General features: G+C 36.5%; 2 protein-coding genes across 3 annotated transcripts; one reads left to right on the forward strand and one right to left on the reverse strand.

The window, feature by feature from the left end:
* Nucleotides 1–12,238: 12,238 nt before the first annotated feature.
* LOC145670743 (uncharacterized) lies at nt 12,239–16,616 on the reverse strand. Its single transcript, XM_081739514.1, has 2 exons — nt 15,978–16,616; nt 12,239–13,085 (listed from the first exon to the last, which is right to left on the reverse strand). The coding sequence occupies exons 1-2, from the start codon at nt 16,579–16,581 to the stop codon at nt 13,063–13,065; spliced, it is 627 nt and encodes a 208-aa protein (XP_081595640.1). The 5' UTR covers nt 16,582–16,616; the 3' UTR covers nt 12,239–13,062.
* Nucleotides 16,617–64,732: 48,116 nt separating this feature from the next.
* On the forward strand, nt 64,733–224,625 carry Tmem131 (Transmembrane protein 131). 2 transcript variants are annotated; one of them, XM_081739196.1, is made up of 24 exons: nt 64,733–64,984; nt 69,343–69,407; nt 72,957–72,982; nt 79,949–80,041; nt 82,269–82,392; nt 86,688–86,801; nt 89,389–89,511; nt 91,622–91,785; nt 124,381–124,561; nt 146,702–146,810; nt 157,905–158,164; nt 161,189–161,365; nt 172,372–172,596; nt 175,013–175,204; nt 176,769–176,997; nt 179,101–179,461; nt 184,623–184,859; nt 187,626–187,765; nt 189,833–191,031; nt 193,590–193,923; nt 197,331–197,656; nt 204,013–204,163; nt 208,364–208,584; nt 213,884–224,625. In XM_081739196.1, exons 1-24 carry the CDS (start codon nt 64,864–64,866, stop codon nt 213,974–213,976), a joined length of 5,265 nt encoding a protein of 1,754 aa, XP_081595322.1. In that variant the 5' UTR covers nt 64,733–64,863; the 3' UTR covers nt 213,977–224,625. The 2 variants fall into 2 exon arrangements, with proteins under 2 accessions (XP_081595322.1, XP_081595321.1); XM_081739195.1 differs by having other exon boundaries at nt 64,735–64,984; nt 208,361–208,584.
* The last annotated feature ends 29,492 nt before the right edge of the window (nt 224,626–254,117 follow it).

Consider the following 254,117-nt stretch of genomic DNA (forward strand, 5'->3'; position numbering starts at 1 on the left):
GCGAAGTATATTATTCCGTTATTGACAATCTTGCGGGAGCAAATATTAGCAATAAAAGTTCAAAGAAAATGATATGCAGGTTCTTCATTCCCTGCACGACGTGTTGAATCAACACAAGCCATCAGCAGAAAGTATCACAATTGTCAGCAACACCTACAAAATCCCTAAAGTTTAGCTGACATCAGAGTTAACAGTTTTCTCCAATTTGTGTGCAGAGAGATAGACTGAAAATGATTTTTCATCGCTTCTAAATTTGTTTTAAAAATTGAATCTTTACGCATGCTTCCCAAACTTGAACCAAGTTTATAAGACTTTTCTAACCGTGTCTGTCAGTTCCGCAACCAGTGAACGTTCCTTTTCGTGCCTGAGACGGCTAAAACATACGTTCGTAGCACTATGGGTCAAGAAAAAATTCGTAGTTTAGCTGTGTTGTGCATAGAAAGGTCTTACGACATGAACGTTTCTCAGATTATCTACAAATTTGATTCAGAAGCAACAGTTCGAGGAAGGTGGCTGCGGCTCCATTAACAGTTCAAGTCCAATTTCCATATCATTACATTTAGTGGTAAGTGAAATATTAACTTATTAAATCAAAATTATAAATGTGATATTTACTGGCTAATATTTGGATTTCCTAATATTGTGATTTCCTTGTATTATTTATCAGCAGTATTTCTTTCAGAGGGTGAGCCGGAGCTTTCCCCTTTATACACACACAATCAAGTGCAAAATACGCTTCAGGCAAATTTTCAGGGAAAATCAGGATATCAAGAAACATTTCTTTAACTATAACTCCCCTCTTTAATTTTAAAATACCCTCTTTGGAGATTTTTTCTGAAAGAAACACTATTAATGAGCTGGGGTAAATGAATTTGTGGATGTTGTGCTGATCGGTTGTTCCAGGTAATTCCTTAACAAAATTTAAGGCTCAGGTCAATATGAGGGATTGGGCAAAGATCAGGGAAAGATTGGCTAAGCGGGGCTTAAAATGAGCCGGAAGGCACCAGTTCTGCGTTTCAGTAAGTCAGTGTGTTGTCCGAAATCAGTTCCTGTGCTATACTTGTCTCGCTCCAAATTTGTATATTTTAAGTTTATTATTGTCATATTTTTAAGCAGATTAATACCCTATTAAAGCACGATAAAGAACTAATCTAGAACTTATCGATCTGCGTCATTGTGTTCCACGAAATTATTCTAGGGAAAGGCGTTCCGGCTATTGACTAAAACAATTTTTAGCATATAGGCAAAGGCTTAATCTTAGGTCTCATCCTCAAAAACTGACGTAAAGTTAGGTTGGATATCTCCCTGAGTAGTATTTATACTATTCACACACTCCAACTACACAATGGTGATCCAAAATCAGAGAGGGTTTCTCGAAACTACGGTACTAAATATTTGGTTAAAACATTAGAAGCAAATGTATGGTTTGTAATATGCCATTACAGTCTAATGAGATTATGTTTTTAATAGGAGGGTGCCCGAAATTTTTTGCACCGACTGTACTTGACGTTTAACAAAAAATTTCTGGCTGTTCATATAATTCGTAATTTTGTTCGTTATTCTATTTCAAATTAACATGGAAAACTGTAAAAAAATTCATTACGGATTATAGTTTTGGGAATCAATATCTTTATTTATATATTAAATTAGTTATAAGTCTTGTATATGGATGTGTAAATGGATTATTACAATTCTTACGGTGTCAGTGCTATCCGAAAATATAGATCCACTATTGGACGGAACTTTCCAGATCAAATAACCAATCTAAAATTCGACAGAATTTTCAGGACCACCCTTCACCTCTCTTTTAGATACCTAGGTCCTTCTAAAATCTAGTTTAATCCAGATTTTACCAAATTTTATTCGTTTCAAAGCCCCACCGCCAAAATGCTTAGTTTTGATTGGCTGATAAACCCACGCTATGATATTAGGGCGCAATTATTTCCATTCCATGCCGGGAAGTCTTGCTGACAACAGCCAGATTTGGATCTTCCAGCTTAAAAGATAAAAAGGAGCTAGAAAAGCTGCAGTAGAAGGTAAAACTAATATAATAATTGAATAAATACCGTCCAGGAAGCTGCGGAGCCGTAATTTGTTAAATGTCACAGTAAAAAACCGGACTGAGGAGCTAAAATAGGAAGTGTAATTCAGGGACGCCATGTTTTGCCGATATCATTAGTGATGGACAGGTTCTACGAAGTGCATCAGTTCGTTAGTTGTTCATAAATATCCACAGACAGTTTAGAAAGAGTAGTGTTTTTTCCCTTTAAATACTTTTATCCGTAAAATTACTCCTTTAAGAGTTACGTTAGGCCTGCCCCACTATGTCGTGTTCGTGTATGTAGTAAATGTGATTTCTTTTTGTACTTATTTAGTAATAACATGGCGGTATTTAATTTCTTTGTAGTTAGGATAGTGATCATAATGCACGTGTAAATTTACAGTAAGGGCTCCTATCTGACCCCCAAATTGGGAGTACGGCTTCCAGCGGGATGAGTTGAACATGTAGTTTGTTTCCGGGTTCCTGCCCCTTCAGGGCAGGGGTCCTATTGTTAGCTAATACTTCGATATGTCCCCTCAGGGCATTGATTAAACAGGTCGAGTAAAGAATATGATTTAGTAAATATAAGGGCCAGTTGGCCCTGTTCATTTCTTTCCTTTCGTTACCTTTCATAGAGCCGATTTAACATAGTAAAATATGAATGTTTTCTGTGTATATTTATTAGTATAACATGTATTAATGTAGTGTGTAGTATGGACGTGGCATGTATGTGTTTGTAATGTAGTATCATTAGCAATTGTAGTTAAGTGATGTAAGAGTGTGTGAAATTATGGAGTATGTACAGTGTATCATTTACTATTCACATTTTCGTATTCAATCAATCGCTAAACGCAACATATCAATCTATAGTAATATCAGAAAATGAGAGTGTCGTAGTATCAAAATTCCGTGTACAAGGTCACATTCGGTGGTTCAAGGGTTGATCATATCGTCGCTAGCCTCCTAGTGTCAAAAGTCAGTACTAACCGCCATTCTTCTGTCGAGGTACTTAGTGATTTAGTTTTCATGAAATTGACCTTTCTTTCCGAAATAAAACCTAGAAGGTATAATTCACAGCCCATATGAATGTACAGTTAGGTCAAGTGACCCAAAATCAATATATCCTGAAAATTTCAACATTCTGCCTAGTCTAGAAATCGAAATATTTAAATAAATAAACAATACGTAAATTTCTTAACAGAAGTCGGGCGATATGATGCTAGTTCTTCGCTTTGAAATTATATTAAATGTTCATTTTTCTTCGTGGCTGCAGAATAATTTCATTGTTGCTGCAGAATTTCATAAACATTAAATATTATCGCGGATAATTCTATTTTCAGTGAACATACGTAGGATTTTTCTTTTCGTTCTTAATAAAGCTACCAGGTATTACATAGTTTTGTGTGTGTGGTGAAAGAGTCTTGAGTTCGAGTGAGGTTGTCGCGCGGTGATCGGAATGGGAAATGTTTGTAGTCATTATAGATTTTAAAGTGTTATGATGAAATGTGTATATAGGCTGGGCGTAGATAGAGGAAACAGGGTGTTTGTAGAATATAGCGTCGTGGCAAATGAAAAGAATGATGATATGAATATGATATGAATATTAATGTGAATATGAATAAAAAGTATATGAATATTGTAGTAAATGAATATAGAATATAGGACACCCATATAGTTAAATATATAGTAGCCCAGTGAATACTTCGCCGCGTGTTGATATATAGATATTGAATAGATACGTGTAGCTACAAACATCTCAGGTTCTGACCCCTGCACCATAATATCACGCGGACCGGAGGGCGATATATAGTCGGACTATGGTAATACTTTGTAGTTTAATGTGTTATAGTAATAATCGACCATAGTAATACCATCTGATAGAATGGGTAGCATCATATAATCGCTGACTAGACATATTGAATAATAAATTACGGAAAGACAATAGTTATACAACAGGGCTGTAGTGAATTATATTTTCTGGTCAGTTTTAAAATAGAATATCCTGCTCCGTGAGATTTTTTTTTCTTCACGTTACCTACTCGGGCTAGCTTACAATGTTCATGGAGGCGACAGCTCTGACAGGGTTACAGAATCAAAACAATTAATTATTGGAATTTATTATCGCGTACCCGGATGTCGACCCCTAGTCCCTTTAAGTATTTTCATTTCTTTTCTTAGTTTAATTAGACGAGGGAAATTAACGACATCCCAGACTGTGGCGTGTCTGCGCAGGGTAGCTATCGGTGATGTTTTGGTAATTGAAATCACCGATCCAAAATTCAGTTTATTTATTTTTTATTTTATTTTCGGCAAATCATTAGTTAGGGATATCTTAGCTAATACTTTTACTCTAGTTTCATTACTGTCCTAGAACCTCCTTAGTTCTTCTGAGGGGTCGAATGTTTTTTTTACTTAGAGATTTCAAAATTGGGGACGCAGTTACCAGGTCCCTTCCCCCTCTCCTTTTATCCTGCTGGTCTGGGCCGGATACGGGGATCGGATTTCAATCTTACAAGCAAATTCTTGTGGGATTGGGATCTGATGGACACAGAACTTGCATCCTTGGCAGCAGGGACTCCCTCTTAGTTTACGTATTTAAGTAAACCACCCTTTTGGAATATGTGAATATTTTTGGCTATGAGTTGTTATATATTTAAATTCGATCACTCTTCTGTGTAGTGAGTAGTACTTTAATCTTTCTCCTTTCGTTGGCGCCGCTTTCTCTCTCTTGTCTCTTTCTTCCTTCTTACTTCGAGATTTTTTTTAATTTTTTAACCTCCCCCCCCTGATTTTGAACTTGTTGCTTACGATTTATTTAACATACAACTCTGATCTGAAATTACCAGCTGAGACGTTGCAAGACACGATTCATGGATAGAGTAGATAATGATTGGGTCCTCCATCACATTTTGACCTAACGCCGAAATGAACAAAGACTTCGTAGTTGACGACACTTCAATTACGTTCTTTCACCGTCGTCCCTTTAAGTTTTTTTTAACCTATTGGTCACTTTCCTTCCGTTTTGGTTTTTGTTTACCTTGTAGTTGACCTGGGCCCAGAAATTGTATTTTAGGTTATCTAGTTATATCTTTAGGAATGCTCTGTGTTACGTGCCTGCCTCACAAAGTTTTTTTTTTTATTATTTAAGCACGAATTGATTATATAAAAGTTAAAATTTATAGACGCGCGGTATCAGGTAAAAAATCAATTTTCTTTTTCATATGTAATGTCGGAAGTCATTTGTTTTCTTGTACTTGCAACCTTTTAAAAAATTATTGTTGGGGTGATTAATTTAAATGTGTGCGCATTTATTATAAATATAAATATATATAGAGAAATGAATACGTCGAAATGTATATGTAAGTAGTATGTGAATATGATTTTAAAGTAAAAGTATGATATTAAATGTATTATGAATATATGTAAGAGCGCTCGTGTCTGTCCCCCCAAACGTGTATTGGTTGCTATAGTTTACCAGTGAGTTTCCGACGAATTTAAGAATGTAGATTTTGTCAAGAATACCGCCGTGCACTCAAGTAATTTTCCTTTTCTTCTGAATCAACGTAAATGATAACCTCTGTAATTATGTAATGGCATGTATTGAAAAGTAACGGCAGGTCTAAACGTAATCCACATAATAATGAATATTATCCCTGAACTACCAATCTAAAACCATTGTGGAAAGTGTACCTTGAATCCTTCTCACCTGCATATGTATCCTGTGACTTGACCAGTTTTTTTTTTTTTTTCAATTTAAACCATCATACTCCTTACTCCTGTGGAAGATCGTTTCAAATCCGAAACATGTATACATATACACGACAGTGATCCTAAGGAAAGGTTTCATGACGTCTCCCAGTGTTGAACAAATAACTTGAAATTATTCGATTAATAAATTTGTGAATGGACTATCTAAGAGGAGAAACATCCTCTGGCGAAAGTGATTTTTTTTTGAAATCCCAAGATGGGTATAAACGTCGCAGTGTGCGAGTGCAGATATAAACTGCTAAAAGTTATAAACTAAATATAGTCAATGAATGGTTTTTATAAACCAATAGATATATATATATAGATAGATATATATACACATAAACTAAGTTAAATGGAGCGAAATGTTTTGGACGCTACGAGTAGTGCATGATTTGTGATTCGAACGCTCAAAATTATTAAGATTTTATTCCTCAATGTGAGGTAGAGACTCATATAAATCCTAATACATCTAAAAGTTTTTTTTCTTCCCTTTTCTTTCCTCTTTGTCCATATATATATTTTTCCCTTTCTTTAAGTGAAATAAGTGTTTCTTTGCGTATGTCGCAAACCATAATTTTGCTTTAGCATGCCTAAGATATAATACATGTAATTATTTTTTTCTTTCATTTGTCAAGATGATTGAATATATACAAATTTACTAGAATATAACTCTATGTACTCTATTAATATATAACCAAGAACTTGTGCTGTTAAGATTTTCTTGTAATTATTTTTTCTTTTCACTATGAATGTAATAAACTATTTGTACTCTTGTAGCTAGTTGATTTTCCTTTAAACATATATACACTGTCCTGAGTGAGTGAGCGTGTGAATGCATGATAGATTTAATTTAGGTAATTTTAGTGATATCCTTTGTCATATTAATATCTGTAATATATGTGACATGTTTTAGTAGATGTGTTAAGGTAAATAACCTAGGTCATGAAGGACCGCTACTAATGGTTTAAATCGGCTCTAGGAGTGAAACAAAAATAGCAGGATGAGCCTAAATACGACATCTTTCTTCCAGGAAGTTGAAATTCTTATTGATACGATACATAAATTTATATTGAGTTTATAAGTTTGATTTTTTTTTCTTTCTTGGCTAATTCATATGTGTGGTCGATCCTAGAGAACAGAGTTCAGATGCTGGATGGTTATATATCACCGGTCGGAATAACAGTACAAAGAATGATTTCACCTTTCTCGTTTCCAGGTCTAGGTCTGGGCAATCCCACGGTCGTGGTGCCTGGAGCTAGGTCTGGGTGGTATGAGGGAACATGTGTCTATTCCGAAGCATTCCAAAATTGTTTAGTCGTTAATAACATTTAGAATGATTCATCTCTCAACGACTTTCCCGACCTTTTACTATATTTCCGGAATTATCCAGTAATCTGTTTTCTTATTAAAATACCCTATTTCCTTTCTTTCTTCTTTTCCTACCTCCTTCTTTTACCCTTCTACTTTCTTCTCTTTCTTTTCTATTTCTAAATGAAAGAAAACGGAGTCATGATTGAGAGTAGTCGCTATTGGCACGGTCAATAAGTTGTTTAGATGAGTTTTCTTCGGGAGTCCGATATGGAATAATCAACAATAACAAGAAAGTTTATTGGAATTTACTTTATTGGAAAATAATCCGGATTTCAATCAGTAGGTGATGTTTCGTAATCGTCCTCGTTAAAGAGAATTAATTTTAGCGACTTCTCTCCAGTACATTGCACTTTATTATTTTTTTCTTCGTTTATTGTTGTTTTTTTTCGTTTTCTTTCAAATTGGCTAACCGTGACAGGACCTGTTGCCCTGGAAACGGTGGTTTCTATGGCAACGGACTAACGTTTTCTTTCAAAATTGGCGACCGTGACAGGACAGTTACCATGGAAACAATTGTTTTCCCTGGTAACGAATCTGAAATTATTTATTAAACACTGTTAGGATCGAGCACATATTGACTTGGCCACAAAAGGTGCATAATTAAAAAGTTACAGTGAGATTAAATAATTATAGTCAGTGGCTGTTCTGCTATCTTTGTCTCTCTCTGTAGAAAGGGGGAAATGAAGGAATTTGCTAAAGTGACTTCTAAAATTTGAAAATGCTGGAAGTTGATTCAAGGAGGGAATTAGATAGGAGTCCCTTAATTTATGAATAGTACCTGCTTAATAAGTATTGTTAGTTTATAAGGATATACTTGCATGTGTTTATATTGTGTCTTTTTATATGGAAACTATGGCAACCAATAGGGAAGTAGTATCACACGAGAACGCGGAAGTCTCATGTACACAATGTACTTTAGAAAGTAGTGAGAAAAGAGCTCGCGTCTCTCGTAGGCTAGTGAGGTGTCACGAATGTGGGCTGAAATGGATCCATTTCAGTTGTATTAATTTAGAGGATACTGCTGAAAATGCAGAAAAGGTCCGGGCTGGTGAAATAGTTAAATACTGCAAAGAATGTGAGGGGAAGCTCCACCAGTCGCGTGAATCCATGAGTTTATCCTCTGAAAAAGAAAATGAACATCCCGATTCGGACGGTGAGCGAGGGTATAGTACCCCGAAGAATCGAGGCCAAATATCTCCAGTGGAGATATCTGACCTCGATGATGATGAAAGAAATGGGGATTCAATTGGTGATAAAACCAAAGAAGAGCAAAGGAAGACTGTGTCATCTAATAATGACGCTCTCTTCCTTTCATTGCAACAAATGCTACAGAAAATAGATCGGGATAATCAACAGATGAGGTATGAAATGAATGAAAATAGCCGGGAGATGAGACGCGAAATAAATGAAAAAATAGATAAAAATAGCCTGGAGATGAGACGCGAAATAAATGAAAAAATAGATAAAAATAGCCTGGAGATGAGACGCGAAATAAATGAAAATAGTCTGGAAATGAGACGCGAAATAAATGAAAAATTTGACACCTCGAAACGAGAAACCGAATCTCGATTCGAGGTACTAACCCAGAAAATCGACAACATATGTTCGGACTTTGCTTCCTCAATAACCACATTGAGGGGGCAAATGTCTACTGAAATTGATTTGGTCAGATGCGAGGCTCAGCAATCTTTAAAGCAACTTCAGCAGGAGACCGAGGGTAAATTTGATCATGTAAATTCCGAATTTAAACAAATGGATACCAAATTGCATAAAATCAACAATAAATTAGAAACACAGCAGGCCGAAATTGATAGTTTAAAGTCAACCTTGTCAGACTTATCATTGGAAACCAAACTGGAAGTAACTGACCAGAAACTTTCGAAAATTCAAAACGAGATAGCAAATATTCAAAAAGAAATGACAAAATCTAGTCGCGAAAAATCAGAGGTAACCTATCCTTTCCCCGGTAGCGATTCTTTAGAAATATTACCCGCTATAACAACTACCCGTGGCGCAGGAAAAGAAAATTTAACGTCAGTTGATGCACGGGATATTGCGACGCACTACCCCATGCATCAGTCAGAACCAAAGTCGTGGTTCAATTCCAATAGTGTGCCGAATCAGTCGAGTGTTGTGACGACTACGGTCACTAGCGTGAGTGCTCCCTCCTTACATGGAGGTATACAATCACATAGCGTGTTGCCGGGAAGAGGAGATGGGTACCAGTCTGAGTCGTTGTTCACAGGTGCGATTGGTCCGGGGATGGAGCCCAACATATTCAATACGACCAACAAAATCCCTTTCACTTACATGGGTAATTATAACACCGCTACTACGTCGTCGGTGGTAAATCCGGTGACGACTCCGATTGTGCAGGATAATATGTTAATTCCCAGTAACTATTCCCCTGCTTATGTTAGTATGGGTTCCAAGGTTTCGCTGAGGGACATCGAACGTTTTCCCACTTTTGACGGGAATATTACCAATGGACAGCCTCGTGTTTTTCTGCGTAGATTGCAGCAGTGTTTAGAAATGTATCGGCTAACCGATAGAGAACGTTTACAAATAGTTGAAAAACTTTTAATTGCAGCATCAGGCGCGTGGTTTGCTTCTATTAAATATAGAATTCATACGTTTGATGATTTTCTGATCCTTTTTAAGGAAGAATACTGCAACGAACATATAGAGAGGCTTCAGAAACGCAACCTCCAATCTTTAAGATATGATCGAGCCAAGTATGGGTCCCTTTTGGACTATGCTTGGAAGATCATCGAACTGTACTATCAGATTGCAGAAAATCCATCGCAAGCCGAGCTAGTAGACATAATAGTGAACGCTCTTCCACCAGATGAGTCGCGGGCTATTGCTTCCCACTTATGCCAAACGGTGCGAGAAGTTACGTCACGCCTAGCTACCCTGTGTGGGAAAGAAACTGGAGGCCCACCAAAGAGGTATTTCGCCCGACAAGCAAACGTTGTGAAACCCGTGAAAAGCAAGGCAACGGCTAGTTGCCAAACGGACTTTCTGAGTTACACCCAAGCTGGATCTCGCTATCCGAGTGGGAGTGGCTCAGAAAGCAATCAATATAACGGTCGACGTCTGTTCCGTAACCGACCGATGTTTAACAATCGCCGGGGTTATCACCCCTATGACCGCACAATGGGGGAATCGAACCCGAATAGGGACGATAATAGGAGGAACTTTAACGGGGCGTACCGGAGAAGAGAAAACGGTAATGGTCAGGGCGGTAATGTTAATAATAACAGTGCCAATAGATCTCAGAATTCTGCCCCTTCGCAAATACAAACTAATAGCGGAAATGGAATTCTAGCGAATCGAGGATCGATAGTCGCGAGACCGCTGTCAAATCGACAAACTAATTCCGCAACTACCTGGTGAAATGGGGGGGGATAGTTGCGGGAAAATATACCCCATTATTTTGAAAAACCAGACTGACTACGAATGTAAATCTAATTTGTGGACACAAAATTTATCATTTCGGGACTCGTTACAATTTGTTATAAAATTTGTTATAGATGAGGAACCCTTTGCTTCAAGTGAAGAACGCTATTTTTCTACCTCTCCCAGCCTACGAGGAAGTATCGGCGGCGTTGAACTTGTCGCTACAATAGATAGTGGCTCGGAGCTCTGCCTAATGGACTGGGAGGTGTGGAAAAAATTAAAGCAACGGTTTCCATCCGCTAAATTGAGACCATACACGGGCCTTACACTTGGCGCTTTCGCTGGAAAAGAAAGTTTTTCGGTTCAGGGCGTTCAAAATTTTAACCTAAACATACAAAATCATATATTCGAAATAGCCATCTTCGTCATAAAATATTTGCGAACGGGCCTAATACTGGGATGTCCGTTTCTGGACAAATTCCATTGTATCATTGACCGGGAAAAGAAAGAGATTAGAATGAAAGATAGTTTAGGAAACACTGTTGTCGTTCCTACGGATCGACCGAACATAATGCTAGTGAAATTACCAGTGGAAGAGATTGCAATCGGTGAATCAGGATGGCCGGTGGTGGATCGACCCATGCTTGACCCCAGTTTAAATTGTCAAGCTGCCTATGCAGTGACACCTCTCCACAAGGGAGGGATTAACAGGGGAGATCAGCTGGATCCACTCCAGGGCACCGAATGCAATGTCTCGGAACAAGAGATTGATTCATATATTGCCACTCGGGATGACTTACCATCACCGATTAAATCAGGTCTTCGGAAATTATTAATAAAGTACCGTTCTCTTTTCTCTGAGTACCCACGCCGCGTTAACGCGCCTCCCTATAAAATACAGTTGAAGGATGAAGAACCAGTTGTTGGACCATGTTATTCCGTTCCTCAGGCTATACAACCTGAGTTTGAAGCAGAGTTGAATAAATGGTTACGGTTGGGGATAGTGTAACGGATGAACGATACACATATAATCTTTAAATAGCCCTCACTACCCACAGTCCTGCGAGAACGGACGTCACCCCACTTCCCCCTTTAGAATATAAGAATTTTAAAAGGAGAGAGAAAGGAGAATTCCACTCCCCCACGGCTGAGAATAATGACGACGTGAAGAGTGAGGTTCAATACTGGAAAAGGCTTATACTGTATGCAAAAGTATCACTATTAAGATAATCAGGAATTTGTCTACAACTACTTGAAAAATGTAAAAAGTTTTCTAACAAAATGGAAAATTTTATTATAACAAATCCGAAACGTGTTATACAAAATAGTAATATGGAAAACATTCAACAATTTTAACAAGTAATAATATCATTAATCGAAATCGCCGTTAGCAAGTAACATTTTTCCCAAAAGGATTTTTTTTCCAGTAACAAAATTTTCTGAAGTATTATTATAACCAATCGTAAATCCAAAATATAGAATTTAGAAACCTATATAACAATATAATCAAAAATGTATGGAACTCGAAGTTACTGCAAAGTGGTTTTCGTTGGAATGAAAATGTGGGAGGAAAAGTTTTCTTAAATATGGGTCAAAATGCATGAATTACGAGCAATAGCTCAACTGTAATTCTACAAATCCTTTCTTTTTTCTTTTCTTTTTCAAAAGCGGATCTAAGACAAAACATTCATTTGAAGTCTCCACTAGCCTTATTATTTTCCGTAATTTCAATATATTAAACTTCCTGACTAGCGACTTTACTTTAGTTTTGACAAGGAAAACAAGAATCAACATGTTTTAACTCAAGGCATAATTCTGCCTACACAAAACCAGTAACATGAACTATTCAATTAACTATTTTTACTTTCTTACTTTTCCTTTCGCAATATTTTTAGAAATATGTGCTTCCAAAATAAATTGAATAATAATAATAATGCTTCTAAATAATAACCATAGTCAGGAATTGTTATAGATTTCAAAAGAAATTAACTAAACCATATGATTATACGGAAAGAATATTAATTTTTAACGACCCATTTTTTCTTTCATTCAGAGGACCTATCACTCTTACCTCATTTTATACACTGCGAAGCGCTTCAGTCTTAAAGCCAGAACCTCGGCTGCAACGTGACGTCATCCCGATCGACGACTCACGCAATCTAACCGAAGGTTAAGCAGTGCTTCCAACTCCAAGAGAAATAACCGACTTAACAGTAAACTGGAGTTTCATCTCACAAAATTTTCCTTTTACAAAATTTCATTTTATTATGAAACTTGGGTAGGTTACATAATATCCGAGGGTCGGTCAAAAAAAAAATTCCTATCCATAACAAATCCCAAGTTGAATAATAAAATAATTTCAATACATTACCAAATCTTCCATAAATATTCAAATGCTAACGCCTTCTTTACAAACTTCTACAGTAATTTTCCAATTCCTTACACAACATACACAAAGGATGATGATGAGGTATTTACAAAATGAAAAGGTTGACCTCTCACTTTCTCGGACGAGGCATTCCTGCAGGAATAAAAAAAATATACAAAACACAAAATTTGTTCGAACAAACATCCTAAAATATATAAATATATATATATAAGTACAATATTAATAATTTAGTTAACCTCAATTCTCACATCAAATCATTTTTTTTTTCGTGTTACCTTATGGGTTAGGTTGATTAACTTGTCTCGATGGAAAATATTTCTTACAAAAACGAACATGGCGTTTTATATGTACATATGGTCTTTCAATATTTTCTAGCCAAACTGTATTTGGTGTAGGTTTAGAAATAAGGCGGTATGGGCCTTCCCACTGAGGGGCGATTTTTGGATTAAAATGTTTCTCTGCTGAAATTTTCATGAACCTTTTAACCAATACTAAATCATCAATATTTAAATTAACAGGACTATGTTTTTGAGTATAAACTTTCGCACTATGTTTCCAAGCGCGTTCAATATTATTATTTATATTAACTAATTTTTGCTCTTTATCCTGGTCATCGTCTAAAAGATCTAAATCCATCAACCATTTAACATCTAATGGATGGTAAAATTTCCGTCCCATATAAAGTTCACATGGACTGGTCCCAGTAGTTTCATTCATACTTATGTTAATAGTAAAAGCAATTTTAGATAGTAATTGGGCCCAATTCTGTTGAGACTTATCAACATAAATACGAATTAAATTTTTAACCGATCTCACCGTGCGTTCGGCTCTGTTCGATTGTGGGTTATATGGGGAGAATTTTACACTCTGTATACCATAGCTATACAAGAATTTCAAGAAGTAATCACTCACGAAATAAGAAGCGCCATCACTTAGGACTTTACCAGGAAAGCCGTATCGAAGAAATAATTCCTGTAACTTATTGCAGATGATTTTTGAGGTTAGTCGTCTTAAAGGTTCTAAAAAGACAAAGCGACTATAGGCGTCAGTGACAATTAAAATATATTCAAATCCAGAACTACTAGGCAATTTCCCCGCAATATCAATAAACCAAGTATAATTTGGGTGCAGTACCTTTTTTGTAAAATATTGACCCATAGGTTTTCGATTGGAATCTTTACAAATTTGGCACAAATGACAAGATTGTATAAAATTCTTAATGTCAGAATATAAAGTAGGCCAGGTATACTTTTCAGCGACCTTAGCAATGGTTTTTCGATATCCCATATGCCCACCATGAATTATTGGACAATGAGAATACTCAATAATCGACTGAATTAAAGAATTAGGTATTACAATTCTAAATCCATTATTCCCTTTACCTTTTGTCTTTTTAAACAAGATCTTATTTCTTAATACATACGGAGGAACTTCTTCCTTTCGCTCTAACCTATTGATAATCTCTCTTAATTCAGGATCCTTCCTCTGGTGATCTGTAAGAGGCACATTAAACACAGGATTTTGCCAAAAATTAATGAAAGACAAATTTACTGTTTTATTATGATCTTTTACGACTTCCATTGTATTATCGTCTTTTGTATAGAATTCTAGATGGTTTCCAACCCTTGAAAGGAAATCGGCTATACTATTTATTTTTGATCTTACATGGACTATACGAAATTTAAACCTCGAGATTTTCTCTAACATAGTTCCATATCTCCTTTGTCTTTTATGGTTATTAAGTAACCAAGTTAAACTTTTACTATCAGTATATACTACAAAGGGATTTGCCAAGTAATACTCGAATTTTTCCAAAGATAAAGAAAGAGCCTTAAGTTCTAATTCGTATATATTTTTACTCCAATCAGATTGTGGAATTGCCCGACTAAACATTGATACAGGTCTAAGATTCCCTTCCGAATCATATTGGCTGAGAACCCCAGAAAAATGACGCAAAGAGCTATCACAATGTATTACGAAGTTGGAATTCATATCTGGGACTTTCAAAATGACCTGACTACAAAAGGCATCCTTTAATTTTTGTAGGGCTTCATCATGAGCTTTAGTCCATTTAAAAGGCTTTTTTACAGATCTTAATTCTTGAAGGGGAGCAATTAACTCTGAATACCCATAAATAAATTTTGAATAGAACGAGAAAAATGAACATATTCTGTTCACTCCTTTTCTGTTCTTTGGTTTTGGTATCTCCTGGATAGCTTTAATTCTCTCAGGGTCTATTGACATGTTGCCATTTTCAAAACGAAACCCTAAATATTTAATACTAGTTTGAAATAGACAGGACTTCTTTTCTGATATAGTAATTCCCCAATTTCTTAGTCGAGATAATACCTCCTCTAATAGAGCTTTATGACTATCAATATCTTTGCTAAATAAAATTATGTCATCAAAATATATCTCTAAATTCTTCCCAATTAACCCTTCAAAGACTTTTGACATCAAATTACTTAAAACAAAAGGTGATAACACTAATCCCATTGGTACCGATTTATATCGATAGATTTTGTTTTTTGTCACAAAAGCAGTAATATTTCTACTCTCTTCAGACAGAGGAATTTGATGAAAACAGGATTTACAATCAAGTTTTGAAAAGATATTATTGTCCGAAATACTAGATATTACATTCTCCATGTTAGGAGAAGGATAGCTGTTTACCATAACCTTTTTGTTCACCTCTCCGTATGAAATTACAAGTCGCCTGCTTCCGTCTGAATTTGTTACTAGAAAGCAGGGTGATGTGTAGGGAGAATAATCTACTTCCTCTATAATATCGTCTTTTAAAAGCTGGGCAATAAAAGAATCTAATTCCTTTTGCTTATGCGTTGGAAGTTGATAAGGTTGCAATCGAATGGGAGTTTTATCGGCAAGTTCAATTTTGTAAGTGAATTTTTTTTACTCTACCAATTTTGTTTCCAATAACATCAGAATATGAAGTTAACAAGTTATTAACATATTCCTGTAAATTAGAATCACATAGTAATAATTGATCAGGAACCGTATAATTACCTTGAGATTCCTCCGGTTTAGTCTCCGGTGGATGCAATATGGACTGATCAAAAACGAATTCCACTCCTGGGTCAAACGTGGTATTAACTCCGCTGTCTCTGGTTACTGATGTCGATGGAGTCAAAATCTGATGAGAATTACCAAAAGATCTAGGTTGAGGTGTAGCTTTCGGACAACCAAGGTCGCATGGCGGCTGCTTTCCACTCACCCCTTTCCTAGAAGTATATGCAGAAGCGAGAGAAGTCTGGACACACAAAAGTTCATCAGCTCGGATCATAGGAACCACTAACTTCCGAGCTTTTATATTATATAAATTACCAGCAATGTCTATTATGGCGTCGTATTTTGTATGAAAGTCATTTCCAAGGAGAAGATCAAACTGATTAGAGTCCACGATAAAGAAAATTTCACTAAATTGATGTCTTCCAATTTTAAAATATAGTCTTACTCTCATATCCACTGTAACTTGTACATTTCCTAAGCCGATAGTCTGAACATTCACCTTTTCTGCCTTTATTTTACATTTTTTTCTAAGTTCATCATAAAGATGTCGAGCCAAATAAGAGTTCGTACTCCCAGTATCAATTAAGCACTTAAAACGCATACCCGCAATATAAACAGAAATCGCTAACAGTTTTTTCAATTCACTATCATTTTGATTTACATCTGAGTTATTTCGAGTTAAGTGTTGAGATTCTAAATTATGGTTATGAGAAAATTCCGCCTTATCAAAATTTTTATAGTTAGATGGTAAAGAATTCATAGCTGGAGAAACTAAATTTTTATGCAAATTTATTGGTTCACGAGATTGCAACACTACTTGCTGTTTTGTGTTCTTCGCTCCGATAAAGGAAGATGATTTACGGGATGGTACCAAGTCCCGTACGCTACTACCTTGATTACTTAATTTATAATAATCCTTCCTATACCTATGCAAAGCATCATAGTGTTCTGAAGCTAAATACAATTGATTTAAATCGATAGGCATTCCTCTTTCAGCTAGAAATTGATGGGCAGAAGGCGTTACCATATTAGTGATTAAACTACAAATGGTGGCTTCATCAAAGGACATATCAAGTACGTGAATAATCGATAATTTATTATCTACGAACTCATATAATGAATGATCCTCCTGCATGGGAACGTAGAAAAATAATCGCATGAATTGTGTTCTACCAATAGTGGAAATAAATCGCACCACTAAATGTCTACAAACTGTTTGCCAAGGGGAAGCGTCCCCAATAAACGATTGTATAACTTCTTGCATTTCTCCTTTTGTACGAGAAAGACAAGCTACCAACACAAGATCTAAAGGCAAACCCTTACCTCTGACAATACTATCAAGTTTTAATAAAAACTGAAATGTAGACTCAGTATTGGTACCATCTATTATAGGTAGACTATTAATATCATGCAACAAAGATTTATAGATTCCTTCCGAAGCAAATTTCTCAAAATTTAAATTTAATGAAGCTGTCATGTTAAATGGTCGATCTCTATATTTATTGTGAAAGCTCTGACTCCCTCCTGCTCTTAAATTAGGCGAGGAATTCGCAAATCGTGAACTGTGTCCCACATTACTCTGTGGATTCACGTTATAATTTTGATCCTGAAATGGTCTACTTTGACCACCTAGTAAAGGTTCGTGAGGATTCACTTGAATATGAGCTGAAGGCCTTAAATGTTCAAACATAGAATTACTAAATTCATAAGAATATCCAAGAAATTCATCCCCACTAGAACTTGAAGAATCCGAAAATCTAGACTTTACATGCATCTCCTTTGACTGTGCCATCCTTACAAGCACACCACAAAATATTAAGCTCAAAGAAACCAAAAGGATAATTACTATTAATTTTACAACCTTATCAATAATTATTTGCTTATTACACAATGACCTACTAAACCATAAATTTTGTATCCGACCCCGGCAACACTGTATTAAGTATTTTACGTTAACATTCATATACAACATTTATATTACTCAACAAGAAAGGCATAGTATAATGAAAATATGTTATTTAATTTAGAGGTTAATTTCACCAAAGAAATACACATAAATTTTTTGAATATAAAGGGGAACACTTTTGCTGGACCTCCCCGAACCGGACCTCGAAGCCAGCATAAATTTGCCTTTCCAGGGCAGTGTATAAAATTTTATTTTTATTTAAAAATTATATATGTAACGGATGAACGATACACATATAATCTTTAAATAGCCCTCACTACCCACAGTCCTGCGAGAACGGACGTCACCCCACTTCCCCCTTTAGAATATAAGAATTTTAAAAGGAGAGAGAAAGGAGAATTCCACTCCCCCACGGCTGAGAATAATGACGACGTGAAGAGTGAGGTTCAATACTGGAAAAGGCTTATACTGTATGCAAAAGTATCACTATTAAGATAATCAGGAATTTGTCTACAACTACTTGAAAAATGTAAAAAGTTTTCTAACAAAATGGAAAATTTTATTATAACAAATCCGAAACGTGTTATATAAATAGTAATATGGAAAACATTCAACAATTTTAACAAGTAATAATATCATTAATCGAAATCGCCGTTAGCAAGTAACATTTTTCCCAAAAGGATTTTTTTTTCCAGTAACAAAATTTTCTGAAGTATTATTATAACCAATCGTAAATCCAAAATATAGAATTTAGAAACCTATATAACAATATAATCAAAAATGTATGGAACTCGAAGTTACTGCAAAGTGGTTTTCGTTGGAATGAAAATGTGGGAGGAAAAGTTTTCTTAAATATGGGTCAAAATGCATGAATTACGAGCAATAGCTCAACTGTAATTCTACAAATCCTTTCTTTTTTCTTTTCTTTTTCAAAAGCGGATCTAAGACATAAAACATTCATTTGAAGTCTCCACTAGCCTTATTATTTTCCGTAATTTCAATATATTAAACTTCCTGACTAGCGACTTTACTTTAGTTTTGACAAGGAAAACAAGAATCAACATGTTTTAACTCAAGGCATAATTCTGCCTACACAAAACCAGTAACATGAACTATTCAATTAACTATTTTTACTTTCTTACTTTTCCTTTCGCAATATTTTTAGAAATATGTGCTTCCAAAATAAATTGAATAATAATAATAATGCTTCTAAATAATAACCATAGTCAGGAATTGTTATAGATTTCAAAAGAAATTAACTAAACCATATGATTATACGGAAAGAATATTAATTTTTAACGACCCATTTTTTCTTTCATTCAGAGGACCTATCACTCTTACCTCATTTTATACACTGCGAAGCGCTTCAGTCTTAAAGCCAGAACCTCGGCTGCAACGTGACGTCATCCCGATCGACGACTCACGCAATCTAACCGAAGGTTAAGCAGTGCTTCCAACTCCAAGAGAAATAACCGACTTAACAGTAAACTGGAGTTTCATCTCACAAAATTTTCCTTTTACAAAATTTCATTTTATTATGAAACTTGGGTAGGTTACAATAGCAATAGAACAAATGTCTCCATATCGAAATCCTATTCATGTCGTCCGGAAGGCTTCTGGCGGTGTACGTCCAGTTTCAGATCTGAGGGCTACCAACTCAAAAATTATATCTCCACAGGTGCAGGTAGAACCTATCAATGAGTTACTACACCGTGTTTCGCAGGCAATGTGGTTTTCGTCGTTTGACGCGTCAAGTGCATATTATGGGATCAGTTTACACCCAGACTCTTACCAATGCACCAGTTTTGTGTACAAGGGAAGACAATATTGCCTTACTGTTCTGCCACAGGGGCTGAAAAGTAGTCCTGCTGTATTTCAATCGGTAATGACAAAATTTTTTAATGACTCAACCCGTTCTTTTGTTATTTTGTACTTAGACGATGTTCTAGTAAAATCAACCACTGAAGAAGAGCATTTGGCTCATTTAGAGAGAACTTTCGAAATCTTTAAACAAGCCAATTTTTCATTAAATTTCAAGAAATGTAAGTTCTTTGCACGGGAAATCAAATTTTTAGGACATATAATTAGTGGCAGAACAATAAGGGTTGACCCTCGACTCAATGAGCCAATTCGTTGTTTTCCAGTACCGAAACCCAAGAAAGCACTACAGAAGTTTTTAGGGCTTATAGGATGGAGGCGAAAATTCATCCCAAATTTTCTGGTCTCACTGCTAATCTGTATCAACTCCTGAAAAAGGATCAGAAATTCGTACTGGATAACGAAGCCTTGGAAACTTTCAATAAACTGAGAACTCTTCTTAGTAATCCACCTGCATTAAGTCAGCCGGATTTTTCCTTGCCTTTTCACATTCATAGTGATGCGTGCATGGAAAATTTGGCTGGCCTACTTGCACAATATCCTTCAGATAAAGATAATCCTAACGTCATTGGATATGCCAGTCGACGGGTGAAACCCTATGAATTGTCTCTTTCAATATCTCAGCTGGAACTCCTGTCAGTCCTGTTCCTCTGTGAACATTTTGAGCAGTATATCATGGGTCGTACTACTTATGTCCATACAGATAACGCGGCAGTCACACATGCATTCACCCAAAAGAACCTTGAGCCACGAACCACCCGCATTCTATTGAAATTGCAGAAATTCGACTTAATTTTCCAACACTGCCCAGGCAGAGAAAATTTTGTAGCCGATACAATTAGCAGATACCCACCTGAGGTATTGCTTGAGCCCGAAACACATTATGTTCAATTTTTAACCAAAACGCAGGATGCTGATATTAATTTAGATTTTATTAGAGAAAATCAAATAACAGATGAGTTATGTAAGAACCTGTTAAAGCAATATGAAAACAACCGTAATCTGGACAGAGTAACAATGTACTGTGGGTTAATTTATATCAAACCTTTGCGTATTCAGAAATGGCTCTTAGTGATACCGCAGAGTTGTATACCCCAAATTATCAGTGTTGTCCATTCTACCGGTCACTTTGGAGTTCAGAAGTGTTATCGTTTTTGTCGAGCTATATTTTATTGGAAAAATCAAAAAACCACGATTAAAAACTTTATACGAAATTGCATAGAATGTGCCGAAACAAAGTTTACAAACCGTGCTATAGCTAAGCAGGAATATCATATCCAAGCGACCGTACCCCATGAGACTCTGGGGGTGGACCTTATTGGAAAATTGCCACCTAGTCAGGGATATTATTATATTTTATCTTTAACGGATATCTATTCTCGTTTCGTTACTTTCCTCCCACTGAAAAAGGCTCATACTAAGGAAATAATCACAGTATTAGAGAGACGATACTTTCATCTATTGCCTTACCCACAGGAATTCTTATCTGATAAAGGACCACAGTTCCAATCTAAGTTATGGCAGGACTTTTGTAACAAATACAAAATTAAACATAAGAAAACTTCCAGTTATTCCCCTCAGGCTAACGGCGTTACAGAACGTAGCCATAAAGAACTCAATAGATTAGTTAGATTATGGTGTCATGAGGATCAAACCACTTGGCACAAGTACTTAGTCAAAATTCAGGATCTTCTAAATAATTCATATTGTCCCAGTATTGGCTGTACGCCTGCGGAACGCTTTCTTAGTTATTCTGCCGTTGATAGCTATAGGAAAGTGTTCCCATGGCCCAAAGAGTTAGATTCCGTAGATAACCGTTTCCGATACGCTGAAATAGAGGTAAAATTAAAAAGTCATACTAAACAGTCGTCAAACGCTATAAATCTGCAAGAAGGGCAATTAGTGATGTTGAAACTGCATAATTTATCCTCACTTCTAAAGCATGAGTCAGCAAAATGGATGAAAGTCTATACCGGCCCTTTTTTAGCAGTTAAATTATTGAAAAATTGCGCTGTATTACACAATCTAAAAGGTGAAAGTATCGGAACTCACAATTTCCAAAATCTTAAGCTTTTCAAGTGTACCGAGGACAAAAAACGGGAACTTCTATCTCAATACCCAGAGTGAATGTTACACTGTCTCATTTGAGTGTATGAGAGTATGAGTGAGTAGTTAGCTTATTAGTATTAATACATGTTAATTCTATTCAACAAAATTTTGTTCTTCAAACAAAATTTTTTTAACGACGCCGGGGAACTGTAATATGCCATTACAGTCTAATGAGATTATGTTTTTAATAGGAGGGTGCCCGAAATTTTTTGCACCGACTGTACTTGACGTTTAACAAAAAATTTCTGGCTGTTCATATAATTCGTAATTTTGTTCGTTATTCTATTTCAAATTAACATGGAAAACTGTAAAAAAATTCATTACGGATTATAGTTTTGGGAATCAATATCTTTATTTATATATTAAATTAGTTATAAGTCTTGTATATGGATGTGTAAATGGATTATTACAATTCTTACGGTGTCAGTGCTATCCGAAAATATAGATCCACTATTGGACGGAACTTTCCAGATCAAATAACCAATCTAAAATTCGACAGAATTTTCAGGACCACCCTTCACCTCTCTTTTAGATACCTAGGTCCTTCTAAAATCTAGTTTAATCCAGATTTTACCAAATTTTATTCGTTTCAAAGCCCCACCGCCAAAATGCTTAGTTTTGATTGGCTGATAAACCCACGCTATGATATTAGGGCGCAATTATTTCCATTCCATGCCGGGAAGTCTTGCTGACAACAGCCAGATTTGGATCTTCCAGCTTAAAAGATAAAAAGGAGCTAGAAAAGCTGCAGTAGAAGGTAAAACTAATATAATAATTGAATAAATACCGTCCAGGAAGCTGCGGAGCCGTAATTTGTTAAATGTCACAGTAAAAAACCGGACTGAGGAGCTAAAATAGGAAGTGTAATTCAGGGACGCCATGTTTTGCCGATATCATTAGTGATGGACAGGTTCTACGAAGTGCATCAGTTCGTTAGTTGTTCATAAATATCCACAGACAGTTTAGAAAGAGTAGTGTTTTTTCCCTTTAAATACTTTTATCCGTAAAATTACTCCTTTAAGAGTTACGTTAGGCCTGCCCCACTATGTCGTGTTCGTGTATGTAGTAAATGTGATTTCTTTTTGTACTTATTTAGTAATAACATGGCGGTATTTAATTTCTTTGTAGTTAGGATAGTGATCATAATGCACGTGTAAATTTACAGTAAGGGCTCCTATCTGACCCCCAAATTGGGAGTACGGCTTCCAGCGGGATGAGTTGAACATGTAGTTTGTTTCCGGGTTCCTGCCCCTTCAGGGCAGGGGTCCTATTGTTAGCTAATACTTCGATATGTCCCCTCAGGGCATTGATTAAACAGGTCGAGTAAAGAATATGATTTAGTAAATATAAGGGCCAGTTGGCCCTGTTCATTTCTTTCCTTTCGTTACCTTTCATAGAGCCGATTTAACATAGTAAAATATGAATGTTTTCTGTGTATATTTATTAGTATAACATGTATTAATGTAGTGTGTAGTATGGACGTGGCATGTATGTGTTTGTAATGTAGTATCATTAGCAATTGTAGTTAAGTGATGTAAGAGTGTGTGAAATTATGGAGTATGTACAGTGTATCATTTACTATTCACATTTTCGTATTCAATCAATCGCTAAACGCAACATATCAATCTATAGTAATATCAGAAAATGAGAGTGTCGTAGTATCAAAATTCCGTGTACAAGGTCACATTCGGTGGTTCAAGGGTTGATCATATCGTCGCTAGCCTCCTAGTGTCAAAAGTCAGTACTAACCGCCATTCTTCTGTCGAGGTACTTAGTGATTTAGTTTTCATGAAATTGACCTTTCTTTCCGAAATAAAACCTAGAAGGTATAATTCACAGCCCATATGAATGTACAGTTAGGTCAAGTGACCCAAAATCAATATATCCTGAAAATTTCAACATTCTGCCTAGTCTAGAAATCGAAATATTTAAATAAATAAACAATACGTAAATTTCTTAACAGAAGTCGGGCGATATGATGCTAGTTCTTCGCTTTGAAATTATATTAAATGTTCATTTTTCTTCGTGGCTGCAGAATAATTTCATTGTTGCTGCAGAATTTCATAAACATTAAATATTATCGCGGATAATTCTATTTTCAGTGAACATACGTAGGATTTTTCTTTTCGTTCTTAATAAAGCTACCAGGTATTACATAGTTTTGTGTGTGTGGTGAAAGAGTCTTGAGTTCGAGTGAGGTTGTCGCGCGGTGATCGGAATGGGAAATGTTTGTAGTCATTATAGATTTTAAAGTGTTATGATGAAATGTGTATATAGGCTGGGCGTAGATAGAGGAAACAGGGTGTTTGTAGAATATAGCGTCGTGGCAAATGAAAAGAATGATGATATGAATATGATATGAATATTAATGTGAATATGAATAAAAAGTATATGAATATTGTAGTAAATGAATATAGAATATAGGACACCCATATAGTTAAATATATAGTAGCCCAGTGAATACTTCGCCGCGTGTTGATATATAGATATTGAATAGATACGTGTAGCTACAAACATCTCAGGTTCTGACCCCTGCACCATAATATCACGCGGACCGGAGGGCGATATATAGTCGGACTATGGTAATACTTTGTAGTTTAATGTGTTATAGTAATAATCGACCATAGTAATACCATCTGATAGAATGGGTAGCATCATATAATCGCTGACTAGACATATTGAATAATAAATTACGGAAAGACAATAGTTATACAACAGGGCTGTAGTGAATTATATTTTCTGGTCAGTTTTAAAATAGAATATCCTGCTCCGTGAGATTTTTTTTTTTCTTCACGTTACCTACTCGGGCTAGCTTACAATGTTCATGGAGGCGACAGCTCTGACAGGGTTACAGAATCAAAACAATTAATTATTGGAATTTATTATCGCGTACCCGGATGTCGACCCCTAGTCCCTTTAAGTATTTTCATTTCTTTTCTTAGTTTAATTAGACGAGGGAAATTAACGACATCCCAGACTGTGGCGTGTCTGCGCAGGGTAGCTATCGGTGATGTTTTGGTAATTGAAATCACCGATCCAAAATTCAGTTTATTTATTTTTTATTTTATTTTCGGCAAATCATTAGTTAGGGATATCTTAGCTAATACTTTTACTCTAGTTTCATTACTGTCCTAGAACCTCCTTAGTTCTTCTGAGGGGTCGAATGTTTTTTTTTTACTTAGAGATTTCAAAATTGGGGACGCAGTTACCAGGTCCCTTCCCCCTCTCCTTTTATCCTGCTGGTCTGGGCCGGATACGGGGATCGGATTTCAATCTTACAAGCAAATTCTTGTGGGATTGGGATCTGATGGACACAGAACTTGCATCCTTGGCAGCAGGGACTCCCTCTTAGTTTACGTATTTAAGTAAACCACCCTTTTGGAATATGTGAATATTTTTGGCTATGAGTTGTTATATATTTAAATTCGATCACTCTTCTGTGTAGTGAGTAGTACTTTAATCTTTCTCCTTTCGTTGGCGCCGCTTTCTCTCTCTTGTCTCTTTCTTCCTTCTTACTTCGAGATTTTTTTTTAATTTTTTAACCTCCCCCCCTGATTTTGAACTTGTTGCTTACGATTTATTTAACATACAACTCTGATCTGAAATTACCAGCTGAGACGTTGCAAGACACGATTCATGGATAGAGTAGATAATGATTGGGTCCTCCATCACATTTTGACCTAACGCCGAAATGAACAAAGACTTCGTAGTTGACGACACTTCAATTACGTTCTTTCACCGTCGTCCCTTTAAGTTTTTTTTAACCTATTGGTCACTTTCCTTCCGTTTTGGTTTTTGTTTACCTTGTAGTTGACCTGGGCCCAGAAATTGTATTTTAGGTTATCTAGTTATATCTTTAGGAATGCTCTGTGTTACGTGCCTGCCTCACAAAGTTTTTTTTTTTTATTATTTAAGCACGAATTGATTATATAAAAGTTAAAATTTATAGACGCGCGGTATCAGGTAAAAAATCAATTTTCTTTTTCATATGTAATGTCGGAAGTCATTTGTTTTCTTGTACTTGCAACCTTTTAAAAAATTATTGTTGGGGTGATTAATTTAAATGTGTGCGCATTTATTATAAATATAAATATATATAGAGAAATGAATACGTCGAAATGTATATGTAAGTAGTATGTGAATATGATTTTAAAGTAAAAGTATGATATTAAATGTATTATGAATATATGTAAGAGCGCTCGTGTCTGTCCCCCCAAACGTGTATTGGTTGCTATAGTTTACCAGTGAGTTTCCGACGAATTTAAGAATGTAGATTTTGTCAAGAATACCGCCGTGCACTCAAGTAATTTTCCTTTTCTTCTGAATCAATGTAAATGATAACCTCTGTAATTATGTAATGGCATGTATTGAAAAGTAACGGCAGGACTAAACGTAATCCACATAATAATGAATATTATCCCTGAACTACCAATCTAAAACCATTGTGGAAAGTGTACCTTGAATCCTTCTCACCTGCATATGTATCCTGTGACTTGACCAGTTTTTTTTTTTTTTTTTTTTTTAATTTAAACCATCATACTCCTTACTCCTGTGGAAGATCGTTTCAAATCCGAAACATGTATACATATACACGACAGTGATCCTAAGGAAAGGTTTCATGACGTCTCCCAGTGTTGAACAAATAACTTGAAATTATTCGATTAATAAATTTGTGAATGGACTATCTAAGAGGAGAAACATCCTCTGGCGAAAGTGATTTTTTTTTTGAAATCCCAAGATGGGTATAAACGTCGCAGTGTGCGAGTGCAGTGTGCGAGTGCAGATATAAACTGCTAAAAGTTATAAACTAAATATAGTCAATGAATGGTTTTTATAAACCAATAGATATATATATATATAGATAGATATATATACACATAAACTAAGTTAAATGGAGCGAAATGTTTTGGACGCTACGAGTAGTGCATGATTTGTGATTCGAACGCTCAAAATTATTAAGATTTTATTCCTCAATGTGAGGTAGAGACTCATATAAATCCTAATACATCTAAAAGTTTTTTTTCTTCCCTTTTCTTTCCTCTTTGTCCATATATATATATTTTTTCCTTTCTTTAAGTGAAATAAGTGTTTCTTTGCGTATGTCGCAAACCATAATTTTGCTTTAGCATGCCTAAGATATAATACATGTAATTATTTTTTTCTTTCATTTGTCAAGATGATTGAATATATACAAATTTACTAGAATATAACTCTATGTACTCTATTAATATATAACCAAGAACTTGTGCTGTTAAGATTTTCTTGTAATTATTTTTTCTTTTCACTATGAATGTAATAAACTATTTGTACTCTTGTAGCTAGTTGATTTTCCTTTAAACATATATACACTGTCCTGAGTGAGTGAGCGTGTGAATGCATGATAGATTTAATTTAGGTAATTTTAGTGATATCCTTTGTCATATTAATATCTGTAATATATGTGACATGTTTTAGTAGATGTGTTAAGGTAAATAACCTAGGTCATGAAGGACCGCTACTAATGGTTTAAATCGGCTCTAGGAGTGAAACAAAAATAGCAGGATGAGCCTAAATACGACATCTTTCTTCCAGGAAGTTGAAATTCTTATTGATACGATACATAAATTTATATTGAGTTTATAAGTTTGATTTTTTTTTCTTTCTTGGCTAATTCATATGTGTGGTCGATCCTAGAGAACAGAGTTCAGATGCTGGATGGTTATATATCACCGGTCGGAATAACAGTACAAAGAATGATTTCACCTTTCTCGTTTCCAGGTCTAGGTCTGGGCAATCCCACGGTCGTGGTGCCTGGAGCTAGGTCTGGGTGGTATGAGGGAACATGTGTCTATTCCGAAGCATTCCAAAATTGTTTAGTCGTTAATAACATTTAGAATGATTCATCTCTCAACGACTTTCCCGACCTTTTACTATATTTCCGGAATTATCCAGTAATCTGTTTTCTTATTAAAATACCCTATTTCCTTTCTTTCTTCTTTTCCTACCTCCTTCTTTTACCCTTCTACTTTCTTCTCTTTCTTTTCTATTTCTAAATGAAAGAAAACGGAGTCATGATTGAGAGTAGTCGCTATTGGCACGGTCAATAAGTTGTTTAGATGAGTTTTCTTCGGGAGTCCGATATGGAATAATCAACAATAACAAGAAAGTTTATTGGAATTTACTTTATTGGAAAATAATCCGGATTTCAATCAGTAGGTGATGTTTCGTAATCGTCCTCGTTAAAGAGAATTAATTTTAGCGACTTCTCTCCAGTACATTGCACTTTATTATTTTTTTCTTCGTTTATTGTTGTTTTTTTTTTCGTTTTCTTTCAAATTGGCTAACCGTGACAGGACCTGTTGCCCTGGAAACGGTGGTTTCTATGGCAACGGACTAACGTTTTCTTTCAGGTTGGTTTCAAAAAGTGACAATTTAAGGTCGAAGACTACCTCCCCAAGTGGAAATTTGTGAATATATTTTTGTAGAAACAAAGAAAAGTTTAACGTGCATAAGTGAGTAATGTATATTATATACTTCTAATTACAGCTTGTGAATCTTAAAGTCAATAAATAAAACTTGTTGTCTCTTAATAGTGAAAGAAAAGAAGAATCGCAGTTCACACTCATGCCATGTAGCTGAAACCGCAAATTCAAACTTTATAATCGATTTTTATACCAAAAGCAATAATGTGAAATATGTTGCTGCTTCCAATCAAAAAGTAGGAATTAAAATTTACGCTTGGTTGAATTCACAACTTTCTGTGATCAGTTGTTAATGTATAATGCTCTTTCTTCCAAAGGGACAGAGCATATACAACTCAAAGAAGCATAGAGAGATGTATGCTTGGAATAACCCGGAGAGATAGAAAAAGAAATACATGGATAAGGAAAATGACAGGAGTGACCGATATTATCGCGAAAATAAAAGGACTCAAGGTTATATTGCAAGAAGAACTGAAGATAGGTGGACAAATGCAATCCTTGACTGCATCCTAAGGGAACGAAACGATCCAGAAAACGTTGTAATACAATGTGGTGTGACGAAATTAGGAAGCAGTGTGGAGTAACGTGGAAACGAACTGCCAAAAATAGATACGTGTGAAAAAGAATTGGAGAAACCTTCATCCAGAAGTGGGTCAGCAAGGGTTGAGAATTTTATATATATATATATATATATATATATATATATATATATATATATATATATATATATATATATATATATGTGTGTGTGTGTGTGTGTGTTTGTATGTGTGTGTGTGTGTGTGTGTGTGTGTGTGCGGACGTACGAATATCTCCCCCCCAACCATATGGGCCAAGGTTATGCTTATGCATCCATGTGTCTAGTGGAGCTCGAGTAAAGCATCATGACGGCTGAAGCGTATCGCACACTGCTTGCAGACTACGTACACGCCTTCATGACGACCATGTTTCCCAACGGTAGTGGCATTTTTCGACAAGATAATGCACCATGTCACAAGGCCAGGAGTGTGATAGAGTGGTTCGAGGAACACAGGGAGGCGTTCCAAGTGATGTGTTGGCCCCCCAACTCGCCGGATCTGAACCCAATCGAACACATCTAGGATGTGAATGAACGTGACGTCAGAGCACATCGCGCCCCTCCCCGGAATTTACGGGAATTAGGTGACCTGTGTGCACATGTGGTGGCAACTCTCTCCAGCGACCTACAAAGGATCATTACGTCCATGCCAAGAGCATTCGCCGTTGTTATCCGTACCAAAGGTCGACATACTGACAATTAGGTAGGTAGTCATACTGTTCTGGCGGATGTGTGCGTATATTTTAACTCGTATATTTTGTCTCGACTCGAATTTCGAGACGCCTCGACTCGAATTCGAGTCGAGTCGAGACACGAGTCGAGACAGAGACATATTTTCGAGTCGAGACACGAGTCGAGACAACGTTTTCTCGAGTCGAGTCGAGACAGGCTTAAATCTCGACTCGACTCGACTCGTGCGCATCCCTAGCTTCAACTAGACCGACGATAGGTCACGTTTGTTTTGTTATTTTTGTAAGGGCCAACGATTTCTTGGCGCAAATATATTCATTTAATTTCCTCTTACCCCTTGAACTAAAGTAAAGACTCGTTCCTTCGGAATCTCCTTACACGATTTGGAAAGAAACTGGATCCATCCCTTATTGCCTTGCTCAAATTGTATCCAAAGGTAGTCTTTGAATTTGGATCAAAGAGGGCGTGAAAACTGTGGTCATTGCTATGTCAAAACAGAACAACTTCAATGTCTCCACCTGGATATACGCCCTACTCCGTACCCTCCTCACCACTCAACTCTATCTCCCACTGAACTGTAGAAACTAAAGAGTTTCTAGGAGTTTCCAAGAAAAACATTTAGAAACAGGCTTGGCTTTATTTTATTATAGTACCAGAGGTCAGCTTTCAGAAGGTAAGGACGGCGCATGTGACATCTTGAGGAAAAACCACTGCAGGTTCAGAATGATGTTTTCCATTATAGAAGGGTTTCTCAGAAAACTCGATTCCCACACCCCGAAAACGCAAACATTTTTTTTGAAAAAAAAAAAAAAAAAAAGACAGCATTCGCTACCACAGCCTGACGACCAGCTTTTCAGTGAATTTTTTTGTTTTGAAATACATGAAAAGTAGTTTTTCCTTTTAAAAAAATTAAGTCAGTGTACTATGAATCGAATGTAGCGTATACCACCCACGTACTTCCTAAATGTTAGGTGGCTATACGATAGTTTCCAAAACTTAGAGGTGGGTATACGCCGATACCCTCCATTATATCCCTATATATATATATATATATATATATATATATATATATATATATATATATATAGAGAGAGAGAGAGAGAGAGAGAGAGATGCCTGATTTTCTCTTTTTATTGTCAAAAGAGTCAAAGTAGACCTTACATAACAGAAACAGAAACTACAAACTAAAAGAGCTAAGAAACTGAATTATTACGAAAGAGACAACGCGATGCAAAGGAGAAATTGCATCGCAAAGTACGATTCTTCTTTGATAATAATTTATTGTATAAATGAGCTATTTTTATAGAAAATAGCATATCTTTCCTTCATGACAGAAGGGTCCTGTTTTCATCTATGGTTAAGACAAATATCCCCTCAAAAACCCGACATTTGTCTTCAGGTGCCTTATTGAGATTTAAGATTTTTTAGTTTAGTGTTACGGTTATACCCTTTATGCTAAGAAAGATAGATAATTAATTAAATTCAATGATTGTAAAATTAAATTTATAGTGCTATCCCATCAGGAATCGTATCTGTGACCACGTGACCAAATGTGCATGCGGCAGCCACTAGGTCAGCAGGAAAGCCTATATATCTCTTTGCTTCTTTCTTAATGTATATCAATTCACTATGGACTAGAGATCTGCACGGGCCGAATTTTTCGGCCCGAGCCCAATCCAGCCCGAACGTACCTAGGCCCGGCCCAGCCCGGGCCCGAAAAGTTTAGGAGATTTTGGGCCCGAGCCCGGCCCGGCCCGATAAGTTTTTTTAAAATTCTTTGCCCAAGCCCGGCCCGGGCCCGATAAATTTTAAAAGTTTTTGGCCCGACCCCGCCCCGATAATTTTTTTAAAAAATTAGCTCGAGCACCAATCTTTCTCAAAATTTAGTATTAAACTTGACCTAACCCTCAGAAACATTTTCTAAACTCTGGTTCACAACCTGACGCTTGCCTCCTGAATGGTACCATTGCCTCCTAGAACTTGGCTTGTCATCGAGAGAACAAAAACTCCATTCCCTGTAACAAAAATCTAACTTAATTGATTTTTAGCATAAAGTGAAGATGGCAATATTGTTTAGCGACAGGCAAAACATTCCCACCCCTTCTTGTTACATTTTGAGTTCAGTGAAGGTCAAGGTCAGAGCTCAATTTACGCATAATGCCTGCAATCATAGTGAAAGTTGAGCCGCTAAGCAACACAAACTGTAAATAGCTATTGCATTCTTTGTAACATTTTTCACGGACACACTTCTTCAACGTTTGGTTTTATTCCAATTATCGTTTAACGAAAGTCAATAATTATTAAAGAATTGCAATTGATCGGCCCTAGCCCACCCCGACCTGAAGAGAAATCAGTGTCGACCAGCCCAAGCCCGGCCCGGCCCAAAGAAATAACAGAGTCGGCCCGCGGGCCGGGCCGGGCTTCGGGCCTCGGACCAGGCCCGGCCCGTGCAGGTCCCTACTATGGACTAGACAGGATATTACTGGTGGCTGGCCGTAAGTAGAACTAATGACAAGGAGACCTGTGTACTTCGACATTTTATAGCATGTGGAAATAAAGTACCTCAATGGGCTTTCGAAATGCAAGACCTGAGCTTGGTTACTTTTCGAAAGTTAGATAATTAATAGAAATATAAGATTTCAGCTGTCCTTTCCTTTTTTGTCCTGTTGTTTCAAGCTCTCGCGTGAGGACTTCGTATTGGGACACAGGTTGAGCCTGCTCACGCAACATTAGACGTTGCGCCATGGTCCGCTACTGATACCCGCACAAGGACATAAATGAGATATCATGTAATAAATTCTACCATTGTAAGGAAGAAAATGCTCTTTGATTCATGAAAATTGGTTATTAAAAAAGTTATAAACAATTTTCAACAGGGAGTTCGTTCTTAGAAGCCAGGATTTTAAATATGCTACCCCACCATGAACAACGAAGGGGAGGGAAATAGCACTCGCGCCCAGAAAGAACTAAGCACTACATATACAATCGCGTTGGGTTTCCTTTTTAAAGAATAATAATAATATATTATGCTAGTGAAAGATAAAGCAGACATACTACTATAGGAAAGATGGTAATCCTTTTCATAGAATTCAATATCGAGCTTCAATCTCAATATATCACTTTGCAGTTAAAGTGCAAATAGCTCTTTTATCTTGTTTTCTTTATTTTCTTTCTAAATCTGTTAATTTTTTTTCTAAAAAAAATAATAAAAACTTGTTTCCACCTTCAATGATAAGGAACTTGTTTGTGACAACGACAAGACTAGTTTTTATATCAAAACTGTGATAAATAACAAAATGGAAGATGTGTTCGCTACTGTTTGAGAATTGAGTTCTTGTATTTGACAACAATCAAGCAATTCATGCTGGGATTTGTTTGAGCATTTGCTTTAGCACTGTCCATATGACTTTAAACTAATGCGATCTAAACATGATTTATTTATTTATTTATTTATTTATTTATTTACCTTCAACAGAGAAAAAATCTCCATTTACAGAAGGCTCTTACAATCTATTACATACATTAAAGGAACAATTACTAGATTAGTAAGTGATAAAAATTAAAAAAGAAAAAAGATAGCATTAAAAAGAAAAATGAAAATAAAAATACAAAAAAAACACACACAAAAACACAAAAATGGCAAGAAACATTCTTCTCAGATACACAAAATTAGATAATAGATATCGCTATAAACAACAGTTATGGTTTATGCTTCTGAATATTTCCAGATACACATATTGAATTACATACCCTACAGGTATATAGGTTTTATATGAATACATACACATATAAGTACACGCACATATACTTGAAAGCAAGAAGACATCAATACATATATAAAGTACATAATTACACCTATATTATTTTATCCTGAACTATTATTCAGTAAAAATTTATTTTTGATTAATTTTATCAACACTTGCTGGTTAAGATTAAGGTCAAATTCTTCTACACTTTGTGCTATATTATTATACAGCTTACACATTCTGACCAATGGTGAATTTTTGTATGTATTTGTTTTGGATGTTTTATACCACAACAGATTTCTTGTTCTTAACGTTCTGTCACTGATATTAAATTTAATGTATTGTAAAAATTCACTATTATCAAATATGCCATTTACTATTTTGTGTAGACATATTTCTTGTGCAATGATACATCTAGCAGAAAGTTTAATATAATTAAATTCACTTAACAAATTAGAGTAAGATATTTTATTTACCAGAGCAGACTGTCCTGTTTTCTCATAATATAAGTACCTTAGGAATCTTTTTTGTATTGCTTCTATCTGATTTTCTTGAGTCTTACATTTAGCTGCCCAGATCACTGACGCATATTCCAATTTTGGCAGTACTAGAGTTTTAAAAAGAGTTCCAGTGACATTTACGTTTGTAAACAGTTTAGTGCTTCTGATTACAAACCCCAATTGCTTGAAGGCATCTTGTGTGATCAATGAAATATGTTTATTAAAAGACATTTCGCTGCTAAATGTAACTCCGAAGTCCCTATATGTAAATATACGCTCCAGATATTGATTTCCTATTGAATATGGCAGAATTTCAGTTACAGTTCTTTGTTTTGTAAATATCATAAATTTACATTTTTTAATGTTAAAATTTAATTTATTTTTTATACTCCATGTGTATATGTTATTTAAATCTTCTTGCAGTTTTAATATATCAGAATTCGTTTGTATTTCTTTATACAACTTAACATCATCTGCATACAATATGCATTTTGAGTTTTTAACATACCTTGGCAGATCATTTATAAAGAGTAGGAATAATAAGGGCCCCAAGTTTGAGCCTTGTGGTACCCCGGAATTCATATTATAGCAAAATGATTTTGATTGTTGAAAACTTACATATTGTTTTCTTTGACTCAAGTATGATATAAATAATTTGAGTAACTCTGATGAAAATCCTAAGATTGAAAGTATTGTAAGAAGTATGTCATGGTTAATCATGTCAAAGGCCTTTGCAAAATCAATATATATTACATCTACACGATTACGATTATGAATAACCTCGTGAACAAATTGGGTAAAATTAAGTAAATTTGTTACTGTTGAGCGACCAGGATAGAATCCATGTTGATTTTCACAAATGTAGCTTTTTATGTGATTGAAAATACGATCATATAATATTTGTTCAAGAAGTTTCACCGGTGCACAAACTATGGCTATTGGTCGGTAATTTTCTACTTTGCTATTATCCCCACTTTTAAAAATTGGCGATACCCTAGTTGTTTTCCAAATATTGGGAAATGTTTGTGTTTTAAGCACTAAGTTAAATAATGTAATCAATGGCTCAGGTAAAATTTCTGAACATGCTTTTATCAGATATGGAGGAATTCCGTCCGGTCCACATGCTTTCTTGGGTTTTAATTTTTTAGTGGCTCTTTTATATTCCTCATCCGAGATTTTATTCATTATCAAAGTATTACTTACTTCCATTTGCATTGGGTCAGAGCAGTTATATGATGCTACATTTTTATCATATACCGATCGGAAATAATTTGCGAAACCGTCAGCTACTTGCTTGTTTGTATCCAATACAGTACCATTCAACGTCATAACATTATTACTAGAATTACTGCTATTTCTTTTACCTTTTATAAAAGACCAAAATGACCTTATATTTTCTTTAATTCTCTTCTCACTTTCTTTAAAATAGTATTCATACGCTTTACGTATCATTTTCTTTGAATCCCTTCTCATTATGAATGCAGTATTCGAATAGAAGGTCAGCTTAGTAAATGTAACTATCAAAGTCCTGAAGTCAGTTTCCAACAAGAAATATTTATTTTAAATAATATAGTTATGACAGATTTTGCCAGCTCTTGCAAATGCATATGCTGCACATATGGTAGAGCCGGCCCTGTATACGAGTATATATAATGTCCTACTATATTTACTTTTCTTTAAAAAAATAAACTTAGTCCAACTTGAGGAAGAGATTAAGAACATATATGTGATAAGGATCCAGGATTTAAATGGTACTTCCTGAAACGCAATCAATGATAACAGCCGGAAATAATCCATGCGTGAGTTATATGAAGTGTGCTATAACCGACTCAAGTATTTAAAGGAAATCGATGTTGGCCTTGACAAAGTAACCGCTCACCTAAGTCCACGTACTCTTTTCCTAATTGGCAGCCAAAGGCTATATTCAGAATAGAAAAAAAAAAAAATGATTTCAGGATATATTTATACGTGAATCTACAATGTTTTGCAGTAGTTCTTCAGTCAAACCAAGCCACGCTAAAATAAAAGAAATTAAACCAATAAAAATACTGTCTTCGAAATAAAGAAAGACAAATATTTTTAAAAAAGATTTGACAATGTAATGATTAAATTATCATTTTATCCTGCACAAACCTTAGTATTACTGAAAAGTTATTCTCAATATTCCCCTTTCCTAGTGGCGTAGCGAGATTGATATAATTACATTGATTCTGAAAGTGGATTCTACTTCGTTCAGCGTGTTCAAATTCTGATCCTCGAAAATTCATTTTCAGAAAATTAGTTACATACCGATTTTTATATTTTTTTTTCAAGCTGTTTCTCCTTAGTATATTTACACTTATGGTCACAAAAACCTAGACTACCTACCAGAGTCTAAACCCAAAAAATTGAACTTAGATCCTTACGTTCTTCGGATCCCCTTACAAGAGAAATCTATTTTCTTCCCATTCTGTTACAGAACAACATCCATATTCTCCAATAAAAACAGATCATCTGGATAATGCCTCCAAGGAAATATTGGCTGAGGATAAATTGCGCCATGAAGAACGTAGTAGAAGAAAAGGCAGGAAAAAGAGGGAAGGAAGAAATGTACAGTTGATGGACGGTGTTAAACCAGGAATATCGCATGTGAAAAGGAAGAGACTAGCTGAATACCGTTATGCATGGAAACTGGTAGTTTTCGGAAAGTAACCTGCCAATGTTGGCAGAACAACTATGTTGATGATAATACAAACAAACCTATTCCTAAATTTTGTTAATAGAAAAATCTAGAAGAATATTTATTTTTGTTGAATCCTACTTCGTTCAATTTATTTAAAAAGGGATAAAAAAAACTAGGTAGTGGAATGCAGGGGTGCACCCAGAAATTTTTATTGGTGGGATCCAAGCCTTAGGAAAGGGTCCAGTACTACAAACTACTATCTATGTAGTACTACTATCTATGGGTACTATTCTGCACCCAAAAGGACGATAATTAATTGTAAAATAATTCCACCTACATTTTCAGGAAAAAAAATTCGTAGAACTAGAATTTTATATATATATATATATATATATATATATATATATATATATATATATATATATATATATATATATATATATATATATATATATATATATATATAAGAGAAAGAGTTCAGACGAAATGTAAGATAAATTTTCATGCTACATCAATCATTTTTCTGTTAAACAATTACCGCCTTATGCAGAGTCATTTCGAAGTTTGATTAGCTTCATACTAAAACACTGACTATTGCAGGAGACTTGTGCTAGTCGAACTCCTTAGTATGGTGATAATCGCGCTTCAAAATGATTCTGCACATGGCCCTTATTGTTTTATTGAGAAAGTATACAAGTGTACGGGTATGTTAAAAGAAGCTTTTGGAGGGGATTCCGAACGCGGTGTACCCTCGTGGATGCGCCCCTGGTGGAATGTGAATCCCCTAACCCACCGAACAACTAACGTAGGGAGCCAATATCAGGGGTGCCCACAAGGGGGGGCTATGACGCAAAGTGCGTCATTGAAATATTTGGGGGGTAAAAATCTGTATAAATATGTTTGAGGGAGTGTAAAAATTAATCGAAAAGAAGATTTTTTCATGGAAGAACACCTACGGGTAGACAATTGGGGGGGGGGGGTGCGTCATGGCCATAAGGGGGGTGTGGGCACCACTGCCAATATGATACGTTTATTGTGAAATAACATAACGATTTACTGATTTTCTTTTTCCTAATTTTTATTTTTTTTAAATTCTAATATTTATTTACAAGTATTTTCACTTTCTGTTGTCAAGAGAACAGTAACTAAGGTGTTGGTAAATAAAATAAATTCGATATTTCAACGGATATAAACGTTTCATTGTTCCTACTAATCAAATAAAAGGTACAGGCCACCGTACAAAATTTTCTCTCTCCCATTTCTTATTATTCAAACATTTATTTGTGAAATGTAAATAAATAATAAACATTTTCGGAAAGCTTTGAAACTTACAGCCAAGAGCTTTATTTTTTTTCATGGGAAATTGTTTATGATACATTGTATCATTGTTAGATTTTTTTACTTATGAAATATGAACGAAAACAATTTAACCGTTTTTGAGAAACTGCCTGGAAATAACTTGGTTTTCTAGAGTAAACTACTCCTTAAGATATTTCATGACGAATTACCTATTGAAATATAAACTCACCGTACTTAAGGACATGCATTTATGATGTATTTAAGTCGTTTGATAACAGTTATAAACAATGGTAACTGATTATTGAAGAGAAGGAGAAAATGTAGTACAGACTGATATTTGGTAGTCTGTATTATCTGGTATATTAGGTACCGGTAGCATGTCTGAAGTCGTGACGAGAATACTACGAACAGGGCCGGATTTAGGGGGGTGCACCGGAGAACGTGCCCCCCCCTCCGTTCTGAATATACACTATCTAAAGTGAGAAACTGGCAGTGGAAATAGCAATACTTTCCTAAAATTTCATGTCATGTTTCCGTTTCGGGCTTAAAAGAAAGCGGTTTTGCTAAACACAATAGTTTAAGTCAGTTCCTCATACACATCACAGATGCCTAAAGACATTTTAAAAAAAGAATTGATTCAGGTGTACTGATAGTTATTGGTGCACCCCCTTCAGAAAATGCTGGATCCGGTCCTGATTACGAATGTAATTTTGCTTTAGTTTTTATGTGAATAAAAGAGATACCCTAAATACACAGCTAATTTATGTACCCAACTTAAAATTAGGTTATCTATACCACAATATAAGATTCTTAAAGAAATATTTATTTCTGAAATCACACCGTAAAAAATAAAACAGAACTAAACATTTTTGCAACAGATTTTAAGAGGAAAATTTATCATAAATTGTTCAGAAAGTAGTCTGTCCTTGCACAGAAAGTGCTAATTTTCAAATCAGTATTCCAGTAAGACGTATTTACATTACACTAGTTAACAAATTTAAACTTTTTGTTTGTTACATGAGAAAAATCACCTGATCTTAAAGGAACTTTTTGCGCTGAATTCGAATATGCACTCGGTTTCTCTCCATCACGTACAGTTTTCCCTAACAGAGGGATTTTCGGGAAATTCCCTCAAAAATTTCCCTTTTTCAGATATTTTATTTCCCTAGCTCCTGTCCCCTTACATATAGTAATATAGAAATTATACCTAAGTATACCTTGATTTATATTTAATAAACCCTAAAAGTTTCGTAAAAATCGCTTTGTTCTTTCTAGAGAAATAAATATATTTGTATGTATACTGTGTGCACTGCTTATTGCACCTGATAGTAATGCTTTCAGATCTCCTGAGTTGGGGTAAAAACGATTTGCTTTATTACTACAAACACAGACATAAAAATGAATATTTACAATAGTCAACAACACACTTGTATTGCTCTCTGTAAATTAGAAACGTGTATAAAAATAGAATGTACTTCCAACGTATATTTTTTTTAAACGTACAGTAAATGTATATCTTAATACATATATATATAATTCTCCAAGTTTTTTCGTTTTGTTCATGAAATGGTTATCAATATTTGTTATCAAATGTAACAGAATGCAAAAGAAAGAAAGAATGAAATACAGACTCATTGTTGACAACAATGAACTAATGCAGTCTGAATTTTCCACTACGGTATCGTTTCTCCCCTTCCCCCGCGCATTTCTTTCTTTCTTGTGTTCTTGACACCTGGTGAGGGAGTTTTGTACATTTTTATATTGACGTGTGGTTTAACACTACTTCACTTTCAAAGTTGTCTTTGCTGCTAAGAGTGCTTTCATGTTTGATCTTAACGGCATTATACCCAACTAAGACCAGAAGTTTAGTTTGTGAACAGTACAATGGCGTCAAGAGGACGGCGTTCGTGTGTTAACTCACCAAATAGTTTTTGTTATGTGTGTGGCCAGTTTGTAGTTAAAGGACAGTGTAGATCCATTACGCCATCGGTGAAACTAGCATATTATATATATTTCGGATGTCGTGTGGGAGATCAGGACAAAACTTGGGCATCCAACATAATTTGTGCGTCGTGCTACGTCACTTTACTTGCATGGGCCAAAGGGAAACGGAGGTTCATGAAATTTGTTGTACCAATGGTGTGGAGAGAACCCACCAACCATCTGGATGATTGTTATTTTTGTCTCACAGTAGTTAAGGGACATTCTAAAAAAAGCAAATACACAATAAGTTATCCCAACGTTAAATCCGCAATTAGACCTATTCCGCACGGGGATGAACTTCCACTTCCCGAGTCCCCTACCAACTGGGAAGAGATATGGCCAAAAGACTCTGATGATGATCATGACCTTGATGAACCATCGACATCAACATGTACATCCAAGGATCTAACGTTCATCCCTGACTGTGTTCGCGAGCCACATTTCATCCGGCAATGTGAACTTAATGACCTAGTCCGTGATTTGCACCTGACAAAACAAGAGGCGGAACTTCTGGGATCAAGGCTCTAGCAGTGGAACTTATTGGATGCAGAAACGAACATATCAGTGTACAGGAAAAGGCATGTTCAATTTTCAAGCTATTTCTCAATGCAAGATAATGTGTGCGTATGTACGGATATAAATGGGTTGATGGCGGAGCTAGGAATTCCTTACGTTCCAGAAGAATGGAGGTTATTTATCGACGCGTCAAAGGTCAGCCTTAAAGCTGTCCTTTTACATAATGGAAATAAAAAACCTTCTATACCACTTGCGCACTCAGTGAAGATTAAGGAATCGTATGACACCATGTCAACTTTGCTAAATCTTATAAATTACAAGGACCATTGTTGGGAAATATGTTGTGATCTCAAGGTAGTTGGTATTTTATTAGGACTGCAGTGCGGTTACACGAAGTACCAATGTTTTTTATGTTTATGGGATAGCCGAGCTGATGACAAACATTATGAAGTGAAGGAATGGGAACCTAGAGTGAATTACGTACCTGGAGAATGCAACGTCAAATACGCTCCTTTGGCAGATCCTAATAAGATATTACTACCGCCACTTCATATCAAGTTAGGACTTATGAAAAACTTTGTCAAAGCCATGGACACATCTGGTGAAGGTTTCAAGTATTTGCGAGATAAGTTCCCTAACCTGAGTGATGCTAAGATTTCAGCGGGAGTGTTTATTGGTCCCCAAATTAGGAAATTAATGCTTGATGATAGCTTTGACAGCAAGTTAAACAGTGCTGAGCTAGCTGCCTGGACAGCATTTAAGTGTGTTGTGCGCAACTTTCTGGGCAATAACAAAGCTGAGAGTTACACAGAAATCGTACAGGACATGATACAGAAATACAAAGAGTTGGGTTGTAGGATGTCTTTAAAAATCCACTTTTTGCACTCCCACCTCAGCTTCTTTCCTGCTAACCTAGGTGCTCTCAGCGACGAACAGGGGGAAAGATTCCACCAAGATATAATGGCAATGGAGAAAAGGTACCAGGGACTATAGGATCCTTCAATGATGGGGGACTATTGTTGGGGTCTTGTTAGAGAATGCAACATTTCTTACAAAAGAAGGAAGTAGTGTACGTTTTTGTAACCCAATGGAAGTTTCATATATTGTGATAGTTTTGATTGTCTTTTCATGACCTTTTGGTACATTTGTATTATTGTTTATTGTAAATTGTCACACTTGTAAATTATATTGTATTATATTTTATATATGTGTTTGTGGTAATAAAGCAAAACGTTTTACCTCAACTTAAGAGATCTGAAAGCATTACTATAAGGTGCAATAAACAGTACACGCAGTATACATACAAACATATTTATTTCTCTAGAAAGAATAAAGCGATTATTACGAAACTTGGAGGGTTTGTTAAATATGAATCAAAGTATACTTAGGTATAATTTCTATGTTAGTATATGCAAGGGCACAAGATCTTGGGGTGTAAAATAAACGAAAAGGGAAATTTTTGAGGGATTTTCCCGAAAATCCCTCTGTTAGGGAAAATCGTACGTGATGGAGAAAAACCGAGTGCATATTCGAATTCAGCGCAAAAAGTTCCTTTAAGAACAGGTATTTCCTTTTATGTAACAAAACCTTTGTTAACTAGTGTTATTTATACTTGTCGAACACTGAAGAAAATATATTATTTTCTGCAGAAATATCTGAGACATTTGCAAAACACAAAATGATAATTATATTTTGGCCTCTATATAACGATAAAATATATAATAAGTTTGAAGATGGTAATATTTTTAGGGATGCACACGAGACAAGATTTGTGGCTGTCTCGTCTCGAAAATGTGTTGTAAAAGTGATCTCGACTAGAAAAATGTATATTTCTCTATTGGAAGAACTGTGTCTCGACTGGAATTTTGTCAGGAAAATCTTGTCTCGACTCGTGTCGTGCGCATCCCTATATATTTTGATGCGACGATGTCCAAAATCGCAAAAGGTCCGTATCCACGGAGGGCACGCCCCCCTAAATTTTTAATGGCCCCTAAAATTCTCACGGTAGGTTTCAAATGAACTATAATATAGTTGGATCAGGCCCCCCTACTTTTTTGTGCTGGCTACGGGACTGACTTGCAAGGCAGATTGTCGGACTCAATCAGTCTCACGCTCGATTGTATGTGAGCATCACTACGATAAGTCAATACTGAGCGAAGAAAGTCCGAGCAAATGGTACCTCCAATGAGTATAGTGAACGCGAGCATGAGCGAATACGATCCCCACTGATAGAGAGCTTGAGCTCTTGGCGAACGCGAATCGGGTGAAGTAAATGATTCCTATATCTGGCTATCGTGAGCCTTACTGAGGACAGCAAGCCCGAGTTCAATCGAGTATGGGATGAGCTAGTGTGAGCCTCATTAAAACTAGCAAGGAGGCCGCGGTGGCTCAATGGTAGAGCGTTCACCTCTGGTGCTTGGGGTCCCGGGTTCGATCCCAGCCCCCGCCAAGTGGACTTTGTGGTGGACAAACACCATGTGCGTGGGTTTCCTCGGGGTTCTCCCGTTTCCTCCCACTTTCTTCATTCCACCATTTCATTCATTACTCATCATCACCGTCTCCTTTAGCCTAACCGGCATAACCATGGGGCCTAAAACTGAAAGATTTCATTTCATCTTTTCATAAAACTAGCGAGCACGAGCCCAGAAGGCTAATAAGTCTGAGCCAATGTGTGTCTGAATAACCCCTTCAGTCAGTGCGTTCCATGCTTACCGTTTTTCTAATTGAAGACAGAAGATTTTTTTAAATGTTAAAATACTAAAAAAAAAAAAAAAAAAAAAAAATCCTCTAATATATTAAAATGCTTAAGTAAATATCTTCATTCCTATTTAAAATGCTTAAGTAGATATCTTCATTGCTATTAAGTGCTCCAATAAACGCACAGTGGATTTGGTGCACGACTGCACGTCCACAGCGGTTGCTCAGTGAATCCACCAGTGGTCCTGGATTCGATTCCCCGTAGGAGAGCTTTGAAATTTTAACTGCCCTCGAATGTTCGTGTTCCTGTCGTGTCTTCTAGTCCTGAACAGTTGATAAAGAATAAAATAACAACCAGGAATATTATTATTATTATTTTCAAGTAGAGCGCGTACCTACTGTATGTGAGGTCTTTGGTTTGATCCGACCTTTCGTTTTTTTCATACATATGGGTGCATAGCATTAACATGAATATTAAAACATGAAAACATAATTTTGAAAAAGAAAAAACTTTGCTTTGTGTTTGGTTAAGTACTAAAAATACATAAAAGAAGTGAATAAAAGTCATATGATGTACTTAAATAGTGTCGGTAATGTCGTAACAATGTTTGAAAATCTGATATTACCAAAAGCTTATGAAGACTTAAATCATTTTTGTGCACTAGGTATGTCCTATGATAAGAAGTTTGAACTGATAAAGATGATGATGCCTGCACATTTTGGTGTGATTAAAATGAGGTTCGGGGAAGTTCCGTTCCACAATATAAAAACAAGAAGAAAACCAAGCAACAGAACAAGCAAAGGTCATATTGCAATTTGGAAGCTTATTTGGGGCATGCCTTGAGGGATAAAGATCTTATAAAATAGAGGATCTGCCCTTACAACAAAATCTTGAAGCCATACGTCACAGTTTCGCCACCCCTATTCTGCCCACTCCGCCCAATAGGATCGCAATGTTTTGAGCCAACAATCATGGCGGAAACGAAAGTAGCCAATCAGACGATGGTGGAAACGAGAGTAGCCAATCAGACGTGCCGAAACTCGGTTGTTTGTTGGCTTCATCGATTTAATAGGATGACGATACATATGGGCAGATTCTCTATTTATAACATCCTTGTTGAGGGACCAATTTGTATTTTAGGCTAGTAACAACGCGGCTCGAAGACACATGCTAAGTACATAAAAGCTAATATTTCAGCAGGCAAAAGTAGAAAGATTAAAAGTTTTTTTTTTTTTTTTATGCTTCTCAAAACGTTTACCGAACAGGTGTGGAAGATCGACAGCGGGAAATATCATAATCACAAAGGTAATTAAGGTCACTTTTCCCTGCTCCATCACAGTCTGAAATAATGTGAAGTTGGCTTGGCATTATCCACTTTCACATGCAAGAGATATATCGTCACATGAAAACCAGAGGAACGTAACTCCAAAAATGCGGTTTTCCTTTTCTTCCTGTTTGGACGTAATTTTGAAAGCCCCACTTGGTCGTAAATGGAACGTAACGCCATCTGTTCTCCTTGTTGATCATCTGTTGTAATGTAGCTCAATTACCATCTTATTATAAACATATCTTTCTAAGAAAATAATAATTTTTGTCTTCTCGCTTGTAAACCTACGAAAATGGAGTTACGTTCTTCTGGTTCTCATGCGACGATATAAAACAGTGATTTATCCAGAATTTTGAACTTAGGGGGGTGTTCAAGAAATCTGGAGGGGTGCAATCTTGCATTAAGGTCGTATACTATTATGATCTTTTAACTAGCTATTTTTTTTAACTAAAATTTGTTGATGCAACCAATGTTTGCATTGGATTTCTTTCTCAGGCAGAGCCAATTAGCTTCGACTTTCTCATGCTTGGTGTGACGTCGACTTAAAATCGTTGGCAATCGACTGTTCAAACGTTGTTGTGACGATCACAGGCGTGTAAAGGTTGATTTCAAAATGTTTGAAAAACCAAAATAGCAAGATTTTTAATGGTGTCTTCCCGTTCTGCCTAAAGGTCTTCCAGCACTTTGTAGAAAATATTTTAAATGGTCTTATCTTTAGGCAGAATGGGAATTCCAGTTCTACCTAATCTTTAAAGACAAGGAATTCTGTCGGGGGAGGGATTTCTTCAAGATAATTTTTCGTTAGTAATAGTGACAGATTCTGTGAGAAGAGTAACTATTTCTTTAAGTTTTATCGTAAATTTTAGATCTTATTCTACTTGTTCTTCTCGAAAAAATATCTAGATACAGTTCTGTTATTGATAGTGTTACTCACATCTATTTCAGTAAAAATGAATGTGATTTAAAAAAAAAAAAATCTACCTGCAGAGAAATGGAAAATTGATTGACTCGTTGCAAGAAAGCCGTTTGACATTGTAGCTGAAACGAAGATAAAACAAACTTACTTCGGTCTAGTATAAAGTCATTTCACAACAAAATTGTATTCAGCTTTCCAGTAGTTCACCTCCAACATGCTAAGGCTCGCAGTCAGGGGCGGCTTTAGGATTCTAATTTTGGGTAGGCCCGCTCCCTCGTGTATGGATACATATGCACATTTGATTGATTAATAACGATAGGAAATTACTTTTATAGTAGTGGTTGATGCTGTTTATTAAATAATTATTTACCATTAATATAAAAAGTGGAAAATATATTTACTCTTTATTGTATCTTTTAGTGTTTATATTCACGAAGAAATTAAATGTCGACTAAAAGCAGATAATTCGTGTTACTATTCGGTTCAAAATCTCTTGTCCTCGCGAATTCTGTCGAGGAATTTGAAGCTTAAAATATACAAAACGATAATTATGCCTGTTGTTCTGTATGGCTGCGAAGCATGGTCACTTACTCTGAGGGAAAAACATAGACTGAAAGTATTTGAGAACAAGATCCAGAGACGAATATTCGGACCCAAGAGGAACGGGGATGGGGAATGGCGGAAACTTCATAACGAGGAACTACATAATTTATATGGTTTACCCAACATTGTTAGGGTCGTCAAGTCTAGGAGGCTTAGGTGGGCGGGTCATGTAGCTAGAATGGAAGAAAGTAGAAACGCTTTCGAAGTCTTGACTGGAAGACCAATCGGAAAACGATCATTAGGAAGACCTAGGCGCAGATGGGAGGACAATATTAAGATGGATCTCGCGCAGATTGGAATACAAAGTAGAAACCGGATGCAGTTGGCTAAGGATAGAAGTCAGTGGAGAGCTTTTGTGAACGCGGCATTGAACCTCCGGGTTCCATAGGCCATAGAGTTAGTTAGTTAGTTAGTGTTTATATATTTTTCAAAATTTTGGGGTAGGCCAGTGCCTACCTGCTAAAACCGCCACTGCTCGCAGTACGTAAAAAGTGCCACAGTTCACATCCTCAAGACATGTTTGGCCATATATTAAGCAAACAATGCAAAAGAATGCGTAAGACGGCCCTTATCCCCGATTATCTGACCTTTTGATTTGACTGAAACTACAAAAAGCATTCAAGTATTTCAATATTGATATTGATATTTTGTAATGCTACTATTTGCATTGACAATATAAATATGAAAATAGAAGTATATATGATACTATTGCATATAGTATAGAATTATGTATATAAGACAAATCAGCTGATAAGGTGATGCCGAAAAAAGAGTTGTCATGTAGAACACTAACATCTTTCTTAAGGGTCGCCTTATGCATAATCTTGCATTGTTTACTTAATAGATGGCCAAACATGTCTTTAAAATGTGAACTGTGGCACCTTTTACGTAGTGCGATTCTTATCATGTTAGAGATGAACTATTGAAAAAGTAAATAAAATCTTGATGTGAAATCATTTGATATTATGCCGAATTAAGTTTATTTTATTTTCGTTTCAGTTACATTGTCAAACGACTTTCTTGCAACTGAGTCAATCAATTTTCCATGTATTTAAAAAAATCACATTCATCTTTACTAAAATAGCATCATTTTCCCGAGAAGAACAAGAAGAATAACATCTAAAATTTTTAATGCAACTTGAAGAAATAGTTATTCTTCTTACAGTCTTTGTTAGAATTACCAACCAGATTATTACGAATGCAGGATAAAATTCAAGAGGACAAAACCCAACGGAAAATTCAGACAAAATGACTAAATTCAAGCGACAGAATCGTAGGCTCAGATTAATAAAAGAATTATTATTTTTTCTTCAACTGTTATGCATCTAAAATGTTACATGAAATTCTTCACTCTACGGAAATAACATTTTAAAAAAATGCTGAAAACTCAATAAAAGACGTAAGACTGTTATAGTAAGCATATATTTCACTTTTCGATATTTGCTTTAAAAAAATTCTTCATCAGTATTTCAGAATTAACCCTTTCAGGATTTCCACTTTTCGATATTTGCTTTAAAAAAATTCTTGATCAATATTTCAGAATTAACCCTTTCAGATTTTCCACTTTTTGAGGTAAATTTTAGATTTTCACTTAAACAGATACTGCTTCCTTACTATTTATCGTAGGACCATGGTTCATACCTAGTTTTTTTTTTTCAAGATTAAGCATATTGTCCACCGGTATTATTCGCTTGTCCGTATTATACACCATAAAGATGAAAATCGGGTAAAACCGGGATATTTTTCGAAAAAGAATATGTTTCGAAACTTTTGCGGCCCTCTGGCCCAAAACTGGGTTCAGGTAGGGATCAGAATTTTTAAAAAGCAGTACACTGTTATGTACACAATACGTGTGCGAAATTTCAATCTTGTACCTTGAAAATTAAGGTCGGGAGAAATTTTTGAAAGTCTGAGGGTGACCCATGTTTTTCATCTCTCTATATATATACACAGTGCGAGCACGGAAACAGTACCTGATTTTAAAGTGGCATATAACTAACATTTAATTGAATATTTACATGAAATTTTGTACAGAGCTCAGTAAACTCAAATATTTTCCCATCTATCTTTTCAGAATCCTAGCTCTGATTAGGGCAGCTAGAGGGCAGGGAAATCGAAAATGGCGTTCACCCCACAGCAACGAAGCTGGTGTGTTTTACAATCTGCAAAAACAAACAGTTTTGTAAGAGTGCAGCCTGATTTCAAACGACAATTTAATGCTGATCCACCCACACACAAATCCATTGTGAAGTGGCATAGAACGTTTATTGAGACGGGGTGCATTTGTGATCAAAGAAAAGGACATTCAGGGCGACGTCCAGTCTCCGAGGAAACTGTGGAGCGCGTAAGAGCAGCCTTCGTACATAGCCGACAGAAGTCTACACATAAAGCTACCAGAGAGTTGCAGATGCCACAAACAACAGTAAGCAAGATCTTACGCAAGCGTTTGCGGTGTTACCCGTACCGACCGCAGTTGGTTCAGAAGTTATACCCACAAGACAAGGTAAAGCGCCGTGAGTTCTGTGAGACTATTCAAAATTTCATGGAGGACGACGAAAACTTTCTGACAAAGATCATTTTCAGCGATGAGGCGACATTTCACTTAAGTGGAAAGGTGAATAGACACAATGTAAGGATATGGGAAACCCAGAATTCTCATGCAACTGTAAATGTGGAACGTGACTCACCGAAAATCAATGTTTTTTGTGCAGTATAAGAGCGTCGGGTGCACGGTTCTTTCTTCTTTCAGGAACAAACGATTACAGGTGAAAGTTACTTAGCATTGCTACGTAACTGGTTGATTCCGCAACTTAGTAATACAGAGGTAGACGACTTCGTTCTACAACAAGATGGAGCGCCGCCACACTGGCATCGTACGCAGGTTTATAAACGAAAACCTCCCAAACCGATGGATAGGGCGCTCTGTAGTCAATGATCAAGTTCTTTGCAAGTGGCCTCCAAGATCACCTGACCTCGCTGTTTGTGACTTCTTTCTGTGGGGATTTGTGAAGGACAAAGTGTATGCACCTCCACTACCCGCAACTCTGAACGATCTCCTAGGACGCATCAGTGATGCTGTCAACTCCATCACACCGGATATGCTTCACAACGTGTGGTTGGAGCTAGATTTCCGCTTCGATATTTCACGCGTTACAGGTGGCGCGAACATCGAGTGTTTGTGATTTCAATTATTGCTACTAAAACTTTTTGAGTTTATGTATCACTGTTCAAAATTTCAGCAAAATATTCCTTCGCATATTAAATTTACAGTAATTTGAAACCTGGGACTGTTTCTGTGCTCACCCTGTATATACATATATATAAAAATACTTCAAAAACGTACTGCGTCATTATCATTACTATTCGACCTAGGGCCATTTTCTTCAGTATAATAAGCCCTTTCCTACGGCACCACTCATATGTAAGTATCATACATCTGAGCCGAAAAAATCGTGAAAAATCGGATTTTTTCTTTAAAAAATCACCTCGGAAGACCGGCGTCCCGGTTTCGCGTAGGGATCTCAAAAATATTGAAAAATACCCAGAGGTATATACAATCCGTATGCGAAGTTTCAATCTGATATCTTGAAAATTGAAGGCGCGAAATTTTTTTGAAATTTGTCTTAAGAAAAAATAAAGTCACGCTCCTCCGCCCTTACTTGGCGCCGCAAAGTTGACTATCCGGTTCCGAAACGCATCTGAGGTGTTCTTTGGTCCATCCTTGACTTGACCAATAAATAAAAACCTGGCTTCAATATCTGTTATAAAACCGTAATAAGCGATCAAAGACCATACTACGCCATGGTAAGTGCTTGGGGCCCCGGGATCGATCCCAACCCCCGCCAAGTGAACTTTGTGGTGGACAAACACCCTGTGCGTGTGTTTCCTCGGGGTTCTCCCGTTTCTTTCCACTTTCTTCATTCCACCATTTCATTCATTCATTTCTCATCATCACCGTCTCCTTTAGCTTAGCCGGCATAACCGTGGGACGTAAAACTCAAAGATTTCATTTTACGCCATGGTAACAAAAGTTACCAAAAATCCTAAAAGGGTTAAAATAAATGTATACATTACTCAAAATAAAAGACTGCTATATGTTACCACACAAGAGCGACCTTTTTAAAATTAAATAGCATCAGTTACTTTTCATAATTAAAATGAATTTTATTACTGTAATATGTTAAACGTATTTCAAATGTATTAAAGGTATAGTAAATAGGAATACCCAGAGCTTCTCATATGGGTATGTGTGAAAGTAATTAAAGCCAATCTGCGTTTTATTGCAACATTTTTACGTTTTATTCAGTTTTCAGCATTTTTAAAGAAAGAAAAAGTTATTTCGGGGGAAAACATACAGATAATATTTTAGAATATATGACAGTTGAAGGAAAAAAAAATAATTATATAAGGTATGCACTGGTACATCCAATACATACTCTTGTGATTTTGTGCCTTGGATTTTGTCCTCGTCAGAATTTTCCTTGCATTTTGACCGCTTGAATTTAGTTCCCACCCTCGTTACTACAGCCATTTTATACATGAGTTTCGATCTGCATACAAACACGCTAGGAGTCAAGCTTTTCGGTGCTGCATTTCCCTAAGAATTTCCTCCTCGCATAGAATTCCCTTTCTTCAAAGATTAGACAGAACGGGAATTTCTGTTCTGCCTACAGATAAGATAATTTAAAATATTTTTTTACAAAGTCCTGGAGGGCCTTTAGGTAGAAGGAGAATTAATCCTTTTAATATTGCACCTCCGTAGTTAGGGGATGTAAGGAATTTATTTCCGGAGGTGTGTCCGAAACGTGTAGGAGGGTGCTGGGGGGTGTAGATAAATCACTGGGTGGAGGACAGCGATCCGGAAACCCGATCACAGCTACCTGGGAAAAATGATTAGAAGACGTGCAAATACTAATATATCTTATGCCCGATAGATGGCAGAATAAATACATTTGGGGTTAGGGGAAAAACTCTAATACGTCTCACATAGTGTTCAGAAATATTGATTATGAAGTTACTTCTACGATAAGTTTATCGTACGCGGTAAGTATAAGGCACACAATATTGATAATAAACTTCCAAATGCAAAAACAAAAATTACAACAGACATAAGTAGTTTGTGGATATAGTTTATATATAATAGAAATCGGGCTAGCATTACGTAGTTGATGCTATAATTATAATTTCCAATTTTTAGAGAAGCAATGATGGGTGAATTATACCCTTGCTTCAATATTTCAATCAATGCACTTAGTTATTCTTGTAATAGGGGTTGGACGGATTTTAAGAAACAATTATTTGGTATTTATTGCATGGTTCTAAGAATTTATATGGTGAATGTGCCACCTGGCCGGTGAACGACGATTTCTGACAGCTTTGCAAAAGGCCACGGCAAGCGAGCAGAAGACAGCAAGTCAACCAACCTAAGGCTCAGAACCTGTCGCGTCTCTATGGTAACCACTGCACATTGCCAAAGTTTCACTCACCCCCTCCCGCCCTCAACGAGGAACCAGACGATTTTCCTCTTGCGCGAGAAGTATATGGCAACACCGCACTCCTCAGTCGTCCTCGCGAGCTGAGCTGTCAGAAATCATCGTTCGCCGGCCAGGATATAGTCAGCCCCTCACTGGTAGTCAGCCACTTACGCATTGTGGAAACAAAAATAAGAAAATGTTACGTTTTGACCCTTATCAACATAAAGCTTAGCTTTTAGGCATTCATCCTGTACACAGCCGACCACATGTCACACCGAAATGTTACCTAGTGTCGCAGCAATAGGTGGACAGAGAAGACGCTATGTTGTAATACGTGGATCTGTTACGTAAAAAATAACAGACGAGACTTTTTCGTACAAGTGTGTATTTGTTATCTAATGCAAAAATAAAAAATATTCTCTTTATTTTTTTATATTTGTATATATTAAGGAAATGAAAACAGAAAAAAAATATTTTTGTAGATTTTGAGCATTTCGTTTGTATAGGGAGGCCTGAGTACTGGAATTGAAAAATGAGTGATTTTCTAATAGTCAACCCCAGGGCTGAGTACTGGAATTATCGCATATGTGTGCAATTTCGTCCATCACATGCCCAGACCAAGTATTCACTTCCCTTCTGTTAATAATATACAGCATGACTCACAAATCTTTGTTTTTCCAGTAGTCAGCCCCGGTAAAAATGCAAAGACCGAGTACTGGTGCCTCAAAAGCTAAAAGTCAGCCTTGTTGGTAATTTTACTGCAATTTCAAATATCAATATCCAGATTTGCTAAAATCAGGTTTCCACTTACTCATTTCATGTAAGTAAATATAAATGAATGAAAAAGGAAGAAAAATGGAAGTTCAGAAATGAAAACGGTGGTCAATTCACCAGTACTTAGAAGAGTCTCTACAATGCACTGTGGACTGTAAAAAATGGAATGACTATACGTGAAGCTAGCAGAACATTCAATGTTTCTCGCAACACAATGCAAGATAGGATTCATGGTCGGGTACATGAAAAGAAAAAGAAAATGGGACCAGATCCAGTGTTAACACTATCAGAAGAAAATAAGCTAGTTCAGTGAATTACTGAAATAGCCAAAGATGGATTTTGGCAAAATAAGATGTATATATTCAATACAGTATACACCACTATAAAAAGTGACAATAGAAAGAAACCTTTCAAAGAGAGCTATCTAGGAGAGAAATGGTATAAATTGTTCTTACGAGGAAACCCAGAATTAGTTTGCAGAGTTCCCGAAGGCAAGAGCAACAGTCACCGAAAATTTATTCGGAAATGATTTAAAGAACTCGAGGAGTACCTCCAAAGCATTAACGCATCCGATATTCTTCAAGATCCCACCCGAATCTTTAATGGTGATGAAATAGTTTTAGCATTTGCCCCGAAACTGGTAAAATTATCGTATCGAAAGGTTTGAAAAATGTTTATGTTTACGTGCAATTGACAAAGAAACAATCACTATTCTTCTAGTTTTCTCTGCAAATGACGAAACTCTATTTCCAATGGTTATTTTCCCGTATGTTAGACCACCACGTGCCCGTCAGTGGGGCATTAGGATGCATGACGTGTGAGGAAGTATATCCTGACCAGCGAACGAGTGCGCGCGGCCGGTTTTGGAACTAAAATACAAACAACAGTGTTTCTAACCGAATTACTTGTAATTAATCTATCACAGTTGTTTTTGCCCTGTTCATAATAAACCACTTCACGCATATGTTCAAGTTAAGACAAACACAATTTCAAAAGTTATGTAAGTTATTTTCAGAACATTTTAAGGGACTGCAAAAAAAGTACATACACCCTTCATATTAATTTGGCAATAACTTGCGAATAAACTAACCACAGTGTTGTACAAAGGAACACTGAGAATTTCGTAGCATTAGAGTGTAAGGAATTCCTACTTCATCTGTTAACAAAACCTCGAAGTTCATCTTTGTGAATCAAAGTTATACTTTGGCAACTGCGCTTTCATTGTTTAAAGCAAGTTTTATTGTGTAGTTTTGGGATAAGGCGTCTTCGAAATTGCTACCAATTTGGACCATGTGATTGATCGATTGACAGTACCTTCAGTAACAAATTTGCATTGAGATCAGGAGCGTCATTTCAGATTTTGCTTGGGGGGAACAAAACCCCTCGATATAAGTAAAATTTCGCGTTTTTCACTCATTTACTACTACTCTATTGATAAAATCTATATAAATCTCAAACTCAGGGGGGGCAAATGCCTCTCCCTGCCCCCCCCTAAATGACGCCCCTGATTGAGATCATTTTCGGATGTGCTGCAAAAGACTGGTGACAGAGAAACTGATAATCTAACCGCCTCCGAAGGAGATTTGGATCTGCCCCTAATTAAGATGGTGGATAAAGATAACTTTGTCTGATATCTAACCTGCCATTATTTAGCATGGTTTGGTAATTTAAAAATCCAGTATGTCTACCACATTTTGAAAAATTTATTTAAAAGAAATAAACCTAATGTTAATATGATCTTGAAGCTTTGCTGGCGTCTACTATTAATCCAATGTTCTCGGGATTCCTGCCAGAGTGAGTGTTGCTGTGCTGAGCTTTCGTTACCATACAGCGGCAACATCTTCAGAGCCTGTATGGTAACGAAAGCTCAGCACAGCAACACTCACTCTGGCAGGAGTCCCGAGAACATTGGATTAAACCTAATGTTACATTGGGGGCGGTAGGGGAGCGATTAAAATTTAAAGTGGGGAGCCTGACAATTGATTTCTTATAGCTCCAGTGAAATTCAGAAAAAAAAATGAATTTCATATTAAAAAAGAAATACATTTTCATGGTAACTCTTACATTCATTATGTTATTATAAAGTTAATGGTACTTTTGAAATTGATTAGAGTGAATAGATATGTATTTAAGTAACAAAACCACTTGCGTAAGTTTTTCAAAATATCAAGTTAGAAGAACGAAGTTTGTCTTCCACTGCCATCTCATTGCTCAAAGATACCGGCGATGAAACAATTGGCCGGAAATCATGCGGCCGCTTCTTACATCAAATCATGAAGAAGAAGATGAGTGCCAATGTTAAGTACGTAAGTTCAGTTCTTTTTCCTTTTTTTTTTTTTTTTTTTTTAAAGGATCCCCTCTTGGAACTATACGTAGCACATTTTAGTACTTACACTTGAAATAAAAATACAGCTGTTTAAAGACGATTGATTGCCTTTGTCTTTGAATTTCATAAGTGCACACAGGATTTGTTAAACAAGACCGTACATCTGATATGTTTGAACTATGTGCAACTTATGCTCACGGGCTAAACTCAGTCTTCTGAAGTCAATCGACAAATGATTATGTATTACAGACACAAAGACAACACTAGGCTCCCAAGTTTCAAAATTATATTGTGTATGAAAACAGATAGTAGAATTAATTCTTTGTCACAAGAGACCTAGGGCCTGAAAGAAATTCAGAGGGAGTTCAAAGGGAATGTCTATACTCATAATTAAAAGTTGTGAATTTATTGTGTATTGAACCAATTATATTTATGCTTACATTCCCCATACGCTGATGTTTTATCGATACTTTTATTTCACATTAACGAAAAGGCTGGATTACGATAATAATCCTAAAAGAAAGATGCATTGTAATCAGGTTTTACAAGGCAATCCCGAAAAACAAGCTATCCAATCCCGTAGCCCTTTAAAAAATTCAGGAAAATTTCTTCACTTCTTTTCCCCCAAAGGGTTCACATTCATCGAAAAAAATGAAATGAAATTTCTTTAGTTTAACATCCCATGATTATGCTCTTTATGCTAGAGGAGACAGATGACTAATGAAAGTGAAAGATTGTAAAATTAATTTTTGAGCTCTCACTGGGATTTCAACCCAGAACCACGTACAACAAAGACACATGCGCTAGCCATTAGACCAGTTCTCGAGTGGAAGCGTATCGGAATTCTTTCTTGGCTACAACTCAAGAAAATAATTTAGTTGTCAATCGATAGACCTACATTAAAACAAATACAAGCATCGCGAGCCTTAACTTGATTTAAACTTACAGTTACAAGATATTGCGCAAGTATCTAAGCTACCAACCATAATTAATCTTTTAGTCATTAACATCTTATTACTGAGTTTTACAGGTTTCTACTGTTTTATAATGAAATCAAATAAAATGTAATCATTTTTTTTTTTACGTAATCTGCTTAATACACGGTAGAAATTCACTTGTGTGCTATCTTGTTCTTAAATTGTTAATTTCCGTGCATATGCCATTATCCACAACACATCCGTATTACTGCAGGAATAACCATTACTGCATTCAATAACAACTATATAATTTATGGAGTTCTTTATTAAGCGAAACAGATTAGGCTACTTATAGGGCTAACATGTAAATTGCAACTTTTGAAAATCGTTGGATACACTGCAGAGTGACGCTCTCCGTTCCCCTGTCCCACCGCGCTTACCAAGAAACTGATGTAAACACAACACTAGCGCCCTCCACCTAAAACCGCACTAATATCCTGGTCAGGTAATACAGACTCTAGGCATGTGTTTTTCTGAGCAGGGTATTCATATTGCACCAGAGTGGGCAAAAGCCTTGATTCGTATTAAAGGGGAGCGTTGTAAAGCTGATCAGCAAAAGCAGCTCAGAAAGAAAATTTATGAGCATAGAGATTCAAAAGCACACACAAAAACGGAAGAAATTCTTAAAAGTAGAAGTGATGATCCACTGCGGAAAGGTATGGAGAAGAAGAATACAGCCGCACAGGAAGTCACATGTCGCGTGTTTCGCACTGCTTATCACATTGCAAAACACAATCGTGTTTTTTTTTTAGATCATCCTAAATTGATCGATCTACAAATGCTTAACAAGTTAGATATTGGAAGCACTTTGCAGAGTAATGTCAGTTGTACAGAAATAGTACATCATATCGCGAAAGAAATGAGACACAAAATTGTAAATAGCGTTATTGATCGTAGAACCAAAATTTCCATTCTTCTAGACGAAAGTACCACAGTAGCTAACCGAACTGTGATTAATGGAGATGTCACAATATTCTTCGATTTGATTCCTTTAGAAAGGATCAAGAACTCGCTCATGGAATGCCTTGAGAAGCAAGGGTTGAGTAAAGAATTGCTCCAGGATATGTATGGATGGAGCCTCAGTAATGCTAGGGAAACAAGCAGGTTTGGCAACATTGATGAAACAAGACTTCCCTCGTACTGTAACATGGCATTGCGTAAATCATCGCGTTCCTTGATAAAATATATTCAACCTTCAGTATGTCTTCAAAAAATCAGCACGAGTTAAATAAATGCGCTCAACAATTATGTAGCAACCTAACGAAATTGGGGAAAATTTTGTCAGTTCGCTGGGTGGCATCAAGTTTTCGAGCTGTGGAGTCCGTATGGAAAGGCTATTCGTCATTGTATCATTTCTTTGTTAGTACTGCTAAGGATGAAAATCGCGATCGGAGAGAGAAATCAATGTTTCAAGGGCTAGCAAATAAGCTTGAAGAAAGTCACTTCATCACCAGTGTTGAATTCAGACATTTTCACCCGGGGGGGAATGTCAACTCCTCGGGGGGAGGTTGTTTTTCTGTATTTTTGCAAGAAAGCAGCATATTTAACAATTCCATTCACATGCACATCTTAGCTAATATTGAGACTAACTGCTGATAAATATTCAATGTGAGATTATAATTTTTAAAAATCGTTTAATTTTATCTAAAACATTAAATAAAGACTGGCAAAAATATTTTAGACTAAACTTTAACTGCTATTTACAGTAGCTATTTTAGTTATTTTTTCCCTATATTCAGTACTTCCTGTTTGTTACTAATGTAGAAGTTTTTTTTAAAATTAATTCAAATATTTTTTGTTCTAAAACAAACATACATAGGAATATCTTAACAAAAAGTAATCATTCTTTCTCACACTTCTGATTCTAAATCAAGTATATTAGCCTTGGTTTCTTTACTTCATACACATCAATAGTTTAGTTTACGAAATCTTCAGTAGGATTAGTACCGTGTAGTGGAAACTCAGCGTTTGGGGCGAGAGTATACGACGGAACCTCCGTACATATGAGTGAGGTCCACAGACCAGCTGCGAAAGGTGAGAAAATTTTAAAAAGTACGAGGGTCACTACGAAAGTTTTGAGATGTGAAATAAATTACATACTTAAAATCAATTTAACACTTACATTTTCTCAAAATATTCACCATTACACTGTACACACTTTGGCATTACTGCTTCCAAAAGTGGTTTTCGAGGATGCAAGTCTTGTTTTTCAAGTGTTGAAAGTTCATTCCCGTAAGCCACTACAGCTTCTTCAGGGCTGCAAAATCTCTTCCCACGCATGCGATCTTTTATCATGGGGAACAGAAAAAATCACACGGGGCCAGGTCGGGGCTATACGGTGGATGAGTCATAAGTTTGACCTACGTAGATTCTAAAAACTGAATTGTGATGTTGGCCGTGTGTGCGGAGGCGTTGTTATGATGAAGCAGGATCCCACGCAATCCAGTTCTTGGACGCCGTTCCCAAAGCTTCTGGAACACTTTTGTTAGGCAAATAGTGGTGTACCACTGAGCAGTAACAGTCCTTTGTTCTTGAAGTGGAACAGTTGCAACACGGCCAGATTTGGAGAAGAAAGTTGCGACCATCTTCTTCCCCACACTGGATTTTCGTCTGGAAAGATCCAAACTGTAGACTGGCATTTATTTTCAGAGTCAGATTGATAGATCCAAGTCTCATCACCAGTAACAATGTCAGAGACGCGTCGAGAATTGCCTCCATCAAATCTTGCAAGCATTTCTTCACACCATTCCACACGCATGTGCTTCTGCTGTTCAGTCAAAGTGTGAGGCACCCAACGAGATGAAACCTTCCTGAGCCGAAGATGATCATGAAGATTTTTTGTTACTGCTGGCGATCCAATGTTCACTGTAGATTCAATGTCCTTGAAAGTTGTTCGAGGATATTCTCGAATCATTTGTTCAACAGCGGCAATGTTTTCACCTGACACAGCTGTTGCCGGACGACCAGCTCTCTTTTCATCTTTAAGTGATGTCCGGCCTCTTCTGAATTCACCAAAACACTGAAAAATTGTAGCACGAGAAGGAGCCTCAAATGCCCTCTGCAAACGGTCAAGGCTTTGTGTCTCGTTCAAACCACTTTTGAAATCGTAAAGGATCATTGCCCGAAAATGTTCCCTTTCGAGCTCCATTCTAGACAGCCAAATACTGCTCATATCAACAAACAAATGAAGGCGATACGGCCACGCCGATAAGCGAGGCGAGTTGAAACTTACTTCGCTTCTTCGCTCTGGATACCACTACCGAACGCAATTGTTGGAATTCAAATACTGTGCTACAACAATGCGTATCTCAAAACTTTCGTAGTGACCCTCGTAAACCCTGCTTTTCCTTGATTTTGAGCACTTTTTATTACATTTTCCCTTTCATTTTATATATATGCACATGCCCACATGTGCACATGTGTTTTATTCCCACTTTTTTCTTTCCTTCTTTTCTTTTCTTTTTCCCCTCCCGAATCGTGCGCCCCTTTCTTCGGTGCCCGGGGCCGTCGCTCCGCTTGCCCCTCCTTCGTCACCTTCAATAGCAATCTTTTACTTATATACTACTATTATATTGATAAATTCTATATAAATCTTTAATCCAGGAGGGATAACTGTTCCTCCCTGATCCCTCTAAATGACGCCTTCTGAATCTCACCCTTTAACTGAACTATTTTTAGTTAAAGAAAGGTGTGTTTACTTTAACAATCGTAAAACACATTTACGCCTGTTACTTCCGATGCGAGAAATGAGATTTAGACGCTGTATTTCAAATAATGCAAAAACTGTACATTTTCAAGAACTGAAGTCTGCTGACATCAGAGATCATATGGAATGATCAAAAGATCTTCCCTAGCTTTCCTTTCCTATCTCAATCTGTGCTAGTGCTACCTACTAATATATAATATAGAGCGAGAGTATAGTACCTACTAAAATACAAACCTTTCTTCAACAGTTGACAATTTCATGTTCTGTCAAACTGGGTCATAGCGTTAAGAAATACAAGTTTTATTGACTATTTGGTATTCTATCTTAGATGTTACATGTTTAATATTTATATAGAATGGGTCTGCGTCATTTATATGTATATTGAGAGATCGGATTTCGTCTTCACGTGCAAGGAAAGAAAAACAAATAATTGGGTGAAGTAATTTCTACATTTGTGACTGAAATTTTGGGAGTTTCTCCGGGGGAATGAATTTTCTTTGGGGGGGGACATTTCCCCCCAGGCTACCTCCTGAATTCATCCCTGTTCATCACAAGTTTGGGAATAATGATGGGTGTCTTGTGTGAGCTTTCTAGCCTTTCAGAGCCCTTGCAAGAAAAGACTGTAGCCCTACCGAAGGTAAACAAACTCATATACAGAACAATCGAGGTGTTTAAGGCCCACAAAGAGAGAGGAGACATATACTGGAGAGAAGTACAGAGAGCCATAAAAGAGAAACATTTTAAAGGAGTTCCCTTGAAAATGAGTGGCAGTAAAAACAACGCTTCGGAAATTAACAAAGGACAGTTCCATGAGAATGTAATTACAGACTTGAACAGAAGGTACCTGACTGAGAAGGACACTGTACTCCGAAATGATGAAAATTATTTACCCTGAGTACTGGCCGGAAAATATTAATGTCGATTATGGAGAATAAAACTTGAAAGAATTGTGTGAATTGTTTTCTTTGTGTTTTCGAGAAACTATTCAAGCTTATCGTGACTTTAAGGATAGTGGAGGCAGGCAGGTCTTGGGGGGAATGAAGATACTAATGCAGTGTGTGCAAACGATACCAGTCAGCAATGCTGAGTGTGAGCGGGGTTTCAGTGTAATGAATAATGTTGTCACGCCAACTAGAAACGCGCTATTGGTTGAAAGTGTATCATTTTTAATGACAATAAATATTAATGGTCCGCTATTGTCACACTGGGATCCCCTCCCGTACGTTAAGCGCTGGATATCCCAAGGAAAAAACACCGCAAGTTGCAAGAAAAGACAGGAGGCAGAAGAAGACAAATCGAAGGAAGCTTTATGGAAACTATTGTGACTTAACTGCATCCATTGTCTTATAATATAAGTTCAGCTATTTTGAGATTATTATTCACATAAAAATTATGTGAAAATACTATATTGTCATGATATTTGTTTGATTTGTATTTGCACAATTTTTCGCAACTCTTTCATATGGAAGTGCCTGGAATTTAAGTTACAAGATTTGACTAAACCGTACACACACACACACACACACACACACACACACACACACACACACACATATATATATATATATATATATATATATATATATATATATATATATATATATATATATATATATATATATATATATATGTGTGTGTGTGTGTGTGTGTGTGTGTGTGTGTGTGTGATAGCCAGGAAGGGCCCCGGTACTTTTTCATCACGAATTTAAGCACTGACCATAGCTACTATGTGGCCCACTTTCCAAAACCTGAATATTTTATTCAGTTTTCACACGAATTTCATAAATCGAGGGGAAAATTTGTGGAGAGCGTTTAGAAGGGCCTTAAGTAAATACCAGAATTCTATGCTTAAGTATCGAGCCTTTTATAGTAAAACACTGGAAGGAAAATAATTCAACACGGAGACATTAGCGCTGATTTTGCATTCATATATTTTATCCACACCATGAGAAATCATCCAGATTTACTACACACCAAAGTTGTTCAACGTTCATGCTACACGTAGTCACAAAGGTGAGTTTAGGAGCTCAGTTTCGTTTGAGGAGCTCACAAAAAAAAAAAAAAAAAAAAAAAAGAAAACAAACTATCTTCAAATGTAATACATTTGTAGATTCATATGTAATTACAGTACTTCTGAAAAAAAAATCTTATCACTCGTTAATTTTGCCCTACACAAACACCGCTATGAATGACAGGATCTGTATGTGTGTAAGTTTCTCCATGATTCAATACAAAATTGCGTCCCCGGGCTGCAAGCGACGTGGTGTGGTTCTGTCTCTGGTTTGACACTAGGTTGCGTATCTAATGTACAGGGCTCGTAACTGAATTCCACAACTAGTTGGAGCTGCATTGATAGTTGATGCCGTCGAGTAAATGCTATTTTGGTGCTTCTATGTGAGTGTTTGTGTGCGTATGTGAATATTCGCCTAAAGTGTATAAGGGCCTCAATGTATAGAATTGGGCAGCTGATAACTCGTACGTGAATGATAGTAGAAACAATAGAAACAATAATCATTTAAATAGTTTTATCGCTTATCATTGTGGTACTCCCAGAACTGTGAACGACAGTGTAACTGATAGAATGACGGACTACTTTTTTACTGAGCTTGCTGATATGCATCTCATACATGGCGAGGCGAGAAGTAACAGCCGGGAGGCAAGGCGTCTGTATGAAGAACGGTTCCCGAATAGGAGATTACCGTCGCACGTCTTCTTCCAAACCATCGATCGCCGACTTCGGGACACAGGAACACTACAAAAACACCGAGAAGATGTAGGACGAAATCGAAGTGTGCCAACTGTTGCATTTGAGGAAATCATGCTGGAAGCATTTACGTCTCATCCTGAAACCAGCACGCGCTCCGTAGGTCAGGCGCTAAACACGTCATACGACTGTGTGGCAGGTTGTGCATGAGGGACGAATGCATCCTCTTAAGTTTCAAAAGGTTCATGATTTATCCCCTGCCGACTTTCAACCGCGTGTGAACTTCTGCCAGCGGTTTCTGCAGCGCACTATTGGTGAGCCAGACTTGCCAACAGTGATTTTATGGACGGACTAGTGTATATTCACTAGAGCAGGCGTACTAAACTGCCATAACAGTCATGTATGGGCTGAGGATAATCCTCACGCAATCCTTGTGCAGCAGCAGCAGCACAGGTTTGCTGTGAATGTCTGGTGTGGCATCATACATGACTACCTGATTGGACCGTACATCTTACCTAATCGTCTGATTGGTGGCAATTATCTTACCTTTTTGCGTGAGGTCTTACCTCTACTTCTCGAGGATGTACCCTTGGCATTGAGACAGCGGCTCTGGTTCCAACATGACGGCGCGCCTGCTCATTTTGACCAACGTGTACGGGAATTCCTACATGAAACTTTCGGTAGTCGATGGCTTGCTAGGGGTGGTCAAGTATTATGGCCACCTCGCTCGCCAGATCTCACACCCATGGACTTCTTTCTCTGAGGTGAAATGAAATGCATTGTCTATGAAACACCTGTGCAAACAGCCGAAGAACTCGTGGCTCGTATTTCGATTGCTGCGGTGCGAATTTGCGATACACCGGGAATATTTGGCCATAGCAGGCAGTCTGTTATTAACCGATGTCACTTGTGCAATGCTGCTCATGGAGGACAGTTTCAACACATGCTGAGTGTCTCGATGAATCTTTCTACGCATGCACACAGAACATTGAGAAGCACATGACATATTCTACATATGCATCTATAATATTTAGGGAGGTCGTTGTAGTTTGATGTAGGTTCATTTGAAACAACAGGTAGCTAGTACAATGCTGGTAGTGACGGTGCTAATACTAACACTAATACTAAATACTAAAACAATAATACATTAGTTTTATTCGTATTTCTCACCATCTCCTTCTCCTCCTCCTCCTCCTCCTCCTCCTTCTTCTTCTTCTTCTTCTTCTCATTATTATTATTATTATTATTATTATTATTATTATTATTATTATTATTATTATTATTAATATTAATAATACTAATAATAATAATAAATAAATGCTTATCGAATTGCCCTTTCACTCTCCATGCGCAAGATTCACACATTGAATCTTGGATGGCAGTTCAAACTTTTGCTGTGCCTCAGCATCTTGCCGTACTGTGTGAATCTCTTTATTCAGTTTTTCATTATTTTTGTTTGTATTCCAATTGTAGTAATCAGCTGCAGCTTGTCTTCTACGAGTACTATCACCGGAACAGGTTTCGGTTCCTCTCTCGTGAACGTTGCATTACCTCTCTATTAGCGCTTTTTAATTATACAACTGTCGACCCTATGTAGAGCGCTGTATGTCCCTACCCCACTGTCGGACTGCCCTTTCTGCTTTCTCGAAAACATGTTTTGAATAAACCTGTCGAAATTGTGCTTCTTTCCTGTGCGGTTATGCAATCACGCACTTCTCCCGCCATCTTGCATACGCATACACACTTCAGCTATTCGTTTCTGTATGCATGAACACTTCACATACATCCTCTCACCTCACTTTGCCCTCATAACGTCCGCGGCATGCTTCGCATCCTTTGGGGAATCCTTTGCGCTCGCCTTGTACACATCTAATCTTAGTATCTTTGGATAGTCCATGTTGAGAGTCTGTGTGGGCCGCTTAACACCGCCCTTCTATCTCTTGCCGTTTTGCCAGAATTAGCCTTCAAAGTTCATTTTCCCACCCTTTTGGACGTCCGTAACTCGGTTAGGAGACCGAGATGAACATTGTGTTACATAGACATTTTTACTTGTTTTTATCTGTAGAATCACCTCCCAAGCGTTGTAAACAACCTTTCTTTACACCTTGTATATATGTTTTTGATACAGGACTAATAGTGATATTATAAACGGAATACTTGACTTGAAGTAAATGTTTGGATTGAATTTGAATTTATCGTCCCGTTCTGCAGCGAGGCTATATGAAACGAAGACCTACAGCTTAACATATGATTTGAAGCTCATGATCTCCCGTCAGAAATTGAACCCGGATCTCTCACACCAAAGTCGCATATGCTGACCACATGACCACAAGGGAACTCTGAACTAGGTGTTAATATAACTTTTGATAAAGAGTTAGCTTGTGGCTAGGGTGGATTAATCCAACTGGAGGCCCGGGGCTCACTTCACCTAATTCATTTCTGTGGAGGTTCAGTAGGAAACTTAAGGGAAAATGTTTCATATTTTTGGTCATATTTTATTTTATAGTGATGATTATATCTTCATGATTCTTTTTAGATGTCACTAGGTAGTTGAGATTTTGATCAGAGCGGAGACCCCTGTACAGCTGGAGGCCCGCGGGTATAACCACCTAAGCCCCCTTAATCCGGCCCTGCTGTGGCTAAGCTAAAGCTACGTTAAATTATAAGTCTATATCCCATGTAAAATAATAAAGTATTGTACGTTCAGTTTCAAACAACAACAAATTTCTAATAAAATTTGGCACGTGTTTATAAATGTTTAATGGGACCATATTACTTGTTCGATTATATTCCCGCATACGAATGATTTATGTAGTAGATAACATTTGGAACACATTTGCACTCTTAATAGATAAGTCGAAAAAAAAGTCTATACAAAAGAGTGTAGTGTCATGCTTTTATTGATATTTGTATGCGTGACACTGTACAGTTTGCCCTAGAAAACCGCAATAATTATTGTGCAACGACCCACTATGTTACAAAATCGAATTGAAAATCGATTTTTCTCACCTCGCTGTGTCAGGTTCTTCGAGTATAGTAGATAAAAGCGGCATGGCTGCCAATGCAAGAAAAGAAATAATGACTGGAATGACAATTTGGAACTTTGTACTTATTTTAAGTGTACTAGAAACGAGTGTAAATACACATACATTTATGCAAGGCCATAGTCATGGTAAGTTTTTTCAAAAGGACCAAGTCGAAATGTTTATCATTGGAGAAAAAAATCAGCAGCGAAATTTGTATATTTTTAATATCGTAAAATGACATTAATTTATTGATCAGGTGTTCAAGTAATTTTAAAAGAATTCCTGATTAACAGTGTTTAAATTCTAGGTATAGTTACCTGTTATTATTAAAAAGAGTGTAAAAGAGCAGAAATTGTGTGAAAACTTCTAAAGTGCTACTAGTTCGGACAAATGGGATATCAATTTCATAATAATTTCCTTACGACAGTACTGTTGATCTGTCATATAGTATAGATAGTTTAATACAGTGTATCATTTAATAAATTGTATGAATTTGTGGTGAAGTTTGTAGTTTTTGTATTGAAAATTAAACTGCATACGAAATAGTCAACAATAATACTATCATATTCTAATTCGTGTATCACTTCTTGCCAAAGGAATTCACCGCATGTAACCTTCAAATTCAATATGGATTTATTTAACAAATTATAAATTCGTTGGGATCCGAAGGTGGTTATAGTTAAGGAGCCGTACTTCCCATTTAGGGAAGGACGAGAAACGCCATACTTTCAGGAATTATTCATTGACTATCTAGGATGTTAAAAAGTAGGTAATAGACTGAGTTCTTGCCCTTGTACTTAGGGTGTTTAGGTAGTGCAACAGTAAGATGTATCCTCGTGCACGGGAGATGAGAAGTAGCTGTTCTTAACTATTACCCCGAAGGTGACCATTTCGTGAATCAAATGACAAATGTTACTTAAAAAGATGAGCACTAAACCTTGCATCATATAACCTGCGACACTGAGTGTAAGGTGTAGTGTCTTTTTAAGAAGCATAGTTTACATGGATATTATTTAAAAATAAATTATTTAAATTTCGTGTGAATGAATTTCTATGCTATCCTAATTTAGGAGGGCATACATATATTCGTGAAATAGTAACTGAGCTTAACACGAAGTGCACTCTTACTGCCTTAGGAAGTGTTGCCTAAGGAAGGATTTACATAGGTGCAGATTAACTTTAGGACAGCTGACTAAAAACAACAACCTCCTGGACAGCTGAGTGTTAGGTGTCCACTATGAAGCACGAATGATCTCTAACGGAATCAGGACTAGAGGGCAACAGGGGCTCCTCACGTGAGTGCGTCCGTAAAGAGCAGGCGCGTCAGTGACGGTGGGTATAGACAACCAAAGGTAATGAAAGAACACGTGCCTTGCGTGTGGCATAACCGCGACATTCCTATGATCACTTTATAGCATCGCTTCATCATGTCTTCCGTACGGAGTTACTACGTGGTAAATAACGTACTTTGCATTTTATATTTGTCTTTGGGTTAAGTTCCAAAGTTGGGCGTCCGTTTCCAGCAAAATTTTAAAAAATTACAGGAAAGATATGGATAATTTGATCGTTTATGTGCTTGATTATTGTCGAAGTGTGTCGAAAAATCTGTTTATTTATTATATATAAGCGGTTATAAACATGGGACATTACGGCGAGCGAAGGGAACTACTTGGCGCAAGGTAACCGGACAGTTGCATTGTGGGGAAGAAACTAGTATTTATGTTGTCAACATGGCGAATGTACAGGGGCAATGAATAACAGTTTTAACATTTGTGAAGCAATACGTTGATACTGAGCAAAATCTTTTAAAAGTTTGTGAAGAGCACGGATTAATGAACCTAATAACAAATTGCAGAAAGTGTGGAAAGGAGATAACAACGAAAAAACGTGTCGAAAGCGGACGCCCAACTTCAGAATAAATGCCTTATCTTTATACACGTGAGAGGTAAGATCCCGGTATATTTTGTTACTTATAATCTTAATGTGAAATTAAGTAATATGCTTTTTCCCCATTTCTTCATAACTTCCGGCAGTTATTAACGAGATAAGAATTATCAATTGAACATTTAGTACTTAATAGAAACTGTACAGAAGTGGCACATAATTAAGCATTCTGAACGTGTAACGATTAAGGCAGTCATCCATGTGGTGGAATATTTACATTCGTCCAAAAATTCTGGTAAATTTTACAATACACGCTCTAGCTGCGCATCGATAAGTAGGACTATTTTAAAGAGTATAGTAGAATGGGTTAAGATAGAGTAAGGTAGGGATAAGTAGAATAAATCTTGGTTAACTTAGGGAAGATGGGATCCATTTTGTTAAAATTAATCAAATGTTATTTCTCCCAAAAATTCTTTCGGATAAACTTTCCAATTGCCGTTCCAGTTGGTATCTTTACGCAGACACGAGAAATTCAACTTTATTAATTGTAACAATATTAGTTCTCAGACTTCTTAATGCCAAGCTATTCCGACCCTACTCTACCCTAATCTACTATATCTTTCTTAATATGGTCTTAGCAATGTGTAGCTGGAGCGTGTATTTAAGGTTTTATGATTTAACTTATAGAACAAATTGGTTTTGGGGAAGAAGTGCAATGGTGCCTGCATTTTAATTAACTTGCATTCCAGTTTAGGTATCCACCCTTGAATTCATAAATTGTGACTTCCTTCTTCAGAAAATGGACTACTAGTGCCTTATAAATTCTTTCTTATTGGGGAGGGGGGGGGGAGAGATTATATTTATCGTTCAGAATCACTTTAAGAGGACTTAACCGTTATAAGACTCGTGTGGTGGTAAAGCTCTTACCTTTGTGTGTGGAGCTCCTGATTAGATCCCCGGCCAAGTAAGTTTGTGGTAGACAACATCATGTCCGTGGGTTTTCTCGGGGTACTCCCACTTCCTCATTCCACCAATTTTTTCTGCTTTAATCATCGTCTCCCTTAGCGTAAAGGGCATAACCGTAGGACGTTAAACCAAATTTTTCAGTTTCAAATTATTGATGTACTGAGCTCATGTGGTTCGGATTCCACGTTAATTAGTAGGTCCACGTCTCATATAGCTTCGCTGTTGAAATTGACGGTAAACTAAAATCAACTAAACGTATCTACAAGACGAAAAGGGGTGCTTTTTATTTGGATCTGGCTAAGGCTTTCGATTCCCTTCCACACCATCTTCTTATATACAAACTCAATTTTAGATTCAATTTACATGGCAGATTGCTTAGTCTCCTGGAAACCTATCTCAGTAATAGGATTTTATTCCCGTAACTTCTGGAGTTCCTCAAGACAGTGTTTTGGGTCCATTGCTATTCCTATTATACATGGACGATCTACCTTCTTTGTTCACAAACAGCTCTACCAATATTCTTCTATTCGCTGATGATTGCAAACTCTGCAGACAAGTTCAATCCGAGTACGATGCGCTTGCTCTTAGACATGATGCTTCAGATTTCTCTTAAAAACCTATAAAACACATTTCAAAATTGGTCGTAAGAACATATCCTGTCCGATTTCTTTTTTTTTCTTTTTAACCTATAATACACATTTCAAAATTGGTCGTAAGAACATAAATCCTGTCTCCTCTTTCAGAGATCTTGGTATTATCATTGACAGTAAGCTTACTTTTGCGGATCATATAAGCACAATATCTTGTACTGCTATGAGAAAACTGGGACTCCTTTATCGCTTCACTGACATAAAAAAAAATCCTAATTCCTTAAGCTTGTTCTATAAGTCATATGTTGCTCCCTACCTGCCCTACTCATTTTAAAAAAAAAATTAAATTCCGTAATGAATTTCTTTTTACCCATTGTATTCTACCGAGTACCTTACCTCCAAACACTTCCAAAAAATGACGTTTTAAAATCCCTCAATATCAAACCTCCCCTAGTGAGAAACAAAATTTCTGACCTAATATTTTTGCAAAAAAATGTAAATGGCCACATATCATGTCAACAGTTGTTAAGTCAGATCAATTTTCGCGTGCCCGCTAGAAGAACACGGTCTAGTGACCTCTTTTACACTCGAGCGGCGAGAGTTAATATTGTCCAAAGGTCCCTTCTGAACCGAATTGTCAGTACCTATAATCGGTTACCAGTTACTGTAGACGTTTTTTCAAGCGAGTATGCTCTCAGATCATCTATAAATAAACTATCTTTGTAATGTTGCCATTGTACTGTACTATCTTCATTTCAAATTGTTATTCTATTGTTATGTTACATAATTGTTAAAATGTTTCAGTGTAAAATGGCCTAGTGCTATATCTGAAACCTGTTATAAATAAATAAATAAATAAAAAAGGGGAGACATGTTACGTCCCATTTGCATTTTTCATGGGACATCGGACAACTTTCTAAAAAGGGAAAGTTTCGTTAAAGAGGGTTGTCTGGTTATCTGAGTCTACTTAGTGATTTGTACCATATAGCTTAAATCAGTAAAAATAAATATGTTATTATCTATGTGTGTGGTTTTTATGTAATACGTATTTTATTTTCTTGCAGCGTTTATACAAGCAAGTAACGAAGTTAGGTACCTTATGGATGGTGTTCCTGTCTCCATGCATAAGGTAAGATCAACAGTTCATGTATTTATTTACTAGCTGAAATGTCTTTCTCACACGAGTAGCATAGGTGTATGGAAAAGCTTTCACTCTTCCTCACCTTCTATGGCATTGGGTGCTGAATTTATACTTAAATTGCATGAATCCCGAAATCCATGGATTGGACACTAATACCTGTCGTTTTCTATTATTTTTATATGTCATTCTCTTCCCATGCTCACCCATTTTCACCTTCCATGAACTTAGACGGTATTGGAAGTGTCACTGTTTATATCAGTGACCTTGAAGACCATGGATTGGACATTAAAATCTGTCTTTTCGATAATTTTTTACATGTCAGCTCCTCTCCTTACCCCTTCAGCCCACTTGCCAAAAATGTGATAAGCTAGGTAAGAAGAACAGTGGTCACTTATGTACCAAAAATAATAAAAATCGGTGTAGCTGTCGGACGGTCTGAATATCTCTGACGAGGTTCGATTTCGGCCCATCATGCATTTTTTTTTTTCACTGTTTGTATGTTACTATATTTACATTTAACGGAAGAATTGTTGTGATATAAAATAGGTAATTTCCTCTATTTATCAGGGAAAGGAATATTTCGTTTTTGACTTAAGCGAAATGTGATTTAAGACCTTATATCTGAGTTTTGGATGAATGCAGATAGTTCGCTTTACTCGAGGATTGAACCGTTTTGGAAATCCAGTTCTTTTTATGAAGACATTTCTATTTCGTGTAACTGAAGGAAGGACTCGAAACGTAGTTCTAGGAACGACGTTTCTGGCCAATGTGTGATCTGTACTTCCACGTAACATGCATATACAGGGTGGTAAGAAACTATTTGAACAAACTTTGGGAGCTGATTCCTGACACCGAAACAAGCAAAAAAGTCCTCTAGAACTTTGGTCAGTGAGGGATAGTTTCGGGATCTCCTATAACCTGGCAAGTAATCTCTACGTTTCGTTGGAGAGTCCCTCACTCACATCTTGCGGAGGTTTGAAGCATACATTTTTCAATCGAGCAGGTATGACTTCGAGTGTCATGTTCTAAACCGCACTCTCTACGTTGCGTTGTTTTTGAATTACAGCCCTCTGAAGTTCATTTTTCCCACGCTTTCGGCACCTAATATCGCCAAAACTATCCCTCGCTGACCAAAGTTCCACGGGATTTTTTTTTTTTTTTTTTTTTTTTGCTTGTTTCGGTGTCAGGAATCAGCTCCCAAAGTTTGTTCAAATAGTTTCTTACCACCCAGTATTAAAAAAAATTAAATTCCTCGCTGGATGAGTGGCAAGTGCATGTGCTTTCGGTGTACCAAGTCCCAGGTTCAATTTTGGTAGGGCGTTGAGTGCACCAGTGGTTGTATCATAATTTAAAATGTAGGTCTCCTACATTGCATTTGCTATTGACAAAAGACATACAAATTCGAGTACAAAGAGTACAAATCAGAGTCCAGCTCTTGTATTATATATATCCTTCCTTCAATCCTTCCTTACGTTATCAGACCAAATAGTCGTAGAAAAAAAGTGGACTCCCATTTTTAATTTACAAGAGTCATCTAATCACAGCTGTAGATAAGTGTAATTATTGAGCTTTCGAAAGCAAACCTATTGCACTGTTAACCTTTCTTGATTTCATGAGTTCAGAAAAATTTATAATGGATGAATCTGGTTAATTTTTCACAAGTTAGGGAACTTTTCAATTGAGAATTTCGCATATATCGTGAAAATAATGTGTAATCTCGTCTTTCGAGGTACCCGGCCAACCTGTTCGTTTAGCATCGTCAGTGGTTTTCATACAACTAGTCCACGAGAATGTTCTCTGCAATTTACGAATTGCCCTGTTGTATTTCTCACCAAGATTTGTTGTAACGTTAGCATGGGCAAATTTTGAGCAAATTTTTGCACTCGATTTTTTTTTTTTTTTTTGTTGCTATAATTGCGACAGTTATATACTAATTTCTTGAATCAGGAAATCCCCCCCCCAAAAAAAAGGTACATGCTTTTTTTTTTTTTTTTTTTTTTTTTTTTTTTTGAAAATTAATGTTTATTTTATGACATTACTTTTATTTTAGGAAAGAAACTTACCAAGATGGTTGTCTGTGTATAAGAGCTCTTTTTTATTTGATTTTCTTTATTCAGAGCATAGAATAGTGCATTGTTCTCAGTCATTTCTAAAGATGTAAAAACATTCGCGTCCAGCAAGTCCCAGGCCTACGCCTTAAGTAGATAAGAGAGTAGTAAAAATAAGAACACGCCTCTTGATGACACGTAAATAAAAATAGTAATTTTAAAGTATTCAAGAATGTAGCTCTTGATAAAAATATCGCTGAGTTCAACAGAGTCGCTGTGCAGTATTAATCAAAACAACATGCATTAACTTCACTCATTAATTTTTTGCACAAAATCCGTGCTATTGTTTGTATTGTTAAAGTACATTGTATGTAAGTGATATTCTATTTGTGTACCCATAAGCTGCTGTAAGTATACATAATATATAGATCAGTTATATTAAATAGTTTATGTTAATTACAGTATAATGTATCTAAATTTAATTCCTACGCACGGTTTTCCTGTAATAACAATGCATATCTATGTGTATAAAATTACTTTTGAATCTTATTGCAATATCTTTATGATGCTCTCAAACTTCTATAATTGGTGCCTTATATCCTCATTTTTTTTTCATATTCTTCATACCCACATTCTGAATGACGTTTAAACAAAGGAAAAACGCTGTCAACCCTGCAGCCGTTAAATATTTTAGTAATTCTTTGGCCGGAATTTCTCCCAGTATTTGTATTCTACTATAAATTAAATTACTGACATGTTGAAGTAGTATCAATGTCCACAAAACACCGCCAAGTGTTGTACTTTGAGTACCTACCAAATGAATATCAGGAATTTTTCATTCTTATTTTTTGTCGTAACTGAATCATGTACAGGCAACGACAAAGTTCTTCCGTTTGATTAATATAAAGTCCAGAAAATTGAGAGTCTTGATACTCAATTTCATGTCTAGCTTCACTTGTCTTCATACTCAGAATGGTAGCTAGGTCTGTACAATATTTACACTTGCTAATTTTAATCCTGAATCATTTCTCACTGTCAGGAAAATGGTAACTCAGGTGACGTTTGTCAAGTTATTTTGAAAGTATTGACATGGTGTGAGTCTAACGTTCCTTTCAGCACCGAGGCTGTATGAAACGTTGAGCTAGAGCTTAAAGTGGAATCCAAACCACATAAGCTCTCACCGGGAATTAACCCGGATCTCCCGCGTAAAAGGCTTGTATGCTTATCCACACAGTCACGAGGGAGGTCAGTTGTACAGCGGTGGACACTTCTAAATGGTACACCTTAGCCGTAAATCTCCATATGGCTGTACCATTTAGAAGTGTCCACCGCTGTACAGTGTAAGGCTTTTTAAATGGCATTGAATAAGGTTCTTTTAGTGTCACCTTCAGTATTTAAGTTTCATCTAAATAGAAGTATAGTTTATTTTCTTGTTGCCTATTAAATTTTAAAGAAAATTAATTAATTATTATTTTTTCTAACGTTTCAGGAATTTTCCAGCACACCAGGTGTTAGGTAAGTTCGGAATTCACCCACTGTAATTTGCAAAATAATATATGTATGTAAAAGTAGATTTACCATTAAGAATGATTGTTTCCTGTGAAGATAAATACTGCAGTTCATGATTCAACAACGTCTTTAGTTTTAGTAATTATTTAAAGCGTATACTTATATATGTATATATATATATTGAAATACTTAACAGCAGACAGTAACAACAAATTACACTATGGATGTATTCGCTAAAACGTTTCATCAGATAAGCAGAGAAAAAAGTAGAAGAAAAGAAAGATTAGAAAATAAGTGTGAAAGCTAAGAAGCGCCCAGGCGGACGCCATGTTAGATGCAGGCTACTTGGACGCTTCACACTTTCCTTTCCTTCCTAGCCGGTGAAGCATTTTTGCAAGAGAAATCCTAGTGTACGTTTAAAATGTGATCATGTTTTTAGTATTATTCTCTATCCTTTCACACACACACACACACACACACACACACATATATATATATATATATATATATATATATATATATATATATATATATATATATATATATATATATACAGGGTGGGCCATTTTAATCAATCCACGGATATATCTGAAAAATGGTAAAACATAGAAGAAATGTTTGAAGTACACTTATATATTGCTAAGGGGGAAAACCAATTCCACCAAAAGTACCCCTCTCCACCCACCGTAAATGGGGGTAACGGGGGGTAACTTTGAAATGTCAAATGGGAACATGGGTCGAGTAATACCTCGTTCGAAAGGTCTTGGAAAACTAAGTAACGCTGTATCAAAAGATGTTTCATATGAAGCACCAGTTTCAAATGGCCGTCATGATATAGTTCGGAAACTCCAGTACTTGTAGTATGAAAACTTGTAGTATGTAAATGAATGGAACAAAATTGAAATACGTAAATATCATAGAGCATATCGAATGATGTGATCTCTGTGATCCCAGCGGCTTCCGTGAAGGGGTCTTGTGGGCTAACTTCAAAATTTCAATGTCCGACCGGACAACGGTTCGGGTGTACGCTTGACCTACCCAATACTGTTTGGAAGGTAGACTTCATGGATAGAGAATTGGTGCACTGAGTTAATACGGATGGCCACAGTTACATTTTGATTAACTATTAGCACTCATGTCATATTGTGAGCTTGAGGGACGAAACAGTGTGTACGTATATCCCCGAAATGCTTTCCGAATAACCAGCACGTATTGCATAAAAATTTCTGTGGCGATGGAGATTGGCAAATTCACACGTTTGTAAGTTCCAGCTACTGCATTATTCGACAACTTCTTTCGTATAACGTTCCTTCTGTTTTCGCATCAAATCATACTCAGCCATAGAGATATGCGTTACCATTCAAATAAAGTTTCGCCGTTTTTTTAGTTACTACAGCCTCATCCTTACAAACAAATGTTTCAGCCACACCATATCTATTTGTAGCGTAGCCTTAATTTGAGAATTAAAGTAGAGTTCTCATTTGAACAGTTACTTTCCACCCCACTCGCATACAGAGCGCAGGAAGAGATTATTTTGCAGGACTTGGATTTCTCTCTATACATTATGGCAATTTTACTCTTAACATATTGGAGTTAGCCCCCAAGATCCCTTCAGGGAGGCCACTGGGATCACAGGGACCACACCATTCGATATGCTCTATGATATTTACATATTTCAATTTTGTTCCATTCATTTACCTTGCATGGTTTTCATACTGCGGGTACTGGAGTTTCCGAACCATATCATGGCGGCCATTTTGAAACTGGTGCTCCATATGAAACATCTTTTGGTACCGCTTTACTTAGTTTTCCAAGACCTTTCGACCGAGGTAATACTCGACAAATGTTCCCATTTGACATTTCAAAGTTACCCCCCGTTACCCCCATTTACGGTGGGTGGAGAGGGGTACTTTTGGTGGAATTGGTTTTCCCCCTTAGCAATATATAAGTGTACTTCAAACATTTCTTCTATGTTGTACCATTTTTCAGATATTTCTGTGGATTGATAAAAATGGCCCACCTGACTACGGGCCTATGATATAAAGTACTCATCAACTACCTCCATAAAAATTGTTGCGTGAGTACCTTACGATTCTAAAACATGTACTTTTGGATAGAGCACATACTAGTTCCTAAGTGAAGTCTTGACCCGACTACAGTAGGTCCCATAGTTTTGGAGTTATGAACCTTTAAAATTATTTTTTTCATGTTTTCGACAGCCTATAACACGTAAACTATGAGGTTTTCGCCCTAGGTTTATTGGAACTTTTTTTTTTTTTTTTTGTTTGTTTGTTTGTTTTACTCTCAGGAATCACTTCTCTGCTTTTGTACAACCAATTTAGCGCCAGACTGTATATATATATAAATCATTAACGTATATCTTCGGAGTATATAGACAAAATGCTTATAAGATCAGCATTTTATTTTAGAATTGTTTTGGTGCCCCTTTTTAATTTACATTAAGATATTCCATGTTAAGTGTAGAGGATTGAAAATTGAAATCGATGAAGAATTAGAGATCTGCCATATGACCACATCCACATTTTTTATGAATGACTTAGATAATAAAGAGTATAAAAAATATAAGTAATTTTGAATTTATAATAACTCAATGAATTTATAGGATGCGTATGTAGTTTCTACTTTACCTAAGTACTCTACTGGTGGACAATTGTAATTTTAACTGTAAATGTTTCAACGCCAGTTGATACCTTCATCAATACAGATCCTAAAGCAATCAGCGTTACTTGAGACGTACATTTTCAGTTGGACCTGCTATGCACTATGAGATAAATCCTAGGAAATATCGTATGATTTATTTTAGGAAAAATGTTACGACTTATCTCGTAGGAAATCCTATCCTTTCGTGCCATACGGGTGAAGATTTTTTTCCTGTCTGACCGAATGACGTTGCACATCTTTTTAATGTTGATACCAGGTGCTATATTGTTAAATTGCACACCTCAAAATAAAAACATAAAAAATCAGAAGATAAATTACGATCGCCGATGATAATTCACATCCTCCGAAGAGGTGCCAGGTCTCACAATGCATATTCGGCCAGCAATATTTTTCAGAATTTTTCACTTTCTCTTACTTGATGTCATTTAAATCGAAATCTAACGAATTTTCTTTCCGAAATAAAGCGTGCCCTAAACAAGAGAAATCTTAAATGATTGTTTAGAACATAGGAAATGACATTCGATCTGATGAGATACACGTTGAGATTTTGACTATAGGAAAAATCGTAAAATATTTCCTAGGAGGTGTCTCATAGTGTATAGCATGCCTTACTTTCCTGAACTGTAGAAACAATTTAAAACTAAGTTATCATTCTATTAACTATGAATGTACTTATTTACTGTACGAAATACATCTGAAGGGTTTATGAATCATTATTTCAGGTATCCTTTGTTCTACATTTATATCACTATTTCCTTATTGGTATTCAAACTTGAGGGTATGAAATCAATAGATACCTGTGCCAAAAATCCTCAGAGCTTAACAGAAAACGTAGTTAAGAATAACGATTACATTCACTTCAGTATTTCTTCTGATGTAAGCGCACGCTTTCTTTGACAGATTCGTACAAAATTGTGTTTAAAGCGTATGGTCAAGATTAACAGTGTTTCTGTCGGTTCCGTAGGTGAGCAGAAGTTTTATTAAAACTAATAATTCTTCAAATGTTTTCTTATGGGCCAGAAATCTCGGTGTGCAGTTTGCAATCATAAGTGACGAGTATTCAAATTTCAATACTGTATGAAAGGTCTTGAATTAAAAATATTACTGGTGTTGTTCAATAAGTTTTGCCTTCAACCGTCATTTTATTTAAATTTATTAATACGTTCTGTACGTAAATAATTTTACTTTCAAACGAAAGTTTGTACTTTATGCTTTCGACGAGTCTTCCACTTTTCATTACAATTCCCACCGACGTCGACGCTTTTGCGCCAGCAGTCGGTGAAGAATGAAGCCGGTTGCTGACGACGCTGGCCTTTCAGATAGTTCTTAAGCTTTGGGAACAACCGAAAGTCACACAGTGCCAAGTCAGGGCGGTAAGGTAGGTGCGGGAAAAACTCCGAATTGGAACTTTTGGAACGCCGCGATGATTTCCCGGCTTGTGTTTGACCTTGGGTTGTGTTGAAGGTGGCATTTTTGTGAGGACGAACGCTATGCAGACGTGTACACAACTTCGTTAATGTCTACATATAACGCTCAGAGTTGACAGTGTCATCACGTTTGAAAACATCAATCAGCTCCATGCATTCACTGTCCCCCCCCCAAAAAAAAAATGGTGACCATGACTTTCGTTGTTAATGGCTGCATTTTGAACTTTTAGGATGGGAAAGGATGGATGTCAGTACTCCGTGGACTGGTATTGAAGTGATGAGCTCAGGACTCGTCGAGAAAGACTTCCTCCGGTATTGAAACAGGCCAAAGTTTGCTCACACGTGTTTTTGTGCGCTTCTTTCATTTCCAATGTGAACTGACGCGAATCCCACCTTAAACACTTCCTTGAACCCAGGCTCATCGTGTATGATGTGATTCACTATTTTGAGTGATATACCAGTAATGTATGCAGCAGGGTTGGCTGGTTTAAACCAAGGTGGTTTAAACCAGCTGAAAAAAAAAAAAAAAAAAACTGGTTTAAACCAAAAAACGAAAAATGTTTGTAAAAGTGTAAGTGTTCGTAAAATCTTGATAAACACACATTTGTGGGTTATCACGTTTCACTCCAGTATATTATTCGTATTATATTCAGACCTAAATTTCCCATTCATTACTCAAAAGGATTATATCACAAAAGCAACTTTTTAATATAAGTTTATAAATGTTTGTTTTGTGATTTCTTTTGTAGTTATTATTGTTATGTAATTGCAATCAAAGTTTTACTATTGATAAGATACATCGAAATGACGTACTTTGTGTGTGTGTGTATGTGAGGGGGGTCATACAGACCCCACGAGAGGCATTTAGTGAAATGAGAAGTATCTTTGGTATCTATTTATGTTTGAGCCAAAGTGGACTCAAGTAATTCGTACCTTTATTCACTTTTCTTACTGATATGCAAATTAAGTCGTCGTATTTCTCTAATTTGGACCAATAAAAGTCGTTGTTAACTAACTTAAACTAAATTAGTTCTTCTGTACTCCGTAGTACTTCGAAATTGTCCATATGTAATTCTGTATAATAGTTTCACTTGTGCAGCTGTTTATCTTTTTGCTCTTCTGAAATTACTCTTGACAATTATATCAAGAAGCATGTAAAGATCAGTTCAACGTATTTTTATGAGGATTCCTTCGTGAGTGAGTCGGCAGACGTATCGCGTTTGTGGCCAATTAGGCCTGGTTTCGAGTTCAAATGGAGGACAATTTCTCTCAGGTGTAACTTGAGAAGCGGTTTTTATTCCGCTTTAAGCTTATATGACCCCTTCCAGCATAACCTGGTCGTTGCATAATAACATCAAGGCGAAACAAACTATATGATATGAATATGCTGGAAGCCATAATGATATGAATATATAGAGCATATTATTTAAACAAAACAAAACAAAAAAAAAAAAAAAAAAAAAAAAAAAAACTGGTTTAAGCCAAAAAACGTTTTTTTATTTTTTTTCAATAAAAACCATGGTTTTTGGCAACCCTGGTATGCAGTCACCTCTGCTTATTACGCCAATCACCGCGAAGCAGTACATCAACCCCAGAATTTCCAGTTTAGACCTGTGTTACCTTCTTTAGAGTGGATGCAGTCGTTGGCCGTCAACTGCTTGCTGAATTTTCTGTGCGCACAATCTGAACTTATCTTCTCACTGTGCTAATGTTCATACATGCTTTCCCCATATACACCATTACGTGACAGTGGATATTGATGGGTGTCACATCTTCACAGTCAGGAATTCGATGACCGCATGCTGTTTTAACTAGGTGTTCATGTAGTTTATCACTAATGGCGCGACTGCGTCGTTGTCAGTGGAATGACCTGAGAAACAAAACATTTGTAAAGCAGAAGGGTTAAACTTTCGTTTGTGGGTACAATTATGCACATACAACAATTAATTTTAAAGATATTAAGGGTTGGAAGCAAAACTTATTTAACAACCCACGTAACTGTTCCCCACAAGCCGTCCGGTCTCTCCGAATTGCCTGCACGCTGGCGACATCTGGCGTCAGGTAAATGGCAGCGCAGCTAGCGACAACTATTAGCGGACTAACAGATTGATGCATATTTCGTTTATAGTAAGGATTAAGAATATCTAAATATTTCGCCTAGATACTTATGCAATCCATATAAGCCAAGTTTATCACTGGTAGAGCTGACTCTGTACTTAAGAGGCCTCATTACGGCAAAATTAAAATACCGCTAATTTTAGAGTAATTATGTGATATCTTCAAATAGATAAGAGATAATCGAAAAGTAGAACAAGCGTACCGTAGTCAATATTATTTTACATGATATACCGTTATCACGACTCACTTATCCGCTTTCGATTTCCAGTCATTTAGATCATCGGCATTTATTTTCGCGTTTCTAAATGGCTGCCAATGGAAAGCTACTAGGTGACTCGTGATAACGGTATCGCATGCAAAATAATATTGTCTAGGGCGCTCTTGTTCTACATTTCAATTATCTTTTATTTATTTGAAGATATCACATAATTACTGTAAAGTTAGCGGTATTTTAATTTCGCAGTGATTAGGCCTCTTAATGATTCGATCTAAAATCCATCTAAGTTTTGGGTGTTGGCTCCTTGTTTCTCATTTCATCAAGTGTTTGTCATGCGTCTCTTTTTATCCTTAGGTTCATAAGGGTGGAACGTACTCTCAAGGTTTCATTTCTTATTTTTCTGAAGGATATAGACTTAAAGTTGTAGACATCTATGAAAGCAAAGTTAAAACTTTTTTTTTAAAGTAAATAAATCATGTTAGTACACATTTCATTTACTTAATAGCATTCATTGCGTCCTTGTTTCAGAATTTCCAGTTTAGAAGACAATGGAATATATAGGACTGGGTCACATTTAAATGATATAAAATTCGAACCTCCGTTGTTAGATTTTAAAGAAAGGTAAGTGTTTAACGAGCAAAGCATATCGTTAAGTTTGTATGTGTTTTCTGTCTTTTTAACGCTGATACTTTAAATAATAATTACCATAAAACAGACTGACATAATAATAGTAGTGCTTCTTACGTGAAGCCGAATTAATCTATTATTCCCATGTATCTGTTACTTGCTGATTTTGAGCTTTCGGTATTTTACCCAATATTTTCAAGTTCACTGTTTCCTACTTTCAATTAATTCATATTTTCCAATTAATCTCTAATAACTACTACCGGAAATAAGCCAGAGTTTCAATTTGTAATTACCTAGCAAATGTTATTAGTGTTGAGCAATTCTAGAACTGAATAAAGAACTATATAATCTCTTCCACACATTTCATAAGGGATTATTCGATGTGTATTCATAATTTTAGAAATTTTGTTTAACCCCTAATAATATTTATTACATAATTATGATATGTAGCTGTGGCGTATTTCCAGTGATAATTGATTGGAAAATGTAAGTTAATTGAAATTAAGGAGATTGTATTTAAAGATATTTGATACAATACGAAGAATCCAAAGCATTATCAAGTAAAAGGTACATCGCAACAATAAATTACATTAGATTTCAAATGACAATCATATTTTGGTATAACATAGGGTGACCAGACGTACTGATTTTCGCAGTATAGTACTGTTTTTCAAAGAGCTGTCCTGCTTGTTGCAAAGATAAGTAGAAAATCGAGAAATGTCCTGCGAAATGTCCTAATTTAACATATTTGCAATACTTTATAATTTATTCACATTTCGAATCACAGGTTTTTTGGTTTTGAGTTTAGCGTCCCTTTCATCAGCGAGGCTATATGAGACGTGGACCTTGACAAGGGATCCGAACTACACAAAATTGATTGACAGATATTTTTTTAATAGGAAGAGGATTAAATGAAATGTAAGAAATTCACATTCACTTGCTGAAGTTCGCAGCAATTCCAGAGAATGAAATATTGGAAAGGTATAAAGTGATTCTAAAGATGAACAGAACATGCAACCTAAAATAACGTAATTATTTTAAGTTCCAAAATCAATTTAGTTTCTGAAAATGAAATCCTTTATTTACTAGCAAACATGGATACTTTTTTCGTGGAATCTGAGAAGTCTTCAAAAACTCTCCCTGCTGTTCTTGACGACATTTGTTAGAAATTTATGACCCTTGTTACCTAAAAATCAACATTGGCCCATCCCTCTGTTGTCCCTTTCTTTTATCTTCCATTCATTGTTTTTTAAATACTGAAGTTTGTTCAGTTTCAGTGAGCAAACTGCCACTTCGCTGTGTATTTTTACTTGTGCTTGTACTTTTCTGTTGAACTGTAACATCGAGTATTTATAACGAAAGCTGAAAGTAGGTTTCTTTTCATATGATCTATTCAAGTGTTACGGGAGTACGGCAACATTAAAGAGAATGACAGCGCACGTGCTGCCTAAGATCATTCGAGGGTTATGTGGGGAAAAATGAGTAGTGGTTGGGGCAAGAGATCTCTAAGTTTGTGTGCAACAGTATGTACCGTGATGGTTTTGACGTTTTCTCGGGAATAGAGCCATATTTATAGGGCCTGTTTTTCTACCGAGGCTGTTGGAACGTGGAAGTACACTGTAAACTCGAATCTGAACTACATGAGTTCGCACTAGACGTTAAACATGGATCTGCTGTACCGAAAGTGGGTAACGCCAACCATTTACAAGTGAAACCACATATTTATGGCTCCTTCATGGGTTAAGGGTTAACCTACTCGTCTTTGGTGAAGAAAACTTTGATTGGGTTCTCAATGAGGCTCGTGTGTTTCGGATCCAACGTTAAACTGTAGGCTCATGTCTGAAATAGCCACTGTGATGAAAAGGATATTAAACTATGGACGAACCAATCACATCGTGTAATACGTATTGAACTGACAAACTCAGCAAGAAACTGAAGACAACATAATCTTATATCCAATAATACTAATGTAGATATACAAATTTCGTAAGAGTATCCAACTTAACTTGAACGCACAAGTTTGTTCTAGGTGGTTATAGGGAATCAATAAGAGTCTTCAAGATAGGAACGTAAAATCTTATGACTATACGAACTACAACTAATAAATTTATAAATTTTAAGCATACATTAAGGGTTACTGTTGTTAGGAGATTTACTAGCTTTGTACTAATAGTAGTATTGCTTTCTCAAAATTTGATTTCATGGTTGTTATTGTTTTCAGGTATTTAGGGATGCCTCACCATGAGAAGGTGACACTACATAATGTAAATGGTAACAAAACAATTCACATGTCATCTATATCAGGAAATACAGTTCATTTCCATAGCTCATTTTTTGAGGATAAGGTGAGTAGGAGATCTTTCTTTGTGAACACTGCATGTTACTCATTTAGTTTAAAATGGATTTATTCTGAATTATAATTTGGCTATATTTGGGATAGAGCAAGTGGCTCGGAAATAAAGCTTTTTGAGGAGTTTGACTTACCAAAAACCCCTTTATATACTTACTCTGTCTGTCAGTGTGTCCGTCCGGGAGACACAGAATCTCATGAACTACTTCTAATAGATGACCATTAATTTTAGCCAGGGTGCAGAGGGTAAGAAGTTAAGAATCGATTTCGTTGAAGGAGGTGATCCATCCAGTTAATCCCAAGACGGACATTCAAAAATATGTTCCCCATGTATTCCTATGGGAGTAACTATGGATATTACGTTTTCTAGATGACGACACGCAATGCTATAGAGCTTATCGGGGTACTACAGGGTGGCGCAGGAAAACAGTAAAATTTTACTTGACGTAAAATGCACTAATCAACACCGGAAATAATACATTTAAGATGCATGTAGAGAGTATGCCATTAACAAAGACGTTAGCTATGGCACTTACATGTCACGTCACCTTACTTCTTGAAGACGACCTCGGAAGGAAGTGCCCCATCTCGGGATACACATAATAATACGAGTTTGTTTAGGAAATTTGCTGGAATGCTCAATTTATTACGTCTTGAGGAACGCCAGTGAATCTTTCTTTAACTCTCAGTTTCAGTTTAACGATATTTGCAGGACGTGTACTATACTCTTTGTTTCCGAGATCTCCCCATAGATTTGCCACAGAGAGAAATCGCGCACACAGAATTTAGGGGATCTCGGAGGTCATAGAATATCACTGTTGTTATCAAATGCTTTCACAGCGAACACACGTTCCGCACAACTTCAGTGTTTCATTAGTACTAAATGGCAAAGTCTTCTCAATGTTGTGTTACCGGTCCCAAATAAATGCCAGCCATACAATTTGCTAATTCTAGATTCAAAATTTCCTTTTTCTCTGCGCCATCCTGTATAATACTTGGATGCAAACTACTAATTTATCCTTGATATAATACGCTAAAATAAAACTAATTGATCTTCTACTTTCTATTTTCAAATATTCCTTCATCTTACTGAAGTTTTTGGGTGCGTAATGGGATATGAGGGGAAATGCAAAGAATATAAATTCAAAGTTTTCATGTTGTGTACACAGACAAACCAAAATCCTTTGCGTGGTGTAGCTGTGACACTTTTACTTGTTATCTCTGGTGAAAAAGAGGTAATAAAGTACTGAGTGAAGTGGTCATGTAGATATATGGTCACATTGCTACGCAGCCTATTTGGTCCGTGGTGGGATATTTAACACTAAAATGAAGAAGAGTTGCTGGCTTGGTCGAGCGGCCTAAGATATTTGCCTGGTATTCGTAAAATATGTCCGTCGTGGGTTCGAAGTCAGCCGTATAGAACTGTAACTTAAGCATACGAGGTGTGTTCAAAACTATAGAAGACAGTGCATTGAATGTATATTCTGCAAAAATTCATTTATTCAGATAATATACAGTGACTCGAATCTTGAAAGTGGACCCTTTGGAATGCACATCTTATAATCGAAGCACAAACTAAACCAACTTTTCTGAGCAATTAAGCTGTTAAAAGGGCATTAGAGCCATTCATAGATTGTCAGTGAACCAAATATTGCTGCCGTAACAAAAGGTTAGCCACTTTGTATTGTCATTAGAAGGCACAAGAAAATTGGCCTGCTCCTCCCTTGAATTTAATGTTACCCGTGTACGTCTTGATCTTCAAGGGAAAAAGTTGATTTTATTCTTGTGCAAACTATATCCGAGCGGTCTGCCATTGTTGAAAACATTTCTGGAACGCATCTTTTGGAATGATGTTGAGCTGGATCATCATATTCCTCATAGTTTCTTCTCTGGAATAAAATTGGGTCTCTTTCAGTGGCATTTTCAATTTCGGTTACATGGTGCCAGGTTAAGGAGTGGAGAGCCTAACAAAGTGCGGGAATGTTATGTTTGACCAAGAGAGTCTCAAACAAATGCAAAGCATAGATTCTTGGCAACGACCCCGAACACCTGTTGGATTTTGCGAATCGTCTTTAGTTGGATATTGCCAAACTTTTGGCAAAACTTGATCCCGTCATTTGACACAAATTACAAATCCGACAGGGCTCCTGCACGCCCGCGCTTAAAGGCTAAGATATTCTGCAACCGAATAAAAATCTCACAGATGCACATGAATGTCCCTTACTTATTTCCACCAATGAACGACGCCCGTACTTCATGTTTTTTATGCGGGGAACATACTGTCCGATATTTTTTGAATAAACCTCGTACAATACAGTAAATCTTAGAAGGTCATATTAACAACTGTTGTTAATATTATCGAATGAGTTGTTTAATACGTTCAGTATTAAATGGTAATTATGGAAATGTACGCCTCAGAAATTGTCAGATTGACAAGATAATAGTTTGAATCTTATTTGAGACCCTGTTTGTGTTAATGGTACGATAATTAAATACATTGGCGATTCGCCATAAATCTAATTGGACATACGAGGGGAGTCTGAATATAAGTTTCCCTCTCGTTTTCCCCAAGAGAGCGAACAGCAGGGGGGGAGGGGGTGGAATAAAACAACTTTGGCACGCGGAACACACTCAGACACAAGTGGGTATCGTTCGCCTGCGATCCTTCAGGTGACGCCGTCGCAGCCTTGTACCTATGGAGAGAAGATGCGTTTTGACGTCGTGGTCAAAGGAGGAAGTGCGAGCGGCGATTGCCCGCTATGAATGGGCACGTGGCGAATCGGAAGCAGAAATCTATTAACCACCTCGTGGGAGTCTATGGGCCTGATGTGATATCGAAACAAATGGTTCGGAAATGGTGTCGCCTTGGGTGGAAACGCCTTGCTCATCTACCATACAATCCCGATCTCACACCCAGTGAGTTCCATCTGTTTCTGGCTTTGAAGAAGTCTCTCGGCAGCAGGCGCTTTGGAAGCAATGCTGAAGTCGCAGAAGCTGTTCGACGCTTCTTTCGTATGCAGAGCCCTGAATTTGTCGCAGAAGGGTTTTTGATGCTTATAGACTGGTATGACAAATGTCTCAATGTACGTGGTACTTTTGTGGAAAAATAAAGGTACGTCTGATCTTTAATGTCACGTGCTATTTTTGGTCTTGCATTCCCACCTCCGTCCACAGTCTCCTAGTGAAACATATTCGGACTCCCCCTCGTATATGTATTATTTAATAGTTAGGAGTAGAGAGTTTCTAATATATTGAATAGAATATAATAATTTCAAATATTTTTCTTTAAACATAAACTCTCTTTGAAGGCAGTCTCAATCCCCCTGAACAAGTAAACTCCTTTCCACAATCTCGTTCATTATTATTTACTTTTATTCATCATCCATATGGCAGTATACAGGATGCTAAAGATTCCATTTATTTCTGTTACATTACTTCTTGCCCATAATACTTTAGTTTGTAATCTGTTGAGATGTAAAGCAACTGAAAGCATAACTGGGAACTTAGATCTTAGATAAAGCTTTATGCTTAAACTTAACCATTTACTGCTTTTTGTTACGATTTTTTCTAGACGGTTTCGACAGATTCAGCTGTCATCATCAGTGTGTTGATGCCCTTTACTGAAAAATCATCTCTCATCATAATATGAATGCCCTCGTTTCTTCTTCTAAGCCTTTTTCACAGTTAACTGGAATCGGCATTTCGGATCGCTGTCCTTCACTTGTTTCTTTCTTCCACTGACACCACACTGCATCATATCGTTTTTAACACACTCTCCCCATTCTTTGGCGGCTTCTGGCTCGTTTCCCACTCCCTTCTGTAGCATCTACTCGGTGAGCTACGTATGTCAGAGGTCTCTGAAATGTGCTCTTGTACTTCTGTATATACAGAATTGATGAAGGACGAGATAACAAGTCTTAATAAAGAGAATGTTAGTCCTTCAGAAACTCTTGAACTATAATATGACTTCCTGTAAACACTTATGAACGAGAACTGCTCCTGTTTGAAATTCACGAAAGGGAGCACAGGTTTCTGATACACTATACGCTTTTTGTCGTAAATTTTACTTTAACAGTATTTGTGAATCGGTTGATGGTAGTTGAAGGCTACGTTGATTAATATTATGTTGAAAACCATGAATATGTACTTCGTATAAGCTATACATACCAAAAACTAGCTATGACAGCAAATTAGGTTTATCTTATTTTCGAAATGTATATTAATTGATTACTATTTAAAATGTCTATTTCTATCGTAAACAAGTAAGTTTTTTTTATTCTTTTCTTGTAGAAAATTCCTCCACTTGGCAATACAACATTTAATGTTGTGTTCTTGGGGCGTGAGGAAGGGAAAATAGAAAGTTCGTTGTTTATCCACACATCTGAAGGGAGCTTTAAATACCAAGTAAGTACTTACAGCTGTATTGATACGTGAAAGAAAAGGAAAACTGTTTACAAGATAAATTAAAGTGTCAATACTCAGCGTTCATATTATGACAGAGAACTAGATACAGTAGAACGTGCTGAGGTTGGTTGCATGCTTAGCTTGCTTCAAATCTGTGGAACTCTGTAGATATGTTGTACTTTAATTTGGCGTCTCGTATAAGTTTATTTTTCTTGGAGAAAAGTGGTTACCATAACAAGATTTCGTTATAAATACTTATACTGTGCTTGGAACACAATTCTTAAATAGAAACTTTACGCAATAGCTTCCTAAAGTGATATTTCAGCATCATAGTAGAGCTTAACAAGGATGGATTAAGTATAGGGTTAAAATTATACAATTTTCTAATTTTATCTGTTACCTAAAGCAATTACGTTTGTTGTGTATATATAGGAATTTGTCTTCCTGTGGATTTCTCTTAGTGCATTATTTCCAATGTTTCTGGATCTATGAGAACAAAATACCGAGTTAATCTGTCAAAATATTTTCACATATTAACACAAATTTAAACAATAAGAATGCACAATTCATTCACATTCCGTGACTTCAACTTGTATATTAGTTTCATATATGATATAGTAACAGTGATACAGTCTACTAATAGAAAAATTAGAAGAATCTTCATATTTTTATTTATTGTAAAAAATTACTCAATTTCTAACTTAAACTTAATTAGGATCCGATGGAAACATAGAAAGAAAGAAAAAAATATCTATTGCCCAAAATTTTTACTGTACAAATTTTGAGGTAAGGCGTTTTTCAGTCATATATTTGAGTATATAAATTTTATAATATGCTATGAAAATACAGGTCTATTGTAAATGATTACCCGATTTCAAATTTTAGTAACTTATGTTTATTTATTCATAATGATATGAAACGTTCGTTAAATAAAAGAAAAACTCAGAAAGTTTATGGCTGGCAAAGCTGATATTTAGGTACGTGTTTCATCATAGACAGCAGGAAATCAGGATGGCAGTAATCGAAGACAGGAAAACATTTTGTGTTCTCGAATTTCATGTAAAACAATCTATAATTAAGTGTTCAACGAAGTTTCAGGAGGGAGTTCGGATTAGATCCACCAAAGGGTCACTCAGTTCGGAAATGGTACAGATAGTTCAAAGAAAAGGTGTACTACTAGAGGAAATTTAACAGGCCGACTAGCAGTTGACGAGGAAGCAGTTAATCATATGCATGCGGCTTTCACAAGACGTCCACAAAAATCAATAATTCGTGCAAGCAAAGAGTTGAACTTGAAGCAGACAATAGTTTGGAAGATTCTGCTAAAAAGTTTCAAATTTCGCGCACACAGATTGAAATTGTTACAGGCTCTTAAGCCTATCGATAAGGATAAGAGACTTGAGTTTTGCGTTGCGATGCAAAGACCTTATGGAAAAAGATAAGTTTCTTTGTGTCAGTTGTGTTTAGTGGTAAGACTACCCTCCACGTTTCGGGGAAAGTAAAAAAACAAAATGTGAGAATCTGGGCTTTGGAAAATCGTCATGGTTATGAAGAACATATCCATGATTCTTCCAAGGAGAATATTATTTTGTGCAGTCGTCCGTAAGAAAGTGTAAAGCCCTATGTTTTTCGAAAAGGTCATTGTGAACGGACTTTCCTACCTCGACATGCTGCAGATATGGCTCTTCCCACATCTGAAACAGAACATGGTAAATTTTATTTTCCAGCAAGGCGGGGAACTTCCACATTGACACCAGGAAGTCAGGAGAAACTGAACAGAAGATTACGGAATCAATGGATAGAACGATTTAGTCGTGAAGATGAGGTTCTGCTTTCTTAGCTCCTTTGCCCGACGATGTGTAGATATTTTTTTCGGATTGTTAATAAATAGCAACAGTCCTTATCTCAGATTTTCTAGAACGTGCCGAATTCGTCGCTGTACTCCTTTGCATCAAACTTGTCTGTGATGCGATAAACAGTTAGATGTGGTAGAAAAGGGGGAAGAGAGGATAGGGATTAAACGCTTCTATCCTCACGGTCCCAGTAGGTTTCAAAGTCTACTTCCTTTGTTCTTAACCGAGTTCCTCATTGTTTACTATTACTGTAAAGAAAAAAAATATAAAAATATAAATATAAAATACAATCAAATTAACATTACAGAATTTACCAATGAATTATTGTTGACCCACATTAGACCATCTGGTAGTTGTCAAAATGTCATTGTTTATTGAAAATATGATCTGTCAGCAGTAAAGAAGGTATACTGTAAGCGTTGTGTCGAATATAAGAAGACAATAAAAATAAAAACAGAAAACCAGCACTTTCCAGTTAGGCACCCATGTCTTTATTATTATTATTATTATTATTATTATTATTATTATTATTATTATTATTATTATTCTATCCGATGAAAACATCAATAAATTCCACTTGTTTATGATAGTGTAAATAGTATAATCATAAATGTAATATTTGTAGTGTACCACTTACTGATTTACGTTTGAGCCTTACATTTGTTTTTCGTTTCTATCCTATACATGCTGGTAATATGTGACAGCAAATAAATATTTATACTTTTTCTTTTCAGGTGAAGGGTGCCAGCATTACTAGTCCATACAGACTACGACCGTTAGTAGGTATAAGGATGCCATTAAATTCAAGTTTCTCATCAATTATAAATATGCATAACCCTCATTCGTATGCAATTCAGGTAAATATATAAATATATATATATATATATATATTAGAGATAAAATTGTAATGTGTTATACACACTCGTGTCCAGAAGTTAAGGGACACCATGTAAAACTGACATACAAATGAAGATGTGAGACCAATGCCGATCTGTGGAATCTGACGTAGGGGAGAGATACCCAGGGAATACACTGATAGTCAAATAACACAGGAATACAGTAAATGGCGGATGTACAGCACCTACTCATGCGAGTTTATCCTGTCGAGTACATGATCACTATTGAGCCGCCAGAAACTTTCTGTATGTTGTGTAGTCACTCCGAACGTCTCAACAGGTTGTACAACGTGTTCCTATACTGTGGATGAAACCGTTCAGGAGCTCATGTGGTAATGCATCCCAAGTTTGGGGAGGCATCCATCGTAGGTCATCCAGAGCCTGGGGTGGTAGATTTCGGATTGCAATTCGATGTCCAAGGGCGTCCAGACATGTTCAAGCGAATTAAGATGCGTTGAGCATAGTGGCAACTCCAAACGCATGATATCCTCATGTTCCAGGTATTCCTCCACCACTTGCGCCTTATGTGGATGGGCATATTCGTCCTAGAAAGTCACACATTTTATTGCAGGATAACGTGCCAGTAGATCACATTTATCACAGTACCTCGGGAACACATGCAAGGTTATCTGTGCTCCTAACATGATGCCAACCCCACTGTAACCCTGTTACCGCCAGAACGATCTTGTTCCACAAAATTGGTGGAATCACAGTGCCCCTGTTATATGCCAAGCGTAGACACATCGAGAATCACTCTCCAGGCTAAAACGGGTCTCATCATTAAACAGTACCCCTCTCCGCTGTTCTTTGGTCCACTCCTGGCTAGATACCACATTAAGCGTTCCTAACGATGTCGTGGTATAAGTGGAACACCTGTAACGAATCGCTTTGCATAAAGGAACTCTTCATATAGCCATCGATTCTCAGTTTGTCAGGAAACGTGGGACACAGATGTTGCTTCTGTATCTCGAGCTAATTTAGATGCAGCAAGTTCGACGTCGTCGTACATTTAATGCCAAATAGCTGGGTTGTGGTATGTGGTATTTGCCCTATATTGCCTCCGAGTGTTTTCGCATTTCGGAATCGTGTCCACAGTCACAAATTTACACCACGAACCACTCACATCTCGTTGACTGTGTCCCCGTTTCTAGTCTTCCGATAATACTGCCACGCGTAATATTGTCCAGATGCTTTGTTCGTCACTTTCTGTGCTTTCTATGCTTTGATTTTACATACCCAACGAAACATACCGTGAAACAAATCCCTTAACTTCTGAACTTGAGAGAATTACCAGAAATCTAATACGCTACAATTCTAAATTGTTTTTGAATGAAATGTCTAAAACTAATTTAATGATACTATCTAATAATAATTCTTATAATTTCTTTCATATTACCTAGCTATTTAATACGAAACGTCATTGATATTAAATTGTAACATCTACAAAAACTGATAAATAATCTGTTTCCTCCCACATTCTCATTCCACCAATTTTATCATCATTCAGTTGTCTTAAGAGTCTTCATCCCGGCGAAATTAAAATACCACTAATTTTACAGTAATTATGTGATATCTTCAAATAGATAAAAGATAATTGAAATATGGAACAAGAGCACCCTAGACAATATTATTTTGCGTGAGGTACCGTTATCACAAGTCACCTAGTGGCTTTCCGTTTTCAGCTGTTTAGAAACGCGAAAATAAATGCCGATTTTCAAAATGGCACGAAATCGAAAGCAGATAAGTGAGTCGTGATAACGGTTTCTTATGTAAAATAATATTGTCTAGGGTGCTCTTCTTCCACATTTCAATTATCTTTTATCTATTTAAAGATATCACATAATTACTGTAAAATTAGCGGTATTTTAATTTCGCCGGGATGAAGACTCTTAATTATCCGTCTCCCTTACCCTTAAGTGCATAACGTGGGACATTAAACTGAAATATTTCATTTCATTATATCTTGTAGATGTTTTAAGGTAGGATAATTTTTATTTACAGTTAGTAGATATATATCCTATCGTATCAATTAGTAATTAAGTGTACACACATATTTCTAATTATGTTGTAGGTAGCAGAAATCTACAGTAGTGGTGGGGACCTTCACCTTGAACTTCCTTCGGGTCAGCTTGAGGGACCAAAACATTTATGGGAAATTCCTCCTTTTGAAACAAAGCCTGTGATAAAAGCTAAGTTCTTTGCCAGAATAGAGAAAAATCACACTGCATACATTAGGTAAGTACCTACGTATAAATCGGATTAAAAATGCAAGTTATGTACTGGATACTTACGAGAAAAATAGTATGAAAAAACTGAATGATACTATAAAGTTTTCTGAACTAATCTCATTCTTACGGCACACAGAAAACGATGGTTGGTAAGAAAAGATTAGACGTCGTGGTCGGTTCGAAACTTTTTTTTTTTTTTTAAGTATGTTCATAACTCATGTAAATCTTTTATTTTTATTTCTACTATATGTACAGTGACTGGCAAAACAGGCTGAACACCTAGATGGAATGCTTCGATGTCGATGTAATTTCGTTGATGTTTTACGGGTGCTTAATTTGAAATAGGAAGTCAAAGAAAGCTGTGTCTTCTATAAGATTTACTCGGGATGTATCTCATTGGTAGATCGGGCGCTGGAACTGGACGACATCAGTTTCAAAACAAAAGAAATAAAAGTGAGAATTTCTATATTATTGAAGAGAGTTTGCAGGTGAGGGGTGAAGGGAGGAAGTGATGAATTCTGATGTCACAGTACCTGTTGGTCCATTGTCACAGCTGGGCTCTTCGTTGTCCTCTCGGATGTACGATCGGTGGTCTGTCGTCCTGATCACAACGGAATCTGACTCTAGCCACGGGCTAGAACCTGCCGTCGGCTGAATTGAAGTTCGTCTGACTAGCTAACTAACTCCCCCGGCTACCGACTAACTCCGTTGACTATCTATCTCCTCCGACTTATTACAAAGAGTAACTCTCTCGTCTTTCTCCTTCGACTAACTCGGCGATGTCACTCCCTGTTTCCGGGTTGAACAGAGTATTTAAGGGTCCAAATTTTCTGGTGATCTTGCTGACTCGAACCACGTGTTGATGAGATGATTTCGTTTCAACAGGCACTTTGGCGTCAGAGATGGTTAGATAATCAGAAAAGGAACACTCTCAGCTTTATTACATATTACATAAAATACACAGTGACACAATTCATTAAATGAACATAAACAAACACAAACTCAAGATTCAGCAAACAAAATCACAAAACTTCGAAAGAATACATAATCCAAATTCTCAGACATAAACAAATTATCAGTTAGGACTGTCCTTCCGTGTGTTTAACGTTCTTGTTGTGAACAAAACAGCTTCATGTAACTAGAAAAAAAAAAAAAAAAAGATTCATAACAATGATGGCGGTTCCTAATGGAAAATAATGTTTCTCAGACAGTCAATAGATGGATGAGTGGAAAATCGATATCAATCAATGATCAATAAATACTGATCTTTTTACTCATGCATACCATCAGCAGATATGCAATTAGAGTTGCAGTGATCTGTGACGGCCAAAACGGACACCAGTGTGCATTAGTGTTGTTATAACGGGACCGTGTTAATCAGGGCTGATAAGATATGTAAAGGACGTACGCATCACCGAATGTTTAGTGAGCATTGCGAAGGATCACAGAGAGGGTTACATGCGTAGGATCGAAACTGCGTACGGTCGAAACTGCGTAGCGTCGAAACTGCGTACGATCGAAACTGCGTACGACCGAAACTGCGTACGATCGAAACTGCGTACGATCGAAACTGCGTACGATCGAAACTAAAACCGGCGTAGGATCGAAAACAGATAAGATCATATGATCAAGCAATAAAAAAACAATTATTTTATAATCACAGAATATTAAGTAATAGTAATTTTTTGAAGTTATATAGGGAAAAACCGGAGTAGGATCAAAACTGTATACGACCGAAACTGCGTAGCGTCGAAACTGCGTAGGATCGAAACTGCGTAGGATCGAAACTGCGTACGATCGAAACTGCGTACGGTCGAAACTGCGTAGCGTCGAAACTGCGTAGGATCGAAACTGCGTAGGATCGAAACTGCGTACGATCGAAACTGCATAGAAACGAAACTGACAAATAAAATAGTGACAAATATAATTAAATAATCATACAGGGGTGTACCCAGGAAGTTTTTCTTGGGGGACTATGACTTATTCAGGAGGATCAAAAAAGCTAAGTCTTGTCTCAGCAGGGAGAAAGAAGCCTCCCCCCAAAAGCCACTACTTCTGATCAAGTTGGCAAATTCCTTGTTCAGAAGATTGCCGTTAAGTTCAATTGACTTAGCTTAACATTTTCTTAGTTACCAAGTTGCTGTGAATTGTCACTTCTTTTATAGACTTTGCAGGTGGCACAATCGAAGGTTCATGTAATTAGTTCAAGTTTTTGCTAGTTTGGGCTTCGTCCCAAATTTACTAACTTCCAGGGTTGTTTTGTTTAAAACAAAATATTTAAAACAAATGATTAAAACTTTTTTTAAACAATTGATTTTGTTTATGTTTTAAACATTTTGTTTTAAACACGTGTATTTTGAAGACTTGTCTTAAACATATGTTTATTTGCATTTTATTTTATGTTCGTAAAAAAAAAAAAAAAATCTTCCAGAGCAAGAGAACTGTCCAAAAGTGCTCCCCAATCAGAAGACTATTTTCTTCCCATGTGAATGGTTTGATTTCTCGTGGCTACAGCAGGTCAATGTGGTGATCTACAATTTATTTTGTCTCTTTTCCTCCTTATTTTTAACGTATATTGTATTGTTTAAATGCTTCTCAGTTAACTTGCGAGAAAGTGTAGTAGTCGAAGGTTGGACTACTTATAGAACTGATATTAAAAAATAAATAAAATAATTATCACGGAAACAAACTGTTGTGTTGTATTCATTGCGACGTTGAGGTTCTGAAATTAAAATATCGCAAGCATTCGTTTGTACAGTACATGTTAGTTCTGTCTCCGTACAACATGGAATCGTTTAACATGGGTTATACGTGAAGAAAAGGACATGATTTGGTACAAATTTATTAGAGTAACTCAAACTCAATCAGGTAAGTAAACGATCAAACGAGTTTGTTGCAAAACGTGTAAGAAAGAAATGGGTGGTTTAGTTCCAAGAACGAAAATCATTATGAAAAATACAATGCTTGGTAAAAATGGAAACCCAAACAAATGGTAAAAATGTTGATCCGAAAATTGCTTCTGATGAATCTAACGTCAGTGGTGTGGCTGAGATGCAACTGGAAACTTCAGGTAACAATTAATTTTGTATCAACAATATCTTTTACATTATATTATGAAAATTTTATTTCGTACCTCTTCCCCACCACAGTTCTAAATTTTCTTTGAAACTTTACAACTTGGCATAGCTTGTATGAAGAGACCAGGTGAGAAACTCAAGGTATGGCAGTCGATCGTGTAACTAACCAAGTGTGATACTTATTATAACGTTAGTGCTGAACGTCAAGGTCTGGGACAATTTGATCTCAATTTGTTTGTTTGTATGTATGTACCACGCTACAGGGTGCAATATTCAGTCTTTTAACATTAATTTTTGAGGATAGAGACACGAGGCGTCGGAATTTGCTGTATAGATTTTGACTGCGATCCCACGTAAAATTTCAAAATTAGTGGATCAGATCTCACTTTAAACAAAAAGCCCTGTCTCATATAGCCTTGCTACTGATGCAAGTTGTAATCAATCAAACTAAACAAACTAATTTTATATGTTTCGAACAAACTTGGGTTTTTAAACAAAAAGCCCTGTCTCATATAGCCTTGCTACTGATGCAAGTTGTAATCAATCAAACTAAACAAACTAATTTTATATGTTTCGAACAAACTTGGGTTGCAGGATAAAGGTTCACTTTTGCTCAGCAAACGTAATATCTTCGTAGCATAGGGTATGAAATAAATGAAACAAAAACCACGGGAAAGCGTATGGACTAGAGTTTCATAGGACAACCGCTAGACAAGGGCGTTGACGGAATGGGGAGGAGGGCTAATTTTCCCTTCCCCCTCCTTGCTCATACATTTAAGATATTAACATTATACTTGTATTGTGTATGTTGCAGCGTTGGAATGATTAACAAGTCAAGCTCCGAATGTCATAGTCAATGATGCATAATTACGTTACATAAATGCAGAATGTGTTCAAAAGAATACATCGACGTAAAATGTCATATTTTCACAACCACGAATCCGAGATGAAAGAACGAAAAACTACCTGAAAAAAAGGAATCTAGAAATTTGTATGATTGCCGCTAGATAAGGGCGTTCGTTTAGAAGTCATCCGTCTTCTACCCTGAATTTCAGATTTTTGGGGCAGTAATGCAGATTTAGAAACATTTTGCTTAGCAAAGTCCAACATTTAAAAATTGAAGTTCTTGCACCGAATAAATACGGATTTTGATCATTGGCTGTAAGGAGCTATAGGCATATATTGCTTTCTTGTATATTTTTTTTACCCAAGGATTTCAAAGGTGGCTCTACTTTCGAGTTTCGGGCCTGCTTAAAATTCAGGAAATTGGACCTAAGCAACTTCCCAGTTTTAATCATCTGTATGTTCTTCGTATTTATTCGGTGTAATTACCTCAGGCTTATTCTGTTGGACTTTGCTTATCAAAAGATTTCTAAAACTGTCTTACCGTCCCCAAAATCTGAAATGCAGGGTGCGGATGAGGGTGGTTGCCCTCCTGTTCCACTGACGCCCCTACTAGCGGCTATCATATGAAACTATCCCACGCCTTTTCGCATGGTTTTAGTTACATTTGTTTTGGATTCTTGACTGCGAAGTATTAATTTTTGAAATAGAGTTCATTTGCTGAGGAAAACTGAAGTTTATTGAAAATGGATTTGGATCTATTGTGCTCTGAACGCCCCAAATATTACCTTTCGTCAATAAATTTTGACTCAAAAAACAACCAATTACATAGACTTGCAGAAAATATAAAGTTAGCACAATATGAAGTGTGCTTCAAACATTACTTTTCGAAAACGTAGCCCTATTATTATAAAATAATTTTATTAGCACCAGTGTTATGAAATAGTAATCAAATTTTGCAACAAAAATCTCACCCGTCTCCATGAAACGCTAGCTTAGCCCCTAAAGGCATAACTACAAAATTTTTAGAAGCGGTAACTCGAAATGATTTTCTTTATGGTTAAAATAACCGCACAGCAGCATTTCTGGTAAAATTCTAGCCCTCATGTAACATGACACCATTTGCATTTGAAATTTCGAATGCTAAGCACAGATGTTCGCCATGATGCTTGATAGCACCATCTGGTGTGTCAGACCACTTCCAAGTTTCATCATTCTCTCTCAACCCGTTCTCAACGCACAAGGATGGTGAGGACTTTTGTTTTGCCATGTATATTGATAGATTGTGTGAAACCTCTATAGTTGGTAAATTTTAAAATCTACCTTAAAAGCTTATTATATCCAAGAAAATACTTACTGTATGAGAGTCACTTGCAAGAGGGTGTAATAAAAGGGGTCGTTATATGAAATAAGTTGAGAATTACTAATCTATACGGAAATGTTCTGTACCCAACACTGTGTACTCTTAAAGAGAATAAAATAAATAAAAAGATCGGTTGAAAGAGCAAAAAGTCTTAATAAATACGTAATTACACGATTTTGAAATATGTTTAAAATCATATTTTAAACTGTTCAAAATGTTTAAAACATGTACTTTTTCGTGTGTGTTTTAAAACATCTTTAAAACATTTTAAACACTTTTTTCATGTTTTAAACACGCGTTTTGTTCTTTTTTTTTATATAAAAAACTGTATTTTTTCCAACCCTGCTAACTTTTGACCAAGTTGGAAAATTAGAATGCGTTGTTGCCAATATTTACTTAAAAGACTTCCGTTTCTTTCAATTGACATTTGGATTAGCATTTTCTTACTTACCCAGTTGCTGTGATTTTCAATTTCTTTATGAACTTGGCAATTGGTACAATTGAATGTTTATATAATCAGTTTAGTTTTAAGTAGGTGGGAATTTGTCGCCAATTACAAAATTTCTCATCCTACGGCCTCGCGCCTCATAAACCTACTAACATACCAAAATTCCTAGTTTTTATTCCGATTTCAATTACGGTACCTAAAATTTGAGATTTTGTACATCTAAAAAGTCTATTTAAATTACACAGTTTTTTTGTCTCTTTAAAGCTGCTAAAATTGGAAAATATTCACTTTTGGAAATTTTCTATATAGTCCCAGGAGGCTAAAAACTTTGCCAAATTTAATCGTTGTAGTTCTACTGGAAGTGCCTATACTGTAAAAAATCGTTGTATTATTTCAACGACATGCCTATGTGTTAGCACGATTGTGTTAAAATATAACACAAACAAGTGGTTAGAACAACTCACTCTCCGTTTGGAGTTGTGTGTCAAATGCCGCTAGTTGAAATGACACACAGCCTGTGTGTTAAATTAACACAAGTGTAGAATCTTCGGTGTTGTTTTCTGCGTGATTGCCAAATATGTTGGGTATCTAATTATAAAGGCTTATGAACTGAAGCTACAGGCAAACACAGTAGAAAGAAATACTTAAACAAATATAGGTATACGCAAAATTTCAAAATACAAACCGCGCGATGTGTTTTCAATTGTTTTACAAAATGTTTCTGAAGAAACCCTAACAGCACAAGATGTGCTAGGCATGTACCATTTAGGTGTTCTAAATTCATCTGCTACATTTGATGCATTTATTGCTTCTTTTTCAAAGCGGTTGTGTACTAGAAGCAACAAACGCATCAACTTTATTAGATGGCAACTGGCGCCGATCATTTGAAAGTGAATATGGAAGAACTATAAAATAAAGTAAATAGACAGTCGTCATTTTGTTATAAAATTAGGTCTATATGGCGAGCAGATTTTATCCCGAACGGTTATCGTCGAACATACGCGGGTTAAAGGAGCACTGATTAGCCAAATTCAAAAGACCTTAAGAATTTATTCCTCTACAAGTGACGGTTTCTTCATCGCATCCGTGGCCAAGTCGGAAGAGCACGCGGCTAGTAATTGAAAGGTTGGTGGTTCCTGCCCCTCCCTTCTACAATTTTTCGGTGGCTTGGTGAATTCAGAAAAGGCCGGACATAGCTTAAAGATGAAGAGAGAGTTGGACGTCCGGCAACAGCTGTGTCAGATGAAAACATTGCCGATGTGAAACAAATGATTCGAGAAAATCCTCGAACAACTTTCAAGGATATTGAATCTACAGTGAACGTTGGATTGCCAGCCAGAACAAAAATTCTTCATGACCATCTTCGGCTCAGGAAGGTTTCATCTCGTTGGGTGCCTCACACTTTGACTGAACAGCAGAAACGCATGCGTGTGGAATGGTGTGAAGAAATGCTTGCAAGATTTGATGGAGGCAATTCTCGACACGTCTCTGACATAGTTACTGGTGATGAGACTTGGATCTATCAATTTCACCCTGAAAATATACGCCAGTCTACAGTTTGGATATTTCCAGACGAAAATCCACCCATGAAAGTGAAGCGACCGCGATGTGGGGGAAGAAGATGGTCGCAACTTTCTTCTCCAAATCTGGCCATGTTGCAACTGTTCCACTTGAAGAACAAAGGACTGTTACTGTTCAGTGGCACACCACTGTTTGCCTAACAAAAGTGTCCAAGAACTTCCATCCACAAGCTTCCAGAAGCTTCGGGAACGGCGTCCAAGAACTGGATTGCGTGGGATCCTGCTTCATCATGACAACGCGTCTGCACACACGGCCAACATCACAATTCAGTTTTTAGAATCTACGGAGGTCAAACTTATGACTCATCCGCCGTATAGCTTTGACCTCGCCCCGTGTGATTTTTTTATATTCCCCAGGATCAAAGATCGCATGCGTGGGAAGAGATTTTGCAGCCCTGAAGAAGCTGTAGTGGCTTACGAGAATGAACTTCCAAAACTTGAAGAAAAATACTGTCAACATTGCTTCCAAGAGTGGTTTTCAAGGATGCAAAAATGTATACAGTGTAATGGTGAATACTTTGAGAAAATGTAAGGTTTAAATTGATTTTAAGTATGTAAGTTATTGCACATCTCAAAACTTCCGTAGTGACCCTCATATATTAGGGTGGGCCGAAAAAATATTTTTTTTCCTTTGTTTGAAACGCTATACTGCGGAAAACTTGCCCCTATGGTAGATAAATAAAATGCAAAAGAAATATGTCTTTTTTTTTTTTTTTTTACGTCTGGCTGTAGCGTAACGACCCTAAACCTTGAAAAAAATATACGATTTTCGTAACTTTTCCAATACATGGAGAAAATTCAGATAACTTCTATAACAAGTTCTTATAGTCATATTTCAATAGAGAAAATTATAGAAAAGATAAATAAATGTATAAGGAATACATTTTACAATTTATTAGCAGCGTATTACACTTATAAAAACACTTAAAAAAGACAAATTTCCATTGAAATAGACATTTTTCCTGATTGTGTAATACTTAAGTTTGTAATGTAATACAGTCTTTTACTTGTCTTTAGTTTCTTTTGTTAGTTTGAAAAATGATTTGCTTGAAAACTTGGCATTAAATATCTTATAAAACCATCCCTGGAATTGAAACCGACAACTTTTTGTGACGCCTCAGTTACCACCTACACGCATCGTTTTAATGCTTTGGTGTGACACGGGAATTTATCAAAGTTCCACTCAGCCGCTGTTTCACCTGATTGGACCTTAGACCAAATCTCGTGATCGGTAAATTTCCGCAGCAAAGGCTGAGGTGAAAGTGTAACAGTGTTCCAGTGAATCATTTCGGTGTAGTCTCTAGCTAGGAAATTGATCTTAGGTAGTTAGAAATTCCTTATTGACTTCCTCTTAGAAGTTAAGTTTCTAGCCTTTGTAATTCTTCTGAACCCTAAGTCTGTTATCCCTTACGTGATCCCGGGTTTTTGGGGTATTTTTTAGACTTTCAGTCAAGCAGCTACTGCATCGTCTCTATTTATCCTAGGATCATGGTTCATACCTAATTCTCTTCAGAATGAAGCTGGCTTTCAAATGGTACCACTTGCATGCCCATATCATATACCAGAAGAGGGAAAATTGATGCAAAAGGGAAAATTTCGGAGGGATAATTTTTTCACACTTTGGGCCCCTCTGGAGCGGCCCTGTGTGAACGTAGAGATCTCAAAAAAATCTGATAAATAGTACTTGGTAGACTGAATGTGTGTGCCAAATTTCAAGTTTCTATCTTGAATACTAAGGGTGGGAGAAATTTTATCAAGAATCCCCACAATGCCCCAAATTACCGCCAAAGACCATGATCTCAGGTAAAAAATTTCCTCAGACATCCCTAATTACCCTAGGGTCATGTTTCGCCCATCATTCTCTTCAGAATAGAACTGCCTTTCAGACGGTATAACTCACATGTCTCCATCGTGTATCTAAGGCGGAAAATCCCGAAGAAAGGAATTTTTTGGTCTAATTATCCCTTTTTTCAACATTTAGCCCTTCTTAACCCCCGTGTTTTAACGTAGAAATCTGAAAAAAAAATCTGGTAAATACTACTCTCTGGGCTGAATGTTTGTGCACAATTTCAATCTTCTACGTGCAAAAATAACCACGCCAAAAAAAAAAAAAAAAAAATACCGAAAATGTCCAATATTCCTTTATACAGAAGTATATTTTTACAAAAATTCCCTGAGACATCCCTAATTACTCTAGAGTCATATTTCGCTCATCATTCTCTTCAGAATAGAACCGCCTTTCAGACGGTATGACGCACGTGTCTCCATCATGTATCTACGGCGGAAAATCCCGAAGAAAGGGATTTTCTGGTAAAAATATCCCTTTTTTCAACTCTTTGCCCCTCTGGATCCCCCCTGTTTTAACGCAGAAATCTGAAAAAAATCTGGTAAATACTACTCGGTAGACTGAATGTTTGTGCAGAATTTCAATCTTCTACGTGCAAAAATAAGCGCGCCAAAAAATAATGAACATAGGCTTAATAAGAGAAAATATATATTTTAAAATTATGACGTCATCTCCTCCTATGTCTGGACGCAGGAAGGTGTGAAACCATACGTGAGGTCTTCTACAATGCCCCAGGACTTGAAAAACAAAACAAAAATTGGCAACGTCTTGAGCGGTCATTCACCTACCTCCTCCTCAATAAGGAAAAATGTGACAATAAGCCTATACCAGATTCAGTTGGTAAGTGCTACTCTGCAACAGGCTCGCAAACAGAGGGAGGTAAAGAGGGACTGCCCCCCCTAAATTTTTCATGTCCTCTCCAGACCTCAATACAAAATGCACAATTTAGATATTTGTAAGAAAATTTTTAATGACTTAGCCCCTCCTAACATTCATGGACCCCAAAGCTCTGTTGCTGGTCTCGAGCCTGCTCTGCAAGTGGTGTATCAACGGGCGGACGTTAGAAGGGTGTAGTCAAAACGTTTTTAGAAATGAAGAGATCGATCGAAGTAAGAATTATATATATTTTAGACTGAGTCTAGTGTTATGCAGGAATGCATTTGGCGCTAGCTTAATTTTTGTAAAGTATATTTTTATTTACGTAAATTCATTGAGCGGAACAGACCTCATAGCGAGTCACTTTTTTAAACTAAAATTTACTTTTTTCAAGTTCCTCACTAAAAGTTACTTTTTTTTAAAATTTGTCACTAAAAGTTGCTTTTTTTTGAGAGGTAAAGTGACTTTTTCGTGTGATTTATGTTTCGCATTGGCAGTTTTCTAAGAAAAAAAATATAAAAACAAATGGAGAAAGGCAGAAACTTGTTACTCATTACTCTTCTGAAAGCTTCAGTACTTGCTGCCACATGTGAAACAGTCAGCTTTATTCTCACTTCAGCTTCTATTCTTTCTAAAGCACAGTGGACAATTGGTGAATGCTTAAGCTCTCAAAGTGAGGTTGAGAGCTCTTCTGTGTCTATTCTTCCTTCTATCATAATAATCTTTTAGTTTTCTCTCGTAATAGTTAATGCCCCATTCAACGTTGTGCGTGTGTGTTTGTGTGGTTCATCATGTTCGTCTTGTGCTATGCTTCTTGTATGTTCTTCTTAAGAGTAGGTGATGAATTCGAATATTTCACGTTTTTGAGAACTCTTAATGCGAAGTTAAATATAATGTCTGGGATGAACGAATTCGGAAATAGGCCAGAACTGGTTTCACTTACTCAGAAGCTTTTTACATCTGCTAAGTCTGCTTACCGTAATTACAAGCATACTTTGAAACCCTAAGAAAGGAGGAAGCTCAAAAAGAAGAAGTAAAGAAGAAACAAAAGAACAAACAAAGAGAGAGGTGTTGGAGAAATTGACAAAGGAAAAGAGGCATGATGAGATTTTAGTCACTTTTTCGTGTGCTTTTGGCCATTTTTGGTCACTTTTCAACTATTTACAAGAGATCAGACCACTATGAGCCCTGGGATTATTAAAATTAGGGTATATTAAAGAAGACAAAACAGACAGATACAACATATTTGTAAATTGAAAAACTGAATATCTGGAAAATAACTAAATCAATGAATAATTGCTTATGAAAGATATTCAGAGCCAATAACGTAGCTAGGAAGGGGCAGGAACAGAGATTAAGAGATCAAATAATATTCCAACAATTAACGTTAATAACAGGGTTAGAATATTAAAATAATGAAATTGGAACTATGTACAGTATTAATTACTAAACGAATGTGATTTCAGCATGGGACGAGGGAATTTTTTCCCAATTAATATTTTAAAAAAAATCACCCACTAAAACTTGCTGGGGTGAATAAATTGAAATAATAGCAGAATTTTGCAAAATAATTAGACTACAATAATTCGTATGTAATGAATTCACATGTAACTACTGGGTAAAATAGTGGAGGTTAATTCCTAATACAGTGAAACCTCTCTTAACGGGCATCTCTCAATAGTGGACATCTTCGTAAGAGGACAAACTTTCTTATTCTTCCATGCCATAAATATGTGTGGTGTTGTGTTATAAAAAAGAGAGAACCCTTCCTTTTAGGGACACCTCTCATTTACGGACAAATAATCGGTTCCATCGGTGTCCGTTTTGAGAGGTTTCACTGTATTACTTATTTTATTAATAATAATAATAAATGCTCAAATGTGTGAACTTACTTTATTGAACCTACCACTGCGAAGAGCTGATATTATTATTATTATTATTATTATTATTATTATTATTATTATTATTATTAGTAGTAGTAGTAGTATTGCAATAGTTGCGTAACAAAATATACTGTTTTCTTGTTTGAGTTTGTTTAAAAGTTATATCACTATTCTGAGAGCACACCCCCTTTTATTTTGAACACCCCCCCCCAAGTAAACATTTCTGGCGTACTTACTGTCTTCAGGCAAATCACTGCCTACCTCTTTTGACAGGAGAGTTTCTGCATTTGTGTATTTTGAACAAGATGGCTGTGAAAATAAATTAACATTGGGCTGAGTTCTTTTATGTTCAACCAACTTCCTTTCATGTCTTTGGGTAATCTCTTTTGTACCGTTACACTTCCAATATTACCTGTGCCAATATTTCTTTCGGGGTACAAGAATTTAATTCAATGATGGGTATTTTTTTTCTCAGTTTTTCACAGTTATAGATAATGGACACAAGGAATTCACAGACCTCAGTATTAGTGACCTTTTGGCTATTGCAGTCAAATGTTATTATGCACTTACATGCAAAGACATCAAACAGTAAAAAACATTTTCTTTTGAAATGTTCAACTTAAATGTTCTTTTGAAATGTTATCCCGCTTAAACTACTTCATAAGATTATGATAACTTACCTGGTATGCATTTATTAACTGAACAGACGTTGCTGTTGGTATTGAAGCTTTATCAAACACAGATTCAACTTGTCTGCCACAATATTCGAAACTTAAGAAAAACTAACTGACCTGCTGTTTGTTTTCACTACTAAGTTGTAATATTAATGAAAGAAAACGCTTAAGAAGATCTTCATAAGTTGGAAGTTTATTCAATGATAACTCTTTTGGGTTGCCAAATAACGGGCAGTAAAACTGGCTGCGAGTAATTTTCTTGTAAACAGCCACGACACAGTGGTTAATATAATGAAATCACTAAACAGTTTGTAGGTTTCAATCAGTCATATATTTCAAAATGTAATTTTTGTATATAAAAAAGTGTTTTTATAAGTGTAATACACTACTAATAAATTGTGAAATGTATTCCTTTTCCATTTATTTATCTTTTATATAATTTTCTCTATTGATATTACTATAGGTACTTGTTATAGAAGTTATTTGAATTTTCTCAATGTATTCAAAAAGTTATGAAAATCGTATATTTTTTCAAAGTTTAGGGTCGTTGCGTACCGTCATACGTAAACAAGAAAATATATTTCTTTTCTATTTTATTTATCTACCATAGAGGCAAGTTTTCCGCAGTGTAGCGTTTAAAAGAAAAAATATTTTTTTCGGTGCACCCATATATATATATATACAGTATGGCACTAAATTCATTGTAGAAAAGCAGAGGAGTTATTCCTGAGAGTAAAACAAACAAAAACGTTCCAATAAACATAGGGCAAAAACCCCATCGTTTACGTGTTATAGGCTGCCAAAAACATGAAAAAATGAATTTTAAAGGTCCATAGCTCCAAAACTATGGGACCTACCGCAGTCGGGTCAAGACTTAACTTAGGAACTAGTATGTGCCCTATCCAAAAATGCGTGTGTCAGAATCCTGAGGTGCTTCCACAACAATTTTTATAGAGAGAGTTTAACTACGGGCCTATGATATAAAGTATTCTCCAACTACCTCCATAAAAATTGTTGCGTGAGTACCTTAGGAATCTAAAACATGTATTTTTGGATAGAGCACATACTAGTTCCTTAGTGAACTCTTGACTCGACAACAATAGATCCCATAGTTTTATAGCTATGGACCTTTAGAATTCATTTTTTCATGTTTTCGGCAGCCTTTAACACGTAAAGAAGGAACGGCCATTTCGCCCCGCTGCTACAACCGTCAGCGTCTTGTATCGTGTTAGTTTTTCTTTCAGTGGTCGACGGGATTGCAATGATTGTTAGTGACTGAATAGGTAATTATTACTCCTTGTTGCACATTTCATGAGGACTTACGTAACACAAATGAACATACTAATACATACATAAAATAAACTATAAAATTGTATTAGTTTAGCGATGCCATGTTTTTCATACTCGATACATGTGGGGTGAAACCCGATTAGCATGTACACCTGGTCTTACCCCACCATTAGGGTACTTCCGGGTGATTCGCTTTTTTGTGAAAAACATACATGCAAAACAATAGACAGAACCTATCACATTTTTGTAGTATTCACGAATTATAAGTCAAGAGTAATTGTTCTGATCATCATTACATTTTGTTGCCAATCTTGACTTTGACAACACATCAAACCTTAGTTACCCGTTTCTACCCCACTTTCCCCTATATAAAAATTACTTTAATATCCTTTTTCATTCATACATTACAATATACGTCGCAATTTCATTCAAATACTACTTCATAATATATATATATATATATATATATATATATATATATATATATATATATATATATATATATATATATATATATATATATAACCTTCGATCTCTTCCCCCACTTAAAGAACTTTACAACGCAATACATTTTTTGGAAAAATTTTCACTGCAATATTTGAAATGGATACAAAGAAATAGCGAACAATCTTTAACGCAATGCGTTCTCAGGAAACTTTATGCTTCTGTAGTGTTTTTCATTTACATGAGATTTTTATTTGAAAATGCTACCCAAATAATGTTATTTAAGAATCTAGCAGACGAAAAAATCATCAATCTACAATGTCCTACATAGACACAATAGTACCCATTCTAGGATGACTCAAGAAAATTAATTGCCTTTACCCAAAAAAAAAAAAAAAAAGATGTTAATGGATTTTTACAAAGAATATTAGTACAAGAAATTTTATTCATTTATTATACGAAATATAATTTTCTTTTCTTAAACAAAGAATGTTGCATCTTGCTCATATTGATATAGATAAGCTGATATTGAGAGCTGAAATGGGACGGAACTAAAATACGGGACACTTGCCTGTCCCGTCTAAATTGATGGGGACGCAGGACACTTGAGTCCAAAATCGGGACTCCCGTTTTTTACGGGACGTATGGCAGGCATTATATATATATCTCTCTCTCTATATATATATATATATCTATTATATATATACACGATTCTCAACCTTACGCACGGGACATTTGTACACAAAAACTACTTTTTTAACAAAATCTATTTTCAAATAAAATGAAAAGTATGTCAAAATTAGGGGGAAATTATTACTGCATAGTTAAATAAAATAAAACATACTAAACAATTGCAAATTTGAGTTATAAGCCAAAATTAAGCGTTACGCACGGGACTCAGACAAAAAGCTCGTTTGACAACCTCAATTTCATTGGAAATTCTCTGCGATTTTTGGCAGCATCAGCATTTTATATACCATCGCTTATGTTCTACATTCATTCTCCTTACTGTGCATTATATTTTTAAATTGGAAAATAGAATTTAATGACCTTTATATTAAGTTTTCTTTTCCGACTCACCGTTACGCACGGGACAGAAAAGTAACCATGCAATTGTTTGGTTGTTCTAAGACTGTTATTATGCAATATTCTTACTAAAGAGATTGATATTTTAAGATTAACATTTGGGCATTAACAAGCATAAAAAATTGTATCAATAATTTAGTTTAAATGAATTAAATTACATTCCAAAATATCAAAGTCGAACTTTGCTAGGCAACTCGCTCAGTGTTATTACCATGTCTTTGGGGTATTTGTTTGAGCGCTGATTGATGGCGTTCAAACCACATAATCTTGTACAACTTTTGAGCTACTCGATCCTCTGTGGTATCTACCAAACGTTGAGTCGTTTGAATGCCATTGCGGGAAAGTGAATTCAAGGGAAAATAGTTGGTTTTTGGTTATTTGGTATGATTGATTGTTACTTCACAGTGAAGATTATTAATGAAATATGAAATATGAAAATATTGACTTTGCGGGGCCCTGGCAACCCTTGAAGTCTCCCTTCGCTGACAAAATGATGCTAATGTGTAGGCAACATACTTGTGACAATAATATAAGAAATGGTAGCCATTGCTGCCATTGCGTAATGAATTCGTTTTATGTAGGAAATATTTAAAGAAAATATACGCAGAAAAACATTCATTGAATTAGACATTCTCTCCCCTCCCCCACTAAAGTACCACGTCCATATAAAAATCATTTTTGCTGCACACATCATGTATACGAACAAGAATTATGCTTCTAGACCACTTCAGTGAAATATATCTTGTGTTATATGGGACCGTCCAGAAAATAAATGTAAATTAACCAAATTTGACCATCTCTTCCTCTATAAACAACAAGTACACATACAGGTTAATATCATGTAGGGGACTACTTCATTGTTTCACATACCAATTTTTATGGATGTACCACAAATGGGGAAGAAATACCCGCCAAAACCTGATGAAAAAAAATTGATGAAAAATTAAAAAAAAAAAAAACTTCATCCTCCCTCACTCGGCCGTACATACGTACCCCCTATATACATAAAATGCAACTGAGGAAAGCTTCATCCCTCAAAAATACTTTGGTACCAAATCATCCTTCTAGCTTAATTAAGGACTGAGCTATTGATTGTTGTAAAAATAAATGTAATTTACGTCAAAAAAAACTCCACAAATTGGCTAACTTTGCCCCCTTCCTGTTAGCATGTAGTGGCCTACTTCATTGCTTCACGTAACAATTTTTATGAATTTATCTCCCAAGAGGGGGAATGGTCCCCAGAAAACTGTTGAAAAAACAAAAACAAGAAAAAAACATGATATTTACCCTCCTCCCACATACATAAAAAGCACATCAGCAAAGCTGCATCTTTCAGGAATGAATTGGTATCAAAACCATCTTCCAGCCTTAATTTGAGGTTTAAAACTGAGGCATTGAGGTTTAAAGTCCTGATAGAACGTAACACAAAGAAACTAAACTACATATTCTGTGAACGAAGATCGGGAAATTCCCGATTTCTTTCTCCGGAATTGAACATTTGGGCGGATCGAGATTAGGGAAGTTCCCGAAATTTTATCTAGCGGTTGAATATAGATGGCAAGCAATATCTAAGAGTATAAAAATGTAATATATATGCCTATTTAGATTATAGTTTTAAACAAAATAAACATTTTAAACATGTTTTTTTTGTTTAAAACAAAGTACTTTGTTTTAAACGTTAAAAACATTTTAAACAAAAACAACATGTTTTAAACTTAAAAAACGCTTTTTTTAAATCGTTTTTTTTTCAACCCTGCTACTGTATAGTACTGAAGTTAATTTAATAGAGTTTAATTGTATAGGCACTTCTGACCTGAGGCTATATGAGAAAGTCTTTTGCTGAAAGTGAAATATGGGTTACTATTAGCATTATATCCCAGATATGATATCCCCACTGATTATTGAACCTGGAACAATACATGGAAGGCATCAGCGCTAGCAAATTAGCTCTGAAGAAGTACACCATAATTCTAAGTCAAGAATAAGGCCAAAAATAAGAAGCAGAAACGACAGACTGTACGATAATAAAACTTTTACAATTTTAATTTCACCTATTTATTTCGAGACTTTCGAGACGAGACCGAGATTTGGCCCTCGAGACCGAGACCGAGATCGAGACAAGCATTTGTTGACCGAGACGAGACCGAGACGGCGATTTTTGACTCGAGACGAGATCGAGACCGAGACAGCTATTTTTCAACCGAGACGAGACCGAGACTGTACAAAGTCTCGTCTCGTCTCGTCTCGATACCATCCCTAATAACATTTGAAATGCGTATTTAAAGTTAAATTCATGTAGCACATTTCAAAGTAAACTTTATAATAAAAGAGAAATAATATGTTAAGCAAATTTATTAGGAGGCCCTACTCCGACACCGTTAATATTGAGGGGGCTCTTCCCCCACATCATTAACATTGGTGCTCTCCGACCCCCCTAAGCCCCATTGAAAATGAAATGAAATGAAATTTTTGAGTTTTACGTCCCACGGTTATGCCGGTTAGGCTAAAGGAGACGGTGATGATGAGTAATGAATGAAATGGTGGAATGAAGAAAGTGGGAGGAAACGGGAGAACCCCGAGAAAACCCACCCACACGGTGTTTGTCCACCACAAAGTTCACTTGGCGGGAGCAGGGTTTGAACCCGAGACCCCTAGCACCAGAGGTGAACGCTCTACCACTGAGCCACCGCGGCCCCCCTAAGCCCCATTGAGTCGGCGCCTTTGATATGGAGATCACTGTAAATATGGATAATTGTAGTAGTGTAATGTTGTTTTAATTTTTAATGGCATCAGTACATCTGTTTGAATTTAAATCTCTTCTACTTATTGTTTGGAACTTCCAGTTGTTTTGTCTTATATGCAGTTTTATAGAAATACATTACATTGGTGTTCTGCATGAACAACCTCCCTCCCCCCTCCCAGACTGACTGTTCCTCGTACAGGCCAAATCGCTTAAGGTAGGAACTTGAAATGGGCACAGTATGTATAATTTATGACGTAGGGTACCACTAAGGAAGGGTTTTTGGAAATTCGATGGGGAAGAGGGGGAGGAAGTGGGGTTCTAAGAATTTCAAAAAATTGAGCGTATCTCCAAATCACTTATCATGCCAACAGACGTATAGTCAGGCATAACCAGATTGTTCAAATTATTGAAAGATATTGCGCGTTAAGAAGCTATCAGACGGGTAAAGAGCTAGAGTTTGATATTGAGAATGTACAATTGAAACAAGACCTAATTGTTGAGAATAACTGTGTTATTATGTAATTGACATTATCATTACGTTTGAAGGAAATGACATGGATGTAAGGGCAAAAGAAGAGAAAATAACTAAGTATAAAAGACTTAACCCTTTCCGGATCCTGGCTTTTTGGGCTATTTTTTAGACTTTCAGTCAAGCAGGTACTGTATCGTCACTATTTATCCTAGGATCATGGTTCATACCTCATTCTCTTCAGAATAGAGCTGGCTTTCAAATGGTACCACTTGCATGCTCATACCATATACCAGAAGGGGGGAAAAATGTAAAAGTGAAAATTTCGGAGGGAAAATTTTTTTCTCGAACTTTGCCCCCCCTGGACCCCCCCCCTGTGTGATCGTAGCCATCTAAAAAAATCTGAGAAATAATACTTGGTATACTGAATGTATGTGTCAAATTTCAAGTTTCTATCTTGAATTGTAAGGGCATGAGTATTTTTATCAAAAATTCCCACAATGCCCCAAATTACCATAAAACACTATGATCTCAGGGAAAAAATCCTGAGACATCCCTAATTACCCTAGGAGTATAATCCGCCAATCATTCTCTTCAGAATAGAACTGTCTTTCAGGCGGTACCATTCACATGTCTCCATCATGTATCTAAGGCGGGAAATTCCTGAAAAAAGGGATTTTTTGGGGCTAAATTTCCCTTTTTTCAACTTTTAGCCCCTCTGGACCCCCCCTGTTTTAACGCAGAAATCTGAAGAAAACTGTTAAATACTACTCGGTGGACTGAATGTTTGTGCATAATTTCAATCTTCTAGGTGCAAAAATAAGCCCGCCAAAAAAAATTCAGAAAATTCCCCCATGTTACCCTATACAGAAGTATATTTTGAAAAAAAAATCACTGAGACGTCCCTAATTACCCTAGAATAATAATTCGACCGTCATTCTCTTCAGAACGGAACTGCCTTTCAGACGGTATTAATCACGTGTCTTCATCATGTATGTAAGGGGGGAAAATCGCGGAAAACGGGATTTTTTGTCTAAAAATCCCTTTTCTCAATTTTTCCCCCTCTGGACCAGCCTTGTTTTATTGCAGAGATCTGAAAAAAATCTGAGAAATACTACTAGGTGGGTTGAATATTTGTGCACAATTTCAATCTTCTAGGTGCAAAAGTAAGCCCGCCAAAAAAATTCAGAAAATTCCCCCATGTTACCGTATACAGATGTATATTTGAAAAAAAATCACTGAGACGTCCCTAATTACCCTAGAATAATAATTCGACCGTCATTCTCTTCAGAATGGAACTGCCTTTCAGACGGTATGACTCACTTGTCCCCATCATGTATGTAAGGCGGGAAAATGACGAAAAACGGGATTTCGGGGGTAAAAAATCCCTTTTTTTTTACCCCTTTGCCCCTCTGGTTCCCCCCTGAATTAGCACTGGCATCGGAACAAAAAATCTGGTAAATACTACTCGGTGGACTGAATGTTTGTGCAAAATTTCAATCTTCTACGTAGAAAAATAAGCCCGCCAAAAATATTGAACATAGGCTTAGAAAATGAGAAAAGAAATTTTTGACTTATGACGTCATCACCTCCTATGTCTGGACGCAGGACGGTCTGAAACCATACGTAATGTCTTCTACAAGGCCTCTGGACTTGGAAAACAAAAAACAAAAAACAAAAAAACCGGACGAAAAAGCTCTAATAGAAGAGAAATAACGCAATGTACCTTGAAAAACGCGTATGGTACATTCACCAAGGTATGGTACATTCACATAAGTTATCACCAAGGTACATTCAAGAGAGATTCAAGAAAGTTGTATGAACAGTACCTCTCAGATGACAAATGGTAGTGGGTTGTCACTCTGGATGAAGCCTGGATCTACCTTGATAACACCAATAAGCCCAGGGCCATTTTTTATTCACCACATGATGCGAAGAGCCGCGGCGAGTCCGTCCGTGAATGTCGCAAGAAGTTTTCGAATTGCTTCATGATGGTGGCAGGTTTCTGCGCCAGTGGGAAGTTGCCAATGCATCGTGTGAATTTCGAGGGCAAGGTAAATGCAGACTACTTTCAAACGAACATCATGGAACCCTTATACAGAACGCACATCCCACAGTTGTATGGCAGGGACACCCGGAAGGTGTGGATCCACATGGTCAAAGCATCCAGTCATAATGTGCGCAGTTCTGTCGCGTATTATTGGCGTATGGTGCGTATTATTGGCGTACGGAGACTGATGTGTCTGTTATATCCTTCTCGTTCAAATTTGTGGAGTCACCAGATGCGTAGCCAATGGATTTCTGCGCCTTTGGCCTTCTGAAACAAGGACTCACACAAAGGCGTCCCATACCATAGAGGGCTTTGGAAAGCTTGTCAAGCGGTGTGGTCTACAATTCCCCTCACACACCTTCTACGCGCAATGCTTCAGTGGCAACTGCGTTGCAGGGCGATAGTCCAGGCTCGTGGCCGCCACATCGAGCACAACCGTTGGTGGAGGAAGGAATTGTCTGAGCAGGTGAGCGCACAAACTTTGGACATCTTAGGTGAATTGAATTCTGTATGGAAATGGAAAACATTTCAGTTTTATTTAAATCTTGGAAAAGAAACATTCTCTGTGTGCAAGAGGTTAATCTATACATATGACGATACATCACTCCAAATGTTTAGAAAATATTAACTGGCAGAGTATATAGTTATCCTGGGGGCAAGAAGACAAAGGGATTTTTACTGAAATTAAAAATCGTAGTATAGTGGTACGTACCCTACGCATGAATTTACTTGGAAGGAGGGGTCCAAATTCAATGCGAAGATAAAATATTTTCAGATTTGTCAATTTTCGAGGTTTATGTTTATAATTCCGTACCTATACGTCCGAGCGCAAGTGAACTACGTCAGTCAAACATCGGTCCTTACTGAACAAACTTGGGCACAGATCATTGCAATTGCATAATTAGAAGGCGCACCATAAATTCGTATTTAGGTTCTAAACATCGTGTGCGTGGGTTTTATCGGGGTTCTCCCGTTTCCTTCCACTTTTTTCATTCCACCATTTCATTCATTTCTCATCATCAGCGTCTACTTTAGCCTAACCGGCATAAACGTAGGACGTGAAACTCAAAGATTTCATTTCATTTCATTTTCGTATTAAGGTTCTAATCCTTGATTTTTCTCACTTTTATATTTACCAGAATCTATTAATTTTTAATTACTAGCTTCGTTTATTCAATATCGACATATTACTTTCAGGATATATTAGTGGTGGGCTAAGGTTTATTTTATGATAGTTGCATCTGTCTCTTAGCAGTATTTCCAGCCATAGAACTATTTATTTCCAGACTTTTTTGGTAACAAATATACCCTTTTTTCCCTTCTAAAATTTGCCTCTTATTTCCTTCTCTTCTATTGGCTACATTGGAACGAACATACCACATTCTGGAAGCCTCATCCTTAACTTACACAACGCACTATAAAAAGTTTCACTTGGATAATTGGGGACACTACAATTCTGGTCTTACAGTATACCATATTACATAATTTTAAGGATAATAGTGACTTTCTAGGAATAATGATATATTTTTTAAAATTACATGCTTAATTTGAGAGATATCATCATGATACTAGCTGAATATATTATTGGTGGGCCAAAGATTACTTTAAAATTGTTTGCTTCTGACTGGTAGCAATGTTGCCAGCTACAGAAAATGTTAATTGTAATTGTTTGTGAAAAATTTGGGAAATTTATCCTTTCCCCCCTATTATTTCAGTGTCCTTGGCTATATTCAAACCAACGTACAACTGTCTGGAATCATTCTTGGCCTAGAAAACGCACCATAGAGGAGCACGATTGGATAATTAGGGAAGCCGGTGAACCACCATGTATGCTGATTTTTGCTTCTGACGCGTAAGAAGTGCCAAAATTTAATGTGTATTATGAGAGGGTTTTTTTCTTTCTCTCTTTGTATGGCAGCCAGCGACTTCAGGTTTTTACTGTACCTTGTCAACATACCAGAAAATTCTTTTTAGGTGACTTGAACCCATGTGGCTTCGGTATTGCCAGCTAGAAAAAATCATGAAATTCGGCTAGGGATTTTTTTTTTTTAAATTTCACTCTTACATTTTTTCAATAATCCCTCCCGTTAGCAACACTGCAATCTAACTTACACCAAAAAATAGCCATGTCCCTCTTCTAAAGTACAAGACGTAAACGATATCAATCGGGCTAACAGTGTTTGGGCAATAAATCATTAACTGAAAGTCTACCAAAAACCCCAAAATCGATTTTGTCCCGAAAGGGTTAATGAGATATGCGCGCCAAAGATTTCGGGCTCTAATTTAACGTGAGCCCCCCCCCCCCCCAAGTTCCTGGGCTGGTCCAGAGAATGAATGGCCTACATAGTACTGTCTACGGGCTGGATGGGCTACCAAATTTCAGCTTTCGTTCTCCCATAGTTAATGTGATATAGGCGCCGAAAATTTGGGGGCTAACTTCACCAGTGCCTCCCAACTTTATGGGCTAGTCGAGATAAAGATCGATGGGCTAACAAATTTCATCTTTTGGGCCAATATAGTTAATAAGGTGTGAAAACCAAAGGTTTGGGGCGTTAACGTGAGCACTTAACTTTTTGGGCAAGTTGAGATAATGGGTGTACCAGGTACTAAACTTCATGGGCCTTCCAACCCATTATTATTTAGCATTTGGGGCACTCAAGGAACACAGATACAGGGTCTCCAAATGTGAAAATGAAAATGCAATCTTTAAGTTTTATGTCCGACTGTCATCCTGGGTAGACTAAAGGAGACGCAGATGATGAGAATAAATGGAATGGTGAAATGAAAGAGTTGTGGGAAAGGGAAACTCCGAGAGAACCCTCACACACGGTGTTTGTTCACCACAAACCCCACTTTGCGCAAGTTGGTATAGAACCAGGGCCCCGCATCATGTGTGAATCCTCTGCCACTAAGCCACTGCGGCCCAGAAGTCCTCGAGACGAGACACATAGGCGTATACCTAACGTGTAATTTGTTCGTAGCGGGAATTTCTGTTATGTATAGTTAATTACATACAATGAAAAACCGAAAATGTGATGTGGACAATCGCGACCGAAAATGTAATGTGGACAATCTCGAACAAGCAATAAACAATCTGCGTGAGTTGTTTTAGATTTCGGAAAATAGGTTCTGCCAGATTTACGCTTATCGACTGTAATCGTTTATTTACGTATTTGTTTATTTATTTGGGAGGGAGGCAAAATATAATACATTTAAGTCATTACACATGCAAAGAGATGTTTTATGGTAATTGTTTTTTGCTGAAATATAACTTCGGTATCTTTTATACGTGTTTAGGAGCTGACAAGTAAACCTTACGTTTGGGTGAATCGAGTTGCTGACTGAGACACACATGAGAAAGTAGTACTAAATGTGGTCAGTATTTCAGTGAAGTTGTAGGCGCGAAGCTCCAGGGGTTTAGGAGATACAGCTATCAGAACATCACATGGAAGTACAGAATAGTCTTCATACAGTTGGAGGTAAGAGCTCTGTAAGACCTCTTGTAACGACAAAAGGTGAATAACAAATATATGGGTATATATTAGGACTAGGGGGAAGTCATATAGTAAGGGTATACCTGACGGCGGCCATCTTGAAATCCGCCATTTGGAATTAAGATTAAGTTTTTAAAATAGGAATAGGGTCATGTGATACATGATTTAAAGCGCAAATTTAATCAGAAGAACAATGGTCACGTTAATTTTGAGTTACGCACAATTGGTAAAAAGTTACAGGGAAATTAAATATTGTTGCAGCATATGTATTAGTCCTTTACCCCACCTTGTAAATTTTGTTTTAATGATAATAATTAAATAAAAAGCAGGTGGATAAATATTAGGTCTATGGTAAGAGTTGCCTTGATGGTGGCCATGTTCAAATCTGCCATTTTGAAGCAGACAAAAGTTTTAAACAAAACGCATAACAGTGATACCTTATTAATAGCAAATTTTACCATAACTCCAACGGTATAACATTTTTGCTTTATCATTAAGTATCATTTGTTATCTCATAAACAAGTTGCTAATTTAAGGAAAAATGACCAAAGAATAATTGAGTCATAATTGAACTTGGGTATTTCTTCCAGAAAAGTCCTCAATTAGTACAATCAATATGTAGTTCAGAAAAGAGTGCATGACTTGCACAAATGCTCTGCTCACAGTGAGCACACCTGACAAAGGCAATCGAGTTACACATGACACATCTGTCGTTAACAATTCCGTCAAAGCAGTAGTCGTAAGGAGCGATCCATTTAATTTTGTGCTGGTTAATGATAAAGCAAAAATGGTTATACCGTTGGAGTTATGGTAAAATTTGCTATTAATAAGGTATCACTGTTATGCGTTTTGTTTAAAACTTTTGTCTGCTTCAAAATGGCGGATTTGAACATGGCCGCCATCAAGGCAACTCTTAACATAGACCTAATATTAATCCACCTGCTTTTTATTTAATTATTATCATTAAAACAAAATTTACAAGGTGGGGTAAAGGACTAATACATATGCTGCAACAATATTTAATTTCCCTGTAACTTTTTACCAATTGTGCGTAACTCAAAATTAACGTGACCATTGTTCTTCTGATTAAATTTGCGCCTTAAATCATGTATCACATGACCCTATTCCTATTTTAAAAACTTAACCTTAATTCCAAATGGCGGATTTCAAGATGGCCGCCGTCAGGTATACCCTTACTATATGACTTCCCCCTAGTCCTAATATATACCCATATATTTGTTATTCACCTTTTGTCGTTACAAGAGGTCTTACAGAGCTTTTACCTCCAACTGTATGAAGACTATTCTGTACTTCCATGTGATGTTCTGATAGCTGTATCTCCTAAACCCCTGGAGCTTCGCACCTACAACTTCACTGAAATACTGACCACATTTAGTACTACTTTCTCATATGTGTCTCAGTCAGCAACTCGATTCACCCAAACGTAAGGTTTACTTGTGAGATTATTATCTAATAATTATAAGGAAGATACAAGTGTTTTTTTTTTTTTAAAGAAGATACAACAATTCATGTTTAATAGGCGTATAGAAGGGGCTCATACCCAAAACATTGGGACTCCATTTCTGGGACCCCATGGTGGGGGCCCGGTTCCTGACCACCACTGTGCTGAGGGGAATCGGATCTTTCCAACGTCACCATCTGTATGAACAACTCCATGCTTAAACGAGAAATAGAGTGGACTCGAGCCCAACATTTCGGAACCACATTTTCTGGAGCTTCGAGGCCAGGGCCCAATTTCTGACATTACCGCTTTCGTTAATCGACCCCGACCTTTCAAACGCTAGCACTATAGTACAACACCATGTTAAATAGGCAAATAAAAGAGACCTGAACCCAAACTTTTGGGATCTCATTTCTGGAGTCTTAGGTTCCGGAGCTTTCCAACACCACAATATGTATCCAATAACTCCATGCTTAAAAGAAAAATAGAATGAAGCCAAGCTCAAAATTTCGGGACACCATTTTTGGACCTTTGAGACAAGGGCCCAATTTCTGACGTTAACACTGTGCTCAGACGACCCGAACATTTCCAACTTCACCACCCACATACAATTCCATGTTTAATAAGCGTATAGAAAGAACCCGCGCCCAAAACTTCGGGACCCCATTTTTCTGGAGCCCCATGGCTGGGGCCCGGTTTCTGATATCACCACTGTGCTCGGGAGACCCGGACTTTTCCAATGCCACCATCTGCATCCACTAACTCCATGTCTAACACGGCTTCCCCATTGTAGGAGGATTTTGATGAATTTTCTGCAGGTTCTTTACAACTATTTACAACGTTTCAAACTATTCATAAGAAATGAAATTTCAATACATTAGAAACTATGTTCTTTTAAAATGTTCAAAATGGATGACAGCATTGATTTCCAGTAATAATTGTAAACATTCGTAATTTTATTCTCTATTTGAATAGTAGTTTAATTTCGAATCTTTTACGGTTAAAAATATTTTTGTGAAATGTAACGGAATACATTGAAATGCTCCTACTCCCACGGGTACGTGTTCCAATTATAAATCGCTTTGAGGTTCAGTGTACAAATGAGAAACTCCCAAAGCGAAGTACAATATTGTAACGTTGTTGACATACATATGAATAACTGGTGATTAGGTCGTTAAGCTGTACATAAAATCATATAAATTTTCATTCATATTACGCAGACAAGTACACACAGAACAGCATATGAATCTTTATCTGACTTTTGTTTCTCTAACTTTCTGACAGCCTTTACGAAATAATATCTTTACAATCGAAATATTCGTTAAACATTATTATTATTCTTATCCTTCAATATTCATCATACATCATATTCTTCATTACTTTAAATTCTTCATATTACATAACTATTTTACATTATATTCCGTCGAAGCTGTTTCAAAGTTAGTATTACACTTCTGACATAGTCATCATTACAAATCATAATTGATTCTTAATCCATACGCCTGTAACTTGTCCATCCTACCTGCAGTGTGGATCCTACGCAGTTTCGACCGTACGCAGTTTCGATCCTACGCAGTTTCGATCCTACGCAGTTTCGACGCTACGCAGTTTCGATCCTACGCAGTTTCGACGCTACGCAGTTTCGACCGTACGCAGTTTCGATCCTACGCAGTTTCGACGCTACGCAGTTTCGATCCTACGCAGTTTCGATCCTACGCAGTTTCGACGCTACGCAGTGTCGATCCTACGCAGTTTAGGTCGTGTGGAGTCCATGAATATAACCCTAATTTATAGCTGCACAGGTTAAAGAAATTAAAGAGAGAAAAAAATATATATATTTTTTGAGCGCATGATTAAAACTTAAATTATTTCAGGGCAACTGCGTACGATCGAAACTGCGTACAGTCGAAACTGCGTAGCGTCGAAACTGCGTAGCGTCGAAACTGCGTAGGATCGAAACAGGTTTTGAGCTGAATTTTTCGATCGTACGCAGTTTCGACGCTACGCAGTGTCGATCCTACGCCGCATTCCCCACAGAGAACGCCTTGTGCTCGTGTGAAACTTACCAACATTTCAAAGATTTTGATAGGGGCCTCATTGTGGGTTCTTCATGCGGCTGGCTTGTCTCGTTCAATATCTAAGAGTATGGGGCATTCGGATGTGACAGTGGCCTCATGTTGGACTGAATGGGAATGTGAGAAAAACCACACGTGTCGCCAATGTTCCAGTCGATCAAATCTGATCACACCAAGGGAGTATCGCCATATTGTGCTGCAAGCACTCATTCGGGCACATGTAATGAACTAACTACAACACCACATATCGTGCACCATTGGCCGGCGACTGGCAGCGGCGGACTATTAAATCAGCGTAGACTACTGTTAACACCAAAGCATATATGGTGCTGCTGTTAAATGGTGCCGTACTCAGGAGGCAGGAGTGCTACCGAGTGACGCTACATTATTTTCAGCGAGAATCTCGGTTCAGCTCTACCCTGTGACTATGGCAGCACCGACGGGGGAAAGACACCGGCGTTACTCATTTCGTCATGGTGTGGGAAGCCATCGGGTATGATTTAAGTCACTTCTAGTGGTGATTCAGAGAACTCTGGCGGCACAACAGTACGTTACGGACATTCTGCATCCTTACGTATTACCTCCTGCGGTAATACCTTGGTACTATCTTTCAACAGGACAATGCTCATTCACACATGGCACATGTATTTATGAAATGTCTGCATGATGCGAAGGTAGTTTCCGGCCAGCAAGATCAGATTAGCTTGGATGTCAAATCCATCCCAATCAGAGCATGCGTCCAAGCCCGAGGGGATGCTGAAATAAGAAGTCACATAATCATGTGGTGACAACATAAATGCTCTTTTATTCTAGTGCCATAAATCATTGCAACTCAACTATATAATAATGTAGCCCAGAGCATATATTCTTAATATTTATTTTATTCAATTTTCTATTTTATTAATCATCTCTATATTTCCTTGAAAATTAAAAATTATCCATTGGGTCATTGTAGCAGTATGAGGTAAAGAAATGTTAAACAATAAAAACATTACACAAGTTACGAGTTGTGCGTTAAGATTGATGTAATGATTATATAACTCTGATATTAAGGAAGATACGACGCGGTGCATTATTGTAACTTTTGTAAAGGAGAAAAGAATCCGAAATAGTTACTAACTGGAAAGAATTAAGGAAATTTATGTAATAAAACTTTGTAAGTAATTTGTTAACACCAACGTAATTTCGGGTATGTCAAAACTGCTAGTATCGCCGACGCGGACAATCTGGAGATTCTCGTCGTTGATCAACTATGAGGAAACTGACAAGTTTCCTGGAGCAGAGAACAACGAACCTTTGACATAAGGATGATGATGCTAAATCCCGGAAGGGGGAAGCAGAACAAAACCAGGGAGTCGGCGGTCTCGAGAGAGAGTGGGAGAAACTGTGCGAAAGCCGAGGAAAAAATGTCCGATAGAGGAGAGGAGGTCGAAGCATCAGAAGTGATAAATAAAAGTTCTTCGAGGAGTTTTACGAGCCGAAGGAATTGTGACCAGTTACTTCTACTCCAAGAATCTTGAGATACTTGATGTTTACGGTCGCATAGGAGGTATCCGTAGAGGAAATATCATTGCTCTCAGGCCTACTCATTGCCAATTTCTTCAGGAGGTCACCACTGCAGGCCCAGACCATCATTCAGACGTTGGAGAACGACTAGGATCCATCAGGTTTGTGTTCCTTCTCTGGTTTAGTTATCAGTGGTACAATGTTCAGTAATGTCGTTATCGAGATCTAGCAGGATTGACTCACCCGCAACTAGACACACACTCTACACTTTAAAATACAGTTGCTAATACGAAATATAGGAGGATACCCATTATTAATTCTGACTTGTCATTTCAAGTCCTTTACCTCTCGCTTATGACTTGTTTAAGTTTTTCTGTTTCCCCGTTCATCCTAGAAGGTGAACGGAAGGGGATTGTCCCGTGTTGTCTCGCTAAAACATTCCCGAAACTCAGACACTAACGTGGGGTAAGTCCACATTAATAATAATTTTTATACTAGTAAATAGTATGCACGCTTATGAGATTACGTGGACATAGGACCATTGCTTTCAGGTGCTTTTTTTCAGTCAGTGTGTTTTAGAATGCAGACATCTGATCGTAACATCCCTGTATTAATTTTTTAAACTCAAACTGTTTCAAGACTTTTTCGGAGTGTATCATTTCGCTGCATTGCTAAATTTATGACACGATGGAGGGATTTTTCACTTTAGAAAATGTCATAACTCGAATAAAATATCTTTCGATAATCCTATGCCATTTTATTCCACACTCAAGTTATGTAGAACAAGAATGCTGAAATGTTCCTCTTGAAAAATCGTTACTACATAGAAGACCCTTAACTTACTATTATTTCTTGTTATATCCGCTATTAGTATGGCTCTAACCTTGATATTAGTACTATGCAACTAATCTTATTCATATTGACAAAGAATGAGCGTGTATTTTGCTAACATACACGTACCAGAGATGTAACGTACGTGTTTGCTTGTATTGTAACCTCGATGTAAATTCTGTGAACCGCTCTGATTCAGTACTTTCTTTACTGGATTTTTATAGAGTTGTATTTGCTATTTTTACATAATTCTTTTTTGTGTTTTTAGCTTGTAAGCATGTTTTAGTTTAACTTGATAAGACATTCATGGCATGTTTTATCATAATAAACCATTTGTCTTGTCGTGATATGCGAAATCACCCCCCATATCTTTGATCATTTGAGTCCTAAGCAATAGGAGATCATTTTCAAGCATCAAAAGCAAGTTTCATGTTGGATCAAACTCGGAAAATTATTACGAAGGTTATCTTGAAATAGACATACAAAGAAGCAAATTCAAATACATTTTCGTACTCGGAAAATTATTACGAAGGTTATCTTGAAATAGACATACAAAGAAGCAAATTCAAATACATTTTCGTACTCGGAAAATTATTACGAAGGTTATCTTGAAATAGACATACAAAGAAGCAAATTAAAATACATTTTCGTACTCGGAAAATTATTACGAAGGTTATCTTGAAATAGACATACAAAGAAGCAAATTCAAATACGTTTTCGTACTCGGAAAATTATTACGAAGGTTATCTTGAAATAGACATACAAAGAAGCAAATTCAAATACATTTTCGTACTCGGAAAATTATTACGAAGGTTATCTTGAAATAGACATACAAAGAAGCAAATTCAAATACATTTTCGTACTCGGAAAATTATTACGAAGGTTATCTTGAAATAGACATACAAAGAAGCAAATTCAAATACATTTCCGTACTCGGAAAATTATTACGAAGGTTATCTTGAAATAGACATACAAAGAAGCAAATTCAAATACATTTTCGTACTCGGAAAATTATTACGAAGGTTATCTTGAAATAGACATACAAAGAAGCAAATTAAAATACATTTTTGTCCGATAGGTCGAGTGTTAAAAGCTAACCTCGCTCAGTTGAATTACCTGACTTTTTCGGTCATAGTGTTCACGTAAGAGAAACATTTTTGTTCATGAAACTTTATATTAGTAGCATGTTTAGGTTGACATCGCTTGTTGGAATACAGGCAGCAGTGGGTCAGCTTAGATCAATTTTTGCTTTGAGTAGCCATATGGTTTTGCTTGTTTATTGATTTCTTGATTAATTTAACGTTCGTTTTCAGCTTCATGACCATACGAGACATATTACCTGCAGTTTAACACGGGAATAGATCTAATTGATTGCTTTCCACCGGGAACCAGTTTGAGTCACACTAGCCAGTATATGAGAATAGTATCGAAGTCACTTCTTTTCTAGGGAAGCACGGTGACTCAGTGGTAGAGCGCTTACCTTTGGTGCAGAGGGTCCCTGGTTCGATCCCGGCCAAGTAAGTTTGTGGTGGACAACATCGTGCTCGGGGGTTTTCTCGAAGTACTCCTGTTTCTTCCCACTTTCATGTCACCAATTCTTCCAAAGTCATTCACTTGCTTTACTCATCGTTTCCCTTAGCCTAACAGGCAGAAACGTGGGATGTTAAACTCAAAGATTTACAAGCACGTCGATGAAACAGGTCACGAAGTAAACTGGGAATGAGCGAAAATATTGGAATATGAAGGGAGACAACTGATTAGAAAGTGAGAAGAAGCGAAGAGGATTAAAGAAGTTTACGATAAAGCTATGAACTGAAATAGTGGTTTGAGTATTAATGAAGAGTGGAATGACATTTTGAAAAGAGAAGAAAGAAGAATGGTAGAATATAAGGACAATATAGGGTTACATTTATTTATGTGTTTTTACAATATTCAGGTAGAAAATTTCAGTATTTAGGTAATTAGTATTTATTTTAGTTAATATAAGTTAAAAGAAATATGAAGATTTGTTCATGTATTATGTCTGTTAAGAATTTAAAATTATCACAACAATGGACATATATATTGAATTTTATTGAAAAATGATTCCCTATTGGTAGAGATAACAAATAATATAATATTATTTATGATTTCAGTTGGAGTAGTCGTCTGAAGAAGGAAGTGATATACTTCCGAAACTGTAACATTTCTAGTTAATTTATAATAAAGATTATAGACAGCCTTGTAAGAAAGTGTGTTTAGTTTGTGTCAAAGATTTCATTTTTCACTACGCTTTTCTGCATGGTGTGTTCTGAAAGTAGCATCATGCTTCAATTTGAAACAGGTTTTTGTACCTTCTCAATCTAACAATTATGGAAGTACCACTTCTTCGCCGTGCAGGTTTTAAAACATTGCAGTTTGATTAAAAATTTTATTTTACAGACTTACTTTTTTTTTTTTAATTGACTAATATATTTCTTAAGTGTGTACGAGTTTTTAAGGCATTTTAGTATTTTCATTAAAATGCATAACAGTTGTTTCCTTTAAAACAAACGTTACAGAATTGGTTTCTCCTCTTAACAGGATAAGAGTGAATAATTCAGAGGATTATCTGGTAATACCACTAGAAGTGGAAGTAAATTCTGAAACAGGCATGTATTGTCCAGATGATGTCTTGGATTTTGGCATTATGGGTAGTACAGACGAACCAAAGCAATTGAAATTGCGGGTACTGAATTCGAGTCCAAAAAGTATACAGATACAGGTAGGTGACATTTGGTGAGTCGCAACAATATTTTCATTTCAGGTAGGCATAGAATAGTTTTTATTAAGATGTTTGAAATTAGAGTTTATATTTTGTGAGCTGATATTGAAACAGTATTTGTCCATGAATAAAAGGAAAAGATACTCGGTACAATCTATTCGTGACTTTTCATTTTGTAGTGCCGGGACAGAACGAAATAAGGATCAAATTTGGAGGCTATTGTTCACTTTCGTCCCCTCCCCCTTCCTCTCCTCTTGCTGAGACCAGAGTTTGCTAAATGTGCGTAAGTCCTCTATTTCCTGAACCTGCTAAATGTGCGTAAGTCCTCTATTTCCTGAACCTCTGTTCTATTCTCCGTATCCTGCATCTTGTTTCGTGTCTAGGTTAATTAAAATCTAAGGTAAGAACATTTTGAAAGTATTGACGCGGCACCAATGGCTTTACGTTACAAAATGGGTTTGGTAACCAAAAAGTTAAGAAAATATTTTCACAGTTAAAAATAGAATCTCAATTCGGGAATATTATTATAGATAGCTACTCCTGGAGGTACAGAAGGGGAACAAATCATACATTATTCATTTTCATTCGCGGGCTGGATAAGACATACCTTAGGGGCCGCGGTGACTCAATGGTAGAGAGTTTATCTCTGGTGCGTGGAGTTCCTGGTTCGATCCCAGCTCGCACCAAGTAAACTTTGTGGTGGACCAACTCCGTGTGCGTGGATTTTGTCGGGGTTCTCCCACTTTCTTCATTCCATCATTGCATTTATTTCTCATCATCGTCTCCTTTAGCCTGGTTGGCATAAAAATGAGACGTAAAACTGAAAGATTTCATTTCATTTTATTTCAAAACACTCCCGGACCTGATCTGACCTGTGATCCGTCATTTGACCATCACTGCACTAGTTTCAGTTCCTGTATTGATCTATGTAAAGTAAAAATGATAAAAGATAGCGAGAAGCGTTAATCGGTTTAGCGTTCAAATAATAGTTACCATCTTCTCCCTTACCTTCTATTCAAACCGTAAGTAATACAATGAACCACTTCCTCTTTTACCGTTGATCGCTATAGAGTAAAAACGGTAGTAGATTGTAAGAAGCTGTTTTCTGCTGCCTATTCCATCTCTAATATCTACTTACATCGCAGGTGGTAGAAATCCGGTTTCAATAATCACGCCATGCAAACCAAACTCCTTCACGTGGTGTACACATTACATTGCTACTTTTTTCATCGTTGGTACGTTCTGTATGAATCGTATGCATAGAAGCTTCTCCCTTTGCGGCAAATAACCATTTTGTAATTGCAGAATACTATAATGACGGAAGAATGAAAATGTGCGATTCGACCCATGTTTTCGGCTTACCGTTCTGATGCGTTAGACATTCGACTTGTCCAAGCACAGCATATGAAAGTTCTAGTACGCACATGTGAGCTAAAAAAAATGTTGAGTGCTCATATTGCTCAAGAGAAAAATTTTTATGGCTCGTGTGGGAGAAGACCGGGTAGTATAGGGATTCTGAAGCACCTGCGTGCTGACTCATACCAGGGTTTGATCTTGACCAGTAAAAATATTTCACCGTTTCAGATTATTGTATTTGTTGCTAACATGTATTATTTAATTCACGTGAAATTTTAAAATGTAAAAATTTTCATTTTTGTTTCGACTTCAACTTGTATATGAAAATATATTAGCGTTGCGATATATTAACATGATTTTTGGCGGTGACAATGAAAGCCTGTTCTTTTAGTTTGGATATCCTGAGAAGCTTGTAAGAAACGAGATTTCGTTAAGAATGTTCATAAAGTTCGGATAATGTACTAATTTGGTATAATTTTATTTAACTGGACAATTTTCATATAAAAGACAGTAAATTTGAAACTTAGTTCAGTTACGTCTGTATAGGAGTCTTCTTAAGTCATGGCAACATGCTAATGCGAACGAAATTCAAGTTCCAGTGGGAGTGTGATAATTATTTCACTGGTATATTGAACCCTGTACTTTGTACGAAGCTACAAGATGACACCATCTATTTAAACTCGGCTGCTGACTTATGAAAACATTTGTGTGAATCGAATCATCGACACAAATGAACTTAGTCGGTTGGAGCAGCATTGCTATATCAATGCAGTGTTTCGTGTGAGGAATACCAGAGAATATTACTTAACTTACGGGAGCTTTTGGGGAAAGAGTGATTGAAGAACCCTAAGGTGGGTGACAGTATTTCAGTGTGGGAGAGTATCAAATGCCGAGAGACTTCGTATAGGACGCCAGTGACCGTTCTGAAACTGCTACTCGTTCTCTGATTGCTGCATGCTTAGAGCAGGATAAGTCGCTGCTAGACTCAAGAGGCAAGTACAGGTATAGATTATCAAACAGTGAATAAAATTTTACGAGATGACTTGAATATCAAGATTGCTGTAAAATATGTGGTACATGAATTGATAGATGTGCAAAAATTGACATGATAGACGCTCCACGTGAATCTGCGGCTATAGGGACTGGAAAATGAGGAGTTATTGAAGAGAATGATTGATATGGATGAGCCTGGTTGTTTGCACATGATCTGAAATAGCAGTAAGTTGAATTCGCCATGCAGGTTCACTGCGAAGATAACGTCCTCCGAAAGCTATCTCCCGTGAAGTTAATAGTCAAAGCAGCATATAACACAGGATGTGATATTCTATCATTATATTTCATATGGTAGAACCGTGAATGCCAAGTGTTGTGCTCAGTATCTTCGAAATAACTTAATGCCACGTAATTCGAGATGAATATCTGCTTTGGTGCATTTTTCAATCATTCTCCACAACAACGCAAGAATCTATAAGGCGCGGTGTCCTGGACCATTCTTGACTCCAGAGATGGACATTCGAAAACATCCACTCTACTCGCTAGACATAATGTCTTGCGACTACGATTTGATAACCCGGAGCGAAACAACCATTACGTAGCAAACCCTTCCACACACTAGAAGACATTGAACTTGTGTTGTAACACAAGGTCGGACGTGAATTTCCTCGTGGCTATATGGTTAGCGTACGTGTTTTTGGCGCGGGAGACAGGTTTGATTCCCGGTGGGAGTCCGTGTGGTTTGGATCCCACATTAAGCTTTAGGGCCACAAACAGACTTGGTACTGAATGGGACGGATGCTAAATTCCAAATCAACAAATCAGTGAGGTTGGACGATTTGAATATGGTGAAGCAGATGGGATCGGTTATCTTCTTCATTAGCATTAAGTGATAGATGGTCAGAGTAATTAGTTTGAGGAGTGTTTATGTAGTGGTTGTCCATGTGTAAGTTCAATTGTGTCGTTACAATTACGTGTACAATGCAAAGTGCAATTACGTGTTCCTGCTATCGTCCGTTGCTAAGCACTTCCGATTGATTGCATATTTTGTCTGCCGCGACATGTATATTTTGAACTTCCTGTAGTGCAGCGTCTTTGCCCGAAAAGATGTGGTTAAATATTTAACTAATCCTCGTGTGTATGCTATTTTTTGAACTTACGTTACAATATAATCAGATTTAAGATGATTGCTGGAGACCCATAAACTTCAAACTTTCGCTTTAAACCCAAACAGAACAACATTACAGAACCGTTAAAAATATATTAATATTTACAATTAATGTAAGAATCATTGGTAATTTATGTGGAAGTCGTGAAAATTAAAGAAAGAAAAACTTGCAGTTTAAAAAAAAAAAATTATGTCCTTAAAGAGCTTTAAAAAAAAGCCCTTTTAATTCTTTCACTGTGTAAGTCGACTTTTGTCGACGGAAAGAAAATTTCCCTAACCAGCGAATATCGACTATAGTCAATGTTTTAAATATTTGTCCGTATCTTTGGCTTGAGAGTAGTCGCCAAGGATGCTGCGTGCGAATTTTTGCGTTCTATTCATCGAAAACAATAGAACGCAAAAATCGCACGGAATACTTTTGGCAACTACTCATGACAAGCCAAAGATACGGACAAACAAATTTTTAAAACATTGACTACAGTCGACATTTGCTGGTTAGGGAAATTTTATTTCCGTCGACAAAAGTCGACTTATGCAGTGAAACGGTTAAAGAGAAGTGTTTTAATTATAAAAGCATTGTTTTTCCTTACAAAAGAAAAGAAACTGATTTAATTTTTAGCACTATAATCTATTAGGTTTATTTGTACACAAATTATTACTTAAATAAATTTTACCCAATGTCATCGTCTGTATCTAAGTATAAATGGTAGCGGAAAAGCAAGGCAAACAAATCCTAACAGCAAATGTGGACTGGAAGAGGATATTATACTAGAGCAAAAAGGGTTTTAGAAGTTTCTTCAGCTTGCCGTTACTGAATAAAGAAAGAAGAAAAAAAATAACATTTCTCATGAAAGCTTCGTACTTCACTTTTGTATGAAACGAACCTTTTCCTTTGTGGTGTATTTTATGTGTCGGAGTTGTGAAATTAATATTAAAAATCCTGTTTTATTTTATTTTTATAAGTGTGTGGATGTAGCTTTTAACCCCTAAAGCCAGCATTTAAATTCCACCGATTTAAGCATGTATCAATATATAAATTGACAACTAAAAAATCTTAACCATGTATCTGTATTAAATGGCCAATTAAAAAAATCTAACCATGTATTGTCTAAATGATCAGTTAAAATAAATCTCTCAACATGCATTTAAAATCGTTAAAAATAATTACACGTGTACATTGTGACGCGCGATGTTGGTTCACTGATCTTTCTGCTAATTACTGGCATATTGGATGGAAGAATCTTTGTTATCCAATACCACTCAATAGTTTTCGTATAGCCCGGATTTGAGTGAGCATCTGCTATGAACCTATTATTTTGACACAAGAACTTTGTCGCCAGGAGTCTCAGAGATACTTCTGTCAAAAACAATAAAATTTAGCGACTGTTGAATCAGGATCTGAAAAATATTGCAGATGATATATATCATTATAATTCTTAAAATGAACTCACGAAAGGACAGTTTGTAATAGATAGTGCATAGTATAAACAAAAGTGAGAATGTGAGACAAGATAGGAGTTTTGTATACAAGACACAGTATCCGCTGAATTGAGAGGCAAGAGCACCGCGGATAAACCGAAAAATGATTAAAAATGAGGTGCAAACACGAAAAAAATACAGTATTTCAGCATAAAAACTATGTTTTATTATTTGTATTGCTCGGGTCGTCAAAGTCAGTGATCAGAGAATGTGAAAGCCATGACCAAAACAAAAGATCAAGAGCCTGCCACTCATCCACAAATTACAAGAAGACTTATAGGATTACGATCCACAATAAATTGTCAGTAACTTTCGACCTTCTCACTGTAGGACCTGATGTATTTTCCTAGTTGTTGGCTTCGATTATTTTTTTCCTAGGTTCGTAATTAATCCTCCAGTGGTCGCCCGCAGACTCGAACTCCGCAGTGGGAGGGGGGCGGTGGCTCAGTGATAGAGCGTTCACCTCCGTGCTTGGGGTCCCTGGTTCGATCTCAGCTCGCGCCGTGGACTTCATGGTGGACAAACACCGTACTCGTGGGTTTTCCAGGGGTTCTCCTGTTTCCTCCCACTTTCTTCATTCCACTATTTACTCATCTCTCATAATCACCGTCTCCTTTAGCCTAACCGGGAGAAGCGTGGGACGTAAAACTTAAAATTTCATTCCATTTTTTTCTAACTCCGCAGTGAACAATGAATGTAATTTACTACCACGCAAATCACTTCTCAGTTCCCGTTTTTCATACCTTACAACAATCAGCTTCTGTTTATCAGAGTAGAGTGCACTTCGAAACGTTCAGTATTGGAAATATTGATTTTTACAATGCAATTTATTTTTATGTTATAGAACATAACAGTAGTTATTTGCATGCGGAGTGTGAGCGACTACTTATGAAAAGTAATTGAGCGCGATTGCAGCAGGTTTTTGAGGCACTCGCGGATAGTCATAGGCTTTGTAAAGTGTTATGATTGCTTATGTATGGCCTTCTGTGATCAGTTGTCGCTTACTAAGAACATATATATATATATATATATCATTGCTATCCTAACGAGTAAAAAAATGGGCATCAAAACCGTCGTAGTCACATTTCAAAGTATGGTATTTTTGACTTTTAAAATGTCAACTTATCAGTAAGGTATAGAGAACTACAAAACATGTAAGGTTTGTTTTCCTTTCCAATTTTTGTAACTACATTAACCCGGTATATTTTTCAAACAAACTAATATTTGACACCACCTTCCACATTTTTGTTTATACAGGATGGCTCCAAGCCGACTGGCACATTTCAAACTTGAATATTGCTTGGCGTGGTGGGAACTGAAATGGGAAAGAACTCCACGTTGTAAGGTCAGTCGCAGCGGAGCATTGGAGCACAGAACATTGTGTTACATTAGTTCGTAGTTATGACAAAACTAAGTCCGTGCCAGAAGTACAACGTTTCTTTAGACGAAACTTTGTCTCTCCACGTTCTCAGGAGTTTGCACTGTTCTTGGAGCTTCATGTTTCACATCCAACACACTACCAGTCTTCAAACTTTTTCACTCAAGCCAATATGGTACGAGACGGAACTTTACCATATCGAACAACATTACAATTTCGTCTAAAAAAAAGTTGCACTTCTGGCACAGACTTAGTTTCATAATAACTACGAACTGAGGTAACACAATGTTCTGTGCTCCAATGTGACTGACCATATAACGTGGCGTTCTTTCCTCTTTCGATTCCCATCCCACCAACCAATATAAGTTACTACGCCTGCGCAATATTCAAGTTTGAAATGTGTCAGTCGCCTCGGCGCCACCCTGTACTGTACTATGCACTATGTATTACAAATTGTCTTTCATGTGTTTATTTTAAAAGTTATAATTAGATATATCATCTGCAGTATTTCTCAGAACCCGATTCAACCGTTGTCAAATTTTATGCTTTGGACTGGAGTACCTCTGAAACGTGGCGCCAAAGTTCCACCAAAATAATAGGTACTCCCATGCGCAAAAAAAATTGCGCGTATACTGTAACTCAAGATTTTTAGCATTTATTCAATTTTCCTTACGTTTATGGGTAAAATTCAGTTATTAGCATGTGGAGATAATAGAAAGCAATCCATCTAAGGAGATATTTCCAAAAAATATAATAAAATAATAAAAATATAAGCAAAAAACAAAATTATGCTCGGTTTTGTGTATACTGGCAACGATGATTTCTAGGGATTTTTTCAGTAGCAGATCACAATTGCGGAGGGAATTCAGTAGGGGAATCGAGGAGTTGGACAAGGAACTCGATAGTGGACTAAAATGTTGCATTTATTGGTTAAAACCTAGTGTGTAGATTGCCTGCCAAATATAAATTAGCTTCTGTAACTAAGATGTCGTACGAAAATATAGAATTAAAAAGAAAAACTCTTATCTTAAGGTTCGAAGCGATACGCACCATGGTTATGAAGATTATTTCTTTTAAAAAAAGAGCCAACACAACGTAGCCTCCGTGGTTAGGTGGGTAGAGTGGCGGAGTCGTAGTTACTTTATTATTTTGACACCACATCGAATCCCATCCCATCCCATCCCATTTTTTTTTTTTTTTTTTTTTTTTTACAAAACGTTATAATTTTCATGTTAATAAGAACCGAAGCAATATAATAAGGACAACTTACTGATATTTTGCTGTAATGACATATTTATCCAGGATTAGAAAACTATTGTTAATAGCTATTGTTTTCTATTCATGCTGTTGTATAGTTTCTCTCATCCTGTTTTCTTGGGGAAAAAACAATTTTGTCTCCAACGAAGTGTGAAGGATGTATACGGACAGAAAAAGAATCTTAGTACCAAACGTGATTTATCGTGATGAAGTGGACTAGTTTGCCATTATTTAAAAAAAAAAAAAAGAAAAAAAATGGAGTTGGCTTTTCTTTAGGTTTTAGCTAAAAAAAAATATTTTTTTCTTTATAAGACTATACTTTATGAGGCAAGGTGTGTGATCATACCCACAAATTTAGCTAGGGAGTGAAAGATAATTGTTTATACAAACATTTTACAGGTTTAGTTGCGTGAAACACCAATACACCATGGTCTCGCTTATCCGACCATCCTTTATTCCACATACCATATAATCCGATATATCATTGCAAATAGCACCAATCGGCAAGAAGATCTCCAAGTTGTGGTCTTAATCTATTTTTCATGCTGTGGAGTCTATCGCCTAGCGCGCCCGTCTACACCTTGACTCATACGTTTATCATTCAGTGCAGACACGTATCCAGGTTTTCTATTCGGAGGGGGCCCAACACGAATCCTCGTAAGCACGTAATTCTAATGTTTTTAAATATCAATAATAATAATTAATAATAATAATAATAATAATAATAATAATAATAATAATAATAATAATAATGCAACAGTTCTGTACCTCTCTTAAACTTTTTCCTACTTTTCATTTATAAACCGGTTTATTTTGGAAACTGCATTATAGCACAAACAAAATGAAACATATTTTCGAGAGAAATGTAACTAAAGAAAACTGTCTGCTACGTATATCACATAACAAAAATAGCAAGAAGACATGGAGTGTATCGTTCTAATATATTAAAGTTAAAAACAGAACGGAAACGAAATGTTAATCCTATTTAAGACTGTTCTTTAATTCCACCTGGTCAGTGGCGTATTTACGATTTTGTTTCGGGAGGGGCTTTGCTAACTTTCGGGGGGGGGGGCTTTGCCTGGAAATGTGAAAATTCTGCAAGATATTTCATTTACTTTACTATACTAAGTAAGATTTCGTGGGGGGCTTAAGCCCGAAAGCCACCCCCCTAAATACGCCACTGCACCTGGCATAATGGCATTATGGTATGTTCTTAGAATTATAACAAGACAACAGCACATTGCCCAAAGTTTGGACACTGACTACTAGTAAACTGATATAAAAGAACCTCAAAAGGGTAAAGGCAAGTTTATTAAAAAGTGCTTGAGTTTCGGAGAGAGACAGCTCTCAGGCCCTCACGCTGGATACGTCCCTGATTCAGTGCAGTGCAGTTATTTGTTATAAAACATTATTATTAGATGCGTAATATGTAAAATTATATCATAAGTTTTACTTTTAATAGGTCTTTTCTTAACACATCCATATTATCCAGCGTTCTGCCTGCCTGTTTATGTCGGATAAGCGAAACTCTATTCCATTTCCAAAGCTAGCATATACATGAACTAGAATTGTATCGTCCTAGAACAGGCAATAGTCTGAAATGCTTATATTAAAATGCTGGAATAAAAAAAGCATAAGTACTGTTTTGGAAGCGTGAGAACAAATTAAAAACAATTCAATATATTTCCTAGGTATCAGATTATCATCTTATTATGTCGATGTGTATTCTTTTTTAAACATATTTTTAAAGTTATACTATTCGCAATATTCCTAAGGAAATCTAAAGAAAAACTTCTTGTGCCTCTTATGGCAAAGCGGCTTAAGTGCATGGTCCGAAACCGATTCCCACGTTAAGGTATAGATAAAGTTCCCGTACTTCAAAAATGTAAATCCGGGACGCTACTAAATTACGAGAATCTTTGAAATGCTTAAAACTGAAAGAAGTGTTGAATACTAATTTACTTTCCTCCATTAGATAGAGTTGTTCAAGTATTACGTTATCACATTTTTATTCATTTCACTAGATCTTCCAAGGACGCCAATTTCTCTGTAAATTGGGGGGGGGGGGGCATTCAAATGCAGAAGAGATATATATATGAAGATTTTAAGACAAATTACACTCAAATAATGCCAAATATTGTATATTCATAAATACAAAGGAGACCTACATGAGCTTTGAGCGGGCCCGGCCCCCAGGATCGGCGCCCTTGCCTTCTTCCTAGTTAAGCAAACGTAAGCAGATGATTTACTCCCTCCCCCTGGTAAGCAAAATTGTTTGTTTTTTTTTTTTTTTTCCTCAAGATCTGTTGTGTTTCGTGAAATAACAGCAGGAATTTCCTGATTACTTAACCATCTAAATGAATGTTTTCACTTAGAGCCATACCGTCGATTCGCGTTGCCTAGGACTAAAATAAATTAAGGGTCAATAATGAAGATGAGACTTCCATATCAAACATGAAGAGACATGTGGATCGGAGATCTTTCTTTGTTCCAACTTTGATTTTTTCAAATCCATGATGGGAAATTATATTATGAGTACAATTTTCGATATTAATAGTATACAATCGTAAAAATATCTTACAAAACGATGGTTTATTGCAAAATACTTTGACTCAAAGAATAAATTACAAGTAATAAACTTGTTACTTTTCCTGAAGAGTCTAAGTCGTGAATGAGACGGAAGCTGTCGAGCGTAGTGCTTGGAACGATTGCCTCACTTGTTCTACCTTCCCGTGGCGCAGCCTTGATTCGACTTGATCCTAAACGGATTATTCAGAAGTCGAAATCGGAAGATGTTTCCCATTTTTCCAAAACACTCTTGGTCGATTACAATCTGCCTCACTCGTGAGGGGACAATCCCATGCCGTAAGCGTCGGTGGACCACCGATAGGCAACTAGTGACATGTCTCCAAAAATTGGCGGTCCCGCAGCCAAAAATTTTTCCCACTTCCGTTTTGAAAATTATACCACCACCGGCAGAGAAGCGACGGAACGCCAACGAACCACAAAATTATTCCCCTAAAATACGTTAAATCGCCGATATGCGTAATTTCTTTGCATCAAGATGAGTTTAGAAACATTTTTAAAAAAATAAAACGAAAGTGCCCTGAGCTGGGCGTGAACCATGAACCTTAGGGTTACTAATTGCATGTTCTTCCGAATTCGTCACGGAGGCGATTATGAAGACACAGCTCGTAGAGTGATAAATCGTTGAAGTCTTTTTAATATTTCTAATCAGAGTGCTTCTTTAACCGTGTATATTTGAAGACAACTGTTCGGAATAAAATCAAATGCACTCGTCGTGTAATTTTATAACAAAATGGCAAGCGTCTATTTACTTTTTTCATAGTTCTTTCATATTCACTTGCTAGTGATCGGCGACAGTTGCCAACTAAATTCATACAATTATACGCACCCACCTCAAGATTTTTCACTTCATGATGTAAAGGCAGGAGTTACTCTTGACCCCCGGAGCTCAAATATTGTCCTTATAATAACAATTCGTCAGGGAAAAATAATATATAATAATAACAGCATGCACATGACTGGCGATAGTTCATATTGGTCCCTTTACGATTCTCCGTGACAAATCAAACGAGCGCGGACCAAAATGAAGTCCTCGTTCTTACGTTGTGGTAACTTCAATACCCCCGATTCTAGATATCTGTTTCGACTCGACGAATCCCTGCCACTAGTGGCACGCTAGCGGCAATCCTTCGACGCGTCGCTATATCGACGATCGCCATTTACCGGCAAGTGAGCCACTAGGAGTTGGCGACGTTTACGGCATGGGGAAGCTAATAAACAAACAAAAAAAAAAAAAAATAATAAATCTAAAACCTTATAAAAAAGTTTTCTGAAAAGTTACGTCTAGCAAAATCATTTGTTGGTATTCCAGAACTGTGAATTCACCTTTATTCATAATTTACTTCTATCGTAGTTTTGATATGAGAATGATATGTCTGAAACTAACACAGGTCATTAATACTTTTTTTTTTTTTTTTTTTTTTTTTGCTTTACTCAGATTTAGCAGTTTTACTTAACAGTCAGTCAATTTGGATCTGTGATATCAGAGTTTTAGAGATTTCCTTATTTTTTTCATTTCTAAAAAAGTTTGCAAATAACACCATTAACGTATCTCTTTCGATATTTCCATATGTAATGGCTTGGTCACTCCCAGTATATTTCAAACAATAAAATATTTACGGTGTCTTACTCCATTAATCCGAACTACATTTTATATCCAACAACTCTGTGCATTTTCCCTTAAATCTGCAAACTTTCTACTAGGTTAAAACTCAGTATTTTCTATTTTCTTCCTTTCTTGCTAAAACGAAAGTGTTCTTTAGACAACCTGGAATGATGACTCTATACTACATTATGTTGCATAGAGCATTTTATGTAGCATATCATTTGACAGTTGGACACTTTCTTTTTATATTGAAAGCAACAGGGATTAAGTCCTTCTACACTTATATGATAAGTAAACACATTCTTTTTAATTCGTGGAATTGTGCCAATGCACTAGGTTCAGAGAGTTTTTAATTTAAGATGATGATAATAATAATAATAATAATAATAATAATAATAATAATAATAATAATAATAATAATAATAATAATAATAATAATAATAATAATAATAATAATAATTATTATTATTATTATTATTATTATTATTATTATTATTATTATTATTATTATTATTATTATTATTATTATTTTATTGACTTAGGTTTTCCTGAATATTAAGCAATATTTCACAAAAAGCTGGTATTTTTAAACAAATGTGTTCGATATCAAGTTTTCATAAAAGTAGTCACTTTCTCCTATTAATAATTTCAGAGGGGCCGCGGTGGCTCAGTGATAAAGCGTTCACCTTTGGTGCATGGGATCCTTGGTTCGACCCCAGCTCACACCAAGTGAATTTTGTGGAGGAGAAATACCATGTGCATGGGTTTTCTCGGGGTTCTCCCGTTTTCTCCCACTTTTTCATTCCACCATTGCATTCATTTCTCATCATCACCGTGTCCTTTAGCCTAGCCGGTATAACCGTGGGTCGTAAAACTTAAAGATTTGATTTCAAATATTTCCAACCCAAACAGTTGCAGGAAGTATGTCATTTCGAATAAAACAAACTACTCTATAAAATTCTGAGTATTATTATTTTTTATATATACAATTCTAGCGGACCTTATTTCTAAATCGAAGGGTAAGAAGACTAAATTCACTCTCTTATTATTATAAATTCATTTCAATTGAAGCAGTTAAAATAGTTGGGAAAAATTAGAAAGCCATACCCTATATTCCAGTGTGCCACAACCGGATAACGTGGCACACTGGCGTGCCCAGCAAAATGAACAGTGTGACGCAAACTTTTACCTATTATTTACAAGAATATTTGTCGAGTTTATTTTATTTATTATTATGAACGATTCTTCCACGGATCAGCTCTCTGTATACAATTAAACAAACAAGTATCACATTGAGGGAATGAGTGTAATTATTTACTTTAATAGTAATAGAAATGTATATTTTTTTGTATTTTCTACCGGGAATAACTGCATCCGGTCTAGAAAGCTGGGACTAACAACAAAGGAACCCGATGTGCTAAACACACACCACCTACGCACTTCAATACACCAACGGAGGTGCAGACTATTCATGAATTAAAGTCTTTCACTCAATGTATTCTCCTAACATGTCTCCCAGCGATTACAACATTTTTTGGTATCTCAATCACTTCCTAGTAGGATAGCTTTACCTAGAGACCACTGATTAACCTGGTATTGGATGTTCACTTTCTTACCTTTGGAGTTGACAGTCATCGGTTGGACAATCTCACACGCAAATATCTAATATTAACAACGTTTCTTCTATAATTTCGTAATATTGTATTATTTCTTTGTATTATTTATTAGGTTGGTTAGGCTTGTTTCAACACTTTTCTCTTTGCACCTACTTATTACCTATACCTTAACGTTGGATAAAAATACATTAGCTCTCACCGGGAATCAAATCCAGAACCAATGGACTTAAACCATTTGGCAACAACAAGGCACATTTAAATAGAAGTTTCGATTTTGTTAGGAAAATTGTGATTAGGTGTAACATTTAAAAATATAGTTAAGAATGGGTACGGATGAAACGCACTGAATATTCTCGCTCGAATTTCTTAAACTGACTCGTGTTAGGCTGCAGCTATTACTGAAACATTTATTTGGGAAATGCGAATAAAATGATGTGTTTTTGGAAAACTTTGTTCGAAGCAACTTATGTCCAAAAGTAAAGTACCCATTGGTCATATTTCTGTTAGAAATAAATTATGCCATATATTAGAATTATTAAAGAAATAATTGTATCTGAACTATGAGCAAAAGCGTCTGAGTACTTTCTGAGAAATCGTCAAAAAAGTCATCCCCAAGAATAAAATATCCCTTGTGTATCTTTTCACGACAAACGAGTTAGGCTATTTATGAAATACGAACAAAATTGCCAGAATCATTCTCGACAAAATCGTAAGGTAAAAATTGCCCCAAAAAGTAATAAACCACTTCTAGCTTTTTAGGATAATGGAATTATACCATATCGTTAGGTTATTTATGTGACATTCATTTATGAAATATGAACAAAATTGCGTCAGGCGTTAATGGGAAAATCGTCGGAGAAGAGTAAACTACCTCTTCTGAATGTTTACAGGACGAACGAGTTGTGTCATATTGTTAGGTTATTAATGATACAATTATTTATGAAATGTGATTGAGAAAATTGCTCGAAAAAACGCAACCCATACAGTAAATTACACCTTATGTATTTTTTTCAGAGCAATGATTCAAACTATATTTGTAAAAAAAATAAGCAAAATCTTTACAGCTATTTTTGAAACAATTTAATTATTTTAAATTTTCATCCTTCAGTAAACTACCCTTATTTTTAGGTGTCGGAGAATATAGAATTCGAAACGATAAAGTGTTATAAAAACTTCATGTCTAGACTTAGGTCCAGATACGTCGAACAGTATGGCCTCTATTTGAATGCATGTAAAAGCGTGACGAACCAACAAACGAACAGATGGACAGACATCAAAATCACTTTTTCGATATGTGGGGGCGTGAAACTTGAATTCATTGAAATCTCGAATTCGATTTTTATCACTATTACTACAATTTCTTCTTTGGTCGCTTGAACGTGAAAAAGAATAGGAATACAACGACACGTAAGGTGATAATTTGTAATTCCCAAAATTTAATGAGTTACGTTTAATGTGTTGCCATGCTAGAAAAAAAGATTATGCCTGTTTGTTATATCATTTTAATATCAGTTTTTCACACTACTATATAATGTAGAAATATGGTATGATTACTGTTCATATTCATTCTGTATTTGGAAATATTCGTGTTCCGTATGCATAGATTTGTATAATTTAGTTACGTTCAACGAAAGCATTCTTGCACTTGTGGATATGAAAAAAAGAGAGAGAAAGTCAATACTCTAAAAAGGAAAAAACAAGCACACACACACACACACACACACATAAACGATCATTTAACATCAGGTCGATGTAACAAGGGGTAAGACTGCACAGATTTTCAAGGTCGCGTATGTTCTTCCTGACACACAAACCCGAAGTGAGTTGTCTGCTGTTCAAGAACGGGAAGTAACATACAAGACTATAAACTGAAAACAATAACTGCTTCCAATAGTACACGTATTCTAATACTGAATAAATACGTCGATTAAAGGATACTACCAATAAATTATTTCCTTATTATATTGTTTCGGTTCTTATTAACATCAAAATTATACACTTCCTATAATGTTTTGTAAAAAAAAAAAAAAAAAAAAAAAAGAATGGGATTCGATGTGGTGTCAAAATAATAAAATAACTACGACTCCGCCACTCTACCCACCTAACCACGGAGGCTATGTTGTGTTGCCTCTTTTTTTTAAAGAAATAATCTTCATAACCATGGTGCGTATCGCTTCGAACCTTAAGATAAGAGTTTTTCTTTTTAATTCTATATTTTCGTACGACATCTTAGTTGCAGAAGCTAATTTATATTTGGCAGGCAATCTACACACTAGGTTTTAACGAATAAATGCAACATTTTAGTCCACTATCGAGTTCCTTGATCCAGCTACTCGATTCCCCTACTGAATTCCCTCCGCAATTGTGATCTGCTACTGAAAAAATCCCTAGAAATCATCGTTGCCAGTATACACAAAACCGAGCATAATTTTGTTTTTTGCTTATATTTTTATTATTTTATTATATTTTTTGGAAATATCTCCTTAGATGGATTGCTTTCTATTATCTCCACATACTAATAACTGAATTTTACCCATAAACGTAAGGAAAATTGAATAAATGCTAAAAATCTTGAGTTACAGTATACGCGCAATTTTTTTTTTGCGCATGGGAGTACATAGTAGTAACGTTCGAAAATTTTCGAGCTATATAATTTATTGATGGCAGAGGAATGTTGTTCTTAGTTGTGACACTTGGAAGGTTCTCGGACTACCGGCTTGAGGGGTCAAAAGTAATGTTGGTGACTATGTTATTATATAAGAATATAATTTTCATATGGAGTGATGTTAAATGTGTTGTGTAATCGTGGGCCGAGCAAATAATTTTTTTAGTATCAGACATTATTCTAATATGCTCAGAAATCTTAACAATTATCGCTCTTACTGTAAATTCTGATTTCTGAATTGCACTTCCAAGTTTTTGGCTTTTTCCTGGAGCCTTGTTCACTGAGGATAAAGATAGAAATAAAATAAATAAAAAGGAATATACTCAGCGGGGAAGGTACTTCTAATAACTACTGCTTGTTACTTGTGAAGTGGTGGTGTAAAACGCTGTGGAATGGCGCCTTCAAGTTGTGCATTCATTTTTTCAGGTGCCTGCCATTTCACAGCCTGCCACATCACCACTATTCTTCCTTGTAAGGCCATTTCTTTCTATTTCCCTGAATTTTACTTTGTTTACTTCAATTTTTATCTTCGGGCCGCGGTGGCTCAGTGGTAGAGCGTTTACTTCTGGTGCATGGGGTCCTTGGTTCGATCCCAGCACGCGCCAAGTGGACTTTGTGGTGGACAAACACTGTGTGTGGATTTTCTCGGGATTCTCCCGTTTCCCTCCACTTTCTTCCACCACTTTATTCATTTCTCATTATCACCGTCACCTTTAGCCTAGCTGGCATAACCGTGAGACCTAAAACTCAAAGATTTCATTTTATTTTTTAAAATTATTTTTATCCTACGTAAATAAGGCGCCAGGGGAGAGCTGAAAACTTGAAAGTATAAGGAATTCAGGAATAAAAATTTAAAGTAAGTGACATTTTGTTAATCACTTGATCTTTTAATCAGTTTTGACAGGTAAATTATCATTTAAAAAAAAAAAATAATAATAAAGTGACAAATCCAGATCTACTTGCATACGTAGTGGTAGTACATAAGAAATTTCTTGTTATTGTGCTGAAATAGCCGGGGATCATCAGAGGTGGCAGAATGAGAGAAGAAAAATTATATTAAATATGTTTTAAAGAAAAATGAAACATGACATCAGAAAAGGAAAATAGTAAAAGTACAGTGATGGAGAATAAAAGAATCTGAGCGCCTAGTAGACGGGGACTCGAACCGGTACCCTGTGCTTCAACTTTTGCTGTATTAATTAAACCAGTAACACAATTGGTCATCTGTATTTACCTTGTAGTTCAATATATATGCATCTACAAAAATTTTTAATAGCCCTCTCCGCTGGTGTAGTTAGCGCGTGCACTTGTCATTTGTGTACCGGGTTCCGAATTCTGTTACTGGTTGAAGAACATTGAAAGAAAACAAGAGGAAAAAAAAAAGGTGAACGGAAAATTCCAACGCTTTGTGGTGGTTTGGATTCTTCATATAGTATTGATTCTGAAAAGAGTGGTAAACTTCGACAAACAATAACAATGTAAATAATTAATAACCTATAATTTTAAACCTGCCATGAGTAAATTTAAGCTAAATATTCCTTAATTTAATATAATTAATGCTCAGTTTTCGGGCAATATTGTGCTTGCCTTTCCGCTGTTAATTTTAATTCGCCAAAAGTTTTCAGTACTCGCGAGGCTTTCTTCTGTCGAGTGTGAAGATGGGGAAAAGAGTTCCATATTGACAGAACATTTTAGAATAGTTAATTGGATATATACGTAATAATCTGAACGAGTAATTTGTACAGTAGAAGCACTGTTCCTTGTGCATTCTTATTCTTGTTTTCCCATTAAGAAATACACACTAGTAACATTGAATCACTTGGAAGGGAAACACGTTTCAGAAGACGTAAGAGGAATCATTGCTGCAAAAATTATCCATTCAGATGATTAGATATGCCCAATTACATATCCTGGATTTTCTCAGTAAGGAACCATTTCTCTGAGAGAAGAACGTAGACTGAAAGTATTTGAGAACAAGATCCTGAGACGAATATTCGGACCCAAGAGGAACGGGAATGGGGAATGGTGGAAACTTCATAACGAGAAACTACATAACTTATACGGTTTACTAAACATTGTTGAGTTAATCAAATCTAGGAGGCTTGGGTAGGCAGGTCACCTAGCTAGAATGGAAGAAAGTAGAAACGCTTTCAGTTTTAACTGGAAGACCAACCAGAAAACAACCATTAGGAAGAGCTAGGCGCGGATGGGAGGATAATATTTAAATGGATCTCGCAGAAATAAGAATATAAAGTAGAAACTGAATCCAGTTGGCTAAGTGTAGAAGTCAGTGGAGAGCTTTTGTGAACGCGGCATTGAACCTTCGGGTTCCATAGGTCATAGAGTGAGTGAGTTAGGAACAATTTCTCCCTGACTTTTGCACAGACTTGATTAAAAGTCCAGTTGAAAAGTTTCGGTGAATTGAAACTAAGCAAATAAAAACAAGCAAGAAACTTTTATGGGAGTAAACTCTTCTTCCTTATCGTGCCACTTCTGATGATGTCCGACGCTTCGTATTTACAAATTATTGTTCGTAATTACATCGTCTTCCATTCATATGCGTATTTTATTAGTCGTATTCAATATAGACATTTGTAGGTACTCTGCGGAAAAAAAAAAGATGAAGAATCTGTGATGTTTCACGTTGTTTCTATGATGGTTTTCAGAACATACAGATGTGAAAAATGATATTGAAGTGAACGCCATAAGGACCTCGCAGCGCCTTAGCAAAGAAGTAGAATAGAAACATTAATTGCAAGGAAACAATTGTCTTTATTCATCTATTACATAATGTAAATGGACATTTCTTGGATTTATTAGTGTTTTGTATGTGAAAATGCTGACTGACACGGAGCGAATAATACAAGTACTGTTCAGTGTAATGAGTGACTGAACCACATACATCATCATGTTGTTGAATTTTGTTTTACTACCCGGAACACCTTAATTCAGTCCACTTAAATCGACTTTTTAAAAGTTTTTCGTTTCATTTAATTTTAAATGCAAGCAAAGCAAGACTTCCGTGAACTAAAGTTTATTTGACTTGCTAATAAGAAACATAGTTATTATTGGTTTAGTTTTAATATTATTTTCTTCATGTCATTTGATCATACACTTCCGTTTACGTTTTGGCAGAGGTAATATTGGACGCAATTAAACAGGAGAAACGAACCGGTCAGGTCATTAAGAATACATTATGTTTTGAGACCGTCGAATTTCAGCACTAATTCTAAAAGCATTGTCAACATAGTGAAACGGGAAAAAATTAAAATATATCAGAAATAGGATAGAAATAAGGAATAACATTTTCTTACTGTAAACGTATCCACATATTTTCATTCCTGTTGCTAGCTGTAAGCATATGTAGCAAAGACGGTTATCTTGATCCTTTGTCTGAAGCGACGATGGAGGTGTCGATGATGTTGCACCTACTTTTGTTTCAATATTCTCGTGAGTAAGGTGTTGTTCTGGTTAGACTTAAGCTTCTTAACAACAAAAATTAGTTCAACACTGTACACTCATGTCCAAAATGATTGTCGCATATCTATAACTGTCTTCTTGTAAAAATATAATTTGATAATGATTTTGCAGGGTACTTTTAATACTGATACTATGTCTATAATCGGAAAATGTATATTTGTGGTAAATTCCATAGGAAGAAAATTACAAATACGAAAATTAGAGTGAGTAAAACAAAATGTTGCTAAATGGACAAGAAAGTTTTATTTTCGTTGTATTGTTCTTATTGATATTATACACATACTAACATTTTAAGAAATACCGGGTGAATTCGTTATCAAATTATATTCCTAGAACAACATATTTATAGACATGCAACAATAATTTTGGACATGAGTGTACCTTCATTCCATCTCGGTTAAGAAAAGTACTTCACCGTCTCAAGATACGTTAACGCCGACTGGCATTATCGAATCATGTACAGCAGAGTTCCTCAACTTATTTCATATCACAACCCCCTTTTTTTTATCATACCTTCTTGCTAGGACACCCACCCTTTTGATTATTGCCGAGTGACCAAGGACAAACTGGCTGTCACTCGTTTTTCCTTGTTGACTGCCGACAGTGTGTGGGGTATCCACTTGCTAAACTTGTGACTTCCGTATCCCATGCAGGTCCTAATTGTTTCAGCGGAAACATAGAACCTTTCTGCAAGTTCATCATACGTTGGACTACTGTCCTCCTCGATGGCTGTTTTCAGGGCCTCGTCATCCAACACATGTGATCACCCACTGCGAGGTTCATCCGAAAGGTTCACATCTCGCGAGTGGAATTTCTGAAACCAAACCCTGCGGTGCATTCGTTCACGGTATTCTTCCCAAATGGCTGACATATGCGGCGACTTAATACGGCAGCTGACAGGCCCACTTTAAGACCATACAACAAACACACGCGAACAAGCTGCTTAGATACCTCCATTTCTCTTCGACACTGAACAAGCTATGACTGCTGTGTGTGCGCAACGTGCTTGTATTACTGAAGGTAGGTGGTCAGACTAACTCCCGATCATTTGGCAGGTACGTGCGTCATTTCGTTTCCCGTCTGTGAGTTAATGATTAATGGGACATCAAAAAAGGCAAGAACTTTTTTGGTTGCCTTGTAATTAAATAATCCATATGTTTTGTAAAAAAGAAAATCAATCCTTAGTTTTCGAGGAAGATATTTATTTTCGTTAGGGTAGAGAAGCACCTGTCTCCGACGATGTCATCGTAACATTGTAATAGAGAGCAAAACCTGTACCAGTTTGAAATTTTAAGAAAAGCTTTTTCGAATATTTTTGTGCTTGAAAAATTCCATTGAAATAACTATTCCAGACATACGTGAAAACTTGGCTATGTTCCATTTCATTAACAACTTAAAAATATTTCCCTCGCACATTTGTGATAAAATAGAACAATGAAAAGTATTCCATTATAACCATATTATAAGCAACATTTCGAACACAGACTTCACAAAACTTTTCCCGGCTTCATAAAAATTCCATTAATTCAATGTTATGCACTACCACCAGGGGCGTAGTTGTTCTTTTTACGAGCATGTATTTTGCTAATCGGTCTCTTCCTCTTCCAAGCTGCCGCTACTTACCCACGCTACCAAGGGATTGGTTGAGTCAGGCGCTGCCAAATGGAGGATTTTTTAACTATTTCAGAAGATAAGAGCAATGTAGATATAAATGCGCTTCCCTGTGTTAAGAAGTAAAACTTCCTGTCATATGCCCAATATTACTGTATGCGGTGGCAATACTTATTGCGACTCTAAATGTAAACCTATCTTTTTCTGTCAGTGTTATTAATATTTTTAGAGATGCATCAATATTGTCTTGCACTGAAGAGCAAAACTTTATTTTAACTGAAACACTACTTTAATATTTCAAGTAATAATAATAATAATAATAATAATAATAATAATAATAATAATAATAAATCTTCAACGTTAAAGAAATAGGCGGTTGCACAGCTATGTAATCCATAGCACCAGCCGTACCTGATACATATTATGAAATGGTAAATAAACCGATAGTACCCAAACTACATTTACTAAGTCAATGAACTATATATACCTGGAATGCTGTTACACTTTGTAAGAAAACGAGGAAAAAATCTACACAGAATCGGGAATACTTACTGAAATTAAAATATTAAAAATCCTTGTATCGGCGTATAAGACGTATTCTGTTTTTTTTAGATTTATTGTCAAAGCGATAAAACTGCGTCTTAAACGCCGGAAAATATGATGTCATCTTCCCTTTTTCACATTTTTGTCGTTCTTGTTAATGCTTCTAGAATATAAACAAAGCACGAAAGTAGCATCAACAAATTTTTATCGTTGTATTAAATGAGTTATGGGTGTTAAAATACGCATGGAATTATGCACTCGCTACATTAGAGACAAGTCTGAAAATTCTGATTTATGTGGTTCAGTGTAAAATTTGCCCGGTCCTGATTCAGAACATTATTTAAATTGACAGATTTTCTGGTTTGTTAGAAGTAGTACAATGACAATATCTTCTACTTACAGAATGTTATAAGTACTCCAGTATCGAAGTCAATAAAAATAGATTTCAAACCTATAAAAGTACCCCCAGATTCCAAATCACCAACAGAAGTAGCTATTATTACATTTGATCGTGAGTATCTTATATACATTGACTGAGATAACATAAGTGTATGCGGTGGATGGTCTTTTTTTATTTTTATTAATATTTTTTAAAGAAGTTTTTTTTTGTATTTTTATTATTTCTTTTTCGTTATAATCATTGTTTCGGAATTTATTTTGTGATTTTTTTTTCAGAATCATATGAAGCCTTTTTTCTTTCTTTTCTATTTATTTATTTATTTATTATTATTTTTTTTTCAATGTTAAGAGCACAGTATTTTGTCAGTTTTATCGAAAGTTTTATTTCACAGTTTTTTAAAAATTTATTTTGATATTTTATAATGAAATGTTTGCATGCAAACTTGCCTATAATTTACTCTGAATAACGTTCAGCATTTTGCGTGGTGTCTCATACTTAAAACCAAAGTTTTGTTACAATATATCCAGAATTATCCAGGACAGAAAGGTAAGCTATAAGATAATAACTAAGTAATAGGTACAAAGCAGTAGCTACGATTGAGTTCGAATTCTTCCTTGTGCAACTGTAATACAGTATGTTTCAAAAGTCCCTTACCACCCTTTTTAAAATCCGTACGGATGTATTTATATTAAACTTCATGTAGGAAATACACAATAGGGCTAGGGGCACACCTTTTTTATTATGGTTCGCGAACAGCCGCCACCTTGAATTTCAATTTTTACTTAAAACGATAGGTGGGTCAATGTGATACATAGCCTTCGGCTAGAATTTGCTCAGGATGTCAAATCTAAAATCAGAATTCATGAAAGAAATTACGGACAATAATAATTCACGTTTACCTGTTGCACAATGTACTCCACATGTGACACGGGTGACGTTGTGGATGACGCTGATTGAAATTGACTGCTACTGCACGGACACTTCTCTCACCTCACAGTTTGACGATCTGGATGCGTTCCTTAGTTGTCAACGGCATTGTTCACCACCTACAAAAAGAGGAATAAGTTCTCACCAAATGAGAATACATGAAATCTGATTTCAGATTTGACATCCTGAGCAAATTCTAGCCTAAGGTCATATTTCACATGACCCACCTATCTTTTGAAGTAAAAAAAATGAAATTCAAGATGGCGGCCGTTCGCGAACCATTATCCAAAAGGTGTGCCCCTAGCCCTATTGTATATTTCTACATCAAGTTCAATATAAATACATCGGTACGGATTTTAAAAGAGGTGGTAAGGGACTTTTGAAACACCCTGTATGTCTGCAGGTAATTAGAAATTGAAATTATACTGACTTAATCATGTAAATGGTGATGGCGAATTTACGCTATGTTTCAGTGACTCCTTGTCATCTTATTCATGTGTATTAAAAAAAATATGCTCCTCGTAGAACTAGATCAGGGTCATTGAAAACTCAGGGGAAATGGTGCACAGGGAAGTTCAGAGAACTAGATCAGGGTTCCTACTGGTCAGGAAAGTCATTGAAAACTCAGGGGAAATGGTGCACAGGGAAGTTCAGAGAACTAGATCAGGGTTCCTACTGGTCAGGGAAGTCATTGAAAACTCAGGGGAAATGGTGCACAGGGAAGTTCAGAGAACTAGATCAGGGTTCCTACTGGTCAGGGAAGTCATTGAAAACTCAGGGGAAATGGTGCAAGTCAGGGAAGTTCAGGGGAAAAGACTGGAAATCATGGAAAGTCAGTGAAATTTTATAAAATATATGTTTTCTAACATTAAGTGTATACCAATTTCAGCTTAGCCAACCATTATAATGAACGTTGTTCAGATTTTTATAGAAGGTAAGTGAATGTACGTATGAGCAGTTGATTACCATTTGTCTCTATAGAGTAAATGTTTTCATATATACATATTCACCGTTATTTATTCCTTATTTATATGTCAACGTCATCCGACACCTGTCATGAAAGTCAGGGAGATTTTTGCCAGAGGTCAAGGAAAGTCAGGGAAATCGATTTCTCCAGATCAGTAGGAACCCTGTAGATATTTTGATCATTGCCTCCATTTAGTCGAGACAATTTTAATGTTCCTGGAGTCACTCAACATTTTTGTTAAATGAAAAAAATTGAATTACAATTCTGTGATTTATAACGCAGTGAGGTGATTGTTTTATAGTTGGGACACAGATATTGATATAATTGGCAAGTTAGAAAGAAAAATTTCATATATTTAGTATGACATTTGTCAAGTAAGGTAAATATGTCAAGCTGGTTACTTAAAAGAATTTAATTAACCGCAGCTGTTTAGAATACAGTTCGAAAAACTAAAGAGGAATAAATCAACACAGTTTGAAATGGGAAAAAATATACCATGTTTTAAGCAACACCAATATTTAGTACTACTGTAATGGATTAACCGTGCCGATGCGTTAGCCACTACGCCATCCAGAACAGCCAAACACCCTCTCACTCCTGTAATCAGTGCTCTCCACTCAGATCACATGGCTTGGTAGCACAGCCTAGCTGCTGTGCTTGGACATTCCACTGTCCATATATATTGCAGACTGGGTGGCGTAGTGGTTAACGCATCGGCACGGTATGTCGGAGATCCCACGTTCGAGTCCTGGTCCAGTCATGCACTTTGCACGCTGTGTATTATTGAATTCGCACCTACAAAAGATTCTAGTGTGTAAAAATAAGTTTAAAGTCGTTGTTCCTCCTTTCATTAATAAAGGTGTTCCTTAGGAAACTGATCAAAAAGCGTATTTTTTAAAAATATACGCATGAAGATCATGACAACAGGTCATTGAAACGTAGCGTCCATTTGCTTCATCATTTGGGTGCTTTAATGAGTATAATTTTAATTTTTAATATGCTTTCTATTACTTCATTTAGTAATATCTGTAGATAGTTTTATTTTCATCGACGTTTAGAATGTGAACGAAATAATAGTGGAAGAGAAATTACTTTCACTCAAATTAATAGTACTTAATCGCATACGTTCCCCCCCTCCCAAAAAAAATTACAAAATGATTACGTTAAAGCAGCCTTTCCCAACCTTTTCCACACTGCGGCTTCCCTTTGGCGTCTATAATACATGTGAAGGACCCCTTGCAATATATAGGTTAGTGTTTATATGTTTCTCCATGTTAGTATATATATTGTAATATCCTATGTGATGTCGTAAACAAGCAGTTCCACGCTTCAGTGTTTACAAACAACACCACATGGTTCGGCAAGAGGATCTTCCACCAGAGGGACCTGTAATCACGTGCAGACGACGGCTTCTAGCCCCTCCCATGGAGCAGAAGAAGACATCGGAGCAGCAGCGCCACCGCCTCCCAAAAGGACCCTATAAATTGGATGGACAAAGGCAATTCGACACCAGTTCTCTGGTGACCTTCCTCTAGTCTGCTACGGGACTCTTGGAGTAACCTAACCCCAGGCCTCTAGTCTGCTACGGGACTACGCCTATCCTTTCTCCTGGCTTTGCCTGCTTCGGGGCTCTGTCTGGGAATCCAAACCTCAGCCACTTTGCCTGCTTCGGGGCTCTGTTGGCCATCTAACCTACCCACTGCTTGCTTCGGAGCTTTGGGAACCTAATTCCACTCCACTTTGCCTGCTTCGGGGCTCTGTTGGAGATCCTGTCTGCGACCACTTGGTCAAAGACTACCTTTTACTCACCCTTTTAAATAGAGACCAAATTGTATAGTATTTTGTACAAATACTCATATAGTGGATTTTTATAATAAAACTGGTAGTGGGAGTCGATTCCGGACACTCTTTTTATTAACTGCTCTACCTCTTCCTTATATATGAGACAAAAATACACAAAGTTTTACAATATATATAGTGTGTTTTTTTTTTTCTTTCTTTGCAGTGGTATAATCATGTTAGAGTAGTATTATGCTACTTGACTAAGATGTTGCAAATATATAAATAAATCCAGTACGTAAACAGAACTAAACCACAATAGCCTACCCATCATAATATTTACAGTTAATGTAAGAATCATTGGTAATGTATGTGGAAGTCGTGAAAATTAAAGAAAGAAAAACTTGCAGGTTAAGAGAAAATTTATATCCTTAAGCGAAAATCCGCCTCAGCATCAAGTCTATTCCTGTACTTATTCTTCAGATAAGAAAGAGCAGAAAACGTTGATTCACAAAGGTATGTCATGGCAAACGGCATTAAGCATCCTAGCGCCCTTTTCGAGATTTCGGGATACACTGATCGCGCATGCAGCCAGAAATCAGTCAGTATGGAGGATGAATACTTCATTTTCATAACGGAGTCACGAAAGTTCCAACAACTGATCTTTTTCGTTGTTCAGCAACTCATTTTCTGTTTCTAGGAAAGGATGTTTTACCCACTGCAATGTTTCTTTGTTTAATGGGAAATGAAATGGGAAATCAGAAGGAAGATCTTCAGTTGTTGACAAGAAATCGCTGAGGGAAGAGAAAGAATCATATTCTTTTTTGTTTAGGCAGCGGGACCAAACGTTCAGTTTCTTGATTGTTGCTTCAATCTTGTCTTGAACCCTAAATGTAGTAACACTTTTGCCTTAAAGGATTGTATTTAGGGAGTTTATAAAGCTGAAAATATCTTACATGTATGCTAGAATTGAGAGCCAAGTGAAATCGTTCAGACGGCAATTCAGTTCAAATTTGGAGTCTAAAAGAAATAACCTCACTTCATCGCGGAGGTTGAAAAGACTGGTCAAGACTCTTCCACGAGATGACAATCGAATTTCGGAATGTAGCAGGAGGTGTTGTTGGTCACTCCCCATTTCATTGCAGTGCATTGAATAATCGAGAGTTAAGAGGACGAGACTTTGATATAATTCACAATTTATCTGTTTAAAGAACAAAAGGTCTTCTTGTATGGTACTGTCGTGTTCATATCTGACAGAAACTAATAAATTTGGCTTATCAGAAACGTCCATACTTTCGTCCAGTTGCAAAGTGAAGTATTCACTGTCCATCACTCGTACTATTAACATGACCTTTACATTTCCAGCCAATTCTTCGATTCTTCTTATGATTGTATTGTTAGATAATGAAATTGAAGATAACTCGTTTGATAATTTTCCCCAAACATTGGGCGTGTCATCATTTTGGCAGCTGGAAGAACTAACTCTTTACTAATTGTGTGAGATAGCCCTTTTTTCGCAACTAATAGAACTACTTCATAAGAAGCAAACACTGCCTTTTCGTTATTTTGTCCATAGGAAATGTTCTTAAGTATCTTTTTCGAAGCACTAAGTTCTGTTAGCTTGTTTCTAAAATACTCAACCGGTTTTTTAACCAGCTCAGAATGTTTACTTTCTACATGTCTGTGCAGTTCCGATGGTTTCATGCACTAATTCGATAACACTTCGCCACAAACAACACACTACGGCTTTTTAATACCGTTTGCCTCAACTACAGTAAATCCCATATCTAAATATTTATCACAATATTTGCGTAATTTCTTTTGAACTCGCACAGTTTCCTTGTTTTCTGCTTCTATAGTGTCACTAGTTTCGCTTCTTCCGCGTTTTAGCGAACCTAATTTTAGCCATCAATCCATTATGTGGATTTCACACACATATACTCCCGATAAACACGATGCCTTAGCTTCAAAAGTACACTACTGTACACTAACACCAACTACCAAGTGTAGATGTGTTCTGGAATATGATTCAGAGTATTTCTTTCCAACCCTTTCAAGACTTGCATTCGGAACTTGATAAACTAATAGTCAGGAGCAAACTTCTCTGCCCAGATGCTCAAGAACCACAGCGTAAGTTCAATGCACCCAGTTTGTTAAAAATATGGACAGGGTTGTACCAGCCGCATCTCACTCGCCAGATTTTCTCTTACCACCTACCTAATGCGGCAATTCAGTAAAATCATTTGTAAATAAATAATCTGGAGGAAACAGCATTTTTCGCACTTGTAACAACAAAAGCTATGGAAACGGTGCAGGGGGGAAGGAGAAAGAATGTATGTATCACAGAAAATAGCTTGGGTCAAGGATTTTTGACAAATGAAAGAATGCGGAAGAATTTCTCATTCCCTCTCTCCGTTTTGAGTCACCTATTTTGTCAAAGAAGATTTTCGTTTGAAGATATTTTACAGCATGTACATCAGTCTTTACACGCCTTTTGGCTGTCAAAAAAAAAAAATCCATACATACATACATATATATATATATATATATATATATATATATATATATATATATATATATATATATACAGGCAACCTCTTGTAGGTTGAATATCACTTCTCACGCAAATTGACTTCTTATTAATTCGATTATTTAACTTAAAATGGTGTATTTCCCACCACTATGTGCGCCTTTGTTAGATTGGCTTGCGGACTCCAGGTTGGGAAAGGCTGCGATAAAGGATACAGTATGATCCTTGATTATTTCTTTCTTTTTTTTTTTTTTTTCTGATCAAAATTCAGTTGATAATTAAACAGTACATAACATTAGAAAAGTGAGAAAGATATTGCCCAGTGTAGTGAAAAATTACACAAATGTGCAAGAGAAGTTAAGATTTAAAAACAGTCGAGAAAGTTCGTAGTTGATATTATTAATAATGATGATAGTATTTCCAGGATATATGATTCCCAGTGGGGACACTCGGTCGAAAAAGTGTAAAAGCTTTTTTAGGTCAATCATCCTGATTGAGGTTTTCTTGGGTTTTCTTCATTCACATCGGGATGGTACTTGACATACAGGTCTCAGGCCGCTTTCTTTCTTCCTTCCCATTCCCCGGATAGTGGGATCGCCGAGGGACATCATCCCTCGTACGTGACGGGCTAACGACCATAGATGCCGAAAGCCCAGAAATCTAATTCGTAATTCCAGGGTGTATGAGAAGCTCACCTTCATGATATTACGTGCTGTCTACTAATTGTCCCTAGAGAAAAAAATGGTGAACATTGAACGTAAAATTTTGTATTACAGATTCATGCAAACATTGGCTTGGACATAGAAAATCAAAACCAGTAAACGCCCTTCTGATGGATTTTTTAAATCTAACACTCATTTCGTAAAATGTATTTCCATATTCATAACAAATTTTGCTGGTCTGAAGCGGCCTAATGTAAACAGAGCACGACCGTAGTATCCAGTTCATTAACAATTGAACAACTGTGGTCCGTTTTGGAGACACGAATCCGGCATTGGTTTTCGCTTCCATCCTCTCACTGAACTGAGTGATCCACTATACGCGAAATGGTATAATAATCCACTCGCCACCATTTGTGACCTCTGCGACTTCATTCCACGTTCTATCAGAACTCACCTGAGGGCAAAAGGTGGTCCAACGCCATATTAATCTGATTTGTTGAACATTTTTCAGATTTTTCCATTGTATTGATCAGTAGCTGTACTATCAGAATTAAAATTGTTCTAGTACAGAACATTGACTCTGCAAGAGGACGCTTTTCTCCCAACGTTTATGATATGTGGAAAGGCCGGTAAGGTTAATGTAAGTGATCTGTTTCCTGTTCTACACAGGAGGCTGTTACAGCGGAAACTCGGTGGAGAGCGGTACGTCGGAATAATGATGAACACAAAGTTCAACAGTGGCATCGTGGTATTTTCTTAAGATTTTGGGCTGCTAAACTTGACCACTTGTATTCGACTGATCCTTATACACACACATCATACCCGAACTGAACAATGGCTAAGCGGTTAGCGTACGCGCCTTTGACGTGGGAGACCCGGGTTCGATTCCCGGCGGGAGCTCATGTGGTTCGGATTCCACGTTAATCAGTAGGTCCACGTCTCATATAGCCTCGCTGCTGAAAGGGACGCTAAACTAAAATCAACTAAACTAAACTCAACCGAACTGAACAAAACCTTTAAATGAGATTTAGCAGAATCTCTTCTCAAATGTTATACTGTATTACTTTTTCTTGTAATAATTTAAATAATAAGCTAAGACAATAATTAGAAAGGTTTAGTTTCAAGTAATACTGCATGTGCATGAGGAAATTGGGAATTTGTAGGATTACTGTTGTAGGTGCCTGGTAATGGATGTTCATGAAGGTTTTCAAGAATTATTTTCACTTTTATTTTTTATATTTTCCATTAAACTGTACTGAAAATATTTGAATTTATGAATACTTAAGTCTTATTTGATACCACTACCACTAGATATCAACAAGCTTGAAAAAAATATCAGAATTCTAAACTGTTAAGGGTCAATCATGGTTTACCTGTCAGTTGATAGAGCATTCTCCCAGCAAGCGGGAGATTGAGTTTTGACTTTCCAATAGTCTTCTAGGTTTTTTGAGTTGTAATTGATACTGGATTGGTATCTTCAAGAAATTAACATATATGTTTACTGTATATTTTTGTAATGTACAACATTATTTGATCCATTTGAAGAACTGTGTAGTTAAAATATTGATCAGTAAAAAGTAAGTAATGCGTAGAAACTACTAAATATATAACCAGCAATAGTGTTCGCAGAATTTAAAAGGGGGGAGGGACTTGAAACTCTCAAGTTCATATCGTTTCAGGAATTTTCAATACATATATTAATATATAAATTTTAATAATGATATCTTGTTCAAGGGAGATTAAATCCTGAAAACCCGCTTTTGTTTACGCCATTTTATACCAGGGTCGATTCCTTACGCTAAATGGAACAAAGCAATCGTTGGAAATATAATCAGACAACCTTAAAATAAATGCTACAGATGTAGGGAACTGTCAGTCAACGATGTGTCGAAGATACACCTTCCAAAATCAAACATCGTAGTTAAAAATGCCAAAATCGAAAGTCACATAAGTAAAATTTTCGATGTATTGCTGCTGCGTGTAAGTTGCATACATCATCATATTTGCAAAGAAAAGAATATTCTTTTGTGAATACACTGTAATGCCTATCCATTTTTTAATTTTTTTTATTTACTTGATTTTGAGTTCAACGTCCCGTTCTTCACCGAGGCTATATTGGACATGAACCTAAAGCTTAACGTGTGATCCGAACCACGTGAGCTGGATATTGAACCCGTCTCTCTAAGCGATTTATTATTATTGTTATTAAACATAGGTCAAACCACACTTGTATAAGCGTTAGGAAGCATGAGCAATTTTGTCGTCTGGTTCTTTGAAAACAAGTAATATGATTTTTTTAGCTTGGCGTTTACAGTCTGATTCGATGAATTCCCTCTTAAATTTATTTTCACAGTGAGGTGCATAGAGACAGGTTGATCATTTTTATTAAGCAAATATATTTTACTTTAAGGTGAGAGAAACTGTGCAACACTGGTTAAACCATTCGGAAAGTTACTGACAAACGCATCTTTCGGAAAATGGAATCTACTTTGTAAAATGAATGTGCAACCCATTGTATTCAATGATAAAATATAACTTACGGTTCAGCATAATAAAGATTAAGTACTTTCGATGATGTCTCCAGCAGAATGAGGTTGTAATCGTCTAAATAAAATAAGCGTAATAGGTTCAAAAGGAGAGTTAGGATTAGACGAAGGGATGATAAAAAGGTTTATGTAAATATTGAACACAGGAAACCAATACAGCGCTGAAAGTGCTGAAACAAGGTGTTACGGAAGAAAGAGATATTTTTTTTTTTTTCATCTAAAGTTAGGATTTGGAAAAAGAAAAAAAAAATGTTAGTTTGTGGAACTGGTCTATTTTGAAAAATGTCTGAGATTGTGATAAACAAGTGTTGTATTTTATTTTAAATGTGTATTACGTTGATATGTCTTCTTCCTTATTCATAATTTTCAATTTAAGACGCTGAAACGTCTTTCACCTCTATTTTCGAAGCAATATTTTTTTGTACTCCTTGTGTTGGAAGTTCTTTGTTCCACTTGGATAGGGAAACAGTAATGAAAGATTGTTATTGCATGTTTTAACAGTGTTTCAATACACACACACACATACACTGCATGTTATTGCATGTTGTAACAATGCTTCAATACACACGCTACATGCTAATTTTGACTGTTAGATTGCAATGACTGTAGTAAGCTGTTTCTGACTGGTGTTTATAGAAATGATTCGATAATAAATTTATGAGAATCATTTCGTAAATAATACACAGATTGGGCAACTTTGCATAGTTAATGGTGCTATAACAGTAAACCTTGCATCATTTGAACCTCAGTGTATGAGGCAGCAACATGTATGCTTGTGAGCTCTGTAGTATACATATCTTAGCTAAGACAAGTGTCGGAAGACAAGACGGTTGGTTTTTCGGGTGCATACTAGTGTGCCTGTTGGTGATCAGAGATCATACATTAAGATTGAAGCTTGATGTGTCCAAAAAAAAAAAAAAAAAAAAAAAAAACGACAGAATTGCACAGTATTTTACATGAAGTTCGGGATGAGTTAACAATAGACCGTGGTACAGTTTCGCTATTGATGAAACGTGGGTAAAAGACTTTTAGCAGTCTAATTGCCTTACTCCAGCTTTCGTTAATCGCTAAAGGTTGTATAGTTGGCTATAGTCGTTTATGGTGTTTAACAGAATGGAGGTACTTTTACGAATGCAATTACTTACATAAAACATCTGCTATATTTAATAGGTTGCATATTCAATATTCTTTAATAAATACTCACACAAAAGGATCCAAAATTATCTAAATATAAACGTTATTGTCTTCTTCAGCATATATCTTCTCAGAAATGTAGCGTTATCTGTGGAACTACTCTTTGATTACTTTCTTCCTAATAGCCTTAGTTTTCTTACTTCAGTAGTCCTCTGTAAGTTTCCCTTGTACCTAAATATTATTCTTCATGAGGACTAACCCTATCTTATTGTACGTTTTTAATAATAAAGAAACGTTGGTTCCTAGTCTTAATTGTTTTTTTCACTGGATTAATAAACCAACTGGTCGAAGAGAAGTGTTACTAATTTAAATCTTTTTAAGATCCCTCAAAACTCAAAATTTGAGAGAGGAACTTTATGGTGAATTACTGGGAGTAAGAGAAATAATGCTATTAGGAAGATAATCAACAGGATATTTTTCACATTAGTATTCTGAAAAGATATGTGCTAAAGGATTGAATAACAGTTTGCCGAAAAGTTCACGTTTAAATAATTTTGAATGCTTCCGGGTAAATATGTTTTAATGAATACTTCTTACATACTTATATAACTGGTATTACTATACTGATTTGAACTATATTGTCTTTTTTTTTTTTTTCAGCAAAACAACATTCATTTCCAACAAAGCATGTCTCTGGGAAGATAGTAGTGAAAGGGAAAAGCAGCCAATACAAATTGACTGTTCCATACATATCTCAAGTCTATGAAGGAGGTTTGGACTTCAATTTGTCCACAACGCAATATTGTACGGACACAGGATTCGGAATGGATATTAGAAATTTCTCCGTAACCAATAATTATAATGTTCCTGTAGTAATATTCAATGTTTCGCTCCCTAAAGAAGCGCAACCATACTTTTTGGTAAGATTTAAGTACTGTAGATAATTTAGTATATATATATATATATAAATTTTAAGTCATCCCTCCTGGTTCTGTCGCTCTCTCTGTAGGTTTTATTAACCACTGAAAGTTAAAAAGTCTGAGTAAATTTAATAAATTACTTCTGTATTAAGGAGATCGGATTATATCATATCAATCTCATTCAGAGCCATGAACCTACTGTGTCTGCTTTTTAGATTTCCTGAAATGCAGTCTCCCTAACCTTACGATGTTTTACAAGGCTTTTATTTACCTGATATTGAATATTGTTCACCTGTATGGAATATGATTGTTCCTACTAATCTATCTCGCATTGACCCCGTTTTAAACTTTTTTCGTGCCATAGTTAGATTTAGAATTGCTGAGTTATGTAATCACTCGAGGCAAGAACTAATGTGTTTAATGAACTTATGTACTCCTGACAAATGTCGTCACGCAGCTGATTTACTTTACCTATATAAAGATCATCAATGGTCAAGTTGATTGTGAATTCTTATTATCGCAGATTGACCTTCGTGTTCCTCCGCGGCGAACTCGCTCTCTAAGGTTACTAACTACGAGACTCTTAGGATGCCAGTTGTTAAACACTCCTTATTTTACAGACTAGTGCAAGATTATAACACAGTTCCAACAGGTTTTACTGAATGAAACTTTTAGAACTCAACTGAAGAAAATATTGTAAATTTAGAGGTCAACTTTTTCTTTTCCTTCGTCTTTTTTTTTTCTTAATATAGTTGTTTCTTCAATGTTGTTGAAGTTCAGTTTCAGCCAAATTACCTTGTGCTGTATGAAACTCAGTGAATAAATAAATAAAAGTTACTGTGATGTATTCCAAAATTTAAGAAGCAAGTATTTCACGTATTTAAAAAGCATGATACGGTATATATCAAATATTCCACATACTTGATATTTCGTGTGATTACAGGAGACAATCATAAGTGCAAGAAAGGCAAAAAGAGAATTGTATGGAGAACGTATAATCTATTTCCTTTGAAACACTGCCCGCGAAACAAATGTATTTTGTTAGAGTACGGTATGTTAATATTGTAATGGTCGTAAATTTCAGGAAAAGATTCGTCGCATCTTACGTGTCAATAGTGTTCTGAAATAATATTATAATTTATAACCTTTTAAACTTCCAAATGTGCTAGACATAAGTGTGAAAAGTCCTCTGGAACTACTCTGTCCACCTGTTGACAAGTACCTAGTCTAGCCATAAATTCTGTCACACACTTTTTTGTGAATACATGAAATACGGTTTGAGATTTTTCAATCTACTTTTAATATGTTATAACCACATATATTCTTTACAATTGGCACCTATCAAACTTCAAAATGTCCACCATTGGCACGCACACAGGCTTTGAGTCTCTTGGGCCAGTCATCTATTGCAGTACGGAGAGTATCAATCGGAAAATTCGCCACTGCTGCCACCAAGGAACGCTTCAAACTTTTAAGTGAAGGGTGTCTTTTCTTGCAGACCATGTCTTCTAACACTGCCCACAGTTTGTAGTCCAGAGGGTTTAAATCGGGGCTACCAGAAGGCCACTCAGCACTGGAGATGAAATCTGATACATTGGCCTCCAACCACTGTTGTGTCATCCTTGCCTTATGAGCTGGCGCAGAATCCTGCTGGAAAGTCCATTGATCATTGTTAAACATGGTGTCACTCAAGTCCTTCACAATAGGATCTAGAACAGTTTCCAAATATACCCTGGCACTTGTTTTTACACATTGCTCACAAAAGTGAAGTCTGGTGTGGCCTTCATAGCTCATCCCCCACCAAACCATGACTGAGGAGGGGTGGTGACCTCTCTGAACCTTAGGAACTCTCCCACGAGCTTCTCGAGAGCTTGCTGCATATACCCTATCATTTTGGCGGTTAAAGCTCTCTTCAATGGTAAAGATTTTCTCGTCGGTAAAGAGGATTTGCCGATGTCCATTGTTGTTGGCGTACCGCTGTAGGAGCTGTCTTGCTTTCAGTTTCCTCTGCTGCTTCAGCTGTGGTGTCAAGAAATGCTCCGTGCTCCGCCAATAAGCTCTGACCTTCAGGTCTTCAGAAAGTAACTTGGATATTGATCTTGGGGCCATGTTGAGCTCCCGTGCCATGATTTTCTGCTTCCGGAGTGGATTTCGCCGCACACGAGCAGCCACTGCTTTAACAGCTGCCACTGTTCTCACACTGCGAGGACGACCATCCCTTGGCCAGCCACGTACACTGCCGGTCTCAGTAAACCGCTGGATTGTCCGGTAAACAAATCTTTTGCTGATTTTCAGATGTTTCAGCAGTTTGAAAATCTCACTTGGTGAATTTCCACCCTTATGCAAGGCAAACACTGCATATTTTTGTACTCACTCCGTTCCATGCTTAAGCGAAGCAGATCCGCCCGTTCTTTTTTCCTGTTCGACACACACTGGCCAGAGCTGACCTTGAGCTAAATTGTACCTTGCCACCTGCACAACAGGTTCTACAGTCAAAGCCAAAAGTTTGTGACAGTATTAATGGCTAGACTTGGTATGAGACCAAAATCGTTGTAAGGGATAGCGTTGAAGTGGCTTTTGAAATCAATTCAGCGTCCCAAGAATAGGTTCCATCTTCACTCTTATGTCTCTACTAAAACTTACGTCATAGAAATCTACTGGCACTTCCAATTATAATATTGATTTCCGTAGAGGAAAAATGATAAGAAATAGAGGGAAATGCTTTCTTTATATGAATTAAACATATAAAGAGTAAGTTCCATCTTTTTTCGACCTTTTTATCTCTTTATTCAAACCGCAAGTGGTGGAATTACAGTTTCGTATTCAACACTAATCGCCATAGTAAAGAAACGGTAATAGATAGCGAGAAGGATTTCTTTTATATGGATTCAGTATTGCAAAAATAGATTCAATCTCCGACTTTACTCCATATTGCAGCCAGAAGTGGTAGTATACATAAAAGTATTTTAGTGAAAAAAATTCTATTATTAACTATATAATTTTTTTCTTCATTTATAATTTCAGATTTACAACTTCTCCAGGAAAATCCTGAAACCACAGGAGAGTACAAATTTATTCCAGATTTCTCTAAATAAGGAGACCGTAGTCTCTAATTTTCAGTTCGAGTCTTATTTAAAATTGCATACCAATATATCAACAGTTTCCATTCCTTTACTTTGCTACAACGGCAGACTAACCAAGGTAAGAGACATTGCTCGTACTTTACGATATTCCTAATATAAACAGAGGTTTATTAATTTAATGGAGACACGTCGAATGTTTGAGTTAGCAACGGTGAGGCGGCGACCAGAACGTTGAATAATTTTTGGCGGTACTCTGCTCAAACTCCGCATTGCGTAAGGAGCAATAGAACGACGGTATGTAGTGAATTAAGCAGACGGTAGTAGTGTAAATTGGGCAGCCTCTCTGATTTCACTGGTATACAAATAATAATAATAAACAAACAAATAAAAATAACATAAAATAAAGTTTCTGTCAGAACAAAACACACTGTTTCTGAAAGATAATTTGGCTCTGAATCCAGATCAAATTGCAGAATTTCTCCATCGGCCTCAGATTTCATGTGAAAGTTGTTTTTGTGCATGTCTGTGGCATCTTACCTATTATATGTATTTGCCATAAAGACATGATCTCGAAACAATAGTTTCTTACATAAAATTTTAAAAATCTGTACAGTACAATCCCTCAAATCCGAACTAATTGGGGCTGAAGCCTGTTCGGATTACCCGGGAAATAATATTACGTACTTATTTCGTCACTGAATTGGCGGTAAAACCACTACTGAGGTTAGACAGGGTGGCCCAGTGGTCGAAAGGGCAGTGACCTTGACTGGCGGGTGTACACTCATGTCCAAAATGATTGTCGCATATCTATAACTGTCTTCTTGTAAGAATATAATTAGATAATGATTTAGAATAAGCATTAAGTCTAAAAATGTTAAAACCTTAAAAAAAAATAAATTTGTGTGATTAAATCTATTTTTTTCATTTTCCAGCTGTAGTTTTTTTCTCCTGAGAACGTGTTCGGATTTCCGGGGTTCGGATTTGAGGGGTTGTACTGTATTAGTACACAAAGAAATCAAAGGAATGTGCAGCATAGAAGTAAGTAAAAATTAAGAAACTTACCTAAAAAGATTTTCTACTCAATTTCCTGCGAAACTGCCTCAGGAAAGTCCAGTCGTAAGGTTCAGAATTAGTCAGATAACATTGCTGCACTCCACTTCCCTTGATAACGCTTTTCCATTTGAGAAATATCCTGGTGAAAGCGTTCACCATGTTCCCCACTAATGGTACCAAGGTTATGCGGAAAGAAGTCCAAATGATTGTTCAAGAAATGCAGTTTGTGACATGTTACATCTCATTCGGTGATATGATCTCGCTAGTTCACGTACAATATCCCCATAAATCTCTGCCTTATGGTTGTGTAAGAAGTTTTTGCACATATTTACAAAGGACAGCCATGCCATTTTCTAAACAAGTCGACAAAATCTCCTCATTCATGAATTCCCTAATTTGAAATTTCCAAAGAGGGCAGGTCGTTAGCGCTTGGTTATTGTGGTGCGAGCGTGACGAGAGTGGCAATTGTATGGGGTGTGTTATGAGATGAGTCTCTGCATGTGATAACTCTTACAAAACTCATGACATAATCACATTTGCGAAGAGGAACATTGGTTGCTAAAAGAATCCAGTGGCGGATTTTGCCGAGCATTAAAGCGGATTACCACTCAGAATCGTCCTACGATAGCGGTGCAACTGACGAACTCCAGCAACATCTCCCACAATCTGTATCGACAATAAGGTTCCGCCGCGAATTACATGACACTGATATACGGGGTCGGATTGCATTGGGGATACCATTGATAAAGGAGCATAATGCGTTAGCACGACGCCAATGGTGCTTCGACCATGCAGCATGAACCATCGATGACTGGAAACGTGTGTTAGGTTAGGAGGAGATATCGTTTTCATTATTGCAAACCATGGATCGTGTGTATGTGTGGCGGACGCTTACAGAAACTCGCAGTGTCACGTATGTTTACACCACTGGAGCTATTAGGATGCTTTTAGGGATACCAGGATGAAATTATACGCCTCTCCTGGTTCGCTCTATCCCTGGACCTGGATAGAATTGAAGATCTGTTGGCCAGTTTTGGAGACACGAATTTAGTGCAAATTTCCGCCTTCGTTCACTCTCACGGAACTGAGTGATGCAGTGCGCGCTGAATGGTGTAATATTCTACTTGCTACCATCATGTCCTCTTTGATTCCACTGCACGTCGCATAAGATCTGTCCTAAGGCGAAATGTCCTAAGGCCATGTCAATCTGTTAAGTTGCACTTTTTTCAGACGTTTCCACTAAATTAATAAGCCTCTGTAAATTCATTCATATGCCCATTTAAGCGAGTTGTAATTTTACTTTGTATGAACACAACTGATCTCTCTCTCTCTCTCTCTCTCTCTCTCTCTCTCTCTATATATATATATATATATATATATATATATATATATATATATATATATATATATATATTGTGACGGGAGGAAGGAAGACTGCATAATATGAATAAAATTAACAAAATCTAATTACTATGCTAGAATGGAAATGTGGGAGGAGACTTTATATGTACTCTGAAAATTACTTTAAATTAATGCAACCTCCAGTCACAAAGTTAATTTACTAAATTTAGTTCAGTCGGTAGAGTCTTAAGTTGAATCAAATTAAATTTTGAAAAGCAAAACAAGATTCTCTTTAGCATGAAACTCTAGTTTTCAGGTAATCTGTGGTTTTAACACCCATCCTGCATGTGAAAGATACCCAAGATACGCACATCGCTTTCACAATCCATGGATAGACCCAGCTTCTGGCCTAAAAAGGAAACAAAGAGACAAAAAGGGGAACACATACCTCACGGCCATACTGCATTCAAGAAAAGAAGTTCAAAATTCCAGTGGTTATCTTTTTAATGCACCACTTCAATATATCAGATGCACAAAATATTGTGATGTACAGAAGCACACGCGCGCGCACGGTCTCACAATGAGACCTAAAAAAAAAAAAAAAAATTAATAAAAATATTTCTCTTTGAAATTTTTATCACACTTTCTGAGCTCTCATTTTTAATTGTTCGTGCACGGTTTTGTTGTTGCGCCAATATCTTCTCACTTGCAGTGTCTCTGCCTTTCACTATTGTATACACTTCCTTGTAGTATTTCTTCCGTTTTCGGCGACCATTCTCCGTCTTCTCCTGTCGTGCTGCTATACTCTTCCACCAGTCGTACTCCCTCTAACTTTGGAGTTCTGCTGCATTAGCGGCGGTTCTGTGGTAGACCTCTGTGTGATGGGACTAGTGAAATAGCTGAATATCTGCTGAAAGTTCACACTAGCCTTCCATTATATGGTGCACTGAAATTATATGACACTAAACGCGCCTAATTTATACAAGTGTAAAGGCTCAGTCTCTTGTATTAAACGGCATTTAAATACACTGAACGGTATTTTAGTATTGGTGCTTGCCTAAAGCGTCAGGCATAGAGTTTGTCTTTACCAATACTGTACCTAACTGCAAACAACATTAACAGGTGATACGGCGTATGACGTAAAACTGCAAAAGTTAAAATTTGTGCGAAGCACTTCACAAAATATACGTGGAAGCATTGTCTCTTCACACTCGTAACCCTTTGCACCTGTTTCAATTAATATAAAATCAGCTTGCAGACATTTCCGCAAACCGCACTTTGGTAAATGTTAGCAGTACCTCCTACGCTCTCATTCCACCACAAGAATATGAGTTCAGCGTTAACGAAGATAAACTGGCGGTAACTTAGCTTTTAGTGCTCATTTAATAAAACACACGCACTATGTATATGCTTTGAAATTAACTCACTGTCATTTTCAACACAAGGCTGACCGCGACTAATGTCGATTATCAGATTTCAAATAACTGGCGGTTAAAACAACAACTCCGAATTTCGTGTCCGATGTACACGATTCACGATCCAAGAAGCAACTGTCTTTTTGGATGTGTCCCGTAATGTTTTATTTACCTCCAGGTTCATTGTTCGTTCCAACTTTGGGTTGGGCCAAACCATTATAGCCCGCTTCACTCGAAATAGGTGTGGGAGGTATGTCACTCACCTGTAGGCTTCCCATGACCTAGATATTTCGGTAGTCAACACTTTTTCATATTCTTTTGCAATTTGTAACTCACTTCAATTACATCATTAATAGTCACTATGTGTGTTTGATAGCTTATTTATCAAGCTTTCATTTAGTGTATGACACTCACTCACACTGTGCTGTATTTAATAGAAAAATTAAAATAAACACCAAAATTATTTACACTTGGTCACTTGACAGGTTGACGTACACAACTTGACAGGTGATACCACCTAGTGGCGAAACCCGGAACTGTTTGTTCAAGTGACATTGAATATTGCAAATTACTGAAACTGATGCATTGAAGGATTTTGCTTATTATTTGATAACTCATATTAATTACACAATTTAAATAAGCTACACACGATGCTAACATATTAAATGAACCCTAACCAAGGCTGTCGTAGCCTAACACAGCAAAATAATCTTAATAAAACTATTTGAGAGTTCTCTTCTCTCTTGCAACAGTAGGGAATTTCGTCAATGTTTTTTTAAAAAAAAAAAAAAAAAAAAAAGGTGTGTGTTCGTCTTTTGAATACTTCCCACAACCATCAACTAGGCCCACAACTGACATTAGTACAAGCCATTTGTAGTAATCAAAATATATATCGAGCTAAATATATCTAAAACTACGGGAACACCCAGAAAGTTTATTTACATAACCAAAATACATAACATTGCACATACTATCATAACAAATCATGTATCAGCGGAGCAGACGAAGCAATCTTTTAACAGAGACATCTTGCGGATGTCACTGTACTACTACAAACAGTGGTTGTGGACGACTACAACCAAAACTATAATGAACTCGTCCAAAATTTTTGAAATTGTCAACTTCCTCCTCTCTGACGGTAGTCCGTTGATCAAGGGACGCTTCCAGTGACAAACATGCTAAAAGTAGGCGTGTCTTGAAAAACTAACACCTCTTTGTATCCTATATTCTCACATAGATACGCTAAAAATTTTATTACTTTGAAAGCATTGTGTTTTTTGGACATGGTGTCTCGGTAGTGATAGTGTATGCTCCTACCTACAACTACACTAGAAGTTGAGACTACCTTTGCATATATGCGGATAATGCAGCTCATAGGGATTCTACTCAAATAAAGATAGCTACATTGCTTTCTCTCTATTTTCACGCCGTGGTAGACCAAGGCTACGTTGGGAACACAAGCTTTCTTTAAGTTTTTTTTTTTTTTTTCTCTGTGAGGCCTTCTCTGCCTTTCTGCAAGTAAAACTGCGTATCTGAACTCTAAATATTCCATCTTCTTTAAATTAAATATTAAATAATATTGACTTATCCTTGCTTCAATAGGCTGTCCCGTCATGTTGTCACTCAATGCTCATTTACATAATCAAAATAAACAATATATATACATTAAAATATCAATAATAATTAAATGCTCCCGCTGATACGTATGTAAATTCCAATATACTACATATTAAATCCCTTATTAAATGGTAAAGTATTCATAAATGGACGCAAAATTTAAATATATAAATTAAATCAAAACACAGTTCATGTGTCGTTCACAATATATATATATATATATATACCGTATTTATCCGTGTATGCCGCGCACCTTTTCTGTAAAAAAAACGAAGTCAAAAAACAGGGTGCGCGGCATACACGAGGAAATGTAGAATTGACTGAGCCACGAAGCATTTAAAATCACGGGGAGTCTTTATTAACCTCATACTGAAATATTGTGAGTAATTTTACAAGAGTAGAAAAGTTTTAATATAAAATGACAAGTAACAGCTCATTTTTCCTCTTACGTCTACATGATCGGCCGATCACAAAAATACCGTACATGTACTACCATCTATTGGCCAAGTCTTCCACCATGCACAAGTTTTCAATAAGAATCAATGTATGGCTATTGCAGCTGATGACAATTGACTAGCTTGCAGCGTACTTGGAAAATCTTACTATGGCCACTTTTGGCGCTCGGGCATCCTTTTGTAAATTCATGGTACTAGTGGTATTTGAAGCCCAGTCGGATTTGTTATTCTGTGAAGCAGGTACTATTAACATTCAAGTACTCCGTGTTACGTTGGTGAGTACCGATATACGCTACCATACATGAAAGTCTGTAATTTATGTGGTTTTACGTGCTGTTGTTAAATTGATACGCGCTGCTTACACGGGGGCGCGGCATACACGCGTAAATACGGTATACAGTATATATATATATATAATCTTTTACTAACGTTTCTTTGATTCAGCTGGTTCTGTGGTCTTGTAATTCGAATCTCAGGGTGGTGAAATATTGTGATGGGAAATGGTTTATATTACTGTGATCTTGTATGAATATCTGTGCACCAGAGACGGCCAGTTTGCAATCCGGGCTTGCAGGGCTTAGATTCATTATTTCAGTGAAGCTTATACTCGGGTTCAGGCTCACTGTCTTTCATGAGGCTCATGCTATCTCTGGTTCACACGCGGACTTAGGATTACTAATCTCAATCAGGTTCAGACTCAGGCTAACTATCCCTAATGAGATCCATGCTCACTAATCTGAATAAGAACTCTCACTGTATCAGGCTTACTATCCATAATATGGCTCACGTTCATTAATTTCAATGAGGCTTACACTCACTATCCTCAACCCTTAACCTTTTCTGTTTGCTTCCGGCACTGCTTGCAAAACAACATATCCACAGACTACTTCCCGCGTAAAATTCACCAGAGTTGTCATCAGGGGGCAATAGCTGCTCTTCCATCGCGGAAAGTAGGTACACAAATAACCACAACGAATAATACCTGAAAATAATACTCTTCAAACGCAATAGGCAAAAAAATAAAAAAATAAAAAAAATAAAATAAATAAATAAATAAATAAATAAATAAATAAATAAAAATAAAATAAAATAAAAAAATAAAAAAAATATATAGTCAAATGGTTACGAAAACTTGTTAAGGATCGTACTCATTAGTTCCATTGATCATGACGTTAAGTCAGAGTCACACCCGAGCTCAGGCTCAGTACTCTCAATGAGGCTTACTCTGTCTCAGGTTCAATCTCCTTAAAGAGGCTTATACACACTAATCTCAATGAGTCTCACGCTAACTCAGGCCCAGGTTCATAACCCTTAATGACACACGCGTACTACTCAATGAGACTCACGCTCAGTAATCTCAATGGGGCTCACACTAGCTCAGGCTCACACTTGTCCGGGTTGAAGCTCACTATCTTTAATGAGGCTCACCCTCACTAATCTCAAGGAGGCTCACTCTATCTCAGGCACTATAAATGACACCCACTCTCATTAATCTCACAAGGTACATTCGCAAAGTGTCCCCTCGGGATTCGTATAAAATTAATTCAAATGCAAAGTTCTCCGCGGCTCAATGTGTATAGCACTAATTTTAGCGGCCCATACCGGTAATTTGCATATTTATGGGCCTTCATATATCCAGAATTCAGTCATACACTACCGGTGCTATAACGCTCGGACATAAAATTGCTTTTAGATTCTTCAGATGTAACTGGACATAAATGTTATTATGTGCAAAACAAATTGGATCAAGTACTGCTTCTCTGATATATGTTACTCATCCCGGCCGCCATATTGGATTCAACTTTCGGTTTTTCAAATGGGAATAGGTGCAAGTGATACATCAAATTGATGTACTTTTTTTTTTCCGGAAATTCATTGGTGTATTGAGTTTTACCATATCTTGTACCGTTTGCAACATATTCGTCAGGCACTTCACGAATATTGAACCAAATAAAAAGTTGTACAGAGCTCCCTGTATATATGTAAACTTGTACTTGATTTATCGTTGACGAAATATTCTCTGAATGTACACATGTACATATAGAACACGGACATCAATATGGAAATGGTAGGTCTTCACCCAAATCTGGTCGTATCTGGGTTTACCTTAGGCATTTTGACCGTAATACAATACTTCCTTGTTATACTTGTAACATGGAAGTAATAACAGTCACTCATAGAAATGTAATAAGATTGACACCAATGTTGTAAAGAGTTTGTTTTTACCTACAGTACTTCTCCAGTTAAAAAATTGTTTTGATTTGTCAACATCAAAAAAGTAAGCATAACTGATATTATTCTGCAATGTCTATTGGCGAACTGCCTGGAGGAATTTAACATGGAGTACCTTCCAAACGGTACAAACCACGGAAAAATTCACTAAACCAGTGAATTTCCGAGAAAATTGTACATGAATTTGATGTATCACTTGCACCTATTCCCATTTGAAAAACCGAAAGTTGAATCCAATATGATGGATCCAAGATGGTGGCCGGGGTGAGTAACATGTGTCAGAGAAGCAGTCCTTGATCCAATTTGTTTTGCATATGTCCACATTTATATATATATATATATATATATATATATATATATATATATAAATGAAATCTTTAAGTTTTACGTCCCATGGTTATGCCGGTTAGGCTAAAGGAGACGGTGATGATGAGTGAAATGAAGAAAGTGGGAGGAAACGGGAGAACCCTGAGAAAACCCACGAGCACGGTGTTTATCCACCACAAAGTCCACACGGCGCGAGCTGGGATCGAACCAGGGACCCCAAGCACCGGAGATGAACGCTCTACCACTTAGCCACCGCGCCCCCACACATTTATGTCCAGTTACATATAAAGAAACAAAAGCAATTTTGTGTCCGAGCGTTATAGTAGTGTATGATTAAATTCCGAATATATGAAAACCCATAAATATGTAAATTACCGATATGGGCCGCTAAAATTAGTACAATACACATTGAGAAGCGAAGGACTTCCCATTTGAATTAATTTTATACGAATTCCGAGGGGACATTTCGCGAATGTACAGTACCTTGTCAGTGAGATACAGTCGGACTGTCAGGTTCACTGTCCTTAAGAGGCTCACATTCAGGATCAGGCTCACTAATCTGAATGAGTTTCATACTCATACACTCATTATCCTTAATGGGGCGTACTCTATTTCAGGCTCACACTCATTCGGTCGCAGCTCGGTGTCGGTAATGAAACTCTCACTCATTAACTTCAATGAGGCTCACACTCGAGTTTAGGTTTATTATCCTTAATAAGGCTCACGCTTATTCTCAGTGAAGCTCGCTCTATCTCAGGATCAGACTCTATTGGGTTCATACTATCTATCTTTAATAAGGCTTGCGCTCACTAATCTCAATGAGGCTAACACTTCCCCAGTATTACGATTCTTAATGATTAATCTTAGCTTCTCTCGGGCTCACTAATCTCAGTGAGGATCCTCACATGCCACACTCGCGACCGACCGAGTTGGAAATTTATGTGCGTATTCTCAGTGTTATACGCAAGATTCATTAGTTTGAGAGACTTCCATTCAAGAACTAACTTTGTAGAACAGGGTGTCTATCGGTCACGAAAGTCATGAAAAAGTCACGAAATCGGAAAACGGTCATGAAAGTCCAGAAAAAGTCAGGAAATTTAGCTTGTGGGTCACGAATTTTTTTATCTGTGCAAATATAATTATAGACTGGAAAATTTTGTTCTATAAAACGTCAAAACTCACCACCAAAAATGTCTCTGGTTGGCTTCAGATGCTACCAAATCGCAAACAAACCACACTTCCATCGCACGCATGAAAATTCGGCCCAATTCGCACCCAAACTCGCTCTTGAGAATGTTACTAAATGTTATGGTTTGTGAAGGAAAAGGTCACGAAATTTCATCTTGGAATTTTAGTATACACCTGTAGAAAGAAGTCGTAATTGCTGCACTATGTATCATGAAAGTAAAAAGCTATATATACAGGTAAGGATTTGCAAATATAACATCCAATTAACTTGTTTATTACCTATAAAACAATATTAATGTTACATTCTAACAATGAAGTATGGTACTGATGCATTAGTGGTCCCGAACAAGTGACTCACATGCACGGATGCAAAAGTTAGAAATTAAGAAAGTAAGATTTTTAATTGAAATAAGAAAGATTACAATCTGTTGTATCTACTTTTTAAACTCAACTTTTTTCTTCGTGATCGAAGCAGGTCACTATAACTGAAATATAAAATTCAATAATTGTCAACACAAAGAATTTTTGAGTTTGTTGTCACGATTTTATACGAGGTGTGTCAGAAAAGACGCATCACTGTGCACAAACCGACAACGCTGGTGCCGCCACCTTGACACGGCAGTTAACCATTGCCGTTGACTGAATACGAGTTTGAACTTGCTGTAGTTGCTACACGATTGTTGAGAGCGTCTGAAGTTCTTTTGTAAGATGCGTTAGGAAAATGGACCAGCAAGATTTTGAAGTACGTTGTGTCATCAAATTTTGTGTAAAACTTGGCGAATTCGCTACTGTGACTTATGAAAAGTTACAAAGGGGTTATGGAGAACATTCTCTACCAAGGACACGTGTTCGGATGGCACAAGTCTTTTCTAGAAGGTCAAGAACAAATCCTAGCGAAAATGAGCAAATCTAAAACCAAATTCATGCTCTTTTTTTTCTTTCCCTACAAGGAATTTGTGCTACCAGAGCAAACTGTCATTCAAACTTTTTTATTGGGGATTCCTTGAAAGAATTAGGAAAAGGATGGCAGGTGTGTGACCGGGCGTTGCACGTACTTGAATGCTGCAGCACAGCAACGCACCATATCACGCGACAGTCTCCATTAATGAATTTTTGACACGAAAATCATTCCTGTTGTTCCACATCCTCCCTATTTGTCGGATCTCAGTCTTTGTAACTTCTTGCTCAAAAGTTACTTGAAAGGGTGCAATTTAGCTAAAACAGCGTAATCGACGAGCTGAACAATATTCCAGCAGAAACCTTCCAGGACTAGTTTGAAGAATGGAAGCAAAGCTTCCATTGCTGTGTATCGGCCCTAGGGGACTATTTTGAAGGGGATATCCTTGATTTATAAAAATAGTAATAAATCATCGTTAACGGAAAATCAGTCTCATTACTTTTTTTAACATACTTCTTTTCTTACTTGCATTTTTCATTAAGAAATGTGGTTCTGTACACTTATAAAAGTATAATAAATTGACTTTTTTTGTTTTCAGTTCATCCCTGGTAGTGAAAAGGATGAGATTATTGATCTAGGAACAGTAGGAAGTGATCAAAAGAAAGATGCTTATTTTATGGTAATAAACACAAACCCAGTAGATGTGAGACTGAAAAGCTGGGAAGTCAATATTCTACATGGAAGTGTCGAGTTGCTTGGGGTAGAAGAAGGCAATAAAACTACAATATTAAACAGGCACAACTTCAATAATATGACAAAAACTGTAAGATATTTTACTATATTTTATTATTATGTTTTAATTATAAGGAAACAAAGCGACTTTTTATTTGTGAAGGGTAATGTTCTTGCATTTACAAAAGAAAGATTTTTAAAAAAAAGTTAAATTGTCAACTAAGGTTATACCAATTAGTCATGATAGTAGTCCTTTAAATGGTCTTTCCTTAACCGCAGAAAATAAGAACGATCTTTTTATGAATATTATTATTGTTATTTTTCACTCTTTATCCCAGATTCTCTTCTGAAATATGATAGTGGTTCTGTGTGGCCAAGGGGCTAACGGGCGTGGTTCGGGTTCAAAGGGGGATGGTTCCTTCAAATACAGTTTCGAATAGTAGTTTTGGATTCCACTTCAATACATTGAAATGAAATAAAATTTTGCTTTGGAATTAGAAAAGGACAAGGATTATTCTGTATGAACAAGGTTTTTGATAGAAGATAAAAAGTATGTAGAGAGTTCGAAGAGATCGATAGAAGAACCTGTAATTAATTGATTGTGACGTAATTAGTGTTCACTTGGAGGTGATTTAGTGCTCTTTTGGGTCATTGTAATGTGGTTTAATCTTTCAGAGGATATAGATAGGTTCTTCTGTGGAATAAAGAAATAAGCGATTAAGCAAACAGTGAAGTTTGGTTTATTTAATCTTGCTTTTCTAACAGCGGTTGTGCTACGGGGAATTGGGATTCAGTACTAGGGATGGCCAGAACCGGTTCCTGGTGGAACCGGTTTTCGGGTCTGAACGGATCCGGTTCCGAACCGGTTTTTCGGATCCAAGTCTGGGACCGGTTCTTCGGATCCAGGTCTGGAACCGGATCTCCAAGAACCGGTTCCACTGGAACCGAAACTTTGTGACCATCCCTACGCTAAACCCGAGCAGGCTGTGAACAGTGTGCTAGATGAAATAGTGGAAGCGACAGGCAGGCGCCCAGGCGGCGGCCGCTTGTCTCATTTGGCTAAATAAACTGGGTAACTGCCAAACTCATTGGTTAAACAGGCAAACTCATTTGGCTAAACACCCACTGGTGGACCAAATTTTTTTTCTGGGGGCACACCCGGTTCTGGGCGGGGAAGGCAAAAGCGCATGGTCCTCTTTGCATTTTTTGAGGGTAAACTTTGTGCCTCCTTTACGGGTATTTGGGGGCTTTCGAATCCAGGTCTGTAACCGGTTCCTAAGATCCGGTTCTGGAACCGGGTTTTCGGATCCAGGTCTGGAACCGGTTCCTAAGATCCGGTTCTGGAACCGGGTTTTCGGATCCAGGCCCAGAACCGGTTCTGAAAACCGGATCTCAGAGAACCGGTTCCGCCGGAACCGGAACTTTGGGGCCATCCCTATTCAGTACCTTCCATATTGGAATCCTGAATTTGATAATTTATAACATCAAGCGCTTATTAACCTCATTGAGCTCGCGTTTACTAAGAGTTCGGCTCAGTATTCACATACTGTGTTCGCTGTCAAATATGCTCGCACCCAGCCAATAGATTCTATAGCCGCACTCACGAGTCTCCACATCTTTGCTGTATATGTTACAACGATTTGCCCACAATTCGAATTATTACGATCGTGTAGTCGTATCTATGTAATGACGAATTATTATTCAGTATTAAGATTATTTTCAATCAATACACACTTATTTCACTTAGATGAGACACTATATTTCCCATTAGTATCAATTATTTTTATAGTTACACAACATACGTCTGTACTGTATAATGGGTGACTTAGTTATATGATCGTAATTAGCTATAAACATTTACATGGGAATCAACTCAACAACTACCTATTGCCAAACCAATCAATCAATAAGCAATTACACATAGTAACGCAATTATAGACATCACCAAAGCAACATTATTCATGACATTAAATATTACATTCCTTCTTCTAATATAAAGCTTGTGTGTGATAATAATACACTTTTGCCCTAAATTATAAATAAAAATGAACAAAATAAATACATGATATACACGTTATCGTTGTAGTGTTTCCAGTCGTACATCATACGAATGTAATTTCTTCCTCAGCAGGAAAGAAATATTTGTGGCGTGTTTTGCCTGTGATAATAATGTCATTAGACTGTTGGTGACCTCATAACAACCTTGACAAAATTTCTTACAAAACGGGTTTCAGAGCATTGCAGGAGTGATAACTAAAGTGTATAGAACTGGAAAAAAAACTTCGTTGAAACAAGGCAAACATTTTGTCCCAGGTGGGGTTCTTTTGAGTCGGGCTCAGGAATTACCGAGTATTCCTGTAAATCCTAATCTGATCTAGATCAAGTAATATGTTCTAAAATATTTTGAGGAATCTGTGTCATAGTACATATATTTTGATATGTGAAAGTTCGCCGATCTGCTAGTTATACCGACTGACTTTGTTACTTATAAAGTGTTTTGTTTTCAGCTTATTCTGAAGCCTCATCATTACGCTGTGTTTCATCTCGAAGTGACCTCGTCACTCCAAGAAGGTATTGTGTTCTCCGACGTATTTTTAGACACACAGTTTGAGCATATTGTGCTACGAGTTAGAATGAGAGTGGCCAAAGGAAATATAGAAGTTGTTCCTGATTCAGCAATATTTCATAATAGTTTTCCTGTAAGTATCTTGTTTCTAATATTTACGATTGGATTTTGTCTTGGAATGGTCATTTTTATGTCCTGTTGTACGTTGCTGATGGAGATTTTCAAATGAAAAGTGGCAATCGCTTACTTGGCGTTGGAACTTCTTGCATTACTATTGTGTAGCTATGTTTTATAGGCTATACCTCTTCGAGCGAAGCATTATCGAAAGACAAGGTTTACCGGGGGAATATTCTTATAGGTATATAACTTAATCGTACAGGAGTTGCTTCGTACAACAGTAGACAAACTGCACGTTTTGTAGTGTGACAAACGTTAGGTAACCAAAGCCTGTCACCATGTGCACATTATGTAATATTTCTACAAATAAAAGGTATTCCATTGGAATCTTTCCGATCTCTGGTATTTTCTTCAGTCGTTCAGATATCGAAAGTTTAATTATTTCAAATTAACCTTACTTTCTGAATTAACGCAAGGTGAAAACCATTTTTTTTTTTAGCATAGCACAGAAAATTCTGTCCGCTGTACTGGCTGGGATTCGAACCCGTTACCAGTCCAGCAATTAAGCTTTTTCTGTGTTATTGCAGCATTATTCTATTCCTAGTAAATTTTCATATTTGTATATATTGCACATGGAAACATTTTCTATCAAAATATCCATTATAGTAAATTACGTTTGAAATACGAGGTGGATCAATAAGTAACGCTCATTTTTTTCACTGTATATTATACTGATCTGGGTGAAAGAGAAGTACTTCGAAGTTTGCACTATAGTCTGCAATTATTCGATCAGTGTACCTCTAGCGGCAAGCATGAACTACTGAGCAAATATGACGCGTGTGTTAAAGTCGTCTACTTGTGAAGTGCAAAGCGGTATAACTCGATTTTTGAGGGAAATAGAGGGTGGTTCAGATTCTTTGAAGAGGAACGTATGAACCTTGGGAGTTTGCCACGTGTCGGGCGTCCAGTAACAGCATCAAGCGAACAGAATGTACTGCTGTTAAGAGAGATAGTTCATAATGACCGGCAAATCCATCTTCGAACATGTTTGACCCCGAAGAAAGAAAAAAAAATTGCAGACCAATGTTTCAATTTGATGACGGAGTCAAATCTGTTAATCGCTTATAGCTATACTCTCAAAAGACGAACTTGTATGAACAAGGTATTTTGAACCTTGTGGCACGATGGGAGAAATGTGTGGAGAGACTTGGTGGCTATGTTGAAAAGTAACTTTAATATTGAGCTTTTTTCCTCGATGTGTTACGTATTACACTTTCTTCTACATAAATTGTGCGTTAGTTATTGATTCGCCATCTCATTGAAGTCGGGACTTAAGGAGAAGCACAGCAAGAGCTAGAGTATCCGGGTGGTGATGGTAATAGTAGTTGTTACTGTTCGATAGATTGCACATGTGATTTAGTTTTTAATAGTAAATAAAAAGGTATATTTCTAGTGTCAGATCGGTGGTAATAAAGTTGATGTAGTTTAAATACTAATTTTGCACTGGCTGATTCAGAGAAATTGCAACCCTTATTCCTATTCCTCCTAACCTCAAAATTGATTTTTCTTATTTCATACAGGGTAAATCCTCAGTACAAGATGTACATATCCATTCATCCTTCGATTATTCTATGAGAGTACTCAACATCACCACCTACCCACCAGATAAAAGAGTTTATTTTACTCTTCGCCAAGGAACAGAGCCGATCGTCAAACCTCACGCAACTAGTTTTGTGGGAAGGTTGCATTTTAGTCCACATGTTGGCTGTGATGAAAACTGTTACGCTGGTATCCCAACTACATCGCCAGGTACGTATAAGTAATTGTATCATCACATAAACACCACGTTAAATTATTTTTTCTGATCATGTATCAAACTTGAAAGACTGTTACTAGTGCTCAGTGATACTTAACTTGCGGCTTAAGAACAATTGATCTGCATAAATTTGATTTGATTTTCTTGAACTTAGCGTCTCATTCAGCAGTGAGGCTATGTGAGACGCGGACCTACAGGTTAACGCGGAATCCGAACCACATTAGCTCCCACCGGGACTCGAACACAGGTCTCCCACATCAAAAGCACGCACGCTAACCGCTTAGCTGCGAGGAAGCTCTCGATAAATTTAAGTGATGCGGGATATGTGCAGGAAATCTACACTCAGTGGCGTATTTAAGGGGGCTTCAGGGCTTAAGCCCTCACCCCGAAATTTTCTTTACTGTTTTAAAATAAATTAAATATGTTTTACATTTAATAAATTAAATGTGTTTTACATTTTCAGGAATAAAGTTAGCAAATTCCCCTCCCACCGAAACAAAATCGTAAACACGCCACTGGTACAAACTTTTCACCAGATAGAAAAGTAAGAAGAAAAGTAACTGGAATTCGTTATTTATTTAAACATTATTTTAAATTATTTGTTAATTTCTTAAGTAATTTATACATTTCTGTTCCTCAGTGTTTTTTTTTTTTTTTTTTTTTTCTAATCGCACAAATGTATGTCTTCTTTTAATATTATTTCGTTCTCCTGCAGTCTTACCGATCTAACCTTCCTATTGTCTTTTGCAACAAACTCGCGGTGGCTCAGTGGTAGAGAGTTCGTCTCTGGTGCAAAGGGTCCTTGGATCAATCCCAGCACGCGTCAAGTAAGCTTTGTGGGGGACAAACACCGTGTGCACATGGGTTTTTCTTGGGGTTTTCCCGTTTCCTCCCATTTTATTCATTCCATCATTTCATTTATTTCTCATCATCATCACCGTCTCCTTTAGCCTAGCCGCCATAACTGTGGGACGTAAAACAAAGATTTCATTTCATTTTTTTTCTGTGACAAACTACATACTTTCAGCCAGTAACACCATAAATTCACACAACCTGGGATCGAACTAGGTACCTTTTGCACCAGAAGTGAGTGGTAGAGAGCTTACTTGTGGTTCGAGATGTCGAAGAGTCCATGGTTCTGTTCGAGGCCATGTGAATTTATGGTGAGTAACATTGTGTTCGGAGTTCTTTCGTTTTCTCTACAGTAGCATTTCATCAATTCCTTCCATAATCACCCACTTGTATTAATCCCTCTTGTTTAGCCTACAGAGCGTAATCGAGGGACGTAACTTAATTGTAACTAAACTCCAACCAAGCAAAACCAGAGGAATTATTAACCTTCTGACCAGAGTATGTACACTTATTCATTAATACTAAAATACAGTGTAACGGTTTCGACAACGTAACGTTATCTTCATCAGACACAACTAAAAGAAATATCTACAGAGCATAGAAATATATCGTAAAAGTGAAAGTACTAAGATTCATTGTTTGTGTGGGGAGCCACCTGAGTTTTACTTTCTCTGGCCTCATCTGTTGGTCACCTGCCCTGACTTAATTACCCTTCCCACTTGTGTTTATCTTTTCCAAACATCTGTAATCCACCTGTTGTTTATAATTGACAAATTGCCTTAAAAACTTTCTCTTAATCTTCCCTTGATGCCTATTAGATATAATTTAAAAGTAACAAAACTATACTAAATACTACTGATTATAAATATAACAATATAAAAAATACATATAGAAATAACAAAAAAAATTAACACTATATAAAACTATATCTAAGTATAACAATATTAAATATAGGGATATAAATGACATGTGAATCTGTCTAGTCTTGTTCTTTAATCTGTTCCTATAATCTGTCCCATAGCTCATGTATTAGCAGTCCACTTGTCCAACCAAAAAAACAATATTTCTGCTGGGGAGCTTCTATTTCGGGGGAAAATATTTCAAAGTGAATAAGAAAAATATTTGATAAATTTTTGAGTTTTTTCTTCTATATGTGTAATATATTATTTATACTGATTAACAAGTTCATTGAGAAAAAAAATTACGTATTTTTGATACCTTTTTTTTTCTGATTATTTTTCCAGTTGGACGCAAATGGCTAACAGGAGTCTCTCTCCCTCACCATGTGGGTGACATAGATACCTCTATCCTTAGTTCTCTGTATTCATTGTACTCGAAACTCACGGCGTCTTCTGATTGGAATCGGATTCCCATGAAATTGGACACGAATGAAGTAAAAGGCCATATGTTCACAGCGAGAGCGTCCATGGTTTGGCCTCGATTGTCTAAGAAACGAGAAATTGCATTTCCTTTAACCCAAATTGGAAATTCATCATATCAGAACTTTGTGGTGGAGAATCCGTCCGATTTTCCTCTTGTCCTACAGGTTGTTATTGATTCAGTTTATCGAGAAGCCACTTCTGTGCTTTCAAACATTCCCAAAAAGTAAGTATTGGATGTTTGTTACATAATCACATATAATATACTTAGGTATATCAGATTAGTGTCAGCATTCTTACTTCGAAATCAAGTCGTCCCAGGTTTAAATCCTGGGAGTTTTTCCCAGGATTTTTTCCTAGTTTCATAGGCGACTCTCTTCCCCATTGTTAATTTTAATTTTCGTATATACTAGTGCTGTCCAGAAAATAACAGACGTTTTGAAATAATAATAATAATAAAAATAACAGAATGAACAACCCAAATTGTATTATATACATTTGAAAGGTACATTCGTAAGCTATTTTTCCACCAATCGCCATGCAAATTAAGGCACTTATCATACCGTGGCACAAGTTTTTCAATACCGTTGCGGTAGAAATCTGCCGGCTGCGATTTCAACCACTGGCTTACATCGGCATTCAGTTCGGCGTCAGTATCAAAGCGTCGTGTCTTCATCTCCATGTCTTCATCGTTGTGAAGAGATGGTATTCCAGGGTGTCTATCGGTCACGAAATCAGAAAACGATCATGAAAGTCAAGAAAAAGCCACGAAATTTAGTTTTTGGGTCACGATTTTTTTTATCTCTTCAAATATAAGTACAGACTGGACAATTTTATTCTATAAAACATCAAAATACACCACCAAAAATGTCTATGGTTGGCTTTAAACGCTACCAAATCGCTATAAAACACGCCTCTATCGCATGCATGAAAATTCGGCCTAATTCGCACCCCAATTCCCTCTTGAGAATATTACTAAATTTTATGGTTTGGGAAAGAAAAGGTCACGAAATTCCATTTTGGAGTTGTAGACACCCTGTAGTCGCTTGGCGCCAAATCCTGGTTGTATGATGGGTGATCGAACACCTCCCATCCAAAAACTCGGGTACGCTTGGCCGTGTGTGGACGTGCGTTGTGAAAAAACATGATCTTCACTCATTATTCCATGCCCGTACGCTTCACACAATTGGCGATGGATTTGAATTGGCTCGTGTTTTTTTTTGCCAACAAACGCCTAATCACAGAACGCACTTCACAAGAGGCAGGATTTTCTATTGCAGCGTACATTGTAACACACCACAGTCCTCACGCTAACACAGCTGGATGCGTACTGACTGTGGCAATGTTCTGACACCAAGGTGACAAATCTAGCCCCGCCCAATGCCGCGATTGGTCAAAACGTCTGGTACTTTCTGGACAGCCCTCGTACATACAGATTGGATAAATGGTAGTGGCAACACTGTTCTCACATCAGAAGGCTCTATCTCAGTACTACAAGATTCATAAAGAAATGCAATAGAATGAAGTATGGCGAATGGTAACGATTGTGTGTTATTCAGTCAAATTTCACAGTGCTGTAAAGTAGTAGAGGAGGAAAGTAAAAGCGCTATAACAGTAAAACCGCCATAACAGGAAAAGTGAATGGATCAAGATTGAAGTGGCACGTTGGTAATGTTTCGAGGGACTTGGTGATGATCTTTTCGCCAAAATAAAGGAACCACTTCGCGGGAAGCATTACGACACAACAGAAACCATTATCCGTTCCATATGACGGTTTCTGCCGTTCATCGACAGATTGACGCACTGACGCTGTACAACGCCTTCCACACGTATAGTAGAAGGTGATATTGATGAGTGGCGATTAATTGAAGAAATGCAACAAGTGTTGTTCTGTACATAACGCGAGATGCGAATTATACCAATGTTGCCATTACTTTTCATCCAGGCCTTCTAGATATGTATTTCCAGATTGAAAATAGAAATAAATAAATATCAAGTTGCTTAAAAAAACCCAGGTCTCTCTAACCCAGGACGAGGGTAGGTCTTTCGAGGTCAAAATATGAGAATACATGAGTTGTAATTTCAACAATAACACCATGAAACCACATATGAACCATTTTGTTCGATGGCCTTCTGCCATTTTTTCGAAACCACCACAATCCCGTCACTGTAGAATTTTGTAGTTTCTGATAAAATTTGAGACACTGTTTTTTTCATTGGCATCTTTTCAAAATTAACTTAACCCCACCAGGGAGTTCTGCAGAAACCAAAACAAATGAAGGGTAAGGAAAAAAAAGAGGAGTAATGTCACAAAACTGCATTTTCGAGAAAATGGCTTTTTTATATTTTAAACCGCGTAAAAAAGAATAGGGTAGTCAAATCTTTTGCCCCTTTTTACATGGACATTTCTACATCTACGCATGCATGGCATATACTGTCAAATAGTACCAAGAGTCACCAACAGATAGGACGAAGCACCCGATAAAGCACACACATGGACACTCCTTGTTTTTTCCCCTTACCTTTCAAATGATAGTCGAATGGTGCCAGGTCCAGATTATATGGTGTATGCATTGAAACTCCCAAGCTAAGTTCTCTTAATATCTGACGGGTCGTTAAAGAAGTGTTGTCTAGCGTTGTCAGCGTCGTATATGATACCCTTTCTGTTGACCAGTTCCGGTCATTTCTTTTAATTTTCCAGTACACGTGTGAATCGATCGTTCTGTCTGGCGGCAGCAGCTTGTGATGCACGATGCCCTTCCAATCCCACAGAACATGCGGCATAACCTTCGTGGACGCCAGTGTGGGCTTACTACATTGCTGTCATGGGTTATCTACTTTTCATTACTCGTGAACAATCGCTTTGGAAATGGCTCGAATTCGTTACGTAGCAGTAGAGATTTGCAAATAGAAATTCGATCGAGTAAATGTTTTCAAGCCAGCTCATGTGGCACCCAAACGTCGAGCTTGTTTTTGTAGCCAACTTTGTCCAAACGGTTTAACAATGTTTAGTGATGGCTGGTTTAGGTGATTGGCGATGTCATAACTGGTTACATGCCAGTTTCGCTTGACTTTTGGCAGAATATCATCCACTTTTGCTGTTGATTACCCAGTGCATGGAGCATCTTGAACATCGAAATTTCCAGAACAGAAGCTACTGAGCCATCCTTTGGCTGCTGCTTTTGATAACGTATCTTGACCATAAACAGCATAAATTTCTTCGCGGTTCTGCGTAGCATTTGCGCCTTTATCGAAATAAAATTGTAAAATCTAGCGCAGTTTTCTTGGATGTTCACTAATTTTCATGGCACAATACTTCACTTCTGATGGAAAGAATTCCAATACTTTTTCCACATCTACAAGTTTCTACTGTCATATTCAAATACATTATGTCTGAACCGGTGTGAATTATATACCCTGAGATGTGTGACACCAACTCCATCTGGTGTGCAAAAGGCTCAATACTCTTTAGACTACCTGGGATCGCGGTAGCTCAGTGGTACAGCGTCCACTTCTGGTGTGTGGGGTCCCTGGTTTGATCCGCACTCAAGCCAAGTGAACTTTGTGCTGGACAAATTTTGTGTGCGTGGGTTTTCTCAGGGTTCTCCCATTTTTTTCCACTTTTCCATTCCACCAATTCACTCATTGCTCGTTGTCACCATCACCTTTAGCCAAGTCGGTATTATCGTGGGACGTAAAACTCACAGATTTCATTTCATTTTGATTTGGACTACATGATTAGATTTAAAAGTGTTAGAATAGTAACAGTATTGTATAAGAAAAATGCATATTTTACTTTCGATATGTAGCTGTATATCGAATATGATTGTTGAGTTAGAATTATTGTTAAATCAGAATATGAATATGGACGGGTTTGTGATTGTAGACTAATGTATTTGTAAGTAAAGGTGTTGAGATGGTAAGGGCGTTTAGGGTAGGCTTCTTGGTGTAATGAATGGAGTAAATTTAGTAAATATGTTAAATAGTTAGATAAATTTAGTACTTACAGAGATGCTCCGAGTGATTAATCGTAGTTAATACTGTCTATATTTCGAACAATATGGTGTTCTTTTTTCTGGTTTCATGAGGCTGCTAAATCACTGGGAACTTTCTTTACATCTTAAGAAACAGGCTTGAACATCACATTAGATAATACAAGAATTCACAGAGTGACTAGCCGTGTTTCATCAGTAACTGCACTTGAAAATCAACTTCCGTCATAGGTGCTCGGTATATGAACACAGGGATTGTCCAAGCAAAGCAGTGGTCTGTAGCAACCCACGTGGTCCGAGCGGAGACCACGGACCTCGTTTATAATAACATACGAATAGTAACAATGGAAGAGGAACAGTAAAATAATTGAAGTAAACAATTAAAAGTGGCTTCAAGAAATTTGTAAACTCATGATTACACGAGAATTATTGGTTGCAAACAGCAGTGGTCTATCGTGACACCTAGATGTTTCCTTGAGTAGAGTTTCCATCTACATATATACAAAATAAACATACTGACAGTTTTTAGTGAAATGTTTTAAACATTTTTTTTTTTCTGTGTGTATAAATATGATTCATGTATTTTATCATGATGTCCCAATCCTTATACAAATTTCCTTCTTCCGTATTGAGCTTCGGATTTTTAGTCCTTATGAAGAAAATCTCTATAGTTCGATCAACGACAAAGACCTATGCTGAACTTGTACTTCTCAAATGTCGATTTTTCACGAGTTTAATTCTCTATAATCTTAGCATGATAGTTTGCTATCTTTCAAGTCCGTTTTATGTTCTTTGATTCTAGTAGTAATATTCCTCGTAGTCATACTGTAGTCTAGAGTATGAATCTATACACTAACATTCTACTTCATATACACCATGAAATGAATGACTTGTCAACAAAATAATTTTTGTGTGAAGTAAGAGATTTTTGTGTGTTGATAGTTGGTTTATCAGTTCTACATATTTGCATTATCTAATTGCAGCAAGGTGGCTGAGTGGTTATTTATTTATCGGAAAACTTCTAAGGTATAACTAGCAATGGTATCTTATCATTCAGTACGATCCGTCCCGAATTGGTTATTAACATTTCTCAGATTCCCGAACTGGTTGTTAAAATTGTCTCTTCACCTCTAGATCCAACGCTTACGAAAGAAAATTAATTCTTCGGTACTATTTTTGAAAATCAATGTTCAAAATTCAGTATAAAAATGCTGCATGGCTTTAATTCTACTCATTATTTTGCCAGTATCATTGGAGTAATAATAAAGTAACCATATAGTAATAATATTAACACTTAGTCACCTTGTTGTATCATAGAACCGGTTGTTAAATTATTTGAATGACACCACTGGTTGCTAGATATAATTTCTGTAACAAAATAATTTTTTGCTTCAGATTACATCCACCAAATTGCTACCGAAGTGAGCCTTCTCATGGAGTATTTGCTGTGATGGAACAGAACGACACAAACAGTGAAAATATTTCCGACAAGCAGTCCGTAGAGTGGCTACTTGGTGTTAACGCACATAAAAATAGTAGTCTCCTTTTTCTAAAGCCTGGTGAGCAACGTACGCTAAGGTTAAGCTTTACTCCGTTTACTTCGATTCGTTCTTCAGCTGTGATATTTATAAGGTAAGTTTGGTTTACCAAAACCCTGGTAGAGTAATAGTACATGCGAATTCTGTCGAGGAATTTGAAATTTAAAGTATATAAAACGATAATCATGTCTGTTGTTCTGTATGGTTGCGAAGCATGGTCACTTACTCTGAGAGAAAATCGTAGACTGAAGTATTTGAGAACAAGATCCTAAGACGATTATTCGGACCCAAGACAAACGGGAATGGTGAAAGGGGAAAACTTCATAACGAGGAACTACATAATTTATATAGTTTACGAAACGTTAGGGTCATCAAATCTAGGAGGCTCAGGTGGGCAGGTCATGTAGCTAGAATGGAAGAAAGTAGAAACGCTTTCAAAGTTTTAACTGGAAATCCAATTGGAAAACGACCATTAGGAAGACCTAGGCGCAGATAAGATGGATATCGCAGAAATACGAATACAACGTAGAAATGGAATCTAGTTGGCTAAGCATAGAAGTCAATGGAGAGCTTGTGTGAATGCAGCATTGAACCTCTGGGTTCCACAGGCCATAGTTAGTTAGTTAGTAACGGTACACGGGTTTTCCCTCGCCTTTTCTATTACAGGGTGTCTATCGGTCACGAAAGTCACGAAATCAGAAAATGGTCATGAAAGTCACGAAAAAGTCACAAAATTTAGCTTTTGGGTCACGATTTTTTTTAACTGTACAGATTGGAAAATTTCGTTCTATAAAACGTCAAAATTCACCACCAAAAATGTCTATGGTCAGCTTTAGACGCTACCAAATCGCAAGCAAAGTACGTTTCTATCGCATGGATGAAAATTCGACCTAATTCTCACACGAATTTGCTCTTGAAAATTTTAGGAAATTTTATGATTTGGTGAAGAAAAGGTCACGAAAAAGTCACGAAATTTCATTTTAGAATTTTAGTAGACACCCTGTATTATAAAAGATATTTATACAGTTTGCACACAAGATTACAAATAAGTTAGTCTCTCAAAAAGTTCTTTCCTCTACAATTGAACCTCTTGCCCGTTGCAGCTCAGCGGTAGGGTCAGAGGAGTCTCTCACGCCCGTTACAGCTTAGGGATAGGTAGGGGATGACTAGTTAACAAGTGATGTCTTCTGCCTCGATGTGTCCGTTTTTATAGCCAGTCTTCAGAGGCGGAACCTATGGAGGGGTCAAAGGCGTCTCCGTCTCTCTCCGTATCCTCGTCGTGTTCCATCGGTGGAGACTGCATTCATCGTCTGCTTCCTGGTACTTGTAGTTTTGTTTACTAATATGAGGGAATATTGCAATCAATGAAGCGTCCCAGAGTACATTTCATCTGCATCTTCAGTTCTCTGCTGAAACTAGAAGTGATAAAATTCCACTTCAACTTCCGGTTTCAATATTAGTCTCCACAGATCTAAAACGATAAGAGATAGTGAGAAGTGGTTTCTTTGGAATCGATCTAATAATAGGCCAGATCTCTCTTAATACTGTATTAAAACCGGAAGTGGCAAAAACTAACCACTTCTGGTTTTAACATTGATCGCTATAGAATAAAAACGGTAATAGATAGGGAGAAACTGTTTTCTGCAACCAATTAAGCGTTCCAAGAATATATTGTCACTACTCTGATCTCCCTCGAGGGGGGGGGGGGGGCACGGTGGCTCAGTGGTAGAGCGCTTACCTTTGGTACAGTCACGAACATTAATAAATGGAGGCTAAAGCCATTATTTCTTATGGCTCCAACCTCTATTTATTAATGTTCGTGACTATACATGGAGTCCCTGGTTCGATATCCCGCCAAGTAAATTTGTGCTGGACAACATCGTGTCCGTGGGTTTTCTCAAGGGTACTCCCGTTTCCTCCCACATTTTCACACCACCAACGCTTCCGCCATCATTCACTTTCCTTAATCATCCGTCTCCCTTAGCCTACAGGGCATAAACGTGGGACGTTAAACTGGAAGATTTTATTTCATTTCAAAGGATAATCTTCCTCTAAAACCGGAAGTAGGAGAAATCTACTATTAGTGTCGACTTCAGTATTAATTAAGAAAATATCACGCCATACAAACCAAACTTTTTCACGTGATGTACACGTAACACTACTTGTTTTTTTAAAAGATTTCCTTGAGACGTCGGTGTTTTCTTCGAAGATTAAGAGTAATTTTTATTTTGTAGAGTTGAAATAGGTGAAAAGGGTGGAGGCAAATATACTAGCTCTTCCACCTTAATAATAATAATAATAATAATAATAATAATAATAATAATAATAATAATAATAATAATAATAATAATAATAATAATAATAATAAATCCATGATAACTTGCGTTACCAATTTTAATTACGTAAAATTTTCGTAAAACATGTTTCACTAGGAGACTCCGTTGTTTGGCATTTAAATTGGTAAGTCATAAAGGGGTGTATTTAGCCTCCTTCCTCGTACATGTGATTTGTGTTTTCCTTTAGACGTAATGATTGTTGCCAGTTCTTGAAGTTAAAATCTGTCGAATGTAAGGAGTTGAATTGATTTTGCAACTTAAAAACATTCTCTTTTGCTTGTACTGTGCATGCTAGCACTAATACAATTTTATTTTTATTTTTCTTTCATGCTTTCTTTATTAGTTTTTCCTTTTTCTTTCTTTCTTGTTTGTGGAATAAGTATATTTTGCAGAATATTACTTCGATTAAGTAAACTATTTAAGCTAAAATATATTTGAAATTAGTTGTCAAGTAGATTTATTAAAAGATGAACATGTAGAAATATTTTCAGTAGTAATGTAAATCTGTATTTTGTTCTCTTCAGAAATAATTTAACAGGACTCGATGTGGTGTGTGTATCTGGTCGTGGAGGGCACGCACAGTTTAAGTTTGGAAATAGGAAGCCAGGATCTACTACACCGCTTTTATTTGAACTCTCAGAAAAACACCTGAAAGATTGTGAAAGTAAGTTGTCATGCTGAAGGCAGAACGTAACAAACAAAACATTATTATCAAACTCATACAAATTTCTTGAAGTGTATAAAAATTCAAAGAGTACACAATACAGTACCATGAAATTTTGAGTACCTCTGAAATTAAGTGTTATTGAGAGATTGTGTTATGCTGAAATAGGTCAGTTCTCAAGAATTTGTTGTATTTAAGGGAGGTATCTATATTACTTCAACATGAATTTACATAAGTTTTCTCCTTCATTTTCCACTTCTAAAAGTATTTAGTAGTTTTCTTTTAAAGAAAATTGAGGTGGCTTCATTTTATTTGTACTGTCATTATGAAGTTAATAGGTAAATTTAATATACTTGTTGTTTTACGAATAAAGGACAAGGTGTATTACTGGATAAGTCACAAGGAAGAACACTTTATGACATCGACGGCTAATGATTTTTTTCATTTGATTTTGTGTTAAATACTGCTGTTTACTTCAAATTCTGAATCAATATAACAGTTGTGGAAACCTACACTAAGACACATCCTATTATCTCTTGAATGAGATTGTTATGGAAGGGACAACAATCTTATTACAATACTATTGATATTATACGAGGAGGGTTCAGAAGTTTCCATATTTACCTGTTTCGGATAGTCTGAAAAAGTTGGAACTTGGCAGAAATGTCTTTTGTACAGTTACCACCAAAAGTTACACATTTTCCTCATCGTTGCGAACCCTTACTAATGCCATACGTATAAAACTGTATAGATTGGACGGATGAACCAGGCATCCGTCGTAGAAGTGACGTCATTGTCATCTTGAAAATACTTTACCACAAAAACCTTTTCAGATTGGACAAGAGGAAGAAGCGCAAAAATTGCAAGATTCAGGGAATATGGAGGATGCAACAAAATACCATAGTCACAGTGACGAGCTTCGACAGGAACAAAATGGAATGCAAGGACAGGCGTGTTGTCGTGTAGAGTGAGCACACCTTTGGACAGTACTTTTCACGTGCAATGTTTGTCACGTTTGGGCAGAAGGCTTTCGTAATATTCCACTGTAATTGTGTGACATTTTGGTAAATAATCCATGAGGACAGCACCGCGTCCATCCAGGAAAACAGATCGCGTGATCACCTTTGCAGACATGTGAACTTTTACCTTGCAAGAGGGCGGAGAATCACAATATGTCCACTGATTTGAACTTTCTTTGCCTTCTTGAGTAAAGTTACGAATTCACGTTCCATCAATTATCATTAGTCGAAAAGAAAAAAAAATTGTTTGTTCTGATTAGCGAGGTCCTACAGTTAACTTGATACTCCAACCTTCGTTTATTTTGGAATGGTGTCAGCAGACGCGGAATCCACCTACAAACATCTTTGGCATATGCAAGTATGTTTGTTTCCACGAATCCTATACTTAGGAGAACGTTCTGGCATATTTCTTTGATGGATATTCATCAATCTTCATTTATAAAGGTTTCAACTTTATTTCATTTCATTTTTCACTACTGTTGACCGTGTGCCAGATCTTTCTTCATCCTTATATTCATGCGATGACATTTGAAATATGTGTACGGCTCAGAAACAGCACTATATAAAGCATATTCCTCACCATATATACAGACATTTCTAATGGATTTTGTTTGGAAGTTGTGCCTTGGAGAAAGAGGAATCGAATCACTGCTCTGTATTCCACTTTATCCATTCTTCATTCATTGCAACACCTGCAAAAAAGTAATTATTGTACTGCAGGTATATTTTGGATGTAACATACTCAAGTATATGCCTAATCAACTAACAGATTTCTGATCCTACATGTGAAGGATTTCCTCATGAATACGGACACTTCTTGAACCTTCGTCGTAAAACAGAATGAATTTTAATTATACTTGAAAAAAAAATAAATATACGTAAACATTACATAAATGTATATTATGTATATGTATATATTTTTAACACCTTGTATAAATTGGCGCGTTTAAACGCAAACGCTAATGTATTAGTATGTGTTTATTGCCATTCTTCTTTAGTTCATTTTTGTATTTAATTTTTTTTCTTTTCTTTTTGTTCTCTTTTCCAGAAGAGAAAGCTAGGAAATTCACAGCTCCCAATTTGACAGTCAAGCGCTCTTTCACTGCAAGAAATACTGGAGAACTCCCGCTGTATATTTCTGGATTTTATATTAATGGTTTACCATGTGAAGGCTACGGATTTCGAGTCCTTAATTGTTACCCATTCGAATTATCTGCGAATGCCAGTAAAAAAATCGAGATCGCATTTACGCCGGACTTTACATTGGCCAGAATTCAAAGAACTCTTTTTGTACATACTAGTCTGACGTTAAACCCTGTTATTAATTATACGTTAATTGCTACTCTTCCCCCGTATGTCCTTGTGCCTTGCTCGATTGTCATTGCTCGTCCAAGTTGGGAACCGTTATTGTATTATACAACCGTTAGCTTTATGGTGTTCCTGCTTTTCTGTGTTCTGGCAGCAGCGTTCTTTGAATCGGACAGAATACTGAAATGTACCTTAATTGCAATGGCGTCGACAATGCATTCAGGGAATATTTCGTATGAAAGGCATAAGAGTGCGGATTCGAAACCAACACCTTCACCGTCGGTGCACAAAACGGAAGTTAAAGCGAATAAAAGTGAAGATACAAGTGATAAACCAAAGGGCGTTAGTAATAGTAGCGGTGGTAGTAAGTTATCATCAAAAATTAGTTGGTTGGAAGATAAGAGTGATGAAGCTAAAGATAGCAGTACAAAAGGCGAAGAACCTGCCGAGGCTGATGACTCCAGCGGTTCGTCGCATGCCGTAAAAGGGAAGAAAAAATGTGTTAAGCGAAATAGCACCGGTGATACAACTTACGCTGACCAAGAAGTTATAGTAAAGAAGGGAGATCATAAAGATACTTCAGCGAAACGAAGTGAGCCAGAGGTTACAGTAAAAAAGGGCTGGGCAAGTTTATTTTCCAGGGCGTCATCGTCTTCGACGTCGTCCAAAGAACAATCTTCGTCATCGTCTAACGTGAAATCTCAGGGAAAACCAGGAACTGATCAAAAATCTGTGAATGTTGTTTATGGCGATTTCAACTCAGCGGTTACAAATACTTTAAAAGAGACGGTGGCTACATCCCCGTCGCCTCCACCGACTAAAGAAGTCAAATCCTATTTACGGTACAAAAAGAACAAAGGCACACCTGAAGTTTCTTCACACGAAGAGGAGACTTCGTCAACTACAACAGAAAGTTCAAATAACGAAGAGATTGAAAAGGTATGTATTTAATTTGGCATTTATTAGCAGTTTATTGTATTTTTTTTTAAAGAAAACTACTTGCTTCTTTATATATTAAATGATGTAGTTATTTTCTTGTATTGCGTATGTAGTACATTTTGTTCTCGGCTTTCCTGAAAACTTTTCGAGCAGATTTGTTCAGAATAACACCGAATTACTCCTTGTTTACATCTTTCTAATTTCTTAATTCCCCTGGAAACAAACATTTCCACTTAGAGCATAGGTTTACGATTTATGTAGCAGCTGATAACTAAACACCACAATGCAGATAAATAACTGGGCTCAGCGAAATGGACTTCGTGGAGAACAAATATCGTATGTATGAGTTTCCTCGGGGTTTTCCCGTGCTGTCCTACTTTCTTCATTACACCATCATCATCACTGTCTCCCTTAGTCTCGATGCATAATCGTGGGACGAAAAAGAAATTAAAAAAAAATGTTATTGTTCGATATAGATATATATATGAAGCGCGTTAAAATGCAAACCGTAACGTCTTACTGTACTTACTTTAGTTAATAGTAACTTTAAATTTTGGTGACGACTCTTATTCACGAAAATCAGATTTTCACTTTAATTCTAAAGCGGCCGAGTGGTCCCGCGTAGCATAGTCGCTAATGCTCTCGCCTTTGATGCGAGAGGTCGCGGGTTTGATTCCCGGTGGGGACATTCGGTTGAATACGTGTATAAAGCTTTTTCAGGCTAGTCATCTTGAGTGAAGTTTTCCTCATTCACATCAAGCAAATGCTGGGATGGTACCTAACATATAGGTCGCAGGCCACTTCCGTCCTTCCCTTTCCCCAGATAGTGTGATCGCCGAGGGACATCATCCCTTCATACGTGACAGGCTGACACGGCCATAGATGCCGAAACCCCAGAAATCTAAATCCTAATCCTAATCTAAAGTGGCCGATATAAAAGATACTAAAGAAAGAGGCAAATAACAATAATAATTTCTTGGATCTTATTGTTTATAGGAAACCCAACAAATTTCGTGTGTTAAAAGTGTACCGTAAAGCTCCTATAGGTGTCTAGTGCATATATGGTGATTCCACATATTCCAACGAAACAAAGACAAGCGTACAGAGCACTAAAACCATGCACTAACGAGAAAGACTAACAGGTAGCTAGACTTAGTTGGCAGAGCGTTAAGAGCAAGATATAATAAAACACAAAACATGCAAACTGACGAGTTCTTTAATTGACATCCAAGGATTGAAGTAGTCAACCGAGAATTAGGTGCTATAGAATCTTCAAACTCAAAATGTGTATTTTAGTTTTGTGTTAATTTTTATTCAGGGAACAAACCACTACAGTTAAATAACCTTCATCGATTATAATTTCTAATGTGCTTGGTGAAGGTGGTGTTATTCCGAAAATGCAACAGTTTAAGTTATTAGATATTAACCGAAGATATGACAGAAATCCTAAATTTTATGTATAAGATTAACAGATTTTAAAGATTTGTTGATTATCAGGTCTTTAGCGTTAAATTGTTACTAAATTTTTAGATTTCCGTCCAATTAGCTCATGGTGAAATATTACACTATTGTGTATATACTGTAACTGTGATATTTTCTCCAAAACACTTTTCTTCCCTTTACGTATTCGAATTTTTTAAAGATTTCCATCACAAGAAAGTGTAATGACAATTTTTTTTTTTTAAAATATAATTTGAATTGGATTGTTGGTTCATCAGTGATGCTATATTAGAGCAAAGGTGTCATTTGGGAAGGACAGGGTGCATTTGCTCCCCCCCCCCCTGAGTTTCAGAAACATACGTTTTTCTAATAAATTGTGTAATAATACTAACTAAAAACGTGGAACTTCAATGTACGAACGCTTTTCAACAATCAACAATGTTGAATAGGGTCATTAAATGTATTTTTAAGAGAGACTTTTTATCCAACCTGTTATACGGGGTGTCTCAAAAGTCCCCTGACATAGGGTAACTCTGTTATCATCAGAGTTACAATAAAATATAAGAGGGGAAATCGTCTCCAAATATGATGTTTTCAATATAAAGTGAAGGATTTTTTTTTTTTTTTTTAATCGGACGAGCCGTTTGGGCTGTACACTCTTTATGCGCCCAATGTTAAATGAAAATGCAACGTTGCATTTACCTGGGGCTGGGGGAGGGAAGGACGAGACATGAGGTGGACAAATTTTATAAGAGTATGATGAATGGGGACATGTTTAAAATGGGACTAGCCATCGCCACGTTAGCATAACAGACAGTAACTTCATTCACTTGTGTTGTGGATCCAGGTAAGTGGCAACGTTTCATTTAACATTGGGTGCATAAAGAGTGTACAACCCAAATGGCTCGTCCGATTAAAAAAAATCCTTCACTTTAGATTGAAAACATATTCGGAGATGGTTTTCCCTCTTACATTTTGTTGTAGCTGCAATAATAACGAGAGTTACCGTATGCCAGGGACTTTTGAGACATCCTGTATGTCTTCATCTTTGGACAGTTATTTTTCTTAAAGGATAGTAATAATGTACAATTATTATAATTTTATTTTATTGTGTATAGGAAAGTGATAATTGTGTACATAGTGAAGATAGCAACAAATCCCATAAGAAAACTTCTCAGAAGAAAGGCAAGGTCGTACCTGATGGTGAGAGTTGTGAGGAGGAAGAATATGATAAAGACTTATATATAAAAGAACATAGCTCAAGTGCAACCAAGGCGCGAGGAAGCACAAAAGTCAAAAACGATGCTGGAAACTTACGAAGTGAGACTGCATTACGACAAACAAACTTGGAATTGCCGTACAAACTTAAGCCATTGAAAGTTGCCTCACGGGAAAGAAAGGAAAAAATTACACCCAAACAGAGAGCAATAGAAAAGCCTACAAAATTAAGAGGTAAGTTAGTTCATATAAAATATCTGTATGGTGTGCTCATGGAGTTTTGTTTTGGTGTTGTATTTCACAGACTTCACTCATTGTTCACTTTTATGGCAGGCCTCTCTTTTGAGTTATTTCCTGAACTGGTACTTATTAATTCTTTCCCTGTTATATACGAAAAAAGGCAAATCAAAATGTAATCCAGAGAAAGACTTGCTGCAAACAGTGAGGTTTGTGAAATATTGCAGCGAAACAAAATTCTAAAAAATGTAACAATATTTACTCTTCCGTATAAATTAGTGGATTAAAATACATACGTTAAGTTTATGTGTAATTCAGTAAGGTATTCTTTGCACAGTCTCCTTTGAGTAATCTTTTTTTTTTTTTTTTTTTTTTTTTAATAATTATTAACCTTTACGTATATTAATTTAGATAACCAGTTGAGAATGCTCCAGGAGCATTGCCAGAGCGAACTTAAAAAGAATGGAGAGATGGAGCAGGAAGGATAACTGATTGTTCCTACATTGTAAAAGTAAATCTTTTTATCCACATTTTCTTATCTTGCAAAAATTTGCAAAATATCATCTCTCTATGACTTACGATTCCCGAGATATGGCTCCTTAAACCTCTCGAAAATTCTAATAACCAATATCTGAAGAACGGTGGCCAGTTAGCCAGTGACTATTGGACAATGGCCATCAGTTACTATTTCATATCAAAATATTCAACATTCTCTTAGGTATTGATCAACACCAATATCATCTCTCTATAACCTACGGTTCCCGAGATATGGCTCTTATGATAAAAAGGCCTTGTGTCCATCTTAAACACAAACTAAACACACTTTCTCTTTCTTACAAATAACAAATCAAGAAGATAAAGAGGCAGTCTGACTGACAAAGAGAAAATGGGTATGAAAAGGATATGAACGAGAAAGGACATAGTAGTGGAGCAGGCAAACAAAGGGGGAGCTATAGTTGTAATGGATAAAGTATGGTATGAAGAAAAACTTGGAAATCTGAAAGACGAGACATATGAAGATGTGGCGGAAAAAGGACAAGAAGAAGAGATAAAGAAAAAGATTATAGAGGACTGCAAAAAGAAAGGGTTCAAGAAGTTAGTGAGAGAAGAAGGAAAGCTACCTAGGATGAAAGGATTTCCAAAAATCCACAAAGAAGTAGTGAAGTTGAGGCCGGTGCTTAACTGCAGGAATAATATGTTAGAACTGTTGGAGAAAAAGCTTAAGAGGATAGCCGAGGCAGTGAGAGAAGGACAAGAAAGTAGGAGAGTAGAGAATACGCAAGAGGTTAAGAGGATGATAGATAAATTAGGAAGAAGAATAGAGAGCACAGTGCTATTTAGTCTGGATGTCAAGAGTATGTTCCCGAGCCTTAAGAGAGAAGAAATATTGAGAATAATAGAAGAGGAAATGGGTGAAAAGAGAATAGAAAATTGGGACAGTAAGAAGGTAAGAAAAGGATTAGAGGCATTGTGGGAGAATGGATACTGCATAATCAGAGACAGAATTGTTAAAATGAAGGAAGGACTTAATATAGGATCTTGTTTGAGTCCAGTACTATCAGATACAGTAATGAATCGATGGGAGAAGGAGACGATAGAAAGAGGAGGAGAAAGACTGCTTCTTTTTTGCCGTTATGTGGACGACTGTTTAGGAATATGGAAGGGAACGAAAAGGCAGCTGGTGAAATTCATAAGGGACGTGGAAGATGAAAAGAAAGGGATTAGACTAGAAAATGAAATAGAAGTAGACAAGGAGATAAACTATTTAGATATGAAAATTAAGAAGTCGGAAGAAGGAGAGTTTATTACATCCTGGTACCAAAAAGAGTGTGCAGCGGGAGTGTATGGAAGAAAGAATAAGAGACCTAAACACAAATGAAGAACAGAGGAAAATCGATTTAAAGAAGTTCTGGACACAGCTAAGGAGAAATGGATACAACAAAGAGGATAAGATCACAAGAGACATAGCAAGAGAGAGAAAGAAAGAGGAAGAAGACAAGAACAAAAAATGGTTTGGAATAGAAAGCCTAGGCAAAGAAACAGAAGATAAAGAGAATGCTTCGGAAAGCAGGAATTAGGACGTACAGGAAAGGAGGAAGCAGAATAATTGAATTAGTAAGAAGAACCAAGAGAAAAGCAGTAGCGGACAAAGATCAAATGGGAGTAATATATAGAGTAGGATGCGCGGAGTGTAACAAAATTTACATAGGAGAAACAAAAAAGAAAATGCAAGAAAGGATTAAACAGCACCAGGATGATGTAAGATTGAAAAGGGACAACAATGCGATATACAAGCATCACAAAGAGACAAACCACAGGATAAGGTGGGAAGGAGCAGAGGTCATAGAAGTAGAGAACAGAACTTTGGTGAGAAAATGGAAGCCAGGGAGATTATGAGGGCAGGAGACAAGGTGATGAATTGGAATGCAGGATTCTCGATAAATAAAGAGTGGGAGAAGATTCTGCTTAAAGAAGAAATGAAAAGGAAGAAAGAAAGAGGAAAACTTAATAAGGAAAATAAGGATAATTAGAGAACAATGTATCCAACGAAAAAAGTAAACTTTTAATTGGACACATGTGCAGCTAAAAAGTGAAACTGATAGCCACACGTGTTACTTTTTAACGAAGGGGCGGAACCTAATTAAAAGTTAATCTCCGGAGACTATATAAGTGATGACCAACTCCCAAGCAGCCAGGAGTGGAAGTCTGATGAAGACACAGTTATTGTGTTAAAACTGTTACGTGATACTGTTTTTTTTTTTTTACATATCACATAGCCTTGCTCAGTGTGTTATTGTCTATTAGTACAAAATGGAAACAAGGCGTGATAGAATAGTTACAGTTAAAATTGTATGATTAGGATATGTCGTACGTCTTATTGTAAAATTTGTTAGAATCATACAGTTGTTTTAGTTCGAGAGGAAGTAACGGAAGATTAAAAGAAAAAAAAAAAAAACGATATGCTGTATTTGCTCGAATATAAATATCTTTTTTTTTTTTTTTTTTAATGTAGGGCTAAAATTCCTGAAGGGCAGTTATACGTAATCGCACGAGTAATAATCGGTTATAAGTCTTACAGTGTGTTTATATCCGCATACTAAACGATTCTCAAAACCGACACAGACTTTTAGATGGGTACTTACATTTGAGGTCATGTTTATATTCGAATAAATAACAGTATAATGTATTAAAATTCATATCTTAAAGGAATGTTTCGATTTATAATTTACAAGTCTCAGTACTATTATATTATTGATCATTACTATTGTTTTCATGGATCCGTTTTTCGTAGTGAGGAACTTCCAGATAAACTTATTCCTTTATTTCATTATAAAAGCTATATTCTTTTGCAGGTCTATTTTACATTTCTATTAGTACTAATGTAGACGTGTCTTCTTTGCCAGGAATAATATCTGGTAACAGCAGAACACCCCCACCAAGTTGGGATCACAAACTGTATCCAGGAGAAACGTTTAGTGATGTTGTGTCACGGTACCCAGCAGCAGATCGCAACAGTGAATCGCCAGTACTCTATTCCAGTGTGGTATCCAATGCAGAAAGGCCCAGTGTCAAATCGCCAATCAGCAGGCGGCCTGACACCAGCCTTTTGGGTCCTATTGGACAGAAACCAGGCTTTTGGGGCACAGAAACATCTTCAGCCGAACAATCTGATAGCAGTATGTTTTCAGATGCATTTGCTGAATTACCAAGGCAAGATAGATTAGCGAAGGTATGTTGGTTTTTAGATTAATGTGAATTGTAAATTCAAACTCGAAAAGTATCACAGATTCCATTCTTTTACAGAAGGACGTTTCACGTCCATGGCAACGAAGTTTGAACTCACCTCACCTTAAGAAAAACCGTGACACCACCAGCGATTGTATTCCACATGATACACCTGTCCTGCAGCGAAGCTTCCATCCAAATTATCCCATTTCTCCTGACAAATTTTCCAAGGAACCTCAGTTGTGCGGGGACATTTGCTTCCTAAGGCCGTTTCCACAACGAAAACCCACAAAAATCCATGGGAGAGGCATCGGGGGATTTAACAGGGATATCTGTAAAAGGTATTGCATGAATGCTCGTTTCATGTGCCATCCGATCCATTTGTGCCTGCGTAGACTTTGCCGTATGACTAGATGCCTTGTCCTGGTGGATGACAACACGAGATATGTCACTGCCATTGAGAAAAGGAATATCATGTACCCTGTATGTAGAGTGGCTCCAAAATGGTCTTCTGGTAATAGGCAGCATTGATTTTAGCCTTTTTGTCCACTCTGCACAACGGAAGTTTGTCGTTATAGCAGTAACCACCAATAACCATGAACCCACGTGGAAAACTTTCAGCACATTCACGTGCTCAGTCAGATCGACCTCTGGAATCACGTAGATAATTTTTGTCACATCCCGACAGATACATTCATGCTTCATCCAGTGATACTGCATACTTCCAGAGGTCACCAGCCAGATAGCATTCGTACAGCTTTCTGCTGTTGGTCTGGTTTTCCTCTCCGGGACATGCGAAGCGTGCAGCTTATGAACTTGAGCTTTGTGCTTCCCCAATAATGTTATTTACAGTTGCAGGGGAACATTGCACTGCCTGTACAATCACCGGGTTTTCACGTTACACCAGGGAGCTCACTTTCCGCACAACAACGGGGAGACTCTTTTCGGCGATTCAACACTGCGTTGATGCCCTTCTTTGACACATGGAAGATTTTCGTCTTGCACTGTTTAATTATCTGGGTATAACTATAACTAATGTCGGAAAGGGCACAGAAGACTTGAATTTTCGGTGCTGTATAAGTAGTCACGCACACATGATCCGTCGTCTTTGCAAGTCAACACACAATACTTTCGCACTACCAGCTCTGGTTGCTCTCTGCTGTTCCGGGTGTTTGAAATTGTTACCATGAACGTGAAACGACCTTCTGTATTCCTGTATCTATCATATACTAGCAGCGTTCACCCCGCTTCGCTGCGGTCACCCCGGAACGCAATAAACTTTGTTACTTAGATAATTTTTACTTTTTCGCTTTCAAGTGATATGATAAAAACCATAGAAGATTGCACTAATGTTAACATTATATCGCCTGTCATTTATGTTAACCCGCCCCGCTTCGCTGCGGTCACCCCAACCCGCCCCGCTTCGCTGCGGTCATCCCGGAACGCAATAAACTTTGTTACTTAGATAATTTTTACTTTTTCGCTTTCAAGTGATTTATAGCGCCTGTCATTTATGTTAACCCGCCGAGTCACAGGGTCATGCGGGTTGCATATAAGTACGTTTATTTTTATATGATGAACTAATAACAAAGGATTTGTACGTATGAACACCTGAATGGTCAATTATCTCAAGACACTGGTAATTGAAAATTAAAGTGATATGATAAAAACCATCTAGGGTCCAAATCCTAACAACCCCCCAAAAATGAAAGAAATCGGTTCAACCGTATTAGCGTGATGAGCGGACAAAGGATTTTTTCTACGTATGAACACCTGATTGGTCAATTATCTCAAGACACTGCTAATTGAAAATTAAAGTGATATGATAAAAACCATCTAGGGTCCAAATCCTAACAACCCCCCAAAAATGAAAGAAATCGGTTCAGCCGTATTAGCGTGATGAGCGGACAAAGGATTTTGTGCGTTCTCTTTTATATATATAATCATATATTTACACTTTCCTGTACTGTACACCATTTAACTTGTCGCGCCCTTGTAACTTCAAAACTAATAGATTCAGAACGCTGAAATTTCTTACAAAGTAAATAGAGAGGAAGATCGTTTATATCACCAAATAAACAGTGCTGCCAACCCAGCTGAAAGTTGTATTTCTTTAAATGGCACTATGTCAGCTTATAACATATCTCAAACCTACATGTTAAATGAAAACAAAATACTATCTATTATTCAATGTTGCAAGTTGCAAGCTAAAGATGCTACGATATTACAAACATCCAAAGTTGAAGGCAGTAATAACGCAATTAAGACTGGCAGTGTAATCATGATATGACGCATTGCGAATAAATAGGAACGAAGATACAAGGGATTGAAAATTTGACTTTAAAAAAATCTACTTTATTTGTATCACATCTAAAGATTAAGATCAAAATATATTCGTGAGGCGTCGAGAATAACAAGGACAGTGCTTTGGAAACGAACTGTTTTAAGGTTAGTGTAACGAGACAAGTTTTCCGATAGATGTCACTACAGTCTTCCTATCTCTGCCATGCATTTTTTACCTTTTACGAAAATTTACAATTTCAACCTACAGACTTCAAATTTTTAGAAAAGGAACTTCATAATCTAAGGAAGGCAATAATCCGTGCCGATTTTTTATTTAGAATTTTCTTTATTGTTGAAACAGCTTCATTGTTAAAGATTTGGATACCCATTTCAACAATCAAGCCATTTCAACAATGAAGAAAATTTTAAATAAAAAATCGGCACGGATTATTGCCTTCCATAGAATATGAAGTTTCTTTTCTAAAAATTTGAAGTCTGTAGGTTGAAATTTGTAGGAGAAATCGTGAATTTTCGTAAAAGATAAAAAAAATACGTGAGAACGAAGACTGTAGTGCCATCCATCGGCAAAACTTGTCCCTTTAAACCAACCTTAAAGGTGCCAGCAACTGCTAGTGAATTGAAAGCAAATATGTTCTTGTACAGCCGATTTCAGGAATTAATTGTTAACGTAACATCTATACAGTGATAGGAAATCCGATCTTAATCTGTTCTAGAACCCTGTTCGAATTCCAGGACATCTTTTTTTTCTTTCGTTAAAACAATAGAAACTGAATTAATCCGTTCCTGGGTCTCACAGGGGCGCACGGTGGCGCAGTGGTAGAGCGCTTACCTGTGGTCCCTGGTTCGATCACTGGCTAACTGAGTTTGTGGTGGATGATATTGTGTCTGTGGATTTTCTCGACGTACTCCCGTTTCCTCCCACATTCTAATTCCATCATCATCCATTTGCCTTAATCATAGTCTCTCTAACTTCAAAGGGCATAATTGTGGGACGTTAAACTCAAAGATTTCATTTCATTTTCGTTCCTGGGTGTCACAAACCCTAATATTCATAATAATTCCACCAGTAAATACACTAGGTTTTAAGGTAAAATACGAACAAATTATAGTAATTCAATAAAGGCAGTGGTGCCCACCCCTCTCATGTCCATGATGCACTCCCCTCAATTGTCTATCCGTAGGTGTTCTTCCATGAAAAAACAATCTTTTCGATTAATTTTTACACATCCTCAGGCATATTTATATAGATTTTACCCCCCCCCCAATATTTCAATGACGCAGTTTGCGTCATAGCCCCCCCCCTTGTGGGCACCCCGTGTAAATTAATAAAAATAAAAATAAATATAAAAACCTATATGTTAAAAAGAAATGACAACGGCGCATCTGGAATTTAGAGGAGGAGGAGAAAGATTATTGCTCTGAAGACGAGTCATAAATGATAACATCAGGTAACGATTTTTCCCGTGATTCTAGTGTCTGCTTTTTGTCTTTTCATGCCCGAAACTGAGCGATAGGAAACGTATGGACGATTTGCAAAGCAACGTTCGGATTCCGGGTAAATTGCTCGAATTTTTCGTTCAAGTTATTCTATTTTTGGGTCGCTCGCGTTTCATGGTCAATACTGTAAACCAAAATAAAGATATTTTCATGGTTCTTAACAACACAGGCGCTAAATACACGAATAAACTCAGCTTTTATGCCTGAAACGTTTTGTCGATGAACTATAGAGAAAAGAAGAAAGAAAAACCTATAGAGAGTGTCATTACCAATAATTTTGAATGTAACTTTCTGTTCAATTGGTGTGTGGTCCCGTTTACTCGAGCAGGTGTTCTGTGCACAATTTTGAATGCAAATCTACTATTTTAAGCTTTGAATGGGGGCAGAAAGATACGTACTCGTTCATTATATTGAATATCGTTCAAAACCACATTACTCTTAAAGGCTCATTAACGCATTAGCGGTAATATTTTTAACTTAGTTATGTTTGGTCTTCAGAAACTCATATAATTGGAAAGAGGAGTCCGTACAAGATTTATTTATTGTGTTGCAACTTCAACATTTCGTAGCACATCACGGGTTCATAACTCTGCTGTCGAAGCAGACGTATTTGAATCGATAAATGGACAAATATGCCCCTATTTCTCCTCGCTGCTCTGTTCACTAGCACGCGTCCTTTTGATGGGAAAGCATCGAACGCACTACAGCAGCAATTGTTAAACTGTGGTCCACGAATTCATAAGGGCCCATTATGAAAAATACGAGTATAATAATTATGTTGTATAAGTGTGTCACAACTTATTATTATTAATTGAAGCCGGTTTTGACAATCTTGGTAATGTAAGCACTAAACTTGAGATTGTAACAACTTGTGTAGTGAACAATAAATAGGTCGCATACATAAAAAAAAAATAAAAAATAAAAATGTACTGTATATAAACAAATGGTTAGAAGACTGGCAAAATGCACGTCGTATAAAAGGCGTCTTTAAGTTCACGAAGGTTTAAGAACCACTGCGTTATATGATTTAGATCCCACTTGTAAAGGTAACCAACGAAATTCTGTCGCTTTTTGTGGAAGTATATGTTTAGTTGGCCCTCACACCGTGAGTTGAATGCGAGTGGAGATAAGGCGAAGGTCAGTTGTTAGTGTGGGTATATTCAACATATTACCTGGTTGTGGCAGTTCAGTTACACGTGAATTTGCGTAAGGACAGAGTGAACATGGGACCTCCACAGAGCGTTATAAGGCGTGTATGCTGTACGAGTTCAAACTGATGGTCAAACGCCGCTGCAACGGGTTGGAAGATCTGCCAAGCCTTTGGTGAGGGTGTCGTGACTAACTCAGACAGTGCAGCAGTGATTTAACAAGTTTAAGAGCGGTGACAACACTCGAAGACGCACGTGCCGGAAGACCAACACATGTGGAGAATGAAGGTCTTCAAGCAGCAATTGAGGCGAACAGTGGCCAGACATGTGAGAAACGGGGACTACAATTCAGTGTGAGTGGAGAAACCATTCGGCAGCACCTCCTTCAACTTGGGGAGCACTACGAGTTGGGTCGATGAATCCCACATGATTTGACTCCGGGCTAGAAGGCAACGCGAGCCGACACCTGTGTTTCTTTGCTGTCTCGTGTGAGGAAGGAGCCATTTCTGGACAGGGTGTTGACATGTGATGAAATGTGGGTCCTGTACGAAGCTTCACTGCGCCGTCATCATTGGGATAGTGTTCCATGAAACTAGTTCCAAAACAGCCGATACCAGCACTGCACCAGAACAAAGTCGTCCTGTGTATTTGGTAGTCTGCTCGCGGCATCGTGCATCGGGAACTGTTACTAGCTAGTCAGAGCAGCAATGCAACTGTGTGCTGTCAACAGTTGAGGCGTATTCAAGAAAAACTCAAATCTCTGGAGTTAGCACTTCAGAATCGCAAAGGGGTCCTCCTGTTACAGGACAAGGCTAAGTCCCACGTGGATAAAATGACCCGGGACACCATTCTGCACCTAGGATAGGAAACACTTGCATCCACCATACTCTCTGGACATTGCACCGTCCGATCATCACCTTTCCATTTCTTGGACTGTCACCTTACAGGACGCCGGTTCAAATCCCTAGTAGAGGTGCAAAATGTACTTGATACCTTCTTCGCTTCATGGCCTACCAAGTTCTACCGCGATGGAATCCATGGGCTTCCAAAACGTTGGCAGAAGGTCGTCGATGCTGATGGGGACTATTTTTGATCTTCCAGGTGCATCTTAGGTGACATATCGATATTCGAATGTGGTGGGTGAAAAAGCGACAGAACTTTCTTGGTTACCTTTACAGGATTGTAGGTGTCGTCCTACAGCTTCGATGCTGATAAAGGACGTAAACACAATCAATCAATCAAACATGTTTTCTATTCCATTGATCCATTCGTCACTTCTCCTTTTCCTCGTCATCCCCCTTTTTCCTTTCAAATTATTAATGTTATATTTTGTTTATCTATAGTTTTTCTCATATTTTTACTGATGTTACAATGACTCATTTTTATTTTGTTCTTCTGCTGTTTTTTGTAGGGAGATGATTCTTTACCATTCATCAGTGAGCCCAGCTGCTTAACTGAGGTTGGTCCATTGTGGGAACAGAAGAATTCGAATATAATGAAAGTTTTGCACGAAGAACGACGAAAGCGATACGAAAAATACAAGCGACACCAGATTCACAACGGTAATTGCTCTGTATACATTCTTTTATGCTTTCATGAAAATTTCTACAGTAGATTTCCCCATAAAATAATAAGTACTTCGTATTTGTTGCAGTTGTAACAACATACGCCAGTGATGTGTTAAATATTTTACGATTAAAAGTGCATGTATAGTTTCCATGACTATGATCAAAGCCTATTTTTATCAATGATTTGTCAGCTGTTTGAAGAACTAATCGATGTTCTGACTTTAGAGATTGACCAAGTAATTAAAAAATCATGTAATGTACGAGTTCCGTCTAATGTAAAGGAAATTCCGATTCGTAAACTTGGGCTTTGTATAGCAATTAACTAAACTAAACTAACTCTGTGGCCTATGGAACCCGGAGGTTCAATGCCGCGTTCATAAAAGCTCTTCATTGACTACTATTCTTAGCCAGCTGGATCCAGTTTCTACTTTATATTCCTATTTCTGCGAGATCCATCTTAATATTGTCCTCCCATCTGCGTCTAGGTCTTCCTAATTGTCGTTTTCCGATTGGTCTTCCAGTTAAGACTTTGAAACCGTTCCTACTGGCTACATGATCTACCCACTTGAGCCTCCTAGATTTGATGACCCTAACAATGTTTGATAAACGGTATAAATTATGGAGCTCCTCGTTATGAAGTTTCTGCCATTCCTCATTCTCGTTTCTCTTGGGTCCAAATATTCGTCTCAGGATCCTGTTCTGAAAGATATTTGGAAGTATCCACTTTACCAAAAGTATCATTCGATATTTAAACGCATCCATGATTTGCAGTATTACGATCCCGACGCACTTCCATGTATTTAGTTTTCTCTGCATTTACTTCTAAACCCATGTTCCTGTAAGCGTTTAATAAGACCTCTATATTTCTTCCTATTGTTCTCCTATCATCCCCTATTAAATTTACATCATCAACATACGCCATAACCTGGTGAACACCATTCAACTCTAGGCCCTGGTTGCTGCCTTTGATTTTTCCTTATAGCGTACACAAAGACAAAGTTGAATAGTAATGACAACAACAGATTTCAAGCCATTCTCGACATGAAAGATTGTGGACAAAAATTTTCCTACCGGGACTTTACCTTGGGATTCATTGAAACATATCTTAAACAGGCTTTATATAGTGTCGGTTTAATAAAATCATCATTATATTAATATGAGTTTTTTTTATATATATATATAAATTTTTTAAAAGTCTTGAGCTTGCATTAATATTATTGATATGCATTCTGTTGTTTCATTGATTGATTTATATTATTATACTTCCAAATTGTGCAATGCATAAATGTCGAAAGTCTTACAGAACAGCTGTGTCCGCCTGTGTGTGTGTGTGGGTGGGTGTCGACAGGTATAACTGCAAAAAACGGTAAGAGGTATCGTGTTTTTTAATCGAGCATCCCAAGAATAGGTTCCATCTTCATTAACTATCTATTCGAACCGGAAGTGGTTTAAGTTGACTATTTCCAATTTGAACGTTTATCATAGAACAACATCGGTCATAGATAGGGACAAGCTATCTTTTGCAATCGATTCAGCGTGTCAAGAGCATATATATCGTCAGTGTCCGCATCACTGTACTCAAACTGAAAGTTATTACTAATACTGATTTCAATAGAGCAAAAACGGTAAAATATAAAGAGAAGCGGCTTTTACTATCCATCGAGCGTCCCAAGAATAGGTTCCATCTCTTCCGTTAACCTTCTCGAAAGTAATAGAAATTAACCCTTTCCAGTTTCAATGCTGACCCTCATAGAGTAAAAACTGTGAAAGATACCGAAAAGCGGTTTCTTGGAGTCAATTCATCGTCCCAAGAATAGGTTTCAACATCGTTTAATTTCTTCGCTTTGAGAGAACCAGAGTGCTGCCATTGCATTGACTACTGCTTCGACTTTCCAGTGGCATTCAATATCCAGGTTTCATCCCTCATCACTATATAAGAAAGGAGGTTATCCCCATCCCCCGAGAAGGGCCAAAAAATCATGTGCAGCTGTTATTCTGTGCCCTTTGTAAGCGTCTGTGAGCAATTTTGGCAGCCACTTTTAACACAGCATATCAGTCATACTTTGATGCACTGTTTTCGCTTACATTTCTAGAGACTCTGGCGAATTCAGTTGTGAACTGACTGTTGGACTGCACTTTCTCGTTAACGCGTTTCACCAGATTTTCCGTCTGAATACTAGGCGTTCCACTACACCTGAACACCCTTCCCGAAACTCTGCACCATTCCCTGACCTTCCCTTCACTCATTACTGTCTGTCTGTCTGTAAATAGCACACAATTCCCGATGGATGTCAACTGCGCTCTGTTCTTTGGCATTCTGAAATCGTATGACAGATGTCACGTCACATGTAGCGTCATTTCGTATTACGGTAGCTATTTCATCTTGCTGCTACTCGCACGTAACGCAACTCCATTCAGATGATTCTATCTCTGTTGCAGGTACAGAATACTAGGTTATGCTCAAGTTCATCAGTGTTACCAATCCGCTGTTTCTTACGTGCTCTTCATACATCTGAAGTTTCGTATGGAACTTTTTTTTTTTTAAGCAATACAGTGAAACCTGTCAACTTGGCCACCTGCTTATCTTGGCCTAGTTCGTCTTGAACCTGCATTTTCCCATAAGACATTCGTTACTTACTACTCTATAAGTTGGCCACCTGTCTAGGAAGTTGGCCACACTGAAGCAATGTTTACCCTATGATGATAATGATAAATTTACCTGCGTATCTTGGCCACGAAAAGTACAGTTTTGTTATTTTTCTTAACTCTTTCGAATTCCCATATGAGAGGCAGATGCTCTGTATTTGTGACTAGACACAAAGAAGCATAGATTCGCAAGATTTGTTCTTGGAGGTCAATGACCAGAATACTACCCTCATAAAGGGGTGGTGAAGAAGATGTGAACAAGAAAAAGCACTACAGGAATTCAGGAAATGGTTGTACGTGTTTGTTTACCCTGTCTGTTTTGGTAAAACCATTAGTTATATCAACTCCTTTCATCAGTGGGGAGCTTTAGTAATTCCGGAAAATTCTCAAGGTTAAAACTAACCATCTCAATTGTCAACTATGGGCACCTGTCGGCTTGTCAAAAGATAGCGGAGTTTTTGAGATATGAATTCCCTCAAGATTTTTTCAAAACATCTTTTGCTCCGAGGAAAACACGTCTAGCTCATTAACAAGAGGTAGTTAACTACAATATTAGAATGTGTATATCTGCCAAAAAGAATTTTCAAAAATACGTCTAGAATGAACCACCATTCAGTAACAACTGAAAAGAAGTCATATAAGTTGCATATGAATTTCTCAATTTATAACTTAGCTTTTCTTGTTTTCAGTCTGAATAACTCAGTGTGCTATAATATCAATTTCAATAAACTGCGTACATACATTTCATGGTTGTTTGTGTTATTGTGTTTTCAATCCGAATAATCCAATGTACCAGACTAGTTTTCAGAAAGAGAAATATATGCACATATATTAAACATACTATCAAGGGCGCCGATCCTGGGGGGACCGAGCCCCCAAAGCTCATGTGGCCCCTATTTTATTTATGAGTATACAATATTTGGTATAATTTGAGTGCAATTTGTGTTAAAATCTTCATATATATATACCTTCTGCATCTGAATGGGCCCCCCAAATGTACAGAGAAATCGGCGCTCTTGCATACTATAGTAATATTTTCTAGTACTGTATATTTTTGATTACTCTATATACATTATTTATAAGTAGCTGTCGTGCCACTGCTTATTAAAATTTTACAGTCAAGTAATACTAGAAATCCTATTCTAAAAATACACAAATCACACTTATTTTCTGTAAGTTGGCCACTTTTCGATGGAACCGATGGTGGCCAACATAGACAGGTTTCACTGTATAAATATTTAAGCAGTTTAGAAATGGTATTCCTTTGTTCGAATCTTATGTACAGTGTACATGAACACGTAATACAAATCTTATGATCAGAAAAGTACGTTACATTGGAATAAGTAGAAATATACCGTACGAAGTTATTTTCTATTTCTAAGAATTAGTTTGTTCTGAATGATTAGATGTGTTGAAAGTTCAGCATGTTAATCATCAAATACGTGTAATATCAGGTTTTAATTGTGAATAAGTTCAAGTAGGTGTAATTTTTGTATAATCGTATAATTATCCATAACTAACACTGTTATTTTGTATATTCCCTAGAAGGTTGGCCTGGCTTTGACACTTTACCAACTACTCCTGAGTCACTGTGGGATAATCACTCATTATTCTCTCCTCTGCCGAACTCTGCAGAGAATCGTGCCACTGGCTCCCTCTGGGGGTCTCTGGTTGGAGGAATGAGTTCTGTGTGGCCCTCTTCTCTTTGGAGCACCACGCCCACGCTCTCCGTTCCTGAAAAGAAAAGTGATGATGAAGCAGATTTAGATGTAAGTATTTGCTTCTCGTAAATGTACAGTAACAATCAGTGCGTAGTGGAATATTAAGGGACCGTATTTTATTTCTGTTCTGGGAAGATTAACGCACAATACAGGTTACGTTAAATTTCAGTTATTATGTTGACTACGGAAGGTACGGTGAGGTAACTACTCTAGTGATGATACCGTATTAATTTCACTTGATCAGTTTCACAGTTTACTTAGCACGTTTGTTTATTAATTCAGTACTTTTACTATTTAATATGTGCATTTTTTTAACCAACTCAATCACTGAGCTACTACAGCAAAACAAAAAAAAAAAAAAAAAAACGCATATTTCGTAGGCCGACCCATTTTATAGGCGGTTGGTGTCTTATTTTCAGTTTAAGTATCTACCTAAACTAATGGATAACAAAAAAGTGGAAAATTAAACGAACTTAAGAAAAAATAACCCTCTTCAGGAAAAGAAAGAAACGATAAAGAGAACTTTTCAGTGGAAAATATTAACGGACTCAAAAAAAAAGTAGTGAAAACCAGAAAATCATTAGAAGAATCGCTGCAATAACAGAAAATTGTGAAAAACCCTACTAAAAGCAGAAAATAATTAATATTAGCAGAATACCCGTTCTTCGCATGTTGAGAATACATTTAATTTTGGATATAAAGGGATGAATTTGGATTTAAACGGCATCGGAAGTGTGACTGTTCATCTCAGTGACCCCAAAAACTGGATTCGACACTAATATCACATTTGCTATAATTTTATATCTTTCTCCCCTCCCCAAGTTACGGGGCTGAATTTGGATATAAACGGCATCGGAAGTGTCATTGTTCATCTCAGCGAGACCGAAAACTACGGATTTGGCACTAATATCGGTTCTTCTCGATCATTTTTATATGTTTCTCCCTCCCCCAAGTTGCAGGGCTGAATGAGGATTTAAGCGGCGTTGGGAGTGTCGCTGTTCATTTCAGCGACTCCGAAAACTATGGATTCGTCACTAACATCACTCATTTTCGATCATTTTAAAATGTCTTTCCCCTCCCCCTCCCCTAAATTGCACCGTCAAAGTGAAATGATAAAAACCATCCCAGGCCCGAAACTCATCAATGTTGAAAATTTGATCGAGATCGCTCGGATGGTTTGAGAGATATGAAGTCACAAAACATAGTCACTTTCATTTATATATATAGATGCATAATATATAATATAAATTATGCATACTAAATTTTGGAGTTGTACCAAGTCAAACAACTTAATCTATATTATAAAATTGAAAGTAACTATGTTTGAGACTGTTAATCTCTTGAACCGCCCGACAGATCTCGATCAAATTTTCAACGTAGATGCGGTTCTGGCCTGGGAGTGTTTTTAGCTATTTACTTTGGCGGTAGAACTTAGGGGAGGGGGACATAGTAAAAATTAAATAAAACTTAATAACTCTTGAACCACCCGACCGATCTTGATCAAATTTTCAATGTAGGTGAGTTTGGGACTGGGATGATTTTTATCATTTGACTCTGACGGGGCAACGTCGGGGAGGGGGTGGAGGAGGAAATATACAAAAATCAATAAATATAAAAATAAAAATGACTATGTTTGTGAATTAATAACTCTTGAACCACCCGATCGATCTCAATCATATTTTCAACATACATGAGTTTAGGGGCAGGGATTACTTTAGGCTATTCACTTTGACGATACAACATAGCGGAGGGGGAGATAAATTTTAAAAATGATGAAAAATGACCAATATTAGTGTTGATACCATAGTTTTCGGGGTCGATGAGAGAAACAGTGACACTTCTGATACTGTTTCAATCCAAGTTCGGATCTGATAGTTGGGGAGATGGAGGGTACAACGTAGGGGAGGGGGATGAACATTTAAATGATCGAAAATGACTAAATTAGTGTCGAATCCATAGTTTTAGGAGTAGCTGAGATTAACTGACGATTTTGATGCCGTGTGCCGCAGCACAGAGGTGGGGGAAGGGGACCTCTATATATAATAATGATCGAAAATGACCAATATTATTAGTGTCTAATCCATAGTTTTGGGGATCATTCAGATGAACAGTGACATTTCCGATCCAGTTTAAATACAAAATCAGCTCCACCACTTAGGGAAGGGGGAGAAAGAGATATATAAAAATGATTGAAATGGCCACTATCAGTGTCGAATTTATTGTTTTCTGGGTCCTTTAGATGAACAGTGATACTTTCGACCCCGTTTAAATTCAAATTCAATCCCGCAATTTGGGGGAGGGGAGGAAGAGATATTTAAAAACCATAGAAAATGGCCGTTATTAGTGCTAAATGCACATTTTTGGAGTCGCTGAGATGAACGGTGACACTTCCGATGCCATGCCCGCAACATGGGGTAGGGGGAACTATATATGTATATATGGTCAAAACTGACAGATATTAGTGTTCAATCTATAGTTCTTGCGGATGAGGAAAGGTGACATACATTAAAATGATCGAAAATTAGCTATATCAATGTGCATTTAAATTATTTATTTCAACTCAGCGAAGCGGGTAATATATGCTAGTGTTTCATAGAATTACCACCCAAAACTATAATTTTGTATTAGACATTAATTTGTCCATGTTATATTAAGCACATACTTAATTTTTTTTTATAAATTAATGATTTATTTTCTGCTTTCTAGAGCGTACGATTTTCTGCACTTTTTTAAAAGTTGATTAATATTTTTCTAAGAGAAGAAGTAGAATTTTAACAGAAAAATTGATTTAAAACTGTACACAGTAACTCAGTAGCAGAATTCTCACCCGTATTAGGAAGACCTTGGCTATAAATTGCAGACAATATGAATTGATGATGGATAACATCTTGTCTGGGGTTCCCTCAACATTCTCATTCCAGTAACTCTTCCGTAATATTCTATTACATTAATCATATTTATATTTTCATAAACAATTATAAAACTATTTTTCAGAAAAATCTTAACCGGCCTCACACATGTAACTTTGGTTACCGTGTTTCGACCAGGGTTGTTCCGATAATCGAGTAATCGATAACAATTCGATAAACTTTCAAAACCGTTTCGTCGAGAAAGAATTTTAATTTTATCGAATTATCAAACTTTCGAGACACTCGAATTGTTCGAGACACTTGAAATGTTTGAGACTCTCGAAGTGTTAGAGGCACTCGAAGTATTCGAGACATTTGAAATGTTCAGCCCCCATAAAATTATAAGCCTGTAACCTGTAGGTGACTAAGATCAGTAATCGTGCAAAGAATCACTCAATTCGGGTCACCGATTTTGAATATTAGCCCAATTGTACTTCGTCACTTTCCCGTTGTCTTCATTTTCTTTTGACCACCATTCTGAAATGGTGCGACTGACAACTTTTACCGTGCCGGTTCTGTTGTCTGTGGCACTAAATTAATAATGTTAGAGTGTCTACAAAAGCGCATCGATCTATCTGGTGACATTTGCATGACACAGACACACATCACAGCGCGAACCGTTACAATAGCCCGTCCCTTCTTATAGCGCGGGCTAAAAAGGGCAGATAAAAATGTCAGAGTGGACGGCTCGATTGCTATAAGGTTTGAATCGTAACCACCCAATTTTTTGGAAAGCCATATTACCTTCTAGCACCTACTCACTCTCCTATGGAGCAACATTGATAAATTCTAAACCTTTCAAATTACTGGTAAAATATCCAAGTATTAATAAACATTGTTTTCCCTTTATACTTGACATACTATTAATTTTCGTACTGTCACCGGCACTTAAGATTTCATGCCGACTTTGCTAGCAAAGGACGTTAGCTTGCTGCACTCCAAAGCTAGGGGTCCTTCGAATGCTAGTGAGGTATGTATTGGCCCTATTAGCCTTGCGCATAAGAGGCGGGCCTAAACCCACTTCAAAAGAAAGTAATCATGGTTGACAAAATTTCGTGACATTCGAAAACTTCTGAATACTCGATGAGTGAAGTTTCGTAATGGTTCGACAATAACTGAAATGTCAGTAATACTGAAAGTTTCGATAATGCTCGAAATTTTGATAACCGAAGTTTCGAGAATACCAGAAATTTTGTTAATATTTGAAATTTCGAATATGCCCGTAATTTCTGTAATAATCAAATTTTCAAAATTACCTGAAATTTTGATAATACTAGAAGCTTTAAATACCCGAAACTTCAAAAATATTCGAACTTTGGATAATACCCGAAACTTCAATAATATCCGAAACTTCGATAATTTCAAATACTCGAACGGTTTCGAGTAACCGGTGACAACTCCATAAATTTTCACTCTCGAAATTCGATAGGTCCTCAGCGTTATCGAACACCCCTAGTTCCGACTCTTTGCAGTAATATCTCCTTTGCTGTTATGCAACCACAGACATACTAAAGAATGTATGGTTGCATATAAGCATGATATTTTGGCGTACTTATCCCAGCATATGTGGAAGTGTTTAACAGCTTAGCTACGAATATTACCAGCAGATTCCAAAGATATATATATATATATACAGGATGTTCATTTATTATGTAGCCAAAATCCATTGGTGAAATCCTCACCCGTAAACAATAAAAAAAAGTCCATATGAACATAGGACGAAAACCGCGTTGTTTCAAAGTTACGAGATGCCGAAATCGAGAAAATTGTAACTTTGAGACTGCCTAGCTCGAAAACTGTGAGAGATATCAAATGCGGTTAAAGAAATATTAGAGGAACTAGTACACTATCTATCTCAATAACCACGTTTCAGAGTTGAGTTGTATCGGCGCACATGATTTTAGAGAGAGAGGTGGAAGAACGAAACCTATACTGCAGCTCCCTCTATAAAATCCGTCGCGCCGATACGTTCCAACTCTGAAACATGGTTATTTAGATTGACAGTGAACTAGTTCCTCTAATATTTCTTTAACTGCCTTAGATGTCTTTCATAGTTTTCGAGCTGGGTAGCTTCAAACTTGCAGTTTTCTCGATTTCAGCATCTCCTGACTTTAAAACAACGCGTTTTGCACCCTATGTTCATATGGACTTTTTTCTTATTGTTTAGGTGTGAGGATTTCTACAGTGAATTTTGGCTACATAATAAATGAACACCCTTGAAAGTGTTCTTCCTCGTTTTTGAAGTTAGTTAAAAAATATAGCACAATTGAACCAGACCTAGCAACGATTTCCAAAAGTTCGGAAAATATCGAAAATCGTATGCAATATTGAAACGTCGGAAACGAGTTGCAAAAAAAATATTTAAAATTGTTTTTCGGATGATAATTGATACATGTAGTTGTAATTAAGTTACTACTGAAATTTTTTGTTAATTTCAGAAGGGTCTTGGTTTTGACCCTTTGAGATCTGTGAATAACATCTGGTCCCCTGGATCAAATGACTCATGGAACTCTGGAAAGGACACACTCTAATGGAACATCTTGCTTTTGCTCTTCTCCGCTCAACTGTGCGTGATGACATTTCTGCATAGATTCTCCCTTTCCTGCTGTGTAATGGAAATAAAGAAGAGTAAAATACGAACCGATATAGTTTTAAATTGAGAGCTGTATACATTTGATTAAGGTGCTTTTTTCTGAACAAAATGTCTAGAAATTCATACATTACAAGAAAATTCTTTTACTGTCTTGCTGTCCACTATATTTTCTCCCTTTCCTTTTCCTAGGTAATTATATTATGAAAGTAGTGATTGAAAAGGAACTCCAATTGCTAGGCCATGTTTTCGTTACATATTCATATTTCATACGTACGCTTGTTTGTAGTATGACTGGAGTAGTTTTCCTTTTGTATTATTTTTATTTGGATTTGTTATTGTGGAAAAAGTAGAAATTTAATTTTTTACAAATTTAGAAATCAGTAGCAGTATAATGTATCAATTGAAAATAGTTTTAAAGGAGAAAAATTTATTTTATCGTAAAGAGTTGATGTTTCTGTTTTATTTCGAAGTGGAATTCATAAAGAAGTCAGTTCTTATATCTTTAACGCTTATTTTAAAATTAAATAAATAAACTTTTACAGTTTGAATTGTCATCTTTTGTTTTTGTGTTTGTTTTATTATTATATTGAAAGGTAAAATTGGATCTCAATAATTTGTAAATTAGAAAGAAAGAAAAAAATATGATCATTTCATTGTAACTTGCTAAAACAAAACAATCCTATTCAGTCTTAAACTTGCGTACATATTTTAGATACTTAAATATTTAAGGTAACATTACGTGGATATACTTTAGAACGGAATTGTAACAATATAGTTCGATACCTGGAAAGCAAGAGCTTAGGCTAAAATAACATATTTACCGCTGTAACGTTTCTTCATAGGTTGTATTTTCACGAATCACATCAGCTTTCTGAAATGAATTGGTACTGGTAACAAATGTAGTTTATCAGACACGTCATCGTAAACAGGTTTTTCGTGTTTTGTGCCACGGAATATTCATGGTTATGGATAATTAAATGCAAGAAATAAGGTATTATTACTACGAAATACTTTATATGCATTCTATAGGAAAATACTGTGTAACTTTGGTTTCCTGCAAGAGCATAGGGTTTGTATGTTACACTCCGGCTCAAACCTCCAGACGTTTAAGGCATGTACTCCTTTTCACAATATTCAATGGAAGTTGTTCATTGTTGTCTAATAGCTTTGTTCCTGGATTAGGAGAAAGCAATTTCAAAGGTACGTCCTTATGATATATATGTCACTAGTGCGTTAATAAATTCGTAAGAACAAATTTGTTTTTCAATATCTTAATTTCTCGCGTTAATGTTTCACGTTATGCCGGTACACGAAAAGAAGCTAAATCCGACAACGGCGCACCTACACACCATTGGCTTTCGAGAGACGTCAAGAGGTTTGAGCAGGACTTTAGATTCTGTGGTAACCTGTGTTACGTTTCAGTTATAAATTTCTGGCTAGGACTGAGTTTCCATGTAACATTTCGAAAGTATGTTAAGAGTTTTGTTAATAGTTACCTGATGTAACATTCTATGAACAGTAAGTCTTCACAAAATCACAAGAACATATGAATACTGGTTACAGCAGTATTGGATCACACCTGTTTTTCTTTCTTTGTAATCGTAAGAAATCATTACACAGTGCTTTGATTTAAAACAAAAAGTACAACTGTTTTAAACGTTTAGTTTTACCAACAATATTTAGATGACAGTACATACATCAAGAAGCAAACAGGAAAACAAATATGAGAAAATTAGAAGAATCAAACTATTTTTTACACCGCATGCTCTATAGGTGCTAACTCAGTGAAAATTCAGTGTATGAAAAGATGCGAGAACCCAATTCAGGTCTCTGGCTTTCCGTCCCGGTGCGTCAACCACCACGCTACGTAGAATGCTCTCGGAACAGTCAGATAATTTTGAAGTCGGTGCTCGTACTTTTAAGACCACGTGAAATGTACTACAACTCTCGTGCTAGTAATACCCAGTATCTATACAGAGTTGTGCCCAAAAATGTGTCCAAAGTACAGCAGATGAAGGCAATAATGTCTGTATCAATATATACATAACACTGTTTCCGAGATATACAGGGTAAACTACAAGATACGACACACACCGCAGGGTATGGAAGTAGAAGTAGACAGAATGAGAGCCTAAGGGTTACATTGACATGTTGAAACAGTGTACCACAGGCGTAGTTAAGGGGGGGCAGCAACATTTGGGAATGGCACACGTCTCTCGGAGGGGCAGTGTTATTAGAAGTGTTCAAAATGACCATCATCTGCATGATGGGCCTCCTATCATGTACTGAGCATGTTCTTAAACATCCTGCATATTTCCAGAACAATGCGTTACCACGTCTATTATAGATACAGAATTTTCTTCAAATTACTTGCTGAAATTTGGACTACTTTTGCACACCACCTTGTATATGAGTAAACACCTATGACAGTTGAACTCGCCACCATATGTGAGGGACTGAGCCGCATATATATCGAGCTGTACCATCTTAAGTGTTCATTAATATACATACACAAATATATATTAATTGGGTTGTCCAGAAATAACAGACGTTCTGTTACATTCTATGTAACCAGAAAAGAACGTGCAACGGTCTCAAGAATAAAGGCCATGTGGCTATTCAAGGAGTGTGCTTAAGAAGCGTTGTGGTTGGTGCACTGGAACATTAAGCCGCAGACCCGGATTCGTTATTAAGTTTAATTGTGAATTTCTATATTCTTTGAGGTTTCGGAGAAACATGTAGTTCGGGTCAAGTTAAATTTCGTAGTTTCTCTGTATTACACTCCTGATTTCACTGCAGTCTATAAGCTGAGACCAAAATCATCGTTGTAATATTACTTTAATAGTAATCCACTAAGTCAGAAATATTTCCAGGTCATGTCTGAAAGATGGATGGTATGTCTTTTCTTTTTTAAATCTGTCTATATTTAATTTTCCTTTATTTAAATCTTTCTTGGCACGAGAGTCTGGAAAATAGTAATACGAAGAAGAAAATATTAATATACAGAGTCCGCTAGAAAAATGTATACACACTTTGTCATCCTGTATCAGAATACTGGCATTTACAATTGTTCTGAAATTTAAGTATGTTGTAGTAGGGTTTTTCGCCCAACAGATGTCGACATTGTCAATTATTTTCAGTTAAAATTATGTTGTAGTACGGTTTTTCGCTCAACAGATGTCCATACTGTCAGTCCGATTTTTCCTTTGTGAATATCGCAAATCGTTTGATTGTTAGGCGGGTTGGTAGTTCGGTACCAAACTCCCCTCTCCATTGACGCTGCACTTCGATGGCATTCCCAAACCTGATAAAACGCTTCATAACGTACTTGCGCTGCTCGAACGTCAAGTGTACTTCTGCCATTTTCTTATTTCACTAACCGTCCTGATAGTACCGACATCTGTTGAGCAAAAAGACGTACTATAACAATTTTAACTAAAAATAATTGACAATACCGACATCTGTTGAGCAAAAAGACGTACTATAACAATTTTAACTAAAAATAATTGACAATACCGACATCTGTTGAGCAAAAAGACGTACTATAACAATTTTAACTAAAAATAATTGACAATACCGACATCTGTTGAGCAAAAAGACGTACTATGACAATTTTAACTAAAAATAATTGGCAATACCGACATCTGTTGAGCAAAAAGCCATACTACAGCATACTTCAATTTCAGAGCACTTGTCAGTGCCAGTATCTTGATATGGGATGACAAAGCGTGGATACATTTTACTGGCGAACTCTGCAGTACTATTTCTGCAGTGATCGGACATTGCTAAATACATCTGTAGATTTAAGTGTTAATTATAGCTTGAAAATAGTAGTTTAAGACATTTTTCTGACTTTTTTAAAAAAATTTTATGTCGTTCAAATTCATTATTTAAATCCTTTAGTTGCTATTCTTTGTATTTTACGTCTGTGCGCACAAGAACCAAAAGCGCAAAATATGTTACAGCACAAATCTTTAGAAGTCAGTTGGTCTTCAATGTAATATAATCCGTACCACATTGAGAATTTGACTTTAAAAGAATTACTAAGCGAATTTTATAAATAAATTATTTTATTTGGATTTTTTAATAGTCGGGGTAATTTGAAATACGTGGGAGTTTTTCTGCGAGCAAATTTACCAAAGATTCGTAAGACTATATAACAGACAATTAAAAAATAATAATAATAATATTTTACATTTCGAGCATATATATATTTCGTGGTTGTTCAGATATACTGTGAGAATTATTTGGTATCTTAACTAATATTGTTGAAGTATTTGGTACATTGCTTTGTAAAGAATTGACGAAGAGAATTTGTATTCCTATATACGCTGTCTTTCAAATTCTAGTAACTATCTATCTTGCTATATTGCACAAACCATGAGGGATCTGTCTTTAAGTTAGTACCTTTTTTTGTTTTTTAAATAGTAAATCTGAACCTCAAACGTATATTTTTTGTATAATGTAAAAGGCATTTATTATTTTAAGGTCAATAGCGGCTTGTAGTATCGATTAATTTGATGTTAAACATCGTCTTTATAAGATGTCAGTGTTTTTAAATCAAAAGATCCAATGTATTTCAATCAAAAATTTTCTTGTAGCCCTTATATTTAGGGAACTATATATAGCGTAGCCAAACTCAAGCTATCACTTAACTCAATATGATGAGCTTATTCCATAGAAAATACGAAAACTCGATTTAGAAACCGTTCAAAATTTTTGTGGTCCCTGTCGAATAATTATTAACATTCGTTTAATATTTCTACATAAACATTGGCGAAAATAAAAAACGATCTTTCTTGATGGTTGACTGTTCTTTATGTTTCTTAATAACCGGTTTCTGATTAAGTTCTATCTTGGATAATGTTAATATTTAAGTTAGTGGGTCGTGAGAGAAGCCAGATTAACTATTTCCAGTTACGTGATTTCCATCTTGAATCACTACTGAATATTTCATATCTTATTTCTGTAGACGCACTCAGTAGTGATACGTATTTTCTCCTAAGCGATACTTCTGTGATTTTTATCTCATTCTACTATCAGCTTGTTATGCTGTTAGTATCGTATATTTGTTTAACGATACTAGCAGGTATCATGCTGTAACAAGGTACCCACCCAAATGTAATATGAATTTCGCTATCGAACCTTGAAAATCACGAAATTTTCAAATTAATAGAAAAAGAAAACGTATCAAAAGAAAATATGTAGTTTTAAGTTACAGAATTGTGCTGTGGAAATATTTAAATTTAAAAGCTGAAAGAAATTCAGAGGAGGGGCGCGTCTTTTTCATCCATGCTTCGGTTCCGCACCGGGCAGTTTTTATTTTTGTTGTGCGGTCACTAAAGTTTTTTGGTAAACTTCACGACCGCAAAAATAGAAACATTTTGGACCATGGAAACCGCGAAAAATCGTGAGTGCTATTATTTAGTTTCAGTGCGATTGGAATTTTCAAAAGGATGCTTTAGATCTGAAAAGGAACATATAAGACACCTCCACTTGTATTCTTCTAACCGGAGTAAGAATGGCTTTCGAAATATTTTTCTGAATACTTTCTCCGTGATTGTGCACTTTGAAGGTAACACCTAATACGAGTTTTATAATGCGTTTCTAATATCTCCAGTATAGTTTTTTGTTTTTTTTTTTCTCCAACTTTCTTGCACTTGTACATTATTTTCCCATTCGCACTTAAATTTATTTATTCGTCTGTATATCCATGTTTCGAAGATTTCTATAGAAGCGTTTCTATTTCAAGTGTACCCTCGGAAAATATGTGAAACATACTTCGGCCGCACCCTCTTACGGAGGAAAACAACCTTGTCTTTGCTTTAGGAAAAGCATTGAATGACCTCAGCTGTGTTGCCAATTTGTCATTCAGTTGTTTAGTCTTGACAAGTGAAGGTCGTAGGATACTTAGAATGGTTAACAAGATAGAGCACAGTGAAGTCCGTGAAATAATTCATTGTGGCAACGCTTCCGCATCCAACAATTGAAAGATGTCGGCCGTAGCAACTTGTCCTTCCTCTTTTGAGGGAGGTACGGGAAATCACATATCGACAGCAGCGCCAGCAAGGGTACAGTTGAAATAGAAAGGCTCTAGTAGTTATAAGCAACATTTCTGAAGAATTATTCCAAGACTTTCATGGTTTAGTAGAGGCTTCATTTTCGTACATGACTCCAGATACACTAAACTTTCAATCTCGTTACATTTTCTTAAGTGTATGTATTAAGTAATTAGCGGTGCTCGTCTGTAATTACCACTTTTTTAATTTAAGTGATCGAAGAAACTAAATTCTGTTGCTTAAGGTTTATGTACTGTCAATTAAATGTGTATGACATTGGTGGTGGTTAATGTATTAACAAATATCTTGATAAAAGGTAAATTGTCATTGAGGAATGAGGAAAGGGTGAAAAACGAAAAAAGTGGAAACTATTTTTATGCAGATGCCATAAAGATATACTAAGATACCTATTGTAAAATTTTAGAAAAAAAAAAAGGACAACAACAGTGTGTTATTTGTCTTCAAAATAATTTGTCATGTCCTTTTATCTTAGCTCTATTTGCTCTAAGATTTACCTGATAATAACTATCTGAATTACAAAAGTACACATATTTGCATTCACCGTATGAATAACTTTTTTTTAAGGGAACTAGCAGAAAGTGTCCTTAACTAGTGCACATATAAGACTTGCAATGTAGTGCTTGGCAAAGAAAATAAGTATTGTGTTTGCTTGAAACATTATTACTACGCAGTCAGCAACATTTATTATTATTATTTTTTTTCCTTCAAGTATTATATACTAGTCCACAGTTTTATCAAGCATTGTTTGGACTGAGATTCGTAACCGCAAATACGCGATATTCCCAAAGCAGTAACTGTCCATCTTTCAATGAAGCTCGTGGCTCTTGTTTTAACTGAAAGCCTAAAAAGATAAAAAATTGCCTAAATTACAGGTTTTAATTTTTTATGACTTCTTACTCAAATATTTAGACATCTTTCGTAGAATCTGATAAAAATGTTTTGGATGTTAATGCATTTCCACCTAAATGTAAAGTATTTTAGGAAAGAAGAATTCACCCTTAATCATCATCATCTTCTTTCTCACCTCAGCCATAGGCTGATGGGCAACATGGAAATTTTAAAACCTCTCTTCCTTGAGAGAGCTGTTCTATACTTTGACAAGGTCTCTTCTTCGTAACTGCATCCTTGGTCTTCCTCTTCCTAGTTCCTGGTCTTCTTCTGCCTTTCCCTCTATTAACGGTAATCCAATCGGAGTGCCGAATAACATGGTCAAGCATGTTGTTTCTTCTTTTTCCTATTACCTTCTTGATCTATCGTTCTTCCTTGGCTTCCTTTAGTACGTCTTCATTCCTTTTCCTTTCGGTCCATGATATGCGCAGCATTCTTCACCAACACCACATTTCAAATGCTTCCAGCTTCGATATTTCAGCTTTTCTCAATGTCCACGTCTCTTAATAAATCGTTTTCGAACGTTTAACGAAACATAACTTGATCTTAGCTGTCTTGTTTAGTCTGTGCTATCTTAAACTTGTTTAGTCTTTTTCACTTCTTCTGTCCAAGGATATTAGACTTCCTAAATAGGGAAACGTCTTAACGTCATCGATTTTCTCTCCCTCTAACTATACGTTTGGCCCTTCCTGTCCTGCTCTTGTGCACTTTATCACTTTGGTTTTCTTCTTTATCTTCATTTTGGATGTTTTTCCAGTTGGTCGTTCAAGTTTGAAAGTGCTTCGTACAAGTCCTTTTCGTTCTCCGCTATCAGTGCTATGTCATCAGCAAACCTTATCGTTCTGAATACCTGACCATTTACTTTTACGCCTTTCTCGTTTTTGGCAAACAATTCTTTCATAGCTTCTTCTATACAGACGTTGAGCAGGAGAGGTGAAGTCCACATCCTTGCCTTACTCCTTTAATTATTCTTGCTTCCTTCTGATCTCTTCCTACAATAGCTGTCTGGTTCTTGTAAAGTTGGTATATATAGAATTTATGTTCGTATTTCGAGTGAATACTTCCTTTCTAAAATCTTTTGAGGTAGAAATAGTAAGAGAAATTAAGATTTTGGAAATACTGACAGTTACCAGAGGTTAAAATTTCCTCAATGGCGTTGAAAATTTTGTACATTTAGCCGTTCTGTTTAATGATACGCGCATCACAGATTGAGAAGCACTGGTTCAAAGGCGTATACCAATAATTGATCCTTAATTTATTGTATAGTCATGTTCAAAAGTGAATTCCAAATAATTAGGGGAGAGAAAACATTGAATCCACTTTTAAACGCGAATTTACAGAAAATGTTAGTGACGTATTGGACAAAAAGAATTTTTTTTTTTTTTTTTTTTTTAAATTTCAGAGATTTTTAACTGCCTTTTAAGGGAAATCCATTGTATTTTAATCGGACAAATACTGTTTAGATAACATTGTTGCTGACTGTAATTTTTAATTCATAATATATATTGATGTGTGGTTTGCAGTTCTAAAATTTTGATAGTATTTCGAAGTGTTTTCGATTATGAGGAAGTAAATGTAATTTTTCCTTTTAAGAAAAAAAGAAAAAGAAACTGGTTTTGCTCTGCAGAAAAATAGTTTTAAAATATCTTTTTTCTTTCTTTGAGAAAAAAATGCAGAACTATTAATTATCTTTATGTCGCTGTTTCTATCTTAACCTGTAGTTGTAAGCTTGAGTGTGAAAAATATTCGCCATACTGTTCGTTTGTGATTTCTTCGCTGTGTACTGGTCAAAACTACTAGGCACTTGACGGTTTGAAATTGCAATAACTTTTTTAGTACAGTAATCTGTTGAGTATAATAATAATAAATCTGATGGAAATGATTTGTTATACCGACAAGTCGAATGAAAGATGATGGTAGTTTGTGGTATGTTTTTTGTTCTGAGCCGACAGATTTTTTTTTTTTTTTTTTTTTAATTAGATTGATTGTCGGCGGAGAGATATAGTAAAAGTGTCATATTCATGTCCAAGATCTAATTGGGTATTGAAAGCTGTTGTAATTTTTATTTGTTTTGTGGCATAGAAGCTGGATTTGTCATCCATTATTGATTTATTTTATGTCGTTTACTTGTTAACGAAAAGACATATAAGAGGTAACTTGTAATAACACACTGGACAGAACAGTGTTGGGTATAATGCGATCTTTTTTGGGGGACATTCTCTTTGCAATTTAAGGAACGATTGTTGTCTGTTATCAATTTCGTAGCCCAGTCATTTTAGCACAGTATTTTCCTAGTTAATAAATTTGGTTTTATAAGTTATAGGTTTTCCGCGAGGAAGCCGACGATTTTCGCACACATTTATCACATCAATACAAGACTCAAGTTTACCTTGCACTTTGCCAGAGATGCGTAGTTATGGAGCTATGGTCGTGCGGAACTTGTGTTAGCCAAATATTGTATAATCTTGGAAACTGACCGATAGCACGTGCGTACACGCTCCTAGCTCCATAACGAGGCGTCTTTTAGCAAAGTAAAATAAACGTTCTTTATTATTTTGATATGAGGAAGATGTGTATTAAGTTAGGGGTTATATCTCGAAACGTATTTATTCGGTACAAGATTTAAGCAAATGATAAATCGAAAATCTTTTTGTTTTGTGAAACTACAGAAGATGCAGTTCAAACCCCATAGAATAACGTTGTGTTGCGACTACAATTTTGGAAAATGTCCGAAACTCTTATCGCTTGTAAATTTTATCATGCTATCAAAAATGATTTTTAAAAAATGTAGAGTTATGTAGATCAGTTTGTTATTGTAAAATTTGTATAGAACTTACCACTAAGTTTAGAGGTATAAATTCTTACTTTTTTGACATGCAGATCAACGCTTATGCGCGTTTCTGTTTAATTGTAGAAAATACTATTGGCATGTCAGTAATTTTCACTTTTTTTTTTTTAAATCATCTATATGAATAATTTCCAAAGTAAGTGTTAGAAATGCGGTTTTGGGCGCCATTTTCTAAAACGGAAAATATGGCAGAACGCCATTGTTCGGATATTCCCGTAGTTATATAGTTATCTCAACCTGGTTTTCGTAAAATGACTGGGTTATTTATCTCTTAAACCATACAAGATATTAATAATGATACTAGTATGGTATATTCTCGTATATTGACGTTAAAAATCAATCATGATAGTGAAAAGACCGAGGTAGTTGTGGTACACACACCATAATCTTTGATAAAGTGTAAAGTACTACTTTTTTCATGCGGAGATAGACTTATTCATGTAATATATGTAGTAAAGCATTTTTTTTTTTCATGTTATTGATGTGTTCAGGAGATTTGCTCAGCCCTTAATTTGTATGTAGAGAGAGAGAAAAAAGAATATTTAATTTTTGAGTTTTTTTTTTTTTATTATTATTATGTTTTACAAGACAACTTGACACTTAAAATACAAAAAAAGGAAAAAATCGCCAAAGAAATAATATTAAAAAAAAAGCCGGTGCTCAAACTTTCAAATGAGTGTGACAGTGATACTCGGATGACAGTGATTTCACACTATATGTGCTGTGAAAATAAAAATATTTAAAAAAAATAAATACATGTTATAAAACAAATTTAGTTGTGATTGTTTTTTTCTAACCTTTTTATACTTTCCAACTATACGGAATCTTCGTTAGTAGTCTAGTGGCTAGCGCACATGCCTTTTGTTGTACGAGGTCCCGGGTTTGATTCACAGCGAAATACCATCACACACTGCAGTGGTTCAATTTCCAGTTTAAAGAGTACGCCTTATTCTATACAATCTCACTATGGAGAGAAGGCATAAATACAAATCAGTTAGTTGAATGTGACAAACTTTCCTGTGTTTAAATAAGTTTTCAGCTTGGTTACGAGAGATTTAGGATTGCCATAAATTTCTTCCAAAAAAAACAAATGTGTAAGGGACTGAACTGGGCATAAAGGTTTCTCGTATCAATTGTATTGTTCAGAAGACTGTGTTTTGTGAAAATACTTTAAATTATTGTCACTCCAATCGGTGTGTATCCCGGATTATGGTGGCTCTACTTAAATGAGAACAACGGAGTGGTTCCACTGGTAAACACCAGTGCTTATTGTGCCAATTTTAACTGACAATAAAGTAACTATACATATTTGAGCATAGATAGATACTGATATAATAATAAATGAAAGCTACAGGGGAAAAAGGAGGCAAGTCAGGTTTTCACAATGATGTTATAAATAGAGGATCTGCCCATACGTATCGTCACACTATTAAATCGATGAAGCCAAAAGACAATCGAGCATCGGCACGTCTGATTGGCTACTCTCGTTTCCGCCATCGTCTGATTGGTTACTTTCGATTCCGCCATGATTGTTGGTTCAAAACATTGCGATCCTATTGGGCGGAGTGGGCAGAGTAGGGGTGGTGAAACTGTGACGTATGGCTTCAAGATTTTGTTGTAAGGGCAGATCCTCTATTTTATAAGATCCTTGGTTTTTTATAACTGTACACAATTACCCTGTTTTCCACGGATTTACCTCGTTCTCCCCCTGTAGGCGAAATCTTCAGCATTAAATTTCTTACTGTGGGATTTAGTACATGCAAGCTACACCTTTCAGGTAGAGACCTGCACGGGCCGGGCTTGGGCGGGCCGACTCTGTTATTTCATTGGGCTGGCCGACACTGATTTCTCTTCAGGTCGGGCCGGGATGGGGCCGATCAATTGCAATTCTTTAATAATTATTGACTTTCGTTAAACGATAATTGGAATAAAGCCAAACGTTGAAGAAGTGTGTCCGTGAAAAATGTTACAAAGAATGCAATAGCTATTTACAGTTAGTGTTGCTTAGCGGCTCCACTTTCACTATAGAGGATTGCAGGCATTATGCGGTAAATTGAGCTCTGACCTTGACCTTCACTGAACTCAAAATATAACAAGAAGGGGTGGGAATGTTTTGCCTGTCGCTAAACAATATTGCCATCTTCACTTTATGCTAAAAAGCAATTAAGTTAGATTTTTGTTACAGGGAATGGAGTTTTTGTTCTCTCGATGACAAGCAAAGTTCTAGGAGGCAATGGTACCATTCAGGAGGCAAGCGTCAGGTTGTGAACCAGAGTTTAGAAAATGTTTCTGAGCGTTAGGTCATATTTAGTACTAAATTTTGAGAAAGATTGGGGCTCGAGCTAATTTTTTAAAAAAATTATTGGGCCGGGGTCGGGCCAAAAACTTTTAAAATTTATCGGGCTCGGGCCGGGCTTGGGCCAAGAATTTTAAAAACATCGGGCCGAAAATCTCTAAAACTTTTCGGGCCCGAGCTGGGCCGGGCCTAGCTACGTTCGGGCTGGATTGGGCTCGGGCCGAAAAATTCGGCCCGTGCAGGTCTACTTTCAGGCTACATAATTCTGCTGTTTAGAGCGGGATCTAGCAGAGTGTGAGTGGGAAAAATTTTACCGGAGATAAACTCTTGTGATTTGTAATCCTCAAGTGGTCAGCATTAACATGTGATATGACTTAGTTTGATTCGAGTAGAATCCAAGATGGCGGCCTCAAATTCAAGATGGCCGCAGCTCGGACTACAAGAATGCGCAGTTTGGGCTGTAGATTAGAAACGACTGAGGATATTAGGATTATTCTTGGCAAAACTAGTCAGAAGAACCTAAGGTTTAAAATTAAGCCTTATTTATTTTATTTATTTTCTTTTACGATGATTGGGTAACTGTTTGTCTCTGTTTTTTAAAGTTCAAAATTTAATCAGCAACACCCTAGCAAATATTTAACCTGTGCTACTGTGATGTGATTGCTATAACATCTTCGTTATATATTTTCTTGAATTAACACACTAATAATTTATCTTGTGTTATGTGCTTTTCAGGACTAACAATCAGCGTGAGTGATCTTGGAGTAACGCATATACACCAGAGCCCGACCCGACCCGTTTCAAGTAATATCAAACTGGACCGGGCCCTAACCGGGCTGGGCACATTTCGGGCCGGCCCGGCTCGGCCCGGATACTCTGGAAAACGGTTTGGAAACTAATTTTGTCACCCTATTTGTTTTTTTTTTTTTTTTTTTTTTTTTTTTTTAATGTCCTCCACTACCTCTATTTTTGTCGTGTTTGTACGGTCTTACTGTCAGCCTATGTTAATCGTAATGTGTTTGGGAAACTGACTGTTTATTCAAGAGTGCAATGTACTACTATTACTATTACTGCTTCTACTACTACTATTACTACTTCTACTATTACTACTACGACCACTGCTAATACTACTACAAGTGCCACGACTTCGCGTCAGAGTTCACATGTCTGGTGGTACCGAATTTACCTTCTAAGTACAGAATAAAATGGAGAAATGCTAGTTATTATGGCCGGTCTGCGTAGAATGTGAACCGATGCTTCACCTACGAGGGAGAACAGTGTCTCAGTAGAAAAAAACACTCACATCTGGTGCTACAGGTCGTCGGATCAATCCCTGCTCATGCTATGTGAGCTTTGTGGTGGACAAACATCGTGTGCGTAGGAGTTTCTGGGGTGGTCCCGCTTCCTCCCACTGTTTTCTTTCCACCAATTCATCCCATCATCATCCATATAGCCTGATCTGTAGTTACCTAAACAACGTATGATAAAGTCAAGTACTTAGTAAGTAGAATTTGGTACGCTACCATTGGACCACGGAGGCCAAAACCATGAACTGGCGTGCTCATACGATCAATGCAATTTGTAGTAATGTTCAATTAGCAAGGCAAATATCGAATGGTGTTACATGTTCATGTATTGTTTATAGTATGATGCTACAAATATAACAAAATATAATGATCAAATAAATCACCAAATCGCCAGGGTCGATTAGGTGTTCCTGGAACGGTGGCTCAGTGGTTGAGCGTTCACCTATGGTGTATGGGGTTCCTGGCTTGATCCGAGCTCTCGCCAAGTGAACTTTGTGGTGGACAAACACCGTGTGGGGGTTCGCGGCGTTCTCCTGTTTCCTTCACTTTATTTATTCCACTTTTTCATTTATTTCTCATAATCATCGCCTCCTTTAGGCTAGTTGGCATAACTTGGAACCACCTACCAAGAAGAATAAACTAATGGATTGGGAAGATAGACATTCAGTCTCTGGTGAATTTGATGATGAAGTAGACATCTACCTCAACATGTCATCATGTATAAGAGAACTAGGTGTACTGCAGTGGTGGAAGCAACAAGAACAAACATTACCAAAATTGTGTAAATTAGCGCGTCAGTATTTCGTCATTCCTGCTTCTAGTGCGTCTACTCAAAGAGCTTTTAGTACTCAGGAACGGAGAAATGCTCTCAACCCTGAGACTGTTGACTCTGTTTCCGTGCTATTCGATGCGTACAAGGACATACAGTAAAGCGATGTTCATTTTGCACTATTGGTTTCTTAGGAAACCTTATATTTTCATTTTCTTAATATCAACTATCCCTTCTATTATATGTGATGTTAAGAGGCATTTTTGATAGCTGATATCTATACATTTTTCATTCAGGGGACTTTTGAGGTATTTTTCGTTCAACAATGATATGTGTGGATTTTGTTTTGATTTACTGCCTCGCATTACGTCATATAGCTCTGTTATTTTTCTTGTTACGAACCGTTTCAGGAACACTTCATCGATCCTGGGGTCTGGGTGATTTATTTGATCATTGTTTTTTGTTATTATTATTGTAGCATCGAATTATAAAGAATACAGAAACATGTAATATAATTTGGAATCTGCCGTGCTAATTGAACATTACTACAAATTGCGCTAATCTTATGAACACGCCAGTTCATGGTTTCGGCCTCCGTGGTCTAATGGTAGCGGAACAAATTCTAATTAGTAGGTCAAGGACTTGACTTTCTCATATGTTCTTTAGGCAATTACGGCTCAAGACGTATGGATGATGATAGATGAATTGGTGGAATGAAGACAGTGGACGAAAACGGGCTAATCCAAAAACTCCCACGCTCACGGTGTTTGTCCACCACAAAGCTCACATAACAGGAGGAGGGATCGATCCGACGACCTCTAGCACCAGATGTGAATGCTTTACCTACTGAGCCACCATTGCCCCTCGTCAAGCATCCGTTCGCATTCTACGCAGACTGGCCATAATAACTAGTATTTCTTCGATTTTTCTGTACTTAGATTGTAAAGTATGTACCACCAGACATGTCAACTCTGACGCAAAGTCGTAGCAGTTGTAGTAGTAGCAGTAGTAGTAATAGTAGTAATAGTAATAGTTGTAATTGTATTAACACAGGCTGCCAACATTAGTTTCCGATCCGTCTTTCACAGTGTTCGGGCCGGCCCGGTTAGAGCCCGGCTCGAGATTCGGGCCGGGCCGGGTCGAGCCGGGCACAGAATGGGACCCGGACAAATCTGCCAATTACCAAATGCGCCAAACGCGAAAATGACCAAATGCGCCAATCGCGAGAATGGACAAATCTGCCAATGGACAAATCTGCCAATTGACAAATCCGCCAACTACCAAACCTGCCAATTACCAAATCTGCCAATTACCAAATCTGTCAAACGCGAAAATGACCAAATGCGCCAATCGTGAGAATGGACAAATGAGCCAATTACCAAATCTGCCAATGGACAAATCCGCCAATTACCAAATCTGCCAATTACCAAATGCGCCAATCGTGAAAATGGACAAATCTTCCAATTGACAATTCTGCCAAACGGAAAACACCCAACTCTGTTTGTATTATCATCAAATAACTGGATAATCTAGTAAAAACATAAAGAAAGAAAGTATTTATGAATAACAAGCAAGAAACTAAGAGTAATTAGGAGAAAGTAATCAAATCATCGCCCAAATATTTGAGGATTTGAACGAGGTAACCATTTACAATAGCATTAACATTTACTTATTGGGGGAGATCGGGGCTGGTTGACGAACTGCATATAACTCCTTCATTAATTAACATAATGAGCTGTTGCTACTGTCATAAAAGAGCGACCTATGGATGCAGCTGCCACCTTTATATGGAATTTGTAACTTGCGGATTATGGTGTCTATTAAAGTGTGTTTTTGCCAGTCTGAAGTATTTTTTTCAGTTCTCTGTTACATCACAGAATCGTCACTACTTGGGGTACAGAGGTAAGTAATATAGCATTAGTTAGATCTAAACTTTGTTTTTATGGATATTCAAACAATAAAACGTAAATGCCAAACAATTGTTGAGTAATTACGACTTTGTTGCACAAAATGGGTTTGGGGTTAGTTGGCGTATAGCATTTGGGGTTGTTGGCAAGTGCGCCAAACAACCTCATGTGAAATTTTGTTTCATTTTATTTTTATTGTTACATTGTTTGTTTTATTGTTATATAGTTTACAGTTCTACCAATCTTTTACTTCAATGTTATAGAATAGCATGCAGATATTGGATTGCTGTCAAAATTTAGAAATCGAGAAAAGACTGTATGCCGGACTCTGAATTTTCTGAATAGGCCTAATTCTCAGGATCAAGAATATTTTGCATGTGCTCTTTTGTTACAAAAATAGAGGCCTAGCTATTGCTTTTTCTTTCTTGGTGGAAAGTAGGAAATAAATTGCATTTCTCGATAATTCAGCTAAAACATATCTTAGTTTCTCTTAGCTACTTTGTGAACTGCGGGATAGTTCAATTATTTTAATTACATTTTGAAATAATATGAAGAATTAACCTACACCAAATCATATTAAAACTGATGTGGTTTGATAATTTTGTAGCTTTCAATGTCATGACAACCAAGCTAGAATAAAAGAAAGAAGTTTTCATATTTCATAATGCTGATTCTTTTAAATGTTGTGAATAAAAGTAATTTCAAACTTCAAATAGCCTACTTCATTGCAATATATATAATAGAATTCAGAAAAATAACGTATATTTATAATAAATCCAATTTTTTGTGTGCTTTGCTATATTTAAAAAGAATGCCAACTAGCCCCACGCTATCAGCCAACCAGACCCTCAGTAGGGGTCGGTTGGCATACTCCGTTTTAAAAGAAAGAAAAATTATTTCTCGAAAACTGTAAGCAACAAAACAAAAACAAAAATGGAATTTATTAGAGGAAACATTGGTCTGTCCGTACACATCCATTACATTGCAATACAGTGCACAATCTGCTCATAAAAAAATAAAGAATGAAAAGTTAGCCAACCAGCCCCGGTCTCCCCTATATGTTTAAAAAGTTGGTTATTTTGTGAAGACCGGAGAGACATATGATGTAAAAGTTCAATAAGTCGTACATGCTCTAAGCCAATGAGAGATAATTTGCTTGTAATTATGTGTTAATTTCGATGAATTTATAACTGTTAAAAATGAATGTTTTTGTTATTTGCTGAAGTGATTGGCCACTTTCTGCACTGAGGTTATAGTTTGGGGCACCCGACCTCTTGGACATTACTAGTGATGGGCAGTGGGAATATTCCCAGTGGGAAGGGATGTAAAAAAAAATAGGAATATTCCCGGGTTTTTTCCCTGGCCTACTTTATCTTCCAAATTATAAGAACCGTATGACTAATTACATTATTTTAATATACTATGATTTACTTCTAGATTTTAAAGAATTTGGAGGTTAAAAAATTTAATTTTTTTTTGACTGTACTTGACATAATTAATAATATGAGTTTTTAAGTACCATTTCCATTTGCACTAAAAGGTAGGGTAATTGTTTAGTATTGGGGGCCCAAAACTAACAAAAAGTAGGACGATTTACGGAACAGATGAGTTGATAGTGGTGTTCAATTAGTCAAGAAAGTATTGAACACAATTTTGTTTAGGACAGTAGGGGATTTGTACAAACCGTAAAGGTAAGTGGAAGTGATTTATGTGAGAAAAGAAAGTGAATTGTTGGTAACGAAGATAGAAAACAACGTGCCCTGCGGGGCTCTGCCCCGCCTTCACTCGCTAACTCTCGCTCGGCAATGCTGTCTGAATTTAATGTTGGTAACGTAATTTAACGTATGAAACCATAAAACAACCGCATCGGAATAGAATATCGCAAAAAAAGTAGGTGCAAAATCTGGACCCACCAAACTAAACAATAGCCAAAAGTAGCAAAGTACTAATTTACAAATGATGAAAAGAATCCATTTTGTAAAGTAATGTAGAATTATGTAGAAATAGAGATGAAGTACTATTAATAAACCCTGAACCACCGTTAGTAATAGACGTCGGTCTGTCTCCTGTCTCTGACTCGAATTTCTGAAGAGGTACTCGGACTTCTCTTACATGTGAATTAAAGCATGAAATTTCGAGAAATGGGCAGGAAAAAATGTCGTGTATGGCAATATTACATACAAAATTATAAAGATAAGAAAGTATCTTGCAATCGCAAATGTTGACAAAATGATGGGACATGTGTCTTCTGGCACTTACCCAACCTAATTTGTTTATAACACTTAAAAATTTAATATGTTTATATCAGTAGTAGAGTCAAGTTCAGATAATCCACTTACATGTAAATTTAAACTTTTTAGCGGTTTAAAAGTATGTCGACTTACTATACCGTTTTTGAAACATATTTACTTTCGTAGAACATATTGTAAATAAATATAGATTTATACGTACTCTCTAAATATAATAAAATATTAATAAAATAACATCGTTCAGAATATACATTTTAAAGGCTCCGCTGGGAACAAGAGTAATAATATACTGTGATATAGAAACGAATTTAACTTTGAAATCATAATATAGTAATAGAATGCAATTTTATTTGTGATTGTAGATAAATTCCCGGAAAATTCCCATTTTGGGGAATATTCCGGAAAAATATCTTCCCGGGAATTTACCCATCACTAGACATCATATATACATGTTACAGTTGGTAATACTTTTTAAAATTACGCAGTTGCAAGAAATTTATAAAGCGATCGATGCTTGTTTTCGCACCTTTGATACTTGACCAACAGTTTTTGGTAGTTGTGATTACCACATATTCTCCTAATTTCACGACTTTTAGTAGTATTGCCAACTTTAACATTCATTATTATATCTCCTAAACGGTGTAAAATATCAAATTGCTGTAAACGGCATTATGATCATTACATCTTTTGAAAATAATCTACGTAATTAGATGTGATACTTATCTCAGCTCTTTTTCGAAATAAAGCCCTTTGCAAGAAGTCAAGTTTTGAATTCCTTGTAGCTTTTTTCTTCTGTTTGATAGAAATACGTCATATGCTGACCATAGTATTCGACACTAAGGTGCTTTCGATGTGCGATGCACCATCCGTCTCACTTAGTGCGTGGAGTTAGCGTAAGAATATTTCACTTCCGGCTACCAGTCTGCAATTTTCTACAGTTCTTATATGTATACCAAAGGACAAGAATCCGCCGGGAGACACTTGATCTGACGTCCGGAACTCATGTAATGATGTTATCAAAATGGCGGACAGCTCGATTCAAAAAATAAGCCATATCTCCGTTACGTATGGACCGATTTTCTTCAAACTTGGCTCATTTTAAAGGAAATTAAATTTGCAATAAAACATGTTACCAAAATATTTCCTCTAAAAGTACCCGTTTCGGAGTTATTTAAGAATTTAATAAATTAATGAGAATTTATTGAAGAAAAATACAAAATAACTCCGAAACCCTTAGTTTTAGACGAAACACTTAGGTAACGTATTATATTGCTAACTTCGTTACCTTTAAAATGAGCTATTAACGAAGAAAATCGGTCCATAAATAACTGAGATATCACACATAACGTGTTAATTACTTTATTAAAATGGCGGTCACGACTTCTAACAAATAGCGACAAATTCAGCCAAAATACTTCACTTCCAAATATCAGTCCCAAATATTACACAGTATTTATATACATAATAAATAATTTTAAAATGCCTGGGAGACACTTAATTTAACACGCTGAACTTCTATGTTGACGTCATCAAAATGGCCGCCGGGATTAAAAACATAGGTTTGCTTAAATACACTTAACTCCGTTACCAATCATTTTATTGAGTCTTCCAATTGCTCTATTTGAAAGAGCATGAAATAAGCTACAAAAATTTTGCTTATTAGCACCGGCAGAGGGTGCTAAGAATCCCCGGAGTTACGGACTAGGTTGCTATTTAAAATTGACCATGGCTACATACAATGCAAAATCCCTGGCTTCAGAAGCAAGATTCCAGGAGCTGGAAGAAGAGCTACAGAAAGTCAACTGGGACATCGTCGGATTGAGCGAAGTAAGAAGAAAAGGAGAAGAATTAATCGAACTGAAGAAAGGACACTTATTCTACTACAGAGGATCAGAATGTGGCAAGACTGTCGGAGTGGGATTTCTTATCAACGAAAAATTGAAAAACAAGGTCCTTGAGGTAGATAGTATATCTAGTCGAGTAGCAAGGCTTGAAGTCAAACTCTCCCAGAGATATACACTACAAGTGATTCAAGTGTATGCACCTACTACAAGCCATTCAGAAGAGGAAATGGAAGCGGAAATGGAAATGAAATCTTTAAGTTTTACGTCCCACGGTTATGCCGGTTAGGCTAAAGGAGACGGTGATAATGAGAAATGAGTGAAATGGTGGAATGAAGAAAGTGGGAGGAAACTGGAGAACCTCGAGAAAACCCACGAGCACGGTGTTTGTCCACCACAAAGTCCACACGGCGCGAGCTGGGATCGAACCAGGGACCCCAAGCACCGGAGGTGAACGCTCTACCACTGAGCCACCGCGCCCCCTAAGTGGAAATGGAAGATAGGTTGCTGCGGAAAAGAGTTGGAAAGACCTTCACCCAGCACTGTATTGACAATGGTTGACTAAGATTATATATCCAGTGAAACTTGTAGAAACCGGAACTTGAATAAAACGGAAATCTGTCTATAACGGAAACTCCTCACAGTCCTTATCGCTGTTATTCCTTCGAGTAAAATTCGGACCCACCGCCTTCTGTTTTATACAAGTTTCACTATATATATTAGCTAAAATGCTAGTTCTTCGCACAGTATGACGAAGTTTGTGCAAAATATTTGAATCCCCCAACTCCCCATATAATGCTCATTTCAAAGATTGGTTACCCGGTTTATTTCGACTGAATCTATTCTTTGTTCATGCCATACTCACCGTGACTTTTTATTTTTAACTCCCCTCTCACTTCCCATACCAGTGGAGGCAATATTTTACGGTAATGGCATTGGGAGTCACCATTCATCTCCATGACCCCGAACACTAACATAAGAATTTGACACTAATACCAGTCATTTTCGATTATTTGTATATGTGATCCCCCTGTGACCCTCTTGGAGATGATAGATTTATCTCACCCCTACAACATTTTTTCCTGGTTATAAGTAATATGCGTACAAAGTTTCGTTAAAATTGCTCCGGGCGTTCCAGAGTTATGCTACACAATATATAGATACATACAGACACACCTACATATATTATTTTTACATATCATCCTCTTGTGACCCTCCTAAGGATGAAAGGGGTATCTTTCGCCCATAGTGTTTGTTTCCTAAGTTGGTAAGTAATACTTGTACCAAGTTTGGTTGAAATTGCTCAAGGCGTTCCAGAATTATGCTAGAACATATACACACATACACATAGGGTCTACATCCGTTCATACATACGTATTTTTTATATACAGTACATCCATGTTTATCCAGACTATCTGGGACCAAAGGCAATCTGGAAAATCGAAAATCCGAATAATCCTGATAATATGGATAATAAGCAAAACAAATCCTGAGTCAATTCACTTCAACGTCTTGTGAGTAAAGCTTTCTAAAACTCGATAAGAATCATTTTATGTACAGTATTACCATAATTTACTGTGAAATCTATACACGAACTGTACATTTAATCAAAACAAAAAGAAAATGTTTGTCGTACTTATGGTTACGTTCTTGCTATCATAGTTAAAAATTATTATCTATGTGAACATTAAATTTTAGAAAGTTTCTACAAATCCGGTTTGGATTATCCGGAAATCCGGGTGAACGAGGGCCGGATAAACGAGGTTGTACTGTACGTAGATTAAAAACTTCAAACTTGTTAAGGCATTATCTATATATATAAAAGAGAACGCACAAATCCTTTGTGAACTCATCACGCTAATACGGCTGAACCAATTTCTTTCATTTTTGGGGGGTTATTAGGATTTGGACCCTAGATGGTTTTTATCATATCACTTTAATTTTTAATTACCAGTGTCTTGAGATAATTGACCATTCAAGTGTCCATACGTACAAATCCTTTGTTATTAGTTCATCATAGGTAAAAATAAACGTATTTATATGCAACCCGCATGACCATGTGACTCGGCGGGTTAACATAAATGACAGGCGCTATAATTTTAACATTTACTGCAATTTGAAAGCGAAAAAGTAAAAATTATCTAAGTAACAAAGTTTATTGCGTTCCGGGGTGACCGCAGCGAAGCGGGGTGAACGCTGCTAGTCTATACATATAAAAAGGATGTACGTACAGTATGTATGTATGTGTGTATGTATGTATGTTCGAGCACAACTCTCGAATGTCTGGAGCAATTTCAACCAAACTTGGTACACGTATTACTTACAGTGAGGAAACAAACACTATGGGCGAAAGATACCCCTTTCATCCCTAGGAGGGTCGCAGGAGGATGATATGTAAAAAAAATAATGTATGTAGGTGTGTCTGTATGTATCTATATATTGTCTAGCATAACTCTGGAACGCCCGGAGCAATTTTAACGAAATTTGGTACACATATTACTTATAACCAACACAAAATGTTGTAGGGGTGAGATATACCTACCATCCCCAGAGGGTCACAAGGAGATGACATATACAAATAATCGAAAATGACAGGTATAAGTGTCGATTTCTCAGTTTTCGGGGTCACGGTGATAAATGATGACAATCCAGATAGCGTTTCAGTCTCAGTGGAGGTCAGATACCCCTACCATCTCTAGGGGGGTCACAGGGGGAATGTGAAGTACAAATAATCGAAAATGAGCGATATTTGTTTGGAATCCATGGTTTTCGGGGTTGTGGAGATGAATGGTGCCAAACCCGATGGCGTTTATGTCAAAATGTGGCTAATAAACCCCTATCAACCCTTCGGGGTCACATGGGGGATGACATGTATAGTCGGGATGAACCGTGTAATCAATTATTGAAATGTATATTGTTAGGGTAGTTGGGAGTTCAAATATTTTAATAAACCTGATCTCCCCGTTCGAAGAACGGGCATTTGAGCTAGTTTAACCAATAAAATACAAACCAGGGACATACACAGGCGATAGGTTCTGGTGGTCCGGACTCAGCTCCCCCTCCCCCCAAAGCTGCTTTTCTGTGATTTTAGTCTAATTTTAGGAGCGATTTTACAAATTTTAAAATTCTTTATTCTCAAATTGAAATTGGACCCCCCCCCTCTAGAAAGAAATTGCTGTGTATGCGCCTGATAAAAACAGTAGAGGAAAAGTGGGTTGGATTGATTTTAACTGCCGTTTTAAGAGTGATTCGTGCAATTAAATAGGGATATTCATTGGTGCATCGATCGGCATCAGAGTGATAAATTTCGGAATAAATTCCAGCTAAAAATTCTACGGGTGCTGAACGCCTATCAAAAATCCTCTATAAATGTTTAATCCTAGAAGCACCCATCTAATTAGTTAATTATTAGTGTTTAGCGTTTCTTTCCAGCACCGAGGCTATATATAACTTGGACCTACAGTTTGAGATGGGATCCGAGCCACCGCAATGCGCTTAAACTTAAAATCTCTCCCACTGGGAATCGAACCCAGGACTTCCTGTGTGGCAGATATATCCTAGGCACTAGACCTGTCTCAAATCCAGTCTCATGTGTAATTATAATATGCGCTTATCCTAGACACTTTTGTCTGATTATCAAATGAAAACCACCGGTTAAGTTGAAAATTACGTATGTGTATACAGTTACTGTAAGCAGTATTGAAAGTGATGTTTAATTTTGTATAGGTGAAAATTCTTTGTATCTCCTTAACATGCACAACGATATGTTCAAAAAATATTTCTAACGTTAAATAAACCACCTGTAGACCTTGTAAACATATTTTATATTTAACTCAATAGTCGTAACAAGGTACAACACTTTTTAGTAAAAACACTGTATAAGATGTGAAGTTTCAATACTATAACAGTATCTTCATTAGACTTAAACAAAGTTATCTAGTGTTTTTTTTTTTTTTTTTTTTTGGAGGGGGAAGACCCTGCTATGATCCAAGCTTCCAGCAAGTGCGCCTTGTGGACAAACATCGTGTAGTTTTCTCTAGTTATTTCCGGCTCCTCTCACTTTCTTCATTTCACTATTATCGTCTTTTTTCTTAAATTTGTTACATAATCACTGGGAAAAAAATCAAAATGTTGTTTCTACTCTTTCTACATCTCGTGGTGTAGGCCAATGTTGTTGTTGCAATGAGGTACCTAAAAGAACACCAAAAGCGATTCTACTAATGTAATGTCGTATAATGCATTGCCCTTCTTCCTAAGATGCCTCTATTGGCATGCAATAGGTTGTAATAACTTTATCAAGAACGTGGTATGTATAAGCTTTAATGTATGACATTTTAACGAACATACGTAAGACACTATAATATTTATACATGCCATTAAATTGTGTAATTGTGACTATATTATGTTTGTCATTTGGAAAAAAAAAGTACATTATATATCTAAAACAAGGTGACTGAATGAGAAATGGAAGAAGAATACATGTTGATTTCGAAGTTACGACTACTTACTTTATAAATTTATAGTTTATATCTATTCTCAGGTTATCGAAATGACTAATGAAAAATATATAACTACAGTAGTTATGCAAATCAAAGAAATATGAGTCGAAATGTTAAGTTTTGTGTAAATAAGTTTATAGTTATAAATAAATAAATTTATAAGTACAGAAAAAGGAACATGTCATACGAATCGTTATTTTAGAGAACCTAATCTATTCATTGAAAACCATAAAGTGAAAATTGTAAGAGAATAACACTTACCCGAATAATAAGAAAATATATATACTTTATATATACTTTATTATAAGTAGGCAACTTGCGATACTTTTATTGAAGTTATAGCATTTGTTCCAAAGGACGAAACTGAACATGCCCATGAATATATTATAATGAAAGAAATACAAGAGAGTATGAAGATAAATATGTGAGTAATGTTCGTCGGCCACATGGCAGAGGGGCGTAATTTGCATTTTTAATTTTTTACAGGAGAGAAAAAAAAATTGCTTGATTTGAATCTCTCGGTACTCTCTCAGATTAGAAGCAAACACAAATCTTTTTTGTTATTTTGATATTTGAGGTCAAAGTTTATTTATTATGCCTTTTATCATGTGCATTTTCATACATAACATTTTTATTGAATTTCTACATGTTAGTGTCGTACATACGCCCTTATGTCATAAACAATTTATTTCCAACAAAGTACTTAAATGAATTTCTACATACCGCTATTGTTTACTTACGCAATAATAAAACAGTATACACAATGATACAGTATACACAATGATACAGTATACACAATGAATTAAAAACACAATTATAACAGTAGTCCTTTCCGTCAGTACTTTTTTCTACCAGAGGAATAGTAATTTTTCTAGATTGGACTTTACCACGTTCTGTTTACACAACCAAGATAACGAAAGAGAACATTCAATATTTATTTTTCATACATAGAAATGCAATAGTGAGATTCAATAGTGCTGATTAATTTTTACCCATAACAAGATTAATTCCAATCTTCATTAGCTATTTCAGATTATGCACAAGTACTTTTACTGAGTGCCCGAGTAGGAAATCTCTAAGTAGTCCTTAGCGTAATCGACTGTAACAGGATTTATGGAAAAGCTGTGATACTCTTACAGGATTATTTTAGTGTTACAGAGTTTCATTAAATCATTCTTCATTTCCTTGGAAATTGGTAGCAGTCCTGAGTACAGATGAAAAGGATTGTATTTCTTTCTAGGTGTTCGGAAGGATCTTGAATGTGAGGATTCTCTGAAAGGCTCGGTCATCCTTTCCTTGAAGAGAATCTTATTTTCGTATTTTGTGAATCTCAGCCATCTTAACTTTTGCCATGGAAAAGTAACACCGTTCTGATCTTCGAATATTATATAACTAACTTATAATAGCTTTTTGCTGCATCAAAATTATAGAAATATTCTGTTGTCATCGAATGTTCCGTGAATGGCTAGGGGAGAGGGGGGTACATTTGAACATCTGTTTTCGAATATTCGTTTTTGCTTCCAAACACACAGTAAATTTCCTCCTAGAACTGTAGGAAAAACTAAATATAATATACATTATATTTGCCATAAAATAGAGTACTTTGTTTGATCTTGTCATTCTGTGCAAGGGCGCAGGGGGTGTCGTTCAAATGTACCCCCTTGGGGGGTAGATTTAAACAAGCATGGGGTAGATTTGAACATACGTGGGGCAGTTTTGAACAAACCATTATTTTACTAGAATAATCGTTATTTTCAGGATGAATTCGTTTACGAACAACAAGGCTAATGTAACAAAGCACCATTAACGGTTTAAGGCACAAGAATTAACCAATCACGTATGGCAAGGAAATAATAATAATAGTAATAATTGCTGAAACATATTTATATATGCAGGCCCGTATTTGTATATTGTGCGCCTCTGTGCTCTAAATAATTTGCCTCCCCTTCGGAAACACATCTGAATTGAGTTGAATTCATAGTTTTTGGAGTCACTGAGATGAATAGTGACAGTTTTAATCCAATTCAACTTCAAAGTCATACCCAACTCCCGAGTGAGGCGGGCGAGAGTTTAAAAGTAATCGAAAACGACAGATATTAGTGTTGAATTCATTGTTTTTGAGGTCGGTGAGTTTAAGGGTATCAGTTTTCATGATGTTCAAGTTCATCCTCTCCCCTTGGGGTGGGAGTAGGAGAGAATGACTTTTATAAGATAATCAGATAAGCTAGCTAATTAATAACTACTGTAATTAGAACGAATTAAACATTTTCTCGCTCTTGCGCGGGACTCTGAGTGTGGTAGTGTTAAATATAACTTTATTGTGAATCATTTTTAAAAAATCCAAAATTTTGCCGCCCTCTAAATTGTGACGTCCTGTGTTCGAGCACAGAATAGTAATTACCTAAATACGGGCCTGTATATATGCTGTACGTTATACGTTACACACACACACACACACACACAAAAGGATATGTGGACAACATATCTATAGATGTAGGTGTGATCTGAAGAAAACTTTAAAAGAATATGATCATCGTAGCATGTCTGTGAAAATATGATTATGATTCACTTTTTAATTTTGCTGATGGGCTTTTCATACCTGATAGGCTTAATGGAAAACCTATTACTACTAGCAATCTAAGAGATCTAAGAAATTACATTTTTTTTTTCACCACTAACCGGGTACTGGACACGAAATTTATTCTACCTTAAAATTCTGCAAATCAACATGAAATGTCAGAATTTTTGCAGTACGCTTTGTCTCTCCAGAAGTTGTGGGATTAGAAAGTCTACACACAATATCAGCAGTTGGCACTGAACATTTGTCTTCCTTGTCTGAGAACACAAACATGTTGGTGGTACTTATAAGTTTCAGAAAAGTAGAGGTAGAACAATGTTCAAATGTGCCCCCTATTTTTTGTTCAAAACTGCCCCAACCGGCATAACCAAGCGGAATTTGGTAATACCCAGATAGTACAAACTATTGTGAAATACAAAGGGCAACATTAGATAAGTAAATTAATGTACTTGCTTCTGCAATGAATGGCAGATAATATCAAAACACATTCTTCTGTCAAAAATCTTACAAAACTTCAAAAAAATTCCAACTTTCCACCCCACAAATGTAACAAAATATTGCTGTTCATCAACAGTTACACTAAAATGGCAGATAACAGTTGACCGTTACGCAACGCAGTTTTGCCAAACTAAAAATTTTAGAACCACCAGATATGCTATTATTTCTAGCCTGTTATCTTAAATGTTCAAAGGTACCCCCTGTTCAAATGTACCCCCCTCTCCCCTACAGCTTTCGTCTTGCCATCTTAGCAACTATACACCAATCAGAAGGTGTATAATTATCTATGTTCTTCTTTGCGCGTTCTATGACTCTATGCATGGAATCAGCTTCCATCTGAGTGTGTTCTGGTTCAAGAAACTTGTGGTCAATACAGGTTACACTTGTATTATGGCTGCATACATACACATTGCTGCATTTTTCTTGTTCAAATTCTGTCCACTACAACAGTCTAAATACATCGTCACTTGTTTACTCCAGGAGGTAAATTTCGCAAGTAGAGTAGAATGCAGGAGGTAATTTCATCAGAGCCTCTCTTACCCCTTGTTTCATCCCATATGTAACAAACCCCTTCGCGCGTGGCTAGATTGTAGATGGTGAGGTTGTAAACATTAAGTTTACGAACATAATACATAACACCCGTTTTACGTGAAGGCTTTGTCAAGACTTGTTTGAGATCAAAACAGATAGCTATATGAGTATCGTCCTTTGTTGCTTTTTCTTTGTCTTTTTGCTCTTCTTACCTTGTTTCTTTTCTTTTCAAATGTTATTCATAAACCAATTTCTCTCTTTCTTTTTCCTCAGAAGACAAATTTTTAAAACTGACAAGTTTTATATTGATCTTTCTTCGGCTTGTGTATCTTGATATTCATTTCTTTCAGAATTTTCCAGTATGAAGTAAGCCCCATCACATTTCCAGGTGGGACTTTCTTCTCCTTGCAGTATTCCTTATAAAGGTTGTAAAGCTTCACATACGACAGTCCTGCCTCAACATAATAATAGCAGGTTGAAGATCGACAATAATGAGAGTCAACTCGGGATATCGATAGCACATGCTCTTTTACAATATTTTTGACTGCTGATGTTAAACTGTGTTTCGGTTTGTGTTTCCCTCGAAGTTCGTGACCTGTACTTCCCGAAGAAAGCCCTTTCTGCAAAACGAAACGACACACTTTATCACTAATGTCAAGAGTACAAAGAAAAAACTGCTTGCAAACTTGTATCATTTTCCCATCGATAGTTAAATAATAGTCAGCTGTGTATTGCCTTCCGGAAGTGGTGTTATATTTTCCGCGTAACTTTAACCTTCGCTTCATGTGACGCAGAAGATAATCTCTCTGTCTATGTATGTCTCCTAGTTTCCAGTATAAACGATGCACAAATTTCCAGGTTTTTTTCTTTGGTAATTTGTTACCAACTGTACACGCATCTACATGAAAAATTGGGTACTCTGCGCGAATCACGAATTTTGCCAGCACTGGTAACATATTTCTTACACAAATTACGATTAAATTTGGCTTTCTTCTTCTTCCAGTTCATGGCATTCGTATGTCCCTTGCTTTGGATGCATGTGATGATTTTGTGGCCACATTTATTTCTATTAGCATTTCATCATTTGAAGTACTTTCACCTATGTCCACCTCAAAATCCAAGTCGGCATCGCTATCGTACGATAGTCTAATATCAGTAACGGAGTGTCCAGAGTCGTCTGTCTCCAAAAGCCTGGATATTTCCTAATCCGATAGCGAAACACCGTTCATCCTGATCACTCTCTTCATCTCAACTACAAGATCCATACACACTGCAAAACTTAAGAAAGGCCAATAATGCCATAAACTGCAACATTATTTAGTTTACTTATTCACCGCCTACAATAAAGCATTGGAGAAAGATATATAACGTAATGTGGCTTATTTTGAAGTCGCAATTGCTTTAATACGGATCTGAATTCAACTTACGCCCATCCATTGTACTTACGCTCAGATATACGTTTCCTGCAATGTGAATATTATATTTCTGACATAAATTCGTAAGTGAACATAAACTTTCCTGTCATGAACAACTTTGTGAAACATGTCTTCCAAACTTTGAACTGAAAATCCGTTTTTATTGGGAATTAACTTACATCAATTTGCCAGGTGCAAGAATGTAACTTAAGTGATTCAATGAGCGAAAAAAATTCATTTTTAAAAAATGTCACGGTAGAGACGATTATTTAATCTTAAAAAGAATGTAAATGTATGTCGAGGAAATATTATCTTGTAAAGGACAAACTGCGTTTCTTTACTAATATGACCACAAAGGGTGTAACCGTAGCAAATATTGTTGGACAAGTCTTTTGGGAGCCAGTTTATTTATTTTCTTTATTTTGTTTATTCAGTTATGAGTATTTCAAGTTTGAAGTTACCGACGAAGTGCCTGTGGTGCTCCATCATGTAAGTAGCCCACTATGAGAGAGATACACTTTACACAAAAGGTCTTTCAATTTTCAAAGGACCTGTGACACTTCCATAATGTATCTGGGTCACAACAACCGATTTTGATGAATCTTGGTAGACTAATAGAACACTTTGCAAAACTACTGTAACTAGCAGGAATTTGTCGAAAAACTGTAGTTTCTGAGATACAGTCGAATCATTAAAGACCAAATTTGTCGTGATATCTCGAGAACGAATCCACAGAAAACAAGAAAACTTTGCAAGCCATAGTAGATACATGATAGCTTTAAAAAAATTAAAACGAATTGTTTGCACCTGCGCAAAACTGCGCATAATGCGAAAATAATTGTGCGCATTCGCATATCTCGAAAACGTGAAGACTGCGATATATTTTTCTCTTGCTTAGTTTGAACTACATGATAAGTATAACATAATGCAAGAAAAAAACTAGACTCAAAGGTGAGCGTTTTCAACGAATTCAGGTGAGAAGATGTTAGGGTGGTCTGGCCCCGGACATCCGTGTCTACTTACGCACTTTGTCTGGCTTCTCAGTCATACATTTCCATTACACCTGTGTAGAAGTCATATAGTTAGCATTAATAGTCGCCATATTCGGGTGTAGTGATATCAAGTACTGTAAGTCTTCAATGTTGCACAACAGTAACAAAGTATTAAGAGAGCGTAAGGAAACACTATCAGGCCTATAGACGCAGTCTATTCGAACACATCAGTACACACACTAGCCAGCAATAATTTTTCCTGGATGGATGTAACTAGAGTGCACGCTGGTCCACTGGTGTTAAAGACTACTTAACTAAAGAAAACACAAAAGTGAACGAAAGAAGCGTTGCACCTACGACGTGCATAATATCCATAAGAATAAAATTGAAATTAATTCTTAGTTTGTAATATCGAACCCTTGTTCTGATATCATCTTGAACATACATTGCTTTTTCTTTTCAAAATTACCAATTTTGTCATGTATTGAACAAAACACCAGAAGAGGATTCGATATTACATACAAAAAAATTTAAAAAAAAAAAACTACTTCTTGAATTTTATAGCTGAGTTTTCGCACGCTTTGAAAATGTAGTTGGAACAAACATCCATGTCCTTTTAAGATATTCATAAATCGATATTCTGTTGCAGTGTTAAGACTAGCTTTATCGCATGTATTTTCGCTATGAGTACCAGTAGACTAATAGACCTCAAATATTCTAATCAGCGATTCATTCGATTAGTCGCATTATTACGGTTTCAGATAACCAAGCAGGCACCCGACAACATAGCTTAGAATGGCCAGAACCATGACTAAACAAGTGTAAAACCATATGACTTCTCACAACATTGCCTACAGTATCCAGTATCCGCTATCCCAAATTAATAAATACCTGTTTGCATAATTATGTAACAGTGGCATCAATGCTCAAAAAAAAAAAAAAAAAGAAAGAAAAAAAAGAAAAGAAAAGAAAAGAAAAAAGTCACCGAACTTCCAGAGTATCGAACTTTTGCATGTTTATTAAACGCTCAAATGTATTAACAAGACACCAGATCAGATTATAGGTACTCAGAACAAAATTAAAGATAAAAATATTTACAGAAATATTTTTCAAATCTAACAATTCATTTATCCAGAAAAAATAATCACAGCATGGGTGCCCGATGAAAATTTTCTGGGGAACTCATCTCCTTGGTTACTATATACCCTATTACATTTGATATTTTTTATTTGTATTAAGAAATTTAATACGTTTTCGTTAACAAGGGGAGCGACCCCCTGCCCCTCCTTCGGGCACACATGAGTGACAGTATATTTTTATTTCTGTAACATGAAAAATTCCAGTTGATGTAACACAATTTATGTAATGCTGTACTAAGTACGGTAAACTACGAAGCACTTTTCCTAATTTTTTTCTTTTTTTTTAAAAAAAAAAGAAGAAGAAAGAATTTCAACATTGTGATTCTAATTCTAGCTTCACCACCACTCGTAGTTGGCTACATTATCATAAGACGTTAGTTTATACATCCAGCAGTTTCTATAGTTCACTGAGAGTCAGCTTTGCTGGGTTCTTAGACTGTAGGAATTTTGCCCATGTTACAAGTAACTGTTGTCCTCTTGACCTGATTTACAGTCGTGAAATTTAAAACCGAAAGTTATAATAGAAGAAATTGTTTTACAACTATAAATTTTGGTATTTATTTTTTGTACGACCTTGTACTTAGTGAGAAATTCTAATTTGTAATTGTGAAAGTTGTGAATATTTGAAAGATTGTGAATAAATATTTTTATAGCCTTGTAAATAATAAATAAAGTAAATATTTTAAGTAAACACTTTTGTAATTTTCTTCAAAAAGATTCTAAAGTGACGGCTTATATTTTGATGTCCCTATTCAAATTAACCGTCCCGAAAACAGGTTCGGATTCATTTTAACCAATTTGAAAATACTTATTACCAAGACTTCTTAATTAACTTGATTGTTATTACCTACGATTACAACTAGCATGTTCGAAAACGTATATGTGTTCACCTTACGAAAAGACAAGCAAGCTGCTAGTTCGCTACTGAAAGGACAATGAATGAAAGCTGTCACTGATTATTGGCAACGAAAGATTCAGTTGTTAGTGTAGCATATTTTTTTAAAAAAATAAACTAAACATGTAAACGTGTACTCGAGCATCTCATTTTAATTGGTTCGATGTGATTTATTGATTTATACATATATAATGTGTTTGACATACAACGATATATATATTATTTTTAAAGGAAGAAAATCAATCAACATTCTGGACTATATTTCATTAACTGAGTAATGTAGTCTTAGAATTGGTGTAATAAAGATCTTAATGACAGAGACGACGACTTCTATATAACTTTGGGGAGGCATTGAAATATGTGTAGTTCCTTGTCACAAATTCGAATAAAGATATCTACATCCAGGGAGGCCGATCCCCAAGATCAGCGCGCATGGTTAATGACGATATAATTCAGTTTCACTTTTATATCAGTAAGTAGCTGTAACAAAGCATCAATTTTCATATCTACGAATAGGATGTTTTAGTACATGTTCTAGAAAAGTTTACACGGGTTTTTACATGGCATTTTGTTTACCTCAATATTATCAATGGAATGATATATGTCTCGTCATTGGAAGACTGTTAGGACTACGCGTATCATTCTTGGAAATATGTGTGTCAGTGTTAAGAGAAATCAAGCAACAAAAGGTACAATCCGATTGTTAACAGTTAATATTTTTCACTTTAGGAATCTGTTATCAAGATCACAAAATTATTTTATGCACTAAGCATACAAGTTACAAAACACTAGTTGCTAATGTGGATTTACTAATAGATGAAAGTTAACTCAATTATACTAATTTTCCTTTTATATCAACTAATATTGGATCATATTTAATCCACATTAAACGTATGAACTACATAAAGAGAAACTTGCTCTGAAAACACTGGTCAACAGTGAAAATGCTTCGGAGATAAAACTAATCAATTCTCACTAATTTTAGGGTGCTGATAACGAATATGAAATTCGTTTTTGAAGATTGGTTCGGGTTTCAAAGAAATACGTTATCATCCAATGTGCTCTGCTGGGCAAATTAAGGGTTCGTAGCAACAGAAGCTGTCTACTTATTTCAATAAACTTCCATTGTTTGACGGTTAGTTTCATTGCTACCCTCAGGGACATACGCAGGGGTGGGTCCTGTGGGTCTTGACACCCCGACTTGTTTGTAAATTTAGTCTAATTTCAGGTTAAATTTTACAAATTTTAATATAATTTAGCTTCAAATTGTATTTGGACCCCCGAAAAGCTTAGGGCCCCTCCCGAAATAAATTCCTGTGTAGTCTCTGCCTATTCATATTGCTCGCACTTCATCGCTGACAAATATCAACCACTTCACGGTTTAGTTTGTATTGAAGAGTTTGACAGAGAAAACATGTTGTGTAACGTTATTTTGTAGTTACAATTTACCATCTCGGACGTAGTGGTGGTGGTATATTGGGCGGGTGCTGCTATTATTATTATTATTATTATTATTATTATTATTATTATTATTATTATTATTATTATTATTATTATTATTATTATTATTATTATTATTTATCTTTCTATGACTATACTAAGCAGAAACATGTCGCGTAAATGTGTTTGCAGTGAAGAGCAAATTGTTGTTTTAACGAAGTGAAGCGAAAAGTGGTATTTCGCTCCTATCATAAAGAAAGCCTATCACTTGTACTTTGGATGTAAAGTGGGAGATGTGGACAAGAACTGAGCACCACATATATGTTGTAATACTTGTTCTACAAATTTGCGGGACTGGCTACACGGAAAAAGGCCATGCGTGCCATTTGCAGTTCCAATGATATGGAGAGAACAGACAGATCATGCTTCAACTGCTATTTTTGCATAGTTCTTCCAATTAAAGGTATATCCAAAAAAAGAAAAAAGTGGACTGCTACTTATTCAATTCAAATATTCCTTGAAATGTTCATCACTGAGCTACACTCTGAAGAACTAAAGGTTCCACAACTTCTCGTACCTTACTCCAGTGTTTTACCCGATGAAGAACAAAAGGTGAACAATGTCGACCCACATTGTCAAATTCTGCTGCAGATTCATCGTCTTCCAACGATTCTAACCTCACAAAACCAAAATATCATTATCTATTCACCATATGATACTCAACCTGAATTAAATTACCTGGGGTTTTCAAAAAGTGGCGCAGAACTGCTGGCATCCAAACTCAAGAAGTGGGGAGCTTATTCTGAAGATCTAAAAGTGTTCGTTAGGGTGGAACGAAAATGGCCTTTTTTTAATTTTTATTTTTTTAAGTTTTGTAATAGTGCGGAAAAGTTGCCTTTTAAGTTCAAAAAGAAGAAGAAGAAATTTGGCTGTTATACTGCAACATCTTGAGGTGCCGCAAAGAGCTTGAAGTTTGTAAAAAGAAATTAAAAATTGAAAAATTATAAACTTTGGCAAATTATATTTTATTGTTTTCTCGTACATATAATGCTACAAAAGATAGTTGTAAATTCATATATAAGTATTAAAATTAGAAAAAAATATTAATTACAAAATATAATTTAAAAACATTATTGTGTAAAGGTTTGTATTTTTTGCTGATTTTGAAGTTTTTGGGAACTATTTTTACTGTAACAAATAGTAGTAAATGAGGTTGAAATAAATGCTCGTGGAATCAATTACATGTATTTTTATTAGAATACACGTAACAGAATATCATAATACACTTTTAAAGACAATGAAAGTTCATTTTTTATCGTTTAAAATACCCACAATGATTACAAATGTTACAGCTGCAAAATGTTTGTTTCTACTTCATTGACACATTAAACTTCTTTTAAAAATCAAATTTTGGCATGTTCTCAGGTCGGGGAAAGTCGATAAGCAGGTCCACTTGACTATTTGGTTGAGCTTCAGATGTCTTCCGTATAAAGTCTTTGAGAGAAGTACTGGGAACATGTTTTACCAAGGGGGGTTCAGTTACGTCATTTTCAGTCCTTGATATCATGTCGATAAAACCTTTGCGACAAAGATTATCTGTGGAACTTTAAACTTCCTGAATCCGCCTCTATTTTCTGTTCTTGCTTTTGAAACGTCGTAAACCTAGTTCTCTTACATTTTTGCACTCATCACATAGCATGGACAAAAGGAGATTTTCTGCAGCAGCAAAGTACCCATTTCTTTGAATAACTCGATCTAGAACGTTCTTGAAATCATCAGAGAGATAGCGTGAATATGAGATAAGCTTAAATAGATGTTTGGAACTATAAGTACATGAAGGTTTCAACTTAATGTTAAACCATATAGGTGCATATACTTTTACAATGTATTCAACTAGAGTCTTAAGGTTCTCAGTTGCCACATACAATCTAAGTATACGGTTTGTTAATGTAAGCCACCTGGAGTGAATAAATTTCCCAGGGTTTCTTAAACATAAATCTAGCGAACAATTTCCACTTGATACAGCGATACACATATCCAACAAATACTTTCGATCCGTACTTGAAATCATTTATGTTCTCCAAAAGAGGAAGGTTATTTTTAATTGGCAAGAAAGTAACCACAGCAAGATTAGTACAGTTTTGCAGCTGATGACCTATTTCGTTTTTAAATTCATTGGGTCCCTTCCCTTCGTTTTACCATCTAAATGATAGAAAAGATGTCGCAAATGCAGCTCATTTCCGTGGAAGAAACAAACCATTATAAAGATGTTCTTATTTTATTTACCATCGAAGAAATCACATCGTTACTATGTTCAGTATTTACAACGGTTCCATCACACCTAATAACGGTACAGTTCAAAAGTTGTTCGTTGTGTTCTCTATCCTCAGACAACTCCAGTATACTGTCGTCTATGTCCTTTCCAGTGCCAGATTTAGGTGTTACGTGACCTAAAACTTTGAGCTTGGATCCTCTGTTAGTGAAACGTACTCTTCTGAAATACGTTTTTGTATAACTTAGTTCCTTTCTTTCCTTGAACAATTGATTTGTCTTTTCTTTCGTCAAAAAACAATCCTCATTTTCAATTATCTGATAAAGACTATCATTGATGACATTTCTTTGATTTTTTTAATCTTGCTCGTCTAATTTTCATCCTGTCTATTACTCTGGTTTTGTCTTCCCCTGTGATTAAACCCAAGTCCTGTAAAGCAACACTAGTTATAGCTGCAGCAGCTCTATCTGATATTTCGGTACGGTCACAAATGGAAGCTACAGGTGGCAATTTCATACGAATTTGAGTGCTTATCTTTTTATATTTTTTGTTTAAAAGGGTGGTAGCTGCTCTTCAAAAGTCAGGTCTATTTGGTCTTCAGTGCTGTCAATGTTGTCAGTAACCCTTTCTGTTACACTACTACTTTGTCTCCGTTCTTAATTAAACTTAACTGTTTTCTGTATTTCTTTACTTTTTCTTGCTTCTTTCTTCTTCAAAGCGCTTGTGATGGCTCTATCAACATTACTCATAACCATTTTCCTGGTAGAGCGTTGATCTTTTTGAAAGTCTTGTTCTAAAACGCGGCTTTTATTTAATCTATAGAACTACAAGTATCAAAGTTTTGACACTTGCAGGAAGCAATATCAAATAAACATTTAGCTTTTCTAAATTTTGCGAGGTTCGAGTCAAACATATCTGACCCTTTTCTACTTTTAGACCTTAATAAATTCCTATATTTAGCATGACTAACTTTTATCAATTGTGAAATTCTAAGGTTAGAAATAGTGGGAATAGAAGCTCTTGACCATATTTGTTCTATTTTAGGAACTAAAGTCTCACATATTTCATTTACAGTAGGATACTTCTCTGACGCAACTTTGAAGTTATGTCTAATAAAACAGTAGCACTTCATTACATCTTTGTAAGTAGGCAGTACAACTTCACACAAATCACTAAATCTTCAAAAAATAGGACATTCCGACATTTGTCTTGTATTCACTTGTTTAGACAGCCATTTTAACTCACAACAATAAAGTAGCACACAAACTAACAAAATATTACGTTGTTCTGTTACACAATAGACGCCAACTCAACTGAGCTCGGCAAAGCTACTGACACCTAAATTGAGTTTGTCACCATACGGAAACACTGTTGCCAACTCCTATTGGCAAATTGTCACTAAATTTAGCTCCAAAAGTGTGTTTTTACAAAATATTATTAGTCTTGCGGCACCTCAAGACTTAATCCAAAAAGATAAAATATATATGTGTGTGTCTTTTTGACATAAATTTGCTTATTTGACAGTATTTGAAATAAAAAATATATGACAACTTCTTTTTTTAAAAAAAAAAATTAAAATGTAGCAAAAATTGCAATTTTATGAAAATTTATCGTCCTTGCGGCACCTCAAGACGTGCTCCAATATTTTTCATATTTCATTTTTATCTTATGTACACCAAAAGGCAACTTTTCAGTGCTATTGCAAATTAAAAATCAAAACTTGTTTTTTTCGTTCCACCCTAGTGTTCGTGTTTTGAACAGGTCAGAATCTCCAAACAGTATTTTCAGTGGAAAGTGACATATTACGTTGTAACTATGTAGGCCTAACTGGTCTTATGAGTAAACTTAACATAGACGATAATCTCAATGAATGGCGGCTATTCATAGACGCATCAAAACATTCTTCAAATATATTCTGCGTAAACTTCCACAAATTGCTGAAACTAAAATCAGGTATGAATCCTTATTGGCACTCAAATTCGCCTCCTCAATTCAACTCTTCAATGATCCTGAATTTGATGCAGTGTTAGAAAATGAAGAGAGGATTGCATGAGATTCTTTCCGAAAAGTGGTGACGAATGTTTTGGAAAACGAGCGGTCTCAGAACTATAAGAAAGTAGAGTTGCACCTAATACCTTCTACCGAGCAATAGGGTGTAATGTATCACTAAAAATACATATGTTCCACTCCCACATAGATTTCTTCCCAGAAAATTGCGGAGCAGTCATTGATGAACATGGGAAACATTTCTACCAAGTTATATATATGATGGAGAAACGATATCAGGGCTACTGGAGCAACTCTGCTCTTGCCGATTGTTGTTGGACGGAAAATTCCCAATTTTACCCTAATTTCCCCTTTTCTCGTACAACACACACACACACACACATATCATGATATCATTTGAAAGCCTGTTTTATTCTAAAGAGAAGGACGTATAAGTCATGATACTCAAATAAATAATAGGGCCGCGGTGGCTCAGTGGTGGAGCGTTCACCTCTGGTGCTTGGGGTCCCGGGTTCGATCCCAGTCCCCGCCAAGTGAACTTTGTGGTGGACAAACACCGTGTGCGTGAGTTTCCTCGGGTTTCTCCCGTTTCCTCAAACTTTCTTCATTCTACCATTTTTTCATTACTCATCATCACCGTCTCCTTTAGCCTTACCGCCATAACCGTTGGACGTAAAACTCAGATTTCATTTCATTTCAAATAAATAATACTGTTCAGACTAATTTGATTTTATAGTTATCTCACTTTCTTTCTATATGAAATTTGGTATTGTCTAGCAGAACTGAGAAATATTTTTTCCGTCACAACTATTGTAGGTATTACAATGAAAGTTGGCACATATATTATTTATAAACTACAGTAGTTTTAAAGGTATATTATATTTGGGTGCCTTTAGTTGGGGCCGTACCAGGGGGTGCTAAATTTGAACAAAGGGACTTTTGGACGGGAAATTCCCAATTTTACCTTGAATTTCCTTCTTCTTATACATCATGTACACATGCGCATAGTACCATTTGCAAGCTTGGTTTATTCTGAAGTGAATGGAATATGAACCAAGATAATCGGATGAACAGAATTGAAGCAATAGCTACTTAAGTGAAAGACCAAATAGGCTTGTTGGCTATCCAATAATTACAACAAACATTAATCTTTTCGGGTTCGATTCCCAGTGAGAGGGCATTAAAATTCAAACGTGTTACGTCACGTCTCATATAACCTAAGTACAGCAATGGGATACTAAACTCCAAAAACCAACATCAGTAAACATTCATTTTGAAACATAATTGCGAATTTATAAAAGTAACACACATTAAAATTAAAATACCCTTTTCCGCTCTTTCATAAATTCTCCTTCCTCTTCTTCTTTGTAATACTGTGGAACGATGATTGAAGAATACATCTAAAGTAAAATGATAGTTCGGTGACTTATCCATTGGCAGATTTGGTAATTGGCAGATTTGGTAATTGGCGGATTTGTCAATTGGCAGATTTGTCCATTTTCACAATTGGCGCATTTGGTAATTGGCAGATTTGGTAATTGGCGGATTTGTCAATTGGCAGATTTGTCCATTCTCACGATTGGCGCATTTGGTCATTTTCGCGTTTGGCGCATTTGGTAATTGGCAGA

Source organism: Thermobia domestica, chromosome 14 (genome assembly GCF_964235325.1).
Source record: "Thermobia domestica chromosome 14, izTheDome1.hap1.1, whole genome shotgun sequence".
Lineage (NCBI taxonomy): Eukaryota > Metazoa > Arthropoda > Insecta > Zygentoma > Lepismatidae > Thermobia > Thermobia domestica.

Excerpts from the sequence above, each read along its gene's own strand:
- LOC145670743 (XM_081739514.1), bottom strand. The coding sequence starts at position 16,581 with ATGCGTTTTAAGTGCTTAATTGATACTGGGAGTACGAACTCTTATTTG. Across the intron at positions 13,086-15,977 it reads TAAACCGGAGGAATCTCAAG|GAATGCCTCGTCCGAGAAAG; the intron begins GTAATTATACGG and ends TTATTCCTGCAG.
- Tmem131 (XM_081739195.1), top strand. The coding sequence starts at position 64,864 with ATGGCTGCCAATGCAAGAAAAGAAATAATGACTGGAATGACAATTTGG. Across the intron at positions 91,786-124,380 it reads AATCACACTGCATACATTAG|GATAAGAGTGAATAATTCAG; the intron begins GTAAGTACCTAC and ends TCCTCTTAACAG. Across the intron at positions 208,585-213,883 it reads ATGATGAAGCAGATTTAGAT|AAGGGTCTTGGTTTTGACCC; the intron begins GTAAGTATTTGC and ends TGTTAATTTCAG.